General features: G+C 40.0%; 2 protein-coding genes, 1 long non-coding RNA gene and 1 pseudogene across 5 annotated transcripts; 2 read left to right on the plus strand and 2 right to left on the minus strand.

Annotated features, from left to right (window-relative positions):
• Positions 1–543: 543 nt before the first annotated feature.
• ELK3 (ETS transcription factor ELK3) lies at positions 544–143,909 on the plus strand. Of its 3 annotated transcripts, none has more exons than XM_064491610.1 (5): positions 557–631; positions 106,823–107,031; positions 126,662–127,441; positions 135,728–135,850; positions 141,350–143,909. In XM_064491610.1, exons 1-5 carry the CDS (start codon positions 595–597, stop codon positions 141,446–141,448), a joined length of 1,248 nt encoding a protein of 415 aa, XP_064347680.1. In that variant the 5' UTR covers positions 557–594; the 3' UTR covers positions 141,449–143,909. The 3 variants fall into 3 exon arrangements, with proteins under 3 accessions (XP_064347681.1, XP_064347680.1, XP_010988277.3); XM_010989975.3 differs by lacking the exon at positions 557–631 and adding an exon at positions 79,900–80,292; XM_064491611.1 differs by lacking the exon at positions 135,728–135,850 and having other exon boundaries at positions 544–631.
• Positions 21,886–23,186, plus strand: LOC105097433 (S-adenosylmethionine decarboxylase proenzyme-like; annotated as a pseudogene).
• Positions 112,893–146,042, minus strand: LOC135322533 (uncharacterized). The gene is made up of 2 exons (XR_010383165.1): positions 144,080–146,042; positions 112,893–121,877 (listed from the first exon to the last, which is right to left on the minus strand). It is a non-coding gene; the product is annotated as an uncharacterized LOC135322533 (long non-coding RNA).
• Positions 146,043–146,538: 496 nt separating this feature from the next.
• Positions 146,539–234,007, minus strand: CDK17 (cyclin dependent kinase 17). The gene is made up of 17 exons (XM_031462989.2): positions 233,433–234,007; positions 184,473–184,619; positions 177,996–178,160; positions 174,931–175,064; positions 173,206–173,331; positions 164,934–164,990; positions 163,752–163,866; positions 163,001–163,095; positions 162,710–162,772; positions 160,447–160,570; positions 156,048–156,168; positions 153,651–153,748; positions 153,035–153,140; positions 151,340–151,382; positions 150,195–150,285; positions 148,803–148,880; positions 146,539–148,271 (listed from the first exon to the last, which is right to left on the minus strand). Exons 2-17 carry the CDS (start codon positions 184,588–184,590, stop codon positions 148,234–148,236), a joined length of 1,572 nt encoding a protein of 523 aa, XP_031318849.1. The 5' UTR covers positions 184,591–184,619; positions 233,433–234,007; the 3' UTR covers positions 146,539–148,233.
• Between the last annotated feature and the right edge of the window lie 7,719 nt (positions 234,008–241,726).

A 241,726-nucleotide genomic window follows, 5' to 3' on the forward strand; every position in this document is an offset into this window, starting at 1 on the left:
AAGCTCAACCCGAGGAGGTTACAGATGCCTGGCTATGGCGCACAGACCAGACTCTACCAGTCCTGCCCGCCCGCCCAGCCTCGTCTCCTGCCCTTTTCCTTTCGCTTACTTTGCTTCAGCTTCGTGGGTCTTCTTTCTTCCTGAAACTTCTTCAGGCTTTTGCTTTGCCGTTCCTTCTACCTGCAGTGCCCTTCAGCCAACTCTTTGCATAGCCAACGTATTTGAAGCATTTGGGTCTTGGAGTAAATGCTACCTCCTCAGAGATCTTCTCTAACCCTCCTTCCAAAGTAGCCCTACTCACCCTTCTCTCTCCCGTGACTCTATTTTATTTATTTCATAGCCTTTATTACTTTTTTTAAAAAAAACTTTATTTTTTAGGACAGTGTTAGATTTACAGAAAAATTCCAAAGATGGTACAAAGTGTTCCCATGTACTCCCGCTCCTGCACCCGATTTCCCGTACTGCTAACATCTTACATTAGTGTGGAACATTTGTCATGATTAATTGATGCATCTTGTCCTGATGTCCTTTTTTCTGTTCCAGGAGTCCATCCAGGATGCCACAGGACATTTAGTTCTCTTCTTGGCTGCGATAATGGTTTTGATGACCTTGACAGTTTGGAGGAGTCCAGGTCAGGTGTTGCATAGAATATTCCTCAATTGAGATTTGTCTGATGTTTTTCTCAAGATTATTCTGGGGTTATGGATTTTGGGGAGGAAGACTACAGAGGTAAGTGCCATTTTCATCACATTGTACCAGGGGTTTACAACCTGCGATCTGGTTTGATTTGTGAATGTTGATGTTGATGTTGCTCACCTGGCTGAGGTGGTGTTTGTCAAGTTCTCTGGTATAAAATTACTCGTTTCCCCCCATTTTGGTAGAAATGGAAGGAAGTCAGCATGCACAGCCTACACTTAAGGAGCGGGGAGTCATGCCCTTGCTGTTTTTGAAGTTATTGTTCACATTTGTTCAGTTGTGTTTTGGATGACACTGTTGCTGGGCTAACCCACAGCCTTTCTCAGCCTCCTTCTTACCTGCTACTTTCAAGCAGATGCAGGAATGTCAGATGCCTATTGTCCTGTCTCCCTCCTGACAATGAACCAGAAGGGAATCTGATGTGTTTTGGGGAGGGCTTTTGCTTGTCTCACAAAAGAGGTAGACACTGTTCTATTGTTTTCTTCTTCTTTCTACCTTGAAAATGAAATCTTGGAGCTGCCATGGGCATCTTGTGACTATGAGTGACAAGCATGGTGGCAATAAATCAACATGCTAAAGATATCAGAGCAGAAATATGGAAAGAACTTAGGTCCTTGATGGTAACTGATGCTAGCAATCGCCTGTCTTTGGACTTCATGTCACGTGAGAAGAGTTTAAGCCATGGCTAGTGGGCTTTCCAGTTCTTGCAGCTCAAAGCATTCTTAACTGATAGGTATTTCTTTCATGTCTTCTTCTAAAAATGAGGCTCTGTAAGGACAGAGACCTTGTCTTCTTGTTCATGTTTATGTTTCCAGTTGTTGAATTAGAGTAGATACTCAGCATGTTCTTGTTGTATGAAGGAAGAGATGGATGATAATCTAAGGGAGAGGTAGGCTCTCAGGGAAGTTTTTTTTTAAGAATTAGGGAGACTAGGAAATATTTGTAGGATAACAAGAAGACATCAGAAGAGAGAAAGAGATGAAAGGTATAAAGGGGAGAGAGGAGAAAGAAGATAATTCATGAAGGATGGTCTCAGAAAAGGGACAAGGGACAGGATCCCATGCCCTGGTAGAAGTGTGTGTTGAATTATGAAAGGTGAAAAAATCAAATAGAGGTTCTTAATCTCTTCAATCAGGTTGCTGTTGAGAATCTTCAGCCAGGAAGCTCTGGGGGCTCTCCCCAGAAAAAGGCATGTAGTCATGTAACTGTCATTTTACATTTAGTTTCATGAGGTTCACAGACGCTGCTCCCCCAGTTATCCATGGCTCCCTAACTGTTGAATTTCAGTACCAGTGCAATTAAAACTAGAATGGGAAGAATTGATGTCAGATTATCAACTTTTATTGTCCAAACTAAAGATACTGAAAAAATAAAAGTTACTATATGCAACCTCCATCTTTTCAGTAAAGAATGGTTATTTTAGTCTCAAAAAGAGAGGAAGGAGCTGATCTCAAATAGTAAATACATTATTATTTATATTGAATAAATTTTGCATTACAGATAACTCACTGCATTTTCCTGAATACAACCACAATGCAGGTGTTAGGGTCAAACAATCTGAGCTCAGCTCTGCCCCTTACTTACTGTATGATTTTTTGGGAAGTTTCTAAACCTCTGTAAGTTTTGGTTTCCTTAACAGCAAAAGAGGAGAAAATGGAACCTAACTGATAGGGTTGTTATGAGAATGAAATAAGGTAATGTCAGTGAACCTAATCCTAAAACCCAGGGATAACCAGTTAACTTTCGGGGAAGCTTCCTTCTAAATATGGGTATGCAAATGATTATAGACATACAGATAGAGAGAGAGCTAGAAACACACACACAAATCAGATACTTGTGTGTATTTCTTTGTACTCTGCTTTCTCCCCCTCTTAACGATAAACCGTGAACACTCTTCTGGTCACTGCATATTCTTCTACAATATTATTCTAAGTGGTTGCATGGTAGCCTATAAAATGACGTAGCTTCATTTGTTAATTGTGCTTTTGGGTATTTAACTTACAAGGATAACTTGTGCTTTGCTTTATCAAACTTGGCAGATACTGTTTTTTTAAATTAGAGGTTTGCAGAAGCCCTGCGTCGAGTAAGCCTATCAATGCCATTTTTCCAACAGCATTTGCTCACGTCCTGTCTCTGTGTCACATGTTGGTAATTCTCCCAATATTTCAGACGTTTTCATTATTTTATTTGTTGTGGTGGTCTGTGATCAGTGATCTTTGATGATACTATTTCAAAAAGATTACAACTTGCTGAAGGTTCAGATGATGGTTAGAACTTTTTAGCAATACAGTGTTTTTAAATTAAGGTATGTACATTGTTTCTTCAGACATAATGCTACTGCATACATTATAGACTATCATATAGTGCAAACATGATTTTTATATGCTCTGGGAAACCAAAAATTTTGTATGACTCACTTTATTGTGATATTTGCTTTATTGTGGTGGTCTGGAACCGAACCTGCAATATCTCTGAGGTGTGCCGGTATGTCTGACTTTTCACAAAGATAAACAACTCTGCTAAGTTTTCTCATAGCCATGATTATTTCCTAGAAAAAAATTCCTAGATGAAGAAATGTTAGTCAGAGACACATGTTGTTTAAATTCCTTTGCTTCATAAAGCCACATTGACCTCTAAAAATTTTGTGCTAATTTATATTTCTTTCAACAATCTACGAAAGTGTTCATTTCTGAACTCCCTTATAGTACTATGCATTTTTCTCTTCTAAATTTTTTTCTTTTTGAGAGGAGAAAGATCATATCTGTTATTTTAATTTATATTTGTGTGTTTACTAGTAAAGTCAAGTTTTTCGAATGTTTATTGACTGATTTTGTTAATTATTTTGTGAATTTGCTGTTTGTGTCTTTTACCTATTTTAGGGATATTTTCATTTTCTTATTGATTAGTAGGAACTCTATATAATAAGGCCAGTGGTAATTTTTTGTCACTCAATTATGTTGCAAAGGACTAGGTCATTTATATTTCTGAAACCTAAACTGGAGCGGAGCACAGTGACTGACTTTGACAGTTACCCAGGACTTTAAACTGGGGAGGGGAGCATGGTGGAAAGTCAAGGGGTCGTGACATTCTGAGGTGGTGCTCATCTCTCACCTTAAATCCTAACTGGAGAGGGTGGCAAATCAACCAGATCAGAGGTGACGGCTGGGTGAATCGGGAGAGGGTGTTCAAAGACCTACAGAAGGCTTTGGAAGCTGCCAGTAATCTTGTCCTTTCATAGAATTTGAGGCTTTTAGTCAACAACCTTGAGGTCTGATTATTCAAATAATTTTAGATCTACAAACACCTGTCATTGTTTGATAAGAGCACAGGACTTTACCTTTGTTCTTGTTTCCCATGTCAGTGGTGTCTTCCTTCTATAATGGCTCCCTTTCTCCTTATTCACATGGTATGGATCCCTGGTAGCACTAGTAAGCGTATTGTATACCACAAATGATGCATTCTGTATTACGACGTTTTGCAGGAATGCATAAAAGCAGCCACACATATACTAGGCCCTTAATAAGTATTTGTTGAGCTGAATGCAGTGAAATTTCTCAGAATAGCACAAAGTTTTAAATTCTGATACAAAATAGCAAGTTTTACTTTAAAAAACTTGTTTCATAATGTAAGGAAAATGTGTCAGTAATTGTCTTTTCTTTTAGAATATGGTCAAAGAAATTATGAACTATCTTTCTTTTCTTTTCTTTCTTCCTTTCTCTCCTTTCTTTCCTTTCTTTCTTTCTTCAATCTTAGTTTGGTAGGAGTCTAGACTCAGCAAGTTCGGCAGCTATGGGTGGAAATGGGTCTCCATTTTCTGCTCCAATGGCTGGCATTATTGAAAGTCTTCACCTTTCTTTTAGTTCTGTGAAGTAAGTGCTTTGAGTTATCTGAATGTTTGTGTAACACACACTGTCCCGGGTTTGGTAGAGGGATTCAAAGGCAATATTTTTTTGGCTTTCAAGCTTACATGGCCCTAAAGGAGTGGAATTTAGAGCTGGCTCAGGGGATGAATTAGACTAGGTATTATAAATACCTAAATGTGCCCCAGGATTAGGGAGTGGCTCTCATAGTCTCCAAGACTTTCCAACTGAAGTCAGGAATACTACGCTTAATTATGTTGCTTTCCACTACTCCTGCTGCTTTCTGCCAAGCCATAGTTCATGACAAATTTTTGCCTATTCTCAAGCAAATAAGAGTAGTCAAGACATATAGCATCCTTTTTCATATATTAGACACCAGGCACCATTTTTTGTATTAACTCAATCCTGATAACAAATCTACAAGACAGGTTATATAAAGGCAATGATAGTTGCTGTAACAAAGAAACCCTAAAATTTTATTGACTTAATCCAAGAGATGGTTATTTCTCATCCCTTATCACTCATCTGCAGGTGTTTGGTAGGAAGGTCAGGGACCCAAACTCCTTTTATCTTGTAGCTTTCTGATACCCTAAGAGCCCTGAAGTCCTCCAGCAGCAGCTGGAGAACAAAAAGAGGACTGTCTGTTGGAGGTTTTTAGTGGGTGAGGCCTGAAAGCAGTGCATATCTTCTGCCATGCCATTCGCCAGAACTCGGACACATGGCCTCATCTAACTGCAAATGTTGTTAAGAAATATGGTCTAGCTATATTTCCAGGTAAAAGAGGAAATGGTTTTGAAGAACCATACATCTGCCTCAGTCTGCCTTTTGGTTACCGAATAACCTCACTCACCTAAACCTTCTTCCTACACAGATGACACACTCATTCCCTCCCCAGAGGAGGAAGCCCAGTGTCCTTTACAGTTACAACATTCATCTAAAAATCCAAGATTACTGGGTGACAGGTGGCTTTTTTCCATCAGGATGGGGTGTTTGCCTCATTGTACATTGACCTCTGAATAGAAACGACCAGCTCCCATCTCTGCCCCATTCGTATCCAATATAAAGTGTTGGGCAAAGATGGGATGAAGTGATAAACATGCCCATTTGGAAAAGGAGGAATGGGGGACACACAACGCACATCCTTGGCAATGGTGGAGTCCCTGTGAGGACATGCAGTGACCCTGTCTTGGGAGCAGGAGTACATTCCTTGGCTGCACCTTGCTTATTGCACCCTGATCTGCCTCTCCGGGAGGAGCTCCCTGTCCTTTGCTCTCTGTGGTGCACCTCTGCTCTCTGGAAGTCTCCTTCATAACCCTTATCCTCCATGGCCACCTTTGAGCCTATGAGGTGGGCGTTGGAAAGGCCATCCTCTCTGAGGGCTGCACAGCTTTTGAAGCCAACTTCCTGCTTAAGCATGTTTGGAGACTCAAGGTTTGGTTCAAGGCTCTAACTGTCGGAGGCCTTTAAATATAGGCTCATTTTTCCCTTTGGCAATATAATTCCCTGAAGACTTTGAAAGATCTAATCTTTGCTTCTCAACAATTCTATGAGCAGAAGTTCATGCCCAAAGTTTTTTCCCTATACATAGTGTTTAAGTTTCATTTTCTTATTGGCTTCCTCACTCATGCCTCTCTCTCGAGTGGCTTTCTTGAGAGTATCTGAAATAATAGGCATGGACGGGGAAATCACATCCTTAATCAGATCTTTGTTAATAGGTCTGACTCAGAAAGGGCCTTCGCCTCTCAAATAGTATTACTATGCAGGATCCAGAAGTAGTAGGCTTTTTATAACCCTTGAGATCCTGTGTTTCTGGATTCTCAAGCCTCTTTCAGTTCTTTTGAAAACCAGCCAATCTTTCCTGAACTTATCTCTTTCTTGTAATTCCTTGCTAAGGGCAGAGTTGTGCAAGTAACTGCCTCCTGAATCTGGGGCCCCAGGTGCCTCACTCACCTCACCCTAGTCCCTGCCCTGGGAAGGGTCAACACACCCTATTACTCTGACTTTTCCCAACCACTTCCCTTGAAACTTAGTAGGTGTGCTGTCTGCCACAGAAGGCAACAGTTTTACCAGATGTTTTGCCACTTTATAAAACAGGTCTCCTTCCTTCCAGCATTTTATATCACTTTCCTCACCAGTTACCACTCAACTGCAAAACTGCTAAGTCAGTGCCCTGTTATTTTAGGTTTTTGTTATGGCAGTGCTCCATTTCTTGGTACCAATTTTGTGTTGGTTGGTGTAACCCTAGATGCTATAACAAACCATCGAATTTCAGTAGCTTAATTCAATAAAAGTTATTTCTTCTCACAGTCAAGCCAAGGTAGGCACCCTCTGCATGGTGCTTCAGGGCCTCAGGCCACTGCTGCTTTGGGTTCTGCCGTGCCCCCGGGCCATGGAGTCTTTTGCTTCCAGGCAGTGGATCAGTTAAGACACAGAGGCTTCAGTTCTATTCACATTTCTTGGGGCAGAACTCAGTCATGTCCACACCTAATACAAAGGAGGCAGAGGGATATAATCTATTCATGTGCTCAGTGAGAAGGACCAGGCTTTGGTGAACACATGACTGCCTCTTTGACAAACACATACAGCACCAAGGAAACTGAGCCATGAACCGGGGCTTCAGAGCATGATGGTCTCCATAAGGTAGGTCCAGGTGCTTGACCACATCTGGGTAAGGTCTTTTTAAAAAAATAGTAGTTCACTATAACCATTTTCTGGGGGCAATTTCTGTAAGGATAGAGGCAAACCTAGGATAAACTGGACATGTACCTGCCCTCCTCCACCTTTTTTCTCTGTAGATAACCCAAGGATTCCTTGCCCTTCTCCAGTCATTGATGTGTCTGGTGCTAGGGAGCGGGTGTTGATAGACCACAGGGACGGTGTGTCGGGATAGGTTGCATCCAAGGGGCTGGGCAGCCATTTCTTCACAAATACTGAGCTGTGATGACTTGCCCACAGCAGAACTTGAGTGCAAGTAGTTTTGGGGAGTGACCCCAGAAGGCACAATTAAGAAATGAGGGAGGTAGGTCAGGGGAGAGAGAAAACCCAAAAGTAGGTTATGATCAGGGGCAACAGAGATTCAATCCCAGGGTCACAGGTTGCCCCCTTCCTGGCCTGAGGGATTTCGGTGATTCCAGCAGGGGAAGGAAAATTTCTTCACTCAGTTGTCAAACAGCCTCCCACCCCACGGACTTCCCTCTTTCTCCCTCCATCCCTGATGATCTGGCTTCCTAAACCACTTTTGATCTTCTGACTCCTCTTGAGTTGAAGCAGACCAAGTGGCCCCTCAGCACCACAGTTCAGGGAGGGTCTGTGTTTTTTTCAGCGAAACCCCTTACTCCCTACTTGTTCTTCCCCCTTCCCATACTGCTAACTTCTAATCACAGTAGTGACTCTGGGCTTGTCTGTTTAGTTCTGTGTAAAAAGGGAAAGTTGAGGAGATGACCCCTCCCTGTGGGGACTGGTTCCCTTCCCTTTTTCCACACGTGGAAGCAGGACCAGTAAGGGACTTTCAGTTAAAACACACAAGTGGGCATGAGCTCACATGTGCACGCACATGTGCGTGTGCGCACGCACACACACACACCAATTTAAAAAAAAGAAAAAAGACAGTGGTGGTCTGTTTATTGCCTATGGCCCCAGTTATTGGTTCATAGTTGGGCATATGACCTTAGGTGATCCAATCAGCAACTCAGGACTTTCATTTAATGATTTGGGACAGCTGCTCCTGCTAGAAATGAACAAGGAAGCATGCTTGGCTCCCTGAGGTTTCTAGTAGTCCTCTTGCTCTTTTGACAGGAACCAGCTTTAGAATGAACTTGACCATCATAGAAAGCAGAGAAGAGACATAAAGAGAAAGCTGGATTTGTGTGTGTGTGTGTGACATGGTTGAGTCACTGTATCCATCCTCACCTGAAGTCATTCCAGAGATATTCTGCTACTTGAGCCAACAAACTCCCATTTACTGTGTGTATCAGTTTGGGCAAGGTTTTCTGTTACTTGCCACCAAACACGTCCTGATATAAGCAGCTTTCCATGTAAATGCTGTCCACAGTTCTCTGGCAGAATGTTCTCACCACCTGGGATCCTGGGATCTCAGAACACAGGAAACAGTCACCCCAGAAAATCTGCAAACCATTTGAGGCTTAAGATTGGAGAGTTACATCATGTTCTGAGAGAAGAAAAGCCACCTTCAGAGCATACGCTGTCCAAAATCCTGGAGGAATGAATCCCAGGAACTGTCAGAGCAGCGAACATTACCTGGCATCAGATAATCTCAGCTGCTCCCCGAGTGTGAGGGCCGGGCGTTCTTCCTGAAACAGAGGGTCTTTGGCAACTTGCTTCTGGATACTGACGTGTTTACGGTCATGTTCACCAATTGCCGGAAGCATGGGGTGGAAACTGATTCTGAATGCAGCGTCTCCGTGAATACTGACATCCTGCTTCAACATTTGTTTCTGAAAATCCTTTACCAATTCGTGCTTCTTTCAAGATAATCTAGGTTCACGATGAGCAGGACAGGCTGTGGAGTCAGACTACCTGGACTTCCCTCCCAGGGCTGGCGAACCCCAAAAGCATCTCAGGGCTGATCTCCCCCGGCAGATAGGTGTCCTAGAGCCTAGTCTCAGCAAATCCTCTGCGCAGAGCAGTCACTTGAGATCTTGAAGGACTAATGTACAGTGGGCTTCCTAGAGCCTATTCTTCCCAGTAGTGTTGATTGTCATCAAGTTGGAGAGGAATTCTAGTCTATTGTCCAAGAGCATCAACAGCCTGTAGCCAGACTGCTGGAGTTTGAATCTCAGATGCACCACTGGGCAAGTTGCCTCACCTCTCCGTGCCTCAGCTTCCCGCTCTGTGAAATGGAGGTAGTAAAACACTGTCTCTCTTCCAGAGTTACTTGGGAGGAGAAAGACGTTACTACAGGCAGTCTTAGAAAAATGCCTGGCGTCAATAAATACTAGCTGTTAGGTTGCTGGCAACTTGCTAATAAATGATGATACAAAGACACCAGAGCAAAAATGACTTAGCAGTGAAAAAGGAGAAGTGTCTACACAAAGCAGAGGCTACCGTTTAATGTCTGACAAAAAAGAGAACGGTTGGGGTGCCTTTCAACAAGACCCAATCTGCTGTCTCCAGCCAGGGTGGAGTTTCTGGGCTGGAACCGACAAGACGGAAGGGGAAGCCCAGCCACCTCCTTCCTGTTGCCGCTGCAGCCTTCGTGGCCAGCAGCTGGTGTGGCTTTTCTTTGCTGCTGCATTAATCCTCCCACTCATTGTAACAAGCATCCCTTACTTTTAAATTTCACTTTACATTTTCAGAGCCCTTCCACATCTATATTTATTCCCCTTCTAATGTGATGCTCAGAATAGAATCAGGTAGCATATATTGTTTTCCCATTTTACAGATGGGGAAAATAGGGCTTGGGCTTGCAATCCAGTTTCAGTAACATTCAAAACATGCAAATATCATGGATATTCTCTCCCTCTCTCTCTCCCTCTCTCTCTCTCTCTCTCTCTCTCTCTATATATATATATATACACACACATACACACACACATAGTTTCAGGGCCCCTTTATTTTATATGTGTGTGTGTGTATTTAAAATTTTCTTACTGCCCTAGAGTTTCCTAGGGCACAGTTTGCAAGTTACATGCCTACGGGATCTCTCTAGGGGCTGGCTTTTCTGTCCTGATTCTCATCTAAAAGTAGTTGATGGAAGTCCCTATAGACCTGGAACCTGGGAAATTTATGAAGTTTAATTAGTTATGCTTTGTGTCAAAGTCACAGTCAAATAAAAACAAAGTACTAAACCTCATATCTTAGACCCTAAAAATATGGATAACAATAAACTGGATAAATGGATACCTGTTAGCTGCTCCTCAACCAAGTCCCCAGTGTGTAGACCTCTGCACACACACTTACCCTAAGTAGCACAAGTATCCATTTCTGCCCATGTTTCTTACTCTCAAGTATTATATTTTTTATTTTCAAAATTTTCTATAATTAAAAAATGTATTGCTGTTCTTTCCTTACGTTTTAATAATAATGGGTAACTCATATGGAGCATTCCGTGTGTCAGGTGCTGTCTTAAGAACTTTATATGTATTAAATCATTTGCTTTTCAGAACAACCCAATTAGATAACTACTATTATTTTTCTCCTTTTATAGATGACATCACTGAGGTACAGTGACCTGTCACTACTAGCTTTAAACCCTCCAGAACCAGGACACTTAACTACTATGCTAATCTACATGTTCATGGTAGGATTTCAATAACACCAGCAAAAAGAAAAGATGAAAAATTTATAAGTACAATCCCAACACTCAGATACAACTACTATTAATGTTTGGCTTATATTAATGGTTATAAATCAGGCAGTGAATGGGTGGAGTGGAAGGGAGAGGAATATATCAGAATTATTTAGGGAGCTTTTAAAATTTGCATATGATTAAGGTATTCTACCCAACAGGGAAAGGCAAGCATGAGGATTTGGGGGAAAAATTAGGTTATAATAAACATCTTCCCCTCCCCACTTCCATATTCCAAATCCCCCACACCATCCCAGTTGAAAGCCTCTGGTATATCTTTCCAGTCTTATTTTCTATGCATACCTACATATGCATACACAGAAATACACACTTATAAATGATAAATAGGAAAACAAATAAATGGTAGTTAAAAAAAAAAATACTAGGGCAAGCAGGAGATGCTGGCACATAGTATGCTAACATTCCCAATTGCACTGGATTCTTACTGTACCTCAGAGGCACAACAGTGAGACAGAGTTTCCAGGTTGGAACCCGATAGGCTTTTCAGCATCAATAGCTCTTCCTGTGAATTTGTTGTTTTGTGATTTGAGCAGGTGGAAGTGGCCAAGTTATTTTCCTGCCCAGGTTCTCCCAGGGGCCTTGTACCCTGGGCTGATTTGTGCTTTACTGTCTCCTAGACACAGCCCCGTGCCAGGGCACTGGACGACTGCCTGTGCTCATAGTATTCCCCATTCAGGTGGGCACCAGTCGGGGGCGGGGGGTGGGGAGGGGGGGAAGAGGCCTCAGGCAAACCCAGCAGGGTGCCTGGCGTGCTCAGGGAGGAGTGAGAACCTGAGCCGAGGGGAGCGCCAGAGTAAGGTGCTTCCTGTCTCCACTCCAGGTCACAGCCCACCGGAGCCCCTGGGACCTAGCTCCCAGGTATTGATTTCCTCTCCTGTCCCCCTCAGCGGGCCAGGCCCTCCTTAAGGGCAGGAAGCCGATCTGGTTATTTTGTCTTCTTCTTGTATTCTGAGTGCCTGGAATGGCACCTGGAACAGAATGGGAGCAGCAGCTCCTTGTCGGGATGAGTAATAGGCATGACCAAGGCTAATCCTGAGGTTCTGCTCTGTGCCTCAAAGGTAGATTCACAATACAGGTTCCATTCCAGTCTTCCCAACAGCTTCATAAGGGAGAGTCTAGAGTCTATTATTCCCTGCATTGTCGAGCTGAGGAAATTCGGAAGAGAGAGAGTTTGAGTAACTAGCCCAAGGCCGTACAGGTAAGTGGCTGGCTGCAATCAAACCCAGGAGGCTGAGCTCGAGAGTTCAAATTCTCTCTCCCTTCTCTGCTCCTTCTCCCATCCCTCGCTCTCCTTCAGTTCAGTGGCCATAGTGACCACCTCAGTTTCTCTTTATCATGTCACCCCCCTGATCCAGAACCTTCCAGGTCAGACTCCCCAGCGTCTATCCACAGTTGTCCCCCACTTCAGAAGCAGTAGCAGTTTGATCCTGACTCTGTTTATACACTGTGTAACCTTGGACATGTCACTGAACCTCTCCCCACCTCGTGCTTCTCAACCAAGAAATGAGGGCAGTAATAGTACCAACTTCATGTGGCACTTACGAGGGCTTAATAATCGTTGATCATGGGAACTGCTTAGAACATGGGTTTGCGAACTTTCTCTGCAAAGAGCCAGATGGTAAATATTTTCAGCTTTGTGGGCCATATGGTCTCTGTCACAACGACTCAGCTCGGCCACTGTCGTGAAAAGGCAGCCTCAGACAATAGGAAAAAGAGTGTGGCTGGGTGCCAAGAAAACCTTATTTATGGACACTGAAATTTGAATTTCAGATAATTTTCATGTGTCATGAGATATCCCCTTTAAACATTTCCACCCCCCAACCATTAAAAAATGTAAGAGCCTTTCTTAGCTGAGGGAGAACACGGACACAGGTGCTGGGCTGGGTGTGGTGGGCGGGCTGTAGTTTGCTAACTCCTAGTTTGGAGCATTGTCTGGGATAGAGGAAGTGCTCAGTAAATCCAGAAGAAACAATGTGCGGAAAGGAGGCCAGGTGGGAGTGGGTACGGTGCTGAAGGCTTCAGCCTGGTGGTAGGGAGTGAGTGCAAGAGACAGGCCAGGTATCAAGAGACTGAATCAAGGAACCGACCTCTGCTGAGCGCGGAGTGTGGCCAGGCACCACTTTCTCCATGGCCTCCCACTCCATCCTGTTGACAGAGGATATGAGTGAGGCTCAGAGAGAGCAAGTAACATGCCTGAAGTTGCACAGGTTTTAAGCATTAGAGTCAGGATCTGAACCTGGTTTTTACAAGATGCCAAAGACTCAGCTTTTTCTACTCTACTGTCATGTACTGTACACACATTGAGAAGCCACGATGTGTAAGGTGCTGTGCCAGGTCTGGGAACACAGTGGTATAAAAGATTTAGCTTTGGCCAGATGGAGTGGATGGTGTAGTAGGAGACCAGAAATAAGCAATTATCAGTCAGGGTGAAAACTCCTCTGTTGAGAACACACGGGAGGGGCTCAGAGCTGAAGAGTCTAACCCACGTTAGAGAAATCAGAGCAGGCTTCCTGAAGGAAGTGATGTCTAAACTGAGACTGCAGGTCAACGAGGAAAGACCCAGGGAATAATAACACTAAGCTACAATTTCTTGCTCAACCAGGTTGTCAGCGGGGGCCCCCTCCTCCTGAGAAATCTGATTCTGAGATTCATGGCCTTTGATGGTGCCTGCCCAAGAGGGTCTCGCTGTCTTCTGCCCATATCTGGAGAGGTGCCTCCACCTCTCTCACACTGAAATGCTATCACGATTTTGCCCCACAGCTCCCTGGACACATGACTCAGCCCATTCTCTGTTTTCCTTATTACTTACTTCAAGTCTTCCATGAATTGGTAAACCTGACTCAAGATTTTGGTGGAGGGAGGCGGGTGTCCTGAGGAGGGGTCACTTCTGGAGTGCAGGGTTTCCGCCCTCTCCTGGCCCCCCACTTCCTCCCTGGAGTTGCAAACAAAATCCTCCCTTTGTCTTGCTGTGAGTGTCCCGCCCACCTCCGGCCCTAAGGATCTTGGTTTCTACTTCTAGCAAAGTATTTTCTCAACAAACACAGCTCTACCTTCCTGAGAAGAATTCTGATGAATAAAATGTTCTTCTATATTGTCCCATGTGATTCTCCTAGCAAACCTCCAGAATAGTTATCATTGTCCCCATTTTACAGGTGGGGAAACTGAGTAGCCCACTTGATGGCATTGAGAGTTAAGAGCAGGACTGTCTGAATCCAAATCTCTGGTGAAATTAATATCCTTATATGGACCCCATTTCTGACCCTGTTCATCTTTCCTGCCCTTCCTCCTAGTATGGCCCCTCCCCTCCCCTTCCCACATCCAGTCAGAGGGGTACTGGATATTAATGTCACCAGAGATGCTATTTTCCAGTGACTTGTACCCACACAATCTCAGGGTGAACGTTTCTTACTCTGATTTTTTTGTACTGGGAGAACTGGTCCAGATTGGCTGTGGCAAGCACCCCAAACAGACAAGGCTCCTTCTTACAAGGAGCAAAATTGCCCTAATGGACCAGGGTTCTGATGCTCAGTTTGGGGAGAGTGCCTCGACCTGGCTGCGGACACCCCCGGGACACCCAGGCCTGAGGCTCATCCCGCTGGCTAGGCCTGAGGCTAAGGAGACAGAAGAGGAAGCAGGAAATGAGGAGAGAGACAGTTCTGGATGCAACAAAGCAATTTTAGATTTCAAGTGAATCCTGCTGGTGAAGCTAGAAACTAGAGATGTTCACACAGGCCAGAGTTTGGGGCCAGCCCTCCGGAGAGCTTGGTTCCAAGTCTGGGAACTGAAGTTATTGTGAAGTCAGTGTCTCAGCATAGGAATCAAGGCCTCATTTTTAGCACCCAAAAGAATTTGGGGACAGGGACTCTAGCAGCATCTTAGGGGTGCTGACAGCATTGACCCTCATGCAACGTGTGGGTCCGTGAGAGCTGGGTGCCCAGAGGAAGGCTTGACGTGCAGCAGAGAACGGGGAGCCCCGCCCTCAGGAAGCCTTGAGCAGGAGCAGCAGAAATGTGCTTCCTCTCCCGGCCAACTCCAACCCCGAAGGTCACTGTGGGCTGACAAACCCTCCCCCCACACCCTGTGACTCGTGTCCAGCTCCCCTCGCCCCACCCCTGCCCTCACCATGTCCCTCTGCTGAATCAGGCCAGTCTTTTTCTTTCTTTCTTTCTTTCTTTTGGAGGTACTGGGCTTGAACCCTGGACCTCGTACATGCTAAGCATGCACCCTACCACTGAGCTCTACCCACCCGCTCAAGCCAATCTTTACCCCATCTCTCTCCTCTCTGGGCTGTCTGGTCTTTGCACCTGTGCTCTCAGAGATGAAGGGAACTGAAGGCCACTCTCACAATGGCAGATGTGCACTGGCCCCAGAGGGTCTGCATCTGTTTCATGGGGGGTAGCACTGGGTAGTACACTGGGTAGCCCTGGAAGTAGGAAATCCTCTTCAGCAGCTAAAGCAAAGATCACTTAGAGCTGTGCCTGGTCTGTGGTAACAGCACTGGAGCTCTGCTACTCTTCTTGCCTCCAGCCCAGCTCTGAGGTGTGCGAGAGTGAGCAGGCAAATGAATGAGGTGGGGATTGATGGGGCCCTGAAGGTTGAATATTTGAGAGGCTGGATGGGGCAAGTGCCTGTGCAAAGGCCCAGCGGTAGGAATTAGCAAGGTGTCTTTGTAGCAGTGTGAGTGGACCACAAGGAGTAGAGTGAGGCATTCACAGTAGTGAAAGCAGGTTACAGACTCTCAGGACCAGATTGTTGAGGGCCTTGATTGCCAGCCTGAGGTATTTGAATTTTATCCTGTAGGCGATGGGGAGTTGGCTGATTTGACATAATTTTGCTGTTATAGATTAAGACTTGGTATTTAACTGAACTCCTACAAAATTCAAAAGTGCAAAGTTCAATTGGGTACAAACTTGAACTCCTACTTTGCATTTTGGTGTCTTCTTCCTCCCTCCCTCCCTCCTTCACTTTCTCCCTCCCTTCCCATCTCCCTCTCTTTTACTTACTCTTCCTGCATTTTCCCAATTCAAAAATTCTATGCATTATATCCTTCATGTAATTGGTAACTAATTACCATCTCCTGGGAATCTTCACATCAATTGTTGAGAAGTTTGGAAATGTGACAAGTCCTTTTTTTTCTGTTTTGAGCAAGATTAGGCCACTAATTTTACATCCTGGGTGAATGTCTAATTTCTCATCTCTGAGGTTGTCAGATCCTGTTCTCTTCTACCAGAGACTTAATTTATGCTGTAAGAGTTACCAGATGAAGCTCTAATTTGGGTTACCAGTGTATCTCACTCTCCCCAGCCCTAATAGACCAATGGTTTTCAACCACGGACTGTTTTGACCCTCAGGGGACATTTGGCAATGTCTGGAGACACTTCTGGTTGTCACAGCCTGGGTGTGTGGTGGGGGTAACATGCTACTGGCCTTTGGTGGGAGGGGGCCAGAGCTGTTGCTAAACATCCTACAATGCGCAGGACAGCCCCGACAATTCTTTGGATAACAAAGAGTTATCTGGCCCCAAATGTCAGTAGTGCTGAGGTTAAGGAATCCTGGATAAGACAAGAACCTGTTACAGAAAGGAAAGTGAAGTGAATGGAGTGCGAATCTGTGTGGACAGGGTGGGGATGAGGAAGGATGACTGATCCGAGGAAAAGATCTACCAGAAGCAACTGTGCTGAGAAGGATTTAGCATTAGAAAGACAACCAGAATTTTTACAGTGATGCTGTTTATGAGCAAATGCAACTTGTCTATTTTTAATTAGCTCTATGGAGATATTAAAATTGCAGTATATTATCCCTAAGAACAATAGGTCAACCAAAACCTTATTGCTAGAAGCCACCCACTTGCCCAGTTTGTAATGAAACCTGGTGTATTTATTGGCTCTGAAAGGCTACCAGCAAGAGTAGCTACAGCTGTGTGGGGCTTTGCAGCATTGCCAGTTACATCATTTGAAGCCCCTTGTGGCTTTGACTTTCAGGAAATATAGGTAATAGTCTTGGAAGGGAGCAGGCAGCAGACACCCATTTTGGTGGGGGAAATGTAGCACCTAAAGCATTTTTCTATCTAAGTGGTAAGACATTAACCTTGATCCTCTTAGCAAGTAATTATTAACTCAGTTTGGAGGAGCGGGGACTCTGATCCCAGGGATTCACTGGATCAATAATGTCTCTCACAGATCTGATGGTCTCGGCTCCCTTCGCAGTAAGCTCTGCCTACCTGGCCCCTTGGTCCTCAACCCTGCCCTCTCCCCCGTCTGCACTCACTGCCTGGTGCTCTCATCCAGGTCCGAGGCATTTATCCTCTCCGTAGGCCAACAGCCCTTCATGCTAACGGGCAATCCCACTGCATTCCCTGGTCCTTTGACTCTCCTGCTTCCCTGGAGGACCATTTCACATCTTTCTCCTCCTCAAACCTCCAACATCCCCTTCCTCATCACTTGGCACTGATGACCTTACCTCCCATCTCCCTGAGAAAACAGAAGCAATCAGAAGATGCTTCCACCGATCCCGTCACATCTGTGTCCTCTTCACTCTTCTTTCTTTCAAGTAACTGCATGGGGTCCAGCCCTAGATTCTGCCCCCTCTGCCAGTGCACGGACCTCACTGCTTCTTCCTTCTCAATTCATCTTCCCTCCACGATTTCAACTGGATTATTTCTATCAACTTATTTACAACACATTCCATGTTTTTGAAATCTTCCTTAACCCCCACATCTCCCTTCAGCTGTGGCCCCAGTTTTCAGTTACCATAACAGCAAAAAAGAGTTGCCTCCTCCTTCCTCTCTCCTGAAGCCTTTTATTTACATTATCATTCCATCAAAACCACCAAAACCTACTCCTGTCAAGGGTACTGTGACCTCCACTGTGCCAAATTCAATGGTTAATTTTCATTCCTTGACACACTCCTGACAGTCTGGGAAAGCATGGTTGTTTTCTTAGTGGTGAAATGTCTTCAACCCAGGGAAGATTTAGAATTAAATACAGAGTTGATGAAGTAAATTGAATCCAAAGCATTAAGGGTTTGTGTGTGTGTGTGTGTGTGTGTGTGTGTGTGTGTGTGTGTGTGTGTATTAAGTTTGGAAATAATCTGTGTGCTTGATATTTTAAGTATTTGTAATGTTTAAATGAATTTGGCATATTGGAGGATAACTTGTTATATTAAGAGACTTTTGTAAGATACTTAAAGTAAATTTGTAATCAATTATGGAACATCTAAAACAATTTTGAACCTGTTACACAACATTTGTAAGTTTACTTTTATTAGTTTTACAAGAATGACTGAAGTAGTCAGGATTTTTTTTTAAATTTTTAAGTCAGTTAATTCAGAGTTAGCTAATTCATATGGAAGGTTAGGGTCAAATCCTGGATTCTGGAGCCAGACTTTATGGTTCATAAAGTGGTGCAGATATTATTAGCTATGTGACGTTTTGAAAAAAATTATTCTCTGTACCTCAGTTTTCCTGTACTTGAAACAAGGATGATAATATTATGAGATATCTGCTAGAATTGCTGTGAGGATTAAGCAAGTTAATGATGTAAATTGTTTAGAATAGTTTCTGGACATGGTCAGGGCTGTGTTAGCTGTCATTGAAAAGCAAATCAAATATATTAAATTTATAAATGCAGTTAAACACCTTTAAAGTTGTTTAATTAACTAAGTCTAAGTAGAACCAACCCTTAATTAAAGCCGTCCATAAAACAAGTTGTTAAGATTTTCCCTACAAATAGCACAATAAGATTTGTGAAAGTGGCTTAAAAGCTTAAGGGAAGAAGTAGGCTTCTAAATTTGTTACTCCAATAAATTAAATATGGCTTACAAAAAAAAAAGTGGCTCCAAAGCAATCTTTTCTTGTACAACAGAGTTGTCCTCTGGAGTATTAGAAAGCTCACAAAACAAATTCCAAGGAGCCCTGGCATCTTCTAGTGGCTCCTGGGCTTCTGCAGGGACTGCGGTGTGGGGGTAGATGACTCACTGGACTGGCGCTGAGCCCAGCCCCTGCCCGCTCACCCACCCTGTGCCTTAGCAGCTCCACTCAGATCACTGCACTGTGTGAGTTTCTGCCTAAGAGTTCAGTGTTTGAGGGTTTGGGGGTCCAACGAAGCTCCAAAATATCTTGTTTTACTTGTATGATAGCATCATTGTCTTTAAGCTTACATTTTTGGAGGCTCTAGAGGATCCTTATCCCAAAGATTATGTGTTTTTTAACCAAAGTCACAATATTGAACTCCTTCCGGGTCAGGAATAGGAAAGTCAGTGTATAAGTTCCGACGATGAGGTTCTGTTACAGACCTTAGTGCCAGAGCAGGATGGGGCTCTCTCTAATCACACAGTGGTTGCTACAAACCAAGGAGGTACTCACTTCTTGCAGTGATGAGAATCAGGCAGCGGAGCAAATCGCAGAGTCACTGAGCAGCACTCGTCAGTGCCTGGAGTATGGAAAGAGTGCATCAACTATGTAATTTGATTTGGTGCCCAATTCTTATCAATTTCTAAACTTTTCATTCTTAAGAATCTGTAAACTTTTTGGATAAAGGGCCAGATAGTAAATATTTTAGACTTTGTAAGTCGTATGGCCTCTGCCACAACTGCTCAGCTCAGCGCCGTTGTATCACAAAAGCTGCTGTGTATAAATGGGTGTGACTGTGCTCCAATAAAACTTTATTTAAAAAACTGGTGATGGGTCACATTTGGCCTGCAGGCAGTAATTTGCTTAACTTATAGCTAACTTAGTAGTTTGCTGACCCCTGCTTTAGAGTGCTTCTGAAACTTTTTTGATAATGACTGTTAGATTATTGTTCAACAGTTTAGTTCAATAGATTGTTGTCCCCTGCTTAATTGATGTTGGGCTCTGTCATGTGACTGGCTTTGGTCAACAGGAGTGTGGGAGTATCCTTTCCTGCACCTTACCTTCCAGCCAGTGGGATGTTAGCAGACGTGAGGCAAGCAGATGGTTCCGGTGTGCTTCTGGGATGAGGCTTGCTCTTTTGTGCCTTCAACATTATAATGAGAAGAGTCACTTCTGGGCAGCTGCTGCCCCTTTAGCCAGGGCCCCAGACTGAACACAGGTGGGTCCAGCAGTGAAGGCCCAAGCTTGGCAGAATCTGCGGCTTGAAACAAAGCTGCCCAGCTGAGCTCAACCTAGATTAGCCAAGACTCAGCTGACCCACAGATGAGTGAGTGAGTGTTTTATGTGTATAAACTAAAGTTAATCCTTATAATAATTCTGTGGAGTATGTAGGTAAAATTATTCAGGTGAAGGAAACTGAGGCATGGATAAGTTAATTTGCCCAAGACCATGTAGCTAGTAGGTGGTCACACAGTGGAGGTTCACATTCAACAGGTCTGGCTCCAGAGTCCTTGGTTAACTACTTCTTGATATTGTTTCTTCTAACACAATCTATTGCACTTTAATAAATTGATGCTGGGGGCCCACTATGATAATTTCATGACCCTATGAATTTAAAAACTTCCTCCAAGGAGTTACTCTCTGAAAGCAAGAACTAAAAACCAAACACGCACTCAAAAATCTTAAAAACAAAATTTCCACAGTTGGATTGTGTTCCTAGAGCTTGTCGTCACTGTCTTCCCCCCGACGCCCAAGAAAAGGCCCTCTGAACGCGCTCCTGTGTGCCTCGGTGGTGAGGAGCTCAGCAGATAGAATAATCCTCTCCCCCAACTCACCCGCTTCCCTCCCACTCCTGGGTGCTCCAGAATCAACAGGAATTCACAACTTCCTGAAGAGAAAGATTGACTGTCACCAGCATTTCAGGGGAAGAGAGTGGCTGCCTCCTAGTGCTCTCTGGGGCTCTTTGAGCTGTGGCATCGGGAAGAAGAGCTTGGGGCTAAACAGAGAGAGAAAGTTTGATCCAAGGACAGGAGTTTCTGCGGGGTCAGACCACCCACTGAGTCAGGGCAGGGAGAAGCTCTGACAGTTTTAGAACCTGACTGAAGTGGAGACCAGAATAGTAGCATTACCACTGTGAGACGGCACTGGAACTGGTTATACCTCTCAGTCCATCGTGGGCAGTATGTACAAGACCAGCCTTGGCAACACGATAGCTCCTTGATTTTTTTTTTTTTTTGGACACAATAGAAGAAAAAAATTTTTTGAGTTTTATTGAGAAATCATTGACATACACCACTGAATAAGTTTAAGGATTACAGCATGATGGTTTGATTTACATATATTATAAAATGATTACCACAGTTTGTTAGTTATCATCCATTATCTCATACAAATAGAGTAAAAAAGAAAAGAAAAAAGTTCTTGTGATGAGAACTTTTAGGATCTCTTAACAGTTTTCCTGTATAACATCCAGCAGTGTTAACTATAGTCATCATGCTGTATAAGAAGTTTGTACTTTTTGAATGTCTTTATTCAGTTCCCCCTTCCCACACCCCATGCCCCTGCTAGTGTGATCTCTTTTTCTATGAGTTTGGTGGGTTGTTTTTAGTTTTTTGCCTTTTAAATTCCACATGCACAGTATTTCCATTTCTCTGACTTATTTCACTTAGCAACATGTCTTCAAGGTCCATCCATGAGAAAAATATTTGTATAATATATAATTACAAGTTTCATGTGAAAAGGAAATAGAAATACAATGTTCAGGTTTAGATGTAGATAAGCCTCAATCAAAACCAATATCATAGAGTTTATTAATTTAGAAAAAAAATTGGGCATCCACAGTATGGCCGGCGACATTAGCTAGTGCTCACTCAACTCTCTCTGATGGGGAAACAGTGGACAACCAGAGGCTGAGCTGCATCTGCCTCCATCTCCAACAGACTCACGTTCAACATTCACACACACACACACACACACATACACACAAAGCCAGGAACATTTTATTAACTCTTTTTTTTTTAAGTTAACAAAATTATAAAATTGCAGCAAAAAAAGAAACCTGAACTGGAACAATCTGCAGCAGCAGCGGCAGGAGAAGACATTTAATTTAGTTGATTTTCTGTGATTGTTGGTTGCTCACTAGTCTCACGGTGATGGAAACTGCACAGTTTTTCCAAGGCACCAAGAAGCTGCTGGAGGTTTGGTTCTCCAGGCAGCAGCCCAATACAAACCAAAGATCTGGGGGTCTTTGCACCATCCCAAGATTCCACATTTGAGTGATATCATATGGTATTTTTCTTTCTCTTTCCAGCGTACTTAACTTAGAATGACAATCTCCAGTTCCATCCATGCTGCTGCAAATGGCATTATTTTATTTCTTCTTATGGCTGAGTGGTATTCCGTTATATAGATATACCACAACTTCTTTATCCAGTCATCTGTCGATGGACATTTAGTTTGTTTCCATCTTGGCCATTGTGAATGGTACTGCTATGAACATTGGGGTGCATGTGTCTTTTTGAATTAGAGTTCCCTCTGGATATATGCCCAGGAGTGGGATTGCTGGGTCAATATATGACCTGAGTGGGACATACTTTTGATAGATGTGCAATGTTCAATCTTAAGTGTAACAAAAACTGACAAGCAGGAAGCATATGTCTGCAGTGAGAGTAGCATGTTTGTCTCCAAGAGATGTTTCATTTTGAAAACATGTGGTACCACCCTCTTGCTGAAAGCACTGGTTCCCCTGTTGAAACTTGCTAGGGACTACAGTGGGTTTGACTCAATTCAAAGCTTCTTTTATTCTTATAAGAATTTCATGAAGCTTTCTCATCAGGGGTACCCACACCACAATTTCCAGGAAGAAACAGAGTTTCTTAATGCAACTTATTGCATGGGATGTATGAATTCTAACTGTTGGTACTTGTATACTTTGGATTTCCCTGAAGGTAGGGTAATTAGTCAGCCAGATCAAACCCTGGAAATCTTGATGAGTGAGCTTGACCTAGAAGTTATGGACCAGTTCTAATAAAAAATGGTGTTACTACAAAGGATGTCACTTGTGAGAGTGGAACTCATGACCTGATACTAGGTTCTGTCATTAATGCCACAGAGTTCAGTCGTTGTGGGTATTCCATAACAGAGTGAAATTGGATGGAACTTATTGGACTATTCACATCACTCCAGAAACAGAATTTTTTTTATGTTAGCTTTGAAACAAACTTAAGTCAGACCTCCTATCATGACCTGATCAGGGAAGTTGTGGAAGACTTCAAGCCAGGAACACTTGTGACCAGCTTGTTTGTAAATCAGAGTTCTAAATGTTCGCACAGTGCTGTCTTCGCCCCAGAAGGTTGAAGATTTTAAACGTCTTGATTGCCAGAGCGCTGTGTTCAATGATTACAATTTTATTTTTACCAGTTTTGCTGAGAAGCAGCAATGACAGCAGAGTTGATTCAGAAAAATGAAGAAAAAACACAGAAAGAGAACACACATAGAATAAGGTGATGGTTGCTTTTTAGATATTGACACCAGGGGCCGTGCTTTCCATAACCACCACCTTGCAGTTGCAGAAAGCCCTAGACATAATGATAGTGTTATCATTTTGAATTGTATGCACTATTATATCAAGAAGTTAGATATGTTGCATGAATGCTCTCTTCTGTGTTTAGGTATCCTATGCCACTCTTGCTGTGAAATTGAAATGCATGTAGAAAAAACCCTTATACTATATGAAACTTTACAACACTTGCGAGAACAATTCAATTTGGTTTACACTCAGTGTATTACTTTTCCAGGTATCATCTGAAATTTCCCGCAGACAAGGCTTTCGTCCTCATCAGGTGTTGGCCTCAACCTAGCCACCTGTGACTGTTCTATATTAAACTGCTGCCAGGATTTTACATTCAGTTACCTCCACTTTCTAGAACATATGCTCCTACTAATGTTATTGAAACCAATTTCTACTTCATACAGACGTTTTTGCAACAGCAATTAAAGTTTTTCTCCCATGAGGGAAAAAAGTTAAACAAAAGCGACTGGAAGTATGTAGAAAAGGTGGTTTATATAATAATTTTCCAAGTTTTTCATATAATTTGAATATTTTAAGTAAAAGTAACAAATAGACTCTGCCCCACTGCATCTTCTCACAGGGTGGCTTTCAGAGAGTCTTTAAGGCACTGGGTTAAAATCTTGCTATGGTCAAGAAATTGGCAAAAAGCTTCCATGCTGTTCAGGGTTCTCCTTCTCTCACTTTTTTACTTGTGAAAAGAAAAACCCAGAAAGATACATCAGATTTGTGTAAATGAGGGTATGCCGAGAGAGTGGCCAGTTTTGCTTTACAATCTTACAAAGGAAAATTTGTGTCTCTTACATATATACGTACATGTATATACACATATATGTATATATGTATTTATATATCCTGAACCAGCATTAGGACTTTGTTTATATTGCAAATAAATATAATTTTTTTAAGTTTTTTTATGCAAAATAGCACCTATTTATTTTTGGTGCTAACTAAACATATCTGGAGTCTCTAATTAACAGTATTGAATTTCAGCATCTTATGATGTTTTGTATTCTCAACTGCCTTTTCATTCTCCCTCCCAGCAACCTCTGGGCCATGATTCAGTTTTACAGCAGTTGTAATAAACTCCATTAGAGGAAGGGCTGGCTAGATGGTGATGGTCTTTCAGTTCCAGCCCGCAGTCACCTACTGACAAATTTTGGCTTCCTTGTTGTTCCTTGGACAATATTTGTTTATCCCAGGATCTGACTTTATAAATTAAAAATGATATTGTAGCTGCTTTTTTAAAAATCCCGTAAGACTCAAAAGAGAATAAACAATGCACTCTGACTGCCAGTCAGTCAATCATCAATCTTTTTTTTACCAAGTAATCATAAATCTTCTATGAACTATGGAAGACACCAAAGTGGAGACCCCTGTGTGGGGTTAGGAGACATGAGACACCCATCTTCTTCTCTAGTTTTGGAAACTTTTATTTTGAAATGATTTCAGACTTACAGAAAAGTTTCAAGAATACGAAGAACTCCTACATGCTCTTCATTCAGATTCCCCAATTGTTAACAATTACCTAATTGTTTTATCATTCTATCATTTTGTGTGTGTGTGTATTATTTTTTCTGAACTATTGGAGAGAAATAGTTCTCACTGTATATTTCCCAAGATTGTGGACATTCTCACACAGTGTGATAACAGTACAGTTTTCACATTAGGAAATTGAAACTGACACAATACTTTTTCTTAATTAACAAATTTTACTAATTGTCCCTGTAATTTTCTTTGTTGCAAAAACAATTTGTATTTCTGGCCCAGAATCCAGTCTAGGATCCCAGTTCCCATTTATTTGCCATGTGTCTTTGGTCTCCTTTAATTTGTATGTGTTCCTTAGATTCTGTTCCATGACCTTGACATTTTTTGGGTTCTAACTAGTTACTTTATAAAAGGTTCCTCAGTTTGGGTCTGTCTGAGGTTTCTTCATGGTTAGATTCAGGTAATATATTTTGAGCAGGGATCCCACAGACGTGATAGTGTTTCTTTTCAGGATCATGAGATACATCATGTCCGTTTGTTCCATTCTTAGTGATGTTAACTTTGGTCATGAAGATGGTGTCTGCTGGTTTCTCTACTGTAAAATAACTATTTTTCTCTTTGTAACTAAGAGGTAATTTGTGACAGATACTCCCTCATCAGTCACTAACTTTAGAATCCAATTGCTGAGTCTTTCTGAATTGAGTTTAACTATGACAGTTACCAGATGATGATATGCCCACCACCAGCCTTCACTGAGGTATGATTGGCATGGATGAAGTGAGTGTGGTATATCCCTATAATAGAATACTATCCAGCCATAAAAAGGAATTGAGAATTGGTATATGCTACAACATAATGAACCTTGAAAACATCGTGCTAAGTAAGAGAAACCAGACGTGAGAAATCAGAGACTGTATGATTCTGTTTATATGAAATGTCAAGACTTTGTGAATCTATATAAAGATAGAAAGTCAATTCATGGTTACGCAGGGCTGCAGGACAAATGGGGAGTGATGGCTAATGGGGACACCTTCTTTTCAGAGTGATTGAAATGTTTGGAATTCACTGTGGTGCTGGTTGCCCAACTCTGTGAATATACTGAAAACCACTGAATTGCACATTTTACCTACATAGGTGAAATGCATGTATGTGAATTATATCTCAATAAAGCTGTTATGTAGAAAGAAAAAGACAGATAGAGGAGGGAGGGAGGAGGGAGAGAGAGAGATTCCAGTGAGAGACAGAGGGCTGCAGCTATATAATTGCTACTGTTCAAGCTTCCTTTAGAAATCAATTTACAAAAATACAATGATACAGCAGTTCTAGAAGGACCTGAAGCATAGGCATAAGCAGAGATTGGGACTCACTAATAAGGTAAGAAGCAAACATTTTGGATCAGGCATCTTAAATAAGACCAAGGGCAAAACATACAAGTAGGTAAGAGCAGGGTAGAACCGTTTCCTTAGCCACGTTTCTTTAGCATTATCACTGGCCAATCAGTGAAGAGGAACTAAGAATTGTAATAGTAGTGAATTTTTATTTAGTGCTTAGTATGTGCCAGGCCATCTTCTAATAAGCACTTTACCTGTGGAATTTCATGTAATCCTCATGATATCCCAGAGGCAGAAACAATTATTACCCTTCTTGTGCAGATGGGGAAACTGGACACTCAGTGAGGTTACGCCTGGCCATTGAGCTGGATCGCTGCCTGGCTCCTGAGCCCGTGCTCTTTGCCACCTCACTAGAGGGCCTGTTATCATTCTCTGTCTGTTAGTTCGTTATATAGAAAAACACAAAGCAAGTTGTACGTAGCTCATATGACCGAGTGTGGGGTAAGTTCTTTACAACCAATTCTTTGTTGATAAGTCTCAAATATTGTTGTGAATAGTGTGTGTGTGTGTGTGTGTGTGTGTGTGTCCATCCATGTATGTGTGTGTTGTTTGTCTATCTATCTCCCTCTCTCAAACAATACATATATTTTCTGCTGGATGAACAAAACACTTGAAGTTCTGGTGCCCAGAGGGTTAGGTAATAGTTAGGATACCAGTTTGACTACTGCTATGAAAGTCAAAATAATAGTAGCTAGTAGCTTGAATAATAGATGTTTATTTTTTTTGTCCTGTAACAGTCAAAGCGTAAATAGTCCAAGGTTAATGTGCAGGCTCCATGATAGTGGAAATCCAAGTTTCTTCCATCTCAGTTCTCCATTATCCTCAACAGAGAATTTCTGTCTCATGGTTAAAGGTGGCTGTTCCAGATCCTGCCATCATGTCTGCCTCCCAGCCTATAGAAAGGGGAGAAGGAAGACATGGAGGGTAGTGTTATCCTTTTGCTTTAAGGTCATGGACCAGAAATGGCACACATTATTTCTGCCCACATCTCATCAGTCAAAACTCATTCTTTACCTCACCTAAGTGCAAGGGATGCTACAAAATGTAGTCTTTAGTTAAACGGTCATAGGTCTTGCTGAACTCAGAGGCTATATTACCAAAGGAAGAAGGAAGGATTGGTTGTTAATCAACAGCCAAAAAGCAGGCCACAGGGATAAAACCAGGTCAGCAGGCCCTTGTATAGAATTCTGCCTTGACAAAACTTATTTCCCATTGAATGTGCACCATTTTGTATTCACATCAATGATTTTACTGTTTTTTCTGTACCTTTTAAGAACAAGGGAATTACTGGTTACTGGTGCTTCTAATAATGAACGTTTGCAGAGGAACTATTTTTTTAGCAGAGAAGCTAAAAACTTAATGGATAACAAGTCAATCTACATTGCTGCTCCCACTTACAGTGTAAGCATAAAAAAGTTAAAGTATGTGTACAAGATGGCCCAAGGAAACGCAGTAGTTTGATGCTCTCATAGTACATGACAGGAGGCTGCCATAGGCGGGGTACTTTTCTATCAGCCATTTAGTAAGTTCACTTGGAAATGGAATGGATTCATTTCTGTACAGTGCCAGAAACAGCAGGATCACATCTTTTTTTCCCCAACTCCCCACCTGCCACATTCAGACTCAGATGTTGGCTACAACATGAATACAGTAGTACACTCTAGACACAAAGAGCACACCCTTGGAACAAATTGAAAGCCTGGAATCATTTCCTCACCTTATTTAATCTGGTGTGAGTGACTGGTTCAGGTTACATCAAAGTGTGTATTAGTCTGAGCATTAAAGAACCTGGCGACTCGTGGAGCCGGGCTACTAAACATTACGGTCAGTACAAGGCTGACTCGATGACCCGTAAGCATGTCATTTATAGGCTCACGTCCAAGCTCAAGGAGTAAAGTGAATGTCATGAAGTTACAGGCTCTGTCAAATGACTCTAAAACCACCAGTCAACTTAAAAATGCAGTCAATGAAAAGCCATCATGTGGGCTGTCTAAGAAACTTGCCATACAGTGGAACAACTGAATTTTTTGTGCATCAGCAAATTAGCTGTGCCTCGTGAAGACATAGGCAAAAAGAATGAGAAAACCAAGGGGCTCAAGAAGTCATCACGTCCAGTCCCCTGTCTGTGGTCAGGTCAATACTTAACCTATTTTTAGCAAACTTGAGTAATGGGAATTGAATGGTCTTCCTCTGAAGTCTGTTCCAGGTTCCAATTAGGAAATGCTTTCGTATTCATAACCACCATTGTGCTGTAATCTCAGCCCATTTCCTATAATTTGCTCCTCCATGGAGATGGAAAACAGCTGGCCATTTTTCTCCTGGTGATAATCTTTCTTGTTTGAATCCACACATACTCAGTCCTCTCTTTTCCATGTTAAAAAAAAAACAAAAACAAAAACAAAAACAAAAAACATAACCCTAAACTTTTTTGCCTGTTTTCAGAAAGCTCTTTTTATTTTCTAGCTATTGTTGTGGTTTTTCTGTGGATTTCTTCGTATCTCTTTTAAAAATATGAAGCCCTGCACTGAGCAATTTAAAATGGCCTTCCTCAGTCTGAGGACCCTGAAGGAGTCTGGCTCAACCTTTATATCTCACAGTCTCGACCCTTCGCCATGTTTAAATGTTAGTCCTCAGTGACCTTCAGGTCATTTCCATGGCCCGTGAGCCTCACTGATTTTTCCCCAATGAGGATTCCATGCTGCTTTTGGAAAACTACTTCTCTTGTTTCTCAAGGTGACGTAGGACACGATTTCCCTCCTCCAAACAGTTAATGTCCCCAAACCTGATATTCTTTGTGTAATGTGTAAACACGTTCTAAATGAATTACTCCAGCCTCAGACAAAGATTGTTAGGACCCCTACACTAGCACATTTTAGTGACCGATGAACATTTCCCCTCACCGGCTGCTTCAGAGCATGAACCTCTACAGTTGGGCTCACTTGGCATATTGACTAAACACTGCGGAAGGAACAGTAAAGACCCAGCTTCGGGCCGGGCCAGGGCTTCTCAGTCTTGGCACTGTTGACATTTGGAAGCAGAGAATTCTGTGTTCTGAGAGGCTGTCCTGTGCATTGTAGGATATTTAGCAGCCTCCATGGACTCTACCCACTAGATTCTAGTAGCAACTTTCTACCAAATTATGACAACCGAAAATGTCTCCAGACATTGCCAAATGTCCCCTGGGGGGCAAAATCAACCCCAAGTTGAGATCCACTCTCCAGATGTACGACTTCCCTTTCCAGGCAGAAAGTAAATTGGTTCAAGAAAATCTGCTCACGCCAGAACCTCCTTCTTTAGTACCCAGCACCCAGGGAACTATTGGACTGAGTGCTCATCATACGCTGAGGTGCTTTTCCCATATTGTCTAATCTCATCCTTTGGGATCAACATTATCACTTCCATTTTATACACATTGAATGGTTGAACTGAGAATGAAGTACCACCTTACTACCAAGGGGCATGTTTGAACCCAGTCAGCTGGGATCCAAAGCCTCTGTCTTTCCATCATGTCATGCAACCTCTTCTCTAGACGGTGGACAGTTTGTAATTACTGGAGTCTTTCTTTCCCTTTGCATGAGATGGAGATTTCATCTTGTAAGAACTCTGCAGTCTTCTTTAAGTAAAATCGAACACTGGTCCTCTGTGTGGCTGAGAAGGAAACCCTGGGGGAGAATCCCCTGCTGGAGTTTACCTTGAAAGATCTGGGTTTACATACTTAGAGGAGGTGGCAGTTTCCTTGGCCTCTTTAACAAGCTCTTCGTTCCTCAAGCCCCCTGCTCCAGCCTTCAGAGTTTCACTTCCCCCTTGGTGTAGTGTCTATTCTCACCATCCTCACATCCAGACCCATGCAGCCCCCTTCACTTGAAGGCAGTGGCTGCTTTAGTTTCCTTTACCAGCTTTCACCGCTGTCAGGAGCACTGGGTTATTTTTGCATAAGACTTTGTAATTCCCAAAGCACTTTCCCCTGTGCTGCCACATTTGATTCCTGCCACATCTCTGAGGGCGCCTGGGTGGTGGGATTATTAAGATGAAGAAAACAGAGGTGCAGGGAGGCTCTCATGGCTAGGGAAGTAGGGTTAAGCCTCCTGGCCTCACCTCCAGAGCTCATGCAAGGGGGCCGTGTTTGATTCAGCCGCGGTGGAGCTCTTTTTACAGAGGCTGTGCTTTGGTAGTTGTTCACGCTGCCCTTTTGTTTCAACATTTTTCTAAGAGGGCTAGTTCCCTGGATCCTCTCTTCTTCTATCATAGATGGAAAGACGGGTTTTTAACTTTGTGATCACAGCAGCCTTTGATAATGGCATCATTTTCTGCCTTCAGTAATCCTTCATGGTCCTCCTTAAAGATGAATTTCTTTTTGCAAGCATTCCTGGGTCTAAGAAATCTGTTTTGGCTGCATCCTTTCCGTGCAGATGATCTCTCCTGCCAGGCAGCACCAGCACCTCCCTGCTTTACCCTGTTGGCGGCAGCCACTCGGGATTTCCTTCCCCTTCTTTCTTGTGCATATCTGGTCCCACCCCAGCTCAGTGCCAGCAGCTCCCAGAGCCCCCAGAGCCAGTCCTCGCCCACTCTGTCCCACCCACTCACCCGTGCCTACCTCTGGGTGAGTCACTGGACTGAAGTGAGAACTGGGTGAAACACTGTGTTTGAGCTGCATAGTACCCATGAGAAGGGTGTTATGATGAATTTAGTATATGATGTGAAAAGGGCATCCGGTTCCCTCAGACCCTTTGTCCCTCAGATTTCATTCCCATTAGCTTTTCTTGCCAAAACCCCAGACTTGAAGAAATCCACCTTCCTGCAGCCTGTTTTCTTTGCCTCACTGATCTCTCTCCTTCCTTCCTTAGAAAGCTGAATGTTATCATTTTGTAGTCATTTCCACCAAAGTTCCTGGGCACTTTTCTTCAGAGATGGGAGAAATGTAGATATGTTTAGTGGCCGAGCAGGACTCAGGAGAGAGGGAAAAGTTGAAGACATAAGAGACAGTAAGGATTATTGAAAGAACAAAGTCCTAGAGGGATAAGAGAAGATGGGTCCCAAGAATAGGAGTGAGGACTCTCTGAGGTAGTAGAAACAGAAATAAGATGGGTGGAGACGTGGACAAGTTGGAGGTGGGATCGAGAGAGCTTTTAAGGTCTGAGACTTAGTGCAGTGGGAGGCTTCAAGAAGTTGGGTGTTGGGTGAGGCACTGGTTGGCTCAGCAGCCCTCAGTGACCCAGCGTAGGGTGGAGAGGGGGTTATTGGTTGGACGAAGGTTGGTGGTTTGGAGGGCAGGCTTTGGAAGAGAACATTGTGAGGGAGCAGAGCACATGCATTCAAACTGATGGCTGGTGGGATCCAGGTTGGGCAGGAAGAAAGTGAAGCAAAGAGATTAGTAGACTTGGATGGAGTCCTCATCAAGAATGCTGAAAGGCTAGACATTTGAGGTCTGAAGCCTCGAGGTTAGAGTTGATTCCTGGCAGAGAATACCTCTGGATGATGACAAGACCCGGGACACGATAATAGAGGTGGCTGTACAAGGACAATAGAGGTGAGGGCCCCCGCCCAACCATGTGGACATTCTGCTCCCATGACCTTGTGGGCATTACATGAAATGGGGAAAACCTCACGAGCCCTGTCCGAGGAGTAAGTCCTGGATGACCTGAGCTGTGCCCCGTCTTATCCTGTGTGCACTAACCCTCTCAGCCATCAGTTTCACCAGCTTCACCGTTGCCTTGGCCTCTTTCCTCAGATTTCTTGCATCATTTTTGCTCCATTTTCAAGTAATGGCTTTGACTGTTCCCAACAATGACCCCACCTTTCTCTCCTGGTGCTCAGATCCCTTCAGTGTACCCTCTCCCCAGGGACCCTCCTTCTTGGACACCACCCTAGAGCAGAAGGCTTTTACCCAGCTGGCCTTGTCCTCTGGTGGGATGTGGACAGGACTCCTAGACACTGAAATCAGCCAGATGACGGCAACCACGTGGGTAGAGGGGAAGGTTCTAAGGCACGTTCTCAGTGAATGTGGGGAGCTGATAGTGTATAATATTTTTTTCTCTACTTGGACTCAAATTCCCAAGGAGCCAGGCACTAAATAAACGAGTGATGCCACCCAGTGTCATCTGGTAGAAACCAGTGGGGCCCATGGGCACCTGGAGGACACATGTTCCATTGATGTGGAGCAAGAGAACTCAGCTCCCAAATTGTTGCCATTCAGGAATGTGGGCTCAGTGTTGCCAGAGCTTTTCATCATTCAGGAGAAGCCAGAAATCCCGGTTTGTAAATAAAATCTCCTTGTTTTTAAAATGATGACCACTCATTCAAAAGAAAATTTTAAGCAACTGGTTTGGCCAAACCATCTCTGATGGTTGAATATCACCTGAGGGTTGCAGGTTTGCCCGGTGATGGTGTGGACAGGGAGGAGAGGAGCCACGAGAAAGCTTGTTTCCCAGCCTGGAAACTGGGGGGCAGGGTGGGGCTGTGAGTGCCAATGAAGGGATTTCCTATGAAGGGTATAATTACTTTTCCCCCCTGCTAGGACTCAAGAAACAGTTGATGACAAATGTTAAGTTTTTTTCCCTCTCAACATTTTCTTTCATACATTTAACGCTTTGGAAAAGTCAATTAAACACACACAACCATGGTTGGTGCTGTTTTGGAAAACTGAGAGGAGAGGGAAGCCATAAAAAGAAGTAAAACTTCCCTGATCAAGCCCTCCTTTCGGGGTAGCTTAGCTACATCCCATTGTTGGGGAGTGGGGTGGGCAGGAGGCTTAGAGAAGGAGGAAGGCAGCAGCCGGTGAGCGAGCAGAGGTACAGGCGCAGCTGGGAGACCGAGAGGATGCAGGAAGTGAGAAGAAACAGCTGAAACCCAGACTGACCCTGCTGAGACCCACAGAGGATGCCGCGATCCCTGAAGTTGGGGGAGGCTGACAGGTGGACAGATCTGCACCATATGTTGCTAGGTGGGAAAGCAGGTCATAAGAAAACATTACAGAATGATCCCCTTTGGGAGAAACAAATGAATATTTGTATGACTATGTGCATGGGGAAAGGTGGGAAGAATATATACCAAATATTAAATGGGGCCATTATTAGCCAGTGGGATGGTGGGTGGGTGGGTGGGAATGTTTACACAACCCACAGGGGTTGCTTGCGTACTGTGGCATCGATGGGGCTGATACTCTTGTGTCTGCCACAGCTTTTTAAAGAGCTTTACACATGTTAATTGATGTGATCCTCACCATCACCTTCTGAAGCCGGTACTATTATTATCCCCCATTTCATTCCTGATGAGGAAAAGAAGGCGTGAGGGAATTGAATCACTTGCCCTGGGTCATACAGTCAGGAAGAAGCAGAGCCCCTTAGGGAGTAGTATTTAAAAGGTTACAGTTGTGGTTTTTGTAAAGAAAGAAATTATCTCCACACGTGGGCATTTATTTGAAAGACTGTGTCATGCAGTATTTTTTTCCAGGTGATAATCTCAGGGGGTACAGAATTTCTCATCTCGTGCTAACCTAATACAAATCAAAAGCCCCGTTGGTGAAAGTATTTGAGATAATGCGTCTGCTTTCTTCTTGGTCACTGATGGTCCAGACCCTATTCTTAGTCTTCACTTCTTTTCCTTTCATTCACTGGATGCATTTTTATTGTGTGTATAGAATCCATGTTTACCACTCTCCTGCCTTTCTCCCTTCACTGTTTACCTCAATGTGTACTCTATTACGAAAAAGAGTAGTTTAAGAGTGAATTCTTACTCTGTGTCAGAAACTAGACTAAGTACTTTTCAGAACACATCGTATTTCATTCTCACACCACCTTATCAATAAGGTGCTCTGGTTAGCCCACAGATGAAGACTGTGAGGCACAGAGAGGTTAAGTCACTTTGCCAAAGTCACACAAGTCAATGATGGCACCAGGATTTAAACTCTAGTCTGTCTGATTTCATATTTTATGCCTTCAAAGGCTACACTCAACTGCTAGCTCCACTCGCTGGTCAGTAGAATAAGAGAATGAACAAGACTCCTTTGTCCTGGACCTCAGAGTATACATGGACATCCTGGAGGCATAAGTCCTCCTGCTCTCCCTGCCAAGCTCTATTGCTTTTGGCTAAAAATCGTGGCAACCTGGAATAACCCAGGCTCCTTCAGCCCACATTCTTGGCAGTTTTGCCAGGCCACTGTGTCTCACTTATGCTGATTACATCATTACTCTGGTCCTGAGCTGAGAAGTCAGAATCTCCTTCTCTTCACATTTATGTATGACCCTTTTCAGTCAGTCAGTCTGTCAACATGAGTTTTCCTTTTGCTTTCTTTCCTCTCTGCTCCATTCTGGCTCTATTCGAAGTTTCCATGTCTCTTCTGGAGTTGGATTTCCCTTTGGGCTTGGAAAACTCTGGGCTGATTTTGACTTAAATCCCCTGTTCTGTTGGTCTGCCAGCCTACTGAAGACAGGCTTCCTTTCTTGAGGACACAGACCCCTCCTCTCAGAACACACTCCTATAGAGGAGTTAGAAACACGCTTCTCCAAACCACCTGTGCAGGGAGACACATGGGGCCTGCCTGCTTATTCTCTTTTCTGCTCAGAAATGTAAAGTTCCTCCCAGTGTGCTGGTTCCAGCTGAGACGGGTCAGTATCCTTTAGGCAAATAGGGGACAGACTGCAGTTACTACTCCAGAGAAATGTAGGGGAGCCACCTTCCAGATCCACTGAGTGATCGGACGACATTTCTTTTCCAGACCCTCTTATTTTCTGTTCCTCTTCCCTGCTAGGAAAAGGTATGCTCTTAAAAAGGCTCCTTTTAATGGACCAGGAACATTCCTTTTTAGCCACACTGTTCTAGACCCTAAGGACCTCTTCTCTAAACTGAGAACTTGGTGGGGTAGGAAGAGTAGTGATCAGAAAACCAAGGTTGTAGAACTGGTTCTGCTGGTTAGCTGTGTGTTTTGAGCAGCTACTTAAACCCTCTGAACCTGAATCTCTTCTTATGTGAAATGCCAGTGATCATCCATCCAGCCTTGCAAGACAAAGTGATTAAGACAGCATGGATGACAGTGCAGATGTAAAGTTGTATGATTCCATCACGTTTTCAATCTTGGAGGCCCATGCTGTAAAACCTTCAAAAACTGATGCCTTGTCTTCCACGTGGAATGTTTAAATCCTTAAGCAGTTGGTTTTAAGGGTGAAGCTATCAGCAGTCATGACAAGGTACAGGTGAGGGTGCTTGGGGCTGCCTCAGCCCCTCCCATTCCCTGCCATGGACAGTTGCATGCTTCTCAATCTTAAAAATGCAATGCAAATGCAATTTCAAGACCTCACCCCCACTTCCCATTTAATTGCCACTTTTAAGTTCCTCTGAATAGAAATTCTAAAATCACACCAGATTGGAGTCTATTACATTGTAATGTGACATTGAACCAAAAAAGTTTAAGAAAAGATTATACGTATATATTTATATATGAGATATCTATATGAATAGCCATAGTATTTATTGGAGTAGATATTCATAATGATCATTTAATAAGAAATAGATGTAAATAATGAAGAGTGTTAATAAGAGAACACACTGAATTTTTAGGCTTTTTCTCAGACTTACTCCATATTAATGCTCAGTTGAAACCCTATTGCTAGGAAATAGAAGCATCTCTAATGTGACAAATCCAAGGTGTCAGAGTTAAGATCAAGAAGGAATTATTTGTGACAGGTCAATCAGGTTGGAATGCTTTTGACTGCAACTTACACAAAAGCACAACTTTAAGCCATACGGACATCTATTATTTACTTAAATCCAGGATTGATTGCTGTGTTTCGAGAATGAAATCAATTGAGGAACCAGCCTGTAGATATTCTTCTACTCAACCATCTTCTGCATGATACCCCTTCATTTATCACCTCATATTGCAAGATGGCCATCATTGCTCCAAGTATCTTGTCCCTCCATGACAGTGTTGCCATCGAGAAGGAAGAAAGAAGTAGGAAAAGGCACACACACACACACACACAAAAAAAACCCTTCTCTTCATGTGACTGTCTCATCAGGGTGAAAAATCTTTCCAAAAGTTCCCAGGAGACTTTGCATTACTACTTCTAGCCCAGATTTGGGTTACATGTCAGCTCTGGTCCAATCATGGGCACAGAAGTAAGAGGTTTCCACTGTGATTCATCCCCAGGGCTGAGTGAATTGCAGCCCTGAGTAGCTGTTGGGTAGACAACAGTATTAGCCACAACAAAGTAATCCAAATGTGGGTTTATAGAAAATAAGGAATTTGGGTTAAGTGAAAGCACACACATTTTTCAAATGTAAAGTAGATGTATGTTTTATTCATGAGTTAGAAAATAAGAAACAAATGTACAAAAAGATAAACTGGGATGTGCCAGGCAGAGAGTACATAGATCATGTCTGCAGAGTGAGAGTGTCTGCCTCTCTCAAGCACGTGAGAATTTTGAGTGGATGAGACCCACTTAGGTGGAACTCATGGAGATAAGTGACAATAGGCAAACGAACTTTCATAGAAATATGAAAGGAGGGGAGCAGAATTGCTATATCCAACTGACAAGTCTCTAAGAAAAGTGACTGCTATGAGCGGACATCTGCCTAGTAGCCATTTCTTTGAGAATCTGCCCTACTCTGTTCTACGTGAGCCTCTGCAACCAATCCCAAGACTCCAACATTGCAGCCTCTACAGTGGGCATGTGGTCCTAATTTGAGCCAATTGACTTCTCCATCCTAGGCATGTGAACCTGCAGCAGAAACACAGAGGGACAAATGCAGTTGGAGTTGCATCATTCTGTGGCAATGCCAGAGTTAGTACCTGGATAACTCGGCAAAGGACCACAGCCCATGAAGTCTGGCTGGGAGAGTCTGCATGTCTTCTCCATCATCTTTAAGACTGGAGGGTAGTTTTGAAGTCATTTTGGCCTCATGGTATTCATGAGGAAACCTAGAATTTCCTGACAAGTCATCCCTGTCTCCTGTCATTTCTAAGTTTTCAGCTCCTCCTTTCTACTCTTTAGTCATCACACAAATATTGTGAGCGTACTGTGTGTGCTGAGCACTGTGTTAGGTTCTGGAGTACAAGCAAGAATGACAATGTCTGTGCCTTGCTGTAGGTGGTGGTCTCACCCTTAGGAACAGGGAGCCACTGAAAAATTTTAAGTAAGGGAAGTGATATGATCGGATCTGTGTTTTAGAGAGTCAAGTCTGATGGGAAAAGGAAGGGACTGAAATACTGGAGCAGGATTAGGAGATATGAAAAGAGCTCAGGTGAGAGATGGTGAAGTCTCGAACTAGGGCAAGGGGAACAGAGAATAAGAAAAACATTCAAAAGACCTTGCAGTGATATCATGGGCCTTGAGGGAAGGAGGAGAGGGAGGGATCTTGTTTGGGAGATGCAGGCAGATGAGGGAAGGGAGGGCCAGAGAAGTCACAGTGGGAGTGAAAGGACTAGGTAGTGGAGGCGAGGAATTCCGTTTTTAGCCTAGTTTAGTCCCAGATGTCAGTGGCCATCTACCTAGATGTGTAACCCCCAGGCCGGCCAAACCATGGTTTGCAAAGTAGCCTTTGATCCTCCACATGGGGAAGAGATGCTTTGTTGGAAAATCCTACTGAGAGTAAGTGGTAGAAATGAAAGAGGTGAGACAAAAGTGGTTTAAAAGAGAGAAACTGATTTGGGAAGAGTGGCTACGGTAGAGCTGAGAAAGGAGGAAGGAAGCAACAAGAGCTGCAGGAGTGCGCAGCTTAAAGCAAGCCAGAAATAGACAAAGAGCGGGAGTAACCACACAGGAAGGAAGGGAAGAGATGTGGACATGTGGTGGGGGCGGGGACAGGTGGGAAGTGGAAGATGTGAGTGTGGAAAGACCATCTCTGTTGGAAAGCCTTCAAGACACAGCTCTTTTCAAAATTTCTTCCCCCACCCCCCAATCTCTCTCTTAGAACTACTTGCCTTAGTTATATCTGTGCAAAAAAGGATTTTATGACCAGGAGCCTGCCTGGACGGGGGCTGGGGGGTGGGTATCTCCTGGCTCACTTGATGATCATCAGTTATCTTTAAAAAGATCACTTCTACTTTAAAAATCTTTTATTGGCAAAACAAAAGGAAGGTATATAAGAGGCACAGATATCAGACACCCCCGCCCTCTCCGCTTTGGTATTTTTCTTTATCGTCTTCCTCCTCACCTTCCTTTTGGTTTCCCAGGTCAAAAGGGCAGAACTTCCTGTCTGAATTTAAAAGCCTCCATCACCTTGATTTTGTTCCTGGCTCAGTGGAGATGAATTCCAAGTTGAAGACAAACAATTGTGCCTTGTGAATAGTCATCATGTGGTGAAAAGACCCTAAGAGCTTTTTTTTTTTTCTCCCAAATCTGTCTCAGGGAAAATTCCCAGTGGGGGAGGGCAGAAGGGTCAAATCCATCCTGGAAGAGGGAACTCCAGTCACTCTGAGAATGTAATTTTCTAAGTAAATTCATAAAAGTAAAAAATATCTAATAAGAAAAGAGATGCAGAGTTGATTGCAAAGAGAGAATTAGCATTCCATGGAACAAAAACTCCCTGAGTAGCAATATGTCTTGATATTAGAAAAGTTGCTCACACTCTCTCAGCCTGCTGGCTGGCAGTTTGCACCCATAATCACTGGCTGCCCAAAGGTATAGTCTCTTCTGAATCACGAAAGTTGCAGCTTAAGAGCTTGCTGAGTAAACAGACCTGCTGTGCTGTGCAGACATCCTGCACACCCAGCCTTGTACCTCTCACCTGGGTAAAAACTCACCTCTATTTCCATCCTCCTGATTTTCAAACTACTGCAGAAAAGCAGAAGTCCTGGATCTAGAAAAGGGAAAACAAAAGATCTCTTGAAATTCCATTCTCAGGATAGAGTTCACCTCTACTGATCTAAGGACTGACGCTCAACTAGAAACATTCAAATAGTAACTGTCGTGTTGAGACCAGCCCTCCGAGTTCCTTTTGCCAAGCCTCTGCAGAAATTATTTTCCAGAAACTGTGATCCTCTCTTCTCTTTTGTTCTTGCCCCAAACAAACACACAGTAATGTATTTATCATGAACAACAAATACTCAATGACTGCTGATTGTATGCCATCCAATGGTGCTAACCACTGATGTGAAATTATTTTTTAAAAGCCAGAGCAATTCAAAATTAACTTTCTTCTGGATATTTTAAGTCATCTAGAAAAGTTACCAATTCAAGGTTAGTTGTCACTGTCTAGGGAGCTATTTTCTTTTTACTTTTTAAAGTAAAAATGTTTTAAGAATTCCCTTTCCATGGTATTATTTTTGGAATCCTCTGTTAAAATACTTATGTACTTAATTCATCCAACAAGTGGTTGAAGGGTGCACTAGGTGTCAGGCACCAATCTAGATGCTGAATAATTCAGTGGTAAACAATAATAATTGTATTTCATATATATTGAGTACTTTTTATGTACTCATTGTGTTAAGATTATGTTAAAGCTTTTAGGTGTACTCAACAATTTATTCCTAAGGACTATAATGTAGATGCTATTAATATTATTGTAAATTATTACATATTAAAATAAAAGTTTTAAGATGAGGAAACTGGGACACAGAGAAGTTAAGGTACTTGCCCCAAGTCACACAGTTAGCTAATGGAGGAGCAGAGATTTGATCCAGCAGTCTGGGTCGGGAGTCCTGTCTCTTAACCATTTGGAGAACCCCTGCTGTCAGGGAGTTTACATTCCTAGTAATTGAAACACATGCTGGTATAGAGTCCTTTGCAAGCATGCAATGCCTCTAAGAGACTCATGCTCCACAGACCACAGGAACCAACAGAATAGTAAAAATGAGCACTAGATTTAGAGTCAGTCCAAAGATCTGGGCTCAGAACCTCAACAAATCATTTAACCTTTCTGAGACTCAGTTTTCTCATCTCTAAGTTGAGAAAAACACCCCTGATTCGAAGTTACATGAGCTGACGTGTGTGAATTTTCCTTGTAGACTCTGAAGTACACCTTGTGTATGCCTACAAGGGATGGTGTTGCTAATTGCCTGTCTGTGAGGTTGACCGGTAATGCAATCTATCAGCTTGGGTGCTGCTGGTGATTTGGAGACTCATTAAAAGGAGTTAGAGTAGCTAGAACAGCCCCAGCTCCCGGCATCTAAGCTGAGCTTTTCCATCTAAGCTGTAGCTGTGGGACTATAGGACACATACAGCAGGAATAGTTTCCTGCTCACACAGAAACACTTCTCAGTGGGAAGAGAAATTAGGTTCCAATATGCTCAAAATTTAAAGTAATTAGAGCTGAACAGTCAGTTTCACCCTCATTAACACCCATGTTAGTTAACAAGTGGTCCACAGATGGATATAAAGGTGAAAAATATTCTAGAAAGCTATCACGTGGTGCTAGGAAGTGTTTCTATCAAGATTAACAGTATGACATTCACCATAGATGGTAGGAATAACCCTATCACCTGTTAATAAAGACTTAGATGGTAGAGAGACTCTTAAAAATCCATAAATCTTTATTCACAAACCTTTATAAACAGATCCTATTCTCCTCTTTCTAGTTGTGTGCTTGGATGAGTTACACACCCCCTGAGCCTCAGCTTCCTCACCTGAGAAATGGGGAAATAATACTTACATTGCAAAGGTGTTAGGAGGGTTTGAGATGACACCTGCTGTACTGGTCACATCTGGTTGATGTACTGAAATACCATAGACTGAATGGCTTAAACAGCAGACATTTATTTCTCACAGTTCTGGGTGCTGGGAAATCCAAGATCAAGGTGCTGGCAGAGTCAGTTCTTGGTGAGGGTCTTTTTCCTGGCTTGTGGACAGCTGTCTTCTTGCTGTGTCCTCACATGGCTAAGAGAGAAAGAGAGTGAGCAAGTGCTCTGGAGCCACTTCTTATAAGGTTACTAATCCCATTGTAAGGGCCCCACTCTCATGACCTCAACTAACCCTAGCCATGTCCCAAAGGCCCCATCTCCAAATACCATCCTAATCAGGGTTAGGGCTAATGTGATTTTTAGAGGTGTACAGTGCAGTCCACAGCACGTGGGCAGAACTCAGTACAGTGACTAATAGGTGCTCCATAAATAATAACTGTTTACTTCTTTGGGAGGGGGAAAAAGTCAAGATTTTACCCCTTTCCCCAGACATCTCTAGTTAGGTCTAAGCTGCCTCTGTTAGGTTCCTGCTGCAAGCAGTTCAGCATATAGCACAAGCATTTCCTACACGTGACTAATGCCAGCGCATATTTTAAAGAAATAAAATAACTTTTAAGGTTGATTTAAATTATATTTTGCCCCCCAACTATAAAAGCATAAAATTATGTCTAAAATCCTGGGCAACTATAAAACCAAACTGAATTTAAAAAACCAAAACTGTTGCACAATCAGTATAAATTCAGAATAACAACATTAGCATGAGAGATGGGGTTTGCCTTAACATAAATCACTGGCCAAGAGGAGACTGTGGTTCTGACTTCCTGGTGCCTGTTCTTCTGCGTGCAACTCCCCTAGTTTGCTTGTTTGTACAGTGTTCCATGATGTCACTTGGTTTTCACAGGCATCACTTAGGAATTAAGTCCATCCACGTCCCTGTCTCATTGACCCAAGATAATTACTGCTGCTTTGTGCTAATATGACAGTGAATGTGGACACAGACTTGCCCACTTTTTCTTTTTTGGGGGGAGGGGTAATTAGGTTTGTTTGTTTGCTTGTTTGTTTTATTTAAATGGAGGCACTGGGGATGAAACCCAGGACCTTGTGCATGCTAAGCACATGCTCTACCACTGAGTTATATCCTCCCCTCCCTAATACTAACTTTTCAAGGCTACCATTGAAATGAGTGCCCCAGATTACAAAATTTTAAAATTATCTTGGCGAACTCTTAGACTTACAAGGATCTATAGACTTTGGTTTAGGAACATTAATGTGAGTCTTAGACCTGTGAGCTTTGCCATCACATGGTCTGGATTTAAATCCTGCACTATCATATGGTACTTGTATGATCTTGGAGGAGTTCACTTACTTAGTCATTCAACAAACATGTAATGAGCACCTACTATTTTCTAGGCACCTTTCTAGGCCCTGGGGATATAACAGGATACAAGACAGACAAGGTCACTGCCCTTCTGGAGCTTATATTCTAGAATCTAGTGAGACAAATCACTTAGACTTCTTCCAAACCTAAGCTTCTGTATTTATAAAATGGGGATAATAATTGAGCTTAACTGAGGAATCACTAGTGGTCTAGATTAAATGATGCATATTTGAAAGGTGTGCTGAATTTTCCTGGTTTGTCCTCCTAGTTTCACTCTCCATCCTTCTTACCCTGCTCTGTGCTTCTGGTTTGGCTTGGCGATGATGACTCTCACAGCATAGACCAGAGGCTGGAAAAATGGGGTTGGGGTACTCACTCCCCAGGCTCCCTGCCTGCTGGGCTTCTGGTAGACAATGGCCACAGCTCCTGCTTCTGAATCATACATGAAGTGTGGATCTTGTTTCACAAATTTGTGTATGCAAGAAGTGTCACGTAATCTACTTTTGTTGAATAAAATTAAATGTGCTTCCAACCTCCCATTCCACTGGGTTGGTAGGAAACACTGTGGCAATTCTCTTCTCTAGGGTTTTGATACAGTATGGAACTGTGTTCTTTGGCCTCCAGCATCTGGCTACTTCTGTTGATTTCCTTGTCGTCCAAGCCCACGTGCAGGTCACGCTGTGTACCTGCAACAGCCTCGCCTCTAACCAGGCACCATTCACAGCAGAGACCTATAGTAAGATTTCTGGGGCTGTGGAGGTGGGCATGGAGGTTCTAGCCTCTGGCCAAGTCTTGGGGCAGCAGGGTACGCTCAGCTCTGCGCACGTTAAGTCGATCACGGACACACACACTCACTGGCACAAAGAGCCATGCCCTGCCCCACCTCATTCCCGCAATTGCTTCTTTTACCCACCCACAGACCTTGGAGGCCCCATTGCTATGTGCCCCTCCCACTCAACCCGACAGGCTCTCTTCACCTACCAGCAGCACCTGTCCGGGAGTACAGCGTGTATGCGAACAGGAGTGAGCACGCAGTCAGGGCTGCTGCTCGGCACAGGCTGGCTCTGCAAAGACTAACCAGGGAGAGCTGGTCAGACTGCACAGTAATTGCCTGTCTCCTGGGGCTGCTGTAACAAAGTGTCCCAAGCTAAAAAATTAGAAAATTAAAAATTAAAAGAAGAAAAAGAAAAGAAAAACAAATAAACAAAAAAACCAAAGTATCCCAGGCTGGGTGGCTTAAACAACAGAAATTTATTTCCTCATAGTTCTGGAGGCTGGGGGTTCAGATCAAAGTGCTGGCAGGGCCGGCGTCCTCCTTGGGCTCTCTCCTTGGCTTGCAGGTGGTCCTTCTGTGCATACAGGCTCCTGTGGTCTCTGTGTGTGTCCAAACTTCCTCTTCTTACAAGGTCATCAATCAGATTGGACTAGGCCCCACCCTATGGCCTCATTTTAACTTAATCACTTCTTTAAAAACCCTGTCTTCAAATATAGTCACATTTTGAGATACTGGGGTTTAGGACTTCAACATATGAATTTGGTGGGGGGTGGTCTGAGGGACACAATTCAGCCTATATCAGTAAAATAATAACTCTAAATTCTTCTGTATGAGGACAAAGCTACCTTTTTCTAATTAGCACAAAGGCACCATATGGACTAGTGGTGGCCCAGCTGGTGGTCCCTTAAGGCCCACTGACCCCAGACCTTCTGTGTCATGCTTGGGGCCTAGAAGCTTTTGTGAGGGCTGGGAGCCTAGGATCAGAGTCCAGCCTTCCCCGGGACAATCATTCGTCTCTGGGGATCCTACCAGCAGCCAAGCTCCAGGGGGTGGGTTTTGTTTCCACTGCCAAGAGGACTTTCTGACTTTGTTCTCTTTTCAGTCTGGGGGACCTGCCCCATGGTCCTTCTTTCCCTCCTATTTCTCGCCTCACTCCTCTCCCTGTCCATGGGACCCAGCACAACCTCCTCCACGACCTTAGCTTTTTTGCCAAAGACAAGCAGATATGTTACCTTCATTGACTTTGGCTTTTGGCTCTGCAACCTCAACCTCTCCTGACACAGGGGCCACTTCTCTCTTGGATTTTGGGGTAGGCAAGGGAAAAGGCAATGATGGAAAAATCAACTTCTCAATGCATTAACCTGCCAGACACAGAAAGACTAGCACAGTGCCCAGCAGAGCGAGAGCTCAAAAACGTAGACCATTATTATTATTATTATTCTTAATGTAATTATTATTCTCATCACACTTATATATGAAGCAGCACTTAGAGTCTGTGGTCTTAGGAGAAGCACTGAGAAGCTGGTGCCAAAAACAGCACTGTCCAATAGAACTTTCTCGTGATAGAAGTAGTCTCTATCTGCACTGTCTAATGGGGTAACCATTGGCCACAGATGGCTGCAGAGTGCTTGAAACGTGACTAATGCAAGTTCAAGTTCAAATAGCAATGCAGCTGGCTGCTACCCTGTTGGGCAGTGCAAATTTATAAGATTTTTGTAGCAGCTGATAATAGAGAATGAGCATTTTCATTCCAAATAATATAACAATTCCCATTTCATTTCCTGGCCATGCCCTGAGCCCAGTCTGGCGTTTCTGCCCACTACAAAGATGAGGGCTGTCCCTGATGGTTTCTACAAGCAAGCCAAAAAGCCAGCAACAACATTTAGAAGCCTCGAGGGGATGTTTCCATGTTGAAAGTTTGACATTCCCAGTTCATTCTGCACAGCAAGGATGTCATGGAACGATGCCACCCTCTCGTGACTTCAGTTTACAACATCCCCTTTCCCAAGTTTTATGTGGCATCTTGAAAAAATAAAATCAAAGTGGCAGTCAAATTAATTTTGTTTTCATGCATTCGGGCAGACTTTCACACTACCTCTTGAGACCCTCCAAGATGCTACAAGGCTCCACTCAGCCAGGCCTGGGAGCTGCACATTCCACAGCCGGTCCAAGCTGCCAAGCTCTATGAAAGTCTTCTGAGCACAATTAGGATTTTTTTTTTTTACCAGATGCCTTAATGGTGTGCCCGCTGGAAATGTGTACCTTGGCACAGCTCGGCCTCCAGGCTCCTGTCACCTTCTTACTGCAACTGTAATTGGCATTGCAGACCCTGGAAAATGGGCATCTCTCATCCCTACATTCTGCATGAATCGCTCTGTTCTGTGGAGGAGCCGGGCTGGCCTCAGACGCCTGCAGACAAAACAGACGGGCTGCTTTTCCTGCGTCGGACCTTTCCCGGGGGCTGGAAGGGGGCCGAGAATCTCTCCTTGAGCTGCTGTAATTTTTCCTCTCTTCCTCCTCTGCCGTTTCCAAATTATATAATTGCCTTGGAGCCGCATGTTTTTAAAGTCGCTCATTTGCACACCTTCGCAAATATTCTCAAATGATGTGTGTGTCAGTGTGTATTTTAAAGCTACTCTTGGCAAATGCGGAGTTGAATGAAATCTGATGGTATCACCCAGTGTGAAACACTCCTCTGACTCCCATCACTTAGAGAATATGGTCCTAGCTTGTTAATTGTAATAAATGGGCCATTTATGATCCGGGTCCTGCTTACGTTGCCAGCCTCTCCTCCCTCTGTTGTTACCTTGGCTCCAGCAATCCTGAGCAGCCTACACTTCCTCAGATAAACCCCACTGTTTCACCCCTCTGTGTATTTGCCTCTGCTGTTCCCCCTGCCTTGAACACTCTCCTTGTCTGCCAGAGAGCTGTCCTTCCCTGATACTCAGGCCAGCAAGCACCTGCTCCAGGAAACTTCCTCCTCGTCCTCTTCTCAAAGAGGTCCTTTCTCCCCCTGCATTGTTTATGTGCCCTGTGTCTTAACATATCCCTGTGTTTCACTTGTCTCCCTATATTGTATCTTGTTTCCTTGCCCATTTCTTTCCCCATCCTTGGACTGTGAGATCGTTGAAGGCTAGTTCTCTGGCTTTTTCATCTGAACCGCCAGAACCAATTGTAGTGGGTGGCTCGTGACCACCAGTCACAACCCATTGCTGAAGTGAATTGAAATGAGTAGAAAGAGCATCTGATGTGAGAAGGCTGTGTTTCCCACACTGCATGTTCTCTTCTCAACAAAGTTTTGTTGACTTCATTTGAGTTGGCTTGGCTTTGGATATAATTATCATCGGTGCATTTAAAGAAAAAGATGTAAATTACCTAGGAAATACCTTATGCCAAAGCTCAACAAGTGAAATGAAGTAAGGAGACAGCGAGGGAGGAAAGGAAGAAAAGTAAACACGTGTGGAAACAGTCATTCTTTGGGCTTCAACTCCACGAAACCACCCGAATCTGCCTGCATCTCTCCACCCAGTTACACCCAGCCTGGTCCAGGCCCCGCCTTCTCTGGACCTCTGCAGCCCCCTCCCCTGGCTGTTTGCACCTACCCAGTTATGAACTGAATGTCTGTGTCTCCCCAAAAGCCATATGTGGAAGACCTAACCCCCAGTGTGACAGTATTAGGTAGAGCCTTTGGGAGGTAATTAGATTTAGATGAGATCATCAGGGTGGAGTCCCCATGATGAGATTTGTGTCCTTGTAAGAAGATGAAGAGAGACTAGAGCTCTCTTAATGTCATGTGAGGACACAGTAAGAAGACGGCCATCTGTCAGCCAGAAAGTGGGTCCTCACTAGGAGCTGAGTCTGCTGTCACCTTGATATTGGACTTTCCAGTGTCTAGAATTGTGAGAAACAAATCTCTCTTGCTGAAGCTACCAAATAGATGGCATTTTGTTGTAGCCGCCTGAACTAACTAGGACATGCCCCCCCACCCGACTCTCCACCCAACAGCTAGAGCCAGCCTTTATCAGTATGGGTCAGGTCAAGCCATTCTGCCTTAAGTGCCCCCGCTGACTTCCAATCACACTTGAATATAACCTAGACTCCTTTTTCCTGCCTACAGAGACCTTCATGACCTGGCTGCCACCTCCTTTGTAGAAGTCTGTCTCAGCCTCTTCCCCGTGCTCACATTCCAGGCACATTGCCTTCTTTCATCCCTCACAGACTAAGCCCACGTGTGCTGCTGCCTGAGACAACATTCCTTCAGCCATTTGGATGACTGGCCCTGAAAAGGAAGACATCGTGTCACAAGACCGTCCCTGACTACTGTATCTAGAGTTATCCGCAGTCACTTTCCATCATGTCACCTGTCTCATTTTCTTCATAGCTCTTTCCAGGACCTGATACACCTTCTTGTGTATTTACTCGTTCATTCTCTGTCTTTCCCAGCTGGGCTCCTTGAGGACAGAAACCTCACTTGTTTTGTTGGCTGCTCTATTCCTAGCCTAGAACAGAGCCCGGCCCAAGCGGAGCTCAGAAATGGTTGGTTATCATATAATGGAAAAGAATCTCAGAGGGAAAAAATATATATGTATGTATATGTTTAACTCAATCACTTTGCTGTACACATGAAACTAACATTGTAAATCAACTACACTTACAGTTTAAAAAATTTTAAAAAAAGAAACGATTGGTTATCAAAAGACTAGTAGGTACCTGGCACTTCCACAAACAACATTTCATGTAATCATGTCCAGGAGGGTTTCTTGCAAAAATTAGCAGGGAATTGCCCATGATTTCCAGTGTTTTGACATACCTGGGGTGGGTTCGTTTATAATTTTTTTCTTTGAAGTAGAAGTGAGTTAGAGAGTGTGACTTCATACACAAGTCTATCCACATCAAAGTGTTTCTGGATGAATGCAAGGGCAGCAGAAGTAATGTGACCTTGAAATGGAAGGTGCAGGAAGCTGCATCCCACGTAATGCAGTGCTGGGTGGTGACAGCCCGCCTCCGGGTCTACGGTCCAGCTCCCGACCACTCCAGCTCTGAGGGGCTCGGAAGTTATGCTAAGGTTCGTCTACTTCAAAAGCAGGTTTACCCCTACCTTGCCCACCACTTTAGATGCTGAAAAGATGAATGCAGTTTCTGAAACACTCAACTTCTCAGAAGCAAAGCTGAATATGAAGGCTAGTTTGTAGTGGTAGGAGAGTGCTGCCATGGCATATCGGGAAATTTTCTTCATCTTTCAAAAAAGCATCAAATAGGTATTTGACGTGTGGGTCCAGATTCTATTGCTCAGGAGCTCCGCAGCTTTGGGCAGTTCACTAAGCCTCACCTAATCGATTTTCTCCTCTGCAAAAAGTAATGCTTACTCTGTCCACCTCAGAAGTTTGTTGTAAAGGTCAGAACAAGAATGGTGCTCTGGAGGGAAGTGTAAAACTGTGCCATGCATTGGAGTGTGTTACTCTAATTATTATCAAGATCTACTCCCTATGGAATCAGAGAATGACAGAATATTAGAAATTATTAATCTGAACCCTTTTATGTGATATATGTGTTTATATGTTACATGGGTTATGGGAACAATATGCTTTTAACTGCTTGCCATTCGCTTGGGAAGAGAACACTAAAGCAGATAAGAAAAGCTGACAACAGAGTGGAGGACCAAATGAGTTCTTCGGGCAAAGTGTTATATGAGTTTGGGGTGGTGGCCTGGAGCCTCCTAACCAGCTTTCCTGCCCTGGTTCTCTCCTTCCCAAGTGACCCACGAGAGAGATTTCTCCAACAAACAGTAGTGTAATAACGTGGTTAAAGTGCAGACTTTGGACCCAGATTGCTTGGGTTCAAATCTGAGGTGTGCTATCCAACTAGCCAGTTATTTCCGCTTTCTGGAAAAATGGAAAAGTGTCAGTAATTTCCTCTTAGGGTTGTTCTGAGGATTGAATGAGTTACTATATAGAAAAGTACATAGCATCCTGACACTTTATAAGTATTTTCTGTTATTAAGTTGTTCTCTGAACCTATCACTGAACTATTCTGAATTTTCCAATGGGGTCTCATTTCCCACCAAGCCAAGGCCACACCCCTTAGCAGGTTGTCAAGTCCTTCTCCTCCCAATCTCTGCAGCTTTGCCTGTTACTCCCCTTTACTCCAACCAAAGAGAATGATTTCCTTTTCTTGACTCCCTTCTTGCCTTCAAGGTTTGACTCTGCTTCCCAAGTGGGAAGTACCTTCTTTCTTTCTCTGAACTCTTAGATAACCTTGTCTCTGTCTTATAGCCCTTCCCATTCTAGTTTTTGAGATCACTTTACCTTCCCCTGCTAGACTGTTAGCTCTTGAATGGCAGGGATTGTGATTTAGTTGACTTGTATACTTTTCAATATCCTAAATAGACTCTTTGACTATAATACATATTTAGCAATTGTTTGTTGAATGAATAAATGACCTGATGTGGTCAGAGTTTGCATCACAGAAGTGAGAGTTGAACTGTGTCTGGAAGGGATAACAGGCTTTTAAAAATGATTTATTTTTATTGTAGTGCAGTGGTTAGGAGCACACATCATGGCGCTAAACTACCTGGGTTCAAATCCTAACTTTGACACTTACTAGATCTGGGTGAATTGTTTCACTTATCTGTCCCTCAGTTTTCTCATCCACTGAATAAGGTTGATAAAAATACTTTCTTCATGGCATTACATTGTGAGGATTAGCCTATAAACTCAGTGGTGTACTGGCACATAGTGAGTGCTCAGTGAACGACAGCCATTATTACTATTATCAGAAAAGAAATAAATATTTCTTGTAAGAGATCCAGGAATACTAAAAAATGAAAGAGTTCCCCACTCTACCCCAGCAATCTTACCCCATGGGTGTAGCCACTGGTATTGCTTTAGTAAGTATCCTTCCAAAGCTTTTATGAATATAAAATATATTCAGCAACAGAAACAAAATCATACCACATACACTGTTCTTCAAGATTTTTTTTTTTACACAGCTATATATCATGCTTATCTGTCTATGTCAACACATGTTACTATACTTCATCCCTTTTAACAGTTGCTCAGCATATCAGTTCATGGATGCATGATAAGTCATTTAGTCAGCGCCATATTGGGGCTGCTGTGGCTTTCCCAATTTCTTACCACGATAGACACTGTGCAGTGACTATCTCAGATGTGGAACTTTGTGTACTTGTGATAGTGCAGATGCAGGGTAAGGTCCTGGATGTGACACTGTGGCCAATAAAGAATATCCATACTGATGTGCAAGGACCTCAGTTGTACACCGCAATCCTTGGTGTATCTCATGTTGTCATCACTGGTCTGGTATTTTATTTGTTGATCTGTGTTTGATAATAATGAATGGAATAATCATGCTCTAAAGTTTCATGGTCAGTTTTCCAGTTGCTCTCTGAAAAGATACTAACAATTCCCCCTGAAGGATAGAATTTAAATAGGCAGAGAACAGTAGTCGGAGCTGCTCTTGCTGGGGAAACAGGCTGAGGACTCTGGGAGCTGGGAATAAGTAAGGCCTTTTGAAAGTCCATGGCAAAAAGTGCAGTCTAAATTGAGACTGTTTCTTTACTGAAGCTGTGGGACAGAAAGTCAAATTTGAGACCGAGGAACAAAGCCAAGGAGCTGGGATCTCACAGCAGGCGATAAGATAAACCTCATAACACAAGAGGTATTTTACAAAGATTTACCTGGGGGCAGTAGTCAGGAAGGACCTTCACTATTGTAATTCTCTCTCTCAGTGTACAAGTAGATTTTTACACTAAAGACACCTTGTATCAGTCACGCAGGATTGGGTCATGCTGAAATAACAAATAACCCTCTAAATGGCTGCTTTAAGCAGTCAAAGTGTATTTCTCTCTCATGATACCCGTCCACTGGGGATTGGTTGGCAGTGGGGGTGGAAACGAGATGGTTTTTCTCATGATTTCTTGGAGTCACTGAGGGACGCAGGCTGATGAACGTCACCATCTCCAATGTAGCTGGCTTCCAAGCCAGAGGGGAGCAGAGCATTAGTAGGCCTTGCCTTGACTATTAAATGCTTCAGCCTGCAAGTGACACACTTCACTGCCTTCCACAACTTATTGGCCAGAACTGGCCACTTGACCCCCTCCAACGCCCCAAAGGGAACCAGAAATATAATCCCACCATGTGCCCAACAGGAGGAGAGCTGGAAAAAATTGACAAATGTGTTTACTACCCATCTCTTTTCCATTATCTAAAATATCCTTTTCAGAAAATCCCATGACAAATGAGAGAGAAGGACCAAACAATGCTGCTGTAGCCAATGTTGCTTCAAAATATTAGGCTAAAAACAGAGCGTGGCTATGCTTGGAAACACTTTGGTTCTATAAGTCAAATACTATTTTGATAATGGCTTCAAATGAAGTAGAACAGCATGAAAAAGCTTTTGGAATGGGTGAAAACCTGTCCAAGAACATCCTCATAGCAGATCCACTGCCTTCTACCTGGTGTCTTTCCCTCTCAATTTTCTCTTCCCTGGGCCCTCAGACCTTCTTTGGGGCTTGTATGGAGTACATGCAGTCTCCAGTGGATTGCCTGTTCAAGATGTTTCCAAGGGCAGAGTATAACGATGATCACAGTAATGATAGTAAACCATTTTGCAGTATTTTCCACATGCCAGTGCTTTCCATTTGTTGACTCTTTTTCCTCACACCAACCTTATAAGGTACGCATTTCCACTATTGCCTTTTTACAAATGAGGAAACTGAGGCACAAAAAAGTTAAATAACTTGCCCCAAGGTCACCAAGGCTTAGAAGTCAGGCAGTGAACCTCCAAAGATGAATATGATTGACAGGGCAATTGCTAGGAGACATGTTCTAGAACATTCCCCTCCCCAGCCACTAACCCCTAGCTACCATAATTTACCACAAACATTTCTGTATTTTAATAGAAACTTTCCACCCCCAACCCATGCCCCATTAATTTCAGCTAGTATTCAATGCAGAGAAATCACCCCACAATGAAAGTTTGTGGAGCTGACAGATCCTTTCATAGACTTGATCTGAAAATCTTACAAAATCCATCATGCTGTCACCTTGGTTGGGGACCTGCTTTGTTTTTGCTAACTAGTCTGCTTTCATGGTCACTCAGAATCCCTTGATGTTTGCTTCTTCCTTTTTTTTTTTTTTAACTCTGAATACTTTTATAATTTTACCATGAAAAATCTCCTTTCATGGTACATTCCTTCCCCTCAGGTAGTGGCAGCCTTTGAAACACACACTAACATTCCTGTACCTTTAAATTAGTTAATACTCGCTTGACTTCAGGCTATTTCAGGTCAGTGATGGTGCTCATCCTTGCACTTTTATAAGAACGTTCCTCTGAGATCTGTAGACACTTTATAAACATAGGTTAAGCCTTCAGCTGCGTGAAGCAGGGACGGGCAGGGGGACGTGCAGAGATGAAAATGAACAATCGTGTTAAGTGTGTGACACGAGCTGCAAGTGTTCTTTCCACTTTGCATTTTCCACTTTCGCCTTTGCAGTGTAGACATGATCAGGGACCTTTAGCATTGAGGGATTATCTGGTTTGCCTGCTCCCTCTTCTCTGGTTTAAAATCTCAGCAACTGGCACTTGCCCGCAGGCCCATTCCATGGCCTTCTGGATCTTATCTCTAGATCACAGGAGAAGCCTGACCTTAGGGTCTGGAGCCAGCCTACTACCCTTCCCCTAGTGAAGAGGAGGGTGCATGGGTCCTTAGGATGGTCTGACCACACCAGTCACACTGGAGGAAAGAGAGTGAAGAAGGGACTCCATGTTGATAAGAAGGGAACCAGGCCAGTCACTGGTCCAACCTGATTCTATTAGTTTAATACCTTGACTCATCCCAGGCCCAGGCTCCAGTTTCTGGTACTAACGGCGAGGCCCTGAGGACTCCATTTTATCTGTAACTCACTCCATCTTAGGGAAGATGGGGATGGTGGAGCTGAGGGTCTTGGAACTTAGGGAACCTCTAGGTGTGTGACTGACATGCCCATGAGAAGGAGGGTGGGTGGGCCGTTGGGAGTGACACCCCAGTGAAGTGGGAGAGATGAAAGCTGCACTAAGCCTGGCTGGGAGCTGAGGAGGGCAGGGTTCTATGGTGAGGGGCATGAGAACCTGGAAAACTGGGCAGTTACCCAAGATGAAGGTCAAGTTCAAGGTTAGCTCAGAGGCTAGGAATGCAACACAGGGTAGAATCACCCAAATAGATCACTGGACCAGCTCTGTGGGAAACAGTTCAAAGTTCTTCAACATAAATGAGCAATGTGGTGCCCTTTAGAAGAACTAGACAGTCATATAATCAGGAGGACTTGGGGGTGGGGAGGGATGGTTAACCACTGTTTTTGTTCAGGGAAAATCTTGAGCTGTTTTCATTCAGCCTTCAGTTATAGACACAGGGACCTTTTCTTGCATAGCATGACCTTGCCAGGTGCCCAAGGGCCCCACCCTTCCTTGGGGCTTAAAAGCACCCTGAGATATTGTATGTTGGGTTGATCACATGGGCTAAGTCCAAATGCAACAACATGGCCAAGTTTAGGGGCACAGTCACTTGTTATTCTGGCTAAATGTTGAGCCAGAAGTGTTTACTGGATACCAGAGGACAAGGTAACTAGTGTAGTACCCAGGCAGGGGTGATGCCCAGAGTCATGTGAGTGGATACTGAGTGCTCTGTAGACGCTGTTCCTGCTCATGCCTCTGTAGTCCCTTCAGATCTGGCCCTCTAGTCCCAGACCCCAACCATTTTTCTCTCCCCAGTTCCTGGAGCTCATTTGGTAGGGCTGGTGAGGAATTTTGTTCTCACACGTGATAATTTTGCCAAATGTTTTGTCATTTCTGTGGATCTTTCCCATTTCCCTAATGGCCTAAGCTTTTGCAACTCAAAAGTCAGGAAGAGTCTCTTCCCGGCTCTGTTTTCCATTGTAACATCCTTTCTCTGAGGCAGTCAACACAGAAGAGCCCAGCTGCCTCAAAGGGGTTAGGGACAAGAGGAAAGCACCAAGGAGAGAAAGGAAGTGGGATTGGGGGAAAGCACTGGTTAATACAATACGAGGATGTTAAGTGCTTTTCTCCCACAAATCTAATTCCTTAGAGGCTGATCTAAAGTTGGCTGTCTCACTTGGATGGGAAAACTCTCTGGGGTAACACTTGGCAGATCAATTGGACTTCGGTATCTGAAATGTCATTTGGGTACCCCAGGGTGAGCACCGCCCTGTGGGCCGCCTAGAACCCACAGGAGGGACTCACAGGAAGAGCGAGTCGGGAGAGTTCCTCCTGCCTGCAGATATCCTCACACTGCGGAAGAGGAGTCACAGCTGCCAGGGTGAGCAGTGGGCGTGAGGAGCCAGGAGTTCCAGAACAAGGCTGGGCAGGGGCAGAATCTCTTTGGTCAGAAGCAGGGCCCTGGACTGAGGATGATTTGGCCTGGGAAAACCAAGACCCAGCTGGAGTGGAATCAAATTGCTTTTTCTGGTTCTCATGCTCTTGAGGGTAGTTAAAAATGGATTGTTTCATGATTCCATCTAGTAACTGTCCAGGTTCTGAGCCTAAGAGCCAAGGTGAAAGGTTGACATTGAAAGGAAAGATCCTTCTGTTTGTGGAATACTCTGGTTAATATAATTCCTGTGTTTGAAGTTCATCTACAGGCAGTAAAACCAATTCCTTCGAAATATAATTGTCTGAGGTTGATTTTATATGAAATGAAGCATCTAGGTGAACCTTGAATCTTGTCCATATTGACCGAACTGTCTGAACTGGGTTAAATGGAAAATACTGGGTCAATCATAAGCACACCATGATTCTTGAGAAACTTACTTTCTGTCTGAATTCTCAATTGCCCCACCTAATGTACACTCTCAGGCAGCTGTGAATGTGAACTATTTTAACTGACGTGAAATCCTGTATGAATGATTTTGATTCTCTGAGTGTCTAGGCCATCCACAGTACACACACACACACCTACACACTTATTAGAGTCAGCCAAGGTCCACAGCCCCAAGAGGCACTTTGTCAAAGAGGTAAATGAGAAAAATAAAACAAATCTGACACTGGAAGGCAACTTGTGGCCATCACCGACCCCGACCCTCTCCACTGAAGTTTTGATTCCTTTCCAATTTTGAAGGATGTCATTTGTATAAATGCAGGACACATTCATTTTGGGGTAAGCGGAAATGCCCCCAACTTCTGGTGGTAGCGGATACATCTGAAAAATGGAATCGAATCAATTTTGCTCCCAAGAGGGACAGGTAGAGGACTCCCATTTCCTGCCAATTGAGTTGGAAACAATGAGGAGAGAGAAAAAAATGGAGCCCTCCCTTCTCTTTCTGGCCTTAGACGTGAACTCCTGATAAGATCCTGGAAAACAAGCTGCGTTTTTAACAGCCATTTGCCCTCTTCAGCTGAGAAAACAGCATGAGCCAAAACTAGGAACCGGGGCCACCTCTATTGTGAATGCGGCCAGGCTGACTTATTGTCGCCAAACAGCAAATCACGAAATGACTGAGATAAGGAGTATAATAACATTTTCACATGAACCTTACATTCTTACCTCTTCTATAGGAAAGGATATCCCTGCAGGAAGGGGGAAGGTGGGGCCCCACCCGTGTCCTACAGCAGCGCTGGGACTGCATTGTCCAGGCCTTTTGTAGGGACACAGGAAGAGGGTACGGAAGTTTCTACAGGAAAACAGAGAAAAGTTCAAACGTAAACAGCATCCAAAAAAATTTACCAATAGTGAACTCGATTTCCTCTTTGGGCCTTCCGTGCTTCCACGCACCACCAGGCTGGCAGATTTTAATCTTGGGTTCTGTTCACCTTGGTAACCTCCAGCGTGTGTGATTGCGCTGTTTCCCTACTTAATAAGTTAAGAGGATGTGTTTTCTATGGCATTGGAGACAAAAACAACCTCTTTCCAGAGACTGCATCCTGGCCTGGCTGGAGTCTGTTCTGTCTTTTCCATTTGTCATTTCTGGGGAGGGCAGAGCTTCCCTGAAGTCCTGTGTAGGACAGGGCGGTTCCCTTTTAGGATGCTTTGAACAAAAGTTGAAAGTGGCCAGATTGCTGCATCCCACAGCCAGGCAAGGGTTTGTGCTCGGCTCCCCAATTTTGGCCAGGGATACACCTCAAGAAACACACTACTAAGAGGCATGAGAAGAGCTGTATCCCCCATGGTAGTGAGGGCTGGAATGTTCCCTCCCTGCTCCCCTGCTGTCTTCCACCTACCAAGGCTCAGAAGAAGCTACTATAAGTATCTCTGAACCCATCCTGAGGCCACATGGCTCTCTGATTTTAGGGTGAGTTATGAAAACCACAGATCTAACAGAGAGAAGTGATTCCAGAGTTAAAAATGAAAGAAAAGGGCCAAGATGGAAAGAGCGAGTAGCTTTGAGGGGGGGGTCCCTCCCCTGAGTCCTAGTCCTCGTGTATGAAACTAAAGTGGCTCCCTTTCACCTCAAGCTACAGAGACGAGGGACAAAGAAGGATGGAAAAATGGTATCCACTCTTCTTGGGGGCTCTTTTCAAGGGCAGTTTCTGAAGTGTAAGGAGTTTCTCTCTACTTTTCCCACTGATTGAAATGCCTTCAACTTGGCTAGGAATTGTGGAAGCCACTTCCAAACTGGCTCTAATAGGGGCTGCCAGACGCTAAAAGGAGCATTCGTTACTTCTCTGATGGGGCCAGTCACACACTGCAGGAGCAAATGGTTACAGTGAATAGACAGACTTCCTAGAAGATACCATTATGGGAAATGAAAGCACCCCTAATCTTTCCCCCACCCCAACAATAGCTCTAAGCCCAGGTATCTTTCACAGCTCGTCAGAGGAGAGAGTTCTGAGTGGACTGCTCTAGTTTTTTAGGTGATATCTTTTTCTGAATTGCTTTTTCCAGGACAAATGACTTCCATTATGTTCAGCCAGGGAACAATTCTTCACTTAAGTATGTAAAGCAAAATATGACTTGTGCTCTAGATGTGTTACTCACAACAGAAAGCTTTTCTGACAGGTGCCCCAGACAGGTGATTGAAGTGTGTTATATAAAAGCCCAGGTACAAGTACAAAGGTGACCTTGACTTCTGAAAGCAGTTTAAAATGCTGGTTAAGATGTTCTCAGAATGCTCTGCTGTTTGGAAGGAATACCTGCATTTTCAGAAAACAGTTGATGGAGAACTGTTCCATACAACACAAATTTCCAGAGCAGCCATTGCCTACATCCCCTCATTCATTCATTCATTCATCTGTTCACTTATAGAATAAGGTGCCAGGCATGGATTACATTCAGGGGTGGTTTACATTACATTATAATCAGGAGTGGTTTTCAGTACATTTCACAGCAAGACATTGGCTCCTGGAGACCTTGCTGGACATTCTGCTGAAGGTCCCCCACCCCTGTGCTGGGTATTAACCGTTTAGTTGCTTAGTGCATTTCAATATTTTAGCAACCACTACAGCGGTACTGGTGCATGCAAGCTAAATAACAGCTCTGAATACCGTGATGCACTAAGCACAGTCTCTCATCTCTAGAAGCCAACAGTCTAGGGCCTGCTGCTCTAAATTCAAAGCTACTCACAGAGAGCCATGGTGCAAGGGTCTTTGAGTCTCAAGCTGACCTGTGCCTGACGTCTTAGAGTCTCTGGGAGGGTCTTAATTCCCACCAAAGGGAATCAGTGGGAGTGAAGAAGGACCCTGCTAATCAGAGACAGGACTTGAGATGGGGCTGAAACCAGCAGGAGTTCTGTTAAGGGCGATGAACCAGGGGAGGGACTGCCCCATGCTCTGTTTCTCACCTGGTCCAGCAGAGGTACAGCTGCCTGTGGGGTCTGGCCTTTCACGACTCCAAGACCTGCAGGTGCCCCAGCAGGAGGTGGGGGTGGGGAAGGAGGGCTCCAAAAGAGCTGACCAGGGTCACTCAGTTCTAGGCTCCCACCTCAAGGCTGGGGTTCCTCATCAGACATTGAGATCCTGTTTTCTGTTCCCATGTGGACTCCTGGACCCTGATCCCCATCTTTTTTTCCCCACTCTGCCTTCCCAGAAACTGAATTCTGCCTCCACGGTATCTGCCAGCCAATTCCTGCTTAGTGAACACCCAACCCGGGTCTTCCCTGGCTCTCAGGTTCTGCTTTCTCCCCGGTCTTCATTCATTCATTTATTCAGCATTCACACATCATTCTATAAATATTTAGTGAGCGCCAGTTATGGCCAGGCAGTCTGCAGGTGCTGAGGGTACAGCAGTGACCCAGATAGGCATGACCGTGCCCTCAGGGGGTTAATAGTCTGGCCAAATGTCAGAAAGGTGTCAAATTGTACTTGAGTTACCTGGAAATTTCTTCTTAGTCATATTTAGATATGTGATTGAGAAACTTTTGTTCTAGATTGGTGAGATATTAGATTTTTTCCACCCTCTTTAGGGTCCACATGATTTGTAATGTGTTTCTATGCTTCTGTAATCTATAATAATAAATAAAATATAACTTTATTCATACTATTTATATTTAATTATGTTAGGATTTTTAAACATATATAGTTATAAATTCATAGGCCTTGAATAGTGAGCCCATCTGAACCAGATTATGTCTTCCTGAGGAGAAAAGGGATTCAAGGCGTGACCTGTTAGAATATCTAAATTCATACTGATAGCATTCATGGAGGGAGGGTGGCCATGTTTCAGGCACTGTGCTAAGCGTCTTACGTGGATCCTCTCATTTATCACAACAATTCAAGAAGTAGTTACCAATAATATTCCCATTTCATAGATAAGGAAACTAAGGCCCAGAGAGGTTAAATAGGAAGTTTTAGGAGTACAAATTCTTTAATGATTAAATCTGCAACTTACTTGGCTTTGCTGCAGCTGCAAGCAAAGGTGGTAAACAAAATATTTAACAATCAGTGTGGTGTGCACACTGACCAATCAGAACAGAGGCCAGGCCATGGACCAGAAGCAGGGTCAAAGGGCCAGGGGCCACTGGGGGAGAGTTTGAGCTTGCTGGGGTAGCCAAGTCATGGATGAGGTTGACTAGGACATCTATTTATGGATCAGTGTGAAAGTATTTCAGTATGTTAACAACTGAGCCGTACCTGTAGAGCCCTGCCCAGGTGAAAAGGAAAGGTCCCCCCCCACTCTCCTGTTGGTCAGCTGAGTGACTATTGGGACAGCTATGTTCACCCAGAGAATTGGAGAGTGACTAAAGGTCAGATTGACCTTTGCAGCCTTTTCCAAAATCTTAGTGTGCTTTGGAGTATGCTGAGATGGTGAGTATAATTTTATACAAACTGTCTTAGGTTATCAAAACTCTCTTTCCTGATTTTAGACCAGAGCACCCAAATTGGAAGTCTCTGTGTCCCATTCAGCCTGTGAATGTGTTTTATTCAGCCCCTACAGTAATTTCTCATTTTAAATAACTAAAGCTAACATATGTGTATGATTCACTATAAGCCAGGCATACCTATGCTTTACATATATTAACTCACTTAATCTTCACATCAAACCTATGAGGTAGGTGCTATTATGACCATCCCTATTTTACAGATGAGGAAACCAAGGCACAGAGAGGCTGAGTAACCTGCCTAAAGAGGCACAGCTAATTAATAAATGGCAGATGCAGAATTTGAATCCAAGCAGTCTGGCTCCAGAGTCTGAGTTCTTTACCAGTCTGCTCCTCTGTCTCTCTGGTATGTTTGAATTATTTGCTGACAGGTAAAAGTCAAGAAAGGTAAGATAAAGACCCAGATATGCAGCTTGTCAGAATGAAGAGTTCTAATAACTCTGAACTTACATTCCCTCATGGCAAAAAGCAGCCGCCTTTACATGGGGATGTATTCTTTGACTTTCCCCAGTCCTCAGCACTCCTTATTGTCTTCCAGCACTGGGGCTGACAGTCATTTGCCATTTGTCAGCAGGCTGTCACTGTTGTTTTCTTACACACAGTCCTCTTCAGTCCTCTTCAGCCCTCTTCACTCATTTATGTGACCTACTTGGCACCCCCAACTATCCTCTTCTTAAAGACAGGGTACACACATATATTGGGATGTGTTACTAAGTACCAAAAAATGCAAAGATGACAGTGAGGAGAGAAATGAAGCAATGAGGAGCAAATTCAAAATGACTCCTGGAGAAAGCCTGTAACAATTGGGAAGAAAATCCTTGATCCCCTCAAACCTAAATCATATGACCTAAATTTCTACTTAAAAACAAAACAATCTGATTATTAAGCCAAATTTCCTATAAGTACAAATAGTTTTCTATAAAAGTCCAATATCATATAAAATATTACTATGAATCAGTATGATTGTCTTTTAAAACTCATCTTCTGAAATGTTAACATTCAGATGCAAACCTGCTAAGTGATCCCTTTGGAAGACAGGCCCCCTTTCCCATGATGCTCTGCAAGAAGCATTTTGGGACCCCCTATGGGGCTAATCTTCAAAGCAATTTATAAGTCATACAATAACAGTCAGTCTCATTATTTTACATTCACATCTTGTTTTTGGTCCAAAACAGTAACATGCACTTTTTTCACCATTATTCAAATAATATTTCTGTTCGAAAGTAAAAATCCGTTAAAGGATGAATATTTGTTCATACTGAGAGTAAAATAATTAGCAACAATCTTGGAAGGCAATTCCTTAAGTGTATTAGCAACAATAACATCATTGAAATAAGACTGTAGCCTCACAAGTTGACCTCCTTGAAAGGGCCACTACTTTTTAAACTATGTCTTGATGTGTTTAAGAAACCTGATAAGAGAAAAATAAATGTCTAATTCTGTTTTTGATGGTGTGTGTATGTGTAGAAATAGAAAACATATACACTAATGCATACACACTGAATAAATAATCTATTTCTGGAGAGCACAGTTACACATGGATTTTGGTTTCTTCATTCATTCAACAAGAATTCAGTGCTGACCAGCACTGTATTAAATGCTGGGAACACAGTGTAAAGATGTCTTTACAGTTTTGTATTACAATGAGAATATTTGATTTTTGTAATCAGAAAAATTTAAACTATTTCTACTCTGAAAATGACATATCTGTATATCTATATATGCCAGATGAAGAAAATGGGCAGGGGAACGAGGGTTTATCTCCATCAACTAGTCTATTGAGACAACTAGTTCTCCATGAAATTACATAATTTTGGCACAGGAGACAGAGGCAAATGAAATCCCACACAAAGCTAGCTGGGTGAATTGGAAAACTGATAAATGGGGGTAGAAACATTAGAAGTTTAAGAGCCACACCTACCATTATTTGTGGGACTTTGAACAATAAATTTAATCACTCTGGCCTTGAGTTCCTTCTCCTAAAACAAAGGGATTGGACTAAATGATCTGTATGGTCCCTGACAATTTTGATATTTTATGATTATTATAAAATTAAGCTCTTCACTTAAATCATATGACAAAATCTCTTAGTCACATGTACAAGTATTAGTCACAAAGAAAACAGTGCTGAGCAAAGAGATATAGAGACAGACCGTCAGCAAAGAATCACATAAACTACTATAATAGGAAGTTATTTTTCAAAACATTAAGCTGAGCTTTTTTTTTTTTTTCCCTGAAAACCATGTAGCCCCTGCTCATGAATGGATAGATTCAGAGAGGGTTGATGCCAGCTAGCAGAAAGAAGTCTCTGCTCAGCCTTGAGGGTCAGACTGAATTTTTAAACCCACAAGACAATAACCCTAAAAGGCAGGCTTTGTGGGAGAAAGAAAATGTGTTAAGTGTGGGGGACAGGTGTGTGTGTTGAGGAGGCAGGAGGTGATGGTTAATTTCCAAAGTTTTCCTTTACACATGGAGAGGCAAACCTGGATCACTGGTTTCATTCAGCATAAACCGTAGTGTGAATCCACAGAGACCGTATCATAGGGTCACAGGATCTGGCAAGACTGGAAGGAAAGGGAAAAGCTCTATTCCATTAAGAGGGGCAGGATGGAGGGAGAAAAAGGCTTGAGTTCTTTCATCCTGAACAAACATTAAGGCAGGGATGAGAACAGTCCAGGTGGCGGATGGAGAGTCAGATCAGAGGGGACTGAGCTCTGCTTTCTGTTTGGAACTTAGAGGAAACTCTCCCTCTAGGCGCCTCACCACAGCAGAGTCGAAATGATGGTGGTGGGTGGGTTTCTGAGAAGAGGGGCCTGAGATTGCTCCCTCCTACTCTTGGCCTGTGTGTGGCCTGTAGGGGATATAGAGTTTCCTCAAGACACACTCCCGAGATAGCTGAGAATGCCAGACTGTGAGCTTGCCACAGCAAACTAAGATGTGGCCTTGCAGCCCAGGGCTGGACAGTGGAGCTGACCGCCCAAATTGCAGACATGGAGGCAGGGAGGGGTACATATGTACAAGTTGTCCAGGGGTGTCCAGGGCCAGCAAGAGCTGAGCTGGATGTGTGGTGGGCAGGAGATCCATGGGGTCAACCGGAGCAGGGTCTGTGCAAGGCCAGCATCAGGGGCTGACGCCCAGATGGAGAGGGGAACCCCCGGCCCAGGGCAGCCCACTTGCACCCTGCCCGATGTCCTGAGGCCCTCTGACCACTCCCCTCCCTGCAGCCAGACCCCATCTTGGGAAGGAGGACCACTGAGGAAAATGCTTGGGGGGAGAATCCCTTACAGGAAGTTTCGACCTTGAATTAACTGAATACTGGGGGGGAAGAGATGGTTTTAAACCAGAAAACGCTGTTACCTTTCATTGGAAGGTTTTTTCCTCTCCACCACCAGCAGGAATGGGAGACCAGCTATAAAAATTTTTAAAAATTTAGCTACCTTTAAGAAAAAAACAAGCCTGAATGGTAGTGTGTATATTTCTACCCTGCTGGGTAAGTATGTAATTATAATTACTGTGAGTCCTATGAAGAAAAAGTCCCTAGTGCTTTGAATGCATTTAATCAGGGCACAGAGACTGGCAGGCTGCCCTCAGGGACAGCCTCTAGAAGGAAGTGATATTACAGCTGAGATTTAAAGGAGGAGTTAGGTAAGCAGGGGAGAGCACCAGGCCCCCATGGGGAAGGATGCTGGTCCCTGGAGGAACAGGAAGGGCTGGGCGAGTGGTAGCAGGTGAAGAGGTGAGGCCAGTGACACTGGGCACCTTTTAGCAACTCTTAACAGTTGGCAGGTGCACGTCAACTCAGTTTGATTGACTTAAGACGCTACTGATGTTGTGGGGCAAAACAACAGTGAGGGGAAAGAACTGTGTTTTAGCCATCAGGGCAACAGTGAAGCATTTAGAGATAGTCTGAGAATGAGTCAAGATAGAACAGCAGCCTAGGATGATGGGGTGGGGATTACGGCTAAGACCACCACCACTGCTGCCTGTAACTGCCAAGTCCTGCAGCCGTCTCGGCTTTCAGGCGTTCCTGTGCCCTGCCAATCTCTCCAAACCTCTGAAGGGCTGGCACAGAAGCAGAGATCTCCTTCTTGTGGGGCTGAGCCAGAAAAAAAGGGGCCAAGGAGACAGAGACCTGAGGTCATGGGCTCCTGGCCAACTCTGGGGACCTCTTGCCCACTGCATGTGAATTTCTCCTGGGCACTGGGCACACATGGCATCACTGAGAACTCTCCTGCCTGTGTGGATGGTTCCCAGTGGTAACGAGAGCAGACAGAATCCAGTCTGGTGTATATAGGTGTCATCTTTGCTCCTTTGCAAGGCCAGCGCCTGCTGTAACCCACTGGTAAATTTGCCAGGACCATTGTAAGCATCTTGTAACTAGTCTTTATGCTTTCACTCCATCCTGCCTATATATATATATTTTAAGAACTATTTTTACAGAATAGATCAGATCATGTCTCTCCTCTGCATAAAATCCCTTAATGGCTCCCCATTTTGCTTTTAATAAAATCAAAAGTCCTTCCATGCCTGCAGGACTCCAAGTGACCTGGCCCCTGCTTACTTCTCCAACATCATCTTGCTTCCATGTTGATTTCACCCAAGGCACATTGTGCTCCTTTCAGTTTCTCAATATGCCCCTTTTTTTCTGCCTGCTTCAGGACTGTTGCCCACCCTGTCCCCTCCTGGAATTTCTTCTGGACTTCTTTGTGCCTTTTTCCTAAAAAGGCATACCTCCTGCTCATGTTATATCTTATCTCTCTGTTTATTCCTTTCATAGCATGTATCAATCTGATATTTCCTTGTTTATTTATTTATTTGCCTATTTATTGTCCATGGCCATCACTAAAATTTAAATTTCCTGAGGGCAGGGTTTGTCTTGAATAATGCTTGGCTCAAAGAAGACCCTCAGTTTCTACTTGTTAAATAAGTATATGAACACATGGGTGAATTAATGAATAAACTTTGACCAAGGATGGACCAAGAGAATGGAATGACCCTGGACCACAAATGTTTTCATTAAACGACGGGTACCGTAGGGTGTTGGCGGAAAAAAGACAAAATGTGCAAAGAGGTTGCTTGCCTGGGATCTCGTGACTGAGACAGGCACACTCAGCTAACACTAATAGAAATACTAAAGGCAGTGTTATAGTCTTGTTAGAAAGCCCTGCCTTCAACTGTGGAACTGGAAAAGTTTTCCTAGACCCAAATTGAGTTCAACAGTTCAAGAAATGGCATTTGGTCATTTACTGCTGGGCAAAACATAGGGCATTAGAGATGAACCAGCAGGGGACCCTGCCTTCACTGAAGGTACAGTCTGGCAGAGGAGACAGACACAGACAAAGCGAATTATCCTATAAGGTGATAAGTGTGGGAGTAGCCAGAGGGGATATGTGGAGAGTTTAGAGGAAGAAGTGACCTAACCAGCTCTACCTGGAGAGGGTGGGGCAGGCTGTCAGGAGGAACTAGCTGTGAGCTGTGCTGAAAAGGCTGGGGTGGATAAAGGTAAAACCGAAAATGTCAGTGAGGGGTTATGAATAGTGGAGGCACGATTCTGGATGTGTTGATGACGACACCCTGTAGGGAGCTGGACGGGTGACCTGACTGGGGGCCGGTTTGGGAATCCTAAGCAGCTGTTGGAGCTACGGAGTTTTTAGGAGAGCTCCCAGGTAGAACACATGAAGCCAGGAGGGGAGGAGGCAAGTCCCTAACCCTGGAAATCAGCAAAGGAGTGGTCAGAGAAATAGGAACTAGAATCTGGAGAGATGCAGCTCCTAGAAACCAAGCCTTCTCCGGCTCCCTCTTCATAACATCCATGCTGCGGGCTGCTACTTGTTTAGCGCCTGTCGGTCCCACTGACCAGGAAGGGCTGTGAGGGTAAGAAATGTTTCCGACTCACTTGTTTATTGCTGTATTGCCTAATCCTGGACCAGGTCTTATCCGCTAACAGAATGAACGCAGGGATGAATGAATGAATAAGTATTCTCAAACCATGCAGAACTGAAAAGGTTAAAGGTTGCAAATAAGACTTTGGATCCGGCAATTGGACTCAAAGGTGACATTTGAGAGACCAGTTTTAGGAATGGAGATAGCAATGATACCTATGTCACATGGGAGTTCCGAGAATTAAATGAGCCAATACACGTCGGTGCTGAGCCCAGTGCCTGTGCAGTGGTAGTTAAAGCTCAACACATTTTAAGGGATTATTATTATTCATTCTACCCTTCACTTTCAGAAGCTATTCTGGTGAACTAATTCTTGATAGCTGTAGTGTGTCTAACAGATTGGTTTACTACTCTCCCAAGACATTCTAGAGACATACTGCCTTAAAAACTACCACAACTACAAAGCGTTCTTTTATTAAATGGCTGTAGCAGAACCCAGTGAAATGAGATTTTGCTGTCAAATCAGACTATGGCCTGGGAGCCTGGCAAGCTCCCAAGAGACCAGAAGATGGAGTAGAGTCCCCTTTCCTATTAAGGAGACTCACAGAACGAAGGCAGCTGCAGCCAGCCTTTGGTGCTCAGTCCCTAAACCTGTGATTGTATCCGTCTGCTAATCCAAACGAGGAAGTCTGAGAAGTGGGGTGGCTCCCAAGGCCAGCTTTGTTACTAGATTTGGATAAAGAAGATAGCGGCCACTGGTGGGAGAGATCTTGAAGTATGGAAATGTTGCACTGAGGCTCAGGAGACCTGAGTTCCCATTCTGGGTGTGCCAATAACTCTCTGAACTTGACAAGGCACAAAGCCTGGGTGTGTCTGAGACTTCTTGTTAGTTTAATGAGAGATCTGCATGTGCCTCAATGCCTCTGAAGTAGATTGTTGACAAAGATGGCCACAATTTCTCCCATCCCTGCCTGTCTGCCTCCTTTGCAACCTATCTTTGCTTTTTCTCCTATCAAAGAGGTAGAATCTATTTCCTCTCCCCTTGGCTCTGGCCTCGTCCTGTGACTTGCTTTGACTCACGAATGCAGCACAGGTGACATTCTGTTTGAGTCTAAGGATGAAAAGGTCTTGCAGCTTCTGCTGTCACTCTTGGAATGATGCTGCGGCCATGTGACCAAGCCTAGGCCATCCTCCTTGAGGAGGAAAGCTCATGAGAAGAGAGGGGAGCAGCCAGCAGCCAGCACCAACCACCAGACATGTGAAAGAAGTCATCTTGGACCATCCAACCCAGTCAAGTTGCCAGATGAACAGTCAGAGAGCCCCTCCAGACAAGACCAGGAGAGGAACCACTGCGCTGAGCCCAGCGCAACTTGTTGATCCACAGAATTGTGAGCAAATGTAACGGTTGTTGCTTTAGCCAACTAAGTGGTGGTTTGTTACCCAGGGCCAGATAGATGATACAGCCCCTTTCATAGCTGACATTCTAGAGACCGATTTTATTGCTCTAGAAGAAGTATCAGGCTGTTTGATCTTTTAGCTGGATGTTAGGGTTGGCTGCAGAGAACTCAAACAAAGGTTAAGTGACTGTTTCATCTCCTGCACTCCTCCCCCAACCCCTGAACCGGAAGGCCTTACCTTTGCGATTTCATTGCATGTGGACCCGCTAGAGCTTAAGCTCTTTGCCACCTTCCCACCCTGTTAGGACTTGGCTTGGAGGACACTGAGCAAGACAGGAAGTGGCTTGGTGACTCAGTGACGCTTTCTTCTGAGTCACTGAGTTGTCAGTTCCCCCTCTCTGTGGTTCCAGAGGACATTCCTTCATTCAGCCAATACCTTGTGAGACCCTGCTGTGCCCAGACACTGCCTGGGAAACAGTGTGGTGAGGGCCGGTCTGGCCTGGCTGTGGAGTGGCTCAGTCACAGGATCGGAGTGGTCCACACAGGGAGGGCTCACCCACCTCCACATCCTTCTCACCAGTTTTCCTTTAGCATCTCATGCACATGCTCTGCGTCTCCCAGAAGTGACCCTGTCCCGAAGGCATGGAACTTCAGAACTGGGGGAACTTTCAAGGCCCAGTTAGTTCAGCCTTTTTTTCTCTTATATAGATGAAGAAACAAAGACCTGAGAAGTTAAGGAAGAGCGGTAGTAAAATTAGGCCTAGAATTCAGACTTCTTAGCTCCAAATCACGAACCCTTTATTGTGCAGTGAAAGGCCTCTCAGAGCCATCCTCTCCCCACTCCTGATGCCTGAGTTTCTCACATCTTCTCAGCTTCGTGTTTCAGGCATGAAACTAATTCCCACTTTTGGCTCAAGATTCAGACATTTCCTGCAGAATCTTTCCTCAGGTAAATTCCAACTACCAGATCAAAATGGTAATTATAACAACATAAATTCAAAACATGCTTTTTTGAACACCTATTATATGCCAGGTACTGCCTCAGTTTTGGGGACACAGTGAATAAGAGAGACAAGGAATCCATCTCTGGGGAATTTATATTCTTGAGGGAGGTAGGGCAGACAATACACAAGGAAACAGACAAGAGAATTAGAGGCTGGTGTTATAAATAGTAAACAAGAAAATGTGATAGAGGAACTGGGAGATGAATGGCCAGGAAAGTCCTCTGACAATGTGGCGTTTGAGCTGATATTTGATTGGTAAAAAACCAGTCACTCTTCAGAAAATGCAGACAGCAAAGGCCCTGAGGTGGGGAAAAACTCAAATCTTATCTGAGAAAACAGAGAGGAGGCATGTGGTCTCTTGGAGGGAGGAGGAAGGGAAGAGGAGGGAGACAGCAGGGAGGGCGGCAGAGGCCAGATTGTGCAGGGCTCATGGGCCACAATACACAGTAGGAATCTATGTATTTGAGTGGGCACAGGGAGGGTATGAAGTGATATGACATAATTTACATTTTTAGGAGTCAACCTGGCTGTTTTGATAGAAAATGGATGTTGAGGGTTCAGAGTGAAATTCAGAGGATGGTTTATTAAATGCTAACTATATGTGAAATTCTTTGTATATTTTAGCTCTAATCCTTCCAGCACTTCAAAGTGGATCTTATTATGTATGCCCATTCGATGAACAAGGAAATGGAGACTGGAAGGGATAGAGGAACTTGCCCGAGGTCACAGAACTGAACTTGAACCTAGGACCACCTGATTCCATTGTGGGAGACCTTCCCATGTAGCACATGGCCTTACTAAGATGGTTGACCCACCCTGTGCTAATTAAGTTTTCTGATTATCATTGCATTAAAAACAATTTTTTTTTCCAGTGGAGGTACTGGAGATTGAACCCAGGACCTCATGCATGCTAAGCATGCACTCTACCACTGAGCTACACCCACCCCCACATCATTGCATTTTGAAGAGTGAAATGACAGTCTCTAGGTCCATCCATGTTGCTGCAAATGGCATTATTTCATTCCTTTTTATGGTTGAGTAGTATTCCATGGTATATATACACCTCATCTTCTTTGTCCAATCGTCTGTCGATGGGTACTTAGGTTGCTTCCACGTCTTGGCTGTTGTAAATAGTGCTGCTATGAACATTGGGGTGCATGTATCTTTACAAATTGAGTTTTCTCCAGATATATGCCCAAAAATGGGATGCTGGATCATATGGTAAGTCTATTTTTAGTTTTGTAAAGAACCTCCATGCCTCCATGTAGGAGGGTTTCTTTTTCTCCACACCCTCTCCAGCATTTATTGTTTATGTGCTTTTTAATGATGGCCATTCTGACTGGTGTGAGGTGATACCTCATGATAGTTTTGATTTGCATCTCTCTGATAATTAGCGATACTGAGCATCTTTTCATGTGCCTGTTGGCCATCTGTATGTCTCCTCTGGAGAAATGTCTATTTAGATCTTCTGCCCATTTTTTGATTGGATTGTCTCTTTTGTTTTTGAGATTGAGCTGCATGAGCTGCTTGTATATTTGGAAATTAATCCCTTGTTGGTCACATTGTTTGCAAATATTTTCTCGTATTCTGTAGGTTGTCTTTTCATTTTGTTTATGGTTTCCTTTGCTGTGCAAAAGCTCTTAAGTTTAATTAGGTCACATTTGTTTATTTTTATTTTTATTTCCATTACTCTAGGAGACAGATCCAAAAAAATATTGCTGTGATTTATGTCAAAGAGTATTCTGCTTATGTTTTCCTCTAGGAGTTTTATAGTATTCAGTCTTATATTTAGGTCTTTAATCCATTTTGAGTTTATTTTTGTATATGGTGTTAGAGAATGTTCTAATTTCATTCTCTTACAGGTAGCTGTCCAGTTTTCCCAGCACCACTTATTGAAGAGACTGTCATTTCTCCATTGTATATTCTTACCTCCTTTGTCATAGATTAATTGACCATAAATGCATGGGTTTATTTCTGGGCTTTCTATCCTGTTCCATTGATCTATGTGTCTGTTTTTGTGCTAGTACCACACTGTTTTGATTACTGTAGCTTTGTTGTATAGTCTGGAGTCAGGGTGCATGATTCCTCCAGCTCCATTCTTCTTTCTCAAGATTGTTTTGGCTATTCAGGATCTTTTATATTTCTATACAAATTTAACAATTTTTTGTTCTAGTTTTGTGAAAATTGCCATTGGTAGTTTGATAGGGATAGCATTGAATCTGTAGATTGCCTTGGGCAGTATGGTCACTTTAACAATATTTATTTTTCCAATCCAAGAATATAGGATAGCTTTCCATCTGTTTGTGCCTTCTTTCATCAGCGTTGTATAGTTTTCAGAATACAGGTCTTTTGCCTCCTTAGGTAGGTTTATTCCTAGGTATTTTATTCTTTTTGATGCAATGGTAAATGGAATTGCTTCCTTAATTTCTCTTTCTGATATTTCATTGTTAGTGTATAGAGATGCAGCAGATTTCTGTGTATTAATTTTATACCCTGCAACCTCACCAAATTCTCTGTTGCTCTCTAGTAGTGTTCTGGTGGTGCAGGACAGATTTCTTGGTTAAATGCACCATTTTAATTTGGTAATCCCTAAGCATCAGGAACAGTGTCTATTTTATACCGTGCACATTGGGAGTGTGTAGATCCTATGGAGGATCAACCTGGGGCTTGGAAGTAAGTTTTCTCTGAGAAAATTAAACAAAAAAGGTTAAATGACATGTAATGGGGAAAAAAAAACCCATTCTTCCAGTCCCCTGGAACAGCTATATCTCTGGAGTTTAATGTCTAAAGAAAGAATGTTTTGACAGAACAGAGTGTGGTCAGGAATGGAGCACAAAGAGAAAGGCCAATGTTAGCCTGACTGTCCAGCAGAGTGTAGGGTGGGGGACAACGTGTGTGGGGAATGGGTGCTTGGTTTCCAGAGAGGGCCCTCCATGATAAGAAATTCACCTCATGTGCTTGTATCGCTGACCACCAAGCAACAAATTCTCAAATGTTCATTTGGTACCCTAGTTACCCAGGGGGTCCTCTGGACAGGGAAGGCCAGCCTTTCAGTCACTTCGAGAAAGGAATGTTCTCCGTTATAAGCAGATTCACTTGCAGCTGTTTCAAGAAAATTGTGTCACCAAGAATCTGGTGTTTCCTTGGAGTGGGGCCCCTCGAAGTTGGGAAGGGCATAGACCACTGCCAGTTGTGGTTCTGAGTACATAAAAAACTGAACAAATGCTAAAAGAAGGGTATGACACTTGTGGTATATTTTAATTGTAACATTTTACATTCTAATTGTTAACATACAAAACACAAAGTGATCTCATTGTGCTAGTGACAATATACTTAAGGACCTACAAAGATATTAGTTCTTAATGTACTTTAAGCAGTGTGGTGGGAGGATAGGGTGTACGTTTAAAGATGTGTGAGGAACACCTTCTGCTTTCATCAGACTGTCTCTATAACTGCATGAATAGGATCATTTGGTGACCAAGTCAGAGCTTAATACGAGGCCTTGTGTGGTGGGGCCCAAGGCCAAATGGCAGTGCACAGAGCTGCGGGTCCACTTTCTGAACCTGCCAGCTCAGACTCAAGACCATCACCAACGTGATGCTATCCATGGACCATCAGCCAAACCAGCCTTCCCACGGTGACATCTCAGTTTTGCCATGAATATCACACATCCCACCATGGTTAGTACAGCTGTCCACTGGCATTTGTGTAGCATTTGCATATAACCTAAGCACACGCTCCCATAGATTTTAAATCATCTCTAGATTATTTATAATATCTAATACAATGTAAATGCTATGTAAGTAGCTATAAGTACAATGTAAGTACGATGTAAATAGTTACTGGGTGCACAGAAAATTCAAGTTTTGCTTTTTGGAATTTTCTTTGGAATTTTTTCTCCCAAATATTTTCGGTCCGTGGTTGGTTGAATCTACAGATGCGAAACCCATGGATTCTGACTGTGCAGCACCCGGCTACGTACACAGTGAGTGCTCCTCAAAAACCTTGTTGGCTGACTGCCTGATAAGTCAAGACAGTGATAAACAAATCTAGGACATTCCAAAGTATCTGTTAAACATTGCATTTGGGGAAGACAGAGGTGGGAACGTGCTTGGTGAGATGGCAGACAATGTGGCAGTGCAGGGGGATGTTTAGAAGGGCACTGACTCATATGTACACAGACGAGTACTCTTCCTTTTATATAAAGACAGTTCTCCTAGTCCACCTCATCTGGCTTCTGTGATCCCATCTTTGCCTGGTCTGTCCCACCACTACCCCTCAATTTTCAGCTTTCCAATCTGTGCCTCCCAAACCATTCATGGATCATGAAATCAAGTTGGTAGGCTGCAACCAACAGTTTCTAAGCAAATAAAACAGGATAGAATATATCAGAATACATCACACATAGGAAACAAACAAACAAAAAAGCCCACTATTGTTTTGTGCAACCTATTTTAATCCCTTATATGTGTGTAAAGGGCTTAGATGTCAAGTGCATTTCCTCCTGTGGGTTGGAATTAAAGTTTTGAATCCGCTGCTCTAGGTAGCAGATTTAACCCCCGCCAGCCTTCTGCTGAGCAGATTCTGTGACCAAGGGCTTCTCAGGTGGAATTGCTGTGAGTAACCGTGGTGGGACTATCCTGGACCATCACAGCATGTCAGGGTCTGAGTCACTCTTTGGTCCAACATCCTCAGTTTACAGTTTGACGAAAGAAGAGGCTGAGCCTAAGAAAGGTGATAGGACGGGTTAATGGTAGAACCTCCACTCCCAGCCGTTTCCTTGCCTCTCCTTCCTGCGTTTTCTCTCTTTGCTTTTTGTGGTCTTTTATTATAATTCAGCTAAGCATATCAGAAAGAATTTCACTTTTGGTCAGGAAACCTGGATATTAGCTCTAACCCCATCACTTCCTGTGTGATCTTGAACCCATGAATTTCTTAATAGCTCCACACCTTAGTTGTATCAAATGTAAAAACATATTATCAAAGACCAATTGAGTTTATTTAATGGCACTTTTTAGGCTGTGAGGCATTACATACATTGTCTAATAGTTATTTTTGTTCCTTGAGTATCTACAATATTTATTCAAGAAAGGTGTATTGCTGTGGAGATGAAGGGGACATGAATGTGCTATCATCAAGTCTCACCCCCTCTTAAGAGTATCCACGGACACTTCCTGAGGAGAAGATGCTTCTCCCCTTCACTACAACACAGCATCTGCTTCTGTCCTCAGAGCCCTCAAAGGAGGCTACAGCTGTCCTGGTTAACTTAAAGCTAGTTCCATAACACACCATTACCCCTGCTTCCTTTACCTCCAAACCACGGTGCCTGGTTCTTGATAGCAGCCTATGGAATAGCGTTTTTCCTCCCTGCCATCCTGGGCAACATCTGGAACCTCATCAGCCTGTGGATCCACACGGGGCCCTATGACCATGGATGTGCCGCGAATGACATCGTAGCTCATGTGGGGACACGGTACTCAAGTACCTGCTCTACCTGCTCATGTGGGGTCTCGCTACTGCACCCCGCTCCCCCTAAACTCAGCCTTCTCCAGTTATTTCTTAGAATGACAATTGCAGTGTCTTAAGTGAGCTGACTGGGTAAACCCCCAGTCCACTAAATCACTAAATCACTCCCCTCCTTCCTGTCCAGTTGCAGTACCTACCACCTGACAGAATGAGCAGGTGCCAAACTGCTTGAGATCAAAATGATAGTCTTATTACTGATCAAAGCTAACCTTGCCATCTACAGTCACAGTGGGCTGGCTGGCGATTTGCTCCCAGATGAAACTTATGTGGGCTGAGCTGGAAAACTGCAGGTACCCCCAGCATGGAGCAGGGAGACCGTGTGTTCTTGGGACCAGCTGGCTCCAAGAGAGGGAGGAGGGGGGAGCTGAGCCAGGCATTCCAGTTTCTTCTTCTAAACTTGTCAGAGACCTTCCCTCTCCCTTTCCTACTGGAGATCCTTCCATACAGAAACATGAAGGCTTCTTCCCTCGTGTTCTTTGTTCTCCGGCTTCCTTGTTCAGGGGCTTCCTCATGACTGCAGGAAATACCAGGTTCCATGCCCCGTGGTGGGGAAACATCCTCTTGTTTCTGTGCTGGGCCCAAGCAGAGTTTAGAGTGTCCCTAAATTTCACAGGGAACAACTTCATTTGTTCTGATTTTCCATCAAAATTCCTGTTTGGCTCCAGCCTCCCCAAAGCCTATCACCCATGCAAAGAGACCCTTGAGAAGGGATTGAATCATGTTCGTGCCTGGGAGCTTCTAGTCCCTCTGAAGGCTCCTGCTCTCCCATCATCCCTGGTAAGCCTGATCACAGCCCCAGACCTTCCTTTGCTGCTCTCAAATTACTACTCTCATTTGAGTTTCAGAGATTTTTTCAAAGGTGATAATCAACCTTCAATCCATCAGCTTTTTCCAACCATTAAAAAGTTGGTCTTGAAACCACCCCCAACCACGCCTTGCCCATCTTTGCCATTAAAGCACAGCACGACATCCTGCCCAGGGGGCATTTCCTGGGCTTCTGTGACTGTCTGATACTGTGGGAAAAGAAAGACTGCAGTTTCCTTCAAGGTTTTGCACAACACCTTCTAGGACCAAATCAAGAGATAAAGTGCCCTGTCTTCTTGATCTACACATATAAAATCCAAAACAGTTGCTTACACAGGAACTCTGGGCATCACTGAAAGAGAAAAGGCTCAACACCATTTGTACTTTTCTGCAAATTTCAAATTTCTATTATGCAGGAAGTGATTTTGTCCAGTAGCTGGTCAGGACAGTTTCTCAGTTGTATTCATCCTGGAAATTATAGCAATGACTCAGTTTTTGGAGTTGTAACACCTCATCACTATGTTTTACTCTCCTTTCCTTTCCAGTGTACATTAGAATGTGGATTTGGGGTGAGTAGGGGGTGGGTACAAATTATTGATACATTTCAATCAATTGTGAATTTAAAAAATCTAAAGCTTAGAATCAGTGTTAATTCTTTCCAAATGTCATCAATTATTCTCCCTTCTAGTGATTGTTCACATGCCTCAATTAGTATTGTACATCATTTACAAAACTTTATTGCATATCACTCCTTTTATTATTGATGAATTGATTGATTCAATACAAATTTGTCAGCACTTTTTTGGTAGGCATTAGGGATATAGATGGGATGTGGGGGAGTGACAGTCATTTCATAATGCTAAGTGGTAAAATTCCAACCCTGTGTTGTGAGGATGCAGGAGAAAAGGGCTGTGGACTTCATCTGGTGGATCTTGGAAGAATTCTTGGAGGAGGCAGGGCTTGAGCTTAGTTTCAAGGATAAGTAAGACATTTACAAGAGTTTCATGAGGAGAGGTCATCTCAATGGAGCTTTGGAGAAATACAGAATCCTAGTTCTAACCTCAGAATCTCAGGGGTGAGGCCCTGGTGTGTGTAGCTCTGATGCGGCTGGGAATTCAGGTTTGTTCAGAGACCAGAGAAAAGCTTGAAAGGTGTCTCCCCGGCTAGGAGAGTATGAGTCAGCTACTCCCCACCTCATCAGAAGACCAGATAAGAGGAATTAAATTAAGCATGACAACCTGGTTTCCTTTGAAGACGAAGTTCCTGGATGTGAAGTTTGTTAAAGACACTAAGATTTTTACCCTATATGGCAAGGAAAGGCCTCCGGAATAAGAAAGAAAATGCGGTTAAAACCAAACCAAAAAATAGGGCAGAGTCTCATTTGTCTCAGATGGCCTATGCCAGGGATTGACAAACTTTTTCTGTAAAGAGTCAGAAAGTAAATATTTTCAGCTTTATAGACCGTAATGGTCTCTGTCACAACTATTCAACGATGCCATTGCACTGCCAAAGCAGCATTAATAATGCATAAGTGAATGAGTCTGTCTGTGTTCCAACAAACCTTTATTTATGGACACTGAAATTTGAATTTCATACAACTTTTACATGTTACAAAGTATTATTATTCCTTTGATTTGTTTCCAACCACTTAAAAATATAAATTCTTAGTATTCATTTGAGCCAGGAGGTAGAAGCAACCTAAATGTCCATTAACAGATGAATTGTTAAAAACAAACTGTGGTATATGTACACAATGGAATATTATTCAGCCTTGAAAAGGAAGGAAATCCTGTCACATGACACACATGGATAAATCTTGAGGAAACTCTGCTAAGTGAAATAAGCCAGTCACAATAAGAGAAATGCTGTATAATTCTAATTATAGGAGGTATCTAAAGTAGTCAAATTTATAGAAACAGAAGGTGAAAGAGTGGTTTCCAGGGGCTGGGGTAAGAGGGAATGGGGTGTGTGTTGAATGGATATAAGAGTTTCAACTTTGCAAGATGAAAAAGTTCTGCAGATCAGTAGCACAACACTGTGAATATACTTAACACACTAATGTACTGTACACTTAAAAATGATGAAGATGGTAAATTTTATGTTATTTTTTTTAACACAATTAAAAACTTAAAAAAATAAATTTATTCTTACCTTGAAAGTCATATAGAAACAGGCAGTGGGCACTGTGGGTTGCAGTTTGCCAACCTCTAGCCTATGGGTGGCCAGTCTGAGGGCAAAAGGTGGTCCAAATCAATGCTTCTCAGCTGTCCCCACTGAAAGACCACTAATAGCACAAAAGGGAGAATGTAGACCCAAGGGGCTCTGCCTGTAAGACTATAAAATTATTTTAAATACTCTTTCAAATGAGGTTCATGAAAGTTTTTGAATCCTAGTCCATAACACATGTTGTTTTAATGTAAAATTGGCATTCACTGTAAAAATCAGTAAAAACTGATGTTCATGAAGGCTCAGAGAGTGAGTGACTTAGTCAAGGTCGAGTAGCTAGAACAGGTCAGTATGGGTCTGGATCCCCATGATCCTGATTCCAAATGTATACTTGCCACCTGAGTGGGCTGCCTTCCCATCAGGCTTTAGCTGTCTAGTCCCAAATTCTACCCATATTCCCCCAACACTGAAGCAGTCTCCAAAGTAGTGAAGAAACCACTTTTGAGTTTCTATCAAAATTCATGAACTTCTAAGTTTAATACCATCAATTCATAAGTTTCATGTTTTCTTTGTTCTGCTATGTTCTAGAATATTTTAGTTTGATATATTTTAAAACTTTCTCCCCCTGCCTTATCTAATTATACTTCCTCATCCATCTGTATTTTTTTTAACTTTTCATACATCCCATTCTGTTAGACAGTGTAGAAGGTTAAATTAGGAGGGACCCAAGAGATCTGTTGTTTTTGCATACCCAGCATCCATTTTCTCTTTGGCAGATTGTATTATTTATTCAGAACTCCCCCTGTCCTTCTCCCTGTCCCGTTGACTTTAGAGTTGGCCATATGAGTTGCTTTCCCCAATGGATTGTGAGTTGATGTGAGGGTGTGCTAGTTTTAATAGGTGTGGCAGAGGTTTTAATAGGCTTCATGTGTCTCCACTCACTTTGCTTGAATTCCTGCCCTTCTAGAAAACTTTATGTCCCACGCTGAGCCTTTTCCTTCAGACTGGGTCCCAGAATGAGAAAACATGTGAAGCAGAGTTGAACCCACCCATCTGAGACCCATTTGTTGGTAAGCCACTGAGTGTTGGGGGTGTTTGTTACACAGTGTTATCCTAACAAAAGCTAATAAACCCTTCTTTTAGAGCCAGCCCCCCCTTCACCCATAGGGTTTATTTGAGCTGACCCACTTGCACTCTGCCCCAAGCACTGTCCAATACATCAGACTGACTAACTCCAATCTTTGATAAGATCTCTACTGTTCTTATCAAAGCTGAGAGAGCCTCACTGTCTCTTGGCCAGAAATGAATGATCCTGTCATCTGCAACAAAGAGCTCCTTAAGAAATTTTACTCATAACCCATTAATTCTAACTCCTGTCTGTTTTACAAGAAAAGCATAGAAAGAGGAGTGTGGATCATATAGTACTAAATGCCACACCTCTTGGCTGCTTTTTGACAGTGAGAAGGAAAGCGTAGAAAACAAATAGCAGTTGTTATGAACTAATGTTCATGTCACCCCTAAATTCATGTTGAAACCCTAACCCCCAGTGCAATGGTATTAGGAGGTTGGGCTTTTAGGAGGTAATTAGGTTTAGCTGAGGTCATGAAGGGGGAGCTCCCGTAATAGGATTAGTGCCCTTTCTGAGAAGAGACACCAGAGAGCTTGCTTCCTCTCTCCTTTTCACATGTGCGACTGAGGAAGGGCCATGTGGGGGCACCGTGAGAGGTGGCCTTTACAGTCCAGGGAGTGAGCCCTCTCCAAGAATCAAATCTGCTGGCACCTTGATCTTGAATTTCCCACTTTCCAGAACTCTGAGACATAAATGTCTGTTGTTTAAGCCATGCAGGCCAAGGCACTTGTTATAGCAGCCCGAGCTAAGGCAGCAGAAGCTGTCTAATGTAAGGGACAGAAGCTGGGGACACCTACGAGTAAAAGTTATTCCCTGTGCCTTGGGCAGAGCAGAGTCAGCTCTGAGTTACTCATTCTAATGAAGGGCCTGGCATAGTGATGTGGACAACCTAGAACACCAGAAAAACTTAGGAGGTCTTCATTTGGTCTGGGAAATGCTAAGGCATGAGTAAGTGTTTCAGAAGTGCCTTAAACAGGGAGGCATTTCTTCAGAACAATCAAAGCCTGATGAAATCATGTACATCTTTTCTCTCACATATTGGGAGTCTACAAAGATTTGTGGTGATCCTACAAAGATTTGTTGTAGACAATAAAAAGCATGAAAGCCACTGGTTTAAGATACACTCATGTTTGGCTTTGGTATACACTTTTTAGGTAAAGCAACATGGTGTTCTTAATTGTATGTGAGGTTTTTTCCCCTCACTAATAAACTAAGTTTGTGTTCTCCCAGTCCACAGCTGGATCATATGGGGACATGAAGTGAGCTCTGCTGAGTGACAGGAGAGGCCCACTAGGGATTAAAATGATAATTCCTAAAGTGGAAAATTAGCTGTGGAAAATCAGGGGTTGATAAATAGCTCTCTTCCCCATATCTTCTCCGTCTCTACTCCCAACCCCCACACTGCGTGTTTTCCCACCCTTATCAGAGGCTTCGTGGGCCTTGTCCCACCTGTCAGGAAACTATCCCCACCAGCCTGAAGCCGATACAGAGAACTGGGCGGTCCTATGAGTCAGGTGCTCTGACTGGCACTTGGGGCGGGGAACTGGTACTAACTAGAGTAAATTACCACCCTGCCCTTTAGAAGCTCACAGTTAGTAATAGTGAGAGATTCATAAACAAATAATCTTCAGAAAGATTGCAAAAATAAGAAACAAGTGGAGAAACTCCTAGAATGCTATCCTTTTGAAAGGACTCACGCCCCGCCCCCCAGGGCATCTGACTTAATTGGTTTGGGTTGTGTGTAAAGATCAATAGTTTTCAAAACACCCCCCAGGTGATTGTAATGTTATCCAGGGCTGAGAACCACCCAGACCTACAGAATCAGGAATTCTGGCGGTGAGACCAGGCAACGAGTGTTTTAACAAGCTCCCCCCACCCCCACGTGATGCTGGTGCATGCTCAAGTTTGGAAACCGGTGGTCTGCGCTGCTGGGGAGGGGAGGCTGGAAATGGAGGGGGTCCGGGGTGGGTGGTCCGTGAGGGATACTGCGGTGTGGAGTCCAGTTTTGAGACCACGGAGTCTCCTTCTGAAGCCTCGGTCACTCGGCCCCGTGGTCGCTGCTCATTTCTCTCGAGTCTTAGCAGGCAGGAAAGGTTGGGCCTGTGTTAAGGCCATAGCGACCGGCCAGAATGGGCTCTTCCTGGAGAATGCTGGCTTCCAGTTTATGGTTTCTCATCCTTTCCCCCAAAGTGGGCCCCTTACTCTGAGCGCTGGCTTTTAAAAAAAAATCCCAGGCAGGAACTGTGTCCATTCTCAGACAAAAACTGTGCCTCCTTTTCTGCACATGCAACATCTCATCCTAAGCAATCACGCCCCTACCCACGATCAAGAAGCCCTTGGCTCAGAGCAACCAAACCCCACTCCCGATACCCACTAGCCCCACAACTCTTCCATCCCAGCTGACAGAAAACAGCAAGTCCAGCGGCCTCTCCACTTCGGGTCTCCCTGCCCAGGCCAGCCCAGCAGGACAAGACCCCACAGCGGGGCCCAGCGGGGTCCCCAGCGCAGGGACCCCGGGGGGAGAAGCGGGATCCCCGGTCCCGCCGCCACCCAAGGTCAGCCCCCCAGCGCGTCGAGGGCAGCTTCTCCGGGTTCCTGGCCGCGTTGCCCGCCTCCTTCCCCCCCACCCCTCCCACCGTGGGGAGGGGCTGCGGCCGCACGGGGTCTGGAGGCTCCTCCCCGGGGGTGACCGAGCAGGAAGCGTGGAGCGCGGCGGGCGGGGGCACGGGCGCTGTGCGGGGCCGCGGGCGGCGGAGTATGCGCGGGCCTCGGCGGCCAGCCCCGGCGCACAGCCGCGGCTGGGGCGCGCGGCGCGGGGCGGAAAAGCCTGTTTACACAGACTGCACACCGCCTGGGGAATAATGCAGTAAAGGAAGTGAGCCGGCTCGGCCTGACTGCTCCAACTTCCTGCTCTCACACACACCAGAGGAAAAAAAAAAAAAAAAAAAAAAGAGGAGCGAGAGAAAGAAAAAAAAGGGGGAAAAATCAGGATCTCATTACAAGAGCAACAGACCGTCTGCAGACGCCTGTCAGCATGGAAAGTCGGGGGCTTTCGCCCGGTTCCTCCTAGAAATTCCCCCGAAGAAGGATCTTGAAATCTCCCCCACATCTGGGTAAGTAGCGGGGTTTGTGCCTGTTGCTCGGACAGTTGCAAAGTTTTGTGGGGGGTGGTTTTTTTCGCTCTTTCTTTCTTTTCTGTAGCTTGGTGGGGGTGGGGCGGGTGGGCGCCGCTTCTGGGGCTGCGGGCCTGGGGCGGGGGCCAGCTACGGGGTGAGGGCGCAGCGAAGATGCTCCAGCGCCTGGTCCGCGCGCCGGCCCGGGGGCTACGGCCACCCGGCGTTGGCACATCCCGCCGTGGGGCTGCGCCGCGAGCCTGGAGGAGGGGGCGCGCGAGGGAATAGGAGACGGTGAGACTTGGGGTCCCTGGGAGGAGCGGGCTGCGTGCCGGGAAGCTGGACCACCGCTGACCTTCCGGCCAGGGCTGGGGCTCCCCTCGGAGTGGTAGTGGGCGCCGACGCTCGGATTCAGGGAGAAGACCGGTGGAGAGGGAAGCCGCGGGGCTGAGGGTCGCACCCCCTCTAGCTCGGCAGGTGACCCCAGCCCGGGTCGCCGCCCCAGGCGCACGCCCAGCCTGACTTTTAAAAGCCTGTGGAGTCTTTATTGGACACGGTTTTGGAGGAGGATTGGGAAGGAGATGGTCTTGGAGCCCCCAGCACTTTAGGATAGGGCTCTTCAACTTGCAACTGAATGTTGGCCTGTAATGCTACTGTACTTTTTGGGGGAGGAATTACAATTTGGAAGGTTAAAAAAGAAAAATAGAGGTCTCGGTTTTATGTTTTCTGAACCGAATCATCCTGACGACAAGCTGCAGTTAGGCGGCGGGTGGGGGTGGGAGAAAGAAATGTTATTTCAGAAACTGCAAAAGGGGCTTTTTAGAGAAAAAAAAAAAACGAGTGTCGGGAGAGTTTCTGGCTTGTCTGGAAACGGCAAGACTAATTGCCATGCGCTTCCGCTTTGAAACTGGCAGCAGACAGCATCTTGAAAATGACTCACTAGAGGAGCTCACAAAGAAACTGTGGTTTGCTGCTTCTCAGGTTTATGTATTTGTGCCTTTTACAGTTTCCTTTGTAGTGTTCGAAGGGTCACCCGCCCCTTCCCCGCCAGCCCCTTCCCACCCTCCCGCTTTTGGAAGCCCCTAGCTGGTCTTCAGGTCCCCCCAGCACCCCAGCCGGGAGAGGGGGGACTGGGGGAGGCTGAGTTGTTTTTGGAGTTGACTGGGGAGAGGGTTAAAGGGATTCTGCTGCTGCAGGGGGAAAAAGTTCCCTGAATTTTCCACTGGCTGCTGCAGGAAGAGAGAGCCCCTTTAGTCATTGCTAAGTAATGTCTGCACACACACCAACTAATCTCATTAGGAGTTTCCGCTGCTCGGCACAGGAGGGGTTTTGTGCAGCCACTGTCAGCCGGGGAGCCCTGCGCTGGCTGGCGAGGGAGACAAGTTACGGCTTTATTTACTTAGAGGTGCAGCCGCCCAACAAATCTTTTAAGGGCAGCATCTTGAAAACTTTGAAGTCACTTTAGCCATTTTGGATTTCGGACTTACTGGTGTCTCTCGCTCTCTGTCTCGCTCTCTGTCTCTGTCTGTCTGTCTGTCTGTCTGTCTCTCTGTCTGTCTGTCTGTCTGTCTCTCTCTCTCTCTCTCTCTCTCTCTCTCCCCCCCTCTCTCTCTCTCTCTAGTTTCTGTTGCCTTAGCCGCTCAAACACACCCATCCTCTCTCGTGTCTGTACTTCAGTCTTGGGGTGGGGGTGGTGAGGATCCGGAGGTGCTGAGAAACCAAGCATGTTCCAGGCATCTATTAATGAGCTCAAATTGATTTCTGAGTCTTTTTGCCAAACAAAATACCCTCTGATCTCTCTCCCTTTCTTCTCTCTCTGTGACCTGCATTTATTTGGGAAAGGTCAGTTATGAGTTTCAGTTTATGGGGATTATTAAAATTACAAATTGTGTTAGGAGGGCACGTGGGTCAGACAGTTAAGAAGACTGTCCTTAAGTGTTTTTAGAGTTTCCAGTAATGACCCTGCCGGCAAAAACCCCTGATGGTCATTCTGTGCCAAATATAGCAAAGGCCTTCTGGACTTTTTTTTTTTTTTTTTGATTTTTGAACCTTTAAATGTTGGAAATATGTAGAGTTACTAAAAAGGTAAAGAATTTTAAGGAACCTGATTGAAACTGTGGGGTTCCTTTATTGACAAGGACTTGCTGCTCTATTGAGGATTTTTTAAGGTGTCAGTGTTTTGTTTTTTTTTTTCCTGGTGGCAAAGCATGTCCTAAAAACAACCCAACCAGCCCGACCAGAGTGTGAGTCAGTGGACATAAGTACAGGATGTCCCTAACGCCGCACCTGGCACGGAGTAGATGCTCAATAAATTGTTGCATTGAAAGCTGTGAGTAGGATAACAGAACTTACAATAGGTAAGAAGAAAAGCTTTCCAAGGCTCACATCACTCTGCATGAGCATGCCTTAAGGATGAAGGTTGTAGATACTCTCCTCTCAAGGTAACATTTCCTTCCAGACACAAGGGATGTAGAGTTCTTCATTCCAATAAGTTATTATTTGGAATGCATAGTATTCACTTATTATCAGTGATTCTCAACTGGGAGTAATTTTGCTTCCCAAGGGAGATGTGGCAATATCCGGAGACATTTTGGTTGTCTGTCATCATCAGAGGGGGTGCTATTGGTATTAGTGGATAGAGGTTGGGTTGCTGCTAAACATCCAACAATGCACAGGGCAGCCCTCCACAAAGAATTTTCCAGCGCCAAATGTCAGTAGTACCCAGGTTAAGAAGCTACTGTTTACATTGATAATGGTAACTCCTTATATGCATTCATTCACTGAACAGGACATTTAAAAGTCATCACTGGCATTGTGGCCACAAGAATAACACAGTATCCATGAATTTTCTCTCCCTTTCTCTCTCTTTTTGGTCAGTGATATGCAATTGGCATCTGATGACATTTTGGTGGTGTACCTTTGTGAGCTGAATTAGACCATCACTGAACCTTGTTCACTTGGTACTAGTGCTTTTTAGACCATAATGGCAATCGCCCAAATGGGTGAGAACTGTGATTTTTTTCAGCCGCATTTGAATTTTGAAGTTTCCTAAACATTTATTAAAGACTGCCTCTTTTTCTTATTTTTTAAAATTAATAATTCAACACTGCTATTATACAGTTACCATAACTCTGAGATCATATATTGAAATTTATATTTGTAATAATTTTTTAGAACTGGAATCTTTTCCTGAAATTGGTTTTAAAGGGCTTCCAGGCAGTGCATATAAATTAAAATATTCCTTTCTTCGCTGTCAGATATTGGATTTTGTGTGTTTTTTGCTACCCAATTGTGTATCTGTCTGAATCAAGAAACCAATATGATTGCAAAACATTACCTAAAACAAAACAAACCCAAAACACTTTTAAAAATAATTTAAGGATGTGATTTCCTGGAGTAGAGTATTTTATCGCTGATGGTGAAATACTGCTTACTAATTAATGGCTTTGCTCCTTTCCAGTCCCAGGGAATGATTCAGCTATCTTCACGTTTCCCAAACCTAGGGGTCAGTCCTCATTCAACTTTAAAAGCATTGGGTTCCCTGTCCATTCTGGCTGTGACCTGGCTACAGGCAGCTGGCTTCTGTCCCTAAGGGCCTGCACCTACACACACACACAGTCGGCTCCGGTCACTTGAATGAAGGTCCCCACTCTTGGCAGATTTTTCTGTATGTTTAAGGCAAGAGTTTTCTCCATAATGTTTATCTATAATTCCTCTTTGCCTTTGTAGATTTATGACCTACTTGCAATCACATTGGTATAGCAATATTTTCTGAAGTTTAGTTGGTTTTTTTGGTTATAAAAAATATTAATGTGAATTACCTTAGGAATATTCAGCAAACCCCAAAGGGAAAAAAAAAATAAACACCTCCCATAATTCCACTGTTAACATTTCTGGTCTTTTAAAAGAGATACACACATACACCCCTGCACATGCATACACATAAAATTTTTAATTGGAGTCACACCACACTTTCTGTTTTATAATTTATTTTCACTTAACATATCATGTAACACTGTTTAATAACCAGTACTAAGACTAAAATTACCACACAGAGAGCTCATATTTATTGATCTAATAAATGTGTTGACTCAACAGTGGATTGACATAATCTCTACATGGACTTGTTCAGTGTTTTTGTCTCTGTGGCTCCAAGTAATGTTCTAAGAATGCTGCCCTCTTGAAAGACTGAATTCATACGTGCTATGAAGTTTGGGATTGTGATGAGTTTCTCTATGATTTAAGGATGAGTCATGATTTGCAGTAGAATATCAAGAGGTAGTAACAGGAAGTCCAGGGTGCTACACATCAAAATACAATGTTAAATGATGAGAAAACAGAAACTAGGTTAGACCAAAAATACCCCTTGAACGTCTCAAAGGAGGAAGGTGCCTCTTACACACCCGATGACTCTTATTTATTACTGTTTCATTTTGTATCAGTAAAGTTTCCAAACTTTGAAATTGGTATTTGAAATTGATTTTCAGTTCAAGATTACAATTACCCTTGGCTAGTTTGAATTCAGATCATCCAGCTTTTTGGTTGAAACCATGGCCGTGAGACCGTGAAACCTCCAGTTTTGCTGTTTATAGTACAGCCCACAGTTAATGGAATCATCAGCACGCGCACGCGCGTGCGTGCGTGTACTGTTAGCAAATCCTAAGGCCCTCCAAAGAACGGTAGATCATTCAGTCTTTTAAGCATCTATTCTGTGTAGAAATTTGACTCCCCATCATTGCTCCCCACAACCAAAATAAAAATGGCCGTTCATTCTTTACTGGAAACTTACATATATGTCAGCAGTTTAAAAATAAACTTTGAATTGGTCATTTCAACAAGTTGTAATTTGGTTGAACTGCCACTAGGAATTACTCACTGACCACTTTATGTGTTTTAATTTACGTTTGCTGGGAAGAAATTATTAAGAATTAAATGGGATTATTTTATAATTGGCTGTGAGATGGATTTGCGTATTTTTAAAGAAATTGAGATGATGGTTATACTGATGTATTTGAGTTTGAATTGGACTAAAATGAATTTACTTGCACACGTGCTCTAAAAAGAGGTTCTAAGGCACATAGCATTGTTTGTATTTCTAAAGCTACCATATCTAAGCATAGTTCTTAAATTTCTAGGTGTAAATATGAGAGTGACAGAGTAGGTATACACTTATCTGATACATTCTCTTACAGTTTGGTGATGTTAGGAGTCTTTTTCTCCAAGCAGTCGAATGAACTGAGACCCTTGGTGTCTTTATTTTTTTTTTCATTGACGTATAATTTATGTACATTGAAACTGCACAGATCTTAAATGTTATTGTCTACACACACCCATGTAATTCCCACCCCCTACCTCCAACTAGAGAATATTTCCATGGCCCCGAAACATTGCCTGGCTATTTTTTCAAAATATATTATGGTAATTTCATGCTTCTGTCATGTTATTAAGCCCCAGAGCACCTGGCTAAAAGACAGCAGTATTTTTATTTAATCTGCATGGTTAAAAATAAATCATCAGAATATGTGGATTTCCTCATCATACAGTATGAGGAAGAAAATCCCTTCTACACTGGTTAACACCACTTAAGCTAACCAGAAATAACATGAATGCTGAGGGGGAAAGTTGATTCTCTTAAAACCAGTTGTGTTTCGAGGCTATCACTGAACCTCCCTGGACCTCGGTTTCCCTGGCTGGTGGTGAAGTGACCGATGTAGGGAGGTGGGGTTGATCCCTTTCAGTCAGAAGTCCCATTCATGCATGGGGTTTCTGGAATGAAGAACTTGACTTCTAAGAGTTGTGACAATGTGATGTGAATTTTTTTTCATGCCCAAGCAGCCAGTTTTGAGACATATATGGCAATTTTTAAAAACTGCTGTTTTGTGAAGGGAAAGGGGTTCCCTATAAGTTTCCCTTTCTATCCCATTTTGGCCCTTTATTGAATAAGGAACACCTGAAGAAGGGTCAGTATTTGCTGCTATTTCCCTCCCTCCACTTTTCGAGGCACCATTCATTTCTGAAGACCCACAATTCCTGGGAACACCAGTAACTGTCTGTGGGTTGGGTGCTGAGTAGGCCCAGGTAAGATTTTGATCACTAGGTCAAATCCCTACTCTTTCCTTCTGATAATCTTTGAAAATACTCTCCTCCGGTGCTGGATCTGAGAGGCCCACATTCCCTGTCACCCTCCTCCAGTCCCTTCTCCAGCCACGAGCTGGAGCAGTCCTTCAAGCACAGATCTGACCATGTCACTCCTCTGCTTACAGTCTTCTAGTGGCTTCAGCTGGAATAGAGACCAAAGTCCTTAATGTGAGCAGCGAACTGTGATTTGGGCCAGCTATACTGGCCTTTCCTCAATTCCTCAAATGTGTAACGTCCCCCGTGGCCTCTGGGCCCTTCCAAATGCTATTCCCTCTTCTGGGAATTCACTTCCATATCCTCTCCCATCAACGTCTCTCACTCCAGTTTCTAGCCAGTTAGTCTCAGCTTGACCATCTCTTCCCCAGGGAAGCCTTTGGTGGTCCTCCAGACTAAATCCGTCTCAGTTATCCATCCCTGGCCTTTGGAGCCCTTGTACAGGTTTTATTTCCAGGCTTCCTCACTACTCGAGTTCTCCCTGTCCAGATTCTTACTATCCAAACACAGGTACTGAACAGTTTCAGAGAGAGATTTCTAGAGATAGAGCTGGTATTGCTCATTATTTGTTAGTATTTCTTGCCCACAATTCAGGAACCAAGCAGAGTTGATAGCACGCCATCCCTTGTTATCTGAAATCACCGTCCAATTCATTAGATTGGGAAGTGGAGGATACCTGCACATGTATGCGTCAGGATGTGTTTCACATCTGTCTTGCCCATCAGTCTGGAAGCTCCCTCTGGGCCTGATCTGTTTTTCTCATCCTTGTATTTATCCTGACCCTTTGTACAATACCTGGCATTCACTGAATTAAAAGCAATCTGAACGAGGAAAAATTTGTCAGCGTAGCACCTCTCCCCTGATTTGGCCAGTAGACTTGATAAAGCACTTTATTGCTACGCCTAAATCTGACTCTTTCTTAGACTGTCAGTTAGTTGGATTAATAAGAGGCATATCTCTTGGTTAAACCAAAGAGATAGCCAAGAATATCCTCCATAGAGGATGTATCATTTTCCAGAGTTTGTGGCCAGACTTGCAAGTAAAGTGAATGTACAGAAATCAGGTTAGCATGTTAAACACCTGAGAAGACAGACTTTAGCCCTGTAGTTGATATCAGTGTTATACTCAGAATGGTTGGTGAGCAGGTAAGTAGCTCAAAGAATCTCAGTGTAACGTTCTTTCCGTATTAAAATTAAATTAAAAATACAGCAACCATCATAGTCCTTTATCAAGACTTCAGTTGACCGAGTTTTTATAGTTCCCTTGGGTTGAGTTCCATGATATTCTCAGTTAAAAATACTTTTTCACTTGTACTAAAACCTATGTGTGTTTGGTTCTTAGCTTTTGTAATTAATAAATGGTATTTCTGATTGAACTTTAAAATAATAAGACTCTGCCGGTGTGATTATGAAAGGATGAGTGGTTAAATATCTAAATGTTTTCAGTGAAGGAGGGCTAGATCTGCTATTAATTTCAGCTGGGTTTTGCCAAGGAGTGGATTGTTGATAGTCAAACCTTGATTAACCAGAAGGCGTGATTAAGCAGCTTTTTTTCCTCCCTGGATTTAATTGTCAGGAGAGAGAGATGAAAACAGCCACCACCACCACAACAAAATAAGCCCCAGAATTTATTCCAGGCTGTGCTCCTGGCTGACTGCAGGACCTCTCTGTAGGAATTAACCGCAGGGATTCTCCTACTCTATCTACCTCGTCACCCTCAGAATGATGGCAGTGGGGCCCAGAAGGGTCAGATGCTCTACTAGGCAAGGGAAGAGGCTGTAGATATGAGAACAGTTCTCTAACACTAGCCGTTAAGAAGAACACTTCTCTGGTTAATACTCAGTGAACTGAAAATGTAACTTCCCTACTGTCCTCTTACTGGAACTTGGAAGGTTTGCCTTTAGAGGCCAAAATATAAGCCCTGGTTGTCGGAGTTCATTTAAAAATGAAAGAGAAAAGCATTGGCAGATGGGGAGGGGGGTGTGCACACCTGGGTGTGTCTCCATAGATGTGGGCTACACGAGGGATGCCTGAGTCTCGGTGTGCGGCAGCATGTGATCTCAGTTTCTGCTCCTTCTCTGTACAGAGGACTGGAGCATACGGGAATGTTTGCTGAACCTCTGCATCCCAAAGAATCATTATTTCACTGTGAGAACTCAGGAGGGATCTTGGATTTTTGATATACTGAGAGGAGAAGGCTCAGATTCCTCATCATCTCAGGAAGCCCCATGAAGAATTTATAGGAAGGGACCAAACCACTTGGCGTTATTTGGAGACACTGTGTGGATACAGCGCCTCAGTCTTGTATGGTCTTGTATGGTCTTGTGTTTTGAAGTCCTCTGGAATCTAGAACTCGAGTGTCGGTAGGAAAGTTGTTTCTGCTAATGCCCCTGCCTGTTTTTCAAGCTTCAGATACTGATCCTTTAGACCAGAGGGTGTTGGGTGGTAGACATTGCTGGTTGGTTGGTTGGTTTGTTTCTTTTTTTAGAGCATTTTAGAATAAACATCTCCAGATTCTCCAGGTGACATTCGGAGTCAGGGTTGGGACTGATTAAACCCCAGGCAGAGATACGTTGACGCATCCTTGCTGAGGCTTTAGTGGAGGGCAGGGATCCTGCTGACGGCCAACTGCATCTCTTACAGTCGAGGCAAAACCAGAAGCATCGCTCAGTCAGCCCCCCAGGCATCCCTGACTGGGCTTCACTTCTTTAGCACTAATTCTCAATTCTGTGTTTATGATCCTTGGATAAACTGAGTAACTTTGAAGAGTGTTGCCGATTTCTTAAAGTGAATTACTCTCATTATAAAAGGATATGCTGAGGTGGGCAGGGTGTAGCTCAGTGGTAGAGTGCATGCCTAGCATGCACGAGGTCTGGGTTCAATACCCAGTACCTCCATTTAAAAAATAAAAAGTATATGCAGTTAGAAGATGTCTTGAATCAAACAAAATGACCCAAGAGTCCTAGGGTTCTCAAAAGCTCAGCATCACTGCTCTCAAGTAAGAGCCCCACCATGCTTTGATTTAAATCAGAGCTGAACCACAAAGACAGCATCCTCCTCCAGCTTTTGCCACATCCGTTGTTGTTGTTGTTGTTGTTGTTGTTGTTTAACCTAAATATTAAGACCTACCAATTTGTCTTTAGGAAAGTAGAAGCTTTAAGACCTTGATGTAGAAGATCATATATTTACCAAATGGTTAAAATCCAGAAAGGGGGGTTTTCTTTTGCAAAAGGAAAGGATCATCTAAAACAGAATCTGTCATTTATTCTGTACAGTTGATTTATTCAGGCGGGACAATTACTGGAAGAGTAAGTAGAGGAACAAATCGTATGTGACATTTTAGGAAAAAATTGAGCCGAGTTAGTGGATGGCAAATTCCTGAATGGGAATTAAGGGTCGTGAGGGTTCCTTAGGTATGTGTCTGATGTTGAACGCTGATGCCACCAGCCGCCATTCTTTCTGTGGGATGCTTTGGTTGGCCTCTTGAAGGAAACACGTGTGCACACCATCAGCCTGACATGAATGAATGAACTGTCTTCCACTTGATGGCAGTTTTAATGTTACTTTGTTCATTTATTCATTGCCGCTCATTGTAGTTTTGGGAGTCAAAAAACAAGTTTTACATAAAAGGCATTGGGAGAAGATGTCATTTTGAAATCACTCCCTGTTTATTTTTGCAACAGTTTTCTTAGAAATAACTGTACTCAACAGGAACACCAAGATACTTTAAATGTGTTCCACTTACTGTGGTTTGTTTACAAGTCAGGCTAGATTTTAAATGGACATTCCATGAAAAACAAGATACCTTTTGCTTGCTATGTTAACTTAGCGCCATTATAATTTTTCTTTCTTTAAAAAGAACTTTATTAGAAGTTATTTAAATGTAGAAGAAACTGCACTTTGGCAACACAATCGTCATATGTAGCTAAGCTTGATATCAATACAAATATGTGGGAGAAACATATGCATATGGAGGCTGTAAAGCTATATAAGGGAGAGTCTACCTTAATGACTTTAGAAGCAGCTAAAAGCCCCACAGATGTCCACCACATGAGCAGGTGATGATATTTTGAAGACTGAAGGATCACTGTTTTTTCATAGATCCCTTCCAAAGTGAATACATTATGATACCAGATTGATGCAGAAAAGTTGAGGCCTAGAATTTGCATTTGCTAAACCACGCAAGAGTTTTGCCAAGATCACTAGAGTGGTTGACACTAAAGTAGCCGCAGACTCTAGAAGCCTGGAAGGATCCAGTTCCCTGCTTAGGTAACCATCCCGGAAGGCAGCTCATTATGCATCTCAAAAATCCCTAAAGAAGATGTCACAAATACCCGTAAGTCAGACTTATTTTTGCAACAATACTATATATAGGAGGACCCAAGGACTAGCTAGTGTCAATATTTTTCAGCCAAATTTTGACATTTCCAGAAGCCAGCATGTTTTGTAAAATGTCACATTTCAGAAGAGGGTGTGGGGGAAGGTTTATAATATTAGCCATCTGTAAATTAGCAGTTCAGATGTGCTATACTCTCACGTTTTAACACTGATCATATACTTCTAAACAATGTCGAGATCAGCTGATGAGTATCACTTTATCTATGCACTGTTTTTAAAAGACATATGAAGTGGTTTTGGTGGATTTACTCCAGGAAGAGGGAAAGATAACTTTCTCAGGAGCTTATGTTGGAGACCATTTTCTTTAGTGACTTAACCATCCAGACATGATTGAAGAAATGATACTATTTTCAGTTCTGTAGAGGAGACAAGGGAGTTCCCAGGTTCCCTGGGAAGACCGTAGCTCCCTCCCCCTGCCGGCCACTGCCAGGGCTTTCTGAGCTGGAAGCAGCGGGTCAAGGGTTCCTCTTGCTCCATCCCATTCCCGAGATTAGCGGCCCAGTGTGCCAGGCATGCGTGAGAAGCAGTCGCTGGTGAAGAGACATGTTCTGCTGGTGGCAGTGAATGAAGTGGAGACAGACTGAAAGGACCTGGAGGAGGCTTTGGGAGGACAGGGGAGCAGGAGCAGGGGGTCACGCTAGAGAAAGTATTGGGGGAACTGGAGATATGGGTCCCCAGGGGAGGAAAGGCTCTGAGCCTTTCCCTGAGGTGCAACGAGAGAGGTAGGAGTGCCATGCAGATGTTGGAGGTGGCCCAGAGCGGCGGCACTCAGACCAGGGGGAGGGGAAGGTGCACAGATGACTACCTTTCTGCCAGGAAATGCCCGCTGCTGCAGCTGGACTGGGATGCTGAGCCCAGCTGTGCTGACTTCCCGGTCCCCACGGTCCCTCGGGGATCCTTCTGAGAGGAAGGCATGGTGTCGCAGACCACGCCTGACCCCACCCGGGACTCCTTCCTCCCTGGCCTCTTGTCGGCCCAGTGTGTGTGCACACGGGTGAACGGGACAAGGCAGACGTGATGCTGACCATCATTTGTGTGCAAGGCATTTAAGAAACAGCCCGAGGAAGGAGGGCACCATTGTGAGGAAAAACACATTGCTGGAAAAAAAGAGCACTGTCCAGATTTTCAATTAGTGGAGCTAAGATCTGAATTTTCTTTTATTAAACATATTTTATCTTGCCTTTTTTTTTTTCTAATGTTTCCACTGGGTGGTGCTGCAGGAATTCCTACCTTTTGCCTTGGATCTACCCTTCCCAGAAAGACGCCTCTAAAGCATAATAGGAGGAAGTCCTGATTTAGAAAGATTTTACAGTTTCAACACAATAGCAGAGTTTAGAGGATGCTCTGGCAGGAAATGTTTCAGTTTCTGGATGTGGAAAAACCACCATCATTTCGTATCATGCAAAAATGTTCTTACTACACTGTGGATATACTTGTGGCCTGCGCCAGCTTATTATTTAGCACAGAAAAGCTTTCAAGGTTATCTGACAGATTATGGTTTCATTCTAGGAGAAGTGGTATGTAAGATTTCCTTTAAATTCGATTTTTGTGAAACTAAGTAGAGTGTCTAAGCAAATAAACATTTGATGTTCAGGCAACCACAGATTAAAAAAGAATCTCTCTGTGAAGGCTTTATTGGAAGCTGAAGGCATTATTCCATTTTTATTTTAAAGATTATTCACACAATGTATTGATCAAAAGGATATCTGAGATTTTTATTTTCTAAATACTCTTAACCATAAGAAGTCTTTTAGTTTGTTAATCCTCATGTATGGAGGGGGATAAGGTTGGCCTTAGCCTTGTTTTACAGATTAAGAAGTTGAAACAGAGAAGTTAACATCCCTGCCTGAAATCGTGTGACTCTTTAAGGCCATGACTACTGTAAGAATTTATGTTCTGACCTCCAGTGGTCCCTCTTGCACACAGGATCGAATTTTATTAATAGTACAGAAATTTAGGTAAAAGATTTTCCATACAAAGGCCTATGAAATAGAAGAATCAAGGGTCGTGTAGGGGGAAAAATACCCATTGGAAATTAGGGAGTTCATTAAATTGAAGGTCAAGTTTAGAAACAGGATTTGGAGGAAGTTTTACTGAATGCAGAAAACCTTTTTATGTTATGCATGTGCTGCGATCCTCCATGAAACCTGAGATACTGCTTTCTTAGACCCTGAAACAGAGCTTCCCCAGAGGTGTTTGCTTTTAAAGGAAAACATTTTAGCCCCTGCTGGGTCCTCCCTAGGTGACACCCAGCCAGTCACATAGTTGCAGTGGGGCTCCCAGCCTGTCCTGATTCACAAGTGAAGTGTCTCTCATGATTTATCTCATGGTTACATGAGATGCACGCAGGTTTGGGCCCCACTCTGGGGCCAGGCAGATCACTCACCTTTCATTTCTGACTTCTGCCCTCATGTTCCACCATCCAGTGTGCACCTACCCAATGGGAGGATGGGCTGTTCCTGTCAGGAAGGAGCTAAGCTACAGAAGGCACAGCTTCTCACATCCTGTCTTCATCATGGGGAGGCAACCTCGATGATTTAGCATTTGATGAACCTGCAGTGTGTCTAAACCAATTGCAGATCTTTTTAAAAGGGAAACTTTTTTTTTTAAAAAGGGATGGTGGGATGGGTTCAAACTTTCTTAAAACCAGGAGTCACCAGTGAGGCAAAGCTAGAAATGAACAGGGAAATTTCCTGATGAGATTCCTCATAGGAATGTTGTCTCGCCCTCCAAGTTACGATGGGACTTTTCTCTTCATCGTGGTGAGGTGTGCATGTCAGAAGTGATGCCTCTGCTGGGGGACTGTGGTGATTTAGCAGCTGGACTTTGGAGCCAGGCGCTCTGAATACCAGGCTGTGTTTTCCCTTGTTATTCCTGTGGTCAGGAGCATCTCACCCGCCTTGTGAAATTTTGACTTCCTCATGAAGTATAAAACAGATAACATGTATAAAGCACTCAACACAGTGCTCAGTACTTAGTAAATGCTTGTCAAAAGTTAGCATTAAACAAAGAAAAGCTCCTATTTAAATAAGTTAGGGTTTTTTTCTTTTTTCTTTTTTTTGATAGGAGCCCTATTCTTGAGAAGTCCGTGGATATTCAGTGTTGCTGGTCGGGGGGAAGACGTATGTAGCTGACACTTCCTTAGAACAGGGCTCTTAGAAATTTATAAATTATCTTTAGGATTTAAATATATCTTTCTTTTCCTGTAGAGAATGGTAGATTCTCAAAAGGGTCTATGGACCAAACACAGGAAGAAGATATGATTGTGTGTGTTTATGTGGATCTGTTCTCTGTGTGTAATTATATGCTTTATGTTGACTATATGAGATGGCTGGTATTTGACTGTTTTTGACCTATAAAAACAATTTCATATAGTTCATCCGGATTGTTGGTGATACGGTTAAGAAACATAATTTGAAATGGCATCATAATGAGAGCAGTTATAATGAGGGATGATTGCAGTTTATTTTCATATGTTATTTATCAAAGCCTCCAGAGTTAAAATTCATCAGGCATCCTTGGACCACTAGTGATTATAGCAAAATGACTTCTGCTGTGTACAGTGTTATGAAATCGTCTTGAATTTTCACTGGGGACTTATTAGTAGTTTTATCACATTGAATGTATCATTTTTTTCTAGCTCTGTACTCTTTTGATCCAAATGACGACTTTTAGGAGAATTTGCTGTTTTTTTTTTCCATGTTGAATTCATAGGGTTAATTACTCTGGGGAAGAAAACAAGTCTCATTGAGTTTCCTTGGCAATGAGAGTAGCAGTGTTCTTTCAGAAAGCAGAGCTTGGTCGTCGTATTGAGGGTTAAAACAGAGCTGACACACGAGGCAAAATGAAACCAGAGCTGCAATTACAAAGTGGGACAGATGTAGGAGGCCAGGTTTCCTGTGGCCCATTTTCCAGTTTCCTGCCTGCAACCTGCAGAAGAAGAGGAAGCTGAGTGTTACCAAGTATGAGAACTTAAGGGGGACGTGCTTCGAGCCAGAGTTAAGATGCTCGCAAACAACACAGACAACAAAAACAATTGCAAAGAAAGTGAATGTCCGGGTTTCAGTCCAAAAATGTCTGGGGAGGAGCAGCCCATCTGTTTAAAGAAAAAGCATTGTCAGCAGATCCTGTACTTCCCTTGAGACTCCACAGGGGGACCTGGGGACTGTCCCAGGTCACAGGAACCTCTGATTTTTATAGCCCTACTCATCTTGCAAGACATGGTCTGCTTTTTAAAAATACAGTTGGGTACCTGGAAAGATTTTTCTTGCAGAGTCTGCTTCCTGGGCAGGTTCATATACGAGGGAGGTGGTTGCGATTAACTGATTGGGCATAATGAACTACAGCCCCACTTGGGGAAGGCCGGTGACCAGTTGACGCTTTGATCTAGCAGGCTTGTGTTCCTTTAACTGCCCAATAAAGTCATGTCTGAAGTTTTCAAAGGAGAGATTAAATGGAGGCGTGTATGATGAAGACTACAGATTGTACACCCTATTTGTGTGGCTGCCTGATGAGCCTCTTGGGGAGATGCTGGAGATGTGGACTAGTCCATCTTTCTCCTGAGGGAAAAAGGAGAAAAGTAAAATTCTCCTATGTCTGGGCTCTTTAGCACATGACAGAAGAGTCTCTGAAGTCAGATTTTACAATCCCCACCTGAAAGGTAAAGAAGTTGCAATCTCAAGAAACAGATTCACTGCATACTTTTTCACTGAATGCCTGTTGTGGACCAGGCGCTGTGGGAATTGCTGGGATCGCTGATGTAATCATGGCTAACAAGAACTAGCTCCATTTGGGAAGCCTTGTTGAGGGCTTCATAGAAGGCACCCGTGAAGGCGACGTCTAAGCCTTGTTCAATGCTTACGACGTCCGGGCACTGTGCCCAGCTTTTCCCATACACCATCTCTTTCAAATCAGCTTGCTTCTTTGAGGTGCAGAGAAATAGGTGGGTGCTTTTGGGACAGCCAGTTGTTTTTTTACCCAGTGGATTGATCACCACCTCTTCCTCCAGCCCAGGAAGAACAAACTCAGTACCAGGAACATTGGGAAGTTTGGGGATATTGCCAAGTTAGGGATCCAAGGGGTATCTGTGTGAGGCAGCCTAGAGGGGGACTAGGCTCTTTGCCATCTTGATGGGGGCCTCGTCTGAACACGCGGGATGAGATAGGGCTGGGTGTGCTTAGCCGGGGGAGGGGGAACGGCCTGAATATACGGATGTGGGAAGACATAGAATGGCTCACACACTTTCCCAGCCGGAATTAACGTAGCCATCCATTTACTTTTCCAGAGGAAACTCACCCATATAAAAGTCAGCAGCAAATCAACTGACTTGCTTCTAATTTACCCAGAGACAACACAGTTTCAGAAGGAAAGAGGGGTGGATCACACACACAGTAAACAGAAGACGTTATGACAGTGGTTGTCAGTGATTTCCCCTGAAAGAATCTTTCTCTTTCCTCAGAAGAGTTATTCGAAAAACTAGATTTGAAAAACACAGCCAACTGTCAAGGGTAAATAAGCAGCCTGAGCAGCGGCAGCTTTCCCTCTTTTCTTGTCCACTTTGCTTTTTAAAACACGAACAATCTGTAGATATGCACAGAATGAAGAAGACAAATGCTTCTTAATAGGTCATAAGAGCTTTGAGGGACATGAACTTCACCTCACATCAGCAATTTTTTCTTCCATGCAGTGGCTGATAATAATTAAAATGTCTTCTGAAAAAATCTTAATAACCTAGTTTCACCTTCTCACAAATTATAAAAAAAGACTTCAGTGTGTGCTTAGTTACCAAATATTAATCCTTATTTGCTTAATGCCCTAAAATTATTCTATGCCAAGTTATTGCAGGCCTCAAATAGTACAAATTATTGTTTTCCAATTCCTTGCCTTAAGTACAGGGTTTTTGTTTGCTTGTTTGTTTTTAATGAAGTGCTGCTGACCTTTCTCTTGGACATTGATAATAGCACAATACAGAAACACTTAGTAGGTGCTGGTTTGGACAGAGGAGTTGAACTTCAGAGAATTTTCAGTTTACTAAGTGTTCAGGGTGGACTTCTCTAACCATGCAAGTTTTAACAAGCAAAAAGGCATGAACTTGCTGAGTACTACTTTGTTTATTTCTTACACAGGAGTTTTTCTCTTTTCCTTGGGCTCTCATATTTCTGACTAATTGGTTTTTTATGTAGGCTAATTTCTCTAGTGCCTGCAATATAAAAGCTTTACAAAGATAATAATTCTGACCCTCCCCCTCAACTCCCACCTCAGTGTACCTGAGAAAATGAAACCAGGAACGTGCAGAGAGAAGAGTTAGGTTGCCACCGCTATAAAGAAGAGCAAATAAGTGGGTATTTTTCAACTTCTAAGAATGGAAGCAAAAATCTCATGCTTTGCATATTGTGCTGCCCCAGCTCACATTAGGACATCTGGCGCCACCTTGTGGCAGACAGGGAGGATGCCTGCCTCCAAGAAGAGGAAGGTGGCTTCTAGGAGGGAGTAGGCAGCGCCCCTGGACTTGTGCGGTGATGGTCCCTGAGGTCAGCTTCACTGTGAGTCTGCCTTAGTGCTGGTTCAGCGTGACAAAGTAATGCCAGCAGTCAGCGGGCGGGATGACTCTCCTGGCAGCCTGGCAGCTGCTGGAGGCTTGGTGGAGTTTGAAAGAATACAGTAACCACTGCCACTGGGTGGACTTTGGGTTTTTTTTTTTTTTTCTGGTATTTTATTGAGGTATAGCTGACTTACAATATTATATTAGTTTCCAGTGAACAAGGCAGTGATTTAAAATTTTTATAGATGATACTCCATTTATAGTTACTATGAAATATTGGCTACATTCTGTGTGCTGTACAATATATCCTTGTAGCTTGTGTATTTTATATGCAGTAGTTTGTATCTTTTAACCCCCTCCCCCATCCTCCCCACTGGTAACCATTAGTTTGTTCTCTGCCTCCCTGAGTCTTGGGTAGACTTTGTGTTCAGGTCCAGATTGGTAGACTGCAGGTTTCATTCCAGGCCCTGCACTGGTTCTTGCTCTGGCTTCGCAGTGGCTGCCCCTGCCCCGCCCTGCCTGCTGTGGGCACGGGAGCCTCTCCCCTCAGCCTTTTCTTCTTTAAGGTGGGAGAATATTCCTCTCTTGCCTTCCTGCCACCAGACACTCAAATGCTCTCCCAGCCGACTCACTTCTGCTGACACAATTCAGTGAATTACAACTCTGCACCAGAACCTGGCTTTTATGACACAGCAGACACGGGCTGGGGAGAAATTCTGGGCCAGCCCTCTGCACAAGACCATTTCCATAACTCTGGTTTTTAGCTTTTGAAGGAGCTAATTTGATCAAATCCTCTCAGCCTTTCCAGATTTTACTCCCCATTTTGATGAAGGCTGTGCTCAAGCTTGCTGCCCTGGAAGGCTTCTCCATGTAGCCTGCTCCGAATCCCGATCCTGATCAGTTCTGTGCTCTTGGTGGGAGGCGGTATTACAGAGCGGCTGTACTGACAGAGTGGCCGTACTAACCTTGGTTTTACTTATTCATTCATTTATTCAACAAATGTTTACTGAGTGCCTGCTATGACCTGGCGGTGATCTAAGAGCTAAGGCTACGTCTTGGAGTCCACATTCAAGAGCAGTGTTTCTCAAACCATCTATGGAGAAGGGCCAGTTTTTAAAATTTCCAGTACACTGTGGACTGATAATTTTGGAAACTACTATAAGAATAAATTACTAGGAAAACAAAACTAAAAACAAAGATACCAGAATACAAGCCCTGATTTTTTTTTATTATAGATTTAGCAGACGTAAGATTACATTTCAGTAAATAAGAATAAAATACTGAGGCAAACAATTACAAAACTACATACTCACTTGAAAATGCATATAAAGGCAATTAATATAGAAGATCATTATTAATACTGGTAACTTTGTCATTCAGTGATTTTAACCAAAGAAAAAAGTTGTACGTGAAATAGATTCCCCATGTTAAATACCCATTTGCACATTTTAAACAAAAACCATATTTATCAGTTGACTTCACTTTTAATGTAGCAAAGAGTTTAATCTAGGTTGACTAATGAATTTAGGTTGGATACAGCAATGTTACTTGCAGGAGATGATGTATATAAACTATTTCTGTGTTTTGTTTTAATTATACTTGAGAGAAGTCTGTCAGAGGGGTTTGCTGACAAGACTGAAAGGAGATTTTTAAACCCATTTCAGCAAGCTCAGGATATTCATTTTTTTAACTTTCATCTAAAATACAGCAAGCTTGTTGCATTTTAAAATTCATCTTCATTTCTTCATTAGTTGCCAGTTCCAACAATTTATCTTATAATGTTATAGTTACATTTAAATCCTCTTTTAATGAAATCAATGAATTGTAGAATTTTATATGCTTTGGGGTTACGGTTGAAAAGCTGACCTTGAATATCACACATTTTAACATTGGCTTTCATTTTCCTGACACGCATAGCTTGTGCCAAGCACACAGGCCTACTGATCACACACTTGGATGTGGTGGCAATGACATGTTGGAATGAAGTCTCTTAAGTATTTACTCTCGATTTCTATACTTATCTCATCATGGACTGGTGACCAGCCATTTGTGCTGATCTTGGCCACACACACAGTAGCCTGTGCTCTAACACAATTGGGCCTCAATTTTCTTATCTGCAAAGTGGCAACAATAATTGTAATACCTCATAGGGCAGTTGTGGGAATTCAGTGAGATTAAGTGCAGTGCTTGGTGTGTGGTAAAGGCTCGACAGATAATACCCACCATGTACAGAGAAGACAAGAGAAGGCTCTTATAATTGGAAAAGGCAGATTAGTGAATGAATGACAGACCCTGCAAGACAGCCTAGGTTAAGAGCTAGAAGGACCTCTGGCATGAGTGGGTTGCCTGAGTGTGTGCATGTAGATTACATCCATATGGGAGGGTCTGGGGTGGCCTTCTGAGCTCCTCTGTCATTCACGTTGTGCTTGTTGTTTGAGCCACCTGATCAGCGCGAGGATGGTGACTGCATTTTATTGCTCCCGCTGTTTCAGGAGTGTTGGTCCTGTTTCCTGTTCCCGGGGAGGGAGCAGCTTTCACTTTCGTGCAAGATGTTTGGTTCCCCCCACTGCCCAGTGGTCTGAGGAAGTGTGCCTGGTTCTAGCTTGTTAGTGTGCCCAGAGGACTGGCGGCTACCCTGGACCCAAAGGAGATGCCAAAGCGGTGATAGGGCCGCATGGCCTGATGGCTCCCGAGTGGGCTGAGGTGGCACCAGGGATGACAAGAGTGATCAGTATATGCCATCTGTAGCATCCATCATCTCTTTGAGTCTCTGTCCAGATTAAAGAATGAATCAAGGGTACTATTTGTGTTCTTTAAAAATAGAAAGAGTTGAAAACACAGAATGAGGGTGGAGAGTAACCACTCAGAGTCCGCCCTGTGCAGACAAGCTCTTTACTCTCGGGCCACCTCCACCAGGACCAGCCCAGGGGGTGTATCCATGTGGGCTCCGTCTTCTCAGGCAGTGTTGTCATGGCTGTCACTCTAGAATCCTTCCCTTTTCTCTTTCTGACTCAACAGCTCTCATCTCCTTGACTCCCTTCCCCGCTCCAGGGGCACAAGACAGACGGGAGCAGAGGAAGTAGCTCCAAGGGAGTGTGAGTACCCCAGGGCCATCTTTACTGCAGTCTAACAACTCAGAGGCCCTAGGCTGAGCATTCTAAACCAGTGTCTCTCAAGCTGAAGTCAGTGAATGTATGCTTAGGGATCTGAGTGTCTTGCCAGAATTAAAAAAAAAATTTTTGTTCTTTCATTTTTTTATGATAGTCTTTAAAAAAGAAAACCACACGTAAGTGTATTCTAGGTCACCTTATAAGTAGCAGTCACCAAATAGCTGAAGATTCTCCCGGGATTTCAGTGCCTCTGTTGGGGTCATTGCCTAATGGACAAAGATCCAAGGTGGGTATATCTAAATGGCTCCTTGAGCTAGCTGAGGCCAAATGCCCTCACACCATGCTCTGTGAAGAGGCTCCCCTGCTGCTTAAAAAAATAATAGTTAACATTTGAATAACACTTCCTAAGTACCAGGTGTAGTTCGAGGGCGTTGTCAGTAACACAGGTTATCCTTGCTGCAGCCCCGTGAGGGAGACGTGTCATTACCATCATCTCCGTTTTCCTTATGAGGACATTGAGGCACAGAGAGGTGAGGTTGCTTACCCAAAGTCCCACAGCCAGACAGGACTGCTGTATTTGAACACAGAGAGTCTGGCTCCAAATCCACTCTCACCCACGGTGTAGCCTTCCAAGTAGGGAAAAGGCGGTTCACCCTCTCACCTGCTGCAGGTCGTAGAGCATAATCGTGCTTCCATGAAAAACTGCATTGTCTAGACTCTGGAGCAAAACCTCTCTGGGTGATGCGATTCCAATCTTATGTACACTGTTTTATGATTTAGTTAATTATGACAGCAAAATCGTTAGTGATTCTATATATGCAAATTCTCATGTCTCACGGTGCTGAGTTGACTCTTCTCTCAGCCCTATCTGTCAGTTCATTTCAATATTCCTAACTTATAAATGCCTCTATTATTCAAATCCTTTTCTGAACTTGTTAGAACATCTACCAAGTTCCCTACTTGATGAAGGAGTGAAAGAAAGTCTTTAACATGTCTTCATTTTCCATCTGTAGGAGACCCATGATTTTAGCCATTTCGAAAATTATTTTTTAACAAAGGTATTTCTCAACAGCCTCTCAGCGAGGCCTTCCATGACCTCCTGCTACCGCACCCCTGGCTCCCCCTCAACCTGCTCCGGTTGCATTTCCCTGTAACACTGTTATTCCAACGAACTGTGTATTTTAGTGGTCATGTGTCTCTTGTTCATGGCCTGTCTTCTCCTATTGGAATGTACACTCCATGAGGACCAAGGTCTTCATCTTCTTTGTTCTCTGATGTGTCCCAAATATCCAGATGGTGTCTTGGCATCAAATGGACCCCCCCTCAAAAAATGGAAAAAGATGGAGAGAGAATTGAGTCTTTATAGGGTATAACCGTATAAACACATCTTACTCAAAACAACTTCCATGGGGTCAGCTGTTGCTATAACCTTTTTGTGAGTTTTGGTTTCCTTTCAATAAAAGATCATGTGTCATATGTAAAATTAATTGTTAATTTGAATAGGGTGGGCGCAGTCTACTTTATTCGTAAATTTCATCTGGTTGTAAGAGAACTGTAAACTGGAGGAGCTTATATCTGTTTTTTCTTGTTTATATTGAAGGGAGAATATAGTAAAAAAACAAATTAATGTGAATGATTTGTCCACATGGGAACCTATTAATTTTTCACATCCTGGTCCTTTAGAAAGAGGTATGCGTAGTATTCGGATTTGACAAAATCTGTTTTAAATGATCTCACTACCCTCTACTGCAGCAAGACCTAGGCTACAAACTGCCGAGGAAGAGGAACAGTTGGGACAGATACCAGGTAGCGTTGTTCTCGGGAGAGGCCTGGATGTGGCCTGCCAGCTGCTGAGAGCCTGGTCTTTGGTGCTTTCCTGTCCACGTGGTGAGAGAGCATTTGAGGCAGGCGGCGGGACTGAGGGGGATCAGTGGGGAGCAGAAAGTGTCTAGCACTACAGGGCGCCTCTGCCTGGAGGAGCTGTGGTGCCTTACAAGTGGACCCTCCTTAAGATAAAAAGCTCAGAGTTTGATTCTGCATCAAGAGTGGCATGACAGGGAGCAGGGTGTCGCTCAGTGGTAGAGTGCGCTTAGCATGCTCGAGGTCCCGAATTCAAACCCGGTACCTCCATCAAAATAAATAAGCCTAATTACCAACCCCCAACCCAAAACAAAACAAAACAAAAAGAATGGCATTACAACACCTGATAAAATTTCATCCATTCAAAATAAGATCTGAGCAAGGAAAGGGAAGCAATTTCTAATTAATAAAAAGAAATTTGATTTGGAAAATACTTTTTTAGAAAAGATTGCATTTCTTGCATGGTCTACATATTTGAAGCAGAGAGTTGTGGGAAATCAGCTCACTGAGGTTAGGCTGATGAAACTTTTTAACTTAAAGCAGACCTCCCATTTGAACAATAATATATCAGACGTAAATCTCGAGTATCAACACTTTCTTGAACTTTTTACTTAGTAAGAGTCACAGGATGCTGTCTGAATTACAAGGACAGCCAGATAAGTTAGACTTTATTGTACCTGCATGTTAAGGTACAGGACTTTATTAAGGATTCTAGGCATTAAGGAATTAATTAAAAAAAAAACACTCACAACTTTTTTCTGGTGAGAGACAGCTACATTTGGATGAATTTGCTAATACATGCAGCACTGGTGGTTGGTGGCAGGGTGTGTGACAATGTTAGGCTCTTTTCCATTCCCTAGGTCCCTGAGGGGGCAATTTGTAGCTGGTGGGGATGTGATAGAACGTGAAGCATGATTGTATGTGAAAACCACCATGTAAATGATGAAACTTAATCATTGTTAAAATCAATGAAGTTTGGAACTAAAATCAAAGGAGTCCAGTGAATGCCCTTGAATGGCGAGAACCATGGTAGCCAGTCAGTGGTGGGCCACTACCCTGTTCCCCGTGTCCCTGTTCCCCCGTGTACACTCCACCATTTTAATCATACCAGTGGCTCCGGCCAGGAAGGGTGGGGTGTCCAGAGCTGCCTTGGGGGCCCCTTAGCTCCCAGAAAGACTTCTGCTGCGTGTAGGAGGGGTGACAGATGTTTGTAGATGTGATGAGCTTGCAGGGAAGTAATTTTGAGGCTCATCTCTGAGTCATGGGTGGCCAGAGTCCCCAGCAGTAGAGAGCTGTGTGACTGCACAGTGGCTGAGCTGGTGGCCCATCTGGAGGGGAGGAGTGGCCGGAGAGCTGGGGAAGGAGAAGGAGGCCCTTGGCGCTGGGCTTGGCCTGCTATAGGCGGGGGTGGTTTCATGCCTTCCTCACCTCTGGTGGAGCTGTGTTATTCACATGAAACCCTCTGAGGGATCCTCCCCTCCTCAGCCGTGCCTGGCTTCGTACCCTTGGCGTGGGAGGGCGAGGGAGAAGGTGGAGGTGTTCCCCAGCCCACCCAGCCTCTCCAAAGCTCTGTTAGCATCTGAGCATGTGTGGGGACAGCTCTGTGACTCCTAGTTCACAGCTTGTGCCCTTACCTGGCCGAGATCATCTCTTCCAGAAATCTGGAAGGCCCCTGATGAGAGGTCCCCATCCCCATCATTTATTCCTCTGCCTTTTTACTTTCTGCTCTTTTACATCTCCCTTTTCTTCCCCTTTCCTCCTTCTACCTTTGCCATGGGCCGTGGCACCTGTGGTCATCACTGGCCTGCTTATATCCCTTTGAGTGAAGATGTAATCAGCCAGTCCCCCTGCATAACATGCTTTTTCATGTCTAGATGCCCCTCGTAATGGTGAATGTAAGTCCGTAGTGTAAAAAGATACTGCACTCCAGCAAAGAGAGAATTTTTTTAGACCAGGATGTTGGGCATTGTGATTGTCAACTCTTGCTGCAATGGTGCCATGTAACAAACAGCCCCAAGAGTCACTGGCTTACAATGACTGGCTTATAGCATTTATTTTTCTTATTGGTTGGCCTCAGGGATGCTGTTTCAGACTGTAGGTTGTGGAAATTGGTGCCAGTCTTTGGGTTGAGCTCATGCTGGCTCCACGTGCTTCATTTTGGGGCAGCAGCTTCACTACAATAAGAGGAGCCAGGAGAGGAAAGTTGCAAACATGGGAAGCCTCTTAGACCTTGACTGGGAATTGACACATTGTCATGTCTACTTAGCATTCCATTGACCTAATCAAATCACACGGCCAAGCCCAGATTTCAGCGGGATGGAAAAAAGTACTCCACCCCCCGTAGGCCACTGCTGCTTGGTCACTTGAACGGGGGACGGAGTGAAAGATTGAGAACATTTAACCAGTCTACTGTACAGGTCCTCATCATTCATGCTCAGAGCGTGTGGCCCTGATCCATGGGGTTGGGGCACCACAGGAAGCTCTGAGGAGTCAGTCCTGGTTGGTAGGAGCACTAAGTACAAAACACACAGCGATGTGTACATTGCCCTCCTGTCCCATCTGGAACATGATGGTTCGTGTCAGCTAAAGGTAGGGAGGTGCTGGGGGCTGCCCACCTTCCTAACTGTAAGCCCACTGGCCGCCTTCTGCCCTTTGGAGCAGGTTCCTCTGAGCATCCACCTAAAGTTTGAAAGATTTTTTAAAGCTGCTTGAAGTGTTTGAGGGAAAATACCAAAGCATTTGAGACAACTGTTAGCAATTCTTAGTGCCAACGATGGGAAGAAAGTGTTGGCTTGACCTCAAATAATGGGAAGGGTTGTTCCTCCTAGAGGCTGGAGCCGGCAGGCTGCTGCGTCTCACGGCGGCGGTGCTTACGAGGCTCATGAGACGTAAAGGTGCTTTGGTCCAACGAGGGGATGATTTATTGTCATATGGACCGAGTGGCCATTGCAATGAAGACTGATTTCTGTAAAGAATATCCACTTTAAAGAGCCACAAATAAAGTGCCCTGTGGGCATTTAGAGAACATTCCTAATCGGCTTCCCTTTAACTGAGAAACCCACGTTGCTGCTCAGAGAAACAATAAAATGTGTTCTCGGCTAAACATGTGAAAGGAAATAGGGAAGTGAACACTTAGTGGAGGGCTAGGTATATGTGCATCCATTCCCATGTGGAAAGGGAGAAAAATGATTTGTCCATCTGAAAGCTGCCCCTTTCAGGGGAATGCGTGAGCTGGTTGTGGAGCTGACAGAAATATCGGGACAGATAAGTCTCCGTCAGGCAGTTGTTCTGGCCTCCAGGTCTCCCAGAGTTGAGCGTCTTCTCTATGCCCCCTCGTTCTGGTCACCTGGCTGCCTCCTGGGACTAGACTCTCACCCCGCTTCTTGCCGAGATCAAAACCCAGGGCCCTTCCTGTGTCCAGTCATGACAGTTGATCTGCGGTCAAGCTTCTGAGGCCAGCCCACCTCTTCTTTCCTAATGTAACGAATGTTGAGAAGACAAGTGGGTTTTTGTTGTTGTTATTATGATTATTGTTATTATTTTGGGAATCAGTACCCATTACCATGAAAGTCCTCGCATGTCTGAAGTTGGGAACTACCTTGGGAGAGCAGGGAAAATTTTCCCCAAGAAGATCCCATGTGAACTGGGTCATGATGGATGAGAAGGAGTTCACCAGGCTCCAAAGCTGGGGAACAGCTTTGTAAGCAGAAGGAACAGCATTTACAAAGTCCACAGCAGAGTCCAAGGAAAAAGAACATTTTATAAGTTTTCCTCTCATAGTGGAGGGAAAAAATACTTTTTCCATCTCTGTACTTGTGACAAATGGGGTTTTTATCTGCAACATGGCAAGTAACTGGGGAAGTAAAGGGCTCTTCAAGTGGCAATGACCAGTTCTTCAGTTCCACAAGCATCTATCGGTCGGGTGCATGCTACACTCAGGCATGAGGCTGGGTTATCAGAGCTCTGGGAAGACCGAGGGTCACCTAGCGAAGTCCCTTCCTCTCGAAGCGCCTCACATGGTCATATGATGTACCCTGACCACATTAACCCAGGTCCCTAGGTAAATGCACTTATCACAGGGTCCAGCATTTCCTGCAAATGATGGACTAGAGGCTGAGCGGTGAAGGAGTGGGTAGGATGAGTGGGAACAGATGCCACGTTGCTTGGATGGGGACTGATTGTATGAGTGGGCAGCTCATTCATCATTTTTTAATATCATTCTTGATGCAGTCCTGTCACCTGTGGGGATGTGTGTGGCAAATACGGAAATCATAGGGCTTCCCCATATTTCTGAATCGTGGCTGTTTACAAAAATGCAGGCAGAAGTCACCTGATTCAGAGTGCCCTGTCGGGAGAGAAATGGTGGAGAGGAAAGTGACTTTTCATTAGGTTCACTGGGGGCGGCGGGGAGGCCAGGGGCCTGAGGGGCTCCCCCCAACCCCACTTCCCGCAGACCTGGCACATGCACTGATGTGGCCCTCCCTCCCCAGGTATGGAGAGTGCAATCACGCTGTGGCAGTTCCTGTTGCAGTTGCTGCTGGACCAGAAACATGAGCATCTGATTTGCTGGACTTCCAACGATGGTGAATTCAAGCTCCTCAAAGCAGAAGAAGTGGCCAAGCTCTGGGGTCTCCGAAAAAACAAAACAAACATGAACTACGATAAGCTGAGCAGAGCCCTGCGATACTATTATGACAAGGTAAAGCTGGCCCCTAGGTGCGGCTGTCCCGGGGAGGGCGCCACCCCACAGTTCATCGGTGAAAGCAGAGAACAGTGTCCAGTGAGGCAGTTTAGGACATCAGAGAGAGGCAGCTTATGCATTTGCTTGTTTTATTCTTTTTTTAAAGAGAAACTCCTAAAAAGGATTTTTTTTCTGGAAGCCCTTTGGGTGTGACCATGGGTCAGAGTTTGTCCCTTCCGCATTTTCTTCTGTGGTTGCTGCAGAACGTTGCCAACAACAGACATTAGACATCGGGAGGTTCTGGGGCTGGCCCCATGGGTAGGTGCTTGAGTGACAGAATGAATGTGACAGCCTAGAAGGTCTGTTTATCCTGTCTGGTTTGTGATTCACTCAAAAGGCTCTTCTGAGGGGAATGGTACCTGCGGCAAGTTATTTAACACTTGGGTGCCTCCAGTCCTCGTTAGTAAATTGGGACTCAGACTAATGTGGGCTCAGGGTCGTTGTGGAGAATGCAAGAAGCCCATACACGTTAAGCACTTAGACCAATGCTTGGTACCCAGGGATTGCGACTTCATGGGAAACGTCCCTAATTAAAAGAAAAACCATTCCCATTTTTAAGTCGCAGAGATAAGTCAGAGTCTTTTGTTAATGATAACACAGCATAGTTGCCAAACAGGACAGTCAGGGTGAGCTTTAGTGCCTTCCTGGAAAAGCAGCCCGTGTGCCTGCGAGGGCACAAGTGCCGCTGTTTAGGGCTGATCATTTCAGGCCTGTAAGTGCTGACAGTTTCTGTGTGGGTCTGTTGTCGCTGAATATGCAGCCTCACAGACATAAAGATTTAGGGTCTTAATAAGGGCAAGGCTTTGTTCTGGTTTTCCTGTTCGTGGTGAAAGGTGAATCAAAAACTGATTTAAATATTAGTTCCTGATCTATATTTAGTGCCTCCTCCTGCCAGCCTCCTTGGAATTCAAGACAGAAGGATTACACATTTCAGGAAGTGGAGGCATCACTAATTACAAAGTGTTGCTTTATATGATCGTAATTGCGTATGATTATGTCATTGAAATGTTAAAGGTGCTTCCCTTTAATGTGGCAATTAATTAATGCTGGCTTAACCAGAGTCCTACCAAGATGGAAAAGCACTTCTCGCAAATTGCACTGTCTGAAAGCCTTGCAGATGGTTTATTGTTTTGCATTTTCCCCCAGGTTCTAAGTGACACAATGGGAATTGGGGGCCTCTGAAGGGAAACAGTCATCTTGCTGGCTGGCAGGGTGCCTAAAAGCATGGCTTTGCGACTGACCAAAAAAAAAAAAAAAAAAGTAATTTGATTGTTTTAAATCAAGGTGTCACAGAGAAGGAGTTTGGTGTCTGTGAGTCAGTTTCACCCCTTCACGTGGCCTGGGCACTGGGGCTGAGGATAGCACAAAGGGAGATCGTGGGCTGGAGAAGGCTTCCCAATACGGGCAAAGCCATGCTGTTTAGACTCCACCTGATCTTTCTTGGGCAGGTTTATAAAATCTCTAGGGAAAGCCATTTCAGAGCCTCGGTCACCCAGCACGTTTTGGTACGTTCTGTGTCTCACGTACTGTGTGCCCAGCACTCCCTGCCCCTCGCCTCCTTTAAGCTATGACAGCCCCTGGACAGTCCTGCTGGCATCCCCTCTTTTGACAGATGAGGACGTGAGGACTTTGGTGAGAAACCTTGCCCAGGCTGCTGCCGCCAGGAAGCCCACGTTCCTGCCCACAAGGCACGTGCCCTGCCTTCCGGGCTCTTCATTTCCTTTGTCCCTGAACACCTGAGCTCCAGGTGCACAATCAGGCAGCACCAAGGGTACTGCAGCCTTAGAAATTTTTGTTAATTATCAAGGCCCGGGGTCTGCGTGGCCTGCTTAGCCCAGGTGTCCCTTTCCTCTCCTGCTGGGCTGGGACCTTTGTGCGGCCAGCTGGCATGGGCAGTGAGGGCAGGAGTGGCTCTTGTCCAGGCTGTCTGTCATGCAGGCTTGGCTCCAGGAGAAGATGCCCTTCGTCCTTCCCTGGAGACATGGGCACCAGACGCATGCGTGGGCACACGGCTGTTTCAGCTTTTCTCTTGAAACGTCTCCAGTGCTGAATGAGCGTGCTCATTAGACACCGAATATTGCTTCAAGTGAAAAGAAGGCGGGGGTGAAGGAGAAGAGAGGAGTAGGGCAAGACGGGGTGGAGGGGAGAGGAAGAACAGAAAGGGGGAGACAGAGGGACGAGGAGGAGAAAGGGCAAAAGAAGTTTACAAAATTGATACTGTTTTACATTTATGATGAACACTTCCTTTCATTTTTGCCTGTGTTACTCTGGGACTGTATGTTTAAGTTGAATGATATGAAATTGCCAACATCTGACTGGTTTTGACCCACAAAAATGGCAGTCTTAAATGGTTTGGTCTCTTACCTGAGAGAGAGATTCGAGGGAGGTCTTGGTGCGTGTGGAGCCCCTGGCCACGTGGGCACCCCTTGCTCTGCCCTGCACGTGTTTCTCACAGTTACCCAGCCCTTGTATGGCCCTGTCTGCCTTTTAGTGTCCTCCTCAGTCCCCTTCTCCATCTCCTGTCCCCTGCCCCCACCCTCTCCCCTTTCGCGGACACTTACCCAGAGCCTGCACTGCACGTGGCGTAAGTTAGGTGACTCCCTGCCTTGACAGCCTCGTTCCTTTTTCCTGTTGTCTTTCCCCTTCTTTTCTCACTGTCATCTCTTCATTCTGGCTGAAACGGCACATTGCTTGGTTTGTCCTAATAGGGAAGTTTTCTTGCCAGAGTAGGCAAGCATGAGGATATCATTATTTTTATATATTTTATATAGTATATTTTTAGAATATTTAGAAATGAGTGGAGGAAGAAAGTGGGAAATATGTGTAAAGGTTTGCAGAAGGCATCAAAGGAGAGCAATGTGTGGGCTCATGGTATCAGGTTGGGGTGGAGGCATTTTAATCATTGTTCTTCAAAAAAACAAAAACAAAAACAAAAACAAAAAAAACGCCCCCACCTCTGCCCCTGGGCAGGTTATCGCAGTGAGAACTGTGATGACAGCACGGACTCCAGGCTGGATGGTCCGGGTCTGAATCCGGCTCCGTGTGAGTGCTTCGCCTGATCTCTCTGGATCTCAGCTTCCTTTTCTGTAAAATGAGTGTGGCTCGAGTCTCTGTCCCAGGGTTACAGTGGAGACTGGCTGAGTTAACACACGGTCAGTGCTGAGGACAGTCCCCAAACACGTTAGGCACTGCCAACTATTAGCCAGAGAAACAGCACAGGGGAGATTTTCCTTATCGCTAATTTGAAAAACTGAAGTGCCAAGAAGAAAATTAGGACCTTGGTCCTAGCTTCCTGCACCAGCACCCGCGCAGGTAGGGGAACGCCGGATCCTGGGCATCACCTGTGGGGTCTCAGGAGTGCTTCGCTGTGCTTTGTAATGACTTAAGGTGGACGACCACAGTTTCTTTACCCAGTTGCCTATTTTTATGTATTTAGGACAGTTTGAAAATTCAGTTTGCAAAGATACTTTGATATTGAAATGACAGTCCCTGCCCCTCTGAATCAAAGTGCGCCTCTCCCTGGGCTCCCCTTGCAGTCAGTGCCGTCCAGTTTGAGCCCCACTGTGCCTCCATCTCTGAGTCTCAGTTCCCCCATCAGAGAGTCAGAGAGTGGGCATCATCATAGCACCTTCTCTCATGGGATTGTGGGAAGAGTAAATGCGACCATGTGCATGAGGTGCTCAGCACAGTGTCAGGTGCCTGCTAAGGACACACAGTAAATGCACGTCAACTCTTCTGTCCTCCTTTGTAAGACTTACTGCCTGGCGGTACAGTCGTCAGTTTATATGGCCGTCGTTCTCACAAAGCCGTCTTTACCACCGTCTCCTGGCTTCTGCACTTTTATTGCTCTGGTCCCTTGCACAGGGTCTGGCACATATTAGGTGCTCAGTAAAAGCTGGAAGCAAATGAAGGAGCAAATGGATAACATAATGAGGTGGACACCACCCCAGTCCAAATCACTTCTATCGTGGAAGGTGATGTTAAATAAGTGTCAGACTTAAAAACAAACAAAGGAAAAGTTATCGCCCTTGGGTTATTGCACCGTGTTAGTTATCTAGGGCTGCTGTAGCGAATGCCACAAAGTGGGCGGCTTAAAACAACAGAAATTTATTCTCTCACAGTCCTGGAGGCCAGAAGTCTGAAGCCAAGGTGCTGCAGGATAGACTCCTTCCTTGCCTCTTCCCATCCTCTGGTAGTTGTCAGTCCTCAGCCGTCCTTGGCTTATAGCTGTGTCGCTCTGGTCTCTGCCCCTGACCAGAGAGATGTCATCACCAGCCCTTTTCCCTGTGTGTCTGTGTCCAAATTTCCCTCCTAAAAGGACATCAGGTCTACTGAATTAGAGTCCACCCTCATGACCTCATCTCAAGCTGCTTACATCTGCCAAGACTCTATTTCCAAATAAGGTCACATTCACATGGGTACGAGGGGCGAGGATTCGTCCTCTTGGTTTCACCTGATAACATGTACGTATATTTCTGACACTCCCGGGCTTGCATTTAGATTCTCAAAATTACACACTAAGGGAGAGCTTTGGAGAGGATGGTTTGATTCCATGAGTCCTAAAGGGAAACAGCTCCCCGTGACGTGGACAGCAGCTAGATTCAACTTGTAGGTGTGAAACTAGAGTATGGCAGGTGCGTCACAGTGCGCCCCCCGTGGCCAGGCGCCGTGCGGGGCCCTGGGGTGGAAGCAGAGGTCAGAAGATGAGTCCTGCCTTAAGAGGGTTTCAGAGTCTTTGGAACTTCGGCAGCTCCCTGGTCCGGAAGAGCGAATGATTTTAATACATGACATGGATGACTGAGCCCCGGGGCCCCAGTCCTGGATCAGCAACGGCTGGGGCCTGGTGTCGCCGCCGAGGCTCCTTACCTGCCTGCCCGTCCACGGGCTGCCTGTTCCTCACGCTCGGGGGAGGGCTGGACAGGCAGGGTTTTGCGGCCAAGCACCGCCGAGGACCTGTTGCCCCTACTCAAAGCTTTTGAAGAGGCTGTGAGGCAGACCCAGTCTGAACTCCAGGAAAGGAGTGGTGCCAGGCCCAGGACGCAGCATAATTTATTCCCCAGACATGGACTGAAGGCCCCTGTTCAGCTTGGAAAAGTGCAGGTGACGGGAGGACGCCTGGGTCTGCATCTGTGAGGGGCAGAAACCAGAGCTGACACAGACCTAAATGGGCCACTTTGTGTGTGCGTGGGCACTTCACCCTCACCCCCTCCCAAACAGCTTGTTTTCCTCAGTCTTGCTGTACGTCCTAGAGATGGGTTGGTTCAAGTCCTGTCAGCCTGAATTTTGGGGTAGGGTTTTTTTTTCCTCTTCTTAGGTTTAAACTGAGTCTTCCAGAAGGTACTTTAACAACCTGATGTGATAGTAAGTCTCTCTTGCAGAGATTTTACCTGTTAAAAAGCTTAACAACTTTTTTCACTTCTTAATAACATCAGACAGACTTGGTTTTTAAATCTCTTGTCCTGGGATGGGGAAGGGGGGATCCCTGCCAGAGCACCCCTGTAACCAGCTCTGGTGACTGCCCCCACCCATGGGGCCAAGCATGATGGGTATGGGGGATGGCTCAGATTCACAGCATTTATTTACTTCTTGAACAACTTCTGGGTGGTTCTTATTATTCAGGCAGACCTTGTGTTATGGTGCTCTGCAGATCCTGCATTTTTTACAGATTGAAAGTTTGTGGCAACCCCTTGTTGAGCACATCTGATAATTCTTGCAATATTTCAGACTTTTTCATTATTATTGTATTTGTTACAGGGTAATCTGATCAGTGATCTTTGACGTTACTATTGCAAAAGATTACGACATGTTGAAGGCTCAGATAATGGTTAGCATTTTTTATTGGTAAAGTAATTTTTAGTTGAAACATGTATGGTTTTTATCTGTGGCACACTTAACAGACCACAGTGTAGTGCAAATGTAACATTTATATACATCATTAAACCAAAAAAATTGGTGTGACTCACTTTATTGTGATAGTCGCTTTTTGCGGTGGTCTGGAGCCAAACCTAACAGTGTCTCTGAGATACACCTGCACATCTGTCTCCAGTTGACGTGGCCTCCCCTTTTCTTTCACCTCTGCCTTTTCTGCCGGGGTTACAGCCATTCCTTTGAAAATACAGCCCGTCCCCTTGAGTGGCTTAGCAAGAGCGTACATTGTGCAAAGTGCCGGCTTGGCCGTGAGTCCAGCATCTTCCAGGAAAATCAAGGAGGCAAGCAAAGGCAGAAGGGAAGCCTTGAAGTTTAAGAGGTCAAGACACCTGACCCAGGTCTTGAGAAATAAGAACAAGTTTACCAGGCTGCCAAAAGTTGGGAAAGGATAGACAGAGGAGGGGAACAGCATGTGCAAAGGCAGGGAGGCATGAAAGAGTTTGATTGTTTACTTAGGGAATGAGAGCGAGACGAGGTTGGAGGAGTGAGTTGGGGGTGGTATCACGCTAAAGGGTTGGAACTCATGGCGAGGGTGATGGAGAGCCAGTCAAGGGCTGTCGGCAAGAAGTGCCGTGGTCAGGTTTGCATTTTGGAAATAAAAACCTTTGTCTCCTCTTACTCTTCTTGACATCAGTCATGTCACTGCCCCGACCCCACAGCCCTGATCTCTGTGGCCGGTTAGCACAAACTGATGCCTCTCTGCTGGCTGAGCCGGCGCTGTCACACCCTCAGCGTCTGGGCCCGCACGGCCTTCTCTAGAGCTGCCTCTGACACACAGCGGCCAGCTGTCTGCTCCTGCTCAGAGGAGCCGAAGCCACGAGTCTCTGGGTTGCTGCAGAAGGAGACCTGGAAGCTCCCAGAATCCCTCATCCTTTTCTGTCCAACAGAGCTTTTGTCCTTGTTGTTGTTGGCGGTGAACGTGCATCCTGGGGGGAGGCAGAAAGCTTTGCCAGCTCCCTTCTCATCAGGAGATTGAAATGGTGATATGATGAAAAATCCTGCCGTCTCCACAGCAACATCCTGGCTATCCTCACGATGTGCTGAACGGTCTACTTAATTGGAAGGGGTTTAGGGGAGAACAGTCAAGGCAGAGTTGTTGGCAGCATATTCCTGGAAGTGGAAGGCATCACCTTCCTAACTTAATTGGGTAATTCTTTTTAAATTGAGTGTGCGATCGTGACGGGAAGATGTTCATATTAATAACACATAATCTGAGCTCAACTGCCGGTGCCTGCCAGCCTGGCCCTGGCAGAACTCTTTAATTCCCCCAAATAAGTTTCGTGAAGATAATGTGATGTCTTGTCTGTCAGAGTGGAGACAGAACAAAAGTCCAGCGAGCATTTGTGTCCTGGAACTTTCTAGAACACCTTTGTAGGTTGCGGAATTCCACTGAAGACGCATCTAATCTGGACTCCGTGTGGGGGTGTCTTGTGAGCTCAGAGGGGCCTTCTGTGCTCAGCCTTGAGTCTGAGTGTTGAGGGCCTGGCGTGTTTTGTCGGGTGTCTTTTTCTCTTTCGTGTCCTGTCAGCTGCTCAGATGGTTTGAAGTACAACAGATGGCGACTGGGCTTTGCCTGGGGGCCGCCTGGAGGCCTGCGGGGTAGCTGCTGGCCCCGTGGAGGTCCTCCAGGCTGGCCACCTTGCCCCGGGAGGGAGCCAGGCCCCAGGGGGGACCCTGCATATTGATCGGGGGTGCTGCCTGTCTGGTACAAGTTTCCAGGCCAGCTTCCCTGTGGCACTCAGTGTTCCCCCAAATAGGGCCGTTGCTAAGAAACGCACAGAGTCTTGGGAGTAACTTAAGCGCTGTGTTGATGAGGCTGCTGTGCTCGGCAACCCGGCCAAATCCACTTACGTCAGGCTGTTTGCTGCCCAAGCCCACACCGGTTCGCCGGCAGGAGCATTCCTGCTTCTGGGATTCTGGCTGCAGGAAAATTTCGTGGTTGCATCGACCAACTGACAGAAGCCCTAACGTTCACATCATGCCGCCTACCACCCACCATCCACCCACTGGGCCCAGCTGCTCCTCTGTGCGGCCTCCTCCCCGTCTCCTGCCTATCTCGGTTCCTGCCCCAAACTTGTGACAGGAGGAGGGGGAGCTCATGTGTATGGAGCATCTGCCCTAAGCCGGGCCCTGTGCTAGATATTTCAACATTTATCAACTCGTCTTAAAACAGGTGAAATGCCTATTGGCCCAGTTGGTGGTTGGGCCCATTTTAGAGGTAGGGAGACTGAGTCTCTGAGAAGTTAAGTAACAGACTCAAGATGAAGCTGGGAAACAGCAGGACTTTCTGCCTCTGAGTCTTGACCCCAGGGCCCACGCTCAGGGCGCCGAAGCTGGAGGATCACATTGTGGCAAAGCCGGGGGTCCAGGCTCGGATCCTGTGTTCTTGATTTTGCTGATTGTTGCCCCAGGGCAGATAGAGAGGAGACCAGACCCCAGTGTTTGTGGTTCAAAATAACAATGGAAAAACTGCTAGCAGTTTTCTGAGCCAACTGAAAAGATGAGGTGGTGGTCCTGGAGGCCCCAGAACACCCTACACTTCCTGTGTGTCCAGATGATGCTTCGTCAAGAAGGCCAGATGGGAGCACAGCACCTGTCTGCCTGGTGCCTCCCCAGATCCCTGCTGCCTCCCTCCACCATCTGGCCCACACACCACTGCCTGCCCTGCTCTATCCCAGCCCCACCACCCTCACCCAGCGTCTACGCAGACCTCATCGCTGCCTGGGCACGCCCTCTGCCCTTCAGGTCATCCTGGAGCTCCTCTCTGCTTCACCTCCTCCAGCCAACGCCTGCACCTGTGACGCCCGCTCTGCTCTGTCCTGCCGTCACTGGGTCTGCCTCACTGCCCGGGAGCTGGCCCTCTGCTTCATGCCAGTGTCTCCGCAGCGCTGGGACCGGGTGTGCCCTGTGGACGGGGGGAGGATGAAGGAGCACAGGAACGGGGGAACGTGCTTCTCTGCAGCACAGGAGATCATCCTCTTGGAACGTCAGCCCTGGGAAGGACCTAACAAACCTTCCTGCCCTGCCTGCCCCTCCTTTATCATGGGAGGACCCCAGAGGGGAAGTGAATTTTCAAGAAAATTTGTGGCAAAGCCAGGATAAGAACGTGCTCCCAGACCTGCTGTGGTCCCCGACTCCCTGGACATCTACCAGCTCTGGAGGCACCGCTCAAAGCAGGAAGGTCACTGCTAGCAACTCCCCCGCTCACAGAAAAAGTAGGGAGCAGCTTTACATTTTATTCTATTAACACTCCAGAGGGCTTTAATAAAAATACCCTAGAATGTTGAAAGAGAGCCATGGGGAGACAGGACTCCTGGTCCAGTGAGAAGCAGCAGGGAGTCCAGAGGGGTGGGGAAATGCTCTTGACTTCATCCAGTCTGGGCCTCCCGGGTCCGGGTAGCGGGGTCCTCGGGCAGCAGGCAGGAGCCCTCCCATCCCAGGCCAGCCGAGTAGACGGTTCACACGGCAGCTTAGCAGTGCCAGAGAATAAAGAGATCGCAACCCAAACCACAAGGAAACCTCCCCCAGGAGTCGGCCAATTCTGAGGCGGAGTTGGAGCCCTATATTGGCAGCATGTTATTCTTAGAAGTTGGAAGTGGGGGTGGGTGTGCGCGTGTATGTGTGTGTGTGCGCTTCAAGCTTAAGTTTTAGACCAAGGACGGCCCAGGCTGCACCCACCTCAGTGCCCACAGCCGCGTGACAGCGTGAGGGCCGGCTGAGCACTGGGAGAGGACAGGCCACATGCCTCCCAGCCCCGATGGATGGAGACATTAAGAAAGGGGAGGACGTCTCCCAGCGCTGCTGTAACAAATTAGCACACACTTTGGTGGCTCAGAACAACAGAAATGTATTCTCCACAAGTTCTGGAGGCCAGACGTCTGAAATCAAGGCCGTGCTCCCTCTGAAGGCTCCAGGGGAGAAGCTTTCCTTGTCTTTTCCAGCTTCTGGTGGCTCCCGGAATTCCTTGGTTCCTTGACTTACACGTAGCTGCATCACTGCAGTCTCTGCCCCTGTCTTCCCATGGCCTTCTTCCTTGTGTGAACTCTGGGTTTTCCTTTTTCTTATAGGGATGCTGGGCATTGAGTTTAGTGCCCACCCTAACTCCAGAATGATTCCATCTCAACATCCTTAACTGATTCTGTGTGCAAAGACCCTATTTCCAAATAAGGTCTCATTTTGAGGTTCTGGGTAGCTGTGAATTCGGTGAGGGGGATGGTGGGGGGAACACTGTTCAGCTCTCTTCTTAGGGGAGGGACCGTGGCAGTGAGAGCAGCTCAGGCTGATGGGTCCAAGGGGCCCTTTCATAGCTGCTCCGAGGGCAGCAGGTGTGAGCAGGCCTGCCCACAACAGATTTCTAGCAGAGCCCAATCCATCCAGCAGCTACTGTGTCCCCCATGCCTTCCCCCAGTTCAGACGGCAGGGAGTGCGGTGGCAGAGTCGGCCCCTGCCATCCAAGCAGCTGTCAGATGCTTGGAGGACAAGGAAGGAGGCCAGCTTCACTTCCTTTCCTGTTCCTCAGAGCACAGCAAGGAGGTTTCCATATGAATGCATTGTCAATGTTTGTTGAAAGAATGTCTCCCTGTTACAGAGGAGGAACTTCGAGCATGGCTGCTACAGTGAGGACTTGTTCTGATTTTGGAGAGAGGACAGTCAGGTTCTGTGTCGGGAAAGAGTGAGTCAGACTGTGGTCTGGATGGGAACCCAAAGCCGGGAGCTGAAAGCAGGGTGTTGGCTGAGGAGCCGCAGGACCTGGAGACTCGCCTCTGCTGCGTACTGGTTGTGAACTCAGCTCAGAGCCCCAGACCCCTCATCTGTGAAATGGGCTTCAAAGCGTCATGATGCTTATGTTAGATACTGCGTAAGCCTTCTGTAGACTGTAAAGCGAAGTACCCATATAAGGAAGTCTGATTACGTGAAGGCAGAATAAGATGAGAAGACAGTGTGTGATGTAACGAGGATGCTATTCAGTTAGATCACTGCTTGCGAGGCAAAATTCCCGGGGGTGAGAGGTCATGCTTTGGGGACTTCTGTGTGTGAGGTACTGGCATACACTGGTCTTTTAGAAAAAACTGCCCCGTGAGATATTTTTATTCCCCTTTTAGGAATGAATGAAACGTCTAATCTTGGGAAAGCAAATGGCTAATACAGTTTCTTGCGGCTTCTTAACTTTTTTGTCTGTAAGTTTTTCAAAGACACCACCATTCTTTATCATGTTAGGAAGACTTTAAAATTCATTGTCCTACATTCACGTGGCAGTGATGCTTTGAGAAAATCCACATTTTGTATTAACCATGATTCTAATTCATTGAATCCAGGTGAGCCAACTGGGTTCTGCAGAAGTTCAAAAATCTTTTCAAGGTCATAGTAAGCAGTGAAGCTAGGATTCGAACCCAGGTCAGTTCATCCCAGGGCTGGTTCCATCTGCAGGGCTCTGGCCTGTCAACTTGTGTGAACAGCTCTGCTCAGGCCTGTCCGTACCTGGTGGGGTTGGTTGGTGTGCTGTGTGCTCCCTACGAGCACTTCTGCTGTGGGCAGGGGCCACAACTGGGCCATGTATCTGGACACCAGCCTCCTGTGGTTTTCCTGTCGCTCTTGGGCTCTTGGTGTCACTCACTTTGAGGTGGGCTTCTGATATGCACGCTGCTGCTGTGGGACCACTGGGTGCTGGGTGCCTCCTGCAAGGTGTCCCTCAGAGCAGGCACTTCCTCTTCCCTGGGGGTGGAGGGGAGGTGCCTCTGTTTGTAGTTAAAGAGTAGTCTCACGAAGGCCGGCCTTCCTCCGGAGGAGCTGGAAATACCTGTTTCTGAGCAAGGCCTGGGCGCCCTGAGCACAGAGCTGCTTTTCCCAGACATGTAGTTACCCTGAGATTCCTCTGGAATGCAGAGCTCTGTGGTCCTGGCAGGCGGACTTGAGCAGCAGCCTCTGAGCCAACAGCACCTTCTTTCTGAAAGGGCGAGGGTGTGGCTCTGGGTAGAAATGGGTTCAAACTTTGGCTCCTCCAGCTACAAGCTGCGTGACCTCGGGTTCGTAAGCTTTTTAGAGTCTGCTTCGTTCTCTTAATTTGACAAGTAACATATTAAACATTTTTTTTAATGTGAACTTTAGATAAGCAAAAAAATTGCAAATTAATGGTGATCCTACCTCTGTCAAATTTTATTACACATCTTTCAAGATTGTTCTTTCTCCTTTTATTTGATACATGTAATTATTTCGTTAGAACGGAAGCATCCAGGCATGCTGCTTTTCTCCCCTAATTTTAATTTAAAGACATGGGAAAATGTTAATGATGTATCGCTCTCCAAAAGAGCTATGTGGTTTTCCACCCAGTATTTAACCCACCCCTGTGGGTGGCAAACTGGGTATAACCTGACTTCCCACCAAGAGCCTCAACTTCATCTTTAAAATAGGATCACAGTGTCCATCTTGCAAGGTGGGTATGTGTGTACAGCGCATGGAAGGCCCTCATAAATGCTTCCTTCTTTCTTTTGCCATTTCTGGCCATGGGTTCCTTTCATGTACGTAGGGTATCTACTGTGGCCAGATGAATAAATAAATCCTTCCCACTTCCTCATCCCCCCCAGACTCTCAGTGACAGGCGCTCAGGGCCAGCTGCCCACATCACCCTCCCCTGGGGCCCAGCAAACAGCAGACACCGCGGAGCTGGGCTGGTCCCTCCTGCCTGGGCAGTGCGTTTCCGGCTCTGAGAGGCAGCAGAGAGCAGTGCAGATCAGTTGGGGTGTCTGGTTAGCGCCTGCACCAGTTGTCGGGCTAGACATGTGGCATCTCTGCTGAAGCCTTCTGAGTGGGGCACTTGGATTCCGCGATGGCTCGCATCTGCTGCCTCCCTCAGGCCTCCCCCCAAGTCCTGAATTAATTGGCACCTGTGAGGTTTTCTTCATGGTGGATGTCAAATGCTGGCCACGCGAGGCGTGACAGACTGAAGCCGTGCGTCTACTTCTTGTCTGCACCCAACAGAATGTCGCGTTTCCCCTCCTTGGTACAGATATGCAAACCAGATGTGATTCTCTCAGCCATGCGGCCCAGCTGGCCACCCAGACCTGTGGGTAAAGCAAGGGGAACAAGCACCGCCTTCTAAGAGGTTTAACTCTGACCATTCCGTTGTCGCTAGAGCTGATAGTGGGTGGCTTTTACGTTGTATTTTTGCTTAAATGGGAGTGTAAAAACAACAGTACTAAGAGCTGGTACATACTGTGGGCTCGTGTGTGGCTGTAATGGGCATTCTGCTAAGCTTTATGTGGACTACGTGTTCAGCCCTGTGAGGTGGGTGGTAGGTCAGTCCCTATTTTACGCGAGGAAACTGAGGCACACAGCTGATAAGAGACGGGGTGGCATCTGAACTCAGGCTGGGATTCTGGAACCGCTCCTTTTAATCCCAGTGGCAGCCCTTGTGACAAGGTCAAGTAGGAATTTATGGAAAGATCTGTTGCTCTGTCCTCTGTACCCAGCCCTGCTGCCAGTGCTGGGTTCAGAAAAAAGGCCAGGCTGTTAGGAAGAATCTTCTGCACCACCTTTCCTGCTTGCCAAATGAGCTGCGGACATTTCCCAGTTTTGAGAACAAGGTAGGGAAGTTGTGAAATCAGACAGCCAGAGTCCCGCTGTTCCTGGGAGCCCTGAAATGGCAGAGAATCAAAGGAGCCATGGTCCTACTGGTGGGGAACCCACTGCTGGTCCGGCACCTCCGGAGGCTGGGAGCCGCCCTGGGTGGAGAGCAGCTCTGGAGGGCTGTGGTACGAAGTCTGAGCACAGGAAGGCCCCATGTGTGACCTCACATCAGAGCTGGGGTGCTGGGCCAGAGCCGACGACACTCACGACAGACACTTGCTGGGGACGTGGATAAGAGAAATTACAGTTCATTAGGCTTCCACAGGACATGTGAGGCTGTAGTGGGTTGCATATGGCCCCCAGTGTCTGTCTGGGAGTTCTCCATTTTAAAATGCCGGCAAAAATGGACATGCAAATAATGCGAGTGGGACTCATCACAGGGAGCTTTAACTACGCTGGGCATTAGCCGTGGAAAATTGTGTCTGTAATGGGGGGAAGCCTCTGGCCTCCTACCTCAGTTCCCTCCACAGTGAGAGTCATTCATTCAATAAACCTATAGTGAACATATTACCCTTCACAACATCAAAATGAAGACGGTAGATTCAGTTGCACAGGCATCTCTTCATTACCCTGTACTGTATGTAATTTTTAAAAAGTCTCAATACTTAACAGACATATGTTTAACTTATCTGCTATATGGGATTATTTACACAGACTCCTTCAGTGGGAGTGTGTATACATATTTAAACAGACGCATGGACACACCTGCTTTGTAAGTAACCCTGGAACTGTCTGGGCAGCAGATGGCACCGAGGGAAATGCAAGGGTGACCCACTGTCTCAGTGCTATTGGTCCCGTTAGCGTGAAATGACCAAGGGAGACTCTCATTGGACCAGAGGTAGCTGGTGCCTTGGGAAGAATTCCTTTGCACAGGCTGGCCACAGTCCTGCCCCAGACTGCTTGCCCTGGAAGCTTCTGCAGCCTCAAAACATCAATCTGGCAGTGGTGATGGCGGGAGTAGTCTGGGACCTGAGCTTCTGCTTCTGCTGGAACTGCCCCTTGGGGTGCGTTGGGGGGATGTGGCTTTCCCCCTCACCGAGGTCGGTGCTGTCCTTGCTGCCTGCAACCTGACATGGAATGTGGGATCAGGAGCCCACCCTGGTTATGAATACATATTTGATGGGAAATTATGAAGAGGCTGTTCCCCCACGTGCGAAGGGAAGCAGATGTGTGCAACTGTCGCTCTGAAGCAGCGCTGGAGAGTCAGCTCAATGGGACGGGATGCAGACAGCGTTTGTCAGGTTACCAGGCAACTGTAAGCAACAAATACTTGTGAGACTGGGAGGCAGGGGTGGAAAAACCAGACTTTTTCTAAATATCCTCATCACTTTTCATAATAAGAGTCCAGACCCAAGTGCTCTGGTATCCTGGGCTGTGTCAGTCCGAGTCTTGTGTCTCCTTCCATTGTGGCCAAATGCTCTCGAGTCAGACTGCCTGAGTACAGATCAGGGGTAATTTATACTCTCTGAGCCTCAGTTCACTTTAGTTTACTCATCTCTAAAATGGGAAGAGTAACAGTTTTAATCTTTCAGAGGATGAAATGAGTTGAGGGTGGTCAAATTCTTAGTATTCAGCCCGACAGATAATACTCAGCAAATACTACCTAAGGTTATTGCCCTGTACTGTGAGTTTCCTCACTTGCCAGAGAACCTCCATTTGGAGACCACAGAGAGATCTTCAAACACACATGCCTCTGATGTGCTCTGGGCTCTGCCCTGGAAGTCAAGTAGGAAGTCAAGTCAGTTCAGCTGCCAGGCACACACCTCCTCTGAGTCCATGTCTCTGGCCTGGGGCATCTTGGTCGGGGGTGGGGGGGCTTTCCTTACTGGCTCCCCTGATGTGAGCAGACATCCCTGGTGTTTAGTTGGGCTATCAAACAGCAGGGCTGCAGCTGGGCTGCCTCTCCCTGACCTTCCTGCACCCGACCCTCCCCTCTTCCTGCCCAGTTCCCTTCCCAGCCTTCCATCCTTGCAGAGGTTCCAAATTGCCCAGGTAGCCAGACCTAACCCGTCTTTCCTGTTGGTTTCTGGGGAAGCAAGTCCTACTCTGATTCTTTCCAAAAGTTGTTTCTTCTTTTGGTCAGCTCCTTAAATTGTCTCCATTCCCATCACTAGGTAACCTTTCCCTAAAAAAAATCTCCTGGTATCCAGGCAGCTCTCCCCGCTGAGGCAGGCAGCAGCTACTGAAGGGGCCTCATTGCTTCGGCTGAGCTCAGTGCCCTTTGTAGGGTCTCCCTTTTTTAGGTTCAGAGTAGGGTTTAGCGTGTTACGGTAGTTGCTGTCCAGCCATCGAAGGTTCTCACCATCTTCTTTTAAACGTTGTAAAATTCTTAAAATTCCTTGTGTTCCGAATAGACGATCTTGAGGGCATTTTGCTAAGTGAGATATGTCAGTCAGAGAAAGACACATACTGTATGATCTCATTTATATGTGGAATCCATGAAAGCTGAACTCAGGAAACTCATAGAGTAGATGGATAGTTGCCAGGGGCTGGGGCTGGGGAACTAGGGAGATGCTGGTCACAGGGTACTGATTTCCAGCAGTAAGATGAGTAGGTTGTGGGGGGGGGTGTCTAATGTACAGCGTGGTGACCAGAGTTAACAATACTGCAGTGTATACATGAAAATTACTAAGGGAGTGATCTTAAAATTTCTTACAACAACTACAAAACGGTAATTAGGTGGGTGAAGGATGTGTTAAGTAACCTTATCATCCTGGTAAATATTTTGTGACATATACATGTATCAAATCATCAGATTGTCCACCTTAAACTTACACAATGTTGTATGTCAGTTATATCTCCTTAAAGCTGGGGGAAAAAGATTCCTCATGTTTTCTTATATAAAAAAAATAAACCAGCCTTATTGACGTATAATTCACACACCATCCAGTTCGTGCACTTAAAGCATACAATTCACTGGCTTTGATTGTATTTACAGAGTTGGACATCCATCACCACAATCAATTTTCGAACATTTTCACTCCCACCGCCACCAGAAAAATGCCTTACCTTTTTGCTGTCACCCCTCAAATCCCCAGTCCCACCCCAAAACCCTGGGAAATGACTCATCTACTTTCTGTCTCTACAGACTTGCCTATTCTGGACATTCTGTATAAACAGAATCCATCATACAACGTGTGGCCTTTAGTGTCTGGCTTCTTTCACTTAGCATCATGCACTCACGGTGCTTCCACGCTGCAGCCTGTGTCAGTGCTCCATGCCTTTCTATGGCGTGATGATGTTCTGCCTTGTGACTATCCCATGTTTTTATTAATTTCTCAGTTGATAGTCATGTGGGTTGTTCCTTACATTCTTTTTAATGCATCAGGGCCCAGCTCTGTCTCCGAGATTGCCTTTAAATTCCCAACCACTTTTATCATTTTGATCACAGCCCCAAATGACTTCTTGGTTTGCTTGTGAATGTAATCCCTGCTCAGCCATTATGTTCTGGATACCCATAATAAAATTAAGGGTTGGTTCTTAAAAAACAAACAAAACTTAACAAGACCTGCCAGAAGAAAGGATTCAGCCCATACAGTTTCTCTTTTCTCTTCTTCTGTGTAATTATTGAGGCTCTAATGATTCACTCCATTTAGATGAGTGTTCAAACTAGAAAAAGATAAAATCAGGTTTTCCCTTGAGGAGAAAAATATGAGTGGGAAACAAAAATACCTTAGAGTTTTAGCAGAGGAATCATGCTTTCCTTTTACCAGGAACTGACTATGAGTCAGGTGGCACCAGTGACACCCTGGTTTAACCCTTTCCTGCTGGGAGCTGATTTCTCCCAGGCGTGTTGTTGTCTACCCAGGCCTGGTACGTCACCAGCAAGATGCTGCCAGTTATGCCCAGGTGGAGCCTTGAAGTTCACCAGTTCTGCAGTTTCTCTAAGTGGTTTTCAGCTTTGCTTGTGTTGAGTGTGAGAATGAGGTCAGATGGAGTGAGTGGAATTCAGTGGGTTAAACTGCAGGCCAGGCTGCAGGGCACTGTAGCTGTTCAGCTTTGAATCTGACATCCTTGGGTCATTGAGCCTCCTGTGTGCTGGTGCCTGACAAAGTTTCTCCAGGATTTGCGCTATTGGGATTTCCAATGCTGCTCTGGGACCTTGTGTGTCCCCTCCTTATAGGCCTGCCCTGAGGAATTCCTCCTCTCAGTGATGGTAATTATGCCAGTCCCCCTGACTGCTAGATACATTCACTTGGAGGATTTGAGAATCCACTTTAGGAGGGCAAAAAGCAAGTTAGCATGCTCTAATGTAACGAGGGAATGCAAACGCATAATATACTTACATTTATACACCAAACTGTGATCACAAGAGGGACATCAAAATTTAATTAAATTTCCTCTCTTGTATATTGAAAGTTGCTAAGTGAATATATCTAAAGGAAAAGGGAAAAAAGGGGGGAAAAATGAAAAAAAAAAAACAAAACTACATGTGATGACGGATGTGAACCAGACTTATTGTGGTGGTCCTTTTGCAATACATACAAATACAGAGTAATTGTGTTGTACACCTGAAACTAATACAATGTTATAGGCCAATTATATCCCAATTTTAAAACATTTTAAATGATTTTTAAATGTCATCTCTACTAAGGGGCTCTTTGATTCTCTCCCTCCGACTTTGTGTGGAAATATGGAACAGCTTAGGCTTTAGAATGAGTAGATCTTGGTGCTTCTGGGGCCCATCACTCCCCATCTGTCTGAGCTTGTGTCATAAGGATGACACCTCCCGGCTCACAAGAGGGTTCTCATGAGAGCCAATGGATGAGATCACGTGTGTATGACACCCAGAGTAGGTGCTCAGTAGGAGCTACTTCTAAAGCTCTTCTTCCCTAAATGATTTTTTTTTTTACCCTCATTCATACCCAACTTTTAGGAGGAACAGTTCGTAAGGAAGCCCTTTTCCCACAGGGTGGCGTTGGTTCCTCTCTGTGCTTGAAGGAGGCTGCCTTGGTCTGCCCTGAGTACCCCGCAAGCAGTTGATAGATATCTGCTAATGTTCCGATTTAATAAACCTCAAGAACAGCACAGCCTTTAAAACGAGGTCCGTTCTCCCAAAGGGGCATGAAAACTTTTGCAGTGATTATTGGTTTTCATTTACATCCTCATGTTTGAGGATGGGAGCCAAGAATTGAAGAGCCAGAAGGAGACACCAGCAACTTAGCATATGGCACGAGTGTTGTAAACATCCAAGGAGAAAATTTGTTTTTCCCTCCAGTGGCTTTCTTGGCAGAAAATTGAAAAGGCAAAAAATGGGTACAGGATTTAAGAAAACCTTGTGGTGTCTGGTGATAATAACTTACATTCCTATAATGCTCTCCAGCTTACAGAATACTTTCCCATTATTATTTCATTGAATTCTCACAAGTCCCAGAGGTAGGTTAAGACAATACTATATTATGGTTAAGGAAATGCTGCCTCTGCCACTTACCTACCATGTGGCTCTGTGGGTTATTTAAGTGCTCTAAGCTTATTTTCCTAAGTTTTTAAAATGAGTTTAATAATCCCTTCCTCTTAGGAGTACTGTACAGATTACATGAGATAGCTAGTGCATGAGTAATGCCAGTGACGTAGTAAGCACTTAAAAAATGGGAACTGTTATATTCTTAGGTATAATAATATATATTATTATGTAATTATATAGTGTTATAAATATATAATTATAAATATATAACATACTATGTATTATATGTTACTTAACAAAGGTAATCAATATAATTATTGTATATATAATTATAAATATGTAATACATAACATTAAACCATATATATAATATTTTTCGGTATAATAATCACAGCTGAACAGAAACTAGAAATGACTGTCTGTCTGCCAAAGATCATCACATCATTAGCAGAACCAGAATCAAATCAAATTCTTCCACCCCCAGCTTTGGCCCCCTTTCCACTATTCCTTGGACAAGATGTGTAAATCAGGACTACTTCTGTGCTTCGGCTGGCAAAATCCTGCCTGGTAATTAACCTCTTATCCTGTTTCTCTGATGCACTCATCATTTCCATGTCTGCTCTTGTGTTCACAGAACATCATCAAGAAGGTGATCGGGCAGAAGTTTGTGTACAAATTTGTCTCCTTCCCGGAGATACTGAAAATGGACCCTCACGCAGTGGAGATCAGCCGGGAGAGCCTTTTGCTGCAGGACAGCGAGTGCAAGGTGTCCCCCGAGGGCCGCGAGGCGCACAGACACGGCTTGTCCGCCCTCAAGAGCGCGAGCCGCAATGAGTACATCCACTCCGGCCTGTACTCGTCCTTCACCATCAACTCCCTGCAGAACCCACCCGAGTCCTTCAAGGCCATAAAGACGGAGAAGCTGGAGGAGCAGCCGGAAGACAGCCCTCCTGTGGAAGAAGTCAGGACTGTCATCAGGTTTGTGACCAACAAAGCCGACAAGCACGTCAGCAGGCCCGTGGTGTCCCTGCCCTCCACGTCTGAGGCCTTCCTGGCCTCGTCCGTCTCCGCCAAGATCTCCTCTTTAATGTTGCCAAATGCTGCCAGCATTTCATCCGCCTCGCCCTCCTCATCTCGGTCCCCATCCCTGTCCCCCAACTCTCCCCTCCCTGCCGAACACAGAAGCCTCTTCCTGGAGGCTGCCTGCCATGACTCGGATTCCCTAGAGCCCTTGAACCTGTCATCAGGCTCCAAGACCAGGCCTCCATCTCTTCCCCCAAAGGCCAAAAAACCCAAAGGCTTGGAAATCTCCGCGCCCCCGCTGGTGCTCTCCAGCACCGATATCGGCTCCATCGCCCTCAACAGCCCGGCCCTTCCCTCGGGATCCCTCACCCCAGCCTTCTTCACCGCCCAGGTAAGAGCCGGTGGCCCTGTGGTCCTGGCCATACCCACACTGAGTGGTTTAGCAGAAGGGAGGAAAGAGCCACCAAAGCAACTGCCTTCTGCCCTTCAAATGATAATCCTAAGGCCCTGGTAGCAAAGTCACTGAGCCATTCTGAGGGTGAATGACTTTTCCATGCCCAGGCCGAGGTATGCACAAGAGAAAAGGCTCAGGATACTGGCTATGGTGGGATGCTTGATGGGTTTCTGGCTTTGGGGATACCTAAAGCAATGGCAAGAGGGAAAATGCACATTGGCTGTCAAAGCAGGTCCAAACGGTGATTTCCTAGGGAAAGCCAAGCAGGCCAATGACCTTTCAGAAGAGACTTGGGCTTTATGAAGATTTTCTGGCAGGGTTCTCTCTGGGGGCCACTTGATAAGTAGCCATTTGTTTTCTGTTAATAAGAAAATAGATGCTAACCAGTATGGTTGTTGCAATCGTCAGCATACAGCTGTGTTGTCCTCTAGTCTTTAATAAGAAATGCAAGGGCCACAAAATGGTGAGAGAGAGATGCTTCCGTAAAAAACGGTGCTAGTCTGAGAAAGCCCAGGTCCACAGCACATGGGAGAGGAAAGCAAACTTGTGCAGCAAGAAAAGTCTTCAGTGTGATTAACTACAACAAGCAGGTAGCCTTCCCCTTTAAATACAGTATTCAGATGCTCACTCCTGTCCAGCTGGCAGTTGTAGGGCAAAGGCAGAGCAGGTCCTGGTAAACCTATCTCTGCCTCCTCTGGAAAACTGGATGCGTTTCAGTGGTGGAGGTTAAGCGCATTGGCTTTGGGGTCACAGACCTGGATTCAGTTCCTGGCTACACCACTGGGTAGAAGTGTGACTGTGGGTACTTGCTCTCTGAGCCCGTTTCCACATCTGTGAAGTGGATTGTTGTGAGGATTAAATGGGATCATGGCGATGGGAAGAGAGCTGGCAGCAACTGGCAGGTTTGAGTATCATGTGGCTTTGTGGCACTAGGGTGGGGACATGCTTGAGGTGGGTGGGAACTCTGTCCCTTGCCTCTGTATTTGTTGTGTGTGTCCTTGCTGCCACCATCATTAGTGGCAGCATAACTGAGCTTTTCATGTGTGTCAAGCACTGTTCTAAACACCGTCCATGCACTATCTCAGTTATTTTTCATCGCAGGCCCATGAAGAAGATACCATTACTGTCCCACTTTTCCAGTAGAGATAAATGAGGCACAGAGAGGTAAAGTAACTCATCCAAGGTCACACAGCTCAAAGGCAGTAGAGGTGAACTTGAACCCAGTGAGACTGCTCCAGAATCCATGCTCTTTTAAGTAAAATGCTCTTGGCACACCCACTGGGAAAATGCCCAGTTGTCCCTGATCATGGTACATCCATGGATGCAGAGCAGCTGAAAGCAGCTCTTGGCCATTTTTGTCTCTGCAGCTTCTCCCAAATGATTGTAGCCCAGAGATTTCGTGTCAACTCAGCTTGTGAGCTGGTGGCGATGAGCATGCCACCACAGAGGTGGGGGCAAAGGGCTCAGTAATAGGTCAGAACAAGCACGTATGCTCTTAAGTCAGGCATTTTCTTACTGTCCAGTGACTAAGGACTACTGAGTAAATGGTTCTGACACAGCAGCATCTGATGTAGCTCAGAGAAGTAACTAGAGGATCGGGGCCCGGGCAGACAGTCTGAAGCTGTCCTCCCCTGGCCTCTTCTGTGTTTACAGCTGTAAGGTTTAGCGAGGTCTGTAGAGCCAGGCCCAGGCCAACTTGATTTCTGTCTCTGCTTTCTCAGTGAGCCTGTATCACTGTCTGAACAGACGCCAGCCCTGTAGTTGTGGCTTGGGGAAGCGACTTGGACACAGTGAACTTAGGGTGGCTCCGCGCAGTAGGGCTGAGAGGGAGTATGGGTGGGCTGAAGGGAGGGGAGGGCCTTGACACAAGACAGGGAAGAGGGTGGATGTGAAGGAATGGATGCAAAGCTAGGACTGAGAGATGGAATCTCCTAGAATGGCCTAACAGCAGGGAGGGGAAAACATAGGAAGGCAGGATGCTTTAACAGGGCCTGTGCCTTAGCGAGATGAGAGTGAACAGTCCTCAGCCACGCTGTGAGGATGGGGCCTCAACCTGTCAGTTAGCCTCACAAAGTCCAAGTAAAGGGACCAGGGCTTCCCGAGAAGGCAGAGGCAAAGGGCAGAATCTGGACCCAGGACAGGAGTGTGGAAGTAGGGGGCCTGAGCCAGGAGAGGGCCTTTGGATCAGGGGAGTGGGGGGGCTTGGGAGTCTCTTAAGTCATTAAAGAGGTCACAGGCTACCTTTAGGAGATGGCACCCTCACCGTCTCACAGGGTCAGCTCTGCACCTGGAGTTGCTGTGGGTGACCAAGGGTGAATGACAGGGAGGGAGAGAAGAGGTCAGGAGGGGACAGCAGAGACAGCAGAGGAAGGGCAGGGCTCAGGATGGGGTATCACCCAGGTGGGTTCTCTGAGATCAGACATGATAGTCAGGTGGTTTTATCTTGACTTGACAAGCCTGAAGTCCTTTAGGATTTCACGCAGGCCTGGAGTCAGTGTAGGATTTGGATTCTCCGAGAGTCCCTCCGTCAGGTTTGGTTTCAGGTGCCCCAGGGACCAGTCCCTGGACAGTTAGAAACAGTATCAGCTCTCTCAGCAGCTGGACTTCTGAAGTCCACTGGGCCTCAGCCTGAGAGATGAGCCCATTTCCCTGAAATCGCCCCCAGGGGACCGGGCAAAAGACTTCCCTTTGCTCCCTGGTCAACTCTGGCGGTTCCTCTCCACCCGAAGGGGGCTCGGGGCCTTTCTCACAGGCAGCAGTGGCATCTCATTCCTGCAGCTCATTGGTTTCCCTCCTACCTTAGCACTTCCTGTCACAGAAACTCCACTTTCCTCTGTGTGCAACGTGACACTGTTTGCACATAAACATTTGGTTACCTGTGGGAACCTCCTATCAACCTTTCTTCATGGTTGGCTTCAGAAGAGATAAAAGTGTGCTGTAATAACTTGAGACCCTGAAAATGAGGTTCCCAAGAACTTATAAATCATTCTTGGAATAAATAAATATATTTTATCCATTTATTCCAAGAATAATTCCCAGTTATTTTCAGCTAGAAACATGGCAGGAAGATGGGTAGGATTAAGTCAGTCTTGGCATGGCCAGGGTCATGTGGTTATAATTCTGTCCGAGGACCTTACGAAACCACATACCTTGTGTTGGCCCAAATTGAGATTTGAAGTTTCAGTCTACAACATGATAGGCATGAAAAATCATCGGCATTCTGCCACTCCCCCAACATCATAACCTCCACTCCCATCAAGAATATCTGTGGTACACCTGCTGGGACCTGTACAAAATGCAGTTGAGATTACTCTGATGAGTCTTTAAGAAAGCAGGATTAGTAATATAGACAGATATGATGATCACCCAGAGACCTGCCCAGCATGGACTATAAGGAATTGAAAAAAATGAGAATACAAAAGCCAACTGAGTACCAAGGAGTGAGGTGGTTGGTGCTCAGCCACCGAGGTCATACTGGACTGTTGCTAGAAAAGCAAGAATGTTCACTCTTATGGCATGAGCTACAAAAACTGAGACTGGGTTGGGGGGAAGGGGCAGGGGAAGAGCCAGGATGTGAAGCCCTCCTGGGCTCCAAGCCAGGCACCATGGAAGCCCGAATGGTGCCAGCTGGAACTTCTGATTCTCTGTATCTTCTGCACCTGGGTATCATCTGTCCCTCTTCCTTTCGTTTGCCTCTTCTGTTCAGTCTCTCCCGCCTCCTCTCTTACCAGTGTAAAGTTAGTTCAGAATCGGAGGAGGTTGGCTCATTTCATGTCCACTCATTTTTGCCAAGACTTCTGTTCATCACACACTTGAGGTCTAAGATGCTGAACTCACATGTGTGCAGGCCCCAGGGTGTGAACTCACCACCAGAGTCTGAGCCTGCATGCCCCAGGCTGTATTATGAGCAGCAGCTTTGGATGAACACTAGAGTAGAGATGGCGTGCTGAGGACTGAAATGCTAAAACTGCCTTCCTGCATTTACTGGTGGATGTAACAACCCTGAGCCCAAATCCTAAGGTGGGAATTGGGAGTAAGATGGATGGGTGTGACAAGGAGCAGTGACAGTAGACTACAGTCCTCCTGTCTCAGCTCTGGCCAGGTGACTTGTGGTAGTCGCCTTCCTTCTTTCCACCGAGGCCCGTCTTTTCTGTTGATCTTCATGGTTCTGCCGGCTTCTCCCTAATTCTACCTTTATTCCATTTTCCCTACCACTAACCATCGCCACCCTGGACTGATACGGACTTCTCCACTTTGTCCTCCTTCCCTTATGATCAGCACATTCAGTGATACACAGAGTTCTGTGTGACTCTCCTTCTTTTTCAAAGGCCTTAAAACCATAGGTTATTTGAATTCAGACAACTCTAGGAGTTTCCACGTCACTTTTTGAGGATTATTTTTAACTACAGAGTGGCATTGTCATAGATTCTGTTGGTATCCGTGGGAGATCAAGATGAGAGATGTTGCTACAACCTGCCCCACCATTAGTTGGGCACCTGGAGATACAGAGGTGAGCAAGACAGACACAGCTCCTGCTCTCCTGAGCTTACAAGCTTGCTGTCTAGCAGGTAAAGAATAAGGGCAATATAGAATTTGGGGTGGTGTGACATTATAGAGAACCCTGGGAACTTGTTGAAGAATTTAGACTTGCTTTGATGGGACATTAATAGCTGCTGGAGGCCTAAGTCAAGGGAAATAAAAATTCCTATTAGAATCTATCAACAAATAATTATTGAGCCATTATTTGCAAATCATAGGAAGGACACCAAAAATACAAGTGCCTGTTTTTATGACCTTAGAACCTAGCCGTAAAAAGACACACATACAGTAGCACGTGGCAAGAGTCAAATACACAGCGCAGAGAAGTACCTTAGGCACAGAAGGGGAAAGAGCATTTCTAGAATTGTGTTCTAGAAATCATCCTGATGATGTGGATGAGGGAGAGGGGAAGCTGGAACCAGTCAGGATACGACTGTCAAATTCCAGGTGGAAGACAGTGAGGGTCCATCCCCTTTGGCCCCATCCCACTGTGACAGCCTAACAGTGGGATGGGGCCAAAGGGGATGGATCTGAGAGAGACACAGGGACTGCCATCAGCAAGACTTGGTGCCCGGGTGTGAAGGTGCGAGGGGAGAGCCGGAAGTTGAGTGTGAGTTCTGTGGGAGGAAGAGTAAGTTCTTAGGGAAAAGTTACGAGTCCACTTTGGGCGTGTTGAGTGTGAGCCTGAAGGATATTCAGGGAGAAACATCCAACTGCAATTGGAGCTTAAGGAGAAAGTTTGAGGCTGGAGGTCAAGTCAGGGAGTCATCAACATGTAAGGGGTGGTTCAAAACCATGGCGACAGATGAGATCACTTGTGGAGTTGGTCTAGCCCAGGGAACCAAGGGCTGGATAGTTAAAGTAGTTCTGGAATGAGTGCTGAAGGACTCCTAGGACTCGAGGCAGTTGGACTGGTTTAGGCGGCAGTTGTCAAATGCCATCTGTAGGTTGATGGAGGCTTGAATGCAGCAAGAATGGAAATGAGGGGATAAACAGTTCAAGGAAGGAGCCACAGGCCAGGCCCAGAGGTTGTAGCAAGGGGGAAGGCACTGTGCATCTCAGTGATTAGGATGCTGGGCTGTAGAGTCCAGGGATCATGTCTTGTTTTATCATGGTATCTCTGGCACCTGATATATAGTATGTACTCTGTCAGTATTTGAGTGGAGGGATAAATGGTGGTACTGTTGATAGAAATCAGTCATAAGAGATACTGAATTTGGAAAGAAGGTTTTGAGTTCATGCCATCTGGTTGAGGGGAAAGCAGGAAAGTCTTTGAGGAGGTGGAATTTTGATGGGCAGAGGGCACTCAGGTGGGACATGTCTGGACAACACTAGCTCACCAGGTTTAGCTCAAATGTGTGATAAGGTCCTGTTAGGAAGGTCTTTTCCCTTGAAAATGAACGCCCGTTGCCTTTGGGCCCTAGGGCACCTCTGTCCCTGGCAGGTGACAGGAGCAGGAAGTCTCTGCCACTCAGAGATGCCCATTTGCTAAGACACTCTTTAGTGAAGGAAGGGGAAGCACTCATTTTGCTGGTGGCTTCTTTTTTAGCCCCTACCTCTTGGGCTCAGCCTACTCTCCATGACTCAAGGAGCTTATGATGAGAGGCTCTGAAAGCTCACATTGTACTGGAGATAACCCAGGGCAAGCTTTATAGGAACTTTCCTTAAAAGAGCAACCAACTAGTTTTTTCTTTATGGCCACAGGATTTTCAAGCAGAACAAGGAAGGGACGGAGAGAAGAGAATGAAGTCATCTTACAGTATTTATTTGCATATATTATAGAAGACATTTCAAGCATATTAAACATGAGAAACAGAAGGCTACTGTATGCTGAGTACATCTTGTATCCCTTAGAAACAAATGTGCAAGTATCTCAATTCCAGACATGGGTATGAATTTTTAGACTATGAAAGTATAAATTCTATACCTCATATGCTCAGAGGATTAAAAAGGAATGGATGTATATGTTTGGCCATGGATGAGAGATAGCTAGCTATGTTTTGCAGAAGACTCACCATCTCTTTAGAGTTGTGAGACCTTCATTGGTAGGTAGACTAGCGGGCCCTGAACACGTTGGTTAGTAAATGTTAATGTGGTATACCGTGGTTAGAACCTGGCTCCAGAGTAACATGAAAATATTAGTTTTTACATCACCTGAGCTTGCAGACTTGAGCCTAACATGACTGAGAGGAACCTTAAAGTACCGGCTGACTAGCTTAGTTTGTTTCAGAACATCTGAATACTTTTGCCATATGTAGTTGAGGACTTCTCCCATGACTAGATGAAATACAGTTAGTACGTCAGGTACACTTTCAACTAATTAGGCTTTTTTTTTCCTCCCCATTTTACAGATTAGGAAACTAAGGCATAGAGAGATTACCTAGCTAGTAAGTAGTGGTTCTGAGATTGGAGCCCTGGCAGAGCCTATGCAGAACTGCTAAGTCTTAACCGTTAGGCCAGATGGCCTGGCACATTTGTGATATTACCTTTGATTAGAACAAATGGGAAACTTATCCAAAACATGTATTTATCCTGGTAACCTCATAGGTCATTCAGTATGTAAGAAATACTGAGGAACCAAAGACTCAAATAATTCGGTATAAATTATTTTACCTTTCAGCAGCTTCAATTTGAGAACCTTTGGATGTTTGTCTCCTTTCTGCTGGACAGAGCAGACCTTTCAGCTTAGGTGAAAGCCAAATGTTCTGGATAATTAACAAAGCTCCTAAAGCCAATTCTTGGGAAGAAAATAACACTTTAGCATCCAAGATGATGCAATCTGAAAAGCTGGCATCCTCGCTGTGGTTCTTCTTACACAGAGCACCTTGCTGACATCAAAAAACCACTGAGGGGCTCCTTCTTGTCATCAAAGGGGCAAAACCACCCTGGGCCAGGGAGCTTGCCTCCGTAGAGAATAAAAGCCATACAGACTTACCAGCTGGGGCAGGTTGTTTCTTCTGCTCTCTAGCAGGCTTGCAGGCCAGGACTGCTGCTGCGTGTGTGCAAGCAAATACAATCCTTGGCACTCTCCCCGGAAACCTAGAGTTTTGGCTTTACACCCAATCTGACAAGAAAGGATTTTTTTCCCCCTCCAAACCATTGCCAGGGAGATGAATTCTCATCAGCCCCATATCCGGAGTGAAATCTGGAAAACCCAGTTCAGAGCTTTTGATGAAGCTGCTACTGGGTATTTCAGCACCAGATCCTAAAGTATTAAAAGGCTGTTGATAGGGAAAGTGAAACTTGGGAGGCCCTTTAAAAAAATGTGTGTGTCTATTTATAGCCCAAGTAATGGATGTCCACTGTAGAAAAATAAGAAAATATGGGTAAGAAAAAAATAAAACCCTTTTATGGGATCCCATTTGCTTGTACACTAAATCTTGTTTAATGTGTGAGGAGGAGATTGAAGAAAGCCATCTGGACAAGCTGCTACAAATTTGAGGAAGGTAATTTCCTTAGGGAACGTAACTTTTCTATACTGTCTCCCTTTATGAAATTGCTAATACAATTAGCATTGAAGGAAATTAAACTGTGCTGAGCCTTGCAGAAATAAGTTGTCAGATTTTCGTAAAATGGTGAGGCTTACTTTTCTTGGTTCATGGCTAGTGCCCTGGTCACACTGCTGATCACAGCTGGGGTCAGGCGATACCTATTATCAAATACTGTATGTGCTTTCTTTCCCAGACACCAAATGGATTGCTTCTGACCCCGAGTCCACTACTCTCCAGCATACATTTCTGGAGCAGCCTTAGTCCAGTTGCTCCACTGAGTCCTGCCCGGCTGCAAGGGCCAAACACGCTGTTCCAGGTGAGCATTTGGAAATTAACTTTTAAACATGGAACTTCCAAGGGATGTGTTTCCCCAATAAATCCTGCAAAGATAACATTTTCACTAAATGTAGGGCAGAACTCACTGTTAAGTTTCCAAAAGTAGTTCATGTTAATGCAGCTGCAAAAGGCCACCTTCAGAGGCAGGTCTTTTCAACAAGCCAGTGTTCTCATGTCAGATACCCATAAATGGAACAATTAGTTCTAGAATAGTTTTGGATAAGGAAAAAAAAACTTTAAGAATTGTATTTTATAAAATCTCATAAAAGACTTTAAAATACTAATCTATTAGTCAACATAGTGATGTCACAAAGTAAGCTGAGAAACAGTGAACAACTTTTCCATACTGTTATAGAAAAGTTAGCTGCATGATTTTATGAATCAGAATCAAGTTCTCCTTGTCCATAATAAAAAAAAAAAAGAAGCATCCGGGGCATTTGGTTAAACACAAATTAAGTCTTAGCTGTTTTATCTTGCAGAACTCCCTGTACTGGGTAAGCACATTCATTGGTTGTTCCCAAACTAGAATCCTGCAGTAGCATCACCTGTTACCATGTGGAAATCAGCATTTCCTCTTGGAGACCCAAAGATTGTTAGTCATCGACCAGTATGTTACTATTTGAATGTGTGAGCATAGAAAACAGTAGAAAGGATCCAAGGGACAGGAATAAAGCAAAACAGGCCAAAGGGCAGACCCCCTCTTTCCCTGTCTGATTCTAGCCTCGTCTGTCTCATTCACCTGCATCCCAGCACGGTGCACCCTGTTAACTGCAGTTCTTTTGCTCTCATTAAATCTAGCACTCTGCACTTTGCATTATGATTGCCAGTTCATAATGGATATTTCCCCACTGAACTGTGGACCCTCAAGAGGCTAGAATTGTATTGTGTTCACTGTGGTGTACCCCTGGCGTCTAGCACATTGCTTGGTACACGCAATAATGCTCAGTAATTATCACTGACTGGCTGAATGAATGGATGCCTAAGAATTCATCAAGAGGTGTCTTAAAGTTGTGTCAAAAGATGATGTCTCCATGCTTTTTCGAGTTGTTCATTTTGCTTGTCAAGGTTAATATATACCTCTGTGCCAGGGGCCGTACATGCTGGGATTTAGGGTCTCCTTGGGAGAAGGGTGGAGCTAAAGAGGTTTTGATGACTATCTTGCTTCTCTGGTTTCCTAGTAGGGCTGCGGTAGGGTGTCATGATGTGGCTGTACCCCTGGAGTAATTAATTTCTTTTCCTGGCCCTTCTCATCACAAGAAATTGAGATATGGTCATGCACAGCCAACATGTTGATTCTTAGCCATTTTAACTCAGGCAGGGAAACAAAAGCTAGAAATAGCAAAAAGCAGTGAGCAAATACAGTACTAGGCAAGTTTTATATTAGTAATCTTTTGATGAGGAGCTAAAAGACCTTATTTCCTGGAAGTCTCCAGACGGGAGCAGCAGAGAGCTCCTGAGTAGAGCAGAAAGGAGTTGTACGGTGCATACATACAGTCAGCACCTTGGCAGCTGGGACTGTAACACTAACACTACTCTAATCCTACAATCTAAAGCAGGGCCTCTCCAGGGTTCCATAGACATTTGTGAATAATTAATAGGCTCTCATTTCCTTCCTTACTGGGAATTCAGCCACCTGACTGATGCAGGGCTTGATGACCTCCCAAGGAAGCCTTGGAGAACCATTAGTTGGGAGTTCTTTGGGATCTCTTGCCTTAGATACTAAACCTTTTTTTAGCCCATTACGCCCAACAGGAACAGTGGTTCACATCCACAGTGATTCTACATATTATTAGGATATCGGGAGCTCTGGGAATTGGGAGATAAGCATATCCTCTTCTCTTCAGTCAAGGCTGAAGACCAGTGGTTCGGGCAACAGAATCAGCTGGAGGGTGTGTTAAAATGCAGTTTGCTGGGCCCCACCCCCAGAGTTTCTGATTCAGAAAGTCTGGAATGGGGCCTGATAATAACATTCTTTCAAGTTCCTAGTGATGCTGCTGCTCCAGGAACCACATTATGAGAAACACTGCAGATCAACTGTTCCTAATTTATATTTAGAATTCTGCAGAAGATATACTGCATTTAAAGGCTACCTGCTCAGAATTTTAATTTCACAAACTGGTCCTGTCCTCTTTCCTGGAGCCATTCAGAACACAACCCTGAAAAGGAAAATACAACCAGGTTTGGATGGCTGACCAAGGTTGCATGGCCTTGAATCCTCTTTTTGGAATTGGGACCCAGGAGACTAAGAAAAAACAATTTTGTACCTTTTAAAATATTATTATTCTTCCTTATAAGAGCAGTTTGGTGTGGTGAAAGTTGAAATTAGCAGTTTTGAAAATGATAAATAACAGAAGAATAATACTTTGAAGTGTCTAATTTTTAAAAATCAAATGATGGATTTTCAAAAATCAGACAACTATCAACAGTGCTCCTTTTAAAACTACTGAAGTTTCTTTAAAAATAACAATAAACCTCTTTCACATATGCTATGTGAATGTGTTAAGGAGGAAAAAAATTAGATTTGTCCTATAAGTTTCAAATTATGCTGGCAAATTTCCTATTATAATGATTAGAAAAGTAGATCAGAATCTTTAGGGTAACAGTTGACAGAGCTGAGTTTTGGCAAAGAACGTCCCCAGATATTACTATAGCGATACTGAAAATTTTAAGGGAAGGAGAGTGAAGATACTAGCCTTTCTGGAAGAGGATGCTTTGTAATCTAGACATGTTTTAGTAGAGAGAGATGCCAAAGACACTGTGCTAACTCTATACAACCTTAATTACAAGTAAAGTGAGATCAGATTCAACTGGACAGTTTGGCATTTTAAGCTTGTTTTTAGGATGTGTGTTCCATTTTTGAAACAGATTTTGATCAGATTTAGAATGCACCGAATAGGTACAGATATAGTTTCTAACAAGGTAGAGTTAATTTTCAATTGAGAATTTTTTTCTGCCTTTTATTCAACAAATCTAACCCAGCAAATATTTGCAATGCTCTGAGGCAAGGACCATGGAGATGTATACATGTGACTAATTGATGTGTAAACAGAGTGCTACAAGAACCCAACAGGAGTAGCTTTTTCCAGCTGGAGACTAGACAGAGGCTCTAAGGCAGAAGGGGCTGCCGAGAAGAAACAGGATTTCAGCAAAGTACATTCTAGATAAATAGATCTGCATCATTTGAATATGAAAGTACCTATCTGTTCAGGAAGGGACTGGATGACAGGAGATGGGCTGGAAAAGCAGCTGTGGGACTTGAATAGTACACGAAGGAGTTCCCACCTTAATCTCTTGTTAAGTGATAACCGTGGAAAGCTTTTTTTAAGTTGGAGATAGCACAAGATCTCTACTTTAGAGAGGTACTGCTTGATACCAGTGTGGAGGGAGGACAGCTGAAAAAGCAGAAAGCAAAAGGGGCAGGAAAATATGAGGAAATCTATACTACTCCAAATTCTGAGGGAAGAATCATCTTTCAGATGAGAACAGTGGAAATAGGAATGTATTTAAGACATTCCAGAGATAAAATTGAGAGGAAGACTTTTAGTTGGGTTTGTGGAATAAGGTAGTGAAAATTAGGAAGAGACAAAGATTACTGATTAAAAGACTGGGAATACTATTGGTAACAATGGTTACCATTTTTTGAGGGCTACTGTATGCCAGACATTGTTCTAGGCACATGTCATGGCTTCTCATTTAATAGTCCCAATAGTTCTATTTGAATAGATAAAGAAAGTATGGCTCAGAGATGTTGCTCAGTTTACCAAAATCACACAAGTGGTTCAGCCCTGATTCACGTTTAGGGCGGTGCTCCTAACCACCGCTCTGACTTAAAAGTGAGTGCAGGAGAAGAGCAGGTTTTGTGGGGAAGAGGCATTGGTGGGGATATCTGACAGCAGGAAATGACCGTTTAAGGAAAGGGACTGTGTGCAGGTGGGTGGGAGCCAATAAAGAGGACTATGAAACATGTCGGAAAAGCCAGGCTAAGAGAAACTACAACTGAGTGTATAGAAATAAAGAGCAGAAATCAGTAACAAAACCAAGAGCTGATTCTTTTGAAAATACCAATAAGATGGACAAAAACCAAAATGAGAGAAGTAGTAAATAAGCTAAAAGAATTAAAATTCAAAACCTGCTCTTCTTCCAGTGTCCCCTCTTAATCCAGGGAATAGTGGTTGGGAACATGCCTTAGAGTATAAGCTAAATGTAAACAGATTTGATAACCCAGTTGAAATGGATAAAATTCTACATAGCATTAAAATGCCCAGGTGTCAGGAAAGAAATAAAAACCTTGAATATGACCATTAAAGAAATAGTAATTAAAAAGCACCATTCCCCAACCCCTGACAAAAGCATAGAAAGCACAGTACCTTTCAATCAGACAGAGTTTAAACTTGGCTATACTGTGTATATAAGCCATGACCTTTAGCCAATCAGAATTCAACTGAAGTCTGTTCTCATCTATAAAATGAGGATAACCAAACTTACTTTTATAGGCTCTAGATACCAAATGAAATGACAACCACTGATAAACTGTTAAGGCACTAGACACAGAACAGTTACTTAAATAGTTTGAAAATTGCAAAAATATATTTACTTGTTCTACAAAGATTTATTATACATCTAACACATGCTAGGCTCCGTAGTTTGATATTTAGTGTTGAAGTGAAATTTAACATTTAGTTTATCTAGACTAAATAGGAATTAAACTAGAAGACAGCCCAGGAGATCACTGTGATACATATCATCCTAGACAATGAAAACCTAGTTTCAAATATCATGTTTTAAAAGGAGGTCTTTAATTGTTGAGTATAGTTGCTGCATTTTTCAGTCCTGAAAGTTCTCAAAGTATATATACCTTTATTCTATTTATCATCTTAGTTACCAGCAATATAGAAATTAACTTTTTTTTAAATCAGTTATGGGTGATCTCTCTATTCAGTTTGGTATTATTTATCTTTTTAATTTGAAAGAATAAGGATACTCTTACTTTCTAAGCCTTTTAAGATAAAAACATTCCTTATTTTTAACAGTTACTGAAAAGCATCATTGTGGTACTCTCGAAAACCGATAGCCAATTTCAGAATACAGTATCAGAAATGACTGATTTCACAAGAGTCAGCTGTCTTGTTTTCAAAGTTAATTTTTCTTACTTTTCAAAGCAAATTAGTGTTCTGAGTAGCTTGGAACTTTATTTAGAAATGGTATTAGAACATGCTTCAGCAACATATAAAGTGTATTTTTTCTAGTAGCCTAGGCATATAAAATGGGGACATTTTCTAAGCCTTAGCCTCTGTTTACTATATGTAATCTTGATCTCATTGTCATCATCCAGTTACTCATTCTGTAAATAACTGGCAGCTGACCTCTGTCACAGGGGTGATGAGAAATGACCCACTATGGTCTGTCTAGGAATGTGAAGAACTCAAATCTTCCCATTGGATTTGCAATAATTATTTAAAAAATCTTTTGTCCCCCACAGTTCCCAACACTGCTCAATGGCCACATGCCAGTGCCAATCCCCAGTCTGGACAGAGCTGCTTCTCCAGTCCTGCTTTCCTCCAACTCTCAGAAATCCTGATGACATCTGGCCACAATTAAAGACTCATTAACTGATGAAACAAATTTGTTCCCATGGGCTAGTTTACCTGTGTTGTAAGAAGGACGTTGTGAAACCCATCTGTTAATTTGGTTTGCACTTTTCACAGCATGGTCTAGATTTATGTTAGCATTTTAAAAACATTTTTATATTCAAGTATATATGAAAATCTGTTTTGCATTAAGTGAATTTTAATGTTTTTGTTTTTATATCCTCTTAGGTTTTAAGTGTTGAACACTGTTGACAGTGAAGAACTTTTCTTAGTGGTTTTCAGTGTAACAAGGATGTGAAGATTTTTTGCTCTTTAATTCTGCAAATGCTGAACTGTGCTTATATACACTATAACCAGCTGTGCCTTCCTTTGCATTTAGTTTTATGTAAATGTTTTTAGTATTAAGAGAAAATGAAAGACAAAAATTAGTATCAAACAGCTCTAGTAGAATTTCATTATTTTTCACAAGTAGGCAATATGAAAGCAGATTCATATTATTTTCTTTTTTGCTTTCAATTGTATGAGAATTGCCTTAGAATCTCTTTTAAACTGAAATTCAGTAAATATAATGTCCAAGTAATGTTTTTATACGAGAAACTAAGCCATATTTAGACAATAAACTTTCATAAAATAAAATGTTCTAAAGTGCATTTTTTGAAAAATGAACTTTGAAAGGCTAGACTTTTAGCTGTTTACAATCTTTTAGACTCCCCTCAGACAAAAACCTAAGATGATGGAAAAGCTACATCAAGTTCACTCTATCCATGTCCCTGGAATACTTCCTAGGTAAGCATATTCTTATTTCAAAAAATTAACCTGGTTCTCCCAGTTTTCTATAATCATACCCCTCTGATGCATTTATTGTATCATTATGAGTTACGGTTTCACTAAACCCCTGCACCTATAATTACCATTTGAAAATCCTATGCTTTGGAACAGGCTCACAGACTGACCATGAATAAAAAGAAACAACTTTTAACACCGGGTACCTTGATGTGTATAGGTATATCCTTGCTTGTGGAAACTGAGAGGTGTAGAACACACTGCTTTATGTATTACTACATTTATGGTGAGAATGAAGGATAACTGATAAAAGAAATATAAAATTCTTCAGGAACCTCATCATTGTGGAACTGAACTGATTATTTAACAATTTGGAACACTCAGTAAATTCTTTTGTGTTGCATAGTGTAGTGTAGAGCAGTGATAACAGAAACATTTTCTGTTCCTTCAAAAAATTAGCAGGCACCACTCTATATATGAAGTTGGAAAGTGCCTGGTGATTTCAATTCGAGATTAAGGTATTTTTCATCCTTATTAACAGAGGCCAATTTGAAATGCAGCTAATTGATCCTAACCAGGCATTAAGTGGCAGAGATTATGAGAGAGAGTAAAAAAGCCCACAAAAACAAACATTTCTTGAATTTTCAAGAAATCTAAAATTTTGTTATGTAACTTAAAAAGCTTGAGATTTTCAACTGGAACTGAGCATCTCTGTGTTTGAGGATGCATGCCCTTATTTGGGGGAAAAAATCCAAATACTCTAATATGCATCTTTGAATACAATGGGCCTATTTCAAAATTGTGCAAATAGCTCCTCCTGTCACTCCCTCACAGACTGAGGATAATTCTGTACTAAAAAGAGCCGGTCCAGGGGACTGGTATTTACCAAACATGAAATGTTAGAAGAGGCCTTTAAGAACGCATCCAAATAAGATTTCCAGGTAAGAACAAACTACACAGGAGAAGCTGAGAGTGGTGGAAGGCGACACGGTTCACTGAAAGTAGAACAATGATTGGTGCTCAGTCCAGGTCTGTTTCCCCATGCCTAGTTAACAAATAACTACTGGTCCAAAACTAGGTTAGGTAGAAAAGCCAAAAAAAAGACCATTAAAAAAAAGAAAGAAAACGGTTTTGTCAGTTAAGAAAGAGAATACCTCAAATGAAAGACTCTTATAGAGAAACTAAAGTTAGTCAATGTGCAAAAATTTCAACCAAAAATATTTTAAATGTAAATGCTGACTGTAAATCTGATTCTTGTATTCCCTCCCTCCAAATACTATGATTAACATACACTCTGGTCCCATTTATTAGAAATGGAAAAATACCATAATTTTTGATGAATCAAAAAGTCACTATAACACAAATAAAGAACTGGAGGAACAGTATCGCTCTGCCTCATTCTGCGTGTGCTGGGCTTTTTGTCTTTAAAACTATTTTAGTCAGAAAATAGATTTCAAAGAACATATTAAATAACTTTTTTCCCCTTTTTACATGTTTGCTTGATCAGTCTTAAAACGCTATGGTGAAGTTTTATAGAACTATAACCTAAATGTTGGTCTCTTTGTACACATCTTTTGTATGACTGCAAATCTTCATCCACTTTCATATATGTATCATTTTTACTATTATTTTTGTTCAATAAATACTTTGTGATAAAAGGTGTGAAGAGGCAAGTGGGTTGGTGTCCTTCCATTTACTTCAGATGATCCAAATTTCACTTTTCTATATGGGTACAAGTTGGAAAATGAGTTGTCATTTAGCTTAAATATGGCACATCAAAACATGCTATGTATATATAAATCTTCTTTAAACATAGATATTTAAGGAAATATACTTACTGAGGTTGAAATGGATGGAAAGGAGTGGGTTTGAAAAGTGGTCCTCTGATCTTTTAAATCTAAAGTTCTATCAGTCATTCTGTATTGATAGGAAAACTGAAAAGGAAAAACTAAATTACCAGTTATTCTTTTAACTGCAAATAATATCAAGAAACTAAAGATATCCCTTGTTCATAGATTGGAACACTTAATAGTGTTATTAGGATTACATCACTACCCAAAATAATCCACAGATTCAACTCCTATTGCAATCCCAAAGGAACTTTTTTCCCCTAGAAACAGAAAATCCCATCCCGAGTTTAGATGGAATTTCAAGGGACCTTGAATATCCAAAACAATCTTGAAAAAAAAGAAAAACAAAGGTGAAGGACTCGCAGTTCTTGATTTCAAAACTTACAAAGCTACAAGTAATTAAAACATTGTGGTACTGGCAGAAGGACAGAGATGTAGACTAAGAGAATGGACTTGAGAGTCCCCAAATAAACCCTCACACCTACGGTCAGCTGATTTTCAATAAGGGTGCCAAGACCATCCAGTAGAAAAAGGACAGTCTTCTCAACAAGTGGCCCCAGGAAAACTAGATACTCACATGCAAAAGAATGAGGTTGAGCCCTCACTTTACACTATGTACAAAATAATTCAAATGGGTCAAGGCCCTAAATATAAGTGCTAAAACTGTAACATTCGTAAAAAAAAATGGGAAAATATTCATGATTTTGGATTTACCAACAGCAACTTAAATATGCCACCAAGAACAGCAGCAACAAAAGAAAAAACAAACTGGACTTCATTAAAATTAAAAACTTGTATAAAGGATACCACTAAGAAAGTGAAGACAATCCACAGAAGAAAGTAATTACAAATCATATACCTCATAAGGGTCTAATATCTACAATACATAAAGAACAACTCCAACTTAACAAAAAGGCTACAACCCAATTTAAAAATGGGCAAAAGACATGAACAGACATTTCTCTAAAGCAGAAATGGCCAATAAACACATAAAAAGGTGCTCAATGTCCTTAGTCATTAGGGAAATACAAATCAAGACCACAATGAGACACCACTTCACGGCCATTAAAATGAATGTAATGGGAAAGAAAAAAAAAAGTGAGGATGAGGAGAAATTGGACCTCATCCATTACTACTGGGTATGTAAAATGGTGTGGTCACTCAAAAACTGGTGGTTCTTCAAAAAGTTAAACATAAAATCACTAAATTACCCAACAATTCCACTCCTAGGTATATAAACTCAAGAATTGAAAACAAGGGCTCAACCAGATGCTTATATACCAATGTTCATAGCAATACTCACAACAGCCAAATGGTGGGAAAAAACCCAGTGTCCATCAACAGATGAATGGATAAACAAATGTTGTATATTCATACAACAGTATTATTCAGCCATGAAAACAAATGAAGTTCTGATACACGGTGCAACATGGATGAACCTTGAAAACATTTATGCTATGTGAAATAAGCTAGGCACCAAAACACAAATGTGGTGTGACTCCACTTACGTGAAATATCTAGAATAAGCAAATTCATAGAGAGAAAATGTACATAAGAGGTTACCAAGAGCTGGGCAAAAGGGAAAACGGGGGGTTATATCTTAATGAGTACAAAGTTTCCGTCTGGAGTGATGGAAAATTTTGGAAATAGACAGTGGTAATTGCTGTACAACACTGTGAATGTAATAATTAATGCCACTGAACTGCACACTTACAAAGGGTTAAAATGGCAAACTTTGTTATATATAAAGTAAAAAACAGTAAAAACAAAAAACACACATAAAAAACAAACACAAGAATTACCTTGGGTCTAAAAGATAAGATTATTATAACACATTAACAAGTAGTCTTTCAAACACAAGCTTGTAAAGCGCCAAACAGAATACAGCCACTTCCATACAGAGCGACATATTCAATGTGTTAACAGCAACACTTGGAAGGAAAACAAAAAAGGCATCCTCTCTTACCTTTAAGAACCTTGTCAGTTTAAGACGAATCATGTGTTCAAGGTTCAAAATTTCTCAGTTTCATTCTCTTCACTGCAAAGTTTTCAGAATCTGAATGGTGCTCAAGTATCAAAAAAAAAAAATCAAATTCCTTAATAAAATGAAGAAACATCCCTAGCTCTTACTAGGAAGAAGAATTTTATGTAAATACCAGGTATAGTTCTTCACCTTTTATATGCAAGAATCAAATCTATGCATACCTATGGTCAAATTAGCAACAAGTCAGATATGTAACCCATGAAATGAAAAATGTGACCGTTATACCTGAAAGTGCTATCCTTCAAAATTACAGTTAAGACCACTAAGTGAATGGCCGGCACAAATATAAATCAATTACCATCACTGTCACAGCGAGACTTCATTATATTAAGGAGGCCCATGAAAGAAAATTATCCCATTCTGCACAGCCTTCTTCCCCAAGAAAGAACTGTGACTCAACAAATTTAACAACATGAAGATTTTGTTATTATAAATTTCAAAACAAAATGGAGGAACTTCCACATAATATTTATAACCTTCAAAGTACAATATTAATACATGTCTGTCAGAAATAACAGCAGGTTTTGTTAGGCTATAGGGTTTAACATAAAACCAATTTACAAATGTGAAAAGCAGTAGTGGTCCAATATTCACCATTACACATGAATCTGTTTCTTTCAGAATTTTTTTTAAAAATTAAAATTTCAGTATCATGAAATATTAAAATAACACCCCAAACATGCCACAATCACTATTCACAAATAAAGTTAAAATGAAATATACAAAAATTCACTTAATACTGTTAAATAACAATAAACTACAAGATTTCCTGAACAGAAATGGTAGGACCCCTGAATGTTTTACAGTGAACGTCAGGAAAAAAATTACGTTATGACTACTTTCATGATATATAAGCCAAGAATTTACATGACCAATACAAAATATACCAATTAAGATTTGTAGTTTGTAAGATGCACTAAACAAATAGTCCTTAAAAGTGAACACAAATACTTAAAACACTGCTGCCAACACCAAGGTGTAGTTGTGATGTTCAAAAAGATGCATAATTAAAACTGTAATATTTACTATCTCTGGTAAACAGATAATACCTACAATGCTCTAAGTTCTCATTTCTCTCATTTGTATTTATCATGGCTCATTTCAAAGACATATTATAGCTTTTAGCTGATTCCAAGTGAATGTTATAAAAACACACACATACACACAGCTCTCAAATGAAATAAATTGTTCCCCAATGAAGTATTATCCTTTCTAATTAAAGAATTGTATTTAAAACAAATAAACAGTAACAAGACCTCTCATGTTTGACTGGACTTGTATGGTTTAGTTTTAACTAAATTAAAGCACAATGTAAAACAAGTTAAGTGTATTAGTATACAAATATCCATTATTATGCAGTAAATATTTCTAAAATGAGGAAAGGTAAAAATAAGTAATTTTGGTGCTTTAATTTACTGGTATCTAATGCAAGATCCCCAAAATGTCAGGTATTTACTTGCCCAAATCAACTTCTGTATCACATGCTTTCCTAAACATAATGTGCTTATCAATTTCTTAGCTACTCTATTTGCCAATGGTCAATAAAAAATTATATAGCACGAACTTAAGAGTGTTCAAGATGGCTCACTTATTTTACTGTTAAGCAAAGCTAAATTTACATTCCAGGAAACACTGCAGTTATTTTTAAAAACAAACAAAAAAATGCAGCAGTAAAACAATCTGTGAGGAGAAACAGATGCATTCACATATAATAAAGCCACTGCAACTTCTTCAGGCATTCAACTGTTGTGTTAAATAAACAGACAGTAGTTATTTAGCAGCAATGATTCCGCAATAAATAATGCACTGTGTTTCTCAGTCCTGCACAAAAATTGCAGCTACAGTTACATCAATAGCTGTAACCTACTGGCTCTAATGGCAGAAAAGACCTTAAAACCAACTGTACAAAAAAATTGTCACACTGTGACAACAAATATAAAAACAATCTGTAGGTCTGAAATAAAAAGACTCCACTGTGAAGAGGACAGTGTAGACAAACGAAGATTCCAAGTCCACCAAAAGAAATAATTGCCTTCAGATCTGAGTCCTTGATTGATAAGAAAGGCTGGGGGCTGGGCTTGAAACCATGTTATCAGACTTAAAAGAGCATGCTCTGTCTTCTGTTCTTCCCATGTCCTAAAATATAAAGTCATTTTATGAGGCAGTTCAAGGTTCAGTTTTATCCCACATACAGTATTTGGTGACTCTATGAAGCTAATGTTCCCACCAGCAAAAGCTAATATTCCACGGTAAGAGTGATCAGCACTGTTCTTAAATGACCCTTTTGTTGATGGGGGTCAGTCTACAGCTTCTATGCTTCGAAGTGATGAACCTGATGACTAGGGAAGCATAAGATGTGTCTTCTGCCTCAGGTGCCAGGGATGGCGTGTGCAGTGATCAAGCCAGGCCACTTGTAAAAGGTCTTTGTGCCATCTGCAGCTTTCAGGATCCCTGATTTGACTGAGTCAGATTTCTCTCTGAAGAATTACTGAGCTGCCCATATCATACAGAAAAGTGAGTACGTGCAATGCTAAACATACACAGCTGTGGAATGCACTGTACATTGGTTTTTACATCAATAATTTTACTGATCAATTTATAAACCAAAAACTTGGGTCCACACAAAATTTCATGATCGACACGTGAAATGGTTTATGACAAACACACCTGTCTCTGGGTAAGAAGAATTTCGAAAACCCGGGTCCTTTTGCAACTGAATCTCTTTCAAACTGAATATTGATACACCTAAAATGCACAGACAAAAATTATCAGGTGAAAGTCTAACATCGTTAACGCAAATATAACCCAACTGTAGACAAACTGTCTAAACATGTATACTAAGTCAACATGAAACATTTATAAGGTTATAGCCCCGCCAAAATATTCTCCCTTCTGTCCCACTGTTGAGAAGAAAATCAAACCAATTAACCTCCCTTCAGAACATGTCTCCCCCAACTCTGCTTTAAATCATGCTTTGAGTATGTGTTTCTCTGAGGAGAATGTACATTATCTATTTCTAGGACTTAACTGGAGTTGGGAGACCTAATCAAAAAGTATTACTCAGTTTTATTCTACCCTTTCTTTATCTGTCTTCTTATAATGGCATGAAGGTCAAATCCTCAAACTATCTGCAGATTTTTACAGAAAAACAAGGAATAGGTTTGTACACCACACCTGCAACTCAAAATATAAAACCTGATATTAAAAATGAAATGTAAACATCATCTTAAAAAACACTTGTAATTCATCTTTCTCATTTTCAATCTCTGCCAGAGAGGTAGTCTTTCATTAAAAAATATGCAGTCTAAGTTCTATGTGAAAAGTCTTAAGGATTCTTGATTCTAATTAGAAAACTCTGGTCAATCAATACTGTCTAGCAAATGAGAATGGGAAATTAATGAAAGCTTTTGGCAGCTCTGTTCCCAAATATTCTCACAATTCTCCACTCACCTTACTCAATAAAGTACGATATTGAGGTGATTTTAAAAAAGAATGTTCCGAGCAAAATCAAGCAGTTGCCTCAGGCATGAGAAGTTGGCTATTTTAGTGACTGACAATATGCTCACCACCATCATGTGGGGACAGTAAAGTCAAAGTGAACACAGTAAAGGAAAATCATCTTTACATACCAAAAAGGAAATCTACTTTCACAAGAAAACAGTCTTATGTTTTGGCTGTGCTTCATTACTATTTGCCTGAAGTCCATTTTTAACACCTCTGAACCAAAGCAATCCAGACTGGGCCAAATGACAATGCCTATCATCAGATGGCATTTTCCAACTTTAGTCCAGTAAGATTAATGACCCATGCCTAAATGCTATTGATTTCTTACAGACTTGTGGCAATGTGCTCAGTGTTCAAAGAAGTAAATTAAAACATAGGCAAGTAAGACATACACCTCCCTTCAAGGAATTCTGATCTAATTACAAAAGACCAGAATTTTAGGCTTAAAAACCAACAATCTCTTCCTAAACCCCTAATTCACCCTAGTCTCCAATGCTGGACAAACGAAAATAAAGGGGAGTGGGGGTAGGGAGACACTCTACAAATATCTCTTACTTTCAGGTAAAGTGTGTATTCTTGGTCCCAGACTTCGAAAGTACACATGTTTCATGGCCTCTTCTGCTGAAACCCTTTTCTTAGATTCATACTGTGAAAAACCAAAGAATTGCTTTATTAACTTTTTCCTCTAAATTGTGTAAAAAGTGTGTGTGGGGGGGGGGCACACAAATTAGCACTGAAGTATTCAGAGCTAATTTTATCTTAATTACTTAATACAAAGACTTTTTTTTTTTTTAAAAAAGAACAAATCTGGAGTACTATGCTCTAATTTGAGTTGCTATTGAGATTATGTACCAATGATTATATCTGAGCTACAAATTTCCAAGATCAAGTTGGATCTTAAGTAACAATTTAGGTTCCCTTTTTTTCTGAAGTGATGAAAAATTAGAAATATCTGACCTTTAGTGTTATTTTTCTTATGAATACCAAAGGACTTTTGGAAATAAACCCAATACCTTTATGAAAGGCATTATTAAATTACCTATTCAACAACCATTTCCCCCTTTTCCTTGATGAAATAACAGATTTGTTCAAGGCATCCATGCTTCCAACTCTAACAGATGAATCATAAATCATGACCATTCTAAGTTTAGGCTAATTATGACAATTCTGCTCCCCAATACCCAACCTGTCTTAAAATTAATGTTCTGCCTTAGGAAGACTTAGACTTAGGAAGAGGCCCTGCAGAGGTTTCCAGAAAAGCCTCTGCTTTCTAGGTACAAGAGGACTAATGTGGCTAACACAACCCTTATCCTCTCTCTTCTTCCTGCTCTGAATAAAGATATGAATGGTATTTGAAGGTACGGCAGCCTGTACATCAGTAAGTATAAGGAAGAGAAAGAGAACATGAGAGAATATGAACTGCAGAGAACATGACTTTGACATAGTTGATCAATACCAGCAGCTGACTACCTCAGACTGTTCTAGGTCACAATGGGAGACCAGACAAGGTAAGAGAAACCGTAATTTTTTTTCACCTAAGCGTATGTCTTAACACATGCTAGATACTACCATAAATAACCTTATTTAATTGTCATGACAAACATTTGAGAGAGAGATTACCGATCCCGTTCTAAAGATAAAGAAACTAAGGCGCAGAGAAGTTAACACAGCATTTAACAATTACATAAGATGTGACTTACCTGAAGAAATTTTGTAATCAACTCGATTCCTTCAGAGTCTAACCTAGAAACAACAGACAAGTAGAAATTTATTTTTTTATCTTAACTGATAACAATTTTTCAAATAAACTATTTTCCAAGTGTCTGTTAAATTCAAGTGCCCTAAATAGCACACCTTGCTTCTTTCAAACAGACTCAAATGTTTTATCCTTAAAAGACTTATTTTGCCACTTGTTTAAGAAGAAAGCACAAATAACTGGGCTGCAACTCAAATTTCAGTATTCAAGAACAGATTAATTATTAAAACTATAGAATTTTTAAAAAAATCACCTTTTTGTGTCAAAACAAAGTAACCTCTATTATTGAGAAAGCTTAAGTATATCAGATCAGTTTTCATAGTGTTCCCCTGAACACAAGAGTACAAAAGTATCATTTTCCTATTGTTTAAGTGAAAACAAAAAGATAAGTGACCCCGAAATGGATTACTGTGGTTCAAAATAAACACAGAAATAAGTCATTCAACAAATTTTTACAGGGCAGTCTGCTGAGCAATGAGTAAAGATAACCTAAGGATGAAATTAGCTGTCACTGCCAAAAGCACAATTACGAATAAAAATATATTTCCCCCTGAGTGAGTGGGTACTGTGACCTAGAGAGTCTTCAGACTCTTCTATCCTTCGCAGCTTGCCATTCTGACAAACATCCAGAGCTTCATGGGCACAGACAAGTTAGGTGCTAAGGTCATGAAGAATCTGGTAGCAAGAAATATGTAAATGACAAAAATAGGAGAAAAACATACAAAAAAGTCTAGCACATAATATTCTTCCTAAGAGAAGTCTACTTAGAATGTTGTTAGCTGCTATAGTGGCAAGAATATCAATTCACATGAAAACTTTAAAATATTTTTGGTACCAGAACAGTTTTGCTATTATTCCCTATCTTGGGAATAAACAGAACTAGAGTGAGTGTGTTATGTTGTGTGCAATTTCGATTAAAACAGACATTGCCCTTATTTGGTATCTTAGTGTTCTTTTTCTTTTACTTAAAGAAAGATGAAAAAATATGGTCAATAGGGTTATTTATTCTGTTACTTACTGAAAATGTAATATATTCCGTAAGTAAAAATATTCTGACTCAAATTTTAATGGGAGTCTTGGATCTGGAGTATGTCTGAAAACAAATTTTAATTGGATAGCCAATATTAAGGATATGAGGTCAGACAGTTTATATTCTTAGAATACAAACTATCGTTAACAATGGCTGAAATACTGACAGGTCATCTTGTGTAAGAGTCACGATTTTGCTTACAATACATTCTTAGGATTTTTAAGTAAATACAGAATAACTGTGTAGACAGCAGGACAAATTTCATCATAGTCTTCATGGTACTGAATAAGGCATTAATCAATGTCTTCCTTCCAGGAAAGGGAACTACATAAACCCTAGAATTCTAATACATGCGTTCTATATTCATTTCACTTACACCTCAATTCTGTGGACTTAACATACTTTGGTAATTCCTGGTCACTGAATTATAAAATTAATCTGACATAGAAAGGAAGAAATCAAATTAAACTAGATCTTAAAATATTTAAGAATTGTTTATGTGTAGCATGTATTTTTTTTCCTGAATCCTTACCGAGGCTAATGCTTCAAGAGACTATAAAGAATCACGTGGGTTTTCCCCTTTTCACTTAAAGGAAAAAAAAAAAATACCTGGGTGCATGGTTAATTAGAGGCTGTGGTTTGTATTTTGGAAAGTTGTAGTTCTTGAACTCATCATTTGAAGAAACACCTGGCCAAGTTTCCTGAGATGGAGTTCCTGAATTTAAAAAATATATATATTTATAAATATATAAAAATTTTTATATAGGTAAATATATATAAACAGGGAGAACTAAGGAAGTATCTTAAGGAACAATTTCTATTTAGTAATGACCTGATTATTTCAACTGAAACCAAAATGACAGAAATAGTAAACATACAGATTTTATTTCTGGACTATACAATCATGCCATAAAAATGATGCCTCATTGATACCTAAGCTAAAATATTTCCTAATAATGTGCTACAGGTCAGTTTTCAATAATATTTCTCTCTCATAAAGATTTTATAGAAGAAAATTTTATTACTAAGGTGGAACTGAGTAAGTGAAAAGAATTTACCTAGAAGGATCTATCTTTATCTTAATCACGCTAATTACAATTCTTATAACAACTATTAATGTTAGTCTCAGTATCAAATTTGTAAATATTTTTTTTTAAAGGTACAGTCTTATCTAGCTGGTCAATTGGAGGTAACAAATCACTGGGAATAAGATTTCTTCCATTACCTAGCAGTCGGAAGATTAAGTGCAATTCATCTTCCACAGTTGATCCTGGAAACAGAGGCCTTCCAGAAGCCATTTCAAAGAAAATGCAACCAACGCCCCTACGAAATAAACCATTTAAAAAAAGAGAGAGAGATGAGCAATCCATTTACACATTATTAAGCACAAGAATCTTTTCCTTAAGGCTGCCTCTCTGGAGAATTTGTACTAGCCTGCTAGAAAATCTGCAGAGATTTTTTTCAGATCCAACTAAACTAATTTGTTAACATTTATCCTATTTGTCCCAACTTCCATACTGATACATCCATTTCCCTCACTTAAAATGTCCAGCTCTCTTCTGCATGATCCCTGAAGAATAACACTAACAATGGCTAACAGTTACTTAATGCTTACTATGTGTTAGGTGGTGGTTAGCAGGGATACAGAGAAGCAAATGATTCAAGATGTTTTTATGCAGGAAGCAGAGAGAGAACCCGTAAACCAAACGAAGAGTGTGTGAATAAACGTGTGTCTGTGTTTAAGAGAAGGAAGAGAAATAGATACAGGTTCACAGAATAGACACTGTCTTCTAGGATCTGTGTGAATACATTGAGTTTAAGACATACTCTTTCCTGGCAGGGGGAAGCCATAGTTCAGTGGTAGAACACATGCTTAGAATGCACAAGGTCCTGGGTTCAATTCCCAGTACTTCCATTATATACAAGTATATAAACCTAATTATCTCTCTCATAAAACAAAAAAAAATTGAATTAAAAAAGACATAGTCCTGCCTTTATAGGACTTACAATCTAGCAATTATGTATAAAATTTAATTATACATATTAAAATGTTATATAGAAGGTAAAATGATGGAACCACTATGAAAAACAGTACAGTGGTTCCTAAAAAAAAAAAAAAAAAAATACCATATGACCCAGCAAAACTCCACTTCGAAGTATTTACCCAAAAGAACTGAAAGCAGTGTCTCAAAGAGGTATTTGCCATGTCCATAGCAGCACAACAGCCAAAAGCTGGAAGCAACCTAAGTGTCCATCAAAGCATGAATAAATAAACTATAACATACATATACAGTGATTATTCAGCCTTAAAAATGAAGGAAATTCTGACACATAAAGTCAAATATCTTTGTACCACATGGATGAACTTTGAAGACATTTATGCCAAGTAAAATAAACCAGTCACAGAAGGACAGATACTGTATGATTCCACTCATAGGAGGTACTTAGAAAAGTGGAATTCACAGACACAGAAAGGAGAATGGTGATTGCCATAGGTCTGGAAGGAGAGGGAAACGGACAGTTCTTGTTTAATAAGTATGGACTTTCAGTTTTGCAAGATGTTAAAAGGTCTGGAGATTGATGGTGGCAACAGCTTCACAATAGTGTAAGTGTACTTAATGCCAGAGAACTGTACGCATAAAATGATAAATTTTGTTATGTATATTTTTCCACAATTAAAAAAAAAGTTATACAAAGTTACATAAATGTTCAACCCAAGACAACAACAGAAGGAAGTATGACTTATCACTACAGGACAGGTACAAGTAATAAATGTAACCACAGTTCAGAGGAAGGTATTGCCACGGAAGGCTAGGTTGTATTCAGGAAGGATTTATGAGAAACCATGTTTTCAAAGTTCCTGGGCACAGGCTCTTGTTAGAGAAGCGGAGTAGGCATTCCAAATGGATGAACTGGTATGAACATAAGAGCAAAGGTGGGAAAGTCCAGGTTATTTATGAGATACAGTGAGTAGCCATTTGGCTAAAAGGAAACAACTGAAGTAAGTTGAATAGCCTGAAATAAGTTGAAAAAAGTTTAGAGAAATTATAGAGATCATTAAGTATCAGATTGAAGAACTGTACCTTATTCTATAGATAATCAACGGGGAAGCGGCAAATGTGTTTGAATAAAGGAGTGTTATGATCAAAGTGGTGTGTGAGGAAGATGGTTATAGTATTTTATTATTTCTAGATCAACTTAAAGCAAGTGGATTTTGGTGAATATTAAATGATGATAAAAATAATAATTTTGTTTTAAATTATTATGTACTTTGTTTTAAATTACATAGCACTTTACACAGTATTACCATGTAAGAGAATGTACACTCTTCTAAGTGCTTTATATACATTAGCTCATTTGGTCTTAACATTATCTACAGAACGACCTTTTAAAGTAGTTATTGTTACTATCCCCATTTCCTCAAATGAAGAACAGGCCAGCAGTTTTAAGTGGCAGAATTGGTATTTAAACATAGGTGATCTTCCGTTCCAGAACTCATTGCTTATATTGTGTCTCTTTAAAATAATACCTTTTTAAAGCCAAATATCTACCAGTATTGCCCTGTGTTAATGGCTACATTCTTTCAAAATTATAAATGGCAATAATATCTGCATATATTTACCACATGTCAATCTGTGTTGAGTACTCCGAGGAACCGAGAAGCACATCAGGTGGCCGGTACCACAGTGTGACAACTTCATTTGAGTAGGTCTTTGTGGGAACTGACTTGGCTCTGGCTAGTCCTTCATTGGGGAAAGAAAATCATTAAGAAATAGCTAGAATGGATTTCCCAGTCCACATTCTCACCATGACTCCTATCACAAGGATGCTTGAGATGGCTACTCTATACCTTCTTGAAGCTTAACAAAATTAGTTCTATGATTTTTTTTTTTTTTAGTGTGCATGGTCTTGGGTCAGCAAATCCTTATGTAATTAAACTAAATAACAATTCCATAATCAGAGGCTATGCTTGCTATTATGAGTAAATGCACCTGGTATGGCATCTAGGTTAATCTTAAGATATTCTTCCTTCGGTCCATGAATTATGATGCCAAATTACTTCCTACCTGAACTTAAATTAATGCAAAATAGGCCAGTGACATTAAGATAACAATTTTACTTCTTATAACTATAGGCTTTTGTCACTTCTTAACCTGATTCCAAATTTAATTTGCTATACCAATTCTTATCAAAAAACATGAAGTTACACTACTGTATCTAAATTAGATTAACAACGAAGACTTACTGTATAGTATACGGAACTATATTCAATATCTTGTAATAATCTATAATGGAAAAGAAACTGAAAAATAATATTTATATATGAGTGTAACTGAATCACTTTGCTGTATACCTGAAACTCACACAATATTGTAAATCAACTATACTTCAATAAAAAAATAGAATACCAAAAAAAAAACCCCAAAAAACCATGAAGTTACTGGTCCATGATCCTATTAAGTTTCACTGACAATTCCCTTGCAGAAGTCTATTCCCTGGAATAAATTACATTGTTGTATACTTTCTTTTTAAGTTTTAAGTTATATGGTTAACTTTAAAGTAAGACAAACCTCACTGCCTTTGGATATTAATTGTTGTAAATGATATAAAACATATCATTCCTTTGTCAATTTAATATGAAATTCAGTGATTATCTAGAAATAAAGGCAAGAGGTCACAACTTTATCTCTTGAGCCACTGGCAAAAGAGAATTCTTTTTACCACCACTACACCTCCAAATTTTGATCACCAGAAGTAGTAACTTTAAAAAATATTTGAAGAAATATAAATTTATTATAACATATAGTTTATTCCAAACAACAAAAAATAATTCATTTTTTAGGCTGTGGTTTCTATTGTGTGTGACACAATTATGCTGACTAAAATATTAAACAAGAAAAATGTCATAAATGGATGATTCGATACTTTGTTAAACTGGATAAAGTCACCCAAATGAAAGCAGAAATTTAAATAATTAGGCAACACTCACACTATTTTTCTTTAGCGTATGGGCTAAAGAGTTGAACTGAAGCAATGTTGACACTTTTATTTAATTACAGGTTTTACTCTACCATCCCAACTTGGTAAAATAAATTCAACAAATTTTGGTAATAAGCCAATGGGGATAGCTTTCTGATTTCTCTTCCTCTTATTAATATTGGGTTATATGGGGGAAAGAACAAGGCTGCAAATTTTCTTATCCTATAAACTATACATGAAACATCAAAGCAAATGCAATTAATAGTTTCCTCAGTATCTTATACTCCTGCTCCTGAAAGAATTCTAAACGAGGGTGCTTGTTCAAATAGGCTCCTGGTTCACAATCAGAACTGCAGTACTGGCATGAAATGAAATAAATAATCATCTCTTCCAAACAAAATTAATTAAATGTGATATGGTATTATTATACAAGCCATTTTCTATTATTAATGAAAACATCTATTTATAGTAATAACTTCTTAGACCAGAATTTTATTGATCACAGAAACAGGAGTAGAATTTTCATAGAAATCAAGAACAATTTATAGTAAAATACTCAGTTACATGACTCTCCCTTACTTGCGTCTGACGTATACTTACTATGCAACCAGTAAAAAAAACCAAATAACTAAAAGCAATTCAAAGTTGATCGTATTAGCTCATGGAATAATAAGAACTTCCTGTTGGCCTGTGGGAAGATGAAATTTGCTTGGTTTGCTTTGTAGAGGTAAAGAAACAAAATTTAAAGCACTCATAGTATTATTCCCTGCCAAAAGTAAAATTTTGATGGCCCCTGCCATTCATTTTGCAATTCTAATAGCCAAGCAGGGTTTTTCTATTACTGTCATTCATTTTGGGATTGAGGAATAAGCAGCAATAAATACAGGTTGGCCAAAAAAAGAGAAGGGAGAGTGATGGGGGGACAATGAATAATAATTACTAGGAAAATAACATAAATTATGCCCTAGACACTCTATGTAAGTATATGCAAATAACTTGCAATTTATTACCTAAACTCATGTGGCCTACCCATTTCCTTTTAAATGGCAACCTACCTTTCAAACAAGTGGAAAAGTGTTAAATGAAAAAAAGTATAGGAATTTCCATAATAAATTAAGAACACTAATTTTTAAATGTTACTATGAGTAATACTTGAAGCACGAATATTTTTCAAATTCAATGAAATACTCCAAAAGTAAAACTACTATAATCACTTAAAAAAAAGGATAAATACTAACTATTAAAAACTGCACGGGCTTTTAAAAACTAACTTCTATTAGAGTACTCAAACTCTCAGAATGTGAAATATTAAAAAAAAAAAAAAGCTACTATACAAAGTTCTCTCAATATAAAAAAATTTACTTCCTAGAAGCAAAAAACATGGAATTCTAGTTTCCCTAGTATTCTCTTAAAATTGGATTTAGCTAAAAAGAGACAAACAGCTACTAATTAAATTATTAAGCGTATAAATAAAAACAAAGTCATGGTGGCAGGTAAGTTAAAGGAACCCCTTTCAGTAGTGGCATTTAAACTCTTTACTCTCAAGACCTCTCTTACAGTCTTAAATATTACTGAAGACCCAAAGAGCTTTTATTTATACAGATTATATTTACTGATACCTGCCATGTAAGAAAAACTGAGAATAATTTAAAACTTTTTCATTAAACACTACTTATGTTAACATGAACATCTTTATGAAAAATATTTTTTCCAAAATAAAATTAAAATTAGCGCAAATTGTCTTGTTTTATATATTTGTAGTCTATTTTAATAGAAGACAGTTGGATTCTCATATCTGCTTTTGCATTCAATCTGCTATGATGTTTGCTTTAAGTTATATATAAAGAAAGTCAGATTTCACACAGCTGTGAGGTTGGAAAGAAGAGCCTTTAAACAGCTTCTGATAATTATACATATTCTTCTTTGATACTACATCAGAATTAGAAAATAGCTTCTTAAAGATTATGTGGTGACTGACATTATATCAATGAACCTCTTGTTCAATGTTACATTAAAGTTCACTGGTCTATCTTGCACTTAAAATGGATCTTTCACTTATGCATAATTCTGTAATAGCTGCATTAGTCATCTGGAAGATACTGGTTCCCTGGGTTATTCAAATATTACAAATATTTACATTTTTTAGCATATCAAAAAATCATACTTGTTAATATTACCACTGATCTCATCAGAAAAGCCCTCAGGTATTAAGAAGCTATCAAACTCAAAAATGGCAGATTGAAATTTCCAAAATCTAATTTTTGCTTGAAAACTCAAATTTTACTATTGTCAAGAAATACTTTAACAGTTGCTTTTCTTGAAATGACAGACTAGGCTCACTTCATTCATTTTCAAGAAAACATTTGTATAACCACAGTTTGTCTATTGGTCATTTTTTTTCCAAGTAAAAGTGATATTCCTTTAAAAAAAAAAAGGGCTAGTTCAGTTTGCACTCATAATTGTGCAAGCACTTTTCCTTGAAATAACTATAGTATTTCTGTGTGCAGCAAATATGTTTTGTATATATTTCATCACATAAAATACTGAAAAGACATACTCAAAGATGAAGATTTAATAACATTTAACAAATTTTACTGCTTCATCAAATACCTTTTTAAGTGTTTTTCCTACATATGTATAGTGGTGAAGAATACAATGACTACTAAGTACGGGGAGGTGCCACTGCCCTGATTTATATACTAAGGGCACCAGTAGCTTTTTATCCCTTATTACTTTTGGATCATCAGTACAAATATTAACATAGTGAAAAGGGCAAGTAACTTTTAGAATAATTTTGATAATATATCTTGAGACCCCCTGAAAGGTCTCAGGACTCTTAGGGGTCTATCAGCCACACCTGAGAACTGGTATCTTTTAAGCCTTCACTAACAAAACTCACCCACCAAAATTTTCAAATATTTCATTCCACGGGCTACAGAGAAACTCTCAGACCCACATAAAAGCAATCATGCAGCATCAATGGTTGTTCTTTTAAACTTAACCACCTGGAACTATTTATAAAGATCTCATATGTTCCATACCAAAATCTGCTAGCTTTAATTCTCCTTTTTCATTTATGAGGAGGTTCTGTGGTTTTAAGTCTCTGTGCAACACCTTTCTTCTGTGGCAATAAGCCAAACCACGGAGAATTTGGTATAAAAACAGCTATAGAAACAAAAAATAGAAATTAGTCTTACAGAAAATAAGATATACTTTGGTATAAGCATAAGTTATGGTAAACAGAAAACCAACTGGCCTGGAATAGTTCAAAACAAAAAAGGAACCATATCCTTCTCCTTATGTAGTTTTCTGAATTTTACAATTTATTATTCTATTTGAAGCATCTACCTATTTTTTAGTCAGACAGTACCTATGAAAATAAATACTGAAAACAAAGTGAAATGAAACTCTTTGTCTTAGTATTAATAGTTCAATTGTTATAGAAAATGATTTAAAGTACACATAATCCTCATAAACTTACAGGCCTACTAAGGCTTAAAGTTTGAAACAACAGCCTTTTACCATTCCCCACTCCATTCCTCCCCACCCCCAAAATCTGGGACAGTGTCTTTAAGGCACTGGAATTGGTGGTTTTATGAAAATCCGGAAGAGTCCAAAAGAATGGCGCTGCATAGCTCTGGCAAATTATGTGCTATAAAAATAACCTAAAATAACCTAAATCAGCTTCTATCACCCACCTCTTGGGTATTTTACTTTCAGCACCTCCTACTCAGCCTTCAAAATCTGCCATGATTCAGAACAGGGAATTAGCACTGTACAGCTCTGAATGACTCTGAAAAAAGCAATTCCTATAAGGCTAATGGTAGACTTTTTGTTGTGAAATTTGAAAGAAAAAGGAACATGAAATACAGAAGGTCTTTGATTCTTTCTAGTTAACAAAAAAGAGCCTCAAAGTCCAGAGGATTCAAGAGAGTACCCTTGGTTTACATGAAGGTGAAAAATAGCAGAACTTCAAGAATAAGCCAAGGCAGCAGGCGAACAATGGGCCTGGAGAAATTCTAATTAGCAGAGTTTCTACCCTCTACTTATTTATGTTTTTTTGAAAACTAAAATTACTACTTCCAAATAGTCTCATTACTTTTTATGTTTGGAAAAATATAAGTGCTATTTAAACAGATAAAGAATAAAATACTTTACAACTTAAGCCAGCCATGTAGACCTGGTTTTACAAGATATAAACTTCTCAAATCTTTGTCAAATTATGATAATTAAGGACAATTATCTTTCCACATTATTGCTAACATGAGAGCAGGAAAAACAACATAAAAGACAAACAGAAAAATCCAAGTAAGATTCACAACATCTTGCAAAACAAAATGTAAAATGATGAAAACAATTTTCACAGAACATATACGGAAAGAGACGTCAATATTTTGAGCAGTCTTTTTAGTAAAAGAAACTGGCTGTCTTCTGTACCAAACTTAACTATTTTTAAAAATGTGTTAAGTTTAAAGTTACTATCTACAGAATTGGAACTATCTCAAACACACAGCTGGGACAGCCTATTTCCAGAATAGTTTCTCACAAACTGTTGACTAAGTTTGGATAAATAAATTTTTGCTAAGTGTGGCATATACCAGGTCAAAGAAACCTACTGTAAGAATGCAACTGTTAACAAATGTTTTTACTTAATTTTACTTTTATTTTACTTTGGGTTTCATCTGGCACTGATTACTATACCAAACTTACCAGGCATTACTTACATCTTAGATATCTTTAAGAAAACATACAATTATCTTACTTTTCCCTCCTGACAGTATAGACTGGTATCTCCAGCCTAGTATTCATAATACCTATGCATGTTCTTGGCCTTACTCATTAGATTAGTATCTTGAAAAGTTGTTTTATAATTAAATGCCATCCTAAATATGTTAAGGTAGTTTGTCATTTAAAGGAGGCCCTTTGCAGAAGGCAATGATCACTTTTATTTTAAACATGTAGATTTTGATATAATAGCAATCATTTTAAGCAAAATATACATGTAAACGTATTCTGTATCTAAGAGAATCAGTGTTATAATGTGAAAGGAAACGTCAAAAGTACTCTTTAAGACATTGAAAATGTAGTTCTACAAAAAGGTCTGATCCTAAGAACACAATACAGTGTAGTAAACAAAAGTTCTAAGTAAACATATTCAGAGGATGACAACCTATTTAAAATGCCAAACAGAAAATTCTGAAGCAGAATATATGAAACTGACATATATCATGTATTGTAGTTCATGTATGCTTAAGTGCTTGTCTCTGCTTTAAACGAAATTTAAAATGACACGCTAAAACATACCTTCACATTGTGCATACTCATGATGTTTCCGCAGTCATCCATGTACTGTTTTAGGTCTTTATCCTAAAGAAATACAGCACTTTACTACGTGATACATAGAGAAGGCGTGGCTAATTTACATAATACTATTCAATTTTTAAAAATAACTTGTTTTTTGAGGAAAGATAATGAGCCACATATAATTTAATTAAATGTTAATAACTAAACAATAATGTCCCTGAGGCTGTTGAAAAATCCAATTTGCTATGATTTATTATGGCAAAATTATATACTGAATTTTTAAATGCTTACCAGATACTCAAAGACCAGAGTCAAAGATTTATCTGTGTGAACAATGTCATGTAAGGTTACTATATTTGCATGTTTTAGATCCTTTAATAGTGAAACTGCAAAACAGAAAAAAAAAAAAAAAAGCCAATTATTTAGTCTGTGGTAGCCAGTCTTTAAAAAAATCTTAAGTTTAACATGAATGATTAAGTTTAAGAGTCTCTTAAATTTAAAACAACCCACCAAAGGCATTTGTAGAAGCAATTTTAAGAGACTCAAATGTTTTTCTTTTCTTTTATGGTTCTGGGTTTGATATTTTTAATTCTTAAAATTATCCCCAATATTACATTAACACTCTCCATATCCTCTGTTTCCTCTCAAATGTTACCTTATTGAGACTTGTAAGATTAATTTAGATATAGAGCCCAAGTACCTTTCTCTCCTCTATATTGCTTATCAGATGCCTCAAACCGTTTTCTGGGTAATTTATCTTTTAAAAAAAATTGTATCATTATACAAACATATTTACATCTGTATATATTACTTATGGTTAGCTTTTTCCCCATGCACCAAAATATAACATTTCCCAATGTTAAATATTTGTCTATGACAATGATTTTTAATAAATTCATAGAATTTCATTATAAGCTATACAATAATATACTTAACCAATTAATTCCTTTCTATTAAATATTTCAGCTTTAGATACTAACTCTCCCCCTCAGTCCCCTTCCCCAGGCTTGGTTTTATTGTATTCTTTTTCCACAAATCATACCTTCTCTTATAGCTGTACATGGTGCACCTTCTTCATGTTCCAACCGGATCTCTTTTAATGCCACCAAATTCTCTGTCAATTTACTTCTTCCTTTATAAACTGTTGCATATGTACCCTATAAAATACATTTTTGAAAGACACATCAAAAATACCATGAAAGTCTGTCTATATCATCTATACAAAAAAAAAGAGCACTAATTAAGTTTATAAGCATATGTTAAATTCCACCTTGCAAGGAAAACTCCACCATGATAATAAGTCTTAGTTTTCCTATAGCTAAGAGGACTTTCAGTTCTATATGCACAGCTTCACTAATCTTACAACCCTATAGAGTGCCTTAAAAGTATAAAAACATGAGAGAGAATATTTAATTTATTTTTTGTACTTTGTATGAGAATAATAACTGAATCAATAGCCTTAGAATCAGGGGAACTTTACCTGTAATGGTACATGGAGACTGAGGAAATTAATTAAGCATATTAACTGAACATTGAAAATGTAATTAACATATTATTAAAATTTACCTATTTTCAGACTTCTCAGAATCTTTGTATATATAGCTCTCCTCTAAAAAACAAATATATTTTACAGATTTCTTCTATCATTGCCAGGATAGCCCTCGAGCTCCCTTAAGATTCCTCTACTAATTAATTCTATTCTATTCTTAGCCCTTTCTCATTCTGAGAGGTATATACCATTTCAAATTAGTCAGTAGTATTAGCAAGTTCAAGAAAAACAAGGTCTCATTAGCCAAGAATTTCCTTAACCTTCAGTGAGATGTCTTTATCTTGAAAGACAGTATTTTGATTTTTCTCAAGTTTGAACACATGCAATTTCCCACATAACAGCACAGACAGCAGACTACCAAGAAGCTAACTAACGAGTAACAAATAGATGTCTATTTTGTTACCAAGAAAGCACAATATTCTGTGCTTCAATAAAAGGTTACACGGCTATAAACAATATTCATTTCTTCTCACACTGCTGGCATAATTTCAAGAATTGAAGGGTTTTTCCTTCTAATATTCTGTTGCCTTTTCAGAACAAGATACAATCTTTCAGAAAGCAGTGCTTACTTTTTTTTTCTCCCCAGGTTGGAAAAACTTTTGGACTAACAGAGGACTTTAGATGACAAGAAAAAAAAAAAAGTATCTTACATTTTTAAGATAAGTATTAACTTACCTCTCCAAGCTTTTCCAATTTGATGTAGGTTTCCATTTTTCCAAACCCAATTTCTGACTGAAAGCAAACAATTATAAATTTAATATTCTTAAAATTTCAATTCATCTCCTCCTCAATTTCTGAAACTCTCCTGCTTTGAAGAGTGTCTTGGAATAGAAAAATCTGATTATAATTAAACTGTTGAACATCTGCCAAATTTAAAAATAAAACTTTATAACTGGAACATTTAAAGGTTCAAAACCATTAAAGTACACAATTAACATTGTCAACTCGTCTTTTCTACAGATTAACATTCCGCTATGAAAAAAATTTTTTCTATTTTAAGGCCCTGAGATTTTAAGAAACCACAGGCACTTTAAGATACTAAAGACTTTAACAAAAGATAACTACATGATTTTCTTTTCAACAAAAACTGCAAAATAAATAATTCTTCTACATATTTTCCTTCACCAATCCTTGTGCTTCCTAGGAAGGCCTGCAAACAACAAAATACTATTAATTTCAGGTTTTCCAACCAAAATATAATAATACAGACAACTGCAATTCACTCTAGAAATGGCTAACACAGAAGAAGCAAGTAAGTCTAAATGAGCCCTCACCATCCCCTAAAACAGGCTTTAAAAATGAGTTCTCTGAACCATTGCTTTTAAGCCTTGAGCTTTTTTTGCCTATTTTGTATGGAGTAAACAAAGAAGGTAGATGGAATACATTCAAATATGTAATAGAAACTCAGTATTAAAAAAAAAAAAAAACTAAAACTAAACAAAAAACCCTAACACTGAAGATTTAGGAAAAAAGAAAAAACATATAGTGATAAAAAGTTAGGGACTGAAAGAGCAGAAATAAGAAAAAAAAAACTAAACGGAAGAGAGTAAAAATTTTTCTTAAATTGATTTCTCATAAGAACTCCTTTGTAGATAGTGGAAAAGGCAATAATCTAAAAATCAACTTCTCACTTAGAGAGCTATACTAATGCCCATAAATATCCAGGGAAAGGAAATAAAGTTCTTATATATATAACCTCAACTCTTAAAGAGTCTATAAATAATGCTGGATCATTAAATACTATGTTACAGTCAATTTCTGGTGGTTCAAATATACAATTTTTTTCTGGTGTTGAATAAAAAAAAAGATACCTGACAATTTGACTTATCACTCACCACTTTCAACAACAGGATAAACTGCCCAAAGTTAATGGCCAAAAACAGCACAGGACTGTCAAAGGAACTGCTTTTATCTTTCTGTTACAAGGATATATATCACTTTAAAAGCCATGAGGAAAATGGCATATGCAACAGTACTTGATTCAATTTTGGTAAAAACTGTGGTCACAGGTAGTATTATTGAATGACCGAAAAACTGCTTCTTTTTGCGCTCTTTAGGACTTTTTTCTGTATATGGTATTTTCAAAAAAATTTAATTAAAAAAGTGAGATTTTGTACCATATGATACTTATATGTGGAATCTTAAAAAAAAAAAATACACAAATGAACTTACTTACAAAACAGAAACAGACTCACAATAGAAAACAAACTTATGGTTACCGGGGGGACAGGGGGTGGGAAGGGATAAACTGAGAGTTCGAGATTTGGAGACACTACTATATATAAAATAAACAACAAATTTCTACTGTACAGCACACTGAACTATATTCAATATCTTGTAGAACCTCTAATGAAAAAGAATATGAAAAGGAATATATGTATGTATTCATATGATTGAAAGATTATGCTGTACAACAGAAATTGATGCAACACTGTAAATGGACTATACTTCAATTAATTAAAAAATTAATTTTAAAAAAAGGTTAGATTTTGGAACCATCATGCACCATCCACTCATGTACTGTCTTGTATATGGCTCACAGGTATTAAGTCCTTGCTTTCTATTATAAATAATTATGCAGAATAATAAAATACTACAATAGACAGTATTTTCCAAATACAAATGGACTTTTACATTTAAATTTTAATATGGAAAATGTGGCAAAAAGCCCACTGTCTGGTACATGAGCACCTAATTCTGAATAATCTTTTAGTTCTGTATGTTTTTTTTATAGTCCATCTTTTTTTTTATGATCTTAAATAACTCTTTAAGAAAGGGCTAATTGCCATGGTCACACAAACTATAATAGAATGTTTATTTTCTTATACCTATCTCTAGAATTCAGGTGCTTAATTAAGTTCACAAATAGGGAATTATTTTGCCATGAATTTGAAGATTTGTGTCACATTTTTTAAAGAAGGGGAAAAAACCTATATTGATAATGGAAACTAGTATAAACAACAAAAAAGTCATTATCTGTAACAATGAGAAGCACAAAGAAAAATACGACTGCAAGCTAGGAAATTTTTCTTATCAGGAATTGGGAAATTTTCTTATTCATTCTTTTATCTTAAGTGAATAAATATTAGCATGCCCTTAAAACATCAAATACACTTTGGTCCAATGATGGCTATGACAAAAATGTTGAAGTTTGCTTTGAAGAGTATAAAAATAAACTACAAATTCAAGACTGTGAAGATAAAAATGTAGAGATTACTATATTATATAAAGTATATAAGGAATAAACTGTAAGAGGTGCATCAAAAATTTACGTTACCAACAGTCTCTCTTTAGAGAAAGAAATTTAGTGAGATCATTAAAATATGTTTAAAGTCTGCTTTTTAAAGAAGGTAAATACTGGAATTTTCTGCCAGAACCCAATTCAAAGAGTAAAGTGTACCCCACCTCACCACATTTTAATGATTTCCAGCATTAAGGATTTAATCATTACATCCAAATATTACTTACTGAATCTTTAAATGGAATTTCTAGAAAATTTTGCTTGCATTTTTATCTGCTGAACATGACAAGATTAACAATAGATATAATGACTAGCTTGTTGACATGCTCTCCTACAGAAATTATTCAGAGGACAGAGAACAAAGCTCATTTATTCAACATTTACCAAGCACAATGTTAGGTACTGGGGATACAGTAAAGAAGACAGATATGATTACTGCTTTCATGAGTTCCCAACCTAGACTGAGTTTCTCTTAGATTACATTAGAATATTTTTAAAGTTTCATAAAAATAACTAAAATTAAAAAAATAGCTAAAGGAATGGAACAATAAGCTTTATATCATAATACAACATAAAAATCTTAATTTTGCTTTCCACACAAATAAAGACAATTTGTTTTCTGATACTTCTTTGCTCTAGGAGAATATTTGGCTTTTTGAAAAAGCAGGCAAATTCCTGCTTAAATAGCTCTTGTACATTAATAAGCACATGCAAATTAAAAAACAAAAACAAATGGTAATTTATAATAGCCTTCCTATAGTTCCGTGTAACTTCTAAGTAGTATCAAGCATTATTGGGTATTTCTTGATTACTTTGGCTCTAGCAATATAATCACTGTATCAAAGTTATAAAGATATATTAACATGCTGGCAATGTAGTTCTAATTGAGCTTCAAAACAAATGAAATATGTGCAGAAGTTCTACAGATGCCATTCTAAAAGTGAATGTGTATATAAGAAACACTGGGAGTAAAGGAAGATTTTTCAAACACCCATTTCCCTACTCGTGAGAATTACTGACTTACTGTTACTGATAGAAATGTGTTCTGTCTTAGATATGTGGGAGGAGAAAAGAGACTGAGAACCTCTATTCTACTCGGTCATTCTGTCTTACAAAAACTTGCTGTTAGCATTATCATAATACTACCTTAACCTTGTCCAAAATATGCCAAAGGTAAATTATGTTGTAGGTGAACTCTAATCTCACTTCATAATTTATTATCAAATTATTACACCACATTATTTATTATTTCTGAGAGACATCAGGGTTTGACACCCTATTTTCTCCCCTGCTTTTAGAAATAAGGACTACATATGATCTATATTGGTAAAGTTATGAATGAGGAATCCAAAACTCATTGTTTAGGAAGAAGCAGATTCTTAAAATGCATATAATCTATAATTTCAACAAAATAAAACAAATTTTCATATATAGACTTAGTCTACTAAAGTTGCACTTAACACTCCTACAAACCCCCCACGGGGCACGCCGTCATTCTAAGTGTTGACAGTGCTCTTATCAATCTTGACTATCCACATATGGGCTGTCCCATAGTGTAATGTTTAACGAAATATGTTAAGAGTTAGAATATTCTATTTCTTATCAACCATGAATGAATATTAAACAATACTTCACCAACCCAATAACCAGTATCTATAACATGAGATAGGATGACTAACTGTAATGTGGTGTCCTGGATGGCTTTCCTGGGTAGGGGAGAATATTAGTGAAAAACTAGGGAAATCTTAATAAAGTATGGAGTTTAATTAACAGTAATTTATCAATACTGGTTTTTTTTAGTTGTGATGAATGTACTAAAGTAATGTAAAATGTTAGTAACAGGGGTAACTGGGTAGTGGTATATGGGAACTCTCTATATGATCTTTTAAAATGTTCCTGCAAATCTGAAACTTTAAAATTAAAAGTAAGTAAGTCAAAAGTTAATAGGAAATATTCAGCAAGAGAGGGAGACTAACTACGAGTGAATAGGTGTAACAAATATTCTAAACATCCTGAGGAAATGGGACTGGAAGGACAATTCCTCAATATTAAAAAAAAAAAAAAAAAAAAAAAAAGGAAAGAGTAGATTGAGTATAGCTGTAGGGAAATTTGCACAGTTGTTATTCAGACAACGAGAGGGTTTCTGGTTAGTGACTTCTCTCTTGTCTATCATGTAGTGGGACAAATCACATGCTTAGCATGAGAAAGGAAGAATTATCCAGAGAAATACAAATAGGCAAGTGATACTGAGGATCCAACTGAGGTTGATGATCATGAACTTCTTGAAGAACCAATCAGCCCTACTGCATGTCTTTCCCCACCAAAGATCAATTCTGTGACTTCTCACTTCTTACTCAAAGGATCTGTTATTTTACTACTATATTTACTATACATTGCTATTGAAAATATGCAAAGTTTTATCCTTTTAGAAAGTCAGAATTTTATATTTTGTCTTGAAAAAATTTTTTTTATATAAAGAATATATTATCCATGGAAACATGAGCACTAACAAATGTGAAGAATATTTTCCTTTTCCCATCTTTTTCATTCCATAATCCTTTATTATTCCCTAATCCTTCCTCTTCACGTATAAACCTAAGGATCTGAAGAATAATTTTTAATATACTTTAAAAGAAACCATGCTTTAGTAAGACAGATAAATAATAAAAAATAATAAAAAGGATTCATCAATAGCATGATTAATCTGAAACCTATAAGCCATTTCAGATCAAAAAACAAGGGAAGTGGATAGGAACACTAACACAATAAAAACTCCAGTCACTTGATATTCATTAGAGGGCACTGTTTTCCTTAATTTCATGTACATTGAAAAAGAGAGGTCTTAGATGATAGTTTGGTGATTAAATCATACCTTTAGTCCTAATCTGAACACTTTCAAAATTTATCCTAAGTACCATTCTTTAACAAAAATCGGTAACCAAAGAAAACTTTCAACCACGTAATTAAATAACAAAGTTATGTGTATAAAAATGTCTTCAGCAGTGATGCAAAACTGCTGATTATAAACCTATACCAAAGTCAAGTTGGCATTACACTTTAACCTATATATGTTGGTGAATGTCAAATAATGTGCTCATATTATATATAGCATTAAGTAATTTTATTCTTTAAAATATGTAACCAAAACAGAAGTTGTTAATGGATAAAAACATTCCACAATACAATATGTAAAAAGAAGATAATAACAAGTTGTTACTGTTAGCAACCCAGGACTCCTCAACAACTGCTCCTTCTTCAGACACAAAGTTTAAGTGGGTTCCAGGTCCTGCCTATTTTATCTCTACACAGTCCCTAGGACCTAGGTTCTATTTTCCATTTCCACATGGCTGCTACATCATTCCTAATTGTGAATAAATTCCTAATTCAGTTCCCTGTCTCTAGTCTTTCTCTCCTTCTATTTCATCGTTTACACTTTTCCTGAAGCTATGGTTATGAAAAAAAGTATGTGACCATGTCAGCTCTTGTTTAAAAAAATACATTTGAGTCCTTTAAAAAAAAAAAAAAGGGATGAAGTCCAGACTCCTTGGCCTGACATCTAAGGCTGTTTACAGTCTAGCTCTATCCTATCCTTTCAAGCCCCATTCTTTAACATTATTCTTTATTTACCTTTCATATCAGTTATTATTTCCCCCAACATAATCACATTCATACCTCCAGGTTTTTAGTATATGAAGTTTCCTCTGTTTAGAACACACTTCTACTAATTGTCAATCTGACAAATTCCTACCCATTTTTCTAGAGCCAGCTCAAACATTATCACCTCTTTAAGCCTGTGATGTGCAAAGATACTTAACTTGCTGCCTCTTTTGTTGTCCCACAGTACTTTATATATACTTCTACTATAGAATTAAAGTCATCCAAAACAGATTCCACATACACAATTACTTGAATTTATGTCCAAGGTGACAATGCAACAAGGAAAGCTGTCTTTTCAATAAGCAGTGCTGGATCAACTGCTACATATATCTGCAAGACATATAACTGACAAAGGTCCTTCATGTGAAATGTATAAAGAATTCCTAACAAATCAATAAGAAGGCAGAAAGTCCAATAGAAAAGAGATTAAAAAAAAAAAGCATAAATACAAAACAGAAAGACTCACAGACATAGAATACAAACTTGTGGTTGCCAAGGGGGTGGGGGGTGGGAAGAGATAGACTGGGATTTCAAAATTGGAGAATAGATAAACAAGATTATACTGTATAGCACAGGGAAATATATACAAGATCTTATGGTAGCTCACAGAGAAAAAAATGTGACAATGAATATATATATTTTCATGTATAACTGAAAAATTGTGCTCTACACTGGAATTTGACACAAAATTGTAAAATGATTATAAATCAATAAAAAATGTTAAAAAAAAAAAAGAAAAGAGACAACAGACTTGAGGAGTTAATTCAGAAAAGAGGGTATCTAAATATATCTAAATGGCCATTAAACCTTAAAAAGGTGTTCAACCTAAGCTATCTGGAAAATGAAAAATAAAACCACAATGAGATAGCACTATATGCTCACCAGAAAAGTTAGAAAATTTTTAAAAAGGAGAAAAAAATATCAAAACTGGCATGGAGAGTGACCAAAATTATCATATACTGGTGATGGGAGTGTAAAATGCTATAATCACTTCAGAAACTGTTTTGACAATATCTAGGAAAGCTGAAAGTATACAATCTGATCCAACAATTCTACTCCTAGGTATGAGGCCAAGAGAAATGCTTACATATGTTAACCAAAACACGTACATAGGAATGGTGACAGAAGCATTATCTGGTAATAGATAAAACTAAAAACAACCCAAATGTAAATGTCTATCAACAGAAGATTGGATTAAGTATATTATACTCACACAGTGGAATATCATGCAATAAAATAACAAGTGAACTATATACATGCATTAAGCTAGATGAAACACAAGTATAACACTGAGCAAAGGAAGTCAGTCACAGAATACATACTGAATACTTCTATACACAGTAAGATACATACTATATAATATATATATACTTGTATAAATATACATCTATATTTATATAAAATATATTTTAATAATTTGCATACTCATAATTAAAAGTTCAAAAGTTCAAGAAAACAGAAAAAATAAAAGTATTTTTAAAATAAATAAGATTATATATGTAAATGATAAAAAAGCCTCTCCTGATATTAAAATATACTATAAACATAATATAAATGAAACAGTGAGAAACATAAGTAAAACTACTCTTTGGCATTAGAAGGCAGGGATAATGGCTAAAGTTGAAGAAGTGAGGGTAGAAAGTGAACAGAGAATTGGCAGAAGGGATTTTGTGGGATTTTGAAATTTTCTTTTATTTATCTGGATACTGTTTACACGTTATGTTAACTTCGCAAAAATTCATGGATCTATACAATTATGGCTTATGTACTTTTCTGTATATCTAAGTATATATTAATACATATCTATATATCTAATACATATATATCTAGCATATATCTATAAAATTTATCAAAAAATAAAGTACAGCTTAAATTCTATTCCAATATGCATCTTTAGACCCTTAAGAAGGGAAAATGATAAAAATTCAGAAAGCAATGTAATAAACTTAAGCTATTTAACAATTAAAAAAAATCAATATAAAACATTTACACCAAGAAAGTCAAACAAGCAGATCTGATGGTATAGATACAGGAGACTTAAAAACTTACTAAGGAAGCTCTACGAGACCTTCGGCTCATTGGTTGATCAAATGGTGGGCTATTTATCTGCAACTTTTCAAGATATCCATCAGGTATCCTGATATCTGCAGGTAGTGATAACCGCTTATTTAAATCCTTTAAAAAAGCAGAAAAAAAGGTATTTGTAGGTAACAGAAAAGAGAAGGGCATTTGACTTAGAAATTCATGGGTTTTAATATATTATTTCTTAGTGATAAGTAACTAAAGTTTTATTGTGGTTGCAAAGTTATTTAAATTGATTATATATAATAATACTGAATGCAAATATATTTACAGTAAGCAAAAGTATAAAATATAGTTTTAAAGAAATGGTATCCTGCAACCCAGTTATTTCTGAGTCCTCTGGTTGAAAAATTCAACAGGGAATTTATTTTGACATTATTACACCATATAGTAGGAATAGGGAAAGGCTCCCGTAAGATGTGATTGGTGTAAATAACTAACCAAGTGGATATTGTATGATTTCGTATGCAACACAGTAAGACAACTGAAATACTTTATTATTGCCAAGACAATGGAAAGAAGTAAATAAAAGGCATTTCCATTTCAATTAATTATAGAACGTGAACTGGGAGAAACATATAAAGAGATCTTGCATATATTGTAACACTAAGAAACATAAATCCTATCAAAGTAAATCCCTACTATTCATAACAGTAACTAAACCATGAAACAAAATTGAGATGTATAGGAACTGTATAGTTATTGAAAGACATATAACTTTAGTACAGAAACCATGTTCTCAAATAAAAAGATAATGGTTCTCCCACATTAATTTTATATTTTACATAACCCTAAACAAATCAAAATATGATAATTTTGGGAACAAATGTTCAAAATTTGTCTGGAAGAATAAATACAAAGTATTCTAAAATAAGTAAGAATATATATGTGTATGTGGGGATGTTAAGAAATAAGTCTTTTTCGATATTAAGTTATATCATAAAAAGAATATAGTCAAGAGTGTCACCTTTGGGGAAAAAAATAATACCCTAATCATCATTAACTCAATAGCACTGAAAAAAGTAATGATGTTTTTATTTCAAAAATGTTCAATTTTTTTGAGAAAATTATTTTAATCTACAGTTTATACCAAACTAATAGCATTCACAATCAACTTCTGTCCCTAAGGTTATAAATAACATTGACAAAGATAAGGAAATGAGCTCTTTGTTTTTTTAACATGGAGAAATAACTTATATGTGCTAGAGATTAAAAGGTATAATAAACCATAAATGAAATGATATCCATATTTATTAACATAAAGCAACAAAAAAGCTAATGCTCATTTTATGTATAACTTTTGAAATCTGAAATAAAATATTTATAAAACATGAAGCATCCAAAGTTCAAAAACATAATTAAAATCATGTTCTAAAGAAGACTTTGCTAATGTATCATGCTGGCTTTCTAGAATTTTTGAAAATTCACATTTCCCTTACAGAGACCCTACATAATGTTTTGCAGAATGTTAAATGTAACTAATGTATACTAGGCTTAGGATAGTAGATAATAAGAAAAATAAATTCACAGACTAGTTTTTACTAATGCAAAGAAACAACTTTCTCACAGGTGTCATTTGTCTTCATGAAAATTTTCAAGTATTTTGTTTGGTATATATATATATGTGTATATATATATATATGTGCATATATATGTACTTATACACACAAACACGTATTTTTTAAATGGTACCTCCATTGAGATCCGTCTATGTATACGATTTCTAAGACAAACACCCGTAGGTGACTGGACCTCATCAGACGATGTCCCAGAAGCTTGGTCACTCTCACCATCTGATCCCATTTTTAGATTTTCATGAACAATGTCTATATCAAAAAATGAAACATTATTTATCTTAGAAGAGAAGTATTAAATTCTACTGTATCACATAATTTAGTATCACTACAGGTAAGATGTAGATAGCCAACAAGTAAAAATCATAGAAAAAAAGTCTTTTACATTCTAGGTGCCATAGGTGTTTAATCAAAACAACTTGAATGTCTTAAAACAGTAGTAAGAAATCCTTTTATGCTCTCAGATTATGAAAAGTTACTTTAAAAAACTAAAGTTATTATCCAATAGTTGAACAATAAAATTATACACTGTGAAAATAACTCTTGAGGATTAGTCAGTTCTCTTTTTCCAAATCTGAAAACTGAGACCATGAAAGGTTAAATGACTTTCAAAGGTCACACAGATGGAAGCAAATCTAAAATAGAAACCTGATCTTTTGTCTTATATTTACTTTAGTACTCTTTTCATTAAATAATGTGCCATTGGGTCTAAAGCCAAATAAGCTGGTTCTTTTAAAAAACTGTTTTTAAGCTGCTAATGCAGCTCCCACCCCCCACTGTTAAAAAACAACTCAAAAGTATTCACTGAGTATTTACTTTGTACCACAATTACAAAACAAGTACTGCAACATCTATTGGGGGCCAAAATATATTTCACTTACAATACAAAATGGGTTACGGTACTTAGTAGGTGGCTCAACAAATATTCCAATGAACTAAATATTAACTAAAAATCAAAGAATAGACTAGATAACTGGACCTTTTCTTTCAAAGGAAATGCTATATGAAATATTAACATGTGAAACACATAAGTCTTTTATAACTATAAATTTGAACTTTAAATGAACAGTAGTTGCTTATAAAATATGAGAACTGTTTAAATTAACAAAAAATTGAACTCCAGGATCTCATCAAATCAGTCTTAGAATTCATACATTTCTGTATTTTGTCTTGGAAACACATCATTGAGAAAATTTTTACTCACACTGATAAGCAGCTGCAAATAGTAATGGTTTTTAATAGATCAATATGTAATTTAAGAATACACTTCAATTACACAGAGATTTCTGCAAAAATTTTTATACTTAGATGTGAACAAAAAAATTAACCTGGCAGTAAAAGTCAATGTATTAGGTGACTGATTCCTAATCTGATAGTATCTAACACATCTGAGGCCAAGCATTCTTTTCTGTCACATATTCAAAGTGTTAAAGATAATTTAATCATGCCTTCCATTTCCAGCAAAATCTAAGAATCCTCCTTCCTCAATAAAATGTTGAATAAAATATAATACTTTAAAATGTAGAGCTAAATTTGCATGAGTGTATTCTTAATATCTAGGAAGCAAAGACAAAGAGAACTGAAAGCCCAAAGCTGTTATGCATAAATTGACTCTGTCACTTTCTTGGGAGGGGTTTCTTTCTCTCTTTCTTTTTCTTTTTCTTTTTTTATTGAGTAATAGTCATTTTACAATGTTGTGTCAAATTCCAGTGTAGAGAACAATTTTTCAGTTATACATGATCCTACCTATGGGAGGGGTTTCTGATCTTGGTAAGAAGGTACCTGGGTTTAGCTGCCACACTGGGATAAAAGATGAAGCCTCAGGTGTCCGAACTGCAAATGAGAGCTTCCTATAGAAAGGTACAAGACTCTCAAAGTGCTACATCTTTAGTAAATGGCAGACTTTAAAAAGAAATCTGCTCTATTACACAAGGACTACAAAGGAGCATACTAATCTCAGACCATGAATAAACAGTTGGGTACCATCTGACTCAACCAAGAAACTGCTCATGCCATTAATGGGCAAGTGTAGTTCTGACATGAATACCAGTTAATATTTTCATTTCATTAGTAAGACAAAAGGGAAATAACAAAGGCTTATTTCAAAACTTCACTCATTTGTCCTTGGTATGAGCAACTTCTTTACTAAATTAGGTAATAGTTTTTCAATAACAGAATAACATTTGCTTCTCAAATGACGTACTTTTTGTGTAATTCACAATGTAACAGCTATAGACAGACACAAAACACTTTTAAATTTAATCTGCATTACTAACATTTTCAACATCACTTTCTTAAATTTAGACCAAGGATCAGCATATGTGACCTGTTTTTTGTATGGCCCTGAGCTAAAAATGGTTCTTGGACCTTTAAAGGATTATTTTAAAAAGAATATGCAACAGAGACCACATATGGCCCACAAAACCTAAAAATTTTTTACTATCTCTCAGAAAAAGTTTGCCAATCCCTGGCCTAGACAATCAACAAAACAATAAATTAAGCTCTGATCTGAAGTGTTTTCTCCAGCTTCTGTGAGGTAGATAGTCCCTCCATGGTCAGCCTCAAGCTACCAACATGGCATCACCAAACACATAGTTGAGATATGTATATACCATTACATAAGTATTTTGACTATATATACACACAATAGAAATAAATAACCCTCAAAGCATAAGCTATTGCCTTTACCGTTGTAAAGTGTAGTAAAATAACTAGGAAATAATGACTTTTAAGTATTCAGTAACTTTGTTTTTACTTTAGTTTACTTAACTATAAGTTTATATTATTTCAATTTTATTAACGGCTATGTTAAACAACCAGTTTGCAATTTCTGAAAATTTAACAATTATTTCTCATGAACTAGTGTGAGCCAACTCTCGCTCCCCATTCTCTAGGATTACGCCTATAGGGATAAAGGGTACATACATTTCCCATAGATAAAACCCCGGGCAGATAGAAGCTCATACTCCCAAGTAGTCAGCACTACTGCCTTTCTAGAATCTTCCATCTTTCTGCTATTTCTCTTATTCTCAACTTGATTTTTATCTTACAAGACAAACTAGATAATAAAAGTTGGCTGACTTCCATACAATTAAAACCTAGCTATGGACATGACCTACAGTCAGAATATTAAAAAAAAAAAAAAAAAAAAAGAAAGAAAGAAAAGAAAACCAGACAAATTACCTAATCTGCTTCCATTTCTGGGCATTGCCATGAAGGAGCCAAGGCTTCCTCCAATAACGCTATGTGGTCTCCGCAATGGGGGCTTCTTGAAGGACCCTGTGTACTGGTGGAGGAAGGAATGCATACTGTGAGAGGTTGGAGGCCTGCCATTCTTCACAATAGGCTCTGTGGTTCACAGTATCCAAAAATCATTCATTCCATTGACAGCCCATGATCCAGGATCACATGAGAAGGATTAAGAAAGCAAAACAAAAAACAAAACAAAAGGTTATAAAAATAGAGATCATTACATTTAACCTCATTTCTTTGGCCATCTATATAAAGTACTAGAATTAAAATAATTTCTTTGAAAAAATACAGAAAATACTTTTAATATTTGGAATTAGTCTATTATCTTAATCATGCATTTTTAATAATCAAAATTGGTTTTAATATAAACAAAATTACTAGTATGGTCCACAAGTTTTTGATCCATTTGTTTATTTTAATACATCTCAAGATTATTTCCATAATTCTACATTTGCTGATTGCCTCGTATATGTCTTATGATTAGGCATGCTATAGAATATAAGAGACATGGTCTTGGCCTGAAGGAACTTATATCCCTATTTACTACACATTCAAAGAAGTATGTCAGTTAGTAAATAAAACAGACATACTTACGCACAAATCAATATAGAGGTTCTGAAATTTATCACCCCAAATTTGGGATTTTTTAAGAGTTTTTTTTAAAATCACAGACCTATAACCAAGCAGACAAATTACAAAAATATAATACTTATCATTATTAAATTATAAATAAAAAATAGTATGTAAAGGGAAGTTCTGTTTTATACTGTTTACAGAAAATCTCATGACTCCTTTCCACCTCCAAAGAAAAGCTCTTATAAACAATAAGGACATGTTGTCTTCTGTGACATTTAGTCTTCTGTATTAGAATTACAGTTTTACTGGTAGTAATCAAGGAATTTTAAAAGGAACTGGACTTCTCTGAGTATCCTCTCCTCTAACATGCAGTCAGCTCTTCTTTTGTAGCTGATAATCAGGAGTAAAGATATCTCCTGATCATGGGATTTCTCTACCTGTAAAGGTTTATCAGATACCAAGAACAAGTTGGCAAGAGGAAGTAGCTTTAAACCACAGAACAAGAAAAAGGCATGGGCTAAGGAAAAATGAGCCAAGAAGGTCTACCTGTGCCTCTACTGATAATGGCTGCCTAGAAGGAGAGAGAGGATGGGGCAAAAAGGTCCTCGAGGATCACAGACGGCCTAAGTCACCTAACCTGGGTAGAACAGCAGACTGGAGATAGGGGGAGGTGCCTAGTAATGCAGAACTTGGGTCCAAGTCCCATGGCTTGTTCATGCCTTGGCAATAGTTAGCTGTTCAAAGATTTGGAGACCTTAACTTAAGCCTAGTAAAATAAACAATGATTTAATAATGAATGGGGAAAGGGTATCTGATATACATGTACAAATCAGTTACAAACACTTGGGGATATAAGTTAGAACTATAAAAAATATCTTCTCTTCTAGACTATATTTCATATCTGGAATCATAATGAAATATATAAATATTCTGCCTAGAGACATTTTAGTTGTTCAGTAAAGTTATTCTGGGGAATAGTTTTAAAATCCTGGGGGATATTGCTAAAAACACACACAAAAAAACAAAACAAACAAACAAACAAACAAAAAACCACATTCACAATTATTCAGGGGATATTTATTGTGTGCTTACCATTTGACAAGCACTATTCCAGGCCCTAGGCATGTAGAGGTAAACAAAAAAAAGGTACTACTTTTTGAAACTGTAAAATCTACTGGAGAGGAAAACAAAAAGAAACTAACAAATAAGAAAAATACCAGATAATGATAGGAAATATGCAAAAGATTAAAATAGAGAGATGTAACAGAAAATAAATGAGTAATTATTTTACACTGGATATTTTTTTAAAGTTCTCTCTGTAGAGGCATTTTTAACAGAGATATAAATGCAAGAAAGAGCCAGTCATGAGAAGATGGGGGCATGGTGGGTTAGAAGATATTCCAGACAAAGGGAAAGGGCACTGCAAAAGTCAACGTGTAGCAAAGAGTTTAACTTGTTAGAGAAATGGTCCTCAAACTTTTAGCATGTTTCTGAATCATCTTCACAGACTTGTTAAAACATAAGATTTCTGGGCCTCCACCCACAGACTTCCTGATTTAGTAGGTCTGGCATGGAATCCAAAAATTTACATCTCTAACAAATTCCCAGGCGATGCCGACGTTACTGGTTCAGGGATTATACTTTTGAGAAGTATGTGTTAATGTGTTAGAGGGAACAGAAAGGAAAGCAAGTGCAGCTGTAGTAATAATTGTGGGTGGAACAGTGTTATTAAGCAAGGTCAGAGAAGACAGAGAAGACAAGTCAGTTTGTATGTCACCATAAAAGTCTAAATTTTATTGAGACTGGAAGCAGTTATGGTAGCTCTGAAACAAGTAATATGATTTGATTCACATTTTAAAAATATCACTCTGAGGGGTCAGGGATAGTGGGAGGCAAGGAGATAGGCATCTCTTTGTGGCAGTGGAATAGCTCTACCTGATTGCAGTGTTGGTGACATGAATCTACATATGTGATGAAATGACACAGAACTATACTTACACTTTATTCCAGTGCCAATTTCCCAGGTTTGATTATGTTCTATAATTACAGAAAATGTAACCCAAGGCGGGGGGGGGGGGGCTGAGAGAAGGGTACAAGGGACTTCTCTGTACTATCTTTGTAACTTCCTTTGAATCTATTAATTATTAAAAATTAAAAAAAATTTAAAACATCACTCTGGAGAACAGATGATACAAAAACAACAGAAAAGGAGAAGGAGACTACCACAGTACCCTAAGCAACCAATGATGGTGGCCTGGACCAGGATGGAGAGAAGCAGCTAGATATAGGATATATTACACAAAGGCAGAACCAAAAGGCCAGCAGACATAGCTGTGAAGTTACTTTCATACACTCTCCCCACTCCACCCCAGCTTTTAGTGATAACCTATATTAAAAACATTTATCCAACGAAAAATTTTAAACCTTCAGCAGAGCAACTATTAAAAATAAATGAAATACTGTATGTGAAAGGACAATAATTAGAATCACGTATCAAGTATACAAATGACTATCTTTAACAGTGAGTTTAAAAAAGTTATTTATGTAGCAAATATGTCAGGAGCTACAATGGCAGAGGAGGGAAGAAAGGGAGAACAGAAAATAAAAGAGTGAAAAGAATCAAGGAAAATTCCTGGATTTTTAGCTTTAAGTGGCTTAGGTTAAGTGAGGGAAGTTGAAATAGAAGCAGATTTGGGGGGAAGGAACTCAAGAGTTCTGGTTTGGTCACATTAAGTTTGAGATCCTTATTAGACATCTATGTGGAGAAGCCAAGTAATCATTTGGGTATCAATCTAAAGATACAGACAAAAACCCTGATTAGAGACAAATGAAATCATAGGACTAGATGAGGTCACCCAAAGAGAGTTTAAAAAAGAATGGGGCCCATAAGAATCACAAAATGTTCTAACATTTCAAGATTATGACAGCAATTAACTGAACAGTTCAACAAAATAATAATACTCCATTTTTAAAAGTAAATGAAACATTTTAAAGCATTATGCTAAGTGAAATAAGTCAGACACAAAAGGACAAACAGTAGTGATTACCAGGGGCTGAGGGGAGGGGACAATGGGGAATTACAGGTGTTTTCTTTTTTTAAATTAATATTCAATCTCAGTTACTTAAAAAACAAAAACAAACTGATGTGCTCAGAATTCTTTTTCTTTGAAGATACTTTAGAAAAAATATTTCTTACACTTCAGTCTGTAAATATTTGTGCAAAAATTTTACTTCATAATTAGGAAAAGCTGTACTGAGTTAAAGCCCGTATGCTCAAATCAATCAACTTTGCAAACTTTCACCCTATTTATAACATACTAAGTATAAATTCAAGATTCCTCTTATCCTGAGTTCAATCCACTGATCAACTTGCAAACACGCTAGTTTATCTGGAAAGGTACTCTAATGTGAACCATAATTATATTATACATCTATAGCTGAGTTAATAAAGCCTTCATAGTATGATTCAATTATCAAAATGACAGGTATAATAGCTTGAATTCTCTTTGGATGGAGGTAGAATCTATATGAGTAGGAGTGTATGTACATATTCATATAACCAAATGAATTATAATTTTTCCAACATTTTTATAGTATTATCCTCATTCATGTGTACTCTCCCATTTGATTTGTTCTGGAGTATGCACTGAGACCCACCTACCTAAATATAATGCAAGAGTAAGAGGATTTTGCTCATACAAATAACTAAACAAGAGACAGGAGATCAAAAATTGGTTCAAAGGTAGTTTACTAGGGGAAATTATAAACTATATTCTTCTTTCTCCCCAAGTTAGCACTGCCACTATATGGCTGTTAAACAAAGAACACCTGCATCACACACGTGTTATATCGTATGTGAGAAGATGATTTAAAAAGTATAATCTATCTCTTCTCATTCATTAAATCATAATCTGATGAAGACTGCATGTATTACCTATCTTAGGAGCTTTTTTGGCTCCAAGATAAACCCCATAAAGAAAGAATATGTTGGAACTAGCTATCAGACACTGAGAGATGGCCAAAAAGGTACAAAATTTTTGTGAAAGCTGTTAATAAAATCCATGTGCTGTTACACACAGGGAATAAGCAACAGCAGATTATAACTCTGAGACTGCCTATGCTACCAGCAATCTCTGCAACCCAAGAGGAATCAGTGTCTGTAATGGCATCTTCACGTATCGGAAAACTTGAGGAAACTCAATTCAGTGCTACTTGTTCATATTACTATTATAATAAAAGTAAGTTTTAATAAAGTAATATTTTGAAAAAATATTTAACATTTCACTATTCATTATAAATTAAGCATGTTTAAAGACAGTTAATACTAGAATATTCCAGAAAATATGCCATGAATCTAAAATATTAATTAGCTCTCCAAAAAGTATGTACATTTTCTTTGACTCACACTCTTTCTTTTTTTAAAGAAGTTTGTCTTGTTGTCAAATACTCAGTCAAGAATGAGTCCCAGAAACCATCTATCAAGATGTATTCTGCGCTTATTTTACTCCTGAAAATCAATGGCAAATAGCTGGCAAGACTCTTGGATCATAAGAGCAAACATACAGGGCTTAATCAATACCAAGAATTCAAAGCCGATGTGAGAGAGAATTAAGGATTTTGCTCCCGGCAAGAGGAATAAAAAGGAAGACATAAAATCATCTTTGAGATTTGATCAAAATATAAAATATTTTCCTCCTACATATAAGTAAATCATATCCAAATTATTATTTTATTATTTTCTACTGAACCCATCTGTTTCCTCTCCCATAATATGAGCCAGATAACCTTGAGTAGAAGTAATGACCCTTCTGAGGAGAAGAGATAAACTGAAGCTTACATAGGATAAATTACTTACCCAGAGTCATAAAACTAGTAAGTGTTTAAGTATGTTAATGTATCTCAAATTCCAACCCATGATTTTTAACTTAAAGTCCAGAGCCCTTTCCATTATACCTTTCCCTCTCTCTCAACAAGTTCATTTCACATTTCAGCCAGAGTAGCTGAGGGTATTCATGCTCTCATCCATTGCCACAAACCTCTAACAGAAAGAGTTTCAAGGACAGGCAAGGAAGGCCAGAGAATCTTCACATTATGACACACTGGCAGCCATTCCTGTAAGCTCCTTCCTGGTTATTATTATGACATCCCTCGGGCTATTTCAGTTTTGAATATGTAGCCTTGTTCTACAGATTTCATCAGGATTTTGTATTTTAATCCATTTGATTTAACAAGTTCTTTTTATTTTCTATCAACATCTTGTACTACTACCTTACATTGTAAAAGGAACTGTCAAACACGTGAAACATTAGAGAGTACTCAATACTATGGATAGATTTTTTGGCCAATAAAAAAATAAGAAAATAGCATGATTCACTCATGTGATAAACCCTGTCATTTATGTAGATTGTCAATATGCATATATAATATTATGAAACTATGATGAAGCTTCAAACAGGAATTTCACAAACTTACCATGCACTTTGAAGCTGTATTAACTTTGATTATAAGAATAACAAAAAATTTATATGTTAATTTTAAAATAGTTACTTAACAACCAGGATAAGGTATTCTTATTTAAGAACCAATGAAAAATGGAAAGATAAATGGAATAGAGAAATCATCACGGTTAGAGACCAGGTACAGGTACCACTGTTGAAATAAGGATGGAACATTACAATAATCAAGCAAAAGTTACTGAACTAGGGAATGAGACAGAAATAAACAAAAGAAAACTATTAGAAACTAATCAGGAAAATAAATTTACATTTGATTTATAAAGTAATTAAAGGGAGAAAGTATCTCTCCTCCTGTCCCCACTCCCCGAATATTTACCATTATCCTTGCTGCTGTTTTCTTCAATAGTCATTTGTTCAGCCAATTCAGACAACGATTCATCGATAGTCTGGCTTCCTCGAAGTGTGAGGGATAGCCTTCTCTTAAATTTTTTCATCCTATCTATTGAATGTGACTTGAAAAATCCTGAAAGAATAGAACAGAGTGAATATAAAATTAAGCTTGAATATCTTACAGCTCAAAAATGTCATTCTGAGTTTACTGGGAATCTTCACAATAAGAATAAAATGAGGAATTCTCACTTCCACCAAATATCACACCATTTTGAAAAGTCTGCAGACCATGCACCTGCCTCTTATCCTAGATGACAAATAAGAATAAAATAATAAACTGCAGCAGACATGTTATTACAGAATCAATTCATATAACATAGAAACATCCCATTCTGACCATTTGAAAAGTGGTCAGTCCAAAATGCCTTGTACTATAAATGCAAAAATACAAACTGGATTTTAAAGACCTGGTATTTTAAAAGAAGGTTAAAAAAAAGTTATATATATGATTTTTAAAAATTCTAGACATTTGATTAAGTAAAATGTATTACTAAAATTCTACTAATTAAATATACCTGTAAAATACTTTTAAATTAAGTATGGTGCTCACATTATCCTTCTTTTGGACAATGCCAGTATAGAGTGCCAAGCAAATCTTGGTGGTTTTAAATGAGTACAAAAAAGGTGGGGGGGGGGGAGCACATTAAGTCTGAACTTTTCTTCGTACAATGCATTTGAACAATATATTAGGAGACATGTCTATAACTCAGAGTAGCATGCAATGCACTGATATTCCATCAAGAGTAAAGAAAATTCTAGTCTATAAAATAACTTTAACTGTATGTATCTTCTATTCTGCCAGAAATAATAGACTTCTAATTCATATTAGCAAGTGAAACACTTCATAATAAAGCTAAACCTTACAATAAATTTTTCAAATAAAACTACACCTTCAAAAAGGTTCTATTTTTGTATTTCATGTTATAACTGTAACCTTTTAATTAAGTCACAATGATCAGTAAACAGACATTAAAGAATTTCATCAACACTGCTTAGAACATTATTAGAGAAAAATTTCTTGCAACTTAGATTCCTTGACATTTCTAATTATCTTTAAACAGAATTATATGTATCAACTTCTCCCCCATTAAATTGATAACAAAAACACATACAATACTACAATAAAGCATTCTGTGAAGTAAAAATTATTATTTACATTAGCTTTAAAGTTAACTGACATCTTTTATATTGTAAAAAAGCAGTGCTAAATTACTGATTTCCTAAAACCAAAACCTTCAAGAGTTTGGTTAAAATACTTTTTCTAGTTCAGTAAAAAACTTATTTGGGATTATTAGAATCTTTACACTGTCATTTTAATGAATATTTAGATATACTGACAACATGATTTATGGTCAATGCTTAAAGTTTTAGTTTTATATTTAATTCATGCCACTGAAAAAGCTGTTTTTTACCTTCAAAGTAAATGTAGTGTAATTTAAAATTAACCCTATAACAAAAACTTCATAATTATTTGTCTTTAATATTTTAAAGACTTAAATACAGAACAATTATAAATGCTCAAATTTCAGCATGTTACTCTTCAAAGGGCTCTTTCCTGACCCTGACCTTTATTCCTTTATCCTACTTTTTTTTTCCTCACAGCATTTATCACATGCATACATATATATTCCATGTATATATACCCATTCAAAACATCTGTGTGTATGTATAATGCAAAACAACTTTTATGCCTTTTCAGTTGTCAAAAAGACCTCTAGCTTTTTGTCATAGCTAATCAAAATTTAAAAAGTAAGAAGGCAAGAAATGATACTCAGAATGGCTTCATATATGTCCCCTAACCTCTCACGCTCTCCTCTCTCTCTCTCTCTATTATATACACACAGCTGAAAATGTTCAAAAATCAGTTCCCAACTACAAGTCCTTAAAAGAAACATGTAATGTGTTATCCTACTTTATCATCTGGGGTGAAATTTGATCTGGGACTGCCTGGTGTACAATGAAGATTTTTTTCATTTTTTTTTTTTATCCTGAAAATGTAATTGCAGGTATACCTTCTTTCACTGCACTCTGCTTTACTGCACTTCACAGATAATGTGTTTTTTCCACTAATGGGAAGGTTTGCAGCAACCCTGCAAGTCTGTTGGTGCCATTTTTCCAACAGCATTTGCTGACTTTGTGTCTCTGCATCACATTTTAGTAATTCTCACAATATTTCAAGCTTTTTCATTATTGTTGTATTTGTTGTGGTGATCTGTGATCAGTGATCTTGATGTTACTATTGTAATTGTTTTGGGGCACCATAAACCTCGCCCACCTAAGACAGGAAACTTCATCAATAAATGTTATGTGTGGTCTGACTGCTCCACCCCCTCAGCAGTTCTCCCATCTCTCTTCCTCTCCTGAGGCTCTCTATTTCAAGACACAATAATATTGAAGCGAATTCTTTACTTGGTTTGTCAATGTGGTCTGGAGAGAACAGACTGACTGAGGGAGTAACTCCAAGTGTGCAAGTGAAAAGAAGAGTTTCACACACATCTCTCATTTTAAATCAAAAGCTAGAAATAGGTAAGCGTAGTGAGGAAGGCAAGTTGAAAACTGAGACAGGCCAAAAGCTAGGTCTCTTGCAACAGAGTTAGTCAAGTTGGGAATGCAAAGGAAAAATTCAAGGAAATTACAAGTGCTACTCCAGTTAACACCCGAATGATAAGAAAGGGAAACAGCCTTACTGCTGATATGGAGAAAGTTTTAGTGGGCTGGATGGAAGATCAAACCAGCCACAACATTCCCTTAAACTAAAGTCCAATCCAGAGCAAGGTCATAACTCTCTTCAACTCTATGAAGGCTGAGAGATGAGAAAGCTGCAGAAAAGTCTGAAGCTAGCAGAGGTTGGTTCATGAGGTTTAAGGAAAGAATCTATTTTCATAACATAAAAGTGCAAGGTAAAGAAGCAAGTGATGATGTAGAAGCTGCAGCAAGTTATCCAGAACACGTTAAATAATTAATGAAGGTGGCTACACTAAACAACAAATTTCAACGTAGATGAGTCTTTTTTCGGAAGAAGATGCCATCTAGGACTTTCATACCTAAAGAGAAGAAGTCAATGCCTGGCTTCAAAGTTTCAAAGAACAAGCCGACTCTCTTGTTTGGGCCTAAAGCAGCTGGTGACTTTAACTTGAAGCCAATGTTTATTTACCATTCCAAAATTCCTACGGCCTTTAGAATTATGCTAAATGTACTCTGCCTGTGCTCTGTAAAAGAAACAACAAAGCCTGGATGACAGCACATCTGTTTCCAACATGGTTTACTGAGTATTTTAAGCCCACTGTTGAGACCTACTGCTCAGAGAAAAAAAAAATTCCTTTCAAAATATTACTGCTCATTGACAATGCAAGAGCTCTGATGGAAATGTACAATGAGATTAATCCTGTTTTCATGCCTGCTAAGACAACATCCATTCTGGAGCCTATGGACCAAGGAGCAATTTTGATTTTCAAATCTTATTATTCAAGAAATACATTTCATAAGGCTATAGCTGCCATACACAGTGGTTCCTTTGATGGATCTAGACAAAATAAACTAAAAACCTTCAGGAAAGGATTCACCATTCTAGATGTCATTAAGAACATTCATGATTCATGGGAAAAGTTAAAACATTAACAGGAGGTTTGGCAGAAGTTGATTCCAATCCTCATGGATGTCTCTGAGGGGTCCAAGACCTCAGTGGAGGAAAGAATTGCAGATATGGTAGAAATAGTGAGAGAACTAGAATCAGAAATGGAGCCTGAAGATGTGACTGAATTGCTGCAATCTCACGCTAAAACTTTAACAGTTTTAGTGGAGGAGTTGTTTCTTACAGATGAGCAAAAAAAAAGGGGGGGGGGGATTTCTTGAGATAGAAGATACTCCTGATGAAGATGCTGCAAAGACTGTTGAAATGACAACAAATGATTTAGAATATTGCATAAACTTAATTGGTAGTACAGGAGAAGAGTTTGAGAGGACTGAGCCCAATTTTGAAAGAAGTTCTCCTATGGGTAAAAAATGCTATCAAACAGCATTGTATTCTACAGAGAAATCATTAATGAAAGGAAGAAGCAACTGATGTGGCAAACTTGTTGTGTTATTTTAAGAAACTGCCATGGCCATCCCAACCTTCAGCAACCACTACCCTGATCAGTCAGCAGCCATCAACATCCGGGCAAGATCCTCCACCAGCAAAAGTATTACAATTCGTTGAAGGCTCAGATGATGGTCAGCATTGTCTAGCAATAAAGTATTTTTTAACTAAGGTGTACACAATGGTTTTCAAAACAATGCTATTGCACACTTAATAGACTACAGTATAGTGTAAACATAAGTTTTATATACAATGGCAAATAAAAAAATTCCTATGGCTCACTTTATTGCAGTGATCTGGAACCAAATCAGCAGTATCTCTGAGGTATGTGCATATTCTATTCACTTACAGAATATAAATAATCAATCAGGAATGTCAACTGAGATTTGCCCTAGGAATTGGCAACACGTCTTTCTTTTTTTTTTTTTTAAAGACAACAGCTATAAAGCTATAAAAACTAAACTCACAAACTAGATTCTCTACTATGACTATTTATCTATAAAAATGGTGTCATTCTGTGGCCCTTTTGGTGCTTCCAATAAAAACTTCTATAGACACCAATTTATCGTATAATCTAAATTTCTCTTAATTAAAAGACTTATGTGAGTGGCATTTCTCTACTTATGTGTCTGAAATGGTCTTAAAACAATCTTAATAACAACTGAAGGAAAAGCTGAGAAAAAGCCTAAGATTGCTTTTAAGACACCTAAATGACCTTTCTTTAGGTAAAGAACCAAAGTTTACATGCAGAACAAATTAAGCATTTTACAGTTTGAATTAAAATCCAAGACTGAAATGGCCAACTAGTACTTTCCCACTTAACCCTGTTGTTAGTCTTTCCAAAATATCACATAGAGTAATGTAACTTCACAAAAAAGATTTTTCTTTATAATATTTTCTGCAGTGACTATAGCTTAAATCTTCTGTAAATGAGATAAACACATTGAGTGGTCTGTAAGCAAATTTTCTAATATTTTTTCCTCAATTTAAATCATGATAAACATATAACACTTTCTAGGACACTTAAGCTAATCAAACTAAGAAGTAACATTTAAAAGTTAAGTTTATTCACTAGAGACACAAACTTCTTATTTGCATAAAACACAAAGTTACTATACAAAAGACTGACAGAGCATCAAAATAAATTTCAATCATGCTTATAGGTGTTTTTACCAAACATTTAAATACCTTAATCCTTTATATATTCAAATCTGAGACCAATTCTTTTCCTTTGGAAGTATTAGTCAAACACACAAATGAGAAAAAAAGACACATACCAAGATTGTCCTCTATTCATAAATAAACATTAGAAAGATAATACAAGACTACTATGGCACCTGAGATGTAAAATGTCATAGTAGAAAGATGTTAAATCAACTGCCCTAGATTTGCTGAAAGAGCTTAAGGAAACCAAGAGCAAAGAACTAAAGAAAACAAGGAAAACAATGTATGGGGGGAAAAAAGAATATCAATAAAGAGAATGATATTATAAAGGAACCAAAGAAAAATTTTAGAGCTAAAAAGTACAATAACTGAAATAAAAAATTCACAAGAGATTTAAGCAGGCAAAAGAAAAGATCAGTGAACTTGAAGATAAGAAAGTCAAAATTATCCAGTCTGAGGAACATCGAGAAAAAAGAATGGAATTCTAGGAATTAGTTCCCCTAGGCCAAAAAAATTTTTTTTTGAAAAAGAACAATTACAAAAAATCAAGTTAAGCGTAAAACTGGGCAATAATGAAGGAACTGAGGGAAAAGAAACAAAGAAGGCATATAGAAAAAAAATAGCTAAATGGAATAAACAAGTCCTTCCTTATCAGTAATTACATTAAATGTAAATAAGATTCAACTCTTCAATGGAAAGGCAGAGATTGGCAGAATGGATTAAAAACATATGCTCCATCAAGAGATTTAAAAGACATATTACTAAATGAAAGGAGCCAGTCTGAAAAGTTTACAAACTGTATGATTCCAACTAAATGACATTCTGGAAAAGGCACAGCTACAGAAACAATAAAAAGATCGTGGTTTCCAGGGGTTTGGGGAGAGGGAGGGAGGGATGAACAGATGGAGCACAAGGGATTTTTAGGGCAATGAAGTTATTCTGTGTGCTATTATAGTGGTGGCTACATGTCATTATGCATTTGTCAAAGCCCACAGAATGTAAAACATCAAGAGTGAACCCTAATGTAAACTATGGAATTTGGTTGATAATAATGTGTCCATGTTTGCTCATCAATTGTACCAAATATGCCACAGTGATGAGGGATGTTGAGGGTAGGGAAGTATATATGTGTGAGTGGGGAGGGCTATGTGGGAACTCTATTTTCTGCTCAATTCTGCTGTAAACCTGCAACTGCTCAAAAAAAAAAAAAATAAAGTCTATTTAAAAAAAAATATGCTCCATCTATATGTGTTTACAAGAGACTTATTTTAGATACAAAGACACAAAGAGATTGAAAGTAAAAGGATAAAGGTATTCCATGCAAATAGTAACAAGAAGAGAGCTGAAATGACTATATTTTTTGTCAGAAAAATAGAATAAATTGGTGAAAAAAAGGTTAGGAGAGACAAAGAGGGACATTATACAATGATAAAGATTAAGACATAACAATCATAAACATACATACCTAACAAAAGATCCTGAAAATACATTAAGTAAAAATAAACAAAATTCAAAGGAGAAATAGACAGTTCTACAATAGTAACCAGAGACTTCAATACAGCATTTTCAACACTGGATATAAGAACCAGACAGAAGATCAATAAGGAAATAGAGAACCTGAGTAACACTATATACCTAGTGTACTAGACCAAACAGACATATACAGAATGCTCCACCTAACAACAGAATACACATTCTTCTCAAGTGTAAATGGAACATTCTCCGTGATAGACCTTAGTAAGACCACAAGACAAGTCTTAATAAATTTAAAAATGTTTAAATCATACAAAGTATGCTTTCTGATCACAATGGAATGAAACTGGGAATCAATAATAAAAAGAAAACTGGAAAACTCACAATATGTGTAAATTAAATAGGCCACTCTTAAAACAGCCAATGGATTGAGGAAATCACAAGAGAAATTAGAAAATACCAAGAGATGAATGAAAACAAGAACACAACATATCAAAACTTATAGGATACAACAAAAACAGTACTAAGAAGAAATTTACAACTGTAAAACTCTATAGTAAAAGATCTTAAATCAACAACCTACCTGTAGGCTTTACATAACTTAAGAGCAAATCAAACCCAAAACTAGCATTAGAGAGTGACAAACAAAATACAACAGAGCAAGTCAACAAAACCGAAAGTTAATTCTATGAAAAGATTAACAAAATCAACAAACCTTTAGCTATACGGAGTAAGTAAAAAGGGGACTTAAATTAGTAAAATCTGAAGTGAGCGAGAATTATATAATCATACAGAAATAAAAAGGATTGTAAGAAATTACTATAAACTAACTGTACACCAACAAATTGGGTAACCTAATGGAAAAATCCTAGGAATACACAAACTACAAAACAAAAACTCGATAAAAAATAACTGCAAGCCAATATTCTTAATGAATTTAGATTTTTAAAATCCTTAACAAACTACTAACAGAATTCAGAAGCATACTAAAAGGATTACACTTAAGACCAAGTGGGATTTGTCCCCAGAAGGCAAGGGACATTCAACATAAGAAAATAATCAACGTAGTAACACCAGATTAAAAGAATAAAGGAGGAAAAAAGAAAAAAACCACATGAACATCAATTCATACAAAAAAAGCATTTAACAAAATCCAATACTCTTTTATGATAAAAACACTCAAAAAACTAGGACTAGGAGGAAACTTCAATATAATTAAGGTCATATATGAAAACCCCACAGCTAACATCATACTTAAAAAGTGAAAGACTTAAAACCTTTCCCCTAAGATCAGAAACAAGACAAAGATGACTGCTACCACCACTTAAGACACAGTACTGGAAGTTCTAGCCACAGTAATTAGGCACAATAAATAAAAGGCGTCATAACTTTAAGTAAAACTATCCCTTTGCACAAATGTCATGACCTTATTATGTAGAAAACCCTAAAGAATCAACATAAAAACCTGTTTGAGCTACTAAATGAGTCAGCAAAGTTTGAGGATACAAAACTGACACACAAAAATCAGTTGTATTTCTATACGTTTCCAATGAACACAGAAACAGGAAACTTAAATAGCATCAAAAATTGTGAAATACTTAGGAGTAATTTTAATCAAGGAAAATATCTTGTACACAGAAAACTACAAAATGTTGCTGAAAAAATTTAAAGATCTAAACAAAATGCAAAGACCTCCTATATTCATGTACTAGAAGACTTAATATTAAGACAACAATATTATCCAAAATGATCTACAGATACAGTCCCTATCAAAATCCCAATGACGTTTTTTGCAGAAATAGAAAAACACATACTAAAATTTATATGGAATTCCAAGGGACCTTGAATAGCCAAAACAACATTGAAACAGAAGAACAAAGTTGGAGAACTCTTGTTTCTTGATTTAAAAACTTATTACAGGGGAAGGGTATAGCTCATGTGGTAGAGTGCATGCTTAACATGCAAGAGGTCCTGGGTTCAATCCCCAGCACCTCCTCTAAAAATATATAAATAAATCTAATTACTGCCCCCCAATAACAACAACAAAACTTGAAAAAAACGTATAACAAAGCTAAAGTATTCAAAACATTATGGTACTGGCATAAGGATAGACATATAGACCAATAGGATAGAACTGAGAGTCCAGAGATAATCCTTCATATTTATGGTCAGTTGATTTTTTACAAAGGTGCCAATACCATTCAATGGGGAAAGAATAGTATACTCAAATGATGTTGGGAAAATTGGATATATTCAGATGAAAAAGAAAGAAGTTGGACCCTTACTTTATGTCATATATAAGCATTAACTGAAAATGGATCAGAGACCTAAATCAAAGAGCTAAAACTGTAAGCCTTAGAAGGAAACACGGATGAACATTAATGATATTGGATTTGGCAATAACTGATTGATTGATTGATTTTTGGCAGGGGGGGTGGGCGGATGGGAGGTGGTGTGGGGGAAGGTAATTAGGTTTACTTATTTTTAGAGGAGGTACTGGGGATTGAACCCAGGACTTCGTGTATGCTTCACATGCATTCTACCACTTGAGCTATATCCTCCCCTGGCAATGATTTATTTAAAAAAAAAAAAAAAAAGCACCCAAGCAAAGGGAACAAAAAAAGACAAATCAGATATTAAAATTAAAAACATCTGTACCATCTAGGGACAGTATCAACAGAGTGAAAAGACAACCTGCAAGATGGAAGAAAATATTTGCAAATTATTTATCTGATAAAGGCTTTATAGATAAAGAAGTTCTACAGCTCAACAACAACAAGAAACAACTTAAAAAATGGTCAAAGGACTTGAATAGACATTGCACCAAGATGCAAATGGCCAGTGAATGCCTGAAAAGATGTCAACATTATTACTCATTAGAGAAATACAAATCAAAATCACAATAAGATACCAACTAAATACCTGCTAGCATGGCTATTATTTGAAAGGAAGTGCTGATGAGGATGTAGATAAATTGAACTCTAATGCATTGCTGCTGGTGCGAATTTAAAATACACAGCCACTGTGGAAAACTGTCTGAGGGTTCCTCATAAAATTAAAAACAGAATAACCATATGACCCAACAATTTTATTCTTAGGGACATATCAGAAAAAACAGGGACTCAAACAAATACCTGTCCACAAATGTTAACAGCAGCATTAATCATAACAGACAAAAAAAAAACCAAAAAACAAAAAACACAACATGTGTCCAACAGATGAATGCATAAACAGTATGTGGTATGTATATACATATACAAAATGGAATACTATTCTGCCATAAAAAAGTAATGAAGTTCTGATACATGCTAAATCATAGATGAACCTAAAAAACCCTAAGTGAAATAAATCAGACACAGAAGGACAAATATTGTATGATTCTACTTATATGAAATATCTGGAATAGGCAATTTCATAAATACAGAAAGTAGAACAGAGGTTACCAGGGAATAGAAGGGAGGGGACAATAAGGAGTTCTGTCTAATGGGTGCAGAGTTTTTGTTTGAGATGATGAAAAAGTTCTGGAAGTAGACAGTGGTATTGGTTACACAATATTTTGATGTATTAATGTCACTAAATTGGGTACTTAAAAATATTTAGAATGGTAAATTTTATGTTATGTATATTTCACCACAATAAAAAAAATTATCAACTATGTGTCAGCATGCATTTCTATCAGTTTTTCATCAAGCCTACATATGGTCAATACCTCATTTTTAGTAGAATGTTATTAAAAGAACAGGCTAAATAACTTCAGTGTGAACAGTCAACCTATACCAATTATTTTGAACACAAAAGAATAAATATTAGGATGAGTGCTTATGGTTAGGATGCACAAACTTGGAAAAGACTTGTTGCTCCACCTCAACAGTAAGAACAAGCCAGACACTGAAAAAATCATAGTGTTTTAAACTCAGAGAGCTGAAATGCAAAGAAACATAAATGAACTAAATTCCTAGCAGGAATTAATCCTTTCTAGGAACAAAAACAGGAATAGTTGGGGTCATGGTGAAAGAAAGAATAAACTTGCTGTAAAAGAGGAAAACTAGCCCAACTTTTAACAAACTTTCAAGGGATTCACAGGGGCTGGCAAGACATTTAAAACCCTGAGCAGCCTCGGTCACAAATCAAATCTGCACTTTCTCAAAAGGATCCTTTCCAAGTACTGGAGATGCATTAGGAAAATGTTGGGTACAGGGCAGCAGAGCTAAGAGAAAAAAAACTGTCTGCAAGGCGCAAGTCCACACCTACTACAGGAAGATGTCAGAGTTTTAGAGGAATGCTTTCTCCAGGAGAGGAAAGTCAGAGGTGGGGCTAAAGAGAAAAGAAAATGTCCCAGCTTCTCAAAATCCCAGCATCTGAGCTGTGAAACAGAGAGAGATCTCTTACAATTTTACTAACTATTGGCTGGGCTTTAAAGCATGAGAAGATTTCCTGAGTCTCACAGGTGTTCGGCTCCCAAGCCCTAATGGGAGGAAAATTCAGATTCTGCACTCAAAATATTTGATACCTGTGATGAACTAAGTATATAACTAAAGCTATAACAGAATCAGGACCTCAAATAGGCTATTTCCCTATCAGCTTTTCCCCACAACTATGTCATGGAGACCCATTTTTATGAATGTAGCTATACATCATCCTTTTAAATGGCTGTACCATGCAGCAATGTCTTATGCTACCTGTTTCATCACAGAGTATTAAAAAAGAGATGTTCAAGAGTGAGATTTAAGAAAATGACACAACATTGTAAAATGACTATAACTCAATAAAAGAAAAGTTAAAAAAAAAAAAAGAAAATAAATACATTTCACTGCTTCATTAAAAACCTTAAGTGAAACTGTTTCTTTCCCCATAAATGCATGTAAGGGAAGAATGCCACAGCTGAGATCTGGAATAAGGAACCAGTAGTTTTACACACCACTCATATGTACCATCAGAGGAAATGTCAATACAGTAAGAAATAAAGTGGGTAATATTTCAGTACTATAAAAATTAAATTTTGGCCTTTCAGGCTCCCTGAAAGGATTACAGGATCATGGACCACACTGTAAGATCTGCTAGGTTAGTCTCCCAAACTTAATTGCTATTAACCTATCTTAGCAAATTGAACATTAAAAATTCATTAAGGTTAATGGTCTGTTATTAATAACTGTAATCATATAACCAAAATTACCAATTACTGGGCACAGGAAGAAGAGCAAGTTTAGGGGAAAATAATGAATTCAGAATAAAACCTACTGAAACAAATTTAAATGAATCAAATTTAAATGAACTAAAAAAGTCAAAGTTTAAAGTGTGGATTTGAGAGTTGCATTTATAAAGTCGACTGAATGCAGGAAAAATATGTGTATTAAGATGGAAGGTCAGAAATATGAGGAATGTCTACAATTAATAAGTGGATAAGGGAGAAGTCATCAAGTAGTTCCATAAAGAATGGACAGACACAAACTATGACGAAGGAAGACAATCTTGGACACATTTTACAGTGAAGGAAACAGAGCTTGAAGAGGCCAAGGCTCTGCAAGTCAGAGAGTCAGGTCTTAAAATTCCACCTTAGGGATCCCAGTTCAGTTTTCTTTCCATAGTACCAAATTTGCAGAGTTAGGAAGCAATCCTTTCCTCTTCTAGCTACAGAAGAATTGAAGTCTAGCATCTGGAAAGAATATCGGGGAGAAAATAACATATGTATCTCCACTCCCTCCAAACCCTCTCCTCTTGAAATTTTCACAGCCCACAATCAATGCACCACCAAAACCTGTAAGCTCCTCCTTCAAAATATATCCACAGTCTGATCAATTCTTATCACCAGAACTGGTAAAATCCTGACCCAAGCCCCAGCATTTCTTTGTCCAGAATATAATATTTAGAGCATCCCAACTGGTCTTCTGGCTCACACCCACCACTTTCCCCCTCCCTGTCCCACTGCCCACAGTGTATTTGCTACATAGCAGCTAGAACATACTAAGCCATAAATAACATCATCTCTCTTCTTCAAATTCCTCCAACAACTGGACCTTTACACAACAGTCAAACTCAGAGTCCTTAAATGGCTTACTAGACCGTATATGACCTGTTTGCCACTCTTTTTAACCTCTTCTGCTACCGTTTTGCTCCCACCCACTCTACTCCAGCAGCACAACATAGTTTCTTTGCTGATCCTGCCTTTGTACTTGCTCTTCCTCTGCCTGGAATACACTTTCCCCAGACATGTTTATAGCTAACTTCCTTCTGGGCTCTACTCAAACATCACTTCACTATTCTACACCCAGGTTACACTCTATCCCCCTTACCTGTTTTAATTTCCTCCATAGCCTTACTGCTTGACATTCCAAATACTGGATTATTGCTGATTCCCTCCTTGAGAATTTAATCTCATTGAGAACAGGAATGTAATGTTTCGTTAATCACTGTATTTAGTACAACCCAGCATGAACGAATGAATGAATGAAAGCAAATAAAGATTAGTCATCTTTTATTACCTAGGATATTTCTCCCTATCTAAAATCAATCTATCAACTGACAAAGTTTTAGATCACTGTCTCATTCTGATAGCTCTGCCTAGGTTTTCCCCTTTATATTAAAAAGCTTTATTCATTCATTCAAAAAACATTCACATACAGGCCCTACCATGTCCCAGGCAATAGGAGGCATTGAGATAAATAAGCTATGAATTCTGCCCATAAGAAATTTAGTTTGGGGAGGTACTGTGTCATTTCCAGAACGATGAAGTTGTAGTACTGGAAGTGAGTGTAACTCTAGGTTAATATATTAAATCTTTCATAACTGTTACAAAAATCAAACACTTTATTCAACAAAAAGAATATTCAAATTGCACTTTTCATGAAAATTGTTTCACCAATGTGACAACTTATGTGAAATTTAATTTGATTGGCTAATTTTATCAAATTTGTAAAAATCAAGACATTTAGTTCACTTTTCTAGAACCCCTATAGCTACATAAAATGACCTACTCATTATCCCCTGGATTCAATAACAGCTTAGATGAAACCTAAACCAGCTGCCAAGAAGCCTCTAATAGGCTTATTAATATTGTGTCTCAATACATTCATTGGTATAAATAATCCTCCAAATCCTTCTGGCTTTTAAAGAATGAGAGTTTTCCAGTAAAAGTTGTTTTAATTATTGTCTTTAACAATATATTTTTTGTATACATTGTCTAATGGGCAATAAGTTAAAATTCAAAATGTGATTAAAATCTGATTTAAAAATCACTCAAAATATAGATACTTTAATCATGAGTAATCATCAATTGATTTGCAGATGATAAATCCCCACAGAAAGGGCATTTGTTTGAAACAGCTGTTCAGTTTCAGTGAATTCAGAAAGTCATCTATTTGAAAACGTCATCTGATGCTTTTGATAATAATGGTCTTACTCAGATCAGAACCAAGAGAGCAATTGTAATCACTTGAGGTAGTGCCTCATTTTGATATACAAATGGTTATATACAAAAAGGAAAAGGCCCATTGAAAAAGCAGCCAAAAGATCTGGAAACAAAATGGTATCTAAAAAATGTAAGACTTTAATTTTTATCTATTCTTTCATAAATGAATCAAATTCTTTTTTAATTACTTATTTCAGCTAAATTTGTTTTGCCAAATTCTCTGTGATTTAAAAAAAAAAAGCTTTAAATTAAATTATAAAACCAGTTCACTGAAAGACACAAAGCTGTTCTCAAAACACCTGCTCTGCCAATTATCTCCTACACTTGAAAATCAATCATTATCTCTGGTGGCTAGTAAAGCACTGCTACTCTAAAAAATTTTAAATTTCTCCACTATAATTCAAAAACAAAGAAGACAATTCAAATTATCATTCTATAACTCAGTTAAGTGATGAGAGCACCTAATCATGGGTTTGTGTACAAGAATGGTATTTCTCAGAGTACAATCACAGGAAGGTTATAGCAGACTTGATTATTCTGAGACTCAAATTACTTTACTTAGTCACTTGAAAACTAATATTTTTAAACAATAAACACTGGAATTTTACAGCTTTGTGTAGTATCTGACCTATCGTCTCTCTAGAGCAATTCAGCTCATTTTATTTGGTGAAGAATGAACTAATGATAATATTAGAACAAGAATTTCGAAGTATCCTTGAGGAAAGTAAAGCAGTTGATAGAAAATGTTCTCACGCATTAGCACAGGAAAAACAGTATCCCACCAACTATCATGGGATAAAAATTCTTTATTTTTATAATCAGAAAATAATGGCAGAGAAACTAATAAAAGAAAAAACTGACCTGGGCACTTTTAAACTACAAAGTCAGAAAAAGTAACTACATTTACACCCCTGAGTCACATACAAGCCAGAAACTCAGAAGTCATTCTTTACCCTTCTGCTCCCTCAACTGCCATATCCAAGTGGATCACCAAGTCAGATCATATTTCTTTCATATCCCTCACATTTCTCATTCTAATCCCCATTTCTCTATCTCTATTGCCAGGCCTTAGTTTAAACCACGGTAATTATCAAATCATTGCAACAAGCCTCATTATTAGTCTCCCTGGTTCTTTCAAAAGAGCAATAAAATAGACAAACCTCTGACAATCCTGAAAGTTTTTTTTCTTCAAGAAAAAAAAAAATAACAGAAACAAACAGCATCATTATAACAACAGTGGAAATTAATTAGGTACTATTTTGTAAAGTTAAACATTGTATATCCTATGATCCTGCAGTTCTTATCCTTGGTACTTATCTAAGAGAAAACTTGAGCAGAAATACGAACAGAAACACTCATAGCAACATGTCTGTAACAGCATAATCCTAGAAATAACCCAAATGTCTATAGATAGGAAAATAGATAAAATATGGTAAATTTGCAGGATGAAAGATTATACAGTGGTTAAAAAGGAATGAACTACAACTATATGCAATAAAAATGAATATTAGTAACGTGATATTTAACCAAATAAAGCAAGTCCAAAAGACATTTAGTATATTGTTTTTATAAAAAAAAACAAAAAATAAAATAACTTATTGCTTAGATAAATATATATACATGATAAAACTTTTATAAAATTCAAAAGACTGAAATACAAAGTTCAGGATGATAGCTAACATTTAGAGAGAGACAAGGAGAACACATAGGAAGGTGTAAATTACTAGCAAGTTTTAAGAGGCTGGATTCACAGATATTATTTTATTGTTGTATATAAATACATACACACTAGATAAGCAGATCATGCACAGACCAGTGAGGATAATCATGAGCCAAGAATTATGTTTAGTGCAATTCTGTACAAACTGATGAAAAAATGTTAATATCTTTGGGAGGGGGATCAGGAATGAAAAGACAAAGATAATCAGAGATTAAGAATGGATTGAAAATCTTAGGAGAATAAGTGAAATCTTTTAATTATAAAAAGGACACAGGACTAGAGTCAAAGGGCCAGTTTCTTTTTCCCAGTCCTGTCACTAAGTTAACTAAGGCTAGTCACTTAACAGGTTAGTTTCCAAACAAAACTGACTACAGTCAGTCGGACTGAATTTTTCTTTCCTGAAACAAATGGCCTATACTTAATGTTATCAGGTATGAAATTTGGTCTTTTTTGGAAGATGTGTCATAACATTACTGGCTTCCCTTCCTTTCCTGGCCGGTCAACATTATCTACTACTTGTCACTAAACTATTTTGCCCACAAATAAGACAACTTAACTAATCATCCCAGCAGATTCTCATCATAACTTATACTGATTATTACAACCACTTAGACTGAACTTCAAAAGACACACATATCCTGGGAGAACAACTGTGAAATACATATTGTTCCTACAAAAAAGTGTAAGTCAAATTTAACTAGGTTATGCTACAGTAACAAACAAATCTTGGTGGCTTAAAATAACTAAGATTTTATTCTTTCATGCTATATATCCATTGAGAGTTGACTGGGGCTCTGCTCCAAGTCTTCAAGGACCTAATCTGAAGTAGCAGCCACTATAGGAAGGGAACAAAGAGTGTGGCAGAGCATATACTAAAGCATATCTTAAAGCTTCCACCTAGGAGTATTATACATTACTTTAACTCACACTTCACTACCTAATGAAGTCACATGTCCATGTCTAATTTTAAGCAGACAGGAATTCCTACCATATTCCAAACAGGAGAACGAGGATATATGTGAACAATTTTCACAATTTCACAATGTTCTAGCATCTAGAGACAAATATCAAATGTAACATTAACATACTATTACGTATTAAAATCTCAAGATTTTAAAGAAATAACCAACATAATTGGTTTTTTTTAACCTTTTTTTTATTGAGTTATAGTCATTTTACAATGTTGTGTCAAATTCCAGTGTAGAGCACAATTTTTCAGTTACACATGAACATACATACATTCATTGTCACATTCTCTTTTGCTGTGAGCCACAAGATCCTATATATATTTCCCTGTGCTACACAGTACAATCTTGTTTATCTATTCTACATTTTGAAATCCCAGTCTGTCCCTTCCCACTCACCATCCCCCTGGCAACCGCAAGTTTGTATTCTATGTCTATGAGTCTGTTTCTGTTTTGTATTTATGTTGTCTTTTTTTTTTTTTTCCAGATTCTGCATATGAGCGATCTCATACGGTATTTTTCTTTCTCTTTCTGGCTTACTTCACTTAGAATGACATTCTCCAGGAACATCCATGTTGCTGCAAATGGCATTATGCTGTTGGTTTTTATGGCTGAATAGTATTCCACTGTATAAATATACCACGTCTTCTTTATCCAGTCATCTGTTGATGGACATTTAGTTTGTTTCCATGTCTTGACTATTGTAAATAGTGCTGCTATGAACACTGGGGTACAGCAACATAATTGGTTTTTAAACAATTTAACAACATAAAAATTCAAGTAGCAAATACACATTCCTCTTTGTATTCTTGACTAAGACATTCAAATTACCCAAAGTTAGTTGTTCAACAGATCCTCCACTACAAAGGAAACAGTAGGAACAGAAAGATATTACTATTTTGAAAAACAGTAACTATAGATTTAAATTGTTTGATTTAAACTGAGAGGGAGGCAGCCTGCGCTAAAGGGTATTACAGTAAGAATGACACAGGTCTCATAAGATGTACCAATATGGAGGAAAGGGCTTGGAATTGGGATAGATGTAGGCCAGAGTGATCCCACTAAATACTGGAGAGGAATGTATATTGCAATCAATATTAACTAGAAGACTAGGAAACCCTCTGGGCTACTATGTATGTAGCATATACTTAATAATGATTAAAGTACACAGAAGAAATGGGGTTCACTCTATGAACATAATAAAGGCAGAAAGGAAAAAGAACCTTGAAGACTTAGTCAAAAGTGAGATACGAAAGGCAGAGAGGCCTGATAACCTGAGAGGTATCATGATTTAGATTCTTCCTTGGAACTGAGTTGTACAAGAGTTGGTGAGGAGGAGGGACATTCAACCTCATGAACAACTGAACTGTAACAACTGAACCAGAGAGGTCCAACCAAGCCTGAGGTATGTAACTTCTGGAGGAGTATTATATAATCTTTGATGTCATATTAACATTTGATTTAAACATCTCAATATGTGAGAAGCTTTAGATGCCAAAAATAATCAAAATAAAATCCTTCCCTTCATCAGATAATTTTTATCATGACTTCTGACCTTTACAACCATTATCTACAAGCAAGTTCATTATTTAAATATTCATCTAGCAATTAGTATCTAGTATATGCAAATCCTGTTTTAAGAACTAAGGACAGAGAGACAAAAGACATTATCACTGGCCTTGAGGTGAGAAATAAAGAAAAGCAGACAACAACAACGAAGTGTGATAATCAGATTCTCAAGCACCACAAATGAGGACATCTGATAGTAGATACAGAGAACGAAGAAAGGCCTGGCACAATGAATAAATTCAATAACTACTAAAATGAAGAATGGCCTAATGTGATCTCTGGGACTTTAATTTGTAAAAGCCTATTATTTTGACTAGTGTATTAGTCAGGGATTAGTCAAAAGACAGAAAACATCAGTAATTTTAACAGAAATAATTCAACGTAAGATGTTAATCAGGAATTGGAGAACTGAAAAGGCAAAATAAATAAATAAATAAATAAATAAATAAATAAATAAATAAATAAATAAATAAATAAATTAAACTGACTGACTGACTGACTGACTGACTGACATAGATTGATAGTAACTGAAGGTAGCAGCTATGATTCCCCAGAGCTGAGGGAAACATAGGAAAGTGGCTGGAATTATTAAAACTCAGAAGCTTGGAGAAACCCTATGAAACTGGGACACAAATATCTGGGGAAAAAAAAAAAGTATTCTTTAAAAAACACTAAGAACACTAAGAACTTAAAGGAGGGTCCCTGCAAACTAAATTGGAGCCATTTGCCACTCCTATTCCTGCCAAGGTGTAACCCTGCTGCTTTGGATATAGGCAGGAAGAAGTAAACAAGGTGGAGCAAATCCCTTGTCCCTCTCCTGTCTCCCACTGGTATCTTCTACTGGCAGAATGTAACAGCTGGCAAAAGAGAAATACAGTGTGCAGTGTCCCAGCTCCTACACCACAAAATAAAATTTAGAGGAGTGAGTCTGAAGCTGACAGAAAATAGCTTAATAGCCAGTACCACCTATAAATTTTATTTCTCCATTCTAAACATTCAAGGTAATATTCTGCAAATATTTAAAAATTATAAAATTCTAGTTAAATTAAGCTATTTGATTCTTCTCATGACTTTTGAGGAAATTATATATATAATCATGGCCAAAATAAGGACACCTATTTTAAAAACCCAATCTTTAAAAGAACATTCATTTCTGTACTCTATAATTAGGCAATGTATAGATCTTACAAAACAAACTCAGAATCTCAAGAGTTCAGTAAAACTTTGAAGGCTCAAATTTAATGTTTACATGCAAACTTTAAACTCTCATCTACTCAAAAATCAAAGGAAAAGATTTATATGGATTAATGAATGGTCTGAATTGCTAAAATTTTAGATAAATGCTATTTCATTACTTTCAAAGGTAAGTAGCTTTTTCTTTTAGCCCATTTTTTTCCTAGTGATTAATTTTAATATTTTTTATTGCTTGAAATATTCCCAGTCTTTCTCTGCAATAGCTGACTTATGAATATATCATTTTCAGACATACCACATTTCACCAAATCTTCTATATCATCAATCATGGAACACAGCATTATGGCATAAACCACTAAGGGAAAAAAATGCTGCAAATTAAATTATGACTTCATGAGTTCTTAAAGACTTTTAAACTTACTGAAAGAACATTACATTAATAATCTAATGTATCTCAGAATACACTTTGATTAATAACTTTTATCATCAATTGCTGTTATATTGATTTTAGGAGTGCATGTAAGTATTTTGGTTTCTAAAACTTCAACTTTTATTTTTCTTGTAGCTTTGTTTACCTTATTTACTCAACAAATCCCTTTTTCCAGAGAGGGCAGAAATATTAATCTTCCCTCATTTCAAATTGGTAGGCTAAATAATTTCATTTAACACTTGCAAGGTGAAGGCAGGAGATGGGAAAGGATGGGGAGGAATGGGTACAAGGTTTTTATTTTGGGGTGATGAAAATGTTCTAAAATTAGATTATGGTGATGACTGTACAACTGCAAATATATTAAAAACATTGTAATTGGGTTTTATAGTACATACATTATATTTCAACAAAGCTGCTAATTGTATTTATGATCAATTCTTCTTTCTCATATCAAAACAATTGAACATAAAATATTCACAGAATACTTTTGAAATAACTAAAAAGAACTATACATTAGAGGATTCTCTAATTCAGGTGTCAGCAAACTTTATCTGCATGTAATTACCCAAGAGAAAATATTTAAGTCTTCGTGGGCCACATGTAATATCTGCCAAATGTTTTAAAAACAACCTTTAAAAATGTAGAGCCATTTAGCTCTAGGACTGTAGCTTGCTGACACTGCTCTAATCACACACTGCTTTATTTCAGAAAGCATGCAATCCAAAGTAGCCTATAGTAGTGACAATATTAATAAGGAAACACTAAACAGAAAAGCAGTTTCGATCTTTTGAGAAATTGTTTTGTCCTCTTATGTACCACTGCTGTGCATTGGGGAGTGGAGGGGACTGGATACAAAAATTATTTTTACACAATAAATCAGATATTCTAGATGTATCTTCTTAGTATCCAAGGTACATTATTAGAAGAAGCCAGCTCTCAGATATTTATAATTAATAACTCACATGCCATTCATCTCCAAAAAATATTTGAGGGGACAAAGACAATTATAGAAGTGACTCACAGTTATATACCTATACATCTAATCAAAATTCACATCATTTCCAGTTTTGAAAGGAAGTAAATCAAACAGCATTTTTATAATTAGAATTACCAGTACAGTTTTTCACACAGGGTTCCATAAGTGCTACTTGTTCTAGAGATTGTGACTTAAAAGAGTAAACATTGGTTTTTGTACTTAGCACCTTGAATGAGAGCTCACAGTGCTTGAAGGCGATCAGAGATCTCCATTAGCAGCTTCCTGTCTGTGGGCCCCTTGAGGTAGTATATTCTTTAGAATTCCATGTAATATATGAATATAACACTCTCACATGTGTGACTTCTTTACTCAGCATAGTGATTATGAGATTAATCTGTGCTGTTGCGCATATCAATAGCCTGTTTCTGTTACATATATCAATAGTCTGTTTCTGTTACTGAAGAATATGCCATTGTATGGATGGATATACCACATTCTCTGCATTCACCTGTTAATGAACACATGGGATGTTCCCAGTGTTTGAACATTCTTGTACAAATCTTTTTTGCTGGGTCACATGGTAAATATACGTTTAATTTTCTAAAGAATGTCCAGTTTTCCAAAGTGACTGTACCAGTTAGTTTTATATTCCAACCTGCAATGGATATGTTCCAGTTGTTTGACATCCTCACAAATTCTGGTATTATCTACATTTTTTAAACTTTAGCCATTTTGATGAGTGACATCTCACTGCCATTTGAATTTGCATTTTCCTAGTTACTAATGATTTTGACCATCTTTTTACATGCTTATTACTTACAGTGTCTTCAAATCTTTTGTCCGTTTTTACTTGAGTTATTTGCTTGCTAAATCCTTATGTAAGTCCTCTGTCAGACATGTGTAACAAATTTTTTTTCCCGTTCTGTGGCTCGCTTCTCTTAATACTGTCTTTTAAAACACAAACATTTTAAATTTTGATAGTCTTATATTACACTTTTTTACAGTTGGTTCTCTTTGTGTCCTAAGAAAATTTTAGTACCATTAGCTCACAAATATTCTTCTGTATGTTCTTCTACGAGTTTAACAGTTTTAGCCTTTCAGTTTAAGTCTATTACCTACTTTGAATTACCTTTTGTATTTGGTGTGAATTAAGGGTCGATGTTCATTTTTCTACTGACTTTTTTTTGTCTGCTTGTTCTATCAGAGAAGTCTATGAGAGAGGACCATTAAAACTACAATTGTAATTGTGAACTTACCTGTTTCTTCAGTTCAGTCAATTTTTGCTTTACATACTTTGAAGCTATGTAATTATGCACATACAAATTAGAACTGTTATCTTCCTAATGAGTTGACCCTTTTAATATTATCCCCTTTTACCTCCAATGTTTCTTAGCTTAAAGCCATTAATATTTGTATAGTCACATTAGCCTTCTCTTGGCTAACGTTTGCACACTATATTGTTTTCCATCTTTTTATTTTGAACCTCTATTTATGCTCTTCAAACATCATATAGTTGGGTTTTGCTTTTTTATTCAGTCTGATAATGTGTCTTTTAATGGGAACATTTAGTCCATTTTCATTTAATTATTGATATAGTTGAGTTTAAGTCTACCATCTTTCTATTTATTTTATCCATTTGTCCCATTGTTCTCTTTCTTCCCCTTTTTCTTTTCTAATAATTAATCAAGCATTTTTTTACTATTCTATTTTATGTATTATATAGACTTCTTTTAGCATCATTCTTTCAGTGGTTACTGTAAAATATACAAAGATACATCTTTATTTTCTATCTTATATTAATATTTTTACCATGTCCCCAACAATGAGAGATTGTTAACAAATGCATTTACTTCCTTTTTTCACTATTGCTATCACATAATTCTACATATAGTGGTCCCCCCCTTATGTGTAGTTTCACCTTCTGTGGTTTCAGTTACCTGTAGTCAACTGCATTATGAAAATATTAAATAAGAAATTCCAGAAATAAATAATTTGTAAGTTTTAAATTGCACACCATTCTGAATAGTGTGATGAAATCTCACTTCGTCCTGCTCCTTCCCACCCAGGATGTGAATCATCCCTTTGTCCAATATATCCACGCTGGATACACTACTAGCCCCATTAGTCACTTAGTAGCCATCACTTACTAGCCATCTCAGTTATCAGATCGACTGTCATGGCATCACAGTGTTTGCATTCAAGTAACCATCCAAAATTTTATTTTCTAATAGCCCCAAAGCTGAAGCATAGAGATGCTTCCAATTTGGGTATTCTCTTACTGTGCCTAATTTATAAACTGAACTTTAGCACAGATATGTATGGATAGGAAAAAACAGTATATACTGGATTCAGTAATACCCAGTTTCAGGTACTTATTGATAGTCCTGAAATACATCCCTCATGGATAAGGAGGGACAACTGTACATTATATTGTTTTCGAATATAATACTGTTATATTAGACATTGTTAATACTGCTAATTTAAGCAGTTAATAATCTTTCCCACCAGATTGAGTCTTTTCAGTGTTCTCCATTCCATCATTCTTCCATCTGAGATTTTGTTTTTTCCTCTAGCTTGGTGAGCTTCCTTAAGTGCAGGTATGCTGCTGATGGCTTCTCTCATTTATCTCACTTTGCTTCTTGAATGATACACTTGCTAAGTACAAAATTACTGGTTGGCAGTTTTTTCTTTGAGCACTTAAAAAATGTTGTTCTACTGTCTTCTGAATTCTGTAGTCTGCTGAAAAGCTGACTTGCAAAATTCTTGTAATTTCCCTGTAAGTAACACGTCTTTCTTCCTCTGACAGCTTTTAAGGTTTTTCTTTTACATGTGGATTTTTAGCACTGCAATCCCAAACTGTGTGCTGAGGGAAACACTACAACATTTGTCAGACACTGTACTAACTGCTAATATTAAGTTGGTGGAACTAACTACTTAATAAATAGAATGGTTAGTTTTTTCTTTCAACTCAGTGGTGCAGTGAAAAAGTTTCAGAGATACTAAGGCTGAGTGTGGTTTCCTTTGTTATTTATTCTGTTTTGGGTTCACTGAGCTTCCTGTGAATCACTGGTTTGCAATGTTAACAGTTTGGAAAAAATAGTCATTTCTTCAAATACTGTTTCTGCCCCATTTCCCCTTTTTCCTTACTGTCTTAATCTGTACAGGATGCTATAACAAAATATCACAAACTAGGTAGCTTATAAACAACAGAAATTTATTTCTCACAATCTGGAAGCTAGAAGTCTGAGATCAAAGTGCCAGCATGGTCATGTAAGTTACAGACTTCTTGTATCCTCACATGGTAGAAGGGGCTGGGGAGCTCTCTGGAGTTCTCGTAATATGAGCATTAATTCCATGTATGAGGGCTCTACCCTCATGACCTAAGCACCTCCCCAAAGGCCCCACCTCCTAATATCATCACACTCATCATCAGGATTTCAACATATGAAATTTGGGGGAACATAAACATTTGGATCATAGCACTCAATTTTTTTTTTTTTTAAATATTGTTCTGTTTCTTTTCATCTTGTTTTCTCTCTGCACTTTAAACACAGCCTCATAAGAACCTTCCCGGGGGGTATTCTCAAGAAAGTATTATAGGAAATCACTTCAGTATGCTTGGTCTGCTACTCTACTTCCTAAAATGAGGAAAGGAAAATACTTTACTCTATGTTCCACAAATGCACCTCAAACGCTGCCTTGAAAAAAATTCAAAATCAGCAAGTTACTCCTCTCTTTTAGGGAGAGAGCTAAGAATCCAGCCCTACATTTAGTTTCATCCATGGAAAAAACTATTTAACGTGTTCAAGGACTTTAGAGGTCACCACAACAGTATATAACAGAACAGTATATAAGGAAGGTACTGAACTTGCAACAGCATTACATGGTTACAATGAAATCTTTCTCAGACACCAAACCTTTGTCTATTTATCACAAATATTTTCTGCCAAATTAATAATCCTCATTAAATTTTTTAAAGTTTTAAAACTGTCCTTAAACATATCATTCAATATTAAAATTAAGGTAAAATTGATTTTTCCTCAAAGATGAAATATGTATTAATAGCCACAATATAGATAATTCATTTACCAATTTACTGTTAAAATAACATAAATACCACTACTAGGTACCCAGCCTTATGGAGTTTATAGTTTTCACATCTTATTTGATTCTTTGAACAATTCCATGAGGTAAAAAAGGCATTATTATTTACCATTCCCTTTATACAAACGAGAAAACAAAAGCTCAAAACTTAAGCAACTCATTAGTCATTAAGTTACTAAATAAATCCTGATAAAGCCAAAATTAACATCCTATATGCGCTTTCCATTAACCTATACACAAATAAGTTGGTTCTTTTGCAGATTACAAGTGAAACACATATTGTCTTTCCTTTTAATTCTGTGAAATTGGGTAATATTCTTGAGTAAAATAAGTCAAACCATTTGTGATCATCATTTTCAAAAGAAAAACCACAACTTAAAATAATTTTACCAGTATCAAATTATCTGAAAATCAACAGATTTTGCTTACTATTGTACCAAAATGTGCTTAACAAATTATTTCCTAATGAGGGCATCTTATCTGCTATTTTTTTAATGTATTTTTAAACGAGGCTTATACGAAGTAGACAATACTATAAATAGCACACTTGCAGAAGACCTGTAAATATTCCTCCTTCCTCCTCAGTAGGCCTGCAAACATTTCTCCTTGGGCTGAATCATAAAGACAAGTTCCAGACTCAATTCCACAAATGATTAGAAAAATTTTCAACTATTCCTGGTTATATTTCAACACTTCTGAGAGATTTCTGACAAATGGAAGGACAAAAAGCCTCCAGAAAACTTTCCACAGCTATCCCACCTTCCTAGTCAGTGTTATTTTTAAATGAAGTTTCTTAAAATTATTAATACTCTTTATGAGAACAGTATTGTCACATGTTAGACATTCCACCAGAGAAATAGGCCATACCCGTTATTGTATGAACACTGATGTTACCCTTCTTACATAGCAAGCCATTTTTGTCATTACTTTCATGGGCAGTATAACCCAGTCCTTCACATGATAGAAAGTAAAATATCCAGATGATATGCTTCCTTAGTTCTAAGTATACTAAACCACAGCCACCACCTGATACATTATGGTATTATATAATACCTGATATATCTAGTATATTGCAATATGTAGGATAAACAGACATGAAGAAAGTAAAAATTATCTCTGAAAAATAAAAGGTGGAATTATAAGCTGTTATTCCACTATCCAAAAAAAAAAAAAAAAAACTTAGTTAATGGTAATTCATGCTTGTTTAAAGTATTTGGCTAAGGCTAAGACCCATAATTTGATCCTTATATAAACCAATTAGCTTTGCACTACTAGGCATATGTCCATAACCCTGGACATTTAGAAATGGTAAATACATATCAGTGGTCTCATGAGAATTTAGCAATGATTATAGGTGGCTCAATGTCATGAATTATGAGGAAGGTACACAAAGGATATAACCTTGGTTAGGTATCTGGGTCCTTTTCTATTTTCTGGGTACAAATATAATAATTACATTGAGTGAACAAAATTTTAACACTTACAAAACATCTAAATATATATTTTTACCTCCTTATTTCCTTTTATCCTCTCATTGCATGACATTTTAAATAATTTCTACTCTTGCTTATTTTGCTCTAACTCAATGTCCTCCAAGAGCAACTGAGCACTTGAATTTCTTACTAGCAACAGAAATAAGAAATATGTGAAAACTATAATTAATGAATTAAAGCAGACTCAGGGTTATTCCAATAATAATGTCACTCAAAAATCAATGAGAGACGAATCGCTTTACAGTTTATGAACTTGAAATTGCTCACAATTCTGTCTCTCTTATCTATAGTTTTCCATATATGAAACTATCTTTGCTGTCAGGTGAGTCATAGCAGAAACAAAACTGAAATTTTCTATAAAATTCAGTAAAACCTCTATTAGTGACTGGTATGAATATTCAGAGAATAATAGGAGGCCCAGATTTATCAAAGGATAGTAATTGTCTAAAAATGTATATATCAAGAAACACTGGTCTGCTACCTAACACAGACAAGATATTTGTTACACTCTGGTGTGCTTTTTTAGGAAAAGGGTGGGTTTACAGACAGTCTCAGGTCTATTTCTACACTGCTTCTATAAGAATGGCCTAGGAATATTTCAATAGGAAAATAATGAGTAGAGGAGGGGAGGGACTATTTCTCTATTCAACAAATAATAATACATTTAGACTTGTTCCTTTTACTGTTCTGAATCCACCTGTATAAAGTATAAAACAGAAAGTCAATAGGTCACAATCTTTAAATGTGGCTATATGTTCCCGTGCTATTTTCTGGTTAGAAGTTCGGAAGTGACTTGAATTGTTCCCTCTCTCAAAGGTAGGAAATGAGAGGTTATCCTGAGGTCAGCATCTTCTAATGTGGCTCTTGATTTAAATTGTGTTAACTTGCTCTGCTCCAGGATGAAAGCAATTATGACCAGATCAATGTGCTCTGCAGCTGGTTAGTCAGCTGCTGCAGAGGAGGCAGCCAGCAAAACAGCTTTGGGGCCCTCTCTGGGCACTGTGCCTCTTAAGATTTGAGTGCAGGCCAATCTCTGTTGCCACTAATTCTTCAAAGGTATTTTTAGCTGCTCAAGATAAGAAGTAAAATAAACATAAATAGGAAATATCCTCCTTTTAATTTTTCAAGTTAAGCTGTTAACTGTTGAAGTGTTCCACACCGAGTGCAACACCCACCAGAAAATGGTATTTTTACACCTCTATATGAAACCATTATACTGGCTCAAGAGTCTATCTGAGAAGCATCAGCTGACTCCTTGGAGAAAGAAATTTAAAAGGAAGCCACTCCATGGATTTTTTTTTGGGGGGGGGGGCAAGCAAGGCTAGATAGAAAGGAGCATAAGAGGGTTCCCAAACCTCAGTGACTACAAAGTCTCAAAGGAAACGGCTTGAATACAAAATTTTATGACCACTCCTGTAACCACAAGTGGTACTAACTATGAAATCACAGCATATTCCAATTTTACTACAAAAGAAACCCATGTTAAAGTTTGAAAAAGTGCTTCAATCCTACTGCTAATTTTCTTTCAAGTCAGAGTTCAAAAAAATGAAAGAGACTGGTACAATCACTGAAAATAAGAACTGACAAACCAACTCAGGACCAGTCCAGTAATCAAGTTGCTAATTCAGGGAATCACAAAAATGGAAAAAAATTAAACTTAAGTATCGTTCACATTTTAACTTAAAACATTCAAATGTTATCTTACTCTCCTAGATTTGTATGACCTTTCCAAGATTTTAGTTGTCTTCCTTACATCTTCCTTACATCTACTTCAAGATTTATTTTTAAGTAACCTGCCTTTGTTAAGTCTTTCTGCAGTTTTCACTGAAGTATCTCTCTTTATACATTGATACTGGTTTTGGTAGTATTTGATTAGATGATGTAATTACAGTAACAAGTAAAGCTGGCATACAACAACTGGTAGGAAAAGAATGTAAGGTCAAACTAAAGAAAAGCATCGTAGCCACCGGTTAGTATTAAACATGCCATGGTTAAAAAAAAAAAAAAAATGCCATGGTCATCCATCAGTAGTCCTACAGAGGGAAGGGAGGCCACAAATCAGTCAGAGAATCAACTATACCCTCAATTGCCTTCTTAAATGCTATACACGGGGTCTCTACAAGCATGCAATGACCTATGTTATCCAAAATACTAAAACTAAACGTACCAAACTTCTTAACTACAGTATAGGTGGACAATCTGCTGACCAACTGTAATAAAATTCCTATGCAATGTTAAATAATACTCTTAAACTGGAAAAGAATTTAACCAGAAAAAAAAAGAAAGGAACCAAACTCAGTATTATAGTTAAACAAAAATTTTATTGCACAATCTTATCAGTCTATCTCTGTGAATGTGGTTAATTTCTTTTTAAAAAAAATAAGGTTAAATTCCACTATAAGAAACTTGCCTTTAATTTCATTCTTATAACAAATACTGTTAATGTTGGTATCATCTAAGATTTGCTGATTATTTTATATAGAAATTTAAAATATTTATTATAAGATTTGACCTGATGCTTAAAAATCAGTTTCTATTTTTATCATGCTTTGGGGCAAGGTTTATCGTGAGCTCCTAGGTACCTGAGTACATGTTCATTTGTATGACTGCTTTCATAATAACAGGCAGAAAATGTGATTAAAATTCAAGTCATTAGGTGTGCAAACAATCAATAGGAAAGAAAACCTAATGGCAGTCACCAAGGCTCTCCAGAATTCATGAGTAGTGAGAGATGGTAAAATGGGTATGAATTCATTATTACTGAACTCCAGAATGTATTTTACTCTAATTTTATTCCAATGTTGGGGGGTCATCGTTTAATTACAGTTAGTGAGATGATCAACTTAACAGATTTTTTTAAAGTGTGTGGAGCATTAAAATGGTTCTCAAGGAGTCCAAGATAGACGTCTTTGTGGTTCCAACTGCTTCCAAAAATACATCTTCTTTTACCAAGGAGAAAATAACACTTTTTTCTGACACTCAATTTGATTTTTTTTAATCTGGAAATTTAAAAGTAGCAGCATAGGTCTCTTGCTTTAAGCATATCACACCAAGTACACTTTTCCTGGAGCCCTAATGTGTATTTACTTTCTGTGTACACATTTCACTAGCATTACTATTTCTCTGACATCCTCAGTGACACAAAAGGATAGAGAAAAGTTCCATATATTCTTTTTCTATTCCTTCTGTAAGCAGAATGGATTAAATTTAATAATTTTCATTGATTGTACAGAAGACTCATACCACTTAATAATCATTGCCCTAGAATGAAATAATTGCTACAACTTAACTATTCAACCTAACACCGGTTTTGATCCAAAATTTAATTTACCAAGGACAACCTGAAAGATTTGATCAAATAAATTAGTCTCAGCATTAAAATTATGAGCAATTTTCTGTTTGTAAAGTTAACCGAGTAATTCACAAGTTTATGTCTCTATACCCTGGCAACTATATCCTTCAAAAGTGATTAGAAATATATAGAAAAATGACTAGTACCTAAGTGATATTAACGAACAATTTTTCTCTCAATAAGTAAGATTTAAGTTTTGGTACTTACCTATTCTTTAGGTAAAATTATCTTTTAACTGTTAAAAGATCTGGCCTTTTATCAATATTCTCCTCCTGCAGGAGTCGAAGTAATAAAATATACTTTACATAACAATAAGGGAATTTTTAAAAGACAAAATTAACCTTTCACATTATATAATTTTTCAGCAATCATTTTAAAATGTAAGATCTCTGTGAGACCACTATAAGTCAATGTTATCAAGGAAATGACATCTTTTCCCGTTTTTATGTGATAGGAAAAGTAGTTAATATTATATGCCAATCTGTTCTAGTACTTTATTTACATTAACTCTTTAACTATCACAGTAATACTGTAATATTAAAATTATACTCGTTTTACATATCTAAAACTCAGTCACTGAAGAGTTAAAAACTTACTCAAGGTTACAGCCAGTAAGCAGAAGTTGGTTGGAGCCCAAGTAACGTTAAGACCCTACCTAGTCCGTGCTCTTAACTGCTACATAATCACCCAGAATAGGGTTTAACACATTGCTTCACTCAATAAATTATGAATTGTCTGAGCACTGTTTTTCTTTCTCCCAGGATTATAAAAATCAGTGTTTGAGAAATAAGGCACAAGTTAATCCTTTGTCCTCCCCTTATTCTACTTTTACCTAGACAGAAAATACCTGGACAGTATTCCCTACACTATGCTCTCATAATCTTCATATACCTCATTTATAGAGCACCTTCCTATTTGTTTCTAAATAGTTTAAGCACTAGATTAAAAACACTTTCAGAGACCAAAGAACATTTTGCTTTTTTTCCCCTCCAATTTTGTAGTGAAGTATAGTTGATTTACAATGTTAGTTTCAGGTGTACAGCAAAGTGAGTCAGGTATACATAATATATTTTTTTCTTTCTGGATTATTTTCCATTATCTGCTATTACATGAAATTGAATATAGTTCCCTGTGCTATACAGTAGGTTTTTGTTGTTTATCTATTTTATATATAGTAATGTGTGTCTTAAACCTCAATCCGTAATTTATCCCTCCCCACCCTTTCCCCTTTGGTAACCATAGTTTGTTTCCTATGTCTGTGAGTCTGTTTTTGGTTTGTAAATAGAATTTGTATCTTTTTTTTTTAGATTCCACATATAAGTGTTATCATATGATATCTGTCTTTCTCTGTCTGACTTACTTCACTCAATATGATATCTCTAGGTCCATTCATGTTGCTGCAAATGGCATTATTTCATTCTTTTTTATGCCTGAATAATGCTGTTTGTTTTTAAATACCATTTCCTTGTGTACGTCCTAGCTCTAAGAAGGTCCAGATAAGTGCTGGACAGGACAGAAAGGAGAGCAGTTTAAAAAGTCACTTTCTAGAGTAATTTATAAGTAAGAGGAGACATAAATCTTACTGAGTTTAGGATATTTTGCAAATATAATCAAATAGTCCAAAATGCATGCAAAAAAAATTAGAACATATCTCAGGTAACATTTTTGACTAAGCTCTATGAACAGTAAGATTTTACTAGCAACTGTATATAACTTTATTTGATTTGATTTCCACAAAAGCCTTATGAGTTGGTATGTATTGCTCTGTCTATTTTTGCAAATGAGGAAAACAGACTCAAAAAGGTTAATGAATTTGCCTAAGATCATACAGCTTGCAAGCCTTGTCATTTCCAAAAGAGGGAAAGGAACAGAAAAATCAAAGCCTACAGCTACAAGGGTATTCACAGAGGAAGGTATTCAGTAGTAGACTCGAGAAATGGAATTCAGTGAGTTACTACAGTATAACAGGAATAGTCCCTAAGAATATTCAATTGAAAAAGGAAAATCAAGGGCAGGATTAGGATCCAATTTCATTCTGCTCTAAAGCAGAAGTTCTTCAAGTGCGGTCTACGAAATCTTTAAAGGGGGATCCGGAGGTCAAAACTATCTTAAAAATAATACTAAGAACTTATTTGCCTTTTTTACTTTTCATTCACAAAACTGGAGGTTTTCAGAGACTACATTTCCACAGAATATTGCAATAGACTGAAATGCAAAAGTAGATGTGAGAATCCAGCTATCTTCTATTGAGCTAGACATTAAAGAGATTTGCAAATATGTAAAACAATGCTACTCAACATATTTTTTGAAAAGTTATTTTTCATTTAAAAATATTTATGCTAATTTGTAACACTTGTTATCTTTAAGTAAATTAATGTTAAAATTAATGTAAAAATTAAGGAAGTTTTGGTCCTGAGGCCAAAAAGGTTGAAAAGCCACTGCTCTAAAAAGCTATTCTCAACCAATTCATAAATTTAAAATCTGGTCTTCTAAATTGATTTACTCACCAGGCTAAGTGGGCTATGTAAATGGAAAGTTCTTGAGTTTTACCATATTACAAACTCCTTAACTAGAGAAACATTTAAAAAAAAATTTGTGTCCCTCTTTACCCTCACCACATCACTCATATCTAAAAAAAATTTACACTGTATCAAGCCAAATTACTTCATTGTACGTTTCTAAATTAACACTATACTTTCAACCTATATTACATAAAAGATTATATAACACTTCATCACCTCAAAATAAACTGAAAAGGAATGTCAACCCACAAAACTGTAAAGGTCAGACTTCGCCACATGGTGACACATGATGATCCCACTGATGTAAAGACATCCTGTAAGGCTCAGCTAATCATTCACTCAACTACCTCCTAACTTCAATAGTAGAAAATGTACAAAGCATTTTAGGAGAATTACGTAAAATATACACTTAGATATTTAAGAGACCACCTTCTCATAGGTAATATAAGAATGAAACTTCGATTCCCTTCAAAAATAATAATTTAATACTATATCACATGACATATTTTTCAGTTACTACCAAGTAGAAAATTACGTACTCTTTATATGTTTTTCAAAGTATAAATTTCACAAAATTCCTACTTCCTACATATTCATGTACATTTCACTGAGAATGTTCTTAGCATACTTGGCACAAGTAAATATGAATTAAAAAAAGAAAGTGTATAGGCAACTTTCTAGCCTTTCTCTCCAATAAACATCTGAACTGGATAAGTGAATGTGCTATTTTGTCATCGTGTAATTTGTGACACAATAATAGTTTACCACATTTTTAAAAAACTAACACTTTATTAAAGTTTTCATAAGACAAATTCTACTGGATAGTGGTCAGCTTTCCTCAGCAACAATGAAAGACTTTGGCAACATTAAAAATGCCAACACTCTTCAGCCTTCTGGTAAAGTTTTTCTTTGGGAAAGGAAGGGCTGTTTAGTGAAAAAACAAAACCAAACCAAAACACTCTTATTAAGTGGTCAGTTAATTTCGAAGATATTGGAAATACCTCCCAAAAGGAGTCTTCGTATGGCTGAACCACACATCGATTGATCTCAAAATTTTAAAACTATCATCACCTTCAGAAAAGCCTTCTTGCGATTTTGGAGAAGCATACAAAATACTTAATCTTCTACCACATTACTTGCTAAATGGAAAATTAGAAACTGCTCACCTATCAATCCTAAAAGGGAGGGAATATAACAAGCCAATTAACAAGTGTGCTTAATTTACTTTATAAGATCATAGCAGAGGTCAGGGTGTAAGATTTCAATCAGAAGATTAAGAAGAAAATCTGTACCTGACTAAACTCCATAGCTACAACTCTGATATTTTCCAAAAGTTTTCATTTTTATTTCTGGCATGTTTTTCCTACTAATTCTACTTATTTAGGAAATCTTAGCGTATTAAAATAAGAAAACTAAAGTACTAAGTTAGATTAATACAAACTAAAGAAAAAAGAGGGTAAAATGTGCCTTTAAAAAACTATGAGGATGCAGAAAAATATTTTTAAAAGGTATTATCTAAAATTAACTGGGATTCTGACAAACAACATACTGTTCTGCTACCTGAATATATCCCTTAAGTGGAATTAAATGGATTCTATTTAATCAAAGATTCCAGTTAATCAAAGCTTGAGTGTAAGGGCCTAGATCCTTTCTTCTTTGCTTCATTATTGCTTACTCAGTCTTGATCTCAAAAGCTGAGAGATATCATATTCCTACATCTAATTAACACCCATGGTAAAATGTTCATTACATACATGCTTGGTACTGGTTGATGAAGGATTCATACCATACAGAAAGTCTGCTTGGTGTAGGAGAAAGCAAGAATAAGCCTAACACAAGTTCAAATCCTGATTCCTTCATGTAGATATTGGAAAGAGTGAGAAGTAGGACTTTGATAAACCCAACTTCAGTTTCCTCTTTAAAGAAGAGAATCAATTACCTCAAAAGGATGTGAGATCTAGATTAGAATGTATATATTGTGCCTAGTACATAGTAGGTATTCAACAAATGTAACTTCCTCCACTCTGTACTTCCAAGTTATGAACATCAAATATACATACTATATATAAAACTGCAGGCTACACACCAATGACCTCCTTTCCTCAGAGTCAAAATGAGAAATTAAATAACTTTTATAGGATAATGTGGGAGCAAAATGGTAAAATTACTTCTAAGAAAATATTCTTGATTTCAAATAATTACCTTGCAAACGGAATTCCCTCTAGGCAATTGTTATGTGAAGAATGTCATGAAAGAATGAATAGTTCTGTGAATAATCTGTATTTTGTACATGCACAGAACTATTAAGAGAAAATTCATCATTAGGGCCAATAGGTCTTTCTCCACCTAGGTATGAAAGGCTTTTGTGTAGTGATCCCACAACTTTACAGCCACATCTCCAGAGATCACGTAACAATATCCTGGTTCTCTTTCTACCTCTCTTGCCATTCCTCTATAGGAATGGATTCTCTCTTTCTCCTCTCTCTCACACACAAGTATATCCATTATGCACTAGAACTCTTAAGGCCCAAATATTTTTCTTCTCACTATGCTTCCTCCTTAGGCAAACTTATCTAGGCACAAGGATTCAATCTAAACAATAACTCTCAATTTTCTATCTTTGACCCTTTTCTATCTCTTTTCTTAGCTGCAGAACCATATAACCAATTGCCCACTTGGGTATCTCAGACACCTTAATTGACAGTTAGGCTTAATTCCTCAGGGGGAAAAAAAAATTCAATGTCAAACTTCTCACCAAGAGAATGTATTGTCTTTGTAAATGGCCTAAGAATGAGACTTTTAATAAATACATTTTCAAATTACTGTGGCCCTGAATGAGCACTCAGAACTGAAACCATCTGCATTCAGAGTTTACAGTCTACAGTAACATCACTGTTCAGCTGTCTTCAATAACATGAATTTACTATTCCAGGAAACTCTTGCCCAGGCAGATAAGAACTGCAAGTAACTTCATTGTTCATTCCAGGAACTTCCCCCCAAAACCCATATAAACCAACATCAGACTATTCAACTTTTCAATAAATAGCAGCAAATGATTGTTCACTTTCCAAGACTCTGAAAAAAAATCTCACCTCAAAACTCTTCCTTTGCTATGTCTATCAATCCTAAAATATTACTATCATGATCCCTACTAATTCTAATTAAGATCCTGCATTGAAATACCTGTGTTACAGATTCCAAATCCTCAATAAATATCTCAACTTTGCTCTCCCTCCTAGCTTTGCTATTCTTTTCACCCACACATATACTCTTCCTCCCCCAGCAGATCCTACCAACTCAGGAAAGGTAGTGCTCTCCTTTATTACCCTAAACAATAAATTCAGCAAGTTATTTTTCATGGCATTTTCTAGGAGCCAACATTCCACAGCACTACCTGATAGTTTCCCAAATGTCTGTTAAAATTCAGTTCAGCAATACAAGTTTCATCACACGTAGTGTGAAGAAAATATGAATACCTTTATAAAATGTTATAAGAAATCAGCACTCTACGTTAGGTAACATCTGCTGACATTACTGTTTCCAGTTTCTTAAAAACCTAAAATAGCTAATTGGTCTACTACTTAAATTTTTAAATAATACCAAATAAAGAGATTACTAATATCAAAGAAGCCACAAAAACAGTGAGTTTCAAAAAATATGGGAGATAAATCACAGAGGTTTAATAATCTAAGCAGGTATCTTAGGAGAAACAGGATGGGGAAAAAACTCGAATGTATTAATAACCCACAACACTAATAAGCTAGAAGAAAAAAACTACTGTTAAATATACTAGAGTATAACAGTGAAAAGAAACTTTAAAGAAGTCTTCATTACTATAAAATTATTCTTAAACCATGATTTGGAATTAAGACACAATGAAATACTTAATACATTTTCCATAAAGTTGAAAATTCTTATCCACCAAAAGTAAATGTATAAGCATTTCTTTTACTATAAATCACTTAAGGCGTCTATAAGGCCATAGGCATGCTTACACAGGAATAATCAGAAAGAAAAGGTTAAGTACTTAAAACACCTCAATGATTAGAAGGAATTGAAGATTTTAAGATCTAAGTGTAAAAAAAAAAGAGAGATCACAAGTACTGAAAGATAATATGGATGAATTCCTTTACAATCTCGGGAGTGAAGACTTTTCTAACTATATTTCAAAATCCAAAAACATAAAAGAAAAAATTATATCACAATACAAAAAAGGAAAAATTTTGTGTGAAAAAATTTCATCAAGAATCTAAACATATATTCACAACCCATATCACAAAAAAAAGGGCTAATCTCCCTATGGAGAACTTCTAAAACCAAGAAGAAAAAAGCCAACAACCGAATAGAAAAATAAAGAATATGAGAGTTCATAAAAAGGAAAAAAAATTAAAATTCCCACTAAACATATGAAAACATACTCAGTGCCATTCATAACGAGAGAAACACAATAGTCTGAGTTACACCAGTTCACATGTATCAAACTGGCTAAGTTCCAAAAGTTTGAAAACACATTTAGCTGGTAAGACTATGGGAAAACAGCCTCTCAAACATTCAGGCAGCAGTATTTAAAAAAAAAAAAAAAAAAGGCAATTTGACTATATCTAACAGAATTATAGAAACATTTACTTAAAATATTTTATAATAGTTTTAGATTTACAGAGAATTTCCAAAGATAGTACACAGAGTTACCCTATACCATTCACCTAGTTTCTGCTATTAAGATCTTATAATAGTATGGTACATTTGTCACAATTAATGAACCAAAACTGATACATTATAACTAATTAAAGTCTATTTTTTATTTAAAGATTTCATTAGTTTTTATCTAATGTCTTTTCTGTTCCAGGATCCCATGCAATATACCACATTATAGTAAAATCATCAGCTTCTTAGGCTCCTTTAGTCTGTGACAGTTTCTCGAACTTTCTGTTTTAGATGACCTTGACACTTTTGTTAAGTACCGTTCAGGTATTTTGTAGAATATTCCTCAATTGAGATTTGTCTGATGTTTTTCTCATTATCAGACTGGGGTCATAATTTGGGGGGAGGAAGAGCACAGAAGTGAAGTGCCATCATCATCATCACATCACATTATCAACATAATTTATGACTGCTGAAGCTATAACGAAATATCTTAGACTAGGTGGCTTATAAACGACTGAAATTTATTTCTCATAGTTCTGCAGGCTGAGAAGTCCAAGATCAAGGCCACTGTAGATTTCGTGTCAGGTGAGAGCCTTTTCTAGACTGCCGTCTTTTCACTGCGTCCTCACACTGCAAAAGGGGCAAGGGTTCTATCTCTCTGGGGTCTCTTACAAGGGCACTAATCCCATTTATGAGGATTCAACCCTCATGATATAAGCAATTCCCAAAGGCCCCATTTCTAGACACCATGACATTAGGGATTAGGTTTCAACAAATGAGTTTTGGGGAAGAACAAACTTTCAATCTATGGTATTAGTACTATACATTTATAGTACTTATTTATAATATATACATACAATATTTACAGTATTAAACTTTGGTCACATGCTGAGGTAGAGTCTGTCACGTTTCTCCTACTTCAAGTTACCTTTTCCCATTTTCCACTCCTTAAGAGGGGAGTTACATTATACTCCCTCATGGGCTGAATAGCTACATAAATTATCTGTAATTCTTCTAAACAGATTTGTCTACTCAACCCCATTTATTTATTTATATCGGTATGGATTCATGGATGTTATTTTATATCTGAATTATAATACAATACTTTTTAAAATTATAGTACAGTTATATAATGTGTCAAATTTCTAGTGTATAACATGTTTCAGTCATACATATACATACATATGTTTGTTTTCATATTCTTTTTCATTATAGGTTACTACAAGATTCTGAATATAGTTCCCTGTGCTATAATATACTATTTTATTTTGTTGCTAAAATTATTCTAGTATCAGCCATTGGGTACTTTTTCAGCTGACTCTTCTGCCCTGTTTACATCAGTTAGTCATTGTTTTTGTTTGAGTGCTTCCTTACTTTCCAGTATTAAAAGGTGTTCCAGGCTCATCCTGTGTGTTTATTTCCTGCCCCAGTCCTGGAATCAGCAATTTTTCCAAGGAACCTGGGTTGCTTTTATGGAGAACGGTATTAGACACCAACATCTGGATACTATTTTTGCTCATTACTACTGAGGTGTCATTTCGAGGCCTACTCAGCTGACAGAGGAAGGAAACACATGTGTGTATAAATTCATTTATCATCTGACCTGGAGATTCTTGTCCTTAGAGTCTACATCACACATTTGCTTATCCAAGTACAAAATGTTATATATACATTTTTCATTTGGCAAACTAATAGTAAAAGATAGAAAACAATTCAGGGATCCACATAGGACTGTGTGATCAAATATCAGAAGTACTACAAGTATCAAAAGTAAGGAAAAATCTTTACCTAGATATGGAAAAACCTCTAAAGCAAAATAACCATTTATTTACACTTGCAAAAAGAAAAACTGGAAGGATAAGACACTAAAAGAAATGCTTACCTATAAAAGGTGGAGAAGGAAAAACAGGAAGGAGAAAGCAAAAAGAAAACAAGACTTCTCTGTGTGTCTCTCTCTACATACTTTTGAGTTTGTAATCACCTTACTTACTGAAAAAAATTAAGTAGCTTTTACAAGGAATGTAAAATGCCTACAAAAGTAGGATTGGAAGGGTTCAAATAGTAAGGGGGGAAGGGAGACAATCATTTCTGAAGAGTTAAGTACAATGAGACAAGGCAGCTCTTGATTAGAGACAATTACATGTAGAAAAAAAATCATTGCATGTGTCAGTAAAATAAAATACTGAAATGCACTACAGCTGCTAAAATTAGCCTATTCTCCGCATGAAAAAGTGCTCAATATCACTAATTATCAGAGAAATGCAAATCAAAACTACAATGAGGTATCACTTCACACCAGTCAGAATGGCCATCATTCAAAAGTCCACAAATGACAAATGCTGGAGAGGCTGTGGAGAAAAGGGAACACTCCCACACTGCTGGTGGGAATGCAGGTTGGTGCAGCCACTGTGGAAAATAGTATGGAGAGTCCTCAAAAGACTAGGAATAGACTTACCATATGACCCAGGAATCCCCCTCCTGGGCATATATCCAGAAGGAACCCTACTTCAAAAAGACACCTGTACCCCAATATTCATAGCAGCACTATTTACAATAGCCAAGACATGGAAACAGCCTAAATGTCCATCAACAGATGACTGGATAAAGAAGATGTGGTCTATTTATACAATGGAATACTACTCAGCCATAAAAAGCGACAACATAATGCCATTTGCAGCAACATGGATGTTCCTGGAGAATGTCATTCTAAGTGAAGTAAGCCAGAAAGAGAAAGAAAAAAACCATATGAGATCGCTCATATGTGGAATCTAAAAAAAAAAAAAAAAAAAAAAAGAATATAAATACAAAACAGAAACAGACTCACAGACGTAGAATACAAACTTGTTGCCAAGGAGAGGGGTGAGAAGGGATAGACTGGGAGTTCAAAATTTGTAGATACGGACAGGCATATGCAGAATAGATAAACAAGATTATACTGTATAGCACAGGGAAATATATACAAGATCTTGTGGTAGCTCACAGCGAAAAAAAAAATGTGACAGTGAATATACATATGTTCATATAGAACTGAAAAAATGTGTTCTACAATGGAATTTGACATAACATTGTAAAATGACTACAACTTAATAAAAAAGTTTAAAAAAATAAAAATAAGAATAAAATTAGCCTATTCTCAGAACTTAACTGAGTTACTATTAAATGAATAGTGTTGTATCATCACCTATGCTGTTAATACAGAGGTAAAGTCTAAAGAACTACAAAATCATTTGTATGGGCATAATTAGTATTTGTATTCTTGACTGGTATGCTGATATTCATAGTTAAAATTTAAAAAATATTAGGCCTACAAGCTACAAATTTATTATTTTTATCTCTTATTTCCCCAACAAAATGGTAAAACCGTTTCTAACATATGGAAACATATCCTCATTGGAAGACAAAAAAGGCAAAGGGTTTGCAAATTAAAAAACATATCCAAGTGCTCCTAATAGATAGTGAAATAATTTTCATGTTTGGCATGAACCAAACCAGAAAAAAGGTGCACAGCTTTTTTAGCATTTCCAAAGTAGGAAAGCAATCCCTTGAGGCTTCTTTCACAAAAGTTTCCATTAAACACTCAGAAGTAGCTCATTTGTAGATGTTCACAAAACTGTCCCAAAGGTTACTATAGAAGAAAATTATATTCTGCCTAAAAAAATATGTTCAGTAGCTCAATTCCATATATTAATAAAATCCAGTATCTCCCTCTATCATCTCATCTTCTACCAGTACCCCCATAAGCAATCTCTATTTCTACTACATCAAATACTTAATGGGATGATGGACAGTAACAATTATTTGCAAAGAATGTAAAATCTTTTTTCACACCTTTTTACATACTATTCTTTTATCCTAGGAAATGTTTCCCTTCATCTTCTCTATTTGTAAAGTTAATTATCTTTAGCATCATCTCTTCTGAGAAATCTACCTAATACCCTTGGCTAAATATCACTCTCTTCTCTTCAGGACAACTATTAAGTCCACCTTTAGTGAGAGCATGAATAAATGGACAAAATCTATCATAAGTTACCTAATTTTTACTGAGATGCTCTTTACATGGCAGAATGTGGACAATAAGTAAATAGAAGTCTATTTTGATTCCTTATTAACTCTTACAGATGTGCTAACATAGTTAGGGTTACATTTTTATAGTAGAGAGATCAGTTTTAAGGAAAAAAAATGCAGACACCCATTTCTCCTTTTTCGCCTGCTATTTATAAAAGTAGAATAAAAATACATAAATAATATCAAATCATTGGGAGAAAATATTCAGTGTCTTGCCATACCAGATAGTAAAATATATTATAAAGAAGTAGTAATTAAAATAAGTTAGAGTTAGTGAATAAATGAATCACCAAAACAAATTATCTCTAATTTAAAAAAAAACCCTATATGTAGCAATTAGATATAAAACAAAGAAAATATCACAAAATAATGAAAGAAAAAACTGTAAGGATTCATAGACTGGTAACAGTCTCCTCCTCAGCAATTTGAGGGGAGTAATATAGCGGGAAAGAAAACAAAAGCAAAACCCAACATCCTAGCAATCAAAAAAATTCAAATATAATGATACCTTTCTACAAACAATTTATCAAAAGCAAATATTTTAAATAACAGTATCACCAAAACTAAATGTGGTATATTACTAGTGGCACTGGTACAACAGGCATTACCAGAAAAGGTTCACAGGTTTTGATTTGGGAATTTATACCTATCTACCCCAAGGAAATGTAAAATGGGAGCGATGTGTCACATGCTAAGAGTTTGTCCCTGCACAACTTAAAATAGTAAAAAATGAAAAGTAATAATTTAACAATTATCAGCCACTATGAAATGTTTAACCTTCCTTTGGTGGATTTATGTAACCACTGAAAATTATACCTGTAAGAATTATTACCAGCATAAAAAAAGTATGTTATATTGTAAAAGGGATCTTAAACAAAAATATTAACTTTTATATATGAAAAAAAAATAAAGGGAATATTTGAAGATAACCATTATTAGGGAATTTAGATTATGGTCTATTTTTCTACATTATAATATGTTCTTATATTTAAAAGATAATTTTCAAAAAATAATAATTGAGACCATAAAGACAGAACAGTAAGACACTGGTAAGAAACTAATTAAACAAGAAGGGCATTACTCTGAGGTGCCTCTAATGCCTTGGTAACTTACATAAGCAAACCAAAACCAAAGCCAGAGTCAATGTACTTGAATTTAAGAAAATAAAAACTGAAGAACATCCAATCACAACCAACCAACAAGGCTTTCCCAAATAAAACAACTGCTTAAACTATAGCCAATCAAATAATTTCTCCGCTTTGCTTCCACATCTTCTCTATAAAAATCTCCACCCTGGCTCCTGCTGGTAGAAAACTCCTAACCACTTTGACTTGGCACTGCCTGATTCGAACCAATGGATGCTCAAATAAAGTTGAAAATTTTAATGAGCCTCAGTTTACCTTTTAACAAATCAAACTAAAAAAGCAAGACAAAAACATTCACCAAAGGGATAAATGAATAAAATAAATAGAACAGAAGTCTTTTATACTTTAAATTAAGAAAACCTCCCCCCCAAACACCATAAAAGTAGGAAATCCAAAACAGAATAAAAAGGGAGAAAAAACAAGATGAAATAATGGAAAAGTTTTAAATACTCTGCCTTTAAGTTTAATTTATGTATGAATGCTTCCTCCCCTTGACTAAGTCCTTGAACAATGACTCTAAAACTCAAGAATTACTTGAAATGTTTTAAAATAAAAAACAAACCCAAACCCAGAATTTTCAATTCCGTTTTTCGGGGACAGAGCCTGAGATTTTACACACACACAGGCATCTAGTTTTTTGTTTTTTTTTTTTTTTTAAATTTTAAATCAACAAGAATTTGTCTTAAGTTCAAGTTAAGGCCACTGACCTAGAAGAACATAAGATAATAAACAAAAACTTAATAATAAGTAGTAAATATCCAAGTAGATTTTATGACAAAGGAAAAATGCAAAACCAGTTTCTTCTTTTGATGGATAAGTTGTATGACCTATTCTATTTTAACTTCAGAAAATCTGAGTTACACAGAAAAGTCATCAACAAGGAGTGCAAATACTGTCTAGACTGTTAAGACGTCAAGCAAATGATATAGCACAGGCCTGAAGAAGGGAAGACAGGGCAAATGGTTACAAGATATATTTAGCTAGCCCTAAGGAAAAGCTTATCAATGTGTTCATCATGAAGAATATGATAGCTTTATTCCTAATGGTCACTAAGAAACAACAATGAATATCCTACATTATTTAGTCTACTAGTCTATATTATCCCTCTCCCCTCAATATACCTAAATGATGCAACAAACACCCAGTAGTAACACTAATAAGCTGATTCTCAAATTGGGTGAGACTAGAGAGGCATATTAGGAAATCCAGAGGGTATGCATAGTTTAAAAGTCAGACATGTTATGATTCAACTGTCCCTGTCACTTATTTAGACATTTATCAACCTGAAGGAATAGATCTGCTGAACAATTTTAGTACCATACCAATAGTTTTCCCCATTATACTACAGAGTAATAACAAAAATAACTGCTGTGAGTGCTCACAAGATGCAAGGTACTATGCAAAGTGCTTTACACATATCATTTCATTCAATATCCACAACCCTATGAAGCAGTTCTGTCATTCCTAACTTTACAGAGAAAAACTGACCCTTAAGAATTTAATTAGATGAAAATCATAGTTATCAGTTATTACTGAAGTAGTTTTTATGGGGGGAAAAAATGAAAACTATAACCAACTCTAAACTTTATAAACAGAAATGAGAGCTGCAGATTTTTTTCCAAAAACTTACACCTAAAATAAAACATGTCCACCATTTTATAGCTTCTTGAAAAGAAAAAGGATAAGAGGAAAACAGAAATATAAACAGTATTTGTAGAAGGGGGAGGGGCAAAAATCCATGCTCACAAACTTCTGAGCAAAAATTACTGACAAGTACAATGCTGACTCTGCTGTTTCTAGAGCGACAAAATGTAGGTAAATTATGATCTTGAAAACTGATATAAAAATGCTTAATGTTTTAAGACCACATAATAAATTGAGGACTATGAAGAAACATCGAATCTTACAAATTATGAACACTAATTTTTAAATATCATAATTCAAAAGATGTTATCAAGCTATAATCTGATTTCTAAAATAAATCTAGTTCTTATAACACACCATAACAGAGGTATACTGTAAAACTCAATTTTAAAAAACTTTCAACAAAATTTCTTTAATTTTAAAAGTAAACCATAAAGCAGTTTTTATTTAGTAAATTAGGGTTAAATTAGTCATGGCCCAGAAAGAGTTAAGAATTAATTTTGATATAGTAGAAAATAAAAAGCCATCAAAATTTTGAGTATTGGAGCTGCATGTAGAAGGTATCTGTGTGAGAGTAATCTAGAAGCAGTTGGTAGCCCAATTTGGAGGGGCAGTGACTTGGTATTATTGGGCCTTTTTAATTACACGTGAGCTATACTAACTTGTTAGTGAAAATAGAGAGAAAAGGGCTGTACTCTTCAAAGGTCGTTATCTTTTAGACAGAATGTAAAATTATGATATCTATATGTAAATAAAATGCCTATTTCTAAAGGTCTGAAACATTGGTTAGTATCAAGAGTAAGATATGGATAAAATTTCATTCTTAATGAAATCCAGCTCTGATAAAGGTACAGTAACTAAGAGACAATAATGTCTGGGAGACAACTAGAAAAGAACTCAGAAAAAGAGGTCTGGATTAGAAACAAAGATGTAGAGATTATTAGCACATAGGTGATAAGAACAAAGCACTAAATATGGATGAGAATGCCCAGAGAACATGTGAAACATGAGAAGAGGGAGAGGGGACAGAATATTCCAGACAACCAACGTTGCTGTTATTTCACATGTTAAAATACCACCACATTAAACATGTACAATGACTAACACAATGCTGAGGATATAATAAATGCTTTAAAAATACTTACTGATTACATCCCTGAATTAATTATTTATAGTAGGCACTCAACCTATTAGATTTACTGATAGACATCAATTAATTCATTTTCCAAGTTGGCCAACAGAGAGAGGAAAACAGGCTAGAAAAGGTAAGTTACACTTAAATTTATTCAATACATTTTTCTGGTTCTTGGCAATTCCTCTTTCCACGTAAATATTTTGCAGATATCAAAATAATTGACAAATAAAAGGCCTGGGAGCAAAATAATGGCAAGAATTCATTAATGACAGTAAGAATGTTTGGTTTAATATCCCACAGAAATTTTTTTTAAAAGCCAGTCTAATAGGTCTTCTCTCCATCAGTTCAAAGAAACTGCCAACAACGTAGCTTGAATGCTAGTAAGTTATACCAGGTTTTCTATTATAGGCAGTTTTTTACCTCACAAATACGATATAAACCACATTTTAAAATGCCATAAACCTACTGTTTATCTTCATTTCAAATGCAAAATGCTATCAGTTTACAAAATGCATTTTAAATAAGTTTTTTATTTAAAAGTTTAATCAAAAATTACACCTTCAAAATTCAAAGAGCTTAAAACTGTTTTTCCTTCATATGTGTGAAAGGAGGCAACTTTTAAAATAGATAAAGAATATTTTTAAAAGCTGGACTTAACATATAATACCTTTTTTCTACAATACAGCAATACATTCATTGTAATTATACATCACAGAAGTATAAAAGCTCTATGAAAGAATGCCATGACATGCTGTTGTAATTTTTACTAAGACTAGAGAATATTAAAGATTCAAAATGTAATGCCCTATAAATATTGAGTACTATTAGACATAATAAAGAAAACACCAGGGAAAAAATTCTGTGTTCACAGATAAATTTTTTAAATATTAAAGGATATTATTGTATCCTGAATATCTACCTCAGCAGCCATAATAGTTGCATTGTTCACAATACAATACTTGCAGTTTTTAGTTAGTACTATTTCAGCAATAAAGGAAAATATTGCTGAAAATAAGGAAAAAACAAAAGCCTTGACAGAGAAAACTGTTTTATAAGCCATCTCTTTCCACCATAATCACAGGACTAAACCAATACTTCAAACAAAATATATCAACACATATATATATACACACACACATTAAAATCTGCTTGGTCAACACAGCTACTCTGTTACAGAGCGAATTAAATTTAATTATTCTATTTTTTGTAAAATCAATGACTTATTAATACTGGTGTACAAAGCTACCAAACATTGGATTGCTACCATGTATTAAACCAGTTACTCCAATTTCATCTTTCTTTACTGTGTATCTCTCTTTTTTTCTTCAGGTAGGTAACCAGAGTATATTTGGCAGGCTGTACTATTTCAAACACCTAACAGTAAAAGTGACTTTACTGGGCATAAATCTGAGGATGAGAAGATAAACATTTTATAGAAGATTCTTTTAATAAGAGGCAAATCAGGATATTAACAAGATTAATTCTTCAGTATACTTTTTTGCTGATTGTAAAAAGTAATGTGAACATTTGAAAAATACAGAATGTATTTTTATTCATCAATAAATCCCACCAATGGGAAATCTTTGTTAACTTTTTGGTAGACTTCCTTCAATTAAAAATGAAACTCAGTATCTAACTAGACACTAATAAATACACAGAAAAAAATCAGTGTATCCTAATATAGCCTTTGATAATGTTACATAAAACACCGATTATTAATGATATGACCTATTAATTTTACAAAGATATCTATAATACATGTTAAGTGATGAGGGTGGGGTAGAGAGTCCCTCATTTTAGAGACTGGTCCCTAATCTGAAATCGGTTTCACAATGTTTATAGTGTCAACATCTTAATGGCAACAAGCAGCAAGATATGACTGTTCTTACAACGATGTCAACAGTAACGTCCTTACACCAAACAGGCTTTATTTTCCTTTCCATTCATATTTCAATGTTTTTATTTTTGCTGTTAAAAAAATCAACGACAAATAACATCTGCATAAAGTAATTTTAAAATAGCTTAATTCAAACACTAACTACTTTCTTTGAAGCCTAGCATTCAAACTATTAGTGTTTCTGGCCTATGAGATAGTTTACCAGATAAAAGGATACCACTTTTATATTCAAGTAACCTCTTATTAAAAAAAAGAATATCCTTAAATATAGCCATATTTTTTTCTTTGGTTCCAACCTATTGTTTATGGTAGTATGCAGGCGTTAGAATTACAAAGACTAAAATGACTTCATTAACAAAGCAACATCCCAACATTTAATAAATAAACCAACTACTTAATCTCATAAAAGAATAAAACAAAACCAGTAATATTACTGCTAGCAACTTTTTTTCTTAAAATGTGGTTGAACCTTATTTCCAGCTTCAAGGGAGGCTTTCCTCTCTACTCAAAGACCTTAAAATCCCATTCATTTTCTTCTAAAATACAGTAACTCAGATTTGTTACTTTGACCTTCTTTTACAAGCGTCTTTTAAAAGAAACCCTTCAACGACTCAAGAAAGAATCGGCAAAGTTTGAGGAAAGAATTGTCCAAGTCAAGCATTTCCTGGTAAGTGACAGAAGGTCTGGCTGCCAGGGACACACTCTGCTGACCCTAGGAATAGTCAAAACTCTGAACAAAATTTGCCACTTTTGTATCTAGAAAGTTAATTTCGCTAAAAAGTAAAGAGGTGATAATACATGACAAACTACATGTCTTTGGTGGACACATTAATATAAAGGAAGAGCCCCATGGATTTCGGCTAAACGCTTTTGCCATTTCTGCAGAAGAAAAGCTAATTGTTGATGGCCATGTGACATTATAAGATCCCAGAAAGGAAAGGGTGGGAGGAAGAGAGTAGTTCAAGGCAGTTCAGGGTCAGAACAAGCTCAGGCATCCTGTCATTAGCAAACGTTCACCAAGCTGAAGGCAAAATACTGCTTACCCGAAAAGGAGTGGGTGAAAAGTAGGGGGAGAACTAGGGGAAAACCACAGGACAGTCAATGTGGCACAGAGGGGGTGATGGGAGGGAGTGAATCTGGAGCTACCCAGCTGAGTTGGGGAGCAAAACCATCAAGCACAAAAACGCGGAGAACAGCAATTGCGAGGGAGATGACAATGCTTGGCAGCCCCCTCATCGGCCCCTCCCCAACGGTTCTTTAGGTTTCCCACATTCCCTCCACCTCTGCTCTCCACCAACACTCAGGGGTGTGAACCGCCAGCGGAAGACTGCCCTGATCTTTGTCTCGGCCGGCTCCCCACGCGAGGGCTCCACCTCCTCCCGCTCCCCACCCGCGCACAGCCCCGGCGTCTCCAAGGAGCTGGAAACGCGGCGGCCACCGCCTCCTCGCCCACCTCCCGCGGACCCGCGCCCCTTCCTTCCCCTCCCGGCTGCGCCGCCCGCTCCCGCAGCTCCACCCACGCCGAGGGGACCTTTGTGTCTCGGGAGACTTTCTGCCTCTTCCCCTCCTCTGCTTCGCGGGGAGACCGGCCTCCCCCGGAGACCAAAGCGGCAGTAAGCACCCAAGGCGCTGGCGGCGCCTCCCGCAAAGGAACCCGAGCGTCAGACACCCATACCCCACCCCACCCCCGGAAATGCCTGGGCGACTGCGGTAGACGCAAGACCCCAGGGGCGACAGGCACAAGCGAACCCCCTACGACGCGCCGCCCTCTCTCAACTTCCCGGCCGGGCCTGAACCTCCCGCGCCCCCACCAGCCGCCCGCCCCGGCCTCCCGTCCCAAGCACCCTCCGGCCCCTCTCAGCCCGGGGTCGGCGGAGCAGCAGGGAAAACCCCGCGCGGCCGCCAACTCACCAGCAAGTGCGGGGGCCGCGTCCCCAGACCAGACGAGGCGCAGAGGGAAAGCCGCTTCGCCGACGCCCGCGGCGACCGGATGCAGGTCCGGGTTCCAGCTACTGGCAGACTCGAGGCGCCTCCGAGGCGCAGGCCTCCGCCGCCGCAGCCGCTTTCCAGCTCACGCCGAGGGTCCGGGAGGGGCCGCGGGTTCCTCACGCGTTGCCAAGCCCCCCGGACAACATGGCTCCCGGGCTGCCGTGCCGCGCGGGCTGCCCACTAATCCCCTCGTAGGAGCCGGGGTGGGAGCGAGGCGGGCAGGCAGGCGCCGACGCCCGGCTGAGGCGGCCCGGCCGGACGCGGGATCCTTCTTCTTCGGGGCCGGACCTTGAGAAGCTGAAGAGACCGCGGGAGGCCGCTCCCGCTTGCTGCGTCTGCGTCGCTTTCTCACTCGGCGGCTGCGGATTGACGCCTCCGCCTGTTCCCCGGGGTAGAGCGAGCGAGAGAGAAAAAAAGACTTTTATTGAAACGATCCAACCAGCAAAGGCAGAGAAAAGCGACCGGCCGCGGGAGCTTCCCCCACCCCCGCCTGAGCGGTTCGCCGCCGGCAGAGCGACCCCTGCCGGCGGCAGCGGCGGGGGGCGGGGCCTAGAGGGCGGGGCGGGGTATCCCCGGAAAACCCCCGACCCCGATGTGGGGGCCTTGGTCCAGCACTCTAGGCTTCCGGAGAGGCGAGAGGGCGGTGGAAGGAGACCTCCACATGGGTGAGATTATGCACAGTGGCTGCCCACGGCGACTAGGGAAGAAATTATCCGAATAATTCGGCCCCTTCGTTTTCCTCCCACCCACCCCCACAAAACAAAAACACCTGCTTAAATTATCCAAGTAATTATGTAATTTAGATACAACTGCCACAGTTCTCTACTGGTTCTCTAGAGAGTTATCAGAGGACCCACACCTGAGCTCTATTGCGGCAACCGTTCTCCTTTATTGTGGGTGGCTGGGTACCAGGGTAGAAGTCACTCACACATGCAACACTTACTCATTTAAACTACAAATTTCTTTATACTATATTCTTGACAGTATACTAGTCTTCAGGGGACTGAGAGTCTCGCTGGGATGAAAAATACTCCATAAACAATTATAATAAAAATCTGAGCTTTATGAAAAGCGAAATAGAAGGCGGTATGAAAACAGAGAGGAGCTATTGTTGCAGAGTTGGTTAGGTTTTGTTTTCTTAGAAGAGGGGGGCCGCCGAGAGGTTGGCCCAGTTTCTGTAAATGTTTTTACTTTCTTCTTTCCCAGAGGCGAAAAGCTAGTTCAGGAATGAACAGCAGAGTGAAAGTGAAGACAAACTAAAGTAATACTGACCCACTTTTTCCACTAAAAAGGATAAAAGCATAAAGTAAACACAAACATAAACCCCTAGAGGGAGATAATGAGAGGATTGGAAAGAAGAGGCTAGAGACCGGATGTTGACAACCTAAACAAGAAAAAAAAAATTAAAACCACATAAAAGGCCTGGTGAAGTGAGATATAAATATTTTTCCATTTTAATACCAGGAAATAGACTTAATAAATTTTTAATACAATTTCAAATCACCATTACGTCCTAAGGACTTCTGACAAACATCTTCTTGAATTCCTGGGTGAATCCTTTCCCCCTAAAAAATAATGCTTGCTGACTTCTCTTCTTTTGTTGGACAAAGTTGAATGTATCTACTGTAATATCCCATAATCATACATTTCAGACTTCGCCCAAACTTCTGAAAATACCAGAATCCATAAATTGGCAACATTTATGCTCCACACATATTTAACACTTGCTTATCATACAAGAATGCAAATATTTAACAAGATTTCCTTTAGAACAAGTGTGCTTTTTAAAAAAAAAAATACTGTAATTGATGCTTTTTAGATATGTCCAAGTCAAAGAACTTTGTAATACGGTAAGAAGTGCACTGTTCAGAGATCTTTTAAAGTTGGAGAGACATAAAAAGTTGGTGAGACATAAAAAGTTGGTATTTATATAAGACCTACTTACATGCCAAACATTTTTCACCTAATTGCCTTATTTTTTAAAAAAATCATATGTCTTTTTGGAAACCTTAGTAAATAATAAAAATCATAATAAAAGTGAATTTACAAAATAGCATCCTGAGTTTCACATCAACTCCCCTGTCTATCTTTAGATTAGAATTACTCCATTGGAAAACAAAAGGTTGTTCTAATTGCCCCATCTAAAGCTGCTAAAGAGCACCTCTTCCTCTTCCTACATCTTTCATTAGTATAATAAAGATTTCATAATTAGAACTTAGATGATGATTGTATCAATCTATTTATTCTTTCCAAATGTTCTGACCCTAGAATAGCTTTATCACAGGATATAAATGAAAATACTGATGGACTCACATGTGCTGATGAGCAGTTTAGGAAACTGACCTCTTGAAGCATGAGACATTTATTCTTCAGCTTTGGGAAAGAGGACCCTTGAAGGGGAGAATCTGAAGGTCACTGCACTTTGGATAGAGAAAACAGAAGGAGATGGAGCCAGAAAATCTTTGCTGTGATTCACACTTTGAGAGTGACATAGCCTGGGAAACAATGTGAAACATGACCAAATAAGATACAGAAAAGAGGCACTTAAGCTCATTTTCAGGTGCTCTACATCAGTGGTTCTCAGATGATGGTTCCTAAATCACCAACAGCAGTGTCACCTGGAAACGTCTTAGAAATGAAAGTTCTCAAGCCCCATCCTACACCAACTAACTGAGAAACTCTGGGAGGGAGCCCAACAAGCTGTTTTATCAAGCCCTCTGGGATTCTACTGCACAAGGAAGTTTGAGAACCACAACTCTACACAATATCACAGTTTTATCTATCTACAGAACAATTTTCCACATGTATGAATTTCTGGACCACTTCTAATTATTAATAATTGTAAAACATTCTCAAAGAAATTAGTTAACTTACCAAATTGGGGAAAAAAAGCTTTTTGTCTATGCTTTTCTCTATTTTGCTAGGCTGAACTATGTAGTAAATCTAGTTTTTTGCAATAAAAGTGAAGCAAATTAAGCTAAGGGCAGCAATCAATTATCTTCCTCTAATACGACTTAAGCAAAATAATTTTACATTTGGTATGAGACACTATAGGTAAGAAAAGAGTATTTTTAAAGGATTTTTTGAAACTGCTTTGAAAACAAAACAATTAGACTCACCCTAGCATTTATTTTTTGTAACAATTTTGTACCATTCTACAATTTGTAGAACAGCTTGATACCATTGCATGATGATATGGTTATAGCCCATCACTTTAGAGAGAGTTAATTTACAGAGTTAGATCTATTTAAAATCATTATCAGAGTATCTCCATAGACATACAATTACAAATTTTGAGAGAGAGATTTCTTCCCTGTCTACATCTAAATTTTCAAATTTGCAATGTTTGAAATACTGGATTGAACCGAAAAGGGTTGATAAATAGCATCCAAGATATTTGGTAGAGTCCATGCAACTTTATAAAAAGCTTTCAGGAGAGTGATGTCAGGTGTTCTTACAAGGGAAATAAATCCAGGAACCAAACTCAGTCTTAGCAGTTAAGGAAGACATAATTTTCAAACATTTCTCTTTAAAGTGAAGTCATTCTCTAGTTGTTGACAAAATTGCTTCGTTTTTTTGCTCTCCAGAGTGTTCGTCTCCAGGCTTCCAGTAAGGCTCCACACAAGACTCTATTAAGAGACTAAGAAAAGATTAAATTGTCTTTCTTTCTCTCTTTCTTTCTCTCCTTTCTCCCTTTCTTTCTCTCTCTTTCCTCCTTTCTTTTCTTACTTCCTTCTTTTATTTCTTTTTCTCTCTCTCTTTTTCTTTTTAAACCTTGTATTAACTGCTCTTAGCTAGATTGATGATCTGAATACTGGGGGAAAAAAAGTAGAGGTGGTGCTAATCAAATAAAAAAAACATTTAAAGCTTGTTTGAGCTTTAAAAATGAAGCACAAAATTAACAAATTTAAAATATTTAACAAATTCCTCCCCTTTTTAAAAAATATTGTTGAAAAGTGGGAGCTGGGGCAATAAAAGTTTTTCCTTCTTCAGCATGTTAAGGAGGATTTGGCATTTAGCCAATTTCCCAAGGGCTTGTCAGAATGATTATTGACTTTTTTTCATCCTTTTAAAGAATAAAAGAAGAGAGGGAGTAGCAATGGCCTTTCGGTTTTGCCACTTTTGAAATTTGGCCCAGTGATTTGCTTTTAGGGAAGTGCATCAGACTGATTTGTAGATGTGATCCTCCTAGTCTTTAGCTATTAGTTCAGAAGGACAAGTTTTTCAATAAACCAGCTTTGCCTTGCCCAACCCAACAGGACCCTAGGGTCATTTTAGAGTTGATATGACCTACGAAGAGGAGACTAGAACACATGTTTGGTATTTAACATTGGAGAAATGGAAACTTAAAAATGAAGAAGAGGAAAAGATGACAGGAAAGGTAAAAAGCAAGGACAGAGGAGAAGAATTAAGCCTTATATATATATATAATTTTATTTCAGCAATAAGGAAGCCACAAAGGTTAATTAGTATTAATCTTCATGTAATAGAAAGAAAGACTAGAAAAACATAGGGCTAAGCAGGTCAGGGTTCAAACCCTGAAGCAGTACTGCATAGGACCTGAGCTTTGCAATCAGCTGATCAGATGGGAGTCTTAGCTTTGCCACTGTGTGATTTTGGTAGGTTACTTAACTAAGAATTTCCTCATATGTAAAATTAGGATCATAACATACCTGCCAGGTTGTATGGGTTAAATGAGATAATGAGTGTAAAGCATCTGTATCACAAATTTTTCTTTTGTAAGTGACATAAACAGCAACTCAAATAACCTCTACAAAATGGGTATTTTGCTATTTACGTAACTGCAAAGACCAGGGGTAGTGCAGGCTTCAGGGACATCTTATCTAACATGCCCACATGATGATATCAAGACCCAATTTCTCTCCTTGGCTCATCTACCCATTAGGTCAAAAGTTAGCTGCAATATTTGTAACTCTAAACTTTCTGGTTCAAGTCTTGCAGAAAAAAAGGAGCAACATTCCCAGTAGCACAAACATTAGCTCTAATTAGCCCAGCTTGAATCAATGAATGTCACTCTGGCCAAGGCAATTGGGTGACTGGCCACGTGCGCTCTACCCTTAAAGCCAGGGTGAAGTTTGTTTCACCTGCCCATGCACTGAGACTATGGGAAGAGAGGTTCTGCTCAAAACAAAATGAGGGTACTCTTACCATAAGAAGGTTAGGCAGTGGCTGCCCACGGCGACTAGGGAAGAAATTATCCGAATAATTCGGCCCCTTTGTTTTCCTCCCACCCACCCCACAAAACAAAAACACCTGCTTAAATTATCCAAGTAATTATGTAATTTAGATACAATTGCCACAGTTCTCTACTGGTTCTCTAGAGAGTTGATATCACAGGACCCACACTTGAGCTCTATTGCTGCAACCTTTCTCCTTTATTGTGAGTGGCTGGGTACCAGGGCAGCAGATACTCATGCATGCAACACTACTCATTTAAATTACAAATTTCTTTATACTATATTCTTGACAGTATACTAGTCCTCAGAGGACTGAGAGTCTCGCTGGGATGAAAAATACTCCATAAACAATTATAATAGAAATCTGAGCTTTATGAAAAGCGAAATAGAAGGCGGTATGAAAACAGAGAGGAACTATTGTTGCAGAGTTGGTTAGGTTTTGTTTTCTTAGAAAAGAGGGGCATCCATTTAATTAAAATGCAAAAGGTCATGGATGAGCAGGCTTTATTACCAGCTGGATTCAGGAAGTCTGCCTCAGACCATAGTCACTCCATCCCTTGCCTGGGATCCAGTCTATGTGCCAACGTCATTCTTTCACACTTCTTTTCAAGTTAACTGGCATCTCTGGAATCACATCCTCACAGTTCCTAATCTAAAGGGAAGGAGGTTCTTTCAGAAAATTCCAAGGAAGAACTCTGACTGGTCCAGCCTGGGTTATGTGTCCACTCTATGCTGAATGAAAGAAGCCAGATCAAAAAAGAGTACATATGCTGTATGTTTCCATTGTTATAAAATTATAGGAAATGCAAACTAATCTATAGTGACAAAAAGCAGATCAGTGGTTGCCTGGGCCTAGGGGAGGAAAGGATTAGAAGGTACACGAGGACACTTGTAAGGATGATAAATATGTTCTTTTTTTTCTACTGTGGTGAGTTTCAGGGGTGTATACATATGTGAAAACATCAAATTGGACATTTTAAATATAAGCGACTTATTGTATGTTAATTATAACTAAATCATACCATTTAAAAAGAGAAACATGTGTTCCAAAACACTATCCTGCTTAATGGCATTTGAAACTATTGCCTGATCTGTCTGTACAATTCTGAATTTTTCAACAGTGTTATAAATGCAGGCTTTCTGTAAGTATATCTTTAAAGCAGTCATATCACTTAACCCATAGGTAAGTTTCTAGCCTCAGGATCAAAGAAGCGGTTAATAAAAACTACCAATAAGATTATATTTTTCTTAACAGATTTGTCTCCCTGATGAAAAAGAGTGTAGCAGTGGGCAAGAGTAAGTGAGCCATGCCTGAAACCTACTTGACCCTGTATAAAATACTGACCTGGTAAATTTAGAACATCCTTTTAAAACGGCTAAAATTATAGTATTAAATAAATGTCAGCTCCCTTCTCCCTCAACCTCTTCAATGTGAAAATAATCCATAAAGTTTGGAATATTGCTTATTTCACATTTTCTGAATATATAGATATTTCCTGTTTTTATAGTCCTGAAATGTATATTACCTGTGCAGTTAAAGGTGCTTTCCCTCTAGGCAGGGAGAAGCTTGCCCCAGGGCAAAACATCCTGAAACTGCGGCCATGAGGTAGATCACAGCTAGCGCTGCTTTCCATAACACCTAACAATGACCTATCTTCAAATTCTAGTTTGATTAGAAAAGTGCGAAATATTTCAATATTACCTCTAATACACCTAGAAACACAAAGACACTTTACAAAGGCTGTTTCCTTTCTTCACTACCTTCTACCCACTATTAGTGAGATAGGAGAGAAGGGGACAGGCACAACCATTAAGAGAATGACACAGCAGTGAGAACCAAGATGGCAGAAGATTCAACTCCCAGTAGACCTTGAGGCCCAAGATGGTGGAAGATTTGACTTTCAGTAGAACTTGAGCTTCCTTATACGCTTATTGTAACATACTAGCATACTAAATGGCATTCCCACAGGTGCCGTGACAGTTCTGAGGCTAACAATAAAAGGTCCAAAAGTGGGTGGTGGCCCATTTCCTGGGAATCCCAGCCCCTTCCCCAAAGCACTTGGAATAACCCTCCCACTTGTTAGCATACGAAATTATGGAGCCCATAAAAACTAACAACCCCGCACCTTGTGGCCTTTCTCTTGCTTTTTGAGAGGAACTGCACTCTGTCTATGGAGTGTGTAGATACACACTTTCACTTTAAACAACACTCACCCCCATGCCTTGTGGCCTCTCTGACCTTCTGAGTTGGCCTATACTCGGTCTATGGAGTGTGCATCTCTCTGACTGAATCTACTTTTACTCAGCTATGGCTCACTCTTGAATTCTTTCCTGTGCAAGCTAAGGACTCTCACTTGGTGGGGTGCATCCCAGATCCCTGGGACACATCCATCCTCTTGTGCCCCATTTTCCCTGTATCATTAGGAGTAAATGGAGTAAAATATTCCAACCCTCTTTTATTTTGCATAAATTTCCACAAATAGTTTAGTGTGATGCAATACAAAGACTACAGGATTCAAAGTGAAATGAACTTGTATTTAAATCTTAGCTCCACTATTTGTTGTAAGACAATGAGAAAGATAGTCTTCCTGAACTTCAGTTTCTTCATATGGAAAACAGGCATATCTTATAAGGCCTTTCATGAGGATTCAAGACACCAAATATAAAAGTGCCTAACATAATATTTGGCACTTAGCAGACAGTGAATAAATGTTAGCGTTCTTCCTTCCACTCCTGCACACCATGACTATAAAAGTCATGGAAAAATACTTTGAAGAAAATGCATCTAGGAAGGCAGAGATCTAAGTTTATAATGCTCAAGAGAAATAATCTGTCTTCTAAGAAGAAGAACCACAATATTTAGAAAAAAAGGAACGGAGGCAAACATTTTTGTTGGAAAACTAGCAGCTCCATTTAGAAAATAATTAGACATTTATATCCTAACGTGTTTCATCAGAAGCATTAATGTTCAGAATGTGAAGGGTTGGTAATAGTTATTATGAGTAAAACACATGTACT

This window comes from Camelus dromedarius, chromosome 11, assembly GCF_036321535.1.
Source record: "Camelus dromedarius isolate mCamDro1 chromosome 11, mCamDro1.pat, whole genome shotgun sequence".
Lineage (NCBI taxonomy): Eukaryota > Metazoa > Chordata > Mammalia > Artiodactyla > Camelidae > Camelus > Camelus dromedarius.

Bases quoted from the DNA above. Each gene is read 5' to 3' on its own strand.
- CDK17 (XM_031462989.2), bottom strand. From the start codon at position 184,590: ATGAAAAAATTTAAGAGAAGGCTATCCCTCACACTTCGAGGAAGCCAG. The intron at 173,332-174,930 runs GTACCATTTAAA...GCTTTTTTAAAG, and splicing joins ATAGACGGATCTCAATGGAG to GATTTAAATAAGCGGTTATC. The intron at 151,383-153,034 runs GTATTTTTTTTT...TGTTGTTTCTAG, and splicing joins CTAATTAACCATGCACCCAG to GTTAGACTCTGAAGGAATCG.
- ELK3 (XM_064491610.1), top strand. From the start codon at position 595: ATGGTTTTGATGACCTTGACAGTTTGGAGGAGTCCAG. The intron at 107,032-126,661 runs GTAAAGCTGGCC...TTGTGTTCACAG, and splicing joins TGCGATACTATTATGACAAG to AACATCATCAAGAAGGTGAT. The intron at 127,442-135,727 runs GTAAGAGCCGGT...TTTCTTTCCCAG, and splicing joins CAGCCTTCTTCACCGCCCAG to ACACCAAATGGATTGCTTCT.